The sequence below is a fragment of the Nesoenas mayeri genome (genome assembly GCF_963082525.1).
Source record: "Nesoenas mayeri genome assembly, chromosome: 9".
NCBI classification, from domain to species: Eukaryota; Metazoa; Chordata; class Aves; order Columbiformes; family Columbidae; genus Nesoenas; species Nesoenas mayeri.
The window spans coordinates 8,145,193-8,392,091 of NC_137557.1; the positions used below are offsets into that span (position 1 = coordinate 8,145,193).

A 246,899-nucleotide genomic window follows, 5' to 3' on the forward strand; every position below is an offset into this window, starting at 1 on the left:
GCCATCGGCGTCTGGCTGCACAGATCTGGATGAACTGTGTCACAGGCATGTCCCCACCAGCCTGCCTCCAAATGCCCCTGTTTTTTCCCCAGAGCTGCCACCTGCCTTGGTGGCCCCTGCAGACCTTCCCAAGCAGCTGCCCAGTGTGAAACACAGGAGCTGTCAACCTCCCTGCCTGGTGATGAGTGATGGAGAGGGCCTGCGAGATGCTGAGGATCTGAACCACATGGCATCGATGCAGCCGCACGTCCCCATTAGCAGGAGCCAGGTGGGGGTACCAGCCCAGCTCACCCCCCCAGGCTCCCCTCACCCCTCTGCAGCTGGAGGGGCTGCTCCAGGACCCTGGCAGTCAGAAAATATCTGCTTTCAAAGCTGTTTTTCTTTCTTCCTAATTGGGACAGCAGATGATTAAAAAAAAAAAGAGTTGTTATTGTGGAAAATATCTGCTCTCCACAGAAAATGCGTTAACTGTACACATTGTGGGCCATACCAGAAAACATCTGATGTGCTTCCAAAACTGCCAGGACATTTCTTTTCCTATTAGAGCGGAAATTTTTTTCAGGGAACAAGTTTTACCTAGTTTGCACTGACGTTTGGCGCAGCCGAACAAACAGCCCTGTCCTCACGCCACCCCTCCGTCTATGGGAAGTGGCACTGTAGGGGCACCCTGGCATGACTAAGCACCCAAACCTGCACCACAACCCTGGGCTTCAACCCAAACTTTGATCCAAGCCCTATGGGCCACCAAGCACCAACTCAGGCTGGCCCAAGCAGGGAATCACAGCTTCTTGGGCAGGATGGCGTCTGTTCGACAAACACAGATTAAAATACATTATTTTAATCCTATCAACAGCTCCCCTATGTCCTGTGAGAGCCCTGTTTTGTCCCACTGTGTGAGCCACCCAATGCTTTGGCATTGTTGTTTGCCCCAGGTCAGAAGGAAGGTCTGAAATTTGCTGTGGAATAGCAATGTGTGACTATAAGATCTGGAGAAGTGACCTGATTTTATCACCATATCTTTGCCTGTGTTGCTGGTGTTTCACAATGTGAAGTACCAACAGTGCCCAAGACAAACACCTAATACATTTAACATTAGCCAGTATGGCTATACAGCACCAACACTAGTTGAAAGTTTAGAAAGGTAAGTCAAAATCAAACACCGTTACTCAGTTTAGCATTTTGCACTGCTATTCTAAAGAAATTTAAAAATCCAAAACAAAACAACTCACTGCAAAATCTCACTTATGTCTTTACATTTGTCTGTGTTTAGCACAGATGTTTGGATGGTGATCACAGCAACTCTACCCATCAGTTTTCCCGCTGTGTCCGTAGCACAAGGTAGGAAGAACCAGGGGTGGCTGTTATGGTCCCTCCATAACAGCTCCGGCTGGGTCTGAGTCCAACAGCCTGGGATGTAAACTCTGCCCAGCTCCCGAGGACCTGCACCCTTTCCAGCTGGGGACTATTCCTAACACTGTCCCCCCCAGCAAAGCCTCTGGGGACAGCAAATTGCCTGTGCCTTCCCACCTGAAACACACCTTGTTCACTAACCACCCTTCATCGAGTGTTTCTGGGTTCAAAACCTAGAAAATCCCAGGGGCTCGTTGGGCAAGGGCCGGTTTCTCCAGCAATGAGCCCAGTGACGATGCTGCGGTGCTGGGCTTAATTTCTTCCTTTTTTTGCTCAAGCAGTCTTCTGCTGTGCCTCAAGCCCGCACCAGAGCCGAAGATCAAAATAAAGGACTTTTGTCTTTTTATTAAGCATTTTAGCGAACGTGACTATTACATTCATATTATATTTCCCTGTTTTGTACAAGCACGTTTAAGTCAGCACTAAGAGGATTACGTTTATGGCACACCAATCTCTGCTCAAATGGGCTGACTAAAGAAACCCTTGTTAAACAGTATTTTCTCTAATGCCTGTTGCTTTTCTTCCTTGCTCAGACATCCATCCGGGCTCCCTAAATCCACCCTCCTCATAAGCTTTCAGATCAAGACTCTTCCCCCTTCGCCCCCCTCCGTACCCTTTAATACAGCTGAAGATGAACATTAGCGTTTGGTTCAACTGCACTGGAAAGGGAAAGGGCAGATTCATCAAAATCTTTATACCTCCATAGAAAAATGTAGCCTTTTGCCTTTCCTCGAGTGAATGCCTTTTCTAGAGGGTATTCATTAGGAGTTGGGTCTGTTTTTGCAGACAGCTCCACAGATGTTGACGTTTTTTCTCTTCGCTGAGTTAAGACGCCTTCTATAGGCTTTCAGTCTTCATTTGTTACTTCTTTATTATCCAAGAGGGGTTTTTCTTTCTTTTTTTTTTTTTTTTTTTCCTTTTTTTTTCCTCTTTCTTCCCAAGGGTTGACTCGGTTCTCTGAAGAGAGCAGTGGTAGTCACAGGCTCGTTATTATCTCGGACCCTTTTTCATCGCCCCGGCAGGCCGGCCAGGGCCGCGGGGCCATTGTGGCGGAGCAGCAGGTAGCTGTGGCACGGCGGGGTCAGCGCCCCGGCCGGCGCGGAGCCTTTGTGCGCCCGCCTGGTGCTGCCGGCTCCGCTCGTCCGGCGGTGGGAAAGGGCAGGAGCGCGCCGCCACTCCATACCTGGGCTTTTGTCTCCAGCCGCTGCCCAGAGCTTATGGAAATAATTAGTCGGGAAGCAATTGTCAGAGCTGGGTGGGGAAGGAGAATGAAGGGGTGGAGGTGCGCCGGCGGGGATGCGGGTGGTGCCGGAGCTGCCTGGTCCATCAGACACGCTGCATCTTGGCCGGAGCTCTGCGTGCTGCCAGGGTCCACCCTCGGCATGCTGCTTGGGAAGCCACGAGTTCGCTGTGGTCCACATGGCTAAATATCGTTGCCTTTATACATCAAGTTAGCCAGTTTCACACGGTGAACTTTGCAAAAAGAGCAATTTGGCTCGATGTGGAGGATTAAAGCATGATGTAGGGCAGCACCCCTCACTGATGTCCCCATCTCCGAGACCAAACGTACCATCCTTCATCCAGGACCCATCACCCTTGCCTGCAGACGTACACCAGCTAAATACCCCACCCCTGTGCCAGCAAGTGTCCAAATACCTCTACCCCAGCTCACAAAGAAAATTTACTGTGTATTTAAAGATTTTTCCTGAAAAAAAGATTGCTGGGACAGACACAGGGACTGGCAAAGGCATCGTAATTCAAGTGGTGCCTCAGGACGTGCCATAACTCAAACCAGAGGTAAGAGCTCCATCCAGCCTATTCACAGCTGGGCTCATTGTGTCCCCACACCACTGCAGGCCACATCTTGAGGACAAGGAAAGCCCTCCCACTCCTGGAGCACTCCCGGCCCATTTCCATGGTGCGGGGAGTCACCAGCCCCGCAGCCAGCACCAGGATCCCTAACTGCGCTCGCAGCGTGAGCCGGCAGCGGGGCTGTACGAAGGTGACAGGCATCTTCATCCCACCACCCAGGAGAGCTCCAATGTCCCGCTGCAAATTTTCCCCCACTGAAAGAAGTGAGTGGGCTGAAATGATAATTTGATTATGTGAAGAGACGGGGCAGCTCCCAGGGAGCCATGCTCTCAGCCTTCCCAGCCAGATGATTTAATACCTTAGCAGGGCATGATGGCTCCAGCCATGGGACAGCAGGTGGGCATTAAGGGTGACATGATCCCAATTAGTGCTTGTCATCTAAATAACACCGTCTGTGGCTGGGAAGGGAGGTGCTCGGTCAGCAAAGCACAGCACCCTCCTGCCTGCGCAGCCCCGCAGGGCTGAGCTGGAGGGGAGCAGCTCCTCGCTGCCAGCTGCAACCCCATATCCCAGCCTGCGTCCAGGTGGGAATATTGATGAGGACACCAAAACCCATCACATTCAGCCCCCACCAGTACACTAAAAGCTCCTGCCATTTTCCCTTTTTGTCACAGCTTTAGCAGGAGAGCCCCCATTAGCTTTACACATCATCCTTTGGGAAAGAGCACTGATAGATGTGTGAGATCAGGCAGATGGATTTTCTTTTCACCACTTATGCTGGAGAAGCCTTCCACTGCTAAAGGCAAGAGGAGAACAAGCCAGCTCTTTCAGCCCGCCAGTGATCCACTCAGAGGGGCACACTGGATGTCCAAACCACGCTGGTGTCTGGGGTAGTGCCTGTCCCCAGCGGGCACAGCACGATCTGACCCAGAACAGCACCGACTCAACAGCACTTTCCTCGGGGCTGGACTCCCCATGTCCCCCTGTGCAGGGACTGGTCCCCTCTCAGCGCAGCATTTCACCCCAACAACCCCCCAGCAGAACCATGAGCTTTTCTATTAGAGCAGAGCAATGGCACCTCTGGCTGCCCCTGCCCTTTCTCGCTCTGGTGCGTTGGGTGGGCTGTTTTTCCCCTGAGCATGCCGCACACAGTGATGCTGATGGCTGGCGCTCACCCACCCGCCGGCACCAGGGACGTGCAGGAGCCCAGGGCGCAGGAGCCACAGCAGCCTTTGCATAAACATTGCGAGCACTGATGTTTATAACCCAGAAAATGTGGGCTCTGCAGGGCTCTCTCTGGCGGGGCAGGAGGCGTGCCGCCCTGCCCAGAGCCACTTTTATGCCATTGTGCCTTTTCAGCATTGCATTAAGGCAGCCAAAGAAGGGGGATTTTTAATGGTTCCAGACAAACAATGGGGGAACATTCGGCCCAACTTCATTACAGAATCATCTGAAACGCTTGAGGAACGTTTCCCACTAATTATCATAAATAGCCGAAAAAAATCTTTCCCTCCCAAAGCAGGTTCCAGCTGCCCCTCTGTGTTTTCTCACCTCTACTTCCAATAGCCTGACCTTGCCACCGCACAAAGGGGAGACCCCATCTTCGCTCCTCCAGCACCGCAGGGCTCTAAAGAAATACAAACAGGCAGCAGATTAACAGCACTTGTTTGCACCTTAAACAAACAGGCGGCTTCCGCCTGGCCGAGCTCTCCCGATGCCCAAAGGAGGATGCACCAGCTGGTTTTCCATGCCTTTGCTCTCGTGACTTGCCCAAATACCAGATAAAAGCATGGGTGGCACAAGGTGTGAAATGGGTGGGCAGAGGATGGTAAACCTGGGTGTGCCAGCCCTGCACCCTCTTGTGCCCTGTCCCCCATGTCTGGGTGTCCTCTTGCTGCCCCTGCTGCCCTGGGGAAGGTCAGGCCCCTGCCCCAGCAGAATGTGGCCACAGCCCTTTGGCAGGAGGGTTGGGAGATGCCAAGGCCAAAGCAGGTGAATGGATGTCCCAGTTCAGCTCCTGCACTGTATGTCTCACAGAGATTCTCGGCAAGGTGCAGCCTGACGTGGCTGGATGGGTGCCGTGAGTGGGTGTGCGGAGGGATACTGGTGGTAAAGGATGGGGAGGGAGAGACAGACTGTCAAGCAGACACACAGAGGTGTGGTGCTGGGATTTAAAACCATCGCCAGTGTTGCGGGGGCACAGTAGCAACACCAAGCTATGACTATGAGGCCATAGTGCAATAGAGGGTGGATGGGTGCCTGACAGCAAACTGCTGGGGGAGAGGAGCCTGAAAGATGCACAGGAGAGGGACACATGCCTGGGGCTGATCACAGCTGCCTCTGCCAGGGACCTGCCCCAGCTCAGGTTCTCACCTTGCTAGTCCCATGTCACCCATCCCACCTCTCCAGGTGGCACTGCCAGCACCTTCCAGCTCCTATGGGATGTGGCACCCAACCAGCCCCTTCTTGCCCTGCCTGCAGCATGCCAAGCAGCCAGCCCCCAGCCCCACACCCCACTGGGGCCAGCAGTCACCAGAGGCGTGGGGGCTCAAACCACAGCAGCAGATGGTGAGACGCCAGCCCCAGCAAAGCCACGGCACGTGTTTGGGGCTGGCACATGAGGCGGCACCGGGGAGGAAGCCGTGGCTGTGTGGCCTTGGGCTGGGGTAGGTTCCCAGCAGTGAGCCAGCAGCAGAACTTGCCCACCGGAGGTTTGGTCCCCGCCTGGGTTATTGTGCAAATCCCCCATGCAGGTGTTCGTTCCTCCCCTTCCCACCAGCCACAAGAAAGGGCTGTTGCTCACGAGCCTGCTTCCTGCCCATGGGGCACCCCCAGGGTGAGAAGGGGACCGGAGGCAGGTGGCAGGGATGGGCCAGCGCTCCCGCAGCATGGGGGGCTCCAGGCGGGGCTGATGGGCAGAGGGGTCACAGGTCAGCACTGCAGCATGAGTGAAGGGCCTGTGGGAACCACATCTTGCCTGCGAAAGGCAGGAAGAGCCAGCGGGGGCTGTGGGACCCCTGGGCCACACTGGAGACCCCCCAATCCCAGCAGTGCTTGAGGACATGCACAGTATCCCATCTCCTTCTAACTGGTTGTCACCTGAAGTTAACTACAAGCACCTCAGGCAGCCATGGCACCTGGGAAGTTTACAGAGTCACAAGCAGCCTGGAGATGTCACACAGGGATGCTCACCTTTTTTTTCCAATGCAAAGAACCAGGGCCATTCCATTCAAAGAGCAGAGAGTAGCGGGAGAGCAAAGGAAGGTGCTGCCTCTTTAGGTGCATGGGTAATCCTGGGCACTCCTCACTGCAGGGTGCAGATGCTAAAATCTTACCTGAGTTCAGAGAAACCAGAGAAATTCATGGATTAAAAAATCATGAAGCGTTACTCAGTGCAGTGGCTGTTCTGCTAAGGGATGCCGGGGCTGCTGGTAGCAGAATGGAGAGGGTGTGTGGGGGCTGCGCGCTCCCTGGACACCAACCCCAGCCATGAACCTCCCACTGGGAGGATGGCTTCTCCTCAGCATCGCCGCACGGTACAGCTCTGAAGCAGCAAACCTGGACACCGGTCTTCGTGGTGCAGATACCCCATGCCCTGCCCCATCCCCACGTGCTCTCTGGCTGCTCTTGCTCAGCAATCAGGAAACCCAACCCTGTTCCCCTGCAACCACAGCACCACCAGGTCACCCTGCATCTCACCCTCCACTCAGCCCTTTCCCTGCTGGGAGACACCAGAGCAAGCAGGGGCAACCGGGAATGGCCAATTCCTCCCAGCCCAGCCAGAGCCCTCCAGGGATCAGCCCCACAGCGATGGAGGGAGCTCAGTCCTGCCTGTGAGTCAGTTGCACCAGTCTGGCCCCGGGAACATGGGCGGCTGTATTTTCATTGCAAATTAGAAATCAATCATAGCAGGAAATTCCCATGCTGAGAACACCCTGGCTATTACTATTTTACAGCACTCTGAGGTGTTCTGGGCACTTAGAATGACATGGCCCTTTCAGGGTATTATGGGGCAAATTAGTTTTAGAGGCGGCTGTAGGAATGTTGGCCATTTGGTTTCCGGAGCAGGACGGGTGCAGGTGGAGGCTGCAGGGCTTTGTGCTGCTTTCGGGTACAGCACCACTCCTCAAAGAGGGAATCAGCACACTCCGGAGTGAACACCTCTAGCCTGACCCCAGCTTTATTAATAACAAGTAATTAATATGAAAGCGGACGTGCCTTGTGTCTCCGAAGACCTTTTAAAATGTGATTATGTTGTGCTAATCTCACCCTGAAGTACTTCCCTGTTTAGTCTGCGCTGGGCCGTTAAATAACTGAAAAGCCAGCGGAGACCCCCCCCTTGCCACCCCGGGAAGTGCTCAGGCTCTATTCCCCAGCAGCCAGGCCCCGCTTTCAAACCCTCTAAATCAAGTATTAAGTTGAGCCCATCTGGACTGCCAGGAAAAACACTCCCTTCCCTCATCTGCATCTCATTACCCACCATGCCAGCCCCAGCCCCGGAGCCGCTTGCTCCATCCTGCCCAGATGTGCTGCGCGGTGCTCACCTCCCCTATTTCACAGCCGTCAGCAGGACTTCAAGGAGCAGCTGAAGGGCCTGTAACACTGCACAGGCTCTTAGCAAAGACATATATCCAGGTCCCAAACGCAGAGCTGCAGGCACACACCCTAATGCAAAGCCCCTTTCCCCCTCCCTTGGTCTTGCACTAGGCAGGGGAGCTGGGGCACTCAGGGCTCCCCAACCAGGAGGTTTGTGAGCCACTTCCCTGCGGCTCTTTGCCCAGCACATGTCCAGACTATTGATTTGCAGGGGAACTCCCAAATCCAGGCAACCCTTATGCCCCAAACCCAGGAGAGGGCACCCAAAGGCAGGGCAGGATGGAGCAGGCGCTGGCAGCAAAGGTGAGGAGTTGAGGACAGACACTTGCCACCCTGTAGTAACTGAGGTGATTAAATGTGGCAGCAGCTTGCCTGCCACAGTGGAAAGTCAACACTGAGCCTAGAACAAAATAAAGTACCCAGAGACCCAAACCAAGAAACAACTCCTGTGTTTGTTGTCTCAAAAATCTCCTGGACTAGAGCTTTCCAGTGAAAATTTCTGCACTTCCCGTGATGGCAGAAAACCTGCAAAAACAGGCACTTTTGTTTAAGTTTGGGACTCCCTGGCCCTGGCAGCAGCCCAGGACTGCAGAGGTGAAGGCACACATTGACTCTTCAGCTGCAAAGAGAGTTATTACCACTTTCCTCCTGAGCTTCCGAAGAGCCAGTGCCCAGCCTGCAGTCAGGGCTCAGCATCAGGTGAAGTTATGGTATGAGAGGCCATCCATGCTCAGACATCACTATTGCAGAGAGGCCATGGCAGGCAGCGTCGCAAGGAGGTTTTGGGGACATGAGATTTAAGGGGGGAAGGAAAGCATGTCTGTTGTCTCCCTGTCCCACTGCTAGCAGAGTGTGCAGCCCTGGCACTGACTGGGGACCCCAACGCTCCAGCAAACAAAAGGACGTCACGACGAGAGAAGCTCTGTGATAAAAATACTCCTCTCACCAGCCCTTCAGTGCACGGCAGAGATGCAGAGGAGGCTTTAATATCAGTGAGGAGGAAAGGGAGAAGGAGAGGGGAAGAGGTCAGAGTGTTATGATGGACACACAGACACTGACACATGCCGTCTCATGACGCAGGGAAGAAGCCGGGACGAGGGGCAGGATGCCTTGGGATGTCCTTCCCAAAGACTGCTTGCACCTGCAGGTACCTGTCCGGGGTGGGGAGAAGATGCAGGCAGGAGCCCCAACCAGACCCTGCAAGCAAGGAATGCGGGCCATTCCCGAGGTCCAGTGAGGTCCCCAGCTGGCTAGGTGCAATGCCTCCAGGGCTACTGGTCGCCCTCTCTGCTCCCGGTGTCCCCGGGCAGGCGGTGGCAGCCACTGCCTGTGTCGAGATGCCATCTAGTGTCGCTTGGCAGAAGCGCCCGTCAGACAGTGACATGGTGCATAGGCTCCCTAGGCTCACGATTTCTCCAGGGGCCAGCTGGGAGGCACCCCAAAACAGCCTGGGTGCTGGGGCACCCACCCTGGGGGACAGTCTGCACTCCATGACATACGCACCCCGTGGCCATCACGGCTCCAGAGCCCAGAGGAGGATGATGGGCATTGCCGGGTCGTGCAGGGGCAGCAAAGTCAAAGCAGCGCCTGGGCTTGCTGGAGGGGCCCCGGGGCAGCCAGGGCTTGGAGGCTCAGCAGCCTGACCGGTGGCACGGGGTGGGCCGGGTGGCGAGTGGCCTGGTGAAGGAGAAGGGCGAGCAGCCCCCACAGCAGCGTGCAGCCTGCCTGCAGCACCAGCGCGGCCAGGCCCAGCACCACGGGGACCCGGCAGTGCCGCGGGCTGGGCTGCAGCGCAAAGCCCCAGGCGTGATGGCCACGGGGTGGGGGGACTGGCCAGGGACTCATATGGTCTGGTGTCAGGGGGACAGGGGTTGTCGGGAGCAGGATGGTGCCTGCAGGGGTGGGAATGTGTTGGGGGGCAGTGGGAGCAGGCTGGGTGCCAACTGTGGACAAGCCCCATGTAGTGGCATGGTCCCACTCCCCACCTGGCACAGGAGCATGGTGGGATGGCGAGTGTGAGGCCAGTGAGACCATCCCTGGTGCAGCAGCCCTGTAGGGTGGCCAGAGTGCCATGGGGCTGCCTGAGACAAGGGAGATGCTGGGTGTCCCCTGTGGGACAGCATCTGGCCTCTCCGTGGGCACCAGAAGAGCAGGAGATACTTGTCCGGTGGTGGTTGCCAGCGTGCTGGTTGGCACCAGTGTGGTGACAGATGCTGGACTTGACAGTGCAGGCTCTGGGCTGGTGGCCCCAGGAGGCTGTATGTTTATCATGGCTGGAGTTGCACTTGGGCTGGAGGCCTCCTGTGGAACAGTGGGTGATGGTGTAGTGATGGAGGCCTTTGGCAGCAGAGGTGATGATGGGGTGGTGATGGAGGACTCAGGCAGCACAGTTGGTGATGGTGTGGTGATGGAGGCCTTCGGCAGCACGGATAATGATGGGGCGGTGACAGAGGTCTTGGGCAGCACAGCTGATGATGGGGTGATGATGGAGGCTTCAGGTGGAAAGATTTGTGATGGGGTGGTGATGGAGAACTTAGGCAGCACAGTGCTAATGGAGGTTTTGGGCAGAACAGTTGGTGATATGGTGGTGATGGAGGTCTCAAGCAGTATAGTTGACAATGGTGTGTTGATGGAAACCTTGAGCAGCACAGTTGATGATGGAGTGGTGATGGAAGTCTGGGGCAGCACAGCTGGTGATGGGATGGCGATGGAGGCCTTTGACGGCACGGTTGGTGATGGAGCAGTGACAAAGGCCTCCACTGGCACAGTTAGCAGCATGGCAGAGGTAGCCACAGGTGACAGCATGGTTGGCAGTGCCGTGATAGGAAAGGCTGCCAATGACAGCGTGGTCGGTGCTGCAGTGGGCAAGGCTCCAGCTGGCAGCAAGGCTGACACCTCGTGTGATGACGTGGAGGTGAATGCCAGAGATGGGGTAAAAGAAGAAAGAGGAAGAGTATCTGGGCAAATTAAGTGGTCGTTCCTCAGCAATATCACTCCTTGTCCTGCCAGGTGGGGTGGACTCTTGCATGACACTTGGGTGGACAATTTAACTTTTTCACTGTTGCCCAGAATCCAGCTGTGCAGGTAGCAGAGGTTGCAGTCACATCTCCATGGGTTCCCACTCAGATACACTGAGCTGAGTTTCTTCAGGGGGTCCAGGAGCCCTTGGGGGACACGCTCCAGCTGGTTCTTCCGAAGGCTGAGGGTTTTCAGATTTGGGAGAGAAGCAAAGACATCATCATCCAGAGCAAACAGCTGATTCGTGTCTAGCTGGAGGACAGAGAGCTTGCTGAGCCCAGTGAAGGCTCCTCTTGGCAGGGCTGCTAGCTGGTTGTGGGACAAGATGAGTTTGCCAAGGGATGTGAGGTTGACAAAGATGCCATCTGGAAGAGTGGCCAAACTGTTCCTGCTCAGGTCCAGCTCTCGCAGATGTGGCATGGCATCAAAAAGGCAGCATGGGAGCTCTGTAATGTGGTTTGAATCCAGAGTAAGCAGCTTCAATTTGTTTAAACCAAAAAAAGCCTGGAGTGGGAGAGTCCCGATGAGGTTGTTGTCCAAGAGGAGTTTCTCCAGGTGAGGCAGGCTCCTCAGAAGCATGGGTGGCAGTGCCCTGAGCCTGTTCCTCTGGAGGCTGAGCTCCAGCAGTCCTGACTGAACATCTAGCAGTGTCTCTGGGAGGTCTTGCAGCTCATTCTCATACAGCCGGAGGACTTGCAGATGGGGTAGTTTGCTAAAGGCATCCCCAGGAAGAGCTGTGATCCTGTTTCTAGAAAGGTCTAAAAATGTTAGATTGACGAGAGAATCAAAAACACCTTCTGGAAGAGAAGGAATTGCATTGATGTGCAGGGAGAGCTCTCCCAAATTCTCCAGCCCATCAAACAGACCTTTGGGGATGTGTCTGAGGTGGCTGTCTCTCAGCTCCAGCCTCTGCAAGCTTGGGAGGTTTTGGAAAGTGCCCACAGCTAGTTCTTCTAATGACGCACCAGAGATCTCCAAATCCCTCAGCTTCTCCAAATTATCAAAGGCTCCAGGTTCAACTGTCTTGATCTTGTTGCCAATAAACAAAATCTTGACCAGGTTGGGCATGTACCTGAAGACACCTTTCCTTATAGCAGTGATGCTAGTTTGTACAAAGATCATCTCAGAAACGAAGGGCTTTGCAATCTTTGGGATCTCTTTGATGTCATTTTTTGTCCCTCTGTAGACTTCCTGGTGGTCTTTGGGCATTTCATATGGATCCTCACCCAGGCATTTATGGGGATGGAAGGAGAGGAAGAAAAGGAAAAGGAAATGGAAATGTTGGTACATTGTCCTAAAAACAGAAAAAAAAAAAAGGTTTCAAAAATCAGTTATGAAGAACAAAAATATCTCTGTCCACAGCTCATGAACTGTGGTACCACACTTCATTTAGCTCTCAGGACTATTCTATTCACGTATCATAATTCATTTTATGAGATAGAGAGAGACGGTACAAGCCAACATACTCTGCATTTACAAGAGTTCACTGCCATTGGTATCAAGAGATGGAGAGGAAGGGAGAGCGAGTCAGCTCATGGCTTAGCACTGGGAGATGCCCCAGGATGAGCAAGGGCTGGATGGTCTGTTCTCTGGCCCCGCTTCTCCCATGTTTGGGCTGCAGGTTTGGCATCTGACTGGGTGAAGAAGGCAAAGTGCTGCTGCCCATTAGCGCTGCCCCAGTGGGTCCAGTTCCTCAGCAGGACAACAGCCCGTTTATGCAACAACAGAAGCAAACAGCTCTGTGCTTGCTAATCACGGCTCAGCAAGGGTCTAAGGAGCCAGCCAAGACCAGATGACTTTGTTTATTCAGAATTTCCACGTTGTGCTGCATGGACTTGCTATTTCCTTGGCGTTTCTCTCAGTTCAAGAGGGCTATTTAAAACATGGCTTCTAAGTATCTCCTTTTTGAGATTCTTGCTGATTTTGGCCTTAGTTATGCAGCTTTGTCAGACAGAAATGGTTGACTCTGAGCAGCAGCCAAGCTTTAGGGCGAGGCTCATTAAAAGACTATGAGATGCCGACAGATTAACTGTTTAATAGGTAATGTTTAGAGCTGTGACCTGCACTTAGGAGGTGAAGTCATTGACACACACCCACCAGCAGCCCACCACTTCCATCATGTCATTCGGAAACACCCAACTAACATATTAGCTGGTGTTTAACGGCTGTGAGCACCATAACCGGACAGTGGTTTCCAGCTTGTGATTCACAGCCCTGGGTGGGAGCAGGGGAAAGGGCTGTAGGTTGCTTTTTGGGTGTTCATGAAAGCTGACCATGCAAAAAACTTAGCTGGGAGGGTAAATTTGCTATGGAAAGTTATTTTCTTAAAATGTTCAGAGGTCAGCAAATGCAGGAGGCTGAAAGCCACTGGGTTTGAAGATAAACCAGTGGGAGGTGAGGTATGTGGCAGCTGCCCCACACAGATCCCCAGGATAGAAGCCATTGCTGGTCCCTGCCCATCCCCTCCCCATGGACAATTGGGTGCAGGAGCTGGGCTGTGGGTGCAAAAGCACCCATTTCACTTCACCTGCAGGTGCAATACAAAGGGTTAAATGCACAGGTGAGAGCAGCTGGATTGAGTGAATGGGGATGAAAATAAACAGTTCCAAACTGCAAAGCTCTTTTAAAACCGTCTCTCAGTCCATCTTACTGCCACGAACCTCAGCACGGTCCCCTGCTTGTCCCACACCCAGGAGTGCTGGGACACAGAGGGACAGCCCCAGCTCAGGCTGCTGCAGTCTCTCGTGCCCTTTGCTGCAAGGAAACCATGAATAACCCCCACAGCTGCCCCTCCCGACTCATTTCAAAGAGCAAAAAAAAAGCATTTTGCATCACTCACGTGGCCAAGCACTTGTGAACGAGTCCAGCTGCCAGAGCAAGCCACGCTGCACAGGGAGGGAGGCCTCCAGACTGGAGTCCCATCACCTGGCCAGCTGTTTATCCATGGCCCGTGTGCGGGGCTTGGTTACGCATGCTGTCGGTGCACAGGTCTGCACGGGGAGATAAGGGACAGCTGGGGATCGGGCAGCAGAGCGGTGTCCCCAGCAAGGGAGACTGTTGCAGAAACCCCTCTGAAGGACACAGGCACGTACTCCCCAGGCGTTATCTGCTGACACCACTTGACTACTCGCATCCAGGGAAATCTGAAGATCTCCAGGCCAGCCTGTTCTGTAGCTGATGGTCTCTGCAGTCCCATATCTCCACCAGTGTGACCCACCAACTTCACATGCATCACCCCCACCAACACAACAGCAAGGTTTTCCAATTTGAAGTTTTTCCTGCTAAAAATATCCAGCTGTTTCCTTCCTCAGGAACTGGCTCATGTCACTGAAGGTGCTGCTCTGAAGCTATTTGTTTAATAACAGTGGTGTCTGTGGCTGGACAGACAGGCTGACACCCAGGCTGTGGGCTCGGTGTGTAGCCCCGCACCTCACTGGCCACAGGGCTGGGGCTGAAAGTCCCGCAATCTGCAATCTGTGTCACAATCTGCATGACAATAGAGTTTGGGTTTGTTTCCCTCCAGCCTAACACGAGCCAAAGACACTCCCATGGTGACACCCAGGGCTCCTGGCCGGCGCGGAGCATCTTTTGGGAAGAAACACTGATGCAAAGACTTAAAATGACAAGGCATCCACTGCTTCTCACTGAATAATTGCCCTAGTTGCATTTCAGCATTTCTTCTTCAGTTTTCACCTGCTTTTACTATGGTTCAGCTTGTGCTCCTGGGCTTTCCCGGCAAAATCAGAAACAATCCAAACTACCGCACCTTATTCAACAGCATTACCCCTTTCCAGACGCTGCCCTGTGTGCATCCCCGCTCAGTACCAGGCCATCTGGGGTCAGAGCTGGGGTGTACGAGGGGACAGGGCTTGCAGCAGCAGTGACACCAGCCTCCCTGGGTCGCGGACAACGCACACCCCGCGGTGTGGCAGCCGTGCCAGGGCTGGGGAGCTGCTGCCGGGCTTGGAGGTGACCGCGTCAGCGTCCTCTACACCATGGCCACAGATGGGTGGCGGTCCCTGGTGCGGGACAGGTGGCAGGGTGGCCGCGGGGGTGACACAACACGAAGCGAACACAACACCATGTCTTTTATCATTTCTGTTTGACCAGCCAGTGGCAGCTGTCAGAAGATGAGAATAGATGTATTTGGAAGTTCAGCCCTTGGACAACTATTTAGTGATAAACCGTCTGAAAATGTGATCTTTGCCATCATCTCGGGAAACCGCTTTGTGAAGATCAGCAATTTCTGTGTCACAATCTGCATGACAATAGAGTTTGGGTTTGACAATAGAGTTTGGGTTTGTTTCCCTCAGCCTCTCAGAGCTGCTCAGGTGACCGCTGCGCCTCCCTCCTCCTGCAGCTCCGAGCAGGAGAGTTTCCCGTTTCTCCGGCTGTTCCGGTGCGGGATCCCGCCCGCGCTCGGGAACCCGCAGTGCCCGGGGACCCCCGGCCCGGCTCCCGGCACTCCGGACACAGGGAGCGGCCGCACCCCCGCGCAGCCACAGCCGCGGGGCACGCTGGGACCTGGCCCCGCCCCGCTCGGCGGGCCCCGGCGGCCGATTGGTGGTGCGAGCAGCACGTGCCTGTCTGCCGCCATCTCATTGGTCGACGGCCCAGTCTGTTTCCTGAGGGGGCGGGGAGAGCGCGGCGGCGTTGCCGCGGGAACGGCCGCGCCGGGCATGGCGGCGGGACGGGACCCGCGGTGAGGGGACGGCCGGGGCCGGGAGGGAGCGGGTGTGGGGGCACGTCTGTGGGGTGGCTGGTTGGAGCACGAAGGGTGTCAGGGTGGGGGGTGTGCGCGGAGGGCGCCTGGTTGGAGGTGGGTGCGAGGAAAGGGTGGCGGTGGCGGGGCCTGTGTGGCGGGGAAGGGGCTCCATGCGCTGCCGGGGTCGGTGTCTCTGAGCCCCTCGCTCTCTCCCAGCAGAGCCGGGAACCTCCAGGGCGGTCGCAGGTGCTGCCAGCAGCCGGCGATGCCGGGGCTCAGGCTGCTCCGTGGGCACAGGGAGGAGCTTTTGTGCTCCCGGATCGATCTCCCGGCTGCTGGTGCCTCAGCTGCCGCTCCCGAGTGACGCTCCCGCTGCTCCGCTGCTGCGCGGACACAGCCGCGGGAAAGGCCGGTGCAGCTGCCCCTGGTTGTGCTCAAAATGCTGCGAGAGACAAAGCCCGTGATGGTGAAAAGAGACCTTTACACAGACCCCGCGTTTCCAGCCAGCGACACCTCTCTGTTCTTTGACTGTTGCACCCCCCTTGCCCAGTTCAGAGGCCAGATATCTTGGCTGAGGCCGAAGGTGAGTTTTGAGGTACGAAAGACTGTGATTTTGGCAGGACGGGACTGTAAGGTGGCAAATGGCAGTTAGCGCTGAGCGACTGCCTCTGAGTGGTTTTGTTGTTTAGAAACGCAGAAGTGATAAAATCAATGTATGTTGGTGTTAACAGTATCTGTGTGGCAGTTTTTAAGTAGATTTGATTTAAATCCCGATGTAGAACTTTTCCATTTCAAGACATTGCTTGAAATTCAGATATTTTGTTATAAATATGTTTCGTTATGCAAACCAAGTCAAAAAAACCAGTATTATGTCATTCAGAAATGTTTAGATATATTCCGTAACTTTCTTGAAAACAACCCTATTTGAAAACAAATAGCCCTATTTTAGAGTTTTTCAGAGGATACTGCTTTTTTTCAGTTTATTTCTTTGATTAAAAAATAATTTCAAGTTTATAACTTGTCATATGACTTGTATTGCTTTTCCAATTACAGCTGGGTTTCAGAGCAAACTAAAAGGTTTAGAGTACATCTTTTTCAGTACATTCATTTAAAGTGAAGTATTTATGATACTGCCTTTGCATGGAGGGGAGAAAAAGGCTATAAAATGTAATGGAGAAAAAAATATTATGTCTTTAGAGGTAAATCTGGAGCTGCCTGTAAAGCAGTGGTAGAGCTGTTGGTTTTCAGACAGAATTGTCAAACAAATGGCTTGAGGTAGCCCAGTGTGGAACTTTCTGCGTTTGTACCTTACAGCTTGATTACTACTGAGGGCTGATCTATTACTTTCCATCTCTTGCAGTGGTTACAGATGAGAGAAGAACCATTTTAAAAACTGACTTTCAGATCTGTTTAAATGTTTAGGATCTTGCATTTGAAATCGCCTCTTTTGCTACCAAGTGATTTATTTTTGTTTGCCCTAGAAAAGGTTTGTCTCCTGTGCTAATTTGGAGGTTTTTTGTAACTCGGGACGTGCAGTGCCATGTGAGTGGCATCAGTTCTGTCTGTTCCAGCTGATCATATGTCTGGCAAGGAGCTGGTGAATTATGTTTCTTGCACCTATTGGTGCCTCTGCTAAGGTCACATCTGGTGGTGACATTTATGTACTAAAATCCACGTGGGAACTGGATTTACCTCACATAAAGTACCTGCAAAAATAGCCATAAGGCAGTAATTGGTTACTGCTTGCTTAGGCTGGGTCTGAAATGTCCAGGAGCTAAAAGTTCCCTGATTTTGGGAGAGGTCTCTGGAGCTCTCCCATTCCCTGACACCCAGTTCTCCTTCAACGATCGTGCAGGATTTGGCTGTAGCTCTCCTTGGAGTTGGTTGTGGTTGCCAGCAGAGGGCAGAAAGAGACTTTAAGTGTGAAGAGATTTATTCAGCCGTAGATGTGTGGAGCAGAAATAGTGAAGCAGCAATGGCACGTTAAAGCTTCTCTGTAAGTCTGAAAGGTGCTTTTCTTGTTTGTTTCTATAGAGTCTTATTGTTCTATCTTGTCCGATCATTTTAGTATAGTCTTGATTTCTCCTGCTCTACTGCATCAGGTAGGGCAGTCTCTTGATTTGCTGAAGTTGAAGGACGTGCCGCTCTGTTTGCGCAGTATGGAATGATGACACAACAAGAGAAACACTGAGTGATAAATCTGTACTGTGCCTGCTTTAACAAATGTTGGCATCTTCATTTATTTTCTACTTTTCTTGAAAGGCTGTTCCTTTCCCTTCAAATAGGAAATCATTTGATTATTATAATGATGCTTCTAAGCAGAAAAAGGAAAGATTCGTGAAAGCACCTGGATCCAAGAGTTGTGATAAAACAGGAACAGATAGGGAGGGAGAAAAGAAAAAAGTTGTCAGGATTTTTAAATGGACTATAAGAGGCCTCACTATGTAATAATTAATGCATGTGTGAAAGTTTGTACTGCAATATATGTCTTCAAGGGCCTGTGAAAGGAATAGGAGTTAAAACTGCATATACCTTGGTACCTTCTGCAAAAGGATGTAAGAAAAGACCTTCTGTGAACATAGAGGAGTAACTGCAACCTGAAGGCATTTTTTTAATTTGGACTTTGCTGTATTGGAACAGTTGTGCCATTTAAAGAATGTGATATCTGACTGAGCGAATAATACGCAGGAAACTTTTGCTTGATACAGATTACTTCTCTAAAATCCTAAATCCTCTGAGTGTGAAAATACGGAACATATTATTATGCATGTGCCAAAGATGTGATGATATGAGCTTTTGCAAGTACACCTATTTTAATTTTAAAAAGCTCAACTGTATGAGGTCAGACCTCCTAAATAAAAGCACGCTACGTTCATTTGCTACACTGAGCTACCTATATTTGAATGCAATTGAGACAGTGATACGTGTTTTTTAAATATCTGCAATTACTGACTGGTCAAAGCCCCTCTGCACTGCAGTGAGTTGCAGACTGGCGTGGCACAGCACAGAGTTTATATGGATGTGGCTGCAGTATTGCACCCAAAACATAATCCAGACTGATTTCCTTCGCTCCTTCGGGGAGCTGGAACGTGAACGCCCGAAGCAGGTTGGTAAAGAAGATGAACAGTTCGACCCGCGCCATCTGCTCCCCCAGACACACGCGGTGGCCTGCAGAAGGAAGGGGAAACGTTGTATAAAGCCAAGTTCTGAAAAACAACTTCAAACAAAATTCTACTGAGTTCCATCAATTCTGTTACTGTAAGGTAATTATTTCTCATTTCCTCCTGCAAGGACAGAAGGTGCCTTTGGAGGTAGGGGAAGCATTTCTTTAACTGAGAATCCATATGTGTCTAATTATGTCAGCTGTTGGGATTGGTTGTTTGTGGGGTTTTTTCCCCCACTTTCCCTGGAGCGCATATGAGATTCTTTTCATTTTTATTCTTGTTCTGTGTGTCAGGTTCTGGAGATGTAAATGCTCAGATCATATAAACAGAAAACAACCAGAGCAAGTTAAAAAATGTTCAATGCCTGGGTTGAAACAGTAGCCTAAATTAGTTGTTGATTCATGTAAAATAGTGGACGCTTGGTGAAGAAAGAAGACGCTAAGTACCTGTTTTGCAAATATGATTTGGGAATTTCCAGACAATTTGGGCAAATGGTTTTAAAATCTGCATTTACTGGTTTTGATCTGACTGCTTTGTAAGTTAATTAGTATACTATTTTCTTTTTATCTACAACAAATTTATACTATCTGTCATAAAAAAACCCCACACTCATCTGTTTTCCAGTGTTTTTATTAACTTTACGTTTTAATTCTCAGTAAATAGTGCCAGCTTCCTGTTTTGTGCTGCTTTCCTTCATAATCTGATTATCAGCAAAACTAGTAGCCTAGAGAATCTCCGAGTTATGTTTTCTATTGCTTTTCACTTGTTTTTTTCCTCCTGTGTCTTTGTATCACTGCATTTTGCATTGTAAATCAGATAAGTTGTACAGTGTACTATGCTTTTGAAAAGTTAGTATTTTGTTTTAATATATATGTATTAATATATATTAATAATCTATAATTTTATAATATTATATATTATGTATTATTCTATATATATAATAAAAATTAATAGATCTAATAATATTGTGCTGAAAAGACTGGAGTTTACTTATTTTTCTGGAGATACAAGAGAACCTGTTGCTGGACTATTACTATAGGATTTGGGAGACTGAGGTTTGGTTTCCTGCTTTTATCACAGATTGTGTATTTTGACAAAACTTTTGTCTCTGGGTTCCCCGTTTGTAAGGTGAGAATAAACAGGTTTTCTGATTTGGGGGTGTTATCAGGATTTAATACATTAGGGACTAATGAGCTCAGATGCCCTTATAGCAGGAACTATACATGTAGCAAGGAGAGAGCAACACGTCTCTTAGCCGTACTCATCCTCTGTTTGCATGTCTAAAATATATAAAATGCAAGACGATATTTGTGGCTCTTAGAGTAGAATACCTAACTTTAAATCTTTGTGACAAATACATTTTTATAAAAACACGTTTTTAAAAACTTTAGAATTTAGAAAAGGTGTTTCTAGTCTCGCCGCCCGACACAGTGAACAGGAATATTCAAACATCGGGGCATCACCTGCAGAGAAAGGTAAGAACGCCTCTTTGTTCACAAAGTTGCCGTCCAGATCAAGGAAATGATTTGGGTTGAACTTCCCGGGGGTGGCCCAGTGCTCAGAGTCACACACCACGGAGTGCAGGTTGGGCAGAACAAGCGTGCCCTGCAAGAAACGGAGATTATATTTTCCGTGCATGATTGATTCTTTTTTTTCGACATTCCTTCTCCATAATAGATAATACACCATCCTATGCCTGTGTTTGGATTCAACTCGGTCTTCTCCTGTGCACACCCAGGCATGACAAGACCTTGTATCTTCTCTTTGTCACAGCACATTGCACGTTTGCCTTTGGCTTAGTTCTCTTCTGTCAGGACTACCGAAGGGTCTTCATCTCTAAGCTGGAGTGGAGTTTGGATTGTTTTGCATACTTGCCAGGCTAATCATAACACAGTCCTTCTTGTTATTTTTGGTTGTTGGGGTTTTGGGGGGTTATTTTGTGTGTGTGTGTGTGTGTTTTTTGAGGTTTTTTTTTGGTACTCTTCACTGAATCTTTTTTTCCATCAAATCAATTTTATGCTTAGTATATTCGGGGCATTTCTACCCTGTTTTCCTGATAATAAGACTTACCCTAAAAATAAGCCCTAGCATGATTTTTCAGGATTTCTGAGGATGCTCAAAATACAAGCCCTACTCCAAAAATAAGCCCAAGTTATATTTCATTTAAAAAGTAAATTTAAATTGTGTCCAGGCAGCTATACATGTAAAAAAGTAATAAGTTTTGGAGCAAAACTTAATATAAGACCCTGTCTTATTTTTTGGGGGGGAACAAGGTCAATGTGACTGTCAGATCTGTCACTGTACTGAGCCACCATGACCTTAAGCCTGTGGGGTTTATGTGTTTTTGTCAGGGATCACCAGAGGTTGCTCCAGGCTGCTCCCCATGTGTGCAAGTTTGCTGGCTTGACAACCCTTAAACCTCATTTCTTCTTCACTCCTCTGAACACGTTCTGCTTTGATTCCCAGACATGAGCTGTGTTTGGCTCATGGGAAGAAAGACTTTGGTTTTCCCTATGTGTTTTTTTGCTATTATTTGTGTTCTCCCAAGCTTCCTTCTGCACCAGCTAACACTCGGTGCTTTGCTTCATGTCCGTGACAGGATATCACAAGACCTCTGTGCAAAGTCAGGGACTCTAGACACTAATTCCCTAGAAATACTAAATATTAATAACTCAGAGCTTAAAGAATCATGGAGGTATTCTCTGTACCTTTTTAATGTGAAAACCCAGCAAAGTTGCATTCCTCACGCACTGTCGAGGGACCCCAACAGAAGTGACGTTGCTGTAGCGCAAAGCCTCATGAATCACAGCGTTTGTATACGGCAGCTTTTTACGGTCTGCATAGCTGATGGGATGGGAGGGTTCCAGAACAGCTTCTATCTCTCTGTGGACCTTTTCTGCAGAGAAATGAAAATATTCTAGTGTTTTTACTCCCACCTTTTTTTCCCCAACAAATTTCTGTATGAGTATGGTCCAAGACCGGGCAAAAAAAGAAATTACATTGCTATGAAATGCATTGGCATGTGGTGTGACTGCTGTGTTGGTTTCAGTTCATCAAGAAGGTGCATATCCCCAAAGCACCAGACGGTCTCTCACTTCAGACACATCCTACTCAGTGATGGGGATAGTGCAGTCCTATGTTTCAAAAAAAGGATTAAAATATGAAATTACAGGTGTAATTTCTGTTACGTTTATGAGTACACATCAGACCAGGCACATTTTTAAAGCTTTTGCACTTTGAAGGTTGATAAGAGACTAGATTGCATATGGGATGTCTTTAGCTCGTTAATCTTTGCCATCCCCTTCTAGTGAGAGAAACCAGTGCTGGTGCTGCTTCTTGGTGAACTGGTGGGGAAAGCATGTTCGTTTTATCAATTAAACTTTCATTTTCTAGATCTCAGTTGTTGATGTACCACCATTCATATTTACCATTAAGGGTTATTTTGATATATTGCAAGTGACTGAGCTAATCCTTACACTTTAATGATGTTCATTGTGCTGTGATGTTGAATGAAGTTCTCTCTGATAATGCTTTTGCTCACCTTGTATTTCTGGGTATTGTACCATATAGAGCAGTGCCCAGAGGAGCGTGGTGCTTGTTGTTTCTGTCCCTCCCAGCAAAAGATCAACCACAGTCTGGACCATATTGTCTTTATTAAATGTAGAAGTCGGATCATCTTTGGTCTGTAGGGTATATTCACAAGAAGACTCTGAAGTGGATAATGCCAGACATTTCATGGGTCATGTAGAAATTGTCATTATTTGGTGAAAACAGTGAGCTGCTCACCAAAACAAAAATCTTTGGCGCTAAACAAAGTATGCATCTAAAATGTCCATAGTGGTTACTTGAACAGCAAGTTTTTGTAGTAGGCATTGAGGCCAGGGAAGGGAAAGTGTGACAAGCAGATACTTACTTCTGTTATTTGAGCTAGGTAGAAGTCAATGAGATCCTGTGGATCATCTGCCTTCCGTCTCTCATGAGTCTGGACCTCCTTCCTAACTAAATTGTGCATGAAGTCGTTGTGTGCAAACACCTCCTGATGAGGTCCTGGGAGCCGGCGCATGAGCCACGGGAAAGCATCGTACATCTGTCATTTTAAACCAAAGAGTAGAAACATGAGCTCCTTTAAATTGAGAACCCAAGTCTGATTTCCTACTAAGTCAGCGAAGTCACTGCAATTATGAGCTCCCAATTAGAATGAGGGGCAATAGACACAAGTCAGAGAGAGATTAAATACTGAGAACAGGTTTCCCAGGGGGTCTGTGTGAAACCTCCATCCTCGGAGCTTCAAGACTTGATCAGTCAAGTCCCTAAACAACCTGATCTACTTAGGCCTGCTTTGAGCATGGAGCTGGATTAGCCGACATGCAGAGATCCCTTCCAGTGTAAATTGTTCTACATTTCTAAGAGGGATTAGGAAACCTTTACATTGCCCTCTAAGTGAACTGGCATTGAGGAAAACTTGTTTGCTGTTTCTTAATGAGCTATTAGTAAGATGCAGCAGTCTAAATTGGTCTGATCAAATTGTCAGTGTTCAATAACCACAGTTTCGCTCCTCAATGGACAGGCTGAAGACTGACCAGGTGTAGAAGCTGATGTGGCCTCTCAGTCTCTGAAGGCTTTCCTCCGTGTGTATTTGTTGAGGGGAACAAGAATTATCTTCATTTCTTTGTGTTGAGTATGCTTTGTGGATGGACCTCAGTCTCTAGATCTGCTGGCAGAGCCCTTGTCTTATTTATGGCTTGTGATTAGGAATCTGTGGGCCAGTGCAGACTTCTCCATCCCCATCAACTGCCCGAAGTGTCAACATTGTCTCATAGTGGTTATCAGGTCACAGGAGAGCAGGAGACTGATTGTATTTTACTTTTTGGATGCATACCTAATAATGCAACAGGGTCTTCTGAAAATGGGTGAATTGGAGGAACTGAGGGCTGAATCTGGCTCACAAACACATTTTCTCAGCCTTGATTTTTACTCCGATGTGGGGTTTTTTAAGGCATCTCTGTATGCATTGGAGAACCTGTTGGTGTTACAGAACACCAGTGTGCCAGAATCTGCACACCATAAGCAATAGCAAGGTTTTCAAGAACATAAAAATATCCTTCTTGACGTGATGACATGGTCACCTGTATCTTATGGGAAGTTCAGAATAACTCACACCTTGGTGGTGATCTGAGTTACATGAGAAGCAAGATCTCTTCTCAAGAGAGTAGGACTTTGAAGGTTTTGTTCTCATTAACTACTCTTCTGCATTCTCAAAACTAAATGAAAAATTTTAAAAGTTGATTTAATTTTAAGATTTAAGAATCTTACATACACATTACTCTGCAAATGGTGACTCATTTGAAATACATTATGTACTTTGGAAATCTGAAAAACTGTGATAATCTAGAATTTAAATTTTAGGACACACAATTTACTAACATAAGTAAGGAATATAAGGCAGTAATAACATAAACAAGGTATGTATTAACTTATTACTGCCCAATGGCTCACAGAATAATGGTGTGGCAATGTCTGGGAATAATCGTCATTGACTTTTAATTGGTTCGTTTTGACTTGTCAAGTGCAAATGCATTTTAATGAATAAGAACAAGAAAATCAGATTCTTACCCTGCCCCAGATAGTCGCTTGAAAGTAGATCACAACATGAACAGCTTTGATAAGCCTGACGAAAGATTCATCCTCGCTGGAGAAGCGATGACCAAAAACAACAGCACAAATTATGTTTGCGATAGCGTGGACAATGCAGGCGTGGGGGTCGAAAGGTTCACCTGTGGGTACAGGAGGTGCTGTGAGTGTTTCTGAATAGGCTGCAGTGAGAAAGATGGGGAAAAGGAAGACTTCTTTTATTTGTTTTTTAATGGTAAAAATAATAAAGACCAGACTACTTCTAGATAGATTTCACACAAGGAAACTGTAGTTTAATACATATTAACTATGGATTTTAAGTGCAGGGTATCTTTATTTTCCATCTGCTTTTTGGTCTTGTAAAATACAATGATTATCAGTTGTGAGAAGATGAACATTAGGCCTCTTTTCTGTCTTTGATGTGTGGTTTGGATTGCATGAACACACAAGCAATTAATTAGAACATACGCCTTCAAATCCTAAGGCAGATATTGCAGCTTGGCAATTAAAAACAAAACAAAACAAACAATCCTTTAAAAAAAGTAATTTCAATGTGACTAAGAAATTACAGCTTCTAAATGTTTATCTCCTTTTTGTTTTCAAGTACAACTTAACAATTCAAATATGTGTATATATATGTGTGTGTGTGTGTGTGTATATATATATATATTTCCCCCACAGGCTGAAAAGGCAAAATTCACGTAATGGAATGGAAAGCAGCTGCCATTAAAAAGGGTTCCATCCAGAAAACATTAAGTAGACATTTCCATGGCAATGGCAACCATTGAATTACACTGCTATGGAAAATGGTGGATTGCGCATCTCTGACTTCAGTCCAATGTTTGCAGTCACTCTTGGAAAGAGTAAAGACTGTTACTGAGTTAAAAGTTGAGGCAGGATTGCGCAGAAGGTGAGGATTGGGGCTGTACAGGGACTTGGGGTTGGTAGTTTGTTCATCTCTCACAGTTTAAAGATCCGAATGGGCTGCTCCCAGAAGAGGGACGGGTGCCTTTGCTGTGTCTGGTGCAAGGAGAACCAGACGGAGACCTTGGGCAGCTCCTCCGTGTTTTCACATCAGTACGGAACGCCATGCTGGTGAGTGATTGGGCTGTTTGGAATATCTATATTTAATTGCTTTATTTTGGCATCTTGCTAAAATTCTGTTGGTCTCTATTTCATCCAAAACATAAGAAGTTCTGCTGGGCAATGGAATGATACATTCCTTGTGCCGGGGCTCTTTCTCTGCCAAATCCTAAAGACCTGCTGTCCCAGAATGACTCGCAGCAGGTCACAAATTGTGTATTTTATGGAGAACAACATGGGGTTTTTCTATACTCCTTGAATATCATAATTATTACCAGCTGTCCCCAAGACTATGTTGATAATAAAAACAATTTTTACAATCTTTATTTTAAAAAAAAAACAATTTTATATTGCCAGCTGTGCAGACAAAACATCTTTTGTGAAGAATGCAATTAAGAAGCCAGTAGAAGTCCTACTAATATGGAAAATATCTATGTTACTTGTAAAAATGTATTGTGAAACTTTGACTCCCATAATTTAGCCCATTTCAGGAAAAGCTCTAGGTGTTATTCTTGCAGTGAATTTACCTTTAGTGTTTGCAAAGGCGTCCACAAGGTGACCGGCCTCTGTTTGCATTCGATGCTCCAAATTGTTCTGACCGAGCGCCAGGCTTCTTAAAACCCTCATAGCAAAGCGTCTCTGCTGCCTCCAGGTGTGCCCGCTTGTCAGAAAAACACCTGCAGGACACAGAAACGTTCATTTCCTTGCTGGGAAGGGAAATCCTTGCCCTGCAGGGGGCAAAATTCAATTTACATTGGGTTACATTGCACTAGCAAAGAAGATCCTGTGATTTCAGATACTGACTCCTGGTCCCTGCTGGAGGTTTTTATGACTCCAGCTCTATCGCTGCTTGTAAATGTGACCCTGGAAACTGAGTGGTGGGTTTGGTAAGGATGGAGCAGCTTTAGCTGTACATCTCCTCTACACGAGCAGTCATCAGGTTTAGTGATAGAACTGAAGAGCAGCTCTTCTGGGCAAATATTCCTTTGAATCTACTGGGAAGAAAAAAGTCAGTAGTATGCTTTATAAGAATCTAATTTCTTATTTTTTTGTCTGAACATATGAGCTCTACATGGAACCTTTTTACAACGTAAGCCCAGTGGTGCACTTGTATACCAGTAATTCATGTGTGTGTGTATATATATATATATATATATATATGAAAGTGTCTTTCTTCTTTACATCTTGTTAATATTTCAGTATTATGTAAAATCCTGTACCTTTCTCGCCCATCATATCCTTGTAGAATGGGGTAAGGGGTCTTCCAGAAACTTCCTCCGCGTGGGTGACGATGCCATCTCTTACTGCCCGATATCCGTTCAGTACAACCAGGGGCGTCTGTCCCATCCACAACGTGTAGATGTTTCCGTAGATGCTGGTTAACTGAAGAGTTAATAACAGCAAATTAAGAAATGTAAACCAGGGAATGCATACACTTAAATACTAATTTTAAGAGTTTTCTGTAGGTGTAACTAAACTCATTTGCTGATATCCAGTTGAATTTCAGAAAACTGTAGCCTTCTGCTGTAACGTGCATTGGGGACAGAGGAATAGACACTGTATGGAATAGACACTGTATGGAATAGACACTGTATGGAATAGACACTGTATGGAATAGACACTAAGGACACGTCTCAGAAAACCACCTCTGAAAATGTCACAGAAACTGAGGCCGCTATCAGCTCAGAATCAAAGAGCGAATGAACGCAGGCAAAATTCCTGAGCTATTCTGTTTGCTTTATTAATGAACCAAAGTTGTTGTATTTTCTTGCCTCTGACTTCTGAAGAAGGCAAAGAAATGTGTTTGCATTCTCTCCTATAGCTTCCATGTGATTTTTCTTATTTTTCTCTATTGCCCTTCCTCCGATCATGCTTGTATTTTTCCTTAAAATAGCTTGAAAAAAGCTCCTTTTTGAATTAGTTTTTATAGGTTTATGAGGGCATCATGCTGTCAGAATAATAGCAGCCAGATTCTCCTGCTTTGTTTTAGTAATGATCTGTTTACTGCAGACGAAATCTTTTTGCTGTACAAAGAAGAGACAGTTTAGAGCAGATATTTGGTCTTCTAATGGAGATGAGACCACTGGTGCCCTGCAGATGTTCCAGTGACACTGGTGTCAGGTAAAGAAACTTCTCCTGGGGGGGTTCGCAGGGCTGGATATCAGCACAGAAATAGAGAATGAAACTGTGAGTGGAATATCACGCAGTATTTGTGGTAGAGTTATGCACCGTGTTAGTTGTGTCCAAAAGAGAAAGAAAACAGCAAGGAGTAAAGCGATTATGGTGTTTATTACTATGTTAAAATTTTCATAATGCAGAGTCCCTGGATTCTTTGAAATTGGCTGATAATCAAGCCGAGGTTGAAAAAAAATATTAAAAATTCTAAATTTAGACTGTTCCTATGCAATGTACAATTTAAACTAGATTCAGAGCCATTTTCAGCTACAGAGATAAAGTAATACCTTAGTGAGAGTTTCTCGGCGAAGTTGGAAGCGCAGCAGCCACAGGTTCCCGATGACGGGCAGAGGAGCTGGTCCGGGGGGCAGGCGGCAGCGCAGCCGCTGCAGCCTGAGGAGCTGCCAGGCCAGCAGAGCCACCGCCAGAGCCAGGAGACACCCAGCAGTCCCCATCGTCTCACCCACACTGCAGCTGCCCAGTGTTGGTTTGGAGTGGGGCAGGTGAGTTTGCTTCCACAGCAGACAAACTCTTCCAGAAGAACGTATGTCTGACTCACCCATCAGAGTGACCATCTCCAGTTTCCCAAGCTGGAGTCCTCAGCAAACTGCAATACGTTATCCAGGGGGGTTGGCCAAGCCACACCTCCTCTCCTTTCTCATCTCTAATTGTGATCTGGCTCTTTTTCCATTTAGAATTTTGTTTCCTTCTTAGTATCGATACTGAGTCTAAATGCCAATTATTGATCAGTTATCCAAGGATAAGTGTCTCACATAATGGTGACACCTCATGCAGTTTCCTGTGGTTAAATGTGAAAATACTGAGGGTGCATCACTTCTTACCTTTCTGAAATACTGAATTATTGTGTTGTTTCTTTTTATATAAAAAGAAACATCCTGTCTGTTGGGTATGGTCTTGGAGATGAAAAATAATTTAATTCTTGAAGTATAAAGCTAAATTAATGTCTTTAAAGGTGTAATTTAAGTTTTAGAATATAACTTTTAAAAAAATTTTATTAAATCCTTTTTAAAACTGCAGGGTCAGGCTTGGTGAGTGGGCCACTGATTATTAATTTATGCTCTGTAACCCTGTTGTCTTCTAGCTTAGTGTTTTAAGGAACCCATAGGTTGCTGTGCCCGGCAGCAACCAGAAACCGAAAGCATTGTTATAGAAGAAAAACAGATCCACAAAGACACTTCCCTGTGTCGGTTGCTTGGTGTCCCCTGTCCCCAGTAAGCAGCAGTTTGCTCTGAGGTTCCCAAGCGGTTGCTCCTCGAAGCAGCCGCCGCGGTTTGCAGAGCCGCGGTGTTGCGGTGTCTGCCCAGCTGCACAAGGCTCTGCCAAAACCTCTTTTCTGTGTGGTTTTGGCCCAGGGCTGTACTGAGTGTGGCTGTCTCACTCCAGCCACAGGGGAGCCCGGTGGTGGATCTAATCCTACATCTTCCCTGGATGGCTCTGGCTTTGTAATCTGCTTGGATTAAATTATTCAGGCTTAAATGCGTGTTCTTGTAACCACGATGAGTTAATTTGACATAAAGCCTTCTTGAAGATATAGGGTTACTCCATCACCAGCAAGGTCCTCTCTCTATGGTCTTGCTGCTTTTGCAGTGACCACTTGTCTGCTCTCCCAAACCTTTCTGCAGGGTGAATCTGGGTCCTGTTGAGTAAGGCTGAGTCCAACAAGAGGCTCAGTCTGAGCCTGGCCTGGTGGACACTGTGAGCAGTGTGTACTGTTGCAAGAGCTCACCAGCGCAGGTAACAGAGGGTAAGTTTGGGTATCTGAAAGCTGGTTTTGGGATGAAGGCTTCAGGCTCCAGGAGTGGGAATCAAGCACAACAGCTGCAGAGGACAGGGAAAGAACAGCATCTCCAGAAAGCTCCAAGACACTGTCAGGTTTGTTACTGCAGAACAAATGCAGACTTGACATCATTGACAGTTTTCACCTTTTTAATAGAAGACATGTTAAAATTTTTTAACATTACTCCATTTTTTATTGAGGAAAATACAACATCTAAAAAATCCTCCTTGAATAAGAAATACTTTTGAACAGAAACATCGTCTTTTTTACACTGAGGACAGATCTTCCATAAAACATGTTCTTGCAGATTTACAAAAGCAGTTTCACCTGATAGTTCATAAACAAAAGATTTCAAGTCTTATATTATTTTTTCCTTTCTTTTCACCCCACCGTTTGCATGGTTCAAAGGGCCCATGGTAAAGTGCTCAGCAGCATGACTGGCAGTGTAGGACACAAGCTTGAACTTTGTCTATTCCAGTGTATTTGGATGGTTCTTGAACCATCCTGAAAAAAAAATACTCCAGTTTCTTTCTTTCCTCTAGGGTTACCCCTTTGGTCTCCTGAAGTTATTCTGTAAGATTGATTTTTTAAATGCTTCATATGTCATAATGCACATTTCTGGTTTTCTTCCCAAACCGTAGCTTGGCTTAACACATGCACGTGTTCTTCACCTGCACTTCTGAAGAACTGAGGTACATTATGAAGATTTGCTGTACAATGCCAGTTCTAAAATAAGGAAGAACAAATAGGAAGAACAGGAAGAACAAATATTCAGAGTATAGGTGATTAAGGAGGTATTTTTACAAAGAAGTCAGTGTAGACCTGACAGCTGGTACCAGTGAAGAACAGCCAGGCTAAGAGTGTCTTCATGCTGTTCCATTTAAAACTGACAACAGCATTCCAATGGCTCTTGAAATGACAGGGTGAGAATTCCAGGTCACCTTTTCATGACGGTTGTAAACGACATCTACAAGAAAATGAAAAATGCACAAAAAAAGGCTATTTTGTGAGTTAACTTTTTTGTTGAGAAAGAGAAGATATCCGTAAGGAACTAAGAGTAAAACGGATCAAGGAAAGATTTAAAAATTAAGGCCAAAATAAAAGCTTTTCCTGTGAAACATCTTAAAAAGCTAAAATTCACAAATCCCATCACTTCAGTGATCAGAAATCACATAGACAAACCTTTGGAAAGAAAACACTGCCATCCTGCTCTGCTGTGATGCACCCCTTAGAAATCAAGTCTTCACAATATTGTAATATCATTAGAATTTCTAAATAGCAATATGTAGGATCCCAAATTAATATCAAGGCCAATCAGATGGATAAAGGCTACAATATAAAATTAAAGCTAGTAGATCTATGGTGACACCAAGAGTGAAAACGTCAAAATATATCCAGATATGTAAAGAGTGTTTACACTCTTGAAAGCAAACATGAAAATGCAATCAGCTACTCATCACCAATAGTGCAGCTTCTCACAGACATTACAGCAGAGGTAGGTACCGGGGAATGACCTGAGGGAGTAAATAGTCATGCAAAAGCTTCCGTGTATCCGAGTGGTGTTAAAAAATAAATTTTATTAGCTAAGAAATGCTACTTTTCTGGCTGAGAAACAAAAACCAAAGATTGTGAGTTTGCAGCAAGTAAATGAGACCATTGCAAGTCCAGTCCAGTGGTACGTGACTCTCAATAGTAATTAATACATAAGCCTCAGTGATGCTTCTGCAACACTTTGGAAACCAATTCCAAAATGTATCACTTACTTCTTGCAATACTTGTCCAAGCGTCTCCCGGCTGTGAATGTGCTTCCTGTTGAAAAGCCAAACCACACTTATTTCTGCACAAATCATTGGGGGGTTTTGTAAACATCAATCACTTATCCCACCTCAAAAAGAGACGACTGTGACACTAGGCTTTGTTCCACATCCTTTCCCTTAAGGAATCTTGACGCAATTTTACATAATCTTACCACAGTCTTATGGAATCTACAAACTCTGATTCAGACCTGTTATTATTCAGGTCAGGAGCAATGACCTGGAATAAGGTCAGCTACTCAATTACATTCCTGTCAAAAACAACCCTGTTTATTAACAAGCTTAGCAGAATTCCAGCATAAATCCTAATATTCAGACATAGCTCAGAGTTAGTTGCTTTAGTGCCATCTTCTCTAGCACTAAATAGCTGCTATTCAGCAATTGATACAAGATGATTAACAAATACTTCTTTTTTTAGCCATTCTTCCAACATATTCAAAGTGGTAAGCACTGCTTGCAAACACAACAGCAACGACTCAAACCCAATATTTTCTATCAGAAGTGAGAACATATTACGACAGTTATTGTCTCCAAACATCCTGTAATACACGCACTAGAAATACTAGAAATGCAAACAGAAGGCGGCATATTTGTACCTGTCTATTTTGGTTGCTATGACCACTGTAAAACTGCCTTCTGTGTTGGGCAGGTACGTGGAAGGCACGATGACATAGCGGCCCGCGGGGAGCTGGCACAGCCGCGTCACCTCCTGCGCGTGGCAGTGAGGGACACAGCTCACCAGCGGCTCCTGCTGCAGACAAGAAGGATGTGGCTTCCAGCTGCTGTCCGGCACCTGCAAATGCAATGAAAACATGCCCATCTTCTCTGACATTTCAGACTTCACGGTGTTACATTCCTGGTATACCGCAGTGTGGTATGTTCCGTATCTATTCCCTTCCAAATACCTACTCTTCTATACAGAGCTATAGAAGAGAGAGATGGAAATGCGTCCAGAAAAACCCAGATGGCAGTGTTAAGTAGAGATAAATACTTCCTAGCATGTTTGTAGACAATTTATACAACTCACCACCCACATAGCTCAAAAGCTTTTTCTATTTTCTAACCTCACTCTCCCTCGCTGCAGCCTAATGCACTTGTTTTTGACAGCAGATGGAGTCCTTCCTCTGTCTGGTGGTCTTTCCTGCACTAAAAATTTGCATTAGGCTTCTCCTCAGTCTTCTATAGGCATGGAAAATGCCAGTCTTTCTTCACATATTGCATTTTTGAAGCTACATGATCACTCCTGATGCTCAACTCCAGACTTTCCACTTAAACAACACCCTTTTTGAAGCATGTTTTTCAAAAATAAAGCCAGCTTTCCCCAGAAAACAGCCACCTAATTGGAGGCTTCCCATCCTACATTTATGCAGCTGATCACTGGCACATAGATGTAGAACCTGTATTTGTCCACACCAAATCATATCTTGTCTTGTTTCAGATCATCTGTGCCTTTTGAATACTAATCTTGTCTGCAGATCAAACATCACTTGCCAATGGACAAATTATTAAAGATGAAGAAAATAGATTTTCATGATGAGTTACCAAAAGTGTCTGGCCCTCAATCACCAAGACACTGAGAATTCTTCGCAAGTCCATCATTTCTAAAACTAATTTAGAACGTCAGAAGGATTCAGTGGAACCCATGATCTGGTTACTCTGCTGTGTAACTCTGTAGTTACCCCGTATCTTCCGCAGGCATTACGGCACAGGATCAGCAGCAAGTCCCTGGGCAGGTGGAAGGAGCACTGAACTGCCTGGCTGACCTTCCCCCTTGGCACATGAGCAACCGAACCGAGCAGGTGTCTTACCTGGAAAATATGGAAACCTATAGGACGGCACTTGCTATCCTGGCAGTGCTGACGCAGGGTAACTTTCACACTGGTTTTTCCTGGTCCTGCAGGAATGGAGAGGGGAAAGCTGGGATTGATGTGGAATGAGGGGAAGTTCCTGCTGCCTCCAGCACTTTGTCCCTTTTTCCAGCATCCGTGCAGCTGCACTGTCTCCCATTCGCCTGCCGGGAGCTCTTCACAGGGGGCGGCAGCTCTGGGTGGTGGCTTTAGCTCGCTAGCAAACATAAGAGAGGAAAGGAGGTAACATGTATGACACCTCTATGATTTCACAAAATCTAACAAACCACCTCACAAAAATGAACTACTAGCACCACGTAAACTTATATGAATACAATTCCTCCAAGTTTTCAGCACAAAGAGAACTGTACAGCTCTAAGTTCCTCCATAATTCACAGAACTTCACAAGAACAAGACACCATATACAAAGCACGTGCCAAAAACAGATAAGATTTTTGTACATTCCAGAAGTAATGCAGCTCGCATATTTTTTCCTCAATACCCCTTGTGCTATTTGTCCTATTTGAAAGCAATACAACTGACAGTGTCTTTGGAGTACACATGAGCATCTCAGTAAGTCCAAAGCATACACTGCATTCTGTTGTATATCTACTATGTCTTTAATCAGAAGAAACCATCATTTTACCTGCTGACTTGATCACTGTAATGTGCAACATGTTCTACAGATTAAATATGTCCAGAAACCAAATATATTGCTGGTAAGAAGAATAAAACTTTCATCCACACAGCAAAATTAGCCTCATGGTTTTGCAGACCTTTATTCAGCCTAAGACTTGATGCCACCTTGCTTCCAAATTCCGCAGAGTAAATGATTCATGAGTGTTCTGGCTTTGTAGTGTGATTTGCCAGCTTCTCTCCAAGGAGATACAAGTTGACAGTGTGCTAACAGAATATAAAAAAGGACTCAAACAGCTTTCAAACATGTTGCCAACAGTACGTTTTGCCCCTGCATGTAGCTTACCTGGCACAAGCTGTTAGACAGCCTCTGATTTGTTCAGGTTTATTGGAAGAAGGTATAACTTTGCTGACTCCACACAACTACTCATAACCATGCCTTCTGAATATTTACTTAGAGGCTATGGTCACCAACACAGAATTGTTCATAAATAATTGACTTTAAAGTGTTGAGATACCTATGTAGTCTGCAACAGTTAAGAAAATTAAAAGTTAACAGAAGCTATTGGATGGACATTGCTGATATCTTCTGTTGAATAAGCAAGCATTCTGTTTTAAAACAGAAAGAAAATATTGGTTTAAGTGTGTTACCAAAGTCTATTTTGTGTCACAAGTTATGAGGCAAGGTCAGCTAGAACACAATATGCAGTGATCCTTCCAAGAATTCTGTCATAATGCTGGTGAGCTTCTTGAGGCCTCCACAGTTAAGAAGTTCAGCTGTACTGTCAGTGTTGAATGTTTTAAATCAAAAACCAATTCTTCATTCAGCTAAAGAAGACAGAATAAACGCCAGCGCTATTTCCCGTACCTGCCCTGAAAAGATGAGCTGTGGGCCTTATGTCACCTGAGCCCACTGCTGACACTCCATTTGCATTCAAATCTGTATTGCTCACTAATCACAATGTTTTATGTCAGGAAATCTCTTAGTATGTGTTTTCCAGCATACATAACATACTGCTCTCCTTTTCTGTTGCTGATTACAGTAACAGCTGCTTTTAACTTCTGTGGTACATCTTCATTTTTTCCATATATTAAGAAAGAACTTCCACATGTTGAGAAACATGCTCTGCAGAAACCTATTCAGTTCTTTTACAAAACACACACATTCTCAAAACATTAAGCTGCAGTTTACAGTCAAGATGCTACTTACGTGACTACTTCTGGCTGATATTTTAACAAGAAGTAGTAGCAGCTTCATGAAAAAAAGAAACAAACACCAAACACGGAGGTAGAATGGTACTTACCTGAATTCAAAGACAAATCAATGCTGTTACTTGGTACTCCGCACAACCCTTCAAAACCTTTTGAACATTTATACTTAATGCTATACTTCGTATATGTTTATGTCAATGACAGAAATTTTGTTTTAAACCTACCTGAGAGAGATCCTTCCCGTTGAAAACACACGAAGCAAGAAATTCCCCACTGCATCTTTCAGAAAAGTGCTGGGAACAACAAGATAAAAGCCAGGCGACAGGTCAGAGCACACATGCACCTCCCTGTCATAGGAATGGCAGACGGTACCTACAACCGGAGGAGCAGAGAGGGTCTTGGGAAGGTTAAATCGTTTCTTCTCCACCTAGAATAGATGCATAACGATGTGTGGTGCTTTAGGAAACGTGGAGTTTTTAATAAAACTAAAAATAATAAAATATTGTTAAAAACATTTCTAAACATGCATACATTTACAAAAGGAAAGAAGTAAGGAGAGTGTCAGCAGAAAAGCTGAACATGAAAAAGGAGTATGAAGAGTTAATATTCAGGGGCGGTAAATTTAGAAATAGTCATCAAATAATCAGCCTGGGAAGCCACACACTAGTTTGGAACAGTCCCAACAGTTCCGCTACTTGGCACTCAATGATAAGAAGAAAGTACGAGTCAACTAACAGCTTGCGCAGACAGTAACCGCACCGTGAGATAAACAGGATCATTCCGATGTAAATCAGAGATGTAAAGTATGTGCACAGTTGAATCACATCACTGCCGCAGGGAAGGAATGATTTTACCCAGATGTTTCAGTAATGCTTTAAAACTTCTATTTGCAAAAAGACTAATGTCATTCCCCTATTACCTTCCAGACATGCAATCCCACAGCCTGGTAATTCTTCCCCTGGATGTCTTCAGTCAAACACAGCTTTTCCTCTGCTAAATGAGCCAGATTTCTCCTTCTTCCAGCCCAGTCAGCTCTGTATTCCCGGTGTTTCTGCAGCAGAGCAATGCACACCTCGCTCTTTTCACAGACCCTCAGCCAGAACTTTGGGTTGGTGGGGAAGCTGCTGTTGTTACGGCAGCCACCTGCAGACTGGCCTCTCACCCAGGAGCCAAAGAGATTCTGCGAGTGATACAGCACTTTCTCTAATAAAATAAGAAAAACACGGTGCAGATTTCAGACACTACTTAATTTTATACGACAGACATATGGCAGAGATTCCCCTGCCCAAGAAAACACGCTGTCATAGCCCTGACACTTTCTCCAAGCAGATAGTCATGACCAAGGTTTGGAGAGGTATGAGAATTAATGTCACAACAGGTAATGGCAGATTGATGACATGATTTTTACAACAATAAACTGTTTCTAGAAATGTGAAGTTTATCTCCCATTGAAAAAAACAACCACAAAACACCACAAGGCTGTCCAGAACAACAGCTTTCTAGACAGAAAACACTATCAAGTAACTAATCTCTCTAGCAAGTAACTAGATTTCATAGAAATATCAGACTCCTCTCTAGAGATGTTCAGTTTCCTCTCATCCCTCTGTTCTTCCCAGTAGAAACAGAAAAGGCCTGTGGGTCTAAAGGAGAGGGAAAGACTAAGAAAAACTATGGTCTAGTCGCAGCCATTCGCAACTCAAACCAGTCTTGCCCATTTGACATAACATGATTTGCACAAGCAAGATGTTTTCTCATAGCGCACCTGAATAGAGGCTCTGCAGCTGTCCTTCCTCATTGACTGGAAAGCCCATGGTGATCTCATCAAATTCCCTGAAAAACTCCTCTTCATCAACCCAGAATTCCCCCTCTTGGACCTGGGAGAGCAGTTCCGAGGCAACTGCTGGATCCAGCCGGCTCCAGCCTTGACCGCTGCACATAAGACAAAGGTTAACATCTAGTTCTTGGCCCAATCAAGTTCCATAACAATATTCTATCAAATATCCTATGGAGCAGGACAATAAGAAGAAGGAGTTTCTTTCATTTTATTGTCAAATACTTGCATTGAATATCTCCTATATTCACATTACTAGTCAATGAGAGAGATAAAGTATGAATTGTGACATATCAAAGAAAACTTAGAACCAGCCCAACACCCGACAGGACACAGCAGCACCTTTAGATGAAATCGTTACTTTGCTTACAATACAGTCAGTACGGTCCAAAGTGTGACGGCAGAATAAAGATTTTAACAGCTGTTAAAAATACTGACAGAAAAGTAAAACAAGCTGCAGAGTGACTGTTCTGAAAGAATCTTAACGCTCTGTAGTGATCATCAAACCCCACCGTTTGTATGAAGTAGCCAGTTACTTCCATGAGTCTGCCAGCAAAGTCATGATCAACCAAGAACTTAAACACCTCATTATTTAGGGCCCATTAAAAGCTGGTACTTTCACCATTTTTGCAAAGAACAGTTCTGCACTTGAATAAAGTCGGGCTCTAAGGTCACTCAGTGGAATGTCATCCTCATGCAACCACACGGCAACTTAGTGTTTGGAAAAGAAACTACAAAAGACCAACTATACAACCAATTCTGCCAAAAGCAAAAACTACCAACCCATCTTTTTAACTCAGGGAAAAAAACCACATTTCTCTAAAATGTTTATTAACATGATCATATTGTTACCATATTTCAATGCTGAAAGCTTGCTCCTTGGGTCAAGAATGGTGTGTTCTTTCGTCTAGTCTAAATATGGCAACACTTGACAAAAGTAGTGTCTAGTAGTGTCTGAGTAGCATCTGCGCTTTTCATTCTTGTTACTTTGCTATATGAACTGCTCGATATATTTCTGCAATTCCTTTAAAATCGGTTTCTTTACATCTAAGTTAATATCTACTCTTCTTCATATCTAATTTAATGTCTACTCTTCTTTATATCTACTCGATTCCAGCTTCTTCTACTCATATTAATCTCCACAAACTACAGAACACAAGCAAAAAGTATAAGACTCCTTCCTTCTGCTATATTTTGTTTTATACATACTCCTTTGCTTGCCTTCTGCAACTGAGACAAGATCTAATAAAAAGAGTTGAATGAAGCCAAGTGACTACTTAAAGTCACAAACATCTTATGAACAAAGATACGCAGATCAACTGCAGAACAAAACAAAAAAGGCCCACTGCAAAAATCAGACACAAAATAAACCAACATCTTGTGTTTTTCTCTACAAGAAGATATGAAAGAAAAAAATATTTGGTATTAATAAAAAATGTAGATTACCAGAAGAAATAAAAATGACTCGCCTGGAACCAACAGCCTGTGAGAACTACTGAACTCTGCACAGAACTGCACCCCAACCAGAGTCTCTCTCCTCCACTACAGCCTATTAGCAACATTTGCCTTTGCAATAAGAGTGTTTGCCTTCGTGCTTAAGAACTTTCGCAATTGATTTTCCAAAGGAAAATAAACCTGCTCACCCCTCACACCAGGGACCACTCCAGCACCGCCTCCCCCAAGGGTTTCGGATTCGTAGTAGGAAGATTTCCCTGCCTGACGCTTCAGACAGATTCAACACGTCTATCACAATAAAGGCATGAAATTCTCCTCGTTCACTTGCACCTGAATAGACAGAAAAGCATTTGAAAGTGAACAAAAGAACCTGTTCCATGTCTTACACGGAATGACACTGAACTATACTATGAAAGAAGACGACTTGGAGCTAAGAGGAAATGCTTTTAAAATCAGTGTTACAAACAGCATTAACAAACCCAAACAGTTCATTTTAGTTGTGACTATAAAAAATAAAATAAATGACAATCTTAAAGCATATTAACTGACTACTTGATCTCAAACATCTATAAATTCTCCATGCCAGAATTCATTGGGGTTTTCAAGGGTTTTTTTCAGGCGTTTTACCAAGGGATGTGGGGTTATGTTTCTTTTAGAGAACTGACCAAATTGGCATTAATATAAAGCGCACTTCTCAAAATCACCCTCCATCCTCAACTCAACAACATCCTTAAATCTTTATTTATCCAAGGTTATGTAAAATTGCACCATGACGCTGGTGTGGTCCTAGAATCAGCACTGTGCATTTGCCAGCTGCCTTGTGCTCTGAACCCTGTTAAATCCAGACAATTACTTCTAAAATGTCTAGAAATTTGCTATCACCTTGTCTGGAATCGAGGACTGAGCAGCTTATTACACATTGTTCCTTCAGATTCATTAATCTCCTAAACACGGCTTTCTCCAAAACCATGCCAGTCTTCTCTTTCTCCATGTTTCTTCCAGGGCTTTTCAGGGTCCATCTTTCAGCAATTCCTCCAGTCAGATCAACCAGAGCATCTGCCACCTGTCCTGCCCACAGCTGTTCGTAGGACCCGTGCACTCTGTTATAGAGACCAAAAAAAGTGTCTACAAACAGCAGACAGAACTAAAGAAACCCCACCCTACCCCATATCCCTAAGCAGGCAAAAGAAAGCACATACTGTTTTATTTACAGAACACAACAGCTAAAGAATGTCATTCTCATTCCCATTCCATTGTTTGATGGGAAGGTTATCACACTTCACGTCATCCTCTATAGAAACCACTCCAGTCTAGTACCAGTCATTTATACCTTAGTATTTGTGGACTACATCGTCTTTCATGATATACTAACTTCATTCTGTATGAATAAATAACACTGTTCCCTCTCCATCAGTTATTTTTTGTCCACTCTGCACAAACAGAGCAGCACGTTCTTCAACAACTTCAGCAAATCAAGAGACTGCCCTACCTGATGCAGTAGAGCAGAAGAAATCAAGACTATACTAGAACGATGGGACAAGATAGAACAATAATACTCTACAGAAACAAACAAGAAAAGGACCTTTCAAACCTACAGAGAAGCTTTAACGTGCCATTGCTGCTTCACTATTTCTGCTCCACACATCTACAGCTGAATAAATCTCTTCATATTTAAAGTCTCTTTCTGCCCTCTGCTGGCAACCACAAACTGTGGTCTAAGTTCTTTGGGACCATTGATGTCCATCTTACACTCGGTCTCTGGATTGTTTTGTCTATATAGGCAGCATTTGGGAGGATGTAGCATAAAACATAAAATAGCTGCATTTTCAAACACATGAACAATACGGTTGTTTCATCTCAAAATATGAACTATCCAATTAAGCAAAAGCAGCAGTGGAACTCATGCAACCAGAGCCTCACCTAGCAGAAACTTTATGTCCTTGCTTTCCATTAAAATGTTCACACGCTTTCTACTTTTATTTGTGCCCTCTGCCTCCCTAAAATGCTGCATTAGTAAAATATTTCCCTTTAATAAAGCAGATGACCAATAGATAATGACTTAATGAACATCATTTAAATCCTGACAATTCACTTCAGCTCTTAAGTTTTCATCATTGTTCTCTTCCCAATATTATCTTACCTCACACACAACTAGAAACACACCTTTCGGATGTACAGTTTAAAGAGCAACGACCAGTAAGGGAAAGCTGGCAGGGATTGTACTTTGTACTGAATAATACACAGATCTATGCCCAAAAGAGTCACATGTGAGAAGTCAGCAGAAGGCAGACAAGTACGGTACCTCCCTTTACTGCCCCTCAGTAACAGTGTTCACATACTTTGCATAAGCTTTTTCCAACAGTGGAAGCCAAAACAAATCCTCCGTCTGGCATTGGGAAAAGCAGAGTTTCCCACCGAGGCAAGGCAAGCGATCGTCGATGGTCACGTCCACCCAGCGCCCAAACTGCCAAACCCGACAAGTGAAACAGCCTTGGTACGAATCATCTGCCCAGCTGGGCTGACCTGGGGGGATCACCTAGATGGCGAAAGCAAATGTCAACACAAATAATGATTTAAAAAAAAACACACCACAAAACACACACAAAAAACCACAACACAGTGAAAAAAGAGCTCAATATTAACTCTAATAGCAACAGAAAAAAAAAAATCACAACAAAAACTGGAGGAAAACTAAGCAAAACAAAACTGATGTTCAGTTTTGAGGCCTGGGATTCAAGAGCAATACACAAACGTAAAGAAGGTGAACAAAACGTCTGCAAGAGGAAGCAAGAAACTGCCCTGTACCTTATTCAGTAGGTATTTGCTCTTCTGCAAAGCTACACAGGCACACAGGAACCAACAATCTCCCAAAATTCCTTGTTTCACTTGCACATCCTGCAGATTGTTGGAAAACAATCGAGGAGTAGAACAAATGTCCTAAAATCAAAAGAAGGGGAGTTAAAGCCAAATCGTGCACGATCGTTGAAGGAGGTCTGTGTGCCAGGGAATGGGAGAGCTCCAGAGACCTCTCCCAAAATCAGGGAATTTTTACCCCTTGAGCATTTCCTTTTCAGACCCAGCCTAAGCAAGCAGTAACCAATTACTGCCTTATGGCTATTTCTGCAGGTACTTTATGTCAGGTAAATCCAGTTCCCACGTGGATTTTAGTACATAAATGTCGCCACCAGATGCAACCTTAGCAGAGGCACCAATAAGTGCAAGAAACATAATTCACCAGCTCCTTGCCAGACATATGATCAGCTGGGACAGACAGAACTGATGCCACTCACATGGCACTGCACGTCCCGAGTTACAAAAACCCTCCAAAATTAGCACAGGAGAAGAGCCTTTTCTAGGGCAAATAAAAATAAATTACTTGGTAGCAAAAGAGGTGATTTTAAATGCAAGGTCCTAAACATTTAAACAGACCTGAAAGTCAGTTTTAAAATGATTCCTCTCTCACCTATAAACACTGCAAGAGATGGAAAGTAATTGATCAGCCCTCAGTAGTAATCAAGGTGTAAGGTACAAACGCAAAAAGTTGCACACAGGGTTCGGTCAAGTCATTTGTTTGACAATTCTGTCTGAAAATCAACAGCTCCATCCCTGCTCTTCAGGCAGCCTCAGATGTGGGGCAGAAAAACATCATTATTTGCATAACGAAACATATTTATAACAAAATATCTGAATTTCAAGCAATGCCTTGAAATGGAAAAGTTCTACATCGGGATTTAAATCAAAACTACTTAAAAACTTTCACACAGATACTGTTAACACCAACATACATTGATTTTATCACTTCTGCGTTTCTAAACAACAAAACCACTCAGAAGCAGTCGTTCAGCGCTAACTGCCATTTGCCACCTTAAAGTTCCGTCCTGCCAAAATCACGGTCTTTCGTACCTCAAAACTCACCTTCGGCCTCAGCCAAGATATCTGGCCTCTGAACTGGGCAAGGGGGGTGCAATAGTCAAAGAACAGAGAGGTGTCGCTGGCTGGAAACGCGGGGTCTGTGTAAAGGTCTCTTTTCACCATCACGGGCTTTGTCTCTCGCAGCATTTTGAGCACAACCCGGGGCAGCTGCACCGGCCTTTCCCGCGGCTGTGTCCGCGCAGCAGCGGAGCAGCGGGAGCGTCACTCGGGAGCGGCAGCTGAGGCACCAGCAGCCGGGAGATCGATCCGGGAGCACAAAAGCTCCTCCCTGTGCCCACGGAGCAGCCTGAGCCCCGGCATCGCCGGCTGCTGGCAGCACCTGCGACCGCCCTGGAGGTTCCCGGCTCTGCTGGGAGAGAGCGAGGGGCTCAGAGACACCGACCCCGGCAGCGCACGGAGCCCCTTCCCCGCCACACAGGCCCCGCCACCGCCACCCTTTCCTCGCACCCACCTCCAACCAGGCGCCCTCTGCGCACACCCCCCACCCTGACACCCTTCGTGCCCCAACCAGCCACCCCACAGACGTGCCCCCACACCCGCTCCCTCCCGGCCCCGGCCGCCCCCTCACCGCGGGTCCCGTCCCGCCGCCATGCCCGGCGCGGCCGTTCCCGCGGCAACGCCGCCGCGCTCTCCCCGCCCACTCAGGAAACAGACTGGGACGTCGACCAATGAGATGGCGGCAGACAGGCACGTGCTGCTCGCACCACCAATCGGCCGCCGGGGCCCGCAGAGCGGGGCGGGGCCAGGTCCCAGCGTGCCCCGCGGCTGTGGCTGCGCGGAGGTGCGGCCGCTCCCTGTGTCCGGAGTGCCGGGAGCCGGGCCGGGGGTCCCCGGGCACTGCGGGTTCCCGAGCGCGGGCGGGATCCCGCACCGGAACAGCCGGAGAAACGGGAAACTCTCCTGCTCGGAGCTGCAGGAGGAGGGAGGCGCAGCGGTCACCTGAGCAGCTCTGAGAGGCTGAGGGGAACAAACCCAAACTCTATTGTCATGCAGATTGTGACACAGAAATTGCTGATCTTCACAAAGCGGTTTCCCGAGATGATGGCAAAGATCACATTTTCAGACGGTTTATCACTAAATAGTTGTCCAAGGGCTGAACTGACAAACACGTCGATTCTCATCCTTTGACAGCTGGTGACACAGATCAGAAAAAAGACATTAAAAATTACTGATTTGCTATAAAAAAAGAACAATGGCAGATGCAGCCCCAGGCCCCTGGGAGCCACCCCTCACTAAACCGCTGTGTTCCCAGCTCCTCGGGCCGGCCAAGGCCGCTTTCTTGTTTGCATTTTGGCCTTTTCCATTAGCGTTTCCAGAGAAGCTCCCGTGGGGCCAGGCGAGCAGGGTGCTGAGTCCACATGGAGGATGCGATGTTCACCAAAAAAGCTGTTTTCACACTCACCTGTAACGGTGGGTTTGAGTCTAATGGCTGCACGACCTGGCCCTTGGGTAGAGAGGTCTGAGCAGGAGAGATCCACAGAAAACAATGATCCCTTTGTATCAGAAATAAACGCAGAAATCCTCCCAAAGCTCCACCTTAGCGGAATGGAAATATTTGCGGTAACTGCCGTACCCGTCTGAGCACCAACTGATCAGAAAAACCTCCCCTGCCCCGGCTTATCCTCGTTGTACAGGCAGGAGGCTTCTCCATTGCACACAGCAAAGGTAATCAACAAACAAGACTTTTCGCGTTTTGAGCCTTTCGGGAGCAAAGGAAACGTTGCCATTGAATAAGGACCCCTCTTGTCTACACTCATGCAAGAGCTGCAGCTGCGGGGGCTGTTGGGGAGGGAAAGGGAAGAAAAGAGCTCTGTCCCAGAACAGTGAGGCTCTCATCCCTGTGATTTCACCCTTGCTGCTTGCTTTAGGAAACAGCCATCACAGATCACAGCTGCATAAATTCCATTAAAGGACGGATTACAGACAGGAGTACGAATGTTGAGCTCTAAGAGTGTAAATATAGGAGATCCAATCTGGAACAGTGAGCTACTTAAACATGTAGCGGTATTTATTTACGGTGCCATTAGAAGAAAGAGAAGGATGGACATTATCTGGGCCTCCAAGACATCAGACATGCTTCCCTTGCCCCCACTGCAAAGTCGGCAACAGGCAAACTTATCTATTATGCAGCTGGCAATGTTTTTTTCTATTAACTTCAAGCTCTGGAACAAAAGCAACAGAGAATTCTCTCCATTGCCTCTTGGAAATCCTGCTGGATCAAACTATTCCTAAAGACAGAACCACAGGTCTATTTAGACAGCAAGTCTTGAAGAGAAGATTCTAAGACAAAATGACACTTGCCTTTTAGTCAATCTCAGTGCACTTACAGAGGTGCTTTGTATTTTGTTCAAAAAGAGGAAAGCAGACACCAAGGTGCTGGGGCCGGTTGCTGTAGAAATTTAAACAGTTAAAAATACTTTAGCATCCAGTTAAACAGCCAGCTCATTTCCATGTGAATGAAGACTATCTTTTGACAGAGTAGTATTTGATAATTTCATGATCCTTTTCCAGTTTTGGCATCTCATCAGCCTCATGTTTGCTTTTGTCTCCAGCTCCAGATGGCTCAAGGACAGGGAGACGAGTAAAAGTGATCCAAGTAATAGTGGTTGGGTGTAACGTGTGTGTTTGTTTCTGCGAACTCTGACACACAGAAGTTGTGCAAGTTACACAGGAAGTTCTTGCAATTCATTGGATCCTGATACCAGGTTTAGGAAGGCACAGGCTTAGCCCCTGCAACCCCACTAGGCTGGCAGTGGTCAGAGCTGCATCAGAGGAACAGCACAGAACGTCATTTTGCTGAAGGGAGATTTTGGAAGGAATACCTGGGGTTTATGCTCAGAAAAGCGTGGTAGGAAAGAAGTCTGATGGTTTTCATCAGCCAGCCAGAAGCAGCCTGGTATCACAGCGCTCTCTTCAGCTACTGGGAAGACAGAGTCAATCTTCTTCCAGAAAAAGAATGGCTCGGCCTGAGGAACACTCCTGCTGCTGGATAAAGATCTCCCTGCTGGAGGAAGACACAGCCAGAGGAAGAGCACAGCTCCCAACCTCCATGCTGGCTACCACAGCACAACAGCTGGTACAAGAAGCCAAGATTAAAACTGTGCACAAAGATGATGCTTCCCTAGCTCATACACAGAATGTCAACCAATTATTATTACATGGCTTACTCCCAGTGACACTTTCCACCAAATCACGGGAGCATGAAGATCAACCCATGTCCTCCCCTTTCCCATCATCTCCCACCCTTCCTCAAAACCCTGCATCTCAGTAAGTTCCTTTTGGAAAAGGATCAAAGGCTGTGCAATACCCATTAATGTCATTTCTTGTATCTCTTCCTTGTGAGGCACAGAGTGCACTATGTTCAACATAATCCTAATTCTCTTGACAAGAAATCAGAGGTGTAAGACTTGAGTTTTCCAGTGCGGAAGGTGCACACACAGATGAGGGGAGGTGTTCACAGAGGCTCAATCATTTAATGCAACCAGCCAGTGCAGAATCAAATGAAAGTCACCTCCAGAGTATGAAAAACTTTTCTCTACACCCCTGTATCTGGAAAAGAAAGGGCTGCCATGCCCATGGAAGGCATGACCTAACTGGTGCCCAAATTACTTCAGTAATTAGTGAAAAAAACAAGATAAATCCACAATATTAATTTAAAAAGTCTTTTTAAGTTGGTGCAGAATACACAGCAGCATTTGAGGTACTTTTTGAGAAATAATGTGCAGTTCTGGCAATCTCCACTTTAAAAAGATGCTGAAACATCATGCTCCACCGTGAACTAAAGCAACACATGAACTGTGGAAAACATACCTTGCAAGGACCAAACAACTCAAGCTGTTTTTTCCAAGAATCAAGGGCTACTTACATGGTAAGGAGGTTAATCACAGTAAGCAGTTTATGTTTCACAAACAAACCAGAAGCTTCCAGAGCTGGAAGCTGAAATTAGACAAATCCAAACTGGAAGTTAGGTATGCAGTTTCAGAAGTGTATCTAATCAAAAGCTACAACAAATTACCTGGGGCTTCAACAAAGTTAGTGCCATTTAAACTGAGTCCTCACAAAAGAAAAGTAATTCTGTGTCTTAGAGGATAGTGGCTCGATAAATCTCACACTGTGATTCCTACTGTGATTTAGTTTATAAGCAAAGTCTGATGTTGTGGTCATAATGACTTTAAGCTTCTATCAATCTATAGTAAAAAGTGTGGAAACAAGTGTCCTAAGTGTTGAGTGTACTGCGTTGTTTTATCATTGGACAAACGCAAACAGGGAGAGCAGACTGAAGAAGTGTACTTGACCTAAGTGAATTGTGCAATCAGTACAGATGTACAGAAGGTCCTGTATTATCCAAAAAAGGCAACGGCCAAGGTCACTGCAGTGCGAGAACACGAGGCAATTGTGCTTAAATGAGAATGTTTGGGGTGTTCGCTAGAATTGTTCTCGGTTGATGAAGTGCGTGGTTAGGATGCTGCAATGTAAATTACTAATACAAGTTTAACAGAGTAACATGTGTAGCAAAAAAATATATATATACTGAATGTACTAACCAATTTTTTAGCATTTCATGGCCACATTAAGTTAGTAATATTCTATTTTATTAAAGGATTTGGCTCTTCAAAACTTTTCCACAAATTATATTTCTGGATCCCATGTCACCCTGCTCACGGCTGCGATGAAATAACGCAATAACTTTCATTTGCAAAATAAGGAAGACAACCCTGTTTCTTGGCATCTGCTTAAATAAAACTGATTTGGTGTACTAATCTTACTTTAACACATCAGAAATGAATGTACCGAAGATAAGGCAAATAGATAGTTTCTATTTAATCTCAGTCTAATTTTCCTGTCAATGTGAAGTCTACTACAAATTGAGGCAGAAAGTAGCCCGCAGCATTAATTTCATTTGCATCAACAAAGAAAGGCTTATCTCCACAAACTTGCTGCCAATTTTTTGCCTCTTCCGCACTTGTTGCTCAAAGGAGGAGCAAAAGTACCTGAAGAAGGATGCTTGGAATACTCTGAATAAATCTTGCTTTGTTTCTGTGTTTCAGAGAACAAGTCTTATGAAAATAGTCATCTATGGGATCTCACAGGGATGAGAGGAGAAATGCGCACTTAAATCTTGTGTTCTTTAATCAGAATAAGTCTGTTAGGTTCAGCCACCGTTTCCCTGCATGGATATGCAAACACACAGCTGATCCCATGAATTTCAGTCAGTTTTACTAACAACAGATAATATTTACTTTTGATTATTTGCTTTTGCCACTTATCCAACTTCTCACTGCGCAGCTTTTAAATTACTTCCTAACTCCCTCTATGCTGCACTCCAGAAAAGGACAAAACAAAGACAACATACCAAGTTAGCTCCTCCACACATCTATAACAGCAAGGACACTGAAAAACGGCCCAAAAGGCTAAACTTGTCACAAAGCTTAGTTTAATTTGACAGTCATCAATAAGGCATCCATGTAAATTAGAAATTCCCACCAGGGTCACATACATTCTCCTACAAAATAAAACGTGTTAAAACAGAGGCCTGTGATTCCAGAAGATGCTCGTGGTTGCCGGTTGTGGCCAGGCTGCCGCTGGCAGCGGGTCCAGGGGACACAGCACCAACAGCGGCAACTCGGGAAGCGCAAAGTCAGCTTGCACAAACCTCCTTCCGTAGAACAACCGATAAAAAGGAAAGAGATTTGTGCAGAAAACATCATTCTCCATCTTTCCTGGGAAAACAAAATAGAACGAGAAAAGTAACCCCATTCAAAGAGCAAAGAGCAGAGCCTGGAGTTCTGAAGACCAACAATGCTGATGGCCCGTTTCAAAAACGAATGAAGCACTACGGAGGCCTGAGATTATTATTGCTTTATCCCAGTTCAGCCCAGGCTAAGGCGATGGTGATGTCCAAATGAATTTAAAGCCAGAAAACGCAGATCCAGTAACAGCACCTAAGTCCCCATCCACACATGGGTGTAAACAGATTCTTTTGGTGAAAAAATATTCTCCCAAATTCCCCCTTTTTCTGTTCTACGTAGATCCCATGGCAGGGCTAAAATCTGCTCCAAATTATGCAATAGGTTCTCTCTCACAATTCCTTTAGCTGAGCCTCTTCCAAATGTTTCACCTTTTATTCAAACTAGTCCTGTATCCTGGTGATAAATCAGCTCCGAGATGCTTCCTGGGACAGAGTCTGAACCGTCCATCGCCCGTGCTCTGCGACACCCAGCGAGGTTCGCCCTCGGGTTCCTGAGACCGAACGGCGCAGACAGAAGAGGACATGTCCCCATCCTGTGTGCCCGGCCAGCGACCAAGAGAAACAGCATGCTGTGTGAATGGAACGGCATCTTACCACCACCACCACCGGTCAAAAGACAGACGTGGGTAAAGCGGGGCTTAAAAGTTTCACAGCAAGAAAGAGGGCGATCCCCTCAGAGTATCATACGATAGGGCAACTGTTATTCAGGCAGATGTTATTCAAGGCAGCAAAATTTTAGCATGGATATCTCCGTGACTGACTTACAGGCCCACTATTTGCTCGGGATCTTTTAAAAAAAATTAAATTAAAGGTCCTGTTAATTCTTCCAAAAGGACAGAAGACACATGGTGCATCTGACAAACACACGTGCTACACATCCTAACACACTAGCAAAGGCTGCAGCTAGACTTGTCAAAACAGTTAAAAAGATTTAGGCATCCAGCTAGTACCAGAATTGATGGCATTTAGGCACCTAAATTTAAGTTTTTTGAAAATTCAAGCCCACACGTTTTTTATTGCTTGTCCCATTGAGTGCAAAGGGAAAACTGAGGATAGGGTTAACTACAGGATTTCAAATCCATCATAAGGTTTCCCTGCTCATTTATATATATATATATATATATATATAAAAAGCATAATTATTATTTAGCCACCTGAGGGCAGAGGGGAATAGGAGCTATTTAAAATTAGTTTCTTAATTCTTTAAGCATTAGTCCCCTTCCTCCCGAATCACAATACCTCTGTGACAGTAAGGAGCATAACATGAAAACATGTTTGCTGCCACTGACAATTCCTGAGTCTCTCCTTTGAAGAACTTCAGCCCAAATATCAGGTTAATGGCAGCTTGACACACAGATGCTCCCCAGCAACATATACAGCAAGTAGGACATGCCTCAGTGGCCTCAGACAAGGAAAAAAAGGAAAATAAAACAAGCCACCAACCAACAAACTTGGAGAAACCATCCAGAGGAGCCTCAGGAAAGGGAACTATCCGCTTTCCATGGAGAAGCAATTGCCCAGGCATCCCTGTCCAACACAAACTAAATCAAAATATCCACCCCACAGCTGAAGGAGATCTCTGAAACCTGGCAGTGTCACACGCTGGATACTTGAAGGCACATTTGCTTTGTGTTTTGGGGGAGAAATCCAGTTACAACAGCACACCGCAGCTGCAGGGCTGAGGGGAGGAGGCGGTGCTCGGTATCTTCCCTCTGCTCCTGTCCCCATTTTCAAGCTTCACGGCTGGCATGAGCTGGTGATCTAGGCAGACACATTAACATCCCTGAGTGAAATGGCACCGTTTGTGGCCTCTGAGACTTTGTCCTCAAGCAGCATTGCCGGTGTGTCTGTAGCGACTGCTGTAGTGTCTATGGCAGGAAGGGGGGTCAAGCCCTGGGATAAGATCTGTTGGATGGTTTTCCGCAAATTGGGGTGCAGCTGGTTTTGGGTCTGGTAAAAAATTTCTAAGGCAAAAGACCTGAGGGTGCCAGTGCAAAGGTCCTCATAAAGTGGAATTGTGTACATCCGAGACATCTGCAAAGAAAGGAAAACTGGATAATATCACTCCAATGAAAGTCAAGAGGTTCAGCTACAATCCAACAGCCCTGAATGACTTCAGACTGGAGACAAGCAACACATTTCTTCAAAAGTCTGGAGAGTCTCTTCTAAAACAGTTTAATGCAAAGATTTTTATGAATGATAATTAAAAAGCATTTGCTCTCTAAGGCTGAGCTATTTCCACATATAACAGAACTCTTTAAAAGGCCAAGGAGAAGAGGCCACAGTGAACACATGAATTAACCTTTTGCTCCTGCACAATGAAAGCTACTGAAAGGAATTCGGTGAGCCCTAGTCTTGCTCGGGGTGTAAATATTCAAGCAACCACAGGATTTAGTAGTGTGAAAGTTTCTGGTCTAGAAAAGCCAGGGCTGCTACAAAGCAACACAAAAAGTGTACTGGGCAGAGCTGGGACAAGGGTATCGAGTTTGACTAGGAAAGCAGAGATGATCTGTAGGCATTTCAAATGACATCTGCCCATTCCTCCCCACCCACTAGCAGGTGAGCCATGCTCGGCCCCTTCGCAACACACCTGGTCTACACTTGGCCAGGAAGCAGAAGTTCCAAGGTCTTTCACGTCGCATGTCTCATGCACATGTCTCATGCACTGAGAGGTGCAGTGATTTTAATCCAGCAGTTAGTACCTGGTTTTCCAAGAAGCGACGGACTTTGTAAAGGTCTGGATAATAGTCATTTCGGACTACAATCTGCAACCAGCGGATACGGATTTCTGCATTCATGGAGTCCAGCTGAGAGGAGTAACATTCCGAAAGCTTTTTTATCACCTCTAAAGAGAGCACATACACCGAGAAAGAACTATGACCTACTTTGTCAAGTTTGAGGGTCGTCAGAGAATAATGAATCATAAAATCCCACAATCATAGGATGGTTTGGGTTGGAAAGGGCTTTTGAAGATCATCTAGTCCAACCCACCTGTCACGGGCAGGGGCATCTTTCACTAGGTCAGGTTGCTCAGAACCCTGTCCAACCTGACTTTATGTGAACGACAAGGTCAATGAGGGTTCGGCTCTCTAGAATTCATTTAATTACTCCAGCGGTACTTTCCTACCATCATGATAGAGTACTCACCATGTGGCAGCGGTGACCCATCAAGCAATCTGTCCAAGAAAAGCACGGTTTGGAAGGTTCTCCATTTAGTGAGGTCAGCACTGCTGGCAGCAGCAGCAGAGTCCAGAGGCTCTGTGGTCCAGAGTTTGAAGAGCGTCTCCACTGGTTTGGTCAGACTGGATCCCTGAGATAAGTCTGGCTCAGCTAGCGGAGGTCCTGTAGCATTGAGCCAACGTTCAAACTCCAGTCCTGCAATGAGGAGCACCAAAAGTGTCGAGATGGGGTCTCTGCAGGTGGCTTGGCTGGCTCCAGTTTCAGGACTGCTTCTAGCACAGTTAAGAGAGGTTCTAACCATAGCAAATCAGACCAACCTATAGTTACAGGAAGGTAACAGTCTCAGCAGTCACATCAGGCCAGCCTACGCTACATCTGGAAGAGAGCCAGCAACATCTCTGCCAAATTTAACCACGCGTTTTCTAGAGCTCAACATTATAGTAAGTACAAGAAACACGCACGCTTGTAAGGCAGCCAGGCTAACAAGTATCTGTGATCGAACTGTGTTCTAATATAAACAATTTTTTTCGTGCATGTATTTCTGCTTCTCAGAATTTTGAGGAAGACTGAACAATATGGGGAAAATCTGCTTTGTAAAGAAAAAAAAAAAAGCAATCTGAGAGGGCTGACTAAACTCCTCCTGCCCACAATCAAAACCAAGCAATTTTACCTTTTTTATCCTATATATATATATATATATACACACTATGTACTAGATAATATATATATATATAGAGAGAGAGATATATATATACACACTATAACAAAAGTTTCTCCACAAGTGACAGAGAGAACAGAGCCTGGTTTCCAACAGAGCCCCTCTGACCCTTTATCACCCCAGCACTTTCCTAACCCTTGGCAATACCTCCTATTCTATACCATCGACCCTAAAGCTCCTCTCTCTTGCATCCCTTGAACTGCAGCCAGGCACAGGTTCCCCCGTGCTGTGGTTACCTCATAAGCCAACCAGCGGGCCAAATAAAACACGCAACAGCTGAGCTCACGCTGCAGCTTTTCCCACAGTAGGACCACTCGTCCACATCTCTCCACAGGCAGGTTCCACAGAGCCTGTGGGGAGCTGCTGTCCCACGAGCTGCGCTCCACTCCCAGTCTGCTTCAAACTGACCGAGGGCTTCACCAATTATTTGCAAGGATGGACACGTGGCAGAATAACATTAGTCTAATTTCTTTAAGCAAGTGAGCTAATAAGCACCCAGTAAATTACAGACCTTTCATAAATCCACCAAAAGCTATAAATAGGGGACATAAGAGAGGGTGAAACATTATGGAAGAGATTTTATATGCATGGATAGGATCTTGGCAAAAGTTAACAGTTCTCAAAGCGTGTTTCCTGTAATTAAAATACATGAAATTTCAAAGAACGTTCACCTTTTCCTTGCATTTCAGCACAATGTAAATCTCTCATGCACTGATCATTCTGTCTGCAGTGTGAAATATAAGCTAATGAGAAAGGTAACCAACAGCCACCCAGCTGATTGATGCCAACATTGTCAGCAATTTAAGACATTCTCATTCCCTCACACGGAGGCTGTAACAGTAAATCACCACAACCATTTCTATCACAAACATCTGGCTGTTGCCGAAGGGGTTTGTTTGCCTCAGCATGTTCTTATGCGTCCTCCAAGCCAAGCACAACATTTATCATGCAGATTTTCTACAGTGTCTATTTACAGTTAATCAAGTAAACTTCCTACCTGCTTTGTTCTCAACACATTGCTCTTTCAGCTCTGGAAAAAAATTCAGGAAGGAATCCAGAAGATCTTGAGCCACAACACTGGTAAATTTGTACTTCTCAATGTAGGCCTGAAAGAGTAAAAGGGATAAATTATATTTAAGAGAAAGACAGCTTCCTTTTGATGAACAGCTACTGCATGCAATAAAAGAATAGAAATGGAAGAGTGAGAACAAGTGTTTGGAAGGTTTTTTAAAAAAAATAATAAATAAAAATCAAGAAAAATATTCTCCCTCCTCCCCCAGATGAGGAACACACCATAATAAAAAGAATGGGTAGCTGCAAATACATTGACAGCTGGGTAGTTTCTTTTCAGGTACAGATCACAGACAGGTTAACACACCAAGGGCAGGAAGGTTTCCTCGTACTTGACACTGGTGAAAAGTCAGAACACAGCTGGTCCTGACAGATCCACCGACAGATTACCGGCTAAAGTCACACTTACATAATGATAGATCAGGGAAAGATGGAATGGAGGATGGATGGGAAGAAGAGATGAAAACAACATGCATGCAGCAAAAAGAAAGAGTAATGAGCCGTGTCACGTTTCAGAAACAAGTCAAGAGATGACAATTTTCTATAAGTTTTGCAAATATGCTCCAAGACACCAAACCTCCCACAACGCAGGAAGCCACACTTTGTCACCCTGGCTAAAAAAACCACAAGGTGTTACTGTTTAGTAGCGAATGAGGTCACATTATTCCAGTCATAGATAATCTATGCTGGAACAGCTTTCCAATTATTTGGAGCACAGACGAGAGGTAACAAAAACCACTACTACTCTGTATTTGGCACATCATAAGCTCAGAATCTGAGGTGAAAGAAGAGCATGAGCACATTTACTTCAGAGAAATCTCAAGAAAAACTTGTCACACATAGAAAGAACCATACAGATGGGCTCACACCATTCTTTCAGCTCACACACTTTATTCAACTTTAGCCCTATCAATTAGCCACAGTGGAAAAAAAAGCAACTCTAAATCTGAAGAAAAATACGTGTTTATTCACACTCACTCTTAGGAAGGAGTCAAAGTGTCTTGGGTCACCGCAGAGCTGAGACAGGTAGTAAACAAAGCAGTAGCCTTTCTCATAGGTGAAGAGGTTCATTAAATTACTAGGGTTTACACCTGAAAGGAGAAGACAACAGCGTTACAAGACACTCTATTGAGAACATTCATTCCCAACCATTCCAAGTATACAAACCCCTTAGAGATCACTGAGTCGAGATGCAGTGACTTAAAACAAAAACAAAACCCAAGCCTGTTGTCAGTACATTTAATTTACAAAAGTAAATTAAATGGAAACAGTCCAAACATACAGGTGGAAAAAAATTAAATAATTGTAAGCTAAGTATTAATTCCCAGTTGAACAAATCACTTCAAATTAGAGGTCACTGAAAACACACCTGAATTTGCAGACAAATCCTTTTTTTTATCTGTAGTGCCAAACTTGAGGAATCACCATACCACAATTTTTTAAAGATATCAAGATAAGGTAATAATCAAATCATAGAATAGTTTGGGTTGGAAGGGACCTTTAAAAGACAGTCCTTAGTCCTCTTCCAAGACTTCCAACACATGCTTTTCCATTCCATTTGGTTCCAATATCATATTCTAGGTTGTTTTAAATATCGTTGAGATTGAAGACTGCTTCACAGCTCCAATGGCAATGACAGAACTCGAGAACTCAATGAAGATACACAGAGCTGAATGCAGATGTGCACCTGGCTCAGGGGACACCCAAACCGCCCCCGCACAGCTCGCTCAGCAGGAGGGCAGGTACCTACGTTTATCTGTATGCCTATGCACACATAGTTCTTACATCAACACATAAAAGAGGAACATTTAACAGCATGGGATTTTATTTGATGTTTCCAAATATTTTAATTACAAACTACTTTATTTTACATATTCAGAAGCTCAAAACCACACAGCTTGCAAGGCGTTTTTTCACACTCTGTTTCTGCCCAGTAAGTCTGTTCTGTTCTTAAACAGAACAATATTTATAAAGATGAATTAGCCAACTTTGAAGAAAACTTCAAGGCAAGTTTCTTTTTTTACTTTAAGACTTATTTACAAGCCAGTATTTATTTTTTCTTTCTTTTATAAAGGCTATTTTAAAAAACAGTCTTTTTTGGCCTATATTCCAGCATCGATATAAATAAATTCTATGTACAGCAGCTTCAGCCAAAAGCAATACCTGGCTCCAGTTTAACCTGAAGCTTGCTGACCGGGTTGTCTTCTCCAAGGAGCTTCATCTGTCTGTGGAGAGCATCAAGGCGAAATGCAGTCTCCAAACACGTGAAGGCAGCTCCTACCCCAGAAAAAGGTATGTTAGTTGTGGGAAAATGACTTGCAAAACCTGAGCTGTGCAGAACTGGCACAGGTACAAAATAAAAGCTACTGAAGGTGTAAAAAACACAGCAACAGCAAGAGACAATCACAGTGATGTAACGGCGGAGAAACTCAAGTGCAAACACCTTTGCAATTTGTAATGAAAGTCAGAACCTAAACCACTGCATTCACTCATTCTGATTACGTGGCAGGCTGATCTGAAAAACAAAGCAGCACGAAAAGTATGCTAAAGTTTACATCCCTGACATCATCTGATCAGTTCTTGCAAGATAAGCAAAGCAGCACTGGAATATGTACTGTACAAGTAACTTTCAAGGAGCAGTCAAGTGCTACAAAAAAGTAATGCCACTGACAGAAAGAACAGACACGCGATTCCACACTCACTGCCAAGGATATTATTAAGAGAATGTCACCTCTTGGGTGAAAATAGAAAAGCATTAGATTTAGTTGATATAATACAGATCCTGTGGATCTTTTTGAAGCTTTATCTAGCTCCCTACCCACATTGTATCATCAAGTTTTCACCTTCCACTCATTAGGACTTTTTACAGCTGGAACTGAGTAGACTACTCTTTCTCTTCTAAGTGCAGTGTAGAGGGTTCCGTGCTCTCAAGCCAAACTACCTGTATTACACTGGCAGGTCAAGAGGTCTTTCCTACACCTTGCAGAGGTACAAAGCTGCGGAAAATGGATTTTCAGATTCAGAAGACAGTTAACATCCAGCACTATTAACACTTCAGCTTTCTTGGCTAAGTCTTCAACAACAGGGCTTGTTACAATCTCAGAGTCTTGACGTTCATACATGGGAATGTGATATAAGCAAAATGAGAATTAAGAACCAGGATGTATTTGGAACAGAAGAACCTGTCCCGGCAGAGAAAGGGGCAGATGTGCTTCACAGGGGAAAGCAAGAACCAGGACAGCCAGCGTTAACAGCAATTACTTCAAGCTACAGGGAGGAGGATTAAGCAAGATCCAAGAGGTGTGGTAGCCAGTGGACTCCAATTTCTGTAAACAATGTCATCACAAAGACGCCTTTTTATTAATAGCAGAAAATACTCCAGAAATTACATCAGAAATGGCAAGTTTTAGATCAGAATTTTGTCCTAGAAACAAAACAGAATGCAAAAAGAGCTTACTAAAGAACGGTCCAGGGAAAGGCATTTATTAGTTTCCTAAACAATTGATTTTTGAAACAACCAGTTCTAAATTTCAAGAGAATAGACCAAAATCAGCAAAGATCTTGTCCTATGTCAGAGGGACAGACCTAGATGTGGTAGAGAACAGGTCAGTATCTTCGGACCTATTTATATCATTGCCATGCAGAACATAACTCTTAAGAACAATTCTAACCACTAAGAATTAATCAACATAAAAGAGCTTTCAAAGATCTATAGATTGTAACATCTCCATATATGCTCAGAGAGCTTCTTCCCCTAAACTTCATTATCATCAGCTCATCTCCAAAACCCATATACATGAATAAAACCAAAGGCATCCTCCTAAACAGTCTTGCTGCCAACATCTCCAGGAATTTTTCCAAGACTGTTTACAGCGGACGTGTGAGAATACACATGGTACAGGCTCTCAAGAGGACAAACTAGAGAAGTGTATGTTCCCATTGTTCACTTCAATAAAAATCCAATTAAACTGAAAAGTGATAAAAATTATTTACTACTTACATATTCTAAAGATAGTACTACACAACTGACCTGTGAATTCACTCATATAAGCAAAGGCAGGGCTGTACAATTCTGTACAGTTCTCCAGGAAAACTCAAGCAAATAGAGAAGCTGCGCAATGCGTGCGCTTGTTTCCTAAGTGCTATTGCCATCATCCTTTCCAACAGTAGGTAGCTACTAAGTGATGAGGATTAGAAATACACTTGTTCAGAGGATAGTTATTTCACAATATAATCACGGTAAGATTTCTTACACCTTTCTCCGAGTCATTCTCTGCTCACCTTGCTTTGATAGATGAACTGGGAGCCAAGAGCAGCTCCAAAGTTCCTACAAACATCCTTACGAGGCTGCGCTAACACACCTCGTTCAACGCCCCTATTGCCGCATCAGGAATTGATTCCACCCAAAGCCAACACCAGACTCCAAGCATCCAAGACGTTCACTGCACAGCGTGAGGCGTATTCCACAAATAGAAAAGAAAACCCGCTCCCCACAGACTTTGAGCTCGCAAGGCAAATACTCTATGCAGCCAACTCTCAACTATTGGTTAGATATATGAAGAAAAACACTTCTGCAGCTGTACCGTAGGTCTCGGTGGTGATCCGGCGCTGAGCGTACGTGGCCAGCCCCTCGCTCAGCCACATCTCCTCCCAGGTAGCGTTGGTGACGGCGTTTCCAAACCAGCTGTGGGCGACCTCGTGAATGACATCGATGATCAGAAACTCATCGCTCTCCAGAATGGAAGAGATGATGAAGGTCAGGCACGGGTTTTCCATGGCAACAATAGGGAAGGATGGAGGAAGAAAAACAATGTCATATCTAAAATTAGGGAGAAGAGAGAAGATATGTAAATTACAGCTATTTAAAAAAAAAAAACAACCAAAAATTTTTGTTTCCTTAGGGAAGGGTCTTATGAGAGTTTTTTCTGAGTTCAAAAATGCACTTTCTAGACCAGGGGTGCCTGAATCTTCTGATCAGGGGATCACAGAGTTTATTCTGTTGGCGAAGGACCTGCTCATGTTTGGATGTAAGACTAGACAGTCTTTTCATCTGCAGCAGATCCAGCACTTCCCAGAAGCATCTGAGAGCCAGAACCACTTACACTACCACTACCACTTACTCCACTTACACTACCACATATACAGTGTTGAATCCCAAGAAGTTCCCAGGAAAAAGGGAGGCTGGGAAGCTACTGAGTGAATTAATTGATCCTGGGTACCTGCAGTGTCAGCAAAATTACTCTATTCTGTCTGCTTCAGAACTTAACTTTCTAAATTTCTCCACCAATGATCAACACTGGCACACCAGGCCATGTTCTCAGATTATTTCAAGCAACATTTTCCAAGTTAACAACACCATCACATTCTTCCTGGTTACCTTTAGCAAAGAAATTTCTAAACATTTTCTCCTATCCAAAGAATGAAAGCATTCTCTCAAAAACGTCTTTTAATACATAATCAAGCTTAACTTCCAAAACTATTAATGTTGGGTTTAGGGACGAGGACTCTCAAAGAGTCTGTACTGAGTTAGGTTTTCAGCATCCTCAGGATACCACAATAAATGCATCACATGTCAAGTACCATATGTGAAAATAAATAAGACAATAGAACTGCCATATATTTTAAATGGTGTGCAGCCCAATGTTGGACTTGCCTCACAAAACACTCTAGTATGAAAACCTTTCACTCCTCAGGGAAGACGCACTGTTTAGAAACCCCTAGTCCTGCCCACCATACCAGGCAAACCACCCCCGTGCTCCTCTCTGCCGCTTGCAGAGACAAAACTCCACAGTTTGTTTCCAATCACTGCGGTGCTGCCACTGGAGAGGCTCATTGTCCTGCTACTGCTAGTGCAGGGAGAAACCACCATGATTTCTCAAGATGCTTTTATTTTGTTCCCATTCCTTGGAGACTCATTAAACTCACCTTCCCCATATATATGGGCCATACAGGCTCTCGGCAGCAGTCAGCCAGCGCTCAACCATGCCAGAAAGCTTGCTGATGGCTGTTGGCAGCAGGCAAGGCTCTGCCCACACTCTGCTCCTGTCAGGAAACAGAAAACATCAGGTGATGCTTCAGCAAACTGAATTATCTCTTAGAAAAAATAGCCTGAGTTCTCGCCACACTTCCATGTATGGTAATAGTGCTAAGAGGTCTCACACCAGACTCAGGCCTTCCTTACGCTACTACTCAATGGATGCATGAGAAGGGAGAATCAAAGATGTCTTAAACCACCCTAAGGCAATGAGGCAAGTAGCTGTAATGAGTGCAGGAGACAAGAAGCAACATTTATGAAAGAGGAAAACATCTCTGCCAGTGCAGTGCCACGCAGCTCTTTACACTCCAATGAACCGCAAACTCCGAACGCTCACAGCTCACGGTCCCAACTGCTCCTTTATCCACAACTCAAAGTATTCACCACTTGTAAACCTGAAGCACTGCACAGACACACGAAACACAGATCAACTCACTGCATATCTCACCTGGGACCTATGTCTGCATGGATAAGGTCTCCTGCCACCAGGGCCACAAGGTAGGCAGGAACGGGATATTCCATGTAAAACTGATATACACCTTCCTCTTCCAAGTAGGTACTTTGGGTGGCACTCATCAACACCTGTATGCCTGCTGGGGCCTGGAAAACCAACATCACAGATAAATGGCAACACCACAGAACTCTCTGGGTTTTTTAATCTATGCTTAAGAGGATGCACATTAAAAATAATTATTTAGATAACATAAAATGTAAGATTTCTGCAGGGTTTTTAGACCACAGTCCACCCAGCCCATGAAAATATGCCAATAAAATACGTTACTCCTCCTATATTGCATGGGTTCTTATGCCAGCTCCCCCAAAAGTGCCCACATATTAAATTATTTCATCTACACAAAATGCAACATCATTTGATGCTGCTTTCATAAAACTTTGGGGTTTTTTTTCCTATCAAGAACTGATAAAATACAGTTGAGTATTATCACCAATAACTGCTACTGGAAGTGACTAGCAAAATTCTCTCTTTCGTATTACCCATTTCATGGTTACTCTTCCAGTGTTGAGTACAGGGAAGGCAAGACCCAAGCATGACAAGCGACAGAGTGGCCTTTGTGGCAGTACCCTGATTCTGGCCCAAACACCAGAATGGGATCTAAAAATATCCAGTAGTTTTGTATCATACTAAATGTCACAATTAATATTTTATATCATCCGTACATACACAATGTAACTACACTTCCACAAGTTAACAGCAGCCAAAGTGCTCCATGAACCATATTGTTTACCTTGACAGTAGCTGAATAAGTGCATTTCACCGCTGGCGTGTCAAAGCAGGGGAAGAAAGACCGGTTACACACCGAGTGGCCCTGCGTGAAGACAAATGGCTTGGCATTGCCGTACGTCAGCTCTGGATCCAGCCACCAGATCTGTCGAGACACGACGCGAAGAAGAGGTGAGCGAAAGGGATAAAAATCACAAGGGTGAACTGCCAAAAAAACAAAAGTCGAAACCAAGAGGATTGCGAAGGAGGGGCTGTTTGGCTCCCCATACGAACACCTGCCACAGGGCATGTTTCCATTTCGAACAATGCATCTTTCTACTCCTGTTCATTTGCCATGACTGCTCAGAGTAATTTCTCACTGCCTGAACAGCGAGCGGTGCCACACGACACAGCATCTTCCAGCCACTCGCTATTTCTGTTGTGTTGATTTGCTCGTTAATAACGAGCCCCTAAAAAAACATCCACAGAACCACCTTCTCAGAGGGAGCACTCTGAATATCTTCACGGTTTTAAGTGAACATCAACAGGAGTAGTAGGGGGCAGGTAGCACAGGCTGGAAAACAAAATAAAAGCAAACCAACCCTGAGGCTGAACAGTGTACACAACATTATCTGTGACCCTGACATCGCCCTGCTGGCTGGAGCATCAAACACTTTGACACCAGGCAAAAAAGTCAGTGTATGTAAGAAACATCTGGTCAATAACACCGAAGGTCACTTCTACAGAGTGCATAAGGAAATTCTGGGTGGTCCCCCCCCCAAAAAAAAAGCCCACAATGAAAACCACTGCTGAACATGTCAGTTTTCAGTATCAAACAGCAAATAAATCATGTGGCAGACCCCCAGCAAATAACTAGAACAGATTAAGAATAATTCAAAAAAGCGTGGTTATTTGTCTCTCGGTTTTTCTGCTTCAAATGTAAAGTTTATGCTTTCCCATGCTCTCCGCCTCCAACTTTTAAGCGTAGGAACAATTTTAAATAAGGATTTTCTTGTAATCCTAGAACTCGGGAGCTGAACTTTTATGGAAAATATAAAATATTGTGAAACTTGCAATAAAGTTGGAACCACTGAAGTCTTGGCAACAGTCAAGTAGAAGGAATAAAACTTCTGAGTCTGCTGAATTCTTAGATCAAAGCAACCAATAAATCTGAATTCAGGGAACAGCAGTTAGTGCAGATACCAGTTCTGCTCCTCAAGCAATGAAACACTTAGAGAAGAGAAGCCTGGGCACTATGTCTGCTCTTGTTTTAACAACATATTACAATTCTGTCTCCTAGTTAACCTCTCTGTGTTCTGCAAGTCAAAGTTTTCTCTCTGTCCGTCTGTCCTATAAGGTTACTCTTCATTATCTTCTTCCCTTGCTTTTAGACCAGGGCTGTCAAACTCATTTTCACCAGGGGCCACATTAGCCTGGCGTTTGCATTCAAAGGGCTGAATGTAAATCTAGGACTGTATAAAGGTAACTACTCCTCCATTTATGCTTTAGACCCTTCTCCACAGACCCCAGTTCGCTCCTCTCCCAAACCATCCCCTTCAGCAGCCCCTGGGGATCAGTGAACTGACAAGGAAAGGAAATGGACTGTCAGCAGCTTCATACAGAGGTTCACACTTCCACTGGCAAATGTTTGGGGTGTGTTGTTGTTGGGTTCTTTGGTTGGTTGGTTGGGGTTTTTTTGTTTGTTTTGGTTTGGTTGGTTGGTTTGTGGTTTTTTTAGGTGGGAAGCATTACAATACTAAAAATCTTTATCTAAAAGTGAAGTTAATCTCAGAGCAACATTCTTATATTGGCATTTGTTTTAAGCTTACCCTGTTGGGCCAGAAACATGCTTACGGCGTGACCTGTCCCTCCCTCACACCACGAGGGGTAAGGCTGTGTAACTATCCAAATCCACGTGCTGCATTTCAGCAAACCGCTGCCAAATCCCCGGCTCACTGCTGAGGTGCAGTTCATAGCTGCAGATTTCCACTCCACGCACACCTGCATTTCATGGCAATGAAAACCTTCTCTGCAATACGACATTGTGGAAATGGAGACAGCTACTCCAGAAGGCATCTGGGGACCCAGGTCTCATTAAAACCCACAGTTTGAAACTAAAAGATTCACATCGGAACACACGTTCACAAAAAAAAAGAAAAAGGTAAGTTCTGCATCTTAATCCAGGGTAGTAATTTTCTAACGATCCAGGAAGGCCACTCAGAAATTAAGTTTGTAAAGATCTGCCCCAATACCAGCTTTTAAAAACACTCCTCTGATGAGTGGCTTTGAGCTCGTATCACAAAAGTCAGATTTGCAACCCGCATCGTTGTCCCTGCTGCAGAGACTCACCTTCAAAACATTCTGTTTCCTTTGCCTTTGAGAGACAGAAAAGGCTAATAAAGAAAATGCAGAGACAAGACACCACCAGACCTAAGTTGCAACACCAGAGTAGGAAGGAAAAAGGCTTGACAGACAATGTCTTCAGAGCAGAGATAAAGGGAAGCTCTCCCTGACCAGCGCAGGAAGAAAACATAAGCAGGAAGCAAAAGGAAACTGAGAAGTTGATTCTTGTTTACAAGAAGCTCCACAAATTAAGGATCATTTATTTTCAACCACTCCCCCTTTATCTGGCATTTGGTTGAAGTTAAACGAAGCACCAACCCCACAGGCCAAGAGGGAAAAAACATTTGCAGAGAATGAAGTATTTTTTTCCCCTGTTTCCTAATGTCTGCAGCTACACGGCAAGCTGGTCTCTCTTTCCAGATGCACTTGGAACAATGATGAAAGTTATCCTGAAACAATATAAATAGATCTGTAATATAAATAGACCAGGCTGTGCTGCTGGGCAGAGCGGGGAAAATGAGTATAAGCAGAAAGGAGCGTGAGCACAGGGCACTGCTGGGGCGGGGGCTGGACCAGCACCCACAGACAGAGCACTTTTGGGGGCCACATCATCTGCTCTGCATGCGAACCCCTCCTGAGCTCCCCTTCAGAAACATCATCATAACGCTCAGCATTTTTATCTAGTTTTTCATGCATACAGGAGAGCTGCTTCACACATTACAGCTGTTCTATGACGCATTTTAATAACAACTGCTGCTTAGCTCGGGCAGCCCAGGTCTCCCCCTGCCCACACACTGCGAAGCAGTTCACAATTTATAAGACACCTGCCAATAATGTAATTTTTATTGATTTAGATTATAACCTTTTGTCCAAATCCAGCAAACAACAAAGGAAATTATAGCTAAGCCTCTTTCAATTTTAAATCTCTCCGTGTTTCTACCTGCATTATTGATGGAGCTCCCAAAAAGAGCTGCAACGCCACAGCTTCTGCTCTAGACAAATAGGCTGCTCCATCTGAGGACAAATTAAACCGCACACCTGAGAGGCGCAGGATGTGACAGGAGCAAAGGACTGAGGAACCAGGACAAATCCACGGGGAAGATCCCAGCACTGCAACAAGGGGCTGTTCTCCTTGCTGAATCCTGAAGATGAGGAAATGCTGTTGGTTTTTTATGCCAGAACACAGAGCAGGGTTTGCATTTAAGGTTGACACAGGAAGAAAACAGCACTGATGTTAACACGTGTGCTGCCAAATCAGAGCTGTGACGCAGCGGGTAAGAGACAGATGCAGATTTTTCTCCCTGGGGAAGTCTTATGAAAGAGTATTTGCAGGACCAAGAAGGGCGGGCTGAGCGAAAAAAGGGGAGGAAGAGCAGGACTCCTGTCACTGCCACACCTGATCAGCGTGTGCCTTCAGCCCACACCACGGGACACACAACATTTATGGCAGTCTTGCTTCTGAAGTGAACTGATGTACCGAGCATATGGCTTCCTAACAGCACAGGGAGCTGGAATGCTCTGTGAAAGGCAGATTTAATCTCTCAGCTGTCTCTCAGTGTCCATCAAACAACGAAAGATCTTGGCTCCTTCCTCCACATGAGAAATAATGGGACAGTCAAATAACACACCCAGATGGCTCAAACCAAGTATATCGAGGCAACAGGTTTCCAATTTTAAATAGACTACTGTCTCCACTGCTGATTTTACTGCCAACGCATTCATGCTGCACTGCAACATGAATTTACTGTTTCATAGGTCCCACAAGTACGGCAAAGGTCTCATACATAAATAAATAAACCCTGACCTAAAAAGATTATATTCAGAGAAAGGCAAAAAAAAAACGCAGAATTTTTTCAAAAGAGGGGTCTAACACTGTAAAGTTGCTTCACTTGTGCAGAGAAAAGGAACTGCGAGGAAATGTACTAGACATGAGCATAAACCATTCCACACTTATACACACAGGGGTCACTCATCCTTATTAAAAAGCAACACCAGGCTGTAAAACAGCAATGCCAGATAGCGCTACAATAGCATGAAATGACTCCAGATCCAAAAAAAAATAGTTCAGCATGCTGAACCGTGAAGGGCTGGAACAGGTGCTACTCGAGGACAAGTATTTTGCCAGCCAAAATCTACAATAGTGAGAAAGGAAACGTGGTACAATTTATGTCGGTGAGCACGCCTGCTTCTGCTTTCCAGTATCGCCTGAAAAGGGCAGCGCATGCCCCCGACACCGCAGCCATCAATCACCTCTGACACCAGCCCTTGTAGCTTCATTTCAGCTGAAGCAGTACAGGTCATTAAGGGTGCAATAAAGACTTCAAAAAACAGGATGAAGAACATCAAGTTCACATCTGATCCAGGGGAAGCGAGAGGGAATGCAAAATATGTCCCACTCTCGGCATCCTCAAATACGTAACGTTCACGCTGGATTGTGTGCAGGACCAAGTAGACAACTTGTTAATGCAAGGTGAGAATAAATGAACATTGCATCAATCAGTGCACCTTCCTGCACCTTCCAGTTGGTTTCAGGTAATTTCTAAAGCGGATCTTCCATCTGAGATCACTCCTCCATAGACATGGCAGCACAGGCCGCCCCTTTGGCAACAGGGCAGGCAAAACCCAGGAGAAAGCACAGACCAGCCCAAAATCAAACACCTTGTTCAAGAGGAGGAAAGGATGTTATCCTGTACTTTGGAAGGTACAGCTCAGCCAGGCTGGTTATAGGGAATGCAGCAATATCAAATTAGCTTTAAAGCCTTCCCACCACAAACAAGGCATAGTGTGGATGAAATAAACAGCTTTCTTCATAAAATCTGGAAAAAAAGTAAATCCTGAGAGTACCACTTGCCCTGAAATACATCGGCCACGTACCTCTTCAGTGCAGGAAAACTACAGCAGAGTATTGTACAAGGAAATATTAAAAGCAGGAGCTCCAGAGGTGAAAATGAACAATAGTAGATCTGAATTTTGAAAGTACCAGAATTCCAACTCATTTTTGCACTTTTAGGGAAGGAGCAGTATGTTAAAAGGAAACTTCTGACAATAAAAATCTTAATGTGTGTTAAGTGTAGCCAGATCATTCTGAGGATGAGGTTACTTTTGTGAGCTTCAGTTGTAGTATTCAACTGAGAAAAAAAAAAGGTCCAACAAACTCATTCTATTTAGCAACACTTTCCTCTCACAAGGAAAGCCCTAGCATATACTTGCTATCGGGTTATTTGGCAGGAAACCAATTGGTTCAATTCCTGTTCTTGTGAAATACATCGTAGCAGTCAAACAGATCCACACACTCACTGGCTTTGAGCAATGCAACCTGCAGGCTGAGAGTCAATTCCATTAGGCAGGACAGAAATATCAAAGTTGCAAGACTCTCAAAAAACTGTTCCTTTTGCAAATAGATTCATGAACCACACAATGAAAACCATGTTAGTTTAACTCTTAGGCTGAGCAGACTATACAGTAACAGAAATCCCTGCTAACTTTCCATTTTCACTATCACAACTTCTTGAAAACAGAAGATCTGCCAGACAGCACCTAAAAGGCCAGGAACAAAGTGCTTTTAAATAACAGGGATTTAAAAGAAGTGACAGAATTCACAAAGCATGTCACTACTGAAGAAGGCGAACTCATGCAGACAGGGAAACCTCCCATGGCCACAGCGAAATGGGTGTTTGGGGCCATTTCTCATCCTTTTTTTTTTCCAGCAGCTAACTTGTAGGAATACGTGGAATCTCCCTCTGCTCTTCTCAAAGCTCCTGACCACGGCTGGTTGGAACACCAGCCTAGGTGCGCAAGGCCTGCTTTTGTAAACACCGGGCAAAACCCACAGGGAAACCCAGGATTTGCAGATTACGTAACTTGTCCTGAGTAATTCAGTGAAAGCAAAGAGTTTTCGAATGTCCGTGCTCCTCGACAGCAACTGCAGCGCCCTTGAAGGGCAAAAGCCTTCAACGTTCCTATCGTGACCGGGGATGGGCGGCCTTGGGGCTGCGGCAATGGGGTGAGAACGGAGGGCAGCCGGGTCGGTACCAGGGTCACTGGGGACCGCGGGCAAGGACCGGCACCGGCACCGCCGAGCGCTCCCGCGGGCAGCGCACAGATGGCTGCAGGCGAGCGGGCAGGCAGCTGTCAGGCGAGGATGGACAAGACGGGAACACAACAGGAGGGGCTGACACGGAAATACCTCCCGCTGCCTTCACTGCGGGGCCCGGGCGCCTCCCCGACGGCCAGGAACGCCGAGCACAACGATGTGCGAAAGGCGAAAGTCTCTTGTTTCACCTCCCCACCTCTGCCCCCCCACCTCCCGGGTCCCCGATACTCACGGCGGGGCCGTCGGCCGTGGTGTAGCGGACGATGATCTGGAAGGGCTGGTGCGGCTGGACGGCGGCGGGCAGGGACACGGTGAGGGACGAGCCGTAGTCGGTGAACGGGTCCACCCTGAAGCCGAGCGGGCAGGCGGCGCAGGGCGGCTGGGCGAAGAGCGGCAGCGGCGGCGGCGGCTCGGCGGCGGGCGGGGGGCTGGCGGGCGGCTCCCCCGGGGGCGCGGCGGCGGAGGGCAGCGGTCCGGCGGCGATGCAGGGCGCCGAGAGGAAGGTGGCGGTGCAGGGCGGGCTGGCGGCGCACGGAGGCGCGCAGGGCGGCGGCGGCGACGGCGGCGGCGGGCAGGGCGGCGGGGGCAGCGGGGCCGGGGCGGCGGCCTCGGCGGGCGAGAAGGCGAAGGAGCAGGGCGCTTCCCCCGCCGCCGCACGGCGGTAGGAGGCCGAGAGGACGTGCAGGGCCGGGTGCACGTCCAGCACCAGGGCGCGGGGCTGCGGCCGCAGGGCGCAGAGCTCCAGCACCAGGCAGCCCGCCAGCGCCCGCGCCTCGGGCCGCAGCTCCAGCCCCAGGTGCAGGTGGCGGAGGCTGAAGAGCTGCGAGCTGGAGGCGGACGCCACGTCCGGCGGCGGCTCGGGAGGCGGCGGCGGGGCCGGCGGCGCCTCCGGCCCGGCCGCGGAGCCCTTGCGGCAGCAGCACAGGCCGGGCGGCCGCGGAGCCGGAGCCGGAGCCGCCATGGAGCGGCGGAGGAGGAGGCGGCGGAGGCGGCGGCCGCTATGTGAAATCCATGGGAGGGCGGAGAGGAGGGGAGGCCGCGGCGGCCGGAGCGGCCGGGGCGGGGAGGGGGAGCGAGGGCCGCGCAGGCCCCGCGCGGCACCGGCCGAGGGAGCGCGGGGCGCGAGCCCGGAACGGCCAGCAGCAGGCACGGCCGCCAGGGGGCGCCGCGCGGAGCGGCGGGGGGGGGGAGGGCGGGGGCAGCCCCGCCCCGGCCGCTGCGCGCGCACCGGGGGGCGCCCGCCGCTGCCATCTGCGGGGCGCGCGCGGCAGGTGCGGTCCTTGCCCGCGCCCGCCCGCCCCCCCCCGGAGCGCGCCGCGCGTGCAGGCGCGCACCCCGCGCGAGCCCCGCCGCGCTCGGCGCGCACCGAGCGGCAGCCCGGCCGTGCCCCTGCGCACCGCGCACCCCGCACCGCCCCGGCGACACGGGCAGCGCATCCCCGCACGGCACCGGCTCCGCACACCCGCGCTCCTCCCGGAGCCCCGTTTACAAGGCAGGTTAAAGCGGGCGCCCTCCTCCCACACCGCCTGGTCCGCGCTGCCCCTGCCCTTGGGCGCAGCTACAGTGCCCACGGGGCTCCTTCCCGCCCCCCGCAGCCAGCTCTGCGTCCTCCGCACAGCCTGAACGCTTCACTGTCACCTCCCTTCCCTAGCTCCAAGACAAACCGCAGCTCCCCGCAGGGCTGACGCATGCAGCCCTTATCCCACCCGTACCTATTTTAGCTTCTTCCATCCCGCTCCCGGTCACACTCCTCTCATCCAGCCCACAGTCCAACCCGAAATAACCTCCTTCTACCAGCACCCCGTACACTCACTTTCTTTAATCTCTTCCCTCCCACCCTGCCTGCCTCCCTCCAAACTGCCCCCAGCTCTGAAACTGGGGCAGCACTCTTCTCCAGCCCCCCTTCTTGAGGCAATCAATCACACACCATCCACTGCCACCTTCCTAAATCAGAAAGGACAGAAACCACAGAATTATCATCTTTATCGAACCGCTCGTTGCAGTGCGGCAGTGGTAGGAGACAGTAATCTGGGAGGAAGCGTGCTGGAAGTTACCGTGATTTGAAGAGCAGCGCACGGGAACTCCCTCTGCCCCATGTAGTGACACTTTTGTAAGTTACTTTCACTGTTAAACTTTGCCTCAGCCACCTGATGAGTTTCCAAGGCACGACTTTTGGATGACACAGGAGCATTTACTACATGGTTGTGGGTTTAAGGAACCCGCAGCGGTACAACAGTCTGCACCATTTCCCAGTTGAGTTTCCATTGTATCATCATATTGGAGGCAGAAGCTGTGGCCCCAGCACAATGTGGCTGCTGTCTCATCTGAACCAAGGGTAAAACAAATCACAGCACTACCCTAGACCAACCTGAAGCTGGGACTATAAAGAAAACCTTTGTGCGATTGCTTATATACAGTAAAACACAGGCTGCCATTGCAGTAAAAAATAACAAGGCAGCATTCAGAAAAGGTCTTTGGTTGCTGAGGGCATTACAGCCACCCTGTATCTTCTCAGTGTGTTCTTTTGAACCACCTTCAAGAAAAAGTTCTGCTTCTGCCCAATTCCCTTCTAGCTAAGAGAAACCTTCTGTCCTGCCACCTTTTCTTTCCACATCCTCCTTTTATAAACCAAATTTTCTGCATTTACCCTTTTGCTTCCAATACCTTCTCTCCCACTATTTGCCTTTTGTGCTTTCTCAGACTCTGTTCCCAGTGATGTACTAAGACTGCTTCATCTCCCTCCAGCTTTCATCCAGGGATAACCCACAGACCACAGCCCCAGCCCCTCCAGATCTGATCCTAGATGATCTTCACCACAGCCTTTGCTATATACTAAGAAGAATGTGTTATGTCCATGCTATTTTGGGTAAGATCTCTTTAAGGAAAGCCTCTGTCCCAATCCCAGTCTTATTCTACTCCTCACAAGATGAAGTCTTCTCTGGGACATCGCACACTAAATTCAAAAGCAGGACCCAATTCCTGAAAACCTCTTGCAGAATGCTTCAAAGATAAAGATATTTCAGTCTTATTTGCAATTATTGATGGTTTTTTCCTTCCACTGGAGTGACAGGGCCCTGGGCCAGGCTTCAGCTTGCTCCTGTGGTTCAGGACAAAAGCCAATAAAAAAAAATTACTGTTGCTCAAGTGAGAAGCAACACTTCTGTACCGTCAGTGAGACAACTGCTAAATGAAGCAGATAAGTAACTACAGAAGAAATAACATTTCCCTGTAATAGTCTGTCTCCTTAATTCCAAAGTAACAATGCTGGAGCTAAACTTTAACAAAACAGTTGAGCTAATCCCTGCTGTCCACAGGTGACTGCTCACCTGCTCCACCTGCAGACCCTTGTTTGACACCTTGTTGGGCTATTCCAGCTTGCTGAAGCAGCAGGAAAGTATTCGCCTTTTTAAGAGAGTAACTGGGAAGCAGCAGTTTGGTGCAACGAATCCTGGGTGCAGTTTCCTCTCATACCTACGCTAGTGTTACAGTTGGCGCCTACTGAAAAGAGCAGCCTCACTTCACCTCCCTTCCAGCTGTGCCTTCCTGTCTCCTCCTTTGTAAAGCATTCCTGCTTTTGGAAGGTGAACTTTCTGCAAGTTCTCTTTCTGAACTGGGTCACTGCTGGACCAAGCAGGAGCCACTGCTGGCATCAGGAAAGTGGAAGCAACTCCCAGCCTGGAAGAAGAAGGAGGAGGACAAGGTCAGGACGGCTCCCCTTTTGCCCAGACTACCATTACATTAGCCTTAGCTGCAAAATGAAGCCAGGCTCTGGCCCCAGTGACATTTGAGAAATAGGTACATTAGTCCTTTTTCTTCCAGGGAAATACTGAAGTTTGTGGGGTAAACTCAGTTCTGCAGGGCCCAAGACAATCCCGTCCTCAACAGAGGAGCACATGAGAACTGACTGAGCTCTCTTAACCACAGTTTTAGGCAGATGCCTTTCACGTTCTTTCCCTCTCCCCTTAATATATTTAGCCTTCATCTTCACATTCTACCCAGCTCTACTTTTAGGGAAGAAGCAGGGCATTACCCCTTTGGCCTATCACCCTGTTTCCTAATGCCTCTCCACAGTTCCTTTTTGTCCTCAAGTTTCTGATCATAAAAGAACCCCCCACCTAGCTGGGTGTTTTTTGGAGACAGGCCTATTACCTCTCCCTTTTGTAACCACAATGTACAGTCACACTCTGTTCCTTGAATCGAGTAACACTGAGTAAAATGGTGGCCAGGCCCTGACATAGAGTAACCTTGGGTCCAGGGCTATGAGCAGGGTAAGATCTGTGTTAGTTAATTCTTGCTTGGGATAAGCCTCACTAAAGAACAACTATAACAAATGATGCTTTTTGTGCTAAATTCAAGCTACAGTCTAAGCTCTGTAAATGTCATCATTTGCCTGAGGTATTGGTAGGTAGAAATGCCTGTTGCTGTGACTTCACAGCCATGTCAAAATATGTAACACCTGCAGGTATAGCCAGTGGAAAAAATCTGAGCCTGAGAAGGATCTTCTGTATTCTCTCTGACCCCACCCCTTGCTACTTTGCTTCAATACTTGCACTATAAATTACTACTCAAACATACATATATTGCAAGCTGCCCCCATGCTGGAGAGCACAAAAATTATCCACTATCCTTTTAAAGAAACACTTCGGCTCTGAAAGAAGAAAGATCAGGCCATGGTGCTTAGACAAGGGAAAAAATTGCCGCCTGCAACAACTGTCCCCAGGGCTCAAAAAGGTGAGAAATAATTTATGTACCCAAAACAAACCACTTAAGCCAATAAAATTTACAAAACCCAAAATAGTTTTATTTACTTTTCAGATTTCTGCCTCAATGAGACATTTTGCAAACATGCTAAGGCTACAAAATGTCCAAGTTGACAAAGACATGCAACGCTGACCATTCAATACGTCACAGCTATTATAGGAGCGACCGTGCCCACCCGGGCCACAGGTCCCGTAACACACAGATGGTTGGTGTACAGTGATCATGGCAACGTACTACGCAGGACCTAGTAACCTGAGGTAGGTCTCTTTACAGTAAGAAAACGATGTCCTACACCAGTGTTACGTCCTGATCAACAGGAACCTGTTTAAAGTTCCAGAAGACGTGGGGTGGGGGACTGTTCCCTTAACAAGTGTGCAATAAAGAAACACGAAATATAAATGTTGTTTAACCTTAGTATAAGTGAGCAGAATAAAATTAGTGTTCCCCATGCCAGTGAAAGCCAACCTAAACCTCTGAGGAGTGTTAGCAGCTTCAAGATAAAGGAGTCAGTCAGCTGATGCAGCTCTGAAAGGCTTTCCTGCTAGCATACAGGCTGTGGTTTGAACCCTATGATTAATTTGTTACAGATCATTTCACGAACAGTTAGATTTTGGTTGTGTTAGATCAGCAAAGCAGTAAGAGCTTGGGCGTGCTTGCATTAAAACAAACCCTGCTGACACAGTAAGAAATACCGTATCAGGACACTGAGAAAATACGAGGCCTTAATGTGACCCAGAAGTGGTTCTCCGCTTGAGGAGATCACTAAAAACCTTGCTTTGGGAAAGCATCATAGGAAGCAGCAGTCGCTGCCGTGGTGAACATTAGCGATGCTCCAAATAGCTTTGATAAATTACAATGCAATAGAGTTACACCACAGAGCTCTTCTCCCCTGCGCTAGACAACAAAGATGTGACAATAAAGGACACTATTGCAAAGCTTCACTTCCACTCAGACACGCAGAAAATCCAGCACTAGGAAAAGACCAACTGTAAAAGACAAAACTGTGTCCAATACAGTTCGATAACAAAGCCAGATCTCTGGTACTGTAAACTGTACAAAAATGATAGAAAAGAATACGCACTGTTATTAATACAGTGCTTATTTTAATATAAAATAAACAGCTTACATTTCCACTGTAAATATAGGCTATATACAGAATTATGTATAGATATAGCTACATGTATAAAGCTTCATTATAGGCCTCTGATACATTTATAACTATGGCTCCCTGAGCCATTTGTAGAGTGCATTTAATAACAAAAAATTAGTAATATGATTATGGAATAAATACAATAATAAAACCGAATAATTTTTCTGACACAGTTTTAAAAACTCTGACTGGACACATTGTGCTAAAAATTAAAAGATGAGAAGGCAATAATCTGCTTTAAGGAGGAGGAGGAGGAAGAGCTGGCCTGCCACAGGCAGGGAGTACAGCTCTCTAAAATGTAAGTGACTTTGCCCTGAATTTTAGCCCTTGACAGCAACCTTGTTCTCCGCAGCAGCAAACATAGCATAGAAGCGCGAGTTCTCGTTGGCCAGAAGGGCAGACGGCGTGTCGAATTCCACTACCTAAAAGCAAACAAGGCAGGTAAAACATGTCAGTAGAATCCAGAAGAAAATGGATTCCCACCCCTTGGACTTGTGACACAGCAGTAAAGAAGCCAGAACATGGCAGCGATCTTTAGATGAGACAACAGGCAGCGAAAGAATGTGCATTTATGCATAAATACTGTAATGTGGGATGCTTCAAAGTAGCTCAAACACCCATCAGGAAGCAACCTCTGGTGGCTCTGGTAAAGAGGCAGATGTTATGGGGGTTTACCTTCTCTACATTTAAGAGCCTTGCCAGATGTTCTCAGATTTACTGTTTATGGCTCCCATACGGAAGCCTGAAAAGTCATTCAAGTATCTCCCAGATGCCTGTTTGACAACACAGGGCTTCATGAAAGTAATGGGAAACTGCCACTGACCCCCAGCAGAGACACTTCCCTTATTGCCCATCTCAGAATTAACCCACAAAGGGAGTTTTTAAAACACTATTAAAAGAGAAACTGTTACTCTATGGTGTAAAGGGAGTGTAAAGGGAATTTTGCTCTTTGATCCTGTCACAGTTGGGCAATAACTAATTCTATTGGAGCATTATTACCAAGGATGTGAATGATCACAGAGGGTTCTCCACCCTGCAATCCTAGCTGTTCCTTCACTTCAGTCTGCACACATGGCACCACCAGACTGCAACAGGAACTGCAGCCACAAAAGTCTTTCTGCTCACCTGTCCTTGTGTCAGCACCATGATCCGATCAGAGCCTAGAACCGTATGCAGGCGATGAGCAATTGTTAACATAGTGCAGTCTGCAAACGCCTCTCTGATAGTCTCTTGAATCAGTAAGTCTGTCTCTGTGTCCATAGCAGCTGTTGCTTCATCCAGTATCAAAATCTGAAAACAGCACATAATCCTGGCTGTCACCCATAGTAACACTTTCCCTCCCTGGACATAAAAAATATGTAAAGTGGGCAGAATTACCACGACCAAGAGTTGTCACAACTGGCAATCATTACGGAGCTGTGGTCACAAATGTGGTTTGTTACAAGCAGCCTTTCAGTTTTCCTTATGTAATGCCTTCAACAAAGCTACCCCATGGATCACACCTGCATTTCATGGTCACATCTTAGAGCCACAAGCTGACTGGGTTCTGACCGGGGCCTCATGTTTCCACTACTTTGTAAGTTTTACATTCAGCAGCTGAGTCTCAAACACAAATTTTACTGGTAAACTACTCTGACACATCCTTAGTTGTGACAGTTCTTTCTGGAATGAGTCAATACTGACTAGGCTTATTAAGCTTTCTTATGCTGGAAAGAATTACCCTTCCTTTCAGACTCAGACGTAAACCGATCTGGAGTGGTGTCTTGTCAACACTAAACTCGACTTGGTTTGTGCAGGTACAGCAGTAACTTCTGCTGAGCAGTCTTGGCTTTAAAACAGATACAGGGAGAACCTTCAAATGTGGTGTACAATGTTTAAGAAAAAAGGATTTTAAATTAGAATCCTGGTCAATCTCAATCCAAATGTCCTTTCTCACTGTAATTATTATTCATCTTCCATTCCTGCAAAACCCTTAACTTCACTGGCACAGCATGGTCCTAAATTCCATTTGGAAACTACATTTTAGTGGAAGACAGTGTAGAACAAAAGTACTTGGCTGACATTTACAAAAAGGTGGAAGAAGGAAAGAATCTGATGTCACCGGTAACAGGACACTCTGAATAAAAGATTAAACCAGTCTGACACACTATTATTAACACTAACATGCAATACCTTTCTGCAGCTGGTTACAGATGCCTTTCTACTGCCCTAACCCTACACCATCTGTGGGTTTCAGTAACTGCTGGTGTGATTCCTGACAGACAGAATGAATCTGGCACAAAACCAGCTTGCTCAATGCTATCAGTTTACTATCTTCAGCTATTTCTCTCATCACTATGCTCACCTTGCAACGACGCAGCAGAGCTCTAGCTATGCACAGTAACTGTCTCTCTCCAACTGAGAAGTTTTCCCCATTTTCCATCACTTCTGAGTCAAGTTTCATAGGCAGCTGGGCAACCTGTGTGGGAAAGGAGAGGCAACAATCTTAGTATTGCAGACTTTTTGTATCTTCAGGGCACAAGACAGTTGCTCCTCCTGCAAATCTCATTTTGCCTGTGTTCCAAAACATCCATCACACTTTGCTGACCATCTCTCCATTAGGGAAACTAGTAACAAGCAACTAATGCTAAAACAACAATATGACATCAGATCTGCCCAGTCCAGTTGAAGTGCCTGTGACTCAGTGACAGCTACTGAGAACATTACTAGTTGCTAAGCTAGAAGAGCTACATCCTCTCAGTAGACAACTTTAGAATGACTTCAATACAAAATATAAGATCTCTAGAAAAAAGTGTGCCACATCCAAAATCGTATCGCCATGAATACAGATCTCCTGACAGCCTTTCTCCCCAAGACTTTCACCCAGAGCGAATCTAGTCCCTGCAGGAACTACTTCAGTGTATGAGCTACAGCCACAAAAGAACTGGAAACATCATGGCAGTAAGAGCAGATTTTAAGCGCAGTATAAATGTTCCTGTATGGCATTCACACTCACAAATGTAAATGTAGAATGCACACCTAAGGCACATATAGAAAAATATCACGTGGAATATTGTAAAGCCCTAGGAGTCCCTGTGATAAAGCAACACTGTGCTATGCTGTATAGTAAAAAAGTAAACACCCAAAGTACAGCATGTTCTACAAAAATTCAGTCTCATTAGTAGAAATCAAGCTTAGGCAATAAGAGAAAAAACTTGCAAAGGAAAAGCTTTATTTAAACATCTCTGAAGCAGCTGTTAACAGAACATGTAGGTTTGAAAGCTGAAACACAGACATATCTCATAGGGCACATAATACTTACACACTCCTTCATGTGAGTCCTTTCCAAAGCATCCCAGATTTGTTCTTCACTGTACTGATTGAAAGGATCCAGGTTTGATCTGGAGGGGGAAGCAGAAAACACAACTAGCATTTTTATTCAGCAATGAATAGCAAAGCAGCAATGTGCTAATTCATCCGGATTGATGATTCCCACCTAGCCTTGCACTGACAATTTCCTTGCCAAGGAAATCAGATACTCCCAGCACACTGGGGTTAGAGTAGCCAAAGAACAAAAGAGTAGAGATGAAAGACAAAGATACAAAAACTTCAAGGAAATATAAACAGAAAGCAAGACTTTCATAGAGGATGATCACATCCAGTTATGCATCAGGCCAGGTAAAATAATTCAGTTGTGCTTTTTTTGTTTCAAAACCAGAGAACATAAGCTAGGATGGCCTGAGAACTAATCTCTCACCAGGCACCTATTTGACTTCAAGTATAAGCTGGTAGCCCTCTTTTTCCTTCTTGCCTTCATATGGTCTCACTAACCTCACGGTGCCACTGAACAGCACAGGTTCCTGAGGAATTATTGAGAGTTTGCTGCGAAGATCTGCCAAACCAATGTCATTTATTTTCAAGCCATCAATTTTAATGCAGCCTCCAGACAGTTCAACCAGACGAAAGAGTGCCATTCCAAGGGAAGACTTCCCTAAAAATGAGAAAGGAAAAACAATACTAGTGTTTCTACAGTCACAGCAGCTTTGAGATGAGAAAGCATTTTCAAAGCTGCCCATGTGTAAGAAAGGCGTTTTAAAATACCATAAAGTCCTGGCAAACAATGCTGGGGTTCAGCATTTAAGCTTCTAAGCAATTATAGAGGAAGGTCCTAGAATTTTCTTACAGATGCCACCCCTGCAGTGGCTTCCTACCCCTGCTACCAAAGCCTTGCCACATAAACCAAATAAACCCAATAAAACATTATTAATTGCTTACTTAGAAGCTACATTTTTGGAGCTGGTTTAATTCACCTCACAAAGAGGGGTTTTTATTTTTCGAATTACAGACTTCTAAGATAGCTCAGAGCCAAATCTGGCTGCAGCATCGGTACAGAAAACTTTCAAGAGAGTCAAATTAGCCGCCATGAGCATGTTGTAGGTGCCATTCTGTAACTGGCTTGGGGTGTTAAACTTTACAAGTGTACCGGCTCAGGCATAGTAGAATATCCCTCTACTTTATATGAAAAGTTGTTTTCATTATTGTTTACAAGGATCCTTACTTATGTATGCATGTAAATAGAATCTACCACTGACAGATTGCTGGACCACTCCTGTGCAATTAACAATTTTTTCAAGCAGAAGAGAGAGAACCAATACGACCACCCCACACTATTCCATTCCCATTCTGTCAGAGTAGTAATTTAACTTTGCTTACTGATTTCCCTTACCTGAGCCTGTCCTTCCCACAATGCCAATCTTTTCCTTCGGTTTGATAGTAAAGGACACTTTTTTAAGTACTAGAGGGAGGTTCTCTCGGTACCGCATCTCTGCATTTTCAAAAACAACTTCACCTTCCTGTGGCCAGTCCAGAGGAGGAGCTTTATTCTTAATTCGAGCAGGAGCTTCCAAGGAAAGTGTCTTTAAAACAAAACCAGAAGTTCAGTATCCAGTAAACACAACACCAGGAAGAAAAATCATCACTTGCAGCTTTCAGCAGGAGTTCTTCCCTGCGTACTCAGACCATATCAGTTTATGGCAGTTTTATGAACTGTGTGGCTGGATGTGGGCCCAGTGGTTCAGCAGTTGGCTGTGTTACACTGACCACACTGCTATTCGCCTCCTGTTGCCTCAGTAATGACATCAGTCCTCTACAGAAAGTTTCTCATCAACAGAAATCAAAACATATTTTAGGCCTATTATTTATGAACACAATAATATTGAGTTTTGTGGCACTCCAAAAGACTTGATGCTTCTGGATGCAAAATCTGCTGTATTTCTAAGCTTCCTTGGCTATGCCACAGCAAGGTCACTTCTGCTGATTCTGACACAGAAGGGAATGCCTACATGACACACTGTATACTTGCTGCCCCCTCCTCCTCCTCTTCCTCATTCTCCCCTGCTCTATCAGATCACAGAATCAGTCAGGCCCCTTCCAGCTTGCTCACTTTTGCTATTTCACTCTGCCCCCAAATAGGTCCCTCATTAAGCAGTTCACAGATTGAACAGAAAAACAGAACCTCTGAAAACCAAACATGCGCCTTTATGGCACGTTTACAGTGAAGCCAAAATCACTGTCCCATATTTGGCACAAGCAGCTTCAGCGAACGGCAGAAATCCTGTCACAGGATACATCTCATGTAACTTAAAACACATACAAAGTAAGAACCTCCAACTGAACCAGGCCCCATCAACTCCTTTATAGTCACTACAAAGAAGCCAGCATTTCTGGAGCGTGATTGATCTCATTCCAATATAAACACTTCAAATGGGTAATAAATCGCCCTCTGGAGACTGCTATTTCCTACACGGACTATAGAGAGATCCCACAGGGATTATGTCAGTTCTGGATATCTGCAATATCTAGTTAGAGGCAAATTAATTGTGTCCCAAGGGTTTGAGAAAGACAGCAATTTCCTACAGTGCTCCAGCTCTTTGAGCTTAGTGCTGCTAACAGTGACCTTGGAGCCTGCACTAAAGGAAGCCAACCCTAGGACTTGGTAAGACAAGAACCTGTATGGTGTTTCGCTGCTCACCCACCCCTTCGCATTGGATCCAAACTAGTTCTACAGTTTCATAATAAAACTGCTGTCTAAAGATCCAAATTAAAAAAAAATAAAATCACAGAAAGTGTTGCTTAATAATGATATAAAAGGATAGGCAGTAGCTACCAAAAAAACCCACAAAACACAGCCTACAGCCTACAAGTTTTGCCACTGAAGGTCGGACAGTGATAGAGCCACATCAGCACAGTGAGAGACACCAGGCAGTTTTTGTCACACAGTTCTCAGCTTGTGTGGTCACCAAGTCTTCCATATACAGAAATTTTCTAATTAGATGCCACAAGGATTAGGGGAGCAGGTAGTTTTTCTTTTCTTTTTCCTTTTCAGTATTAAATCCACAGGCTAAAAAAAGTTCTACAAATATCAGCTACTACATAGTCCAGATTTACCAAATAGATACACATCTCCCTCTGAAGTTCAGAGGGAATGTGTATTAAGTAAAAAAGCCTTCCACCTCAAAGACCGGAGCCAGTAGAAGGCTTTCAGCTGGCTACGCTTTTCCCATTGACCTACACCCAGTTCTGCATACACAGATCCTCATTGTGAAGAAAGGGTTACAAATAATCAGAACAGCTTGCTAAAATGTAGCCTGGCACATTTCTCATGTTTCCAATAAGAGCAATCCCTTGACTTTTAAAGCATATTTCTACATTATATAAGATAGCTGTGGAGAAAGAAGTAGACTTAAGATTAAGCAGAATTACATCTAGATAAAGTAACAGAGAGTTATCTGTGTTAAAATAAAGGAGTTCCATTAGGTTGGGAATGAAGGGTGCCAGAACACCATCCTTTTACTGTAAAATATTGTATTGAATTCCCAGTTGCCCCTTTCACACTGTCCACTCTTTACTGTGAATGTCACCGAACTTTCAATACCGTCAGGTAACTTCAGTAATGTCTGTAAGCTGAGTTACCTCCCAGCTCTTGTGCCATTCATTCTGCCAGTGCTTATATACACACTTCATAAAACAAATTCACTCTGCTGTATCACAGTGCATGCATTAATGTGTTTACAAGATCAGAAACATACATTCTGTACTAAGGCGGACTTTCTCTTCTCATATGCTAGCAACATTACAAGCAACAAGGAATGTTACACCAGGCAGCTGAATGTATTATTGTCCTACCTTGATATAGTGATCGATCCTCTCCACTGAGGTGAAGCGAGCTTCCGTCTCTGAAGCAAGCCTGACTGTAAACTGGAACAACCCTGTTAACTGGAGTGATGGGAGAAAACAAAGACACATTCAGAGAGCTACAATTTATTATTGAATTAAGAGATGAACCCAATGGATAGTTCGGCCAGCAAGACCATGGCAGCGATCGTCGCACTGTACTCAGCGCTGGTGAGGCTGCACCCTGAATCCTGGGTTCAGTTTTGGGCCCCTCACTACAAAGACATTGAGGTACTGGAGAGAGTTCAGAGGGGGCAACAAGGCTGGTGAAGGGTCTGGAGCACAAGTCTGATGAGGAGCAGCTGAGGGAGCTGGGGCTGTTTAGCCTGGAAAAGAGGAGGATGACGGGAGACCTTATCAGTGTCTACAGCTACCTGAAAGGAGGTTGGAGCATGGAGGGGGTTGGTCTCTTCTCCCAAGTAACAAGTGACAGGACAAGAGGAAATGGCCTCAAGTTGTGCCAGGGGAGGTTTAGATCTGATATTAGGAAAAAATTCTTCCCAGAAAGGGTTGTGAAGAAGCAGTGGAACAGGCTGCCCAGGGAAGTGGTAGAGTCACCATCCCTGGAGATCTTTAAAAGATGTGTAGATGTGGCACTTAGTGACATGGTTTAGTGGTTGATCTTGCAGCATTAGGTTAACAGTTGGACTCAATCTGAAAGGTCTTTTCCAGCCTAAATAATTCTATGATATTTGATACAAGTACTCCTGCCATTGGGCACCACACAGATAAGGTGCCCAAGGCAACCATAATTTATTCATTATCTAAAAGTAGCTTTTCTTAAAATCACTTGGAAAGTCAGCAGTTTAGAAAGGTTTCCCACAAGCAACAGCTTTAAATATTAGCCAAGTTTTGTAATTTCACCTTAGTACCACCGGGGGGCAGAAAAGGCCAAACAACAGCTCTAATAACAAGCATTCCAAGCCCCCCAGTCCATCTGACCCGCACAGCTGCTCACTGTGAAAACATCCTCCAGGCCACACATTCAAACATCAGTTTGGCAGATGTCTGATGTAACATCAAACTTCTGGAAATGTTCAGGAAAATTGCAATATGCAGCATATGAAAAGCCTCAAACCAATTCTTCTTTACCATTTAAAAAGCAGCAGCTCCCCAAAACAGTAGCCTTAAAGCACCTAGCTCCTCATAATTCTTAATTTGCCTGCTCACACAAGGTCCTGACTCTGAATTGGTTTCCCCTCCATTACCAAAAGGGGTAACAGCATTTTATTCCGTTCTGGTGCATGGAGGAAAGTTTTCAATGGTGTGTTACTTTTACTTACTGGCAATAACCACATTAAATAAGAAATATTACAGTATGTGGACATACTCACCTGCACAGCATAGGAGATAGCCAGCCCAGCATAGGCAGGAGGAATCTGGCCATGCATTAAGACAATCATAAGGCCAGTGGTTGTGATAAGAGCAATGCTGATAATGTCCAGCCGTACAGCTAGCCAGCGCATTGCACAGCTGAACAGGTAAAACGGTGCCTGATTGTCATCTAGGAGCTCCTGATACCTGAAACAAATACAAGAAAGGTTAGTAGACCTCCACGGACCTGATGTTCTACAAATAGCAGAGCTACTTAAAACCTTGTTCCAGTATCAGAACTCAGGGTCATAAACCTCATATGTCACTGACAAAGTTTCAAACTAGGCCATGAAACCAGGGTTTGCAAATGTTCTTGATTAATATCAGATATCTACTTAGCTTGAACTCTCACAAGTCAAATTGCCATGTTTCTGTGTAGTACAATGAATTATAGTGGGGGTGAATCACAATTCAGGGGCACTACATAAACTTTCACCACAACTTCACCTATGCAAGATCTTCCAGAGGATGCTCAATGGCTACAAATTTCTCCATGGGTAACAGCAGCAACATTTCAGAATATGGACAAAATAGGCAACATTTTATACATAAGTGTCAAAGTAAAGTTAGACTGAGTTTTGACAGGACTGGTGACACTAATTTAAACACATCCATAATCATTTAGTTTACAATCCTGACACTGTGGACCTGAGAAAATATATTCAAAGGGAGAAACTGGAGAGATTCACAAAGCCGGTAACTAGATTTTCCAATTGTGCAACTCAGTTTTATGCCAATCACTGTCACACACTGTGCATTGCCTCAGTGCTCTAACAGCAGCAATGCTAAGGGACTGCAACTTGCACCTCCACAGCTTTTCATCTAAGCTGATGTGGTGGTTTTCCCTGTGCTCCCGGTGCTGTTGGTCTCACGACCTTGCACCTGCAAAACCCTGATATTGTTATGGCAGGTTCTCATGGGAAGCAACTACCCCCCACATGAGAAGTGTTTCACTTTCCCTCACTAATATCCATTTTGCAGATTTTAGTTTATACTAGAGAAAACCAAGCATAGTGCCCAGGGTGGCTAACAATCACTTAAATACTTGATAAATGCTACCCAATTACACACATGCACATAGACCAGCAGCTCATCAATATGCACACTGAGGTTTCGTTAGCATGTTCTAACCAATGCTAATGCCATCACAAAGAGAAACAACCAACAAAGTATGAGCAGCACCTGATGAAAAAGCATATACTACTAGGGGAAAAAAAAGGGCCAAAATATGGCCTCGCCATTATCATTGCCCCTGCTGCACTGCAGAGATCTCCAGAGAGCATTCACTTGGGAACCCATCGCTGTTCTTCCACTGGCTACTGGGGAGTTTTCCCTTCCCCTTCTTCTTGTTCTCCTCTTTTTTTTCCCCCCAAAAAGTAACATTCACTCTTAGAGCCAATGTATGCCATGAGCTACAGACCACATTAATAAATCTTCTTGATTGTAAGCCTGTTGCACCCTGCTTTGTGCTCCACCACTCCGTGATAGATATCCAGACTGACCTGTGCAGAAATTCCTGTCCTTTGTGGTAGGCATGGATTGTGGAGAGACCCTGTATGCTGGATGTAATATGAGACAGGAATGGAGACTGTGTGATGTTGTCCAGACGCTTGAGCTCTCGAATAAAGACTCTAGAAGGAAAGAAGCACTTTTAAGTGACATGTACAAACACTATATGCTAACCACTACATTGATGCATATATACCTGAAAACAGGTCAAAGTATCTCTCCTTTTATAAAAGCAGCTGATGCACTTACCGAGACACAACATGCAGAACTGTGAACAGGACAATGAGGGGGCCAACTGCCACCAGGAACCAGGGGAAAACCCCAGAAATCACTCCCACACAGAAGAACACAAGGATGACATTCTGGATGAACATTTCTGCTTGAAATGGCAAACGAACATCAACTGGAAAAAATGGAGGGGAAAAGAGGAAGATCTTGAGTACAGAAAGCTACAACAACCTATATAAAACAATTCAGTCCAGCTGTACATCACCATTGACAAGGACAGTGATTTCTCATAGTTTATTCAAATTAAAAATGCACATTTTCGTTAGGGGTGCTTTTATCTTCTGCAGTGCTAGTAGTTTTTCCAGTTATTTCCATATGCAGAAATAGCACTGATGGAATTCTAATCTAATCACCCTTTGCTGCACATCAGCTTCACCCTGATGCTCAAGGTTCCCCCTGCATTAACTGCTACGAGTCCACATGCAGTCTGTACATACAAAAGCAGCTGCACTTCTTTATAAGTGAATGGACAGATGTGAAATATCAGCTGCCTTCCAGAATCATAACCCAGGCACATCTCAATTCCTGCTTTGTCTATTACAAGTACGCATTTGGCGATGATATAGGATAGGATCACCCCAACAGCAAGAGACTGGAGAGTCTGAACTGCAAGGTCTGAATGCGGGATCTACAGCACATACAGTGAGAGATACCTTCATCCATGTCTTTGGAAAACCTGTTGAGAATCCGCCCAGTGGGTGTAGTGTCAAAGAACTTCATGGGGCTACGCAGAATCCGTCGGAAGAGGTCGTCATGGAGCCTTGAGGATGCTCGGAGAGTTCCCTGACAACACAGAAAACATGGCAGCGTTATGAAAGGACGTTTGCCTTTCTGCCACTGCTCCTCCCCTGGGCACCAAAACATCCTGCTCATTTTCCCCCTCCAACCATAAGTCGTTTTTTCTTGTGTTCTGCCCTTCCGACCAGTGGAAGGAAGCTATTAATTTAGGAAGAAGCTTAACAGAAAGCATGATGCAGCCCCAGAAAATTACTTATCGAAACCTCACAATCCACAATCTGACTTCTGCTGGTTCAAAAGTCTCTCTTGGGAGGTGACCAAAAGAACCACAGTGACAGCATGAGTCTATAAGAGAAAACAGCAGCGTTGGCACATACCTTTACAAAAACAACACCACGAACAGCTTTCAGGATCAACATAACTGCCATTGACAGTGCATAGATGCCAGCATAATAATGCATGTGAGGGTTGTCTTTCATACTGCTGCTTATGACAGTATGATTTCCCAAAGTCACAGTGGTGTTCTGCAGAAAAACCAAGGTTTCAGTAAAAAGGATTAAGCATGTACACATTACACATGGTAGAATTTAACCATCCTCTGTCCCCTCCCACCATATTTGATATTTCTTCTTTAAATGAAGTACTTCAATGATCTTTGGATACTTTGGAAAGTTTTCCCTAGCAGATACTTGACATTCAGGTTTGTAACCCTCGGCCTTTCCTCTACAATATCTTTAAAAATACTACCACAATACCTACTTTGATTCCTAATCTCTCATGACATGTTTATTATTTCTTTTCTTCTGAACAATGCCAGATACTTGCATACCACCACTCCTATTATTCACCTTGGACAGGTTGTACATTGTCTTCTTACCAAACATAGTGGTTATTTTCTGTCTGTATGGAGTGAATTCTTTACTGACCTCATTGCTTAGTTTAATATAGTTGGCCATCTGCACTTCATTATTTCTTCTCTGAGGTCAGTAGTTTGCTCCCCCCACCCAAAAAATAATCTTGCAGTTATATTTGAATCTTTAAATGCAACAAAACTTGCAATCAAAGCCCCTAGAGTGGTAAAAGTCCCAACTATTCCAGCTCAACACAGTCTTCAAAACAACTTCTAAAAGTAATTTGACTTAAGTCATGTACTTTAACAAGATTATCCTGTTAGATGTAAGGTCACGTTCAGAAAAAAACAGCACTAAAATGAGTAATTCCTCCTTCAGCTTCTTGGCCTCTTTCAGATTTTCACTACCTTTTCTTAGACTAACCAAGACAAGGAACAGGAGGGCAGTATAAAACCACATGAGCTATTATATCTTATTAGTGGAGCTCTCTTATTCCTGGGGATGAACTCTCTAGTGAGATCACCTCCCAACTTAAATTCGGAATCACCATTTGGTCTCTTAGGACTGCTTGGGATTAGTTCAGGAGAGAAATTCCCCTGCCCAATAGACACAGGAGAGTAGAAAAGCTGTTGATCTTACTCCACTGCCTTGCTTGATCCAGAAACTCAGCCACCAGTTGCTAAAGGCCGTACTGCCCACGTTCAGCACAAAGAGCGCCATGATGACGAGGAATGCGAAGGGGCCTCCAGCTGCCTGAATGTAGATGCCATAAACAGACCAGGGCACAGAGCCTTTCCCTTTCTCTTCCAACTGCACCAACTGGCCTGTGAAACAAAAGAACAGGAAGGAGTGAGGAAAATAAAGCTGTTCCATGAAACTTCTGTAAATTGTCAATGTCCACAAAACCGCGGTCATTTTCAAACTGTACAGAGCACTTTCAGAAACACAGACATCGCTTAATAGGTAGAACTCAATGGTTCAAAACATTTTTCAGAAAGTCACATTTCCCCTGTAGAATCATTCACATCGTAGTATGTCTGAAACAGTGTAATCAGCACAGACTTAAACACTAGGCTGGCATCAGCCTCATTATTGCTTTTTAAACCCTGCTAAAGTTCAAAGTTAACATTAAACAGAGAGAACCACAAAACAGAGGCCAGATATTTCAGTTCTTCCTATATAAATGCTATCTCCTGCCTAGGACTCTACAAGTATCAAGGTATCTACATTGCCCTCTCAGCACAGGACAGAGAGGTGATGAGACATGGTTCTACAAGCTCCTTCAAGCTGATGGCATCTGAACGGCGGCAGCCTCAGGGAACTTAAACTCTGTGCAGGCACCAATATTTAATGAATTAATGGATGTCCTTTGCCCACTGCATGTGTCTTACCAACCATGCTGAGAGACCAGAACTTGAAACAGCTTTTAAAACCTGAGAGGTACATTCACAATACACTTCGAAAGAAAATGTTTTGAGCTTATTGGTATATAAAATAATTACAGCCAGAAATATGATTAAATAGTTACCCTCTTCCTTCTTTACAACTTTCTCCTTCTTCACAGACCCTGTTTTGGTACTTTTATCCTGGGGTCTTTTCAGTGAACTGTTTGTGTTCTTCTTTATATTAATCTGCAGGAAAACAATAATACTAAACATACCAGAGTAATTTGCTTTGACATATTCATATCTGAACACAAACTTTTTATAAGCTGCCTCCTAAGGACAAAGGCTTTCAATGCTTAGTATTCACACTGAAAAATATTAACTTTGCTGTTATTATAGATGATGCCAGCTCTGGTGGATTAAGTTCTCCTTTATTAATCTGAACTGCTACCAGAGTGTACTGGTAGTGTGCAAGGTTAATTTCTGGAATCAGTGACACTATGAGCATACATGGCAGAGGAATTTCACCCCTGCTACTGAGATAAAGATTCAACCCCTCTATCCCTTGTAAAAATAACTCTCAATTTTATTAAGAGGCTCTTTTTCCCCAAAGACCTTAGTACTTCACTCAGGAAAGCTCTGATTAAATGTATCTAATGATGAAGTCAGGTTAACTTGGTCTCCCAGAAATCAAATGTCCAAAAACTAAGCTGCACACAGAATTACTGTTCTAAACCCAGCCATCTTCCCCTAAACGAAGTTACTACCTCTTCAGTAACAACCTACATTAACTGAAACCCCCTACACACCTTCTTCAGGCTCATCTTCCCATACTTTATATGAGAAGAAACATCTCACACATGTCAAACCACAGAGGATCTAACTTTACCATTCATTTATTCTTGTCCCACAGGGAATGCAAATGAATGCTCCTTCCATGACAAGTGTTTACAGAGAGACAGTGAAGGTTGGCCACGCACGTGGACTGGAGAATCTCGCGTTAACAGTCATTACATTAATCTTAAAATGGCAGAACTATAATCCTCATGCCTCAGAAAGGATATGCAGAGAAATGCATTATAGTCTGTTGCTCCTTTCACTAACATCTCGCAGGAGAAAATTTCACCACAAAGCTGCCTTTTCAGAAACTTATTTTTTCAAATGCCTGCAACTTGTAAATAAGGAACTTCTCATGTCTAAAACAATAAATGCTGATGTGCTTTCAAATCTCATCTCTCTAAGAGAAAATGCACACAAAACTTAGAAAAGTAAAACATCATGAAATAAAAAGGAGTAAAGTCGCTTACTCCAAAGAATAAGTTCAGGAAACAAAGAGGAGAAAGGTGGGAAAAATTCATTTGCTGAAAGTTCAAATGCATGTCCTAGTTGTTATTATTTTCAAGATTCAGAGTTTTCCCACTGACTAAAATACTAGAGCACAAATCCAAATTTGCATTTACAGCTATTGTTTCATAACAGAAGCAGTGCCAAGAAACAATTAGTTCCTCAAAACCCCCCAAACATTTTCAGTTATAATTCTAAAATACTGTCATATCTAACTTTTAACAAGTTGTGCCACTTTTGCTGTGCCTCACTCACACCCTACGGGTAAAAGAAGTAACAAATCAGCAAGAATTTTTTCAAAGGTTGGTCCTGTGCTAATTTGGAGGTAAATTAAGAAGTGAGGTGTACAATACACAACGAGATTCCTGCTCTGAGCATCAGAGGAGATTGTTCATTACTTTCACATTCAACTCATGAGCTTATTGGCAAAGTTCTCTCCCCTACATATTCCCTGAATGTGAACTGTGACTGCAAATAAAAAGTGTTAATGAAGCACAGCCAAGAAATCTATTGATCAGATCACCATACAAACACGTGAAACCATTTTCCAGCCTTCCAACCTCATCATTTGGTTCATCTCATCAGAAACATCAACATTCATAGAACCTTAAAATAAAACAAAACAAGCACCTCAATATGTGGTGTCTCTCCCAGCTGTAGGTTGTTGAAAATAGTTGCATAGTCCCCATTTAAATTCATCAGTTCCTCATGACTTCCTCGCTCAGTGATGCAGCCTTCTTTCATGAAGATCACTTCATCACAGTCAACAAGATACTGGAGAAAATGGCAGTAAGAACAAGTCTCCATCATTATGTCCGATAATCTCACACACTCCCACACAATCCTTTTCAGTAATTTATAGATATTTTCACAAAATACACCTCTTCCTAGATAAAAGACATCTGATTTTTAAAGGTCCTGCATTGACTAGAGCACCATGATTACTGTTACTTTACACAAATCAAAAGTTTTTATGTTCTATCAAAGAACAATCCCTTATGGAAGACAATTCAGGATACTTAAGCACTGCCAATACTGATATACTAACTAGTAATATTTCTATATACAGATGGAAAAAAAAAATCTCAGAATACATCCATTCTGATTTACTGACACCAACTCTAAGCATTTTCTGATGTGATGAACTAGCTTTACAGCAAGTTAGCAAAAGTGGTTTTGAGCAAGACATTTATTTCTCTGGTAAATTTTCTTTAGCCAAGTGTTAACAGATCTGATCAGACACCAAGCAGCACTGGTATCAAATAAAGAGCTAGATTGTATTCGATGCGTATTTGCAAACTAGTTTGTAAATGTAAACCACGCATCTTATAGACAGACAGGGATGTGCTGTAACAGGTCAGGGTATAAAAACTTCCAGTATGAAGGCAACTGACTAAACAGCATTTCAAGAAAGTCTAAGAAAATATGAGAGATGAAGTACCTGAAGCTGATGAGTGATGAAAAGGACAGTCTTTGACTTCAGGTGCTTCCTTATTGCACTGTTAAAAATGTGATTTCCAACATGAGCATCTAAGGCACTAAGGGGATCATCGAGGATGTAAATGCTCCTGTCACTGTACAGGGCTCGAGCCAGGCTGATTCTCTGGCGCTGTCCTCCGCTCAGGTTGGCCCCTCGTTCACCAATCTGCACAGACACACACCCATTCTTTTATTCTACAGCACCATGCACCACAGATATTCAGAGCTCAAGAGCTGACCAGAATGAAGCAGATAATATTTTATTTACATGTATATACACACCCCATAATATTGTATATCATTTTAATACATGTATAAATTCTATAGTTTAGGTGTCCACTTCCTTGTGACATATTTTACAAACTCAAGCTTAATATGCTTGAAGAGTGGCACTACTTTTTTTGCTTATTTTACTTTTTTTTGTAGTAGCATAGACATGCTCTTTTCTTAGCCGTTTTAAATCAAGTTCAAATAGGTTCTATTAAAGCAGATAAATTTAAAACACAATGAAAAACCCCCAAACTGCCAACATCTGAGTGAAAACCATTGCACAGCTCTCAATAGCCCAGGGCCTGCACTAATAAACAAGCAGGTGCATTGCACAGCCTGGCTCTCACACATACCACACTAATGTTTTCCTCACTCCAGGCTAGCCCACCAAACCAAAGCTATACTTTTCTTCACCTACTAGTTAGTTTACTATAAGTAAAATGTATACCTCTGTCAGGTCCCCGTTTGGAAGGATGGCTAGGTCAGGCCTTAGACAGCAATCATTCAACACCGTATTGTATCTGAAGAACAATTAGATAAGCAGTAAGAACAGTTTTTTCCCCACCAAGTACCTAACTACCACAGCATGATCTCGCTTTCTACATTAATAGCGGACAGACATTCCAGCAGCCTAAAACAGACGATCTGCCTTGGATTCCCAGGAGGACACCAAGGATAATCATCACCTACTTCTGAAGTCCCATGAGGGTAAGGAGGCAATTTCTTTCCCGGGACAGCTGGCAGAGGGAAAGGCCACAGAAGGTGCCAGTGCATTGCAAACAGCAGTTGTTGTGTTTTAAGGTGGCGGGGCCAGGTCAGCAAGAGCAAATGCCTCTTGGGTGCTGCTCAAAGCAGAGCTCAGCCAGGGCCGCAGCAGGAGGAACAGCCCTCACTGTGCAGAGCGAGGACGGCGGCACTGACAGTGTCAGCACAGCAACCACGTGCAGGCTCTTAAACGAGACTTAAAGGAGTCTTAAAGACAGGCTCTAAAGAGATACATAGGCTTTAACTGCAGCATACTCTGCATTACATTTTCCCACATTTGAGCCAAGAATTACTAAGCTTTCGTGAAAAGCGGCAGACAGTTCTGACAAACCTCTCTTCATCATATTCCTTGCCAAAAAGGATGTTGTCCCGAAGGGTAGCATTGAGAATCCAGGCCTGCTGAGCCACATATGCAAATGTTCCACTTACTGCAATGCTACCTTCCAACAGGGTCATCTGAAATTAAAGATAAACTGTGAAATTATGCTATTCCATAGCACAGACTTTTTTCTAGAGAGTACAAACAAGTGAAATAGAAGATAGGAAAGAGAAGAGCAGAAGTAGTCAAAACAGTATTTCTCACCTGTCCTAAAATTGCTGAGATAAGTGAAGTTTTTCCACTCCCCACACTGCCACAAATTCCAACAAGTTTTCCCTAAACAGAAAAAGAAATTATGGTACTCATTTATCATAGTCTCTATCCCTTTCAGAATTGAGACTACCTTGAGTACCTCAGAGGGGATAGCTGGACATTAATGACAGCTGAAAAAAAGACGTAACAGATAGAAAAAAGCAAGGCAGTCAATATTTTAACTGTCAAATGATAAAGAGGGAACGCTATGCCACAGTGGACTAAAACTGAACCAGCTGCACAGGTGAAAAATGAATGTACTTTAAGATCAGTTGCCCTTTGATTGGGCCTTTTACACTCAGCAAAATGCACCAGAGTCTGCCTGAACAGAATTCACCAAGATGCTTTTCAGGGTGATAATGAAATATACAAAGGAAAGAAAAAACAGAGTTTAGGATGTACATGTCCAGTAAAACTGCTTGCCTATGAGATGTAGCTTTCTAAGGAACACGTACCAAGAAACAGCTAGTATCCAGTCACTTTGAAGCATTTCTCTGCAGTGAAACAGGTAGGTTGATACCCGCATTAAACAATGAATTCAAAACTCTTTTTGTTCCTTTTGTAAAAAGAGCTAAAGTAGACTAAAAAGGTATAGCCACTTGTGAAACACACTCTTGTCCTTCTCTTACTTACAAACTTCTGATAGTAAATTGGTCTTTACATTTTCAAGTAACTGTGCTCCTTTTGCAAGGTTATTTCTTAAACTATATGCAACTTTTTCAAAAGATTCAGGTATAGGATTTATAGCTTAAAATAGCTTAAACTATCCTTCTACTCATGTGACTATAAGAGACAATTTAAGCATAAATATCTTGATAAATACATGTATCCCCATTACTACAGCATCCAAGTGCCTAACTGCAAAACTGTTGTATTTGTAGATGTCACGTATAAAGTCCAATGCTTTTTCTTTGAGATTTTACATGCTTTTACCCATCTTGGAACGAGGACTCCAACTGCTTCTAAATTCTTGAAAATCTGTGTCCTTCTACTGTATAAAAATTGTCAGGGAAGAAAATTGCACATTCTTCAATGAAAAGCACTGTTATACTCCATTAGACCACCTAATCACCTAAAACGTCTACCCAGAATATAGCTAAAACACAGCAAAATTATCCAACAGCTGCAGGAAAGCACCATCCACCAATACTCCACTGATATCCCTGTTGCCCTGCTGATTTTTGAAGTTCAATGACTCATATACTGTATTGAGAGCCACAAACAGCAAAACCATCCATTAGATGTGAAAGCTCTACAACCTGCAGCTGTTTCATAGGCTGTTTGCAAAGATCTAGTTTGCTAAAATGGCACAGCTGTTTACACCAAGATCAGACACTGCATCTGGGGTACAGCAGTTGCCATGGATATTACAGGAGTGCACAAAAGCAATATTGCTCCATTTCATACAAAAATACACAGCTCGCTTATTCCAAGGGACAGCTAAAAATGAGGCCTTTTGAAAGCTCAGATTTCCTCCTTTCTTCTCTTACCTTTTCTATCTCCAAGTCAATGTTGTAGAGAGTCCTCTGAAGCCGAAGGTTAACCAGGTGGATGATTTTGTTCTCCTCTTCAGGGCTAGGATGGTCATCACTGTCCACTAGAAGATGGCCCTTCTGCTCTGCCAGCACAGCTTGCTGTCCCTCATTCTGTAGCTTCATTTTCTCTTTCTTGCCTTTGCTGACTTTCTTGTCTTTTTTCACTTTGGGGGTCAACTTTGGTGAGCTCTGGACGCTGGCGTGGGAGAAGTCCCAAGCCAAGGTAGCATTTTTCACCTCTATCGCGGTGTGAGGATTGGCTGGTTTTTTCTTTATCATATGAACCTCTTCCATTAGAAATAAACTCTGATAGGAGTTGTGAGAGAGGTGTAAAGATGAGACACCTGATCAAGACTGGGAGACAAGCCTACGGCACATTCACGCAGCAAAACACATCAGGCTATACAGTAGGAGGAAGCTGAAGAGCAAAAGGTAGCTCATTAGTGTAAACTAACTCCAGGCCTGCTAAATGGCCAGGGCATTCCTGGATGTGGTGGAAGCACTTAGATACACCAAGACTTTTACAGAATTACAATACTCTGCATGCAATATGAGAGAGGCTTATTCATTTAACAGTTTGCAAATGCAGCTCTCTGATTTCCAGGTATAGCACACAGGAGTAGAACACCTGGGCTGGAAAAGAGAGGTCACCATGAAGGAAAGTGACCGACTTGTCCTGCACACCATTAGGAAAGGAGATGGAATGACTTTTAACTTCAGCCTTTACCCCTCAACTTTTCTGTTGGGAAAAATAATCTCACACGAATTTAGCTGACCTGTATGGGGCTGGGAGAAGGAAGCCATTAAGTCCACTGTATCATGTTTTCCACCACATCCATCAGTACTTACAAACAACAGATTAGGAAGAGATTTTTCACAGTTTAATTACAAGACAAAATGTTATCCACTTACATTATTTATGTTTTGAACTAAGAAGCCTTATGCAATTAAAGACTTCCCAGTTCTCAGCCTTATTTACTCTTGCAATTGCTGTGCCTGAATCATACATTCATAAGAAAGCTCACACTCCTTTACAGAGCCAAAGTCAGTTACATTTTTACTGTGCTGTTAGAGTATCCCCACCTGTGTTACACTCCCTGTGCAGGTTACACTGTTTAAAGTGGAACTGGGAGATACTACAATCTCCCTTTCTCCTTCTCTTTCCTCCCAAAACTCCCTTCAGTGCATTTGGATTTAAGAAAGCCTGACTTAGGGTGACCCAGCAGAAGAAACAAAAATGCTAAAAAGCAATGGGATCTCAAAACCATTCTGCAGATTCCGTTCTTCCCACACCCAGGTTTGTTTCGTGAATGTATTACAGAGATTCTGTACATTGGTCTATGTTTGTGCAATCCTGTCTGGAAACTTCTGCAACGTGCAGTGAACTATTGTCTTCAGGAGAGGAGACAAAATAAAGGCCTGTCCTCCGAGTTCATATTAAAGCATTCACTTCACATGGACTGAAGGATGAGATAGGATTGTTTGTTATGAGGGTTTTAATTTCCTGACATAGGTTCTGTTTCATCAGATCACAACTGTATTTTATTCATGTAGTAGAGTTTCAGCCACTTAATCTGGTCTGGAAATACAAAACCTGTTTTTCATTACTACAAATAAAACTCAACCAGTTTCTGCAAAGCTGCCTACCTAATACATGACATTTCTAAAAAGAGTTTCATTAGCAAAACATGAAGTTTCATTGCAGACACGTTGTACTGTCTTTTCATGCAGATGGTCTTTAAAGGGAGTTTAAGAATTATTACACTGTGAGCCAACCAGTCCTGTCTTCTCTCTCTTTCAGTGGCCAACACAAAATCCTACAATCATTAAACAAGAATATTTTCCTTCCCATAGCGGTATTATCTTTAACTTCTACTATTCCTTCATTAGATTTGTATCTCTTTTGCAGAATTCCACACGTAAAACTGAAAGGTCAAATGACTGCTTACCTTAAATCTGTCAACAGAAACAGATGCCTCAGATAGAGACTTCACTGAGAAAGGTGTCACTTTTAGAGCAAAAGTCATTGAATTAAAGACAGTGACCACTGTGAATGCCTAAGAATGAAACACAAAAGAGGATCACACTTGGATGCAACACACTAACAGCTCCAACCTTCTAAAAGCTGAATTGTCACAGTAGCAGTTTAAAGCCATAGAAAAGGCCCACGGTCCAAGAATAACCATTTAAATATTCAACATATTCTCAAACAGCAGATCTACCCAACTCCTTCTCCAGTGCTTTGTAAAAGACCAAGACAGACATCTTCAGCATCTGTAGGTCTACTGAAAGCAGCAACTAGTATATTCTGCTTTCGCCTACGACTTGTGAAGACACATGTCCAAATCCTGTTTTAAGACAGATTTGTGCTGTTTGCATCCAAGCACATCGTAAACTAAAAACATCCAGCAATCCAAATTTCCTACCTGAACAGCAAACAGGAGTGCTGGTTTACATTCAGCTCAAAACCTGTTCTGGGGAAGGTCAGGGCTGAAACAGCACTGAGAGCTTTTTATGCAAAATAAAAGACGACAGGTGCTGCTGTCACAGCCATCAGGTGTCCCTCCTGTGAGCAAGGACTCAGCCTGGCCACACAGGCACGGCCACAAAGCACAGAATACGCTGAAGAGAAACGGCTTAGCAGAAAAAAAACTACTGTGGCAATATTTCAAAGAATACTTTCAACATTGCAGTAAGTTACCTGAGCTGCTGTAAGATCGTAGCCAAGGATCATATGGACAGAAAAGGTCACCACACTGGCAATGACCACGACTATGGGAGCCACCCCCACAGTGATGCTCTGGAAGTAGCCTGCGCGCTCTAAGATTTTACGTTCTTCCTCACGAATTTCTAGAAATATAAATAAGGGCACCATGTTTGAAGTATGATTCAGTGGGTACATAGACAGACACTACCATACCACTACAAACACTGAGTAAAAAAGGACTATTTATGGCTTTAGCATTTATCCCATTATATACCTTCTTATAAAAATTGCAGTTACAGAAGAACAAGCTATAATAGTCTGTAAATCTCCACAAGAAGAGGTCTTTTTACTTAATTTAAAACAGAGCAGCCAGTACATTTAATAAATGTTTAGAACTTGAATAAAATTTTAAAAATTACGATTAGTGCCAAGCCACAAACATCATTATGCTAGAATGCGAAATTTTAGAAGCAGGTCTGTTTGTCCAACCCATAATGCGTAACAAACGGGAAGCCCAAAGGACGAAATTGTTATTACACGGCACGCACATCAACATCTGTGGTACTCAGCTAGAAGGATGCACCAGGGTACTAAGCAACGGGGCATCTGCACAAAAGGAAACATTTGTAGATCGTGTGAACTCACTTTGAACATTCTGAGAAAATGGTTTGACCCAAGCATACATTTTAATGAACTTAATGTAATTAAGAACTTCGTTCATCTTCTGCACACGCTCATCTGTTGTGGATACGCATTTTCTTCTGAAATAAGCTGTGAGGCGCGATACGAACATCTGAAACAAAAGGCAACACCGTGCAACATTAGTGGCAACTCAGAATAAGAACTTTCCACTCCTCACTAGCAGAGGAAGTCAATTTTGAATCTGGAAAAGGGACCCAGGGATGGGGCAAGGTGGCTGTTCTAACATAAAAGGAAAACTAGAAACACTGTTCACTTCCTCCCACCCCGTCTGCACTGAGCACTAGCTCATGATAGCAAGTTTCAACAAAAGTAAAATCTGTGAAAATAAGTTTGGGCTTTTACCAACACTGAATAGTACCGGATCTGTCAAGCACAAAGACTTCAAACACATTAACCTAAAGACACACCAAGTTGACCCTCATGGCAAATGAACACAAGAACCCACATTAGCTGAACTTCTAACCTGGTGCCATAAGGCGAAAGAGCAATCTGGCCTTTGCACAGCCAGATTAATTCCTACCATATGCCAGTGCTATGAAGGTGGCAAAGAGCTTTAAAACTTTTACTAAACCAATCTAAAAATACATAATTGTTCATGTGTTTCTAAGTATCTGCTGCTCTTACATTCATCCCATTCCTGGTCTGAAATTCAAAACCAACACACTACTTCAGGATGATTTCAGCTCTTTTCCCTCCTTTATACTCCCATGATCTCCTTTGATGTCCCCGTCAATAGAGAAGGATTGCTGAGAAGAACTGGAAAAAATGATCAAACTCCACTCTTCATCCCCTATTATTTTATTAAAGTATAATTCACATTATTTTAATCCTTACTGTTGGCCAGATAAATTGCACCAAAGTGGACCTCACAGTATCCAGCCTCCATTTTTTTTTTAATGTATATTATGAACACAGTGACAAATCTTCAGCAGCCTTACAGGACATTTTAGAGGCAAGAAGATTTTTGGCTTGAATTAGTCTATTTCACATCTACACAGAAGTAGAGACAGGAGTAACTAATCAAGAACACCCTCTCTCAGATGTGGTAATTCTCAACATCTTTTGTTGAAGTCAAGACCAACATGCTCATGCAACACCTGCACATAAACTAGAGATCTTGTGTCTTTCCAACCTCAACCACAAGCACTTGAACATTTTGCAGTTTAATTTAGCTATGCACATTTATCTCAGTCAAATCTATCAGCCTTCCCATTTCCACTTGCTAATTTCATTGTTTTGAGATTCCCATTCTAAATTTCTGCTTCATACACTGTCTTTAGAAACACCTTTGATAACATGCAATGCCATAAATGGGCTAAATTTGGCACATTTCAGCACCTATTCAGAACTATATATGTCTGACCTAATAAAATGAAGTAAGTCTTAACTCTTTCCAACTCACCATTGCTGGGTAGAAAAGGATGAAGACAGCAGAGCCTAAGAAGCCTGTTGGACCCAGAATAATCACATTATAAACCATTCCTAAAATGGCCACAATAGGGCCCCCAGCCAACAAACTGCCAACTGCTGCAGCTTCAAACATCCTTTGACCATCATTGGAACACACATTTATGAGCTGAAAAATACACATAACAGATTATTTAGATTTAAGGCACAGCTCATTCTCGAAAGAATAGATTGCAGTTCCCTTTTCACACTGCTATTTCTAAAATGATGCTGCAGCTTACCTCGCCAAGAGACTTCTCCTTGATGTTCTTGAGTTTAAGAATTTTCTTAAAGGCCATTGTCAAGATAGCTCCACGCAGTCTAACCCCCGTGCGGTAATTCAAAGCCCAGGTCAGCGCAAGGGACCAAGATCGCACTACTTCCGTCATAAAGATGCCAAAAACTAAAAACAAGCTGTACTGCAGGTTGGACTCACTCTGTTGGGTATACTCCAAAAGATGTTTCACAACGAACGCCTACAGGAAGAAATGCAAGCTTGCATGAACACCCCACCATTCCAGAAGACCACGCAACAACTTTATGTTAAGTTAGAAATAAGTAGGCTACTTTGCTTTTAAAAGAGCCGTTTGAAATAGAAAGCATCTTCTTTCTAGAAGTAAAAGGTGTCAATACAAGGAGTACTGTAACACAAAGCCCTGCTGAGAGCCAAGCACTGAGTCAAATTTAGCAGGTAAAGAGAGTTTAATTTGGAGCCATATTCCTCGCAGCACGCTTCTAATCCTCCGTGTCTTCTAACTTAACATAAATCTGTCAGTTAGCTGAAAGCAATGCATTATCATATAGAAGAGTTTTAAAATATAGTCACTACTTATACATCTGCGCACATTAAGAAACATTCCTTTATGTGACATTAAGACCTTTTTTATTTTATCTTTGGTTTGCTTCAAACGTGCTTATTTGATAAAAAGGAACAGTGTACCTACAGTTGTAGAGGGGAAGAGTGAGAAGGACATTTGCAAAACATTCCTGGAAATAAACATCAGCAGTTTAATAGTAAAGAAAAAAACAAGCAGAAAGCACAAGGTACGCAATATCACAAATCATTGGGGATGAGGGAGAAAAAAAAAAAAAGACAAGAAATTAACCATTTGATCCCTCCCCATACCCTCTCCCCCAAAAAAACATCAACACTTTACCTCGGGAATCACATTTCAAACACCACCTGCAGAAATAAGACAGCCCCCAGAATCACCAGCTCCCACCTCCAGCTCTTTGTGGTCCAACGGCACAATGTAACATCATACAACTCACAATCACCAGCAATATTAAATATTATTGACTGCGAAACAACAGACTTTTATTTGAAATAAAGTGCCATTTTAAACGGTAACACATAAAAAAACACTGTACAACAGGTAGATCATTGTTTAAACATACAATCTGCAAATACAGGATAATTATAAAGGGCTAATATCGAACAGTCAGTCTTGGCCTCTAACATAAACTAGATTTGAAACTGCACACAAAATCATAGATACAAAAACAGAACGGTATTTGTTCATGAAGTCCAAAAGAAATCAAACTTGCAGGTGCCAGCAGATGAGGCTTCTGAGGCTGCACAGATTCTGAAATCTGGTTTAAAAAGCATCCTACAGTGAGGCTGCACAGACAACAAAAGATTTCATAGCGAGCTTTTCAACAAATGATGCTTTAAGATATTGGTGCTTTCAATATGCTAGTACAGAGCAGAGAATTACCTTTGCCCACAGGAAAAAGCAACAACAAAAAAAAAAATCTGAGAGCAAAGAAAATATTTGAGAAGCCTTTCACATCAGTCCTTTGAAGTCCTCTTGGCCAAACCAGGTTTTGCAAATAAGAGTTCTGTATAGGTTGAAGAGAGGAAAAACCAAAACCCCACTACTTCAGCAAAGGCATTAATAGCGATAGCACAGCACCAAATAACAGAAAAAAATGGAGATCAAATTCATCTGTTTTGAGGAAAATAATTCTGCACATCAGAACCAAGGAAACATGCTGTAAATAATTTTGCTCTTTTTCACAGGTGCGAATTAAAGCCAGAAGTCCATCAGGTTCTAGAATGGCCACTGAGAAAATTTACATGCGGATCCCTGAACAAATGTGAGGAGCTCATACTCACAGACCTATTGCATTCCAACTTTCTCCTTACTTCGATTGAGTTTTACATCAACAGTTTGGATCATAACTGCATACAGTTGGTTTGCAGTTACTAAGAAGATTACTGACTTCTTTTTCCAGTATTCAATCCAACATATGCAACCGAGTCACTGAGCAACCGGGGTGAAAATTCCCCTTTTTCCTCACAAGCTGTAACTCAGCATGGTCGCAGACTGCAAGCATTTCCTCGCACACCACGGCATTGCTGAAAGTCTCCAACAGAGGATGTATAAAGATAGCAGATGTTTCCTGGGGTCTCATTCCTCCCAAAACTTTTTAGTGCAATTTTCAGCACTATTTTATAGATTCAGCATCTCCCGTGATGAAATAGAGACCAGCTTATATAATAACCCCATTTTTTTTTTTCTCCAGGAGAAAGAAAAGAGGAAACAGCAGATTAAAGAATTTTGAAAAGGGAGGGGAAAAAAAGTCACACACAAGTAACATTTACATCCGAACACATACTATTTGAATTCAAACTAGCTTAACAAAAGGAATCCAGCATAAAGTTATTTACAAAACAAGAAAGTTACGGTGCAAAAACAAACTCAAGCTAATGGGGAAAAAGGAACTCCTGTGACTATTACCATAGTAGTTGGTACTAGCTGCTTGGCTGTCTTATGCATTCCCATGGAATAAACATTACCTTACCTTTGCTCTTGGCGTTGGCTCTGCCCAGCAGGACTGTCTCATTCTGACGCAGAAAACAGCCACATCCTGAAAATTCTAAAGAACAGCTTCTGTCACTGGTCCCACTGCAGCGCTGGCGTCCCTGCTGCAGCCAGCGTGCGACAGCACGGGACAGGCTGCAACTGGAGCCAACTGGGAAACTGGGAAACTTACCTCCAAGAGCTTACCACTCCCCCCTCCAATAACTGACCAAACTGTCAAGCTGTACTCCACTAACATAGCAAATTTCCCCATCTCCCAAACAGGAGGAGTAGCTCTGAACAGTTACAAACAGGTACATTGTTCAGACCTGGAGTTAAACTGATTGTGTTTAGTAATCAAAAACTTCTTTGTTCCTCAACCTGAATGTGAAAGTTTTGGTAGCTGATCAAATGGCAGCAAATATTCACTGCTGATAAATAGTATCTCATCTATACTCGTACATTCTGATGGTTATTACAAGGCAGTCCGACACATGCAGCAGTCTCACCAGGTTACGAGTTTGGATACTGTGCCAGACACAGAATTTACCAAAGGAAGACCCTTGTAGTGTTTAACTCCTTTTTTATAATTTTCACCAATACCTGAGGTCAAGTGCTTTTCCTGCTTTCCCTTTTCACCCTCAGGTGACTGAAAGGGAGTAACAATGCAAGAAAGCACTGATACTTCTGAGGAGACAGCATATGCATATCTATGGGGCACGCCAGTTTTAAAAACAGGGAGGAGGGATGGTAGAGACGTATTTTACATGCCAAATGATGGAACCAACAGGGAATCATCCCTTATTCAGAGAAATGAATAAGGTTGCCTATAAATGTGCAAATGTTGGTAGATAATTTTAAATCGCCCAAATCAAGCATCAATTGTAGGGGTAGCCCCCGGCCTCATCAAGTTGGTTTGTTTTTCTTCTTCCCCTCCCACTCACTCTCATTCAGCAGTTCAGCTGAGACCAACCGAGGAAACTACACCACAGAAATTAGGGGCAACCTTGGTGCAAGTTCTTTGCTAAAGATAAAAGCAGTTACTAAAGCCCTGTAGTGAAACAATGACAGAAGCTCTTCTTGGGGAAAGCTAGTGCTGTTAAAACCTTACTCATTATTCATTGTTAATTACCAAAGGATGTTTGTATGTTTTATAATACAAGCTACTATAAATTCTTACCAAGAAAACAGTACCACAGAAACATTTATCATTATTCATATTACACAAAACAAGGCAAACTTAAACAGGCTTAAAAAGCAGAACATCATTTTGATAACACATTTAAAAGCAGGAAAACATTTTAAAAAGACATTTCACCTAACAGTGCACCCATGTGTACTTACCCAAGAAATGAACCTTCAGCTTACCAGCACACTGAAACGTGTACTACTAGCAGTAATACTGCTCCTACTCCTCAAGGGAAATGTGTAGAGAATAAATTTAGTCAAAATTTCAACTGTAAATCTGCACAGCATGTGCAACAAACAGGTGACAAAAATGGTGTGAATGTCAAGTCCCATATGTTGTTATCTTCATTACAACCCATAGCAACAAACAGCAGCAGTTCCTAGAGCCAATAACATGCTCTAACACTTCTACATGAAACCTGTCTGACCACTCCCTGTAGGATCAATAAAGACTATACCCACAGACTTCTTGAGACCTGCTCACATTAGTTTAATAAAATCGTTTCGTTCCACTTCTTGAAGACTGTGCTATTAATGCCAATAATCTAAGATTAGTGTTTTATCAGACTGAATTTTATTCCAAGGTAAATTTACAGAATTTCAAAGAGAAAAAGAAAACCATTGTAAGACCTGCACATCAGAATGTTATGCAGAAAGACCACATAATAGTTAAGGAAGAACTTTAAACTATACTCAGAACCAGAGAGAAAAACCAAGCGTGCATTTCCTCCAAGATACCCAAACTCCCCCACCCTCCTCCAAGACCTTGGCCTCGGTATTCAGCAACTGATCCATCAGCTGTAGGAAACCTATCTTCGATTATTGCATCACTCTGGAATTTTGCCCCAAAATATCTAGCTAGTCAAAACATTTAAGTGATTCTGTAATGAAACCTTAAGATTTTTATAGTTGGCCATGAGATGGAGCCCCCTGGGGTCGTTAAAAAAAGGATGGATATTACTTACTGGTCCACTAAAACCCGCGAGCTGCGTGATCATCAGACACACTATGGAAATGATGAGCCTGGTGCGGCAGAAAATCCACACAACCCTCCGGAGAGAAGCATCATCAGGCCCAACTTCTTTCAGTTCTTCCTGCCATAGTCTCTCCAGCCTGACCAAAAGACAAGCCTCAGGTTATAAATTTTTCACCACGAGAGAATGTACAATCTCATAGGCACTTCTTTGTGAAAATCCCAAGCACTTCCTAGCTTAGAGCAACAAAAATTACTAGATATCAAGAGAAATAAATACATGGTACATTCTATGAGGTAAAGAGAAATATCTGCATCTTGAAATACCTATGTTGCGCTAATTCTAGAAAGGAGGGATGAAAAACATAATGCCTTTTGCTTTGTCTGCAGTCTCTGTCAATCTCAACACACTGACTTGTCCGTCTTGCCTTGCTGATCTGACAGAAGAGTTGCAGAGTCAAAACCTGAGAAAAATTCTCATTAGCCATAAAACATAAGCTTGATTTCAAGATATGACCAATATTCAAATCCCCTTGCTACTGTCAGTATTACTCTTCATTATTTTTGCGCAAGATTCTTTTCAGTGTAGCCTTGAGAAATAACTTTGATTTAACACAAAGAGTTTAAACACAAATGCATATAAAATCAGAAAAACAATTGCAAAACACTCCTGGAGATAGAATCCTCTAAGTTCACCGAAATCAGTGAGCATACAGAAACAGTGTAGCAGGACGAATTAGTATATGAAGGATAAAACTATAAAACTAAATTCTGCAATTCTGAGACAGGCAGAATAAAATATTGGTGCTGTTATTCTAGGGCAATACTATATAATTGCCTGTCAATTAATGCACAAAAAAAAAATACAAACAAGAAAATAATAAGGAACAAGATAGGTCTACCTTCTGCAATTGACATCTGAAGACTCATGCCTTGATAAAGACCACACATCATCCATAAACAACTCCCCTTTCTTGTACGCTCTGTGGGCCAAAGGAGTGAGCCAGGAGAAGGTCATGCAGGAGAAGAGCCCAGCATTATCAATAGGGTGCTGGTGCCTAAAAGAAAAACAAAAAAGTCACAAACAAATGAAAAAGGGAACAGAATTGTAAATCCCTGAGAAAAACAAAGCCTTCTCTCATTCAAAGTACTCAGTACCACATGGCCCATGACAGTCATACTTGCTAAACAAATTCAAATGTTCTCAGTATCAGTCAGCAGACCTACAGCTGCAGCCCTGCTGTTCTGCTTTTGTCTGGGATAGAGTTAATTTGCTTCCTAGTAGCTGGTATAGTGTTGTGATTTGGATTTAGTATCAGAATAATGTTGACAACATACTGATGTTTTAGTTTTCATTAAGCAGTCCAGGACGTTTCAGCTTCCCACACTGTGCCGGGTACACAAGAAGCTGGGAGAGACAGAGAAAGGGCAGCTGACCTGAATTGGCCAAAGGGACATTCCATACCATATAACATCATGTTCAGTACATCTTTTGGGGGAAGCTGGCCAGGGGAACTGCTGCTCTGGGACACGTTGAACATTGATCCCTGCAGCTACATTGTGCATCACTCATTTTCTCTCTTCTGTTCAGCCTAGAGAAGCTGAGTGAAGATTTCACCAATATTTACAAATATCTCAAGGGCGGGTGTCAAGAAGATGGACCAGACTCCTTTCAGTGGTGCCCAACAACAGGCTGAGGGGCAACAGGCACAGACTGAAGCACAGGAGGTTCCATCTGAATATGAGGAGAAACTTCTTTCCTTTGAGGTGCCAGAGTCCTGGAACAGGCTGCCCAGAGAGGCTGTGGAGTCTCCTTCTCTGGAGACATTCAAAACCCATCTGGATGCATTCCTGTGTGATCTGCTCTGGGTGAACCTGCTTCAGCAGGTGGGTCGGACTAGATGATCTCCAGAGGTCCCTCCCAACCCCAACCATTCTTTCATTCTGTGATTTTACCGTTATTATTACTATTGTTGTTGCTTTCTTTTCCTTTGTTGTCCTATTAAACTGTCTTTATCTCAACCCAGGAGTTTTACTCTTTTTTTTTTTCCATTCTCCCTCCCATCCCACAGGGGAGGAAGGCAGCGAGTGGCTGCCCTTTGCCAGCTGGGGTTAAATCATAACATTTGCTTTGCAATTGGTTTGAAAAGCAAATACTTTATACGTTCTTTTATAGCCTACATACTTACTTGGAAGTAGTCCGTATGGGTTTCAGCGCATTCAGGCCATGGTGGTATTTGCCCTTGTGATGCTCCTCGTTCAGCATCCTCAGCTGGGAATGCACAGAGGTGTCCAGCGGCAGCCCCTCCGCCCGAGCAGCTGCTTCCAAGGCATCCTGGCATTCAATCTGCTTTCCCAAGAAAGATAGAGCCAGACTTCAAAACTAGGTTTAAAATCTACAAGTCCTGACTCCAGCAACTTTGCACCTCTTTCTTTTGAAAATTATTGACCAACAGCAACCACCATAATTTAAATGTCTTAGAGGACAGGCTTCAGCACACATCCTAGATCTGCATCAGATTGTTGCATTTGTAAAATATAAATTGATACCAGTATTGGGCTTGTGCATTCAAAGAATAAATGGACAGATGGGAATAATCTTGCATCCTGCCACAAGAAATACAATAGAAGGAAATTACAAAATTAAGTACCTATGACATCAGTTCAGGAAAACGAGTGGCTTACGCAGTGAAATGAAGACATACATTCGTGATGAATTTATAACCTCTTAGTATAATTTAGATATTCTTATACACAAAAAAGTAAAATTATTTTCAGAATACTACTAAACTCCCTTCTTCATAAGTACCTTGGATTAGATCACAAACCAAATATCCATTAAGCAGAATTGTACTTTTACCATGTTTCCTGCTTTTTCTCTTCATCACTAAACTAAAGGTAACAAAGATAACTGTTTTTCTCCGCTCCCAGCCACACTGCTCAATTGCTCAACAATTTTATTACCAACCATTTAGAGGGCAAGCCTTATCTTCAGCGAGTTTTCCCACAGCCCCAGTGAAAGGCAAGCCTAAATGCTAACTAAGAGGAGAATGGAAACAGCAATGATATGGAGTAGTCAAAATGATGTAGAGTTCAAACAAAACTTTTGATCAGAAGTTGGATGCGGCAAAGCTACCCGAGGGGACGAGCCTGCCACCTATACCCACACAAGTCTCGCTATTGGTTTTCCTAACTTAATAGACCATTTATTGCAGTGCCATGTTACTTGTTTTTTTTAATGGAGCTACTTTGCAGAAAAAACCAACTCAGTTCCAAGGTAAAAAATCTTCCTGGCTGTCTCAGAGATACCACATTTACCTTTATTAGCTGTCAAATACAGAGGATGTCAGAGGTAAGCAAGGCAGAAGTTCTGTAGGAAGCAAAAGGGGCATCAGGAACATTATGCAGAAAGGCAGGCAAACTCAAATACGTGAAACAGAAGAAAAATGCTAAGCAGCCAGCATGGGCATTTATCTCTGAAGATGGGGAGCAGGTGAAGATAAAGGAGGCAGCTGTGTTGTATATGAAAGAAAGGAGGATAAAAAAACAACAAAACACCACCACACACAGTGAGATCCCAGCCTTTCACAGAGGCAATCTCACATTTAACACAGGACGTAGCAATTTATTTGTTTGATAACTGTAACATCAGAGGATAATAGTAAAATTAGACAGGCCTGGAGTCCAAGCAAAACAATTTCCATCCCTTACTCATCTTGCAGACAAACAGTTTGATGTGTATGCAGTCAACATACAAACTAAACCCCACCCACCAAACAACTACTCTCTCCTCTTCCACAAGGCAGAACATCTTCCAGCACTCATAAAACTGCAGGAAAGAAGCTGCATCTCTCCTGGTCCTACTGTTGCTTGACAGGAAACCTGAGCAGACATATGAAGGATTTTGTTCTTAATCCCTGGAGCTGATACAGACTGGAAAGCTACTGTGGTTGATTTATTATTACAGAAAGTTAAAATTGTTTTATTTAAGCAGTAAAGAACTCTGAGTCAGCAATGCTGCAGAACAGACCCTCCCACCCCTTGCACATGGAAGGCAGAGCTCAGCAGGACTCCTCACTGCTTTCGGGTTCCCAGTAAGAAGAGGCAAATGGGAAACTAACAGCACAGTAGATCTCAGGAGCAGGGGTATATGGGGAGAAGTAGAATTACATGATCATCAGTCCTGCTTAGTGCTTAAAGCATTCTCCAAAATAAAACAAGACTCTAGGAAAATATACTCTGAAGTTTTACTTACATGTTTTCTCCCCAAAATTACAGTCTCTCCAAGCATAACCCCATTTAAAAGTAATAAAGGTTTTATATACTGCTTTCGCAGGTAGCATAAGCAATCCCTAAGACACTGTTGTGCAGACTTCTGGAAGTCACCAAACACAGGAGCATCTAAAAATGGGGTATTAGGTTTACGGGTCCAAACATTGTCAAATCTGTCATTGCTTGGTGAAGCAGCAAGCACTCTATGAACTTTATATTCCACAAAGGAAATCTTCCTTTTCTCCTTTCACTGGATTTGATGCAGCATATGATCTACAAAAGTATTACTAGGGGGATCTGCAGCATTTGACTCCTAGACTATTCTGGGCAGGGCATTATAATGAATTTTAGCTATAATTAGAACTGTTTTGGTGTGGCATCCATCCATACCAGCTGTCTCCCTGAAGTAGGAGCAGCAAAGAGCAGGCACAGGGCTAGACTGCAGACAACAGGTATGAGGAAGGACACCCTGATCCTTTAAACACCTGAATGCATTGACTGCAAAGTACTATCAGCAGACCTGAATTCACGCAGCACCAAGAGGAGACCACCAGACAGCTTTAGATACCTAGAAATTATGACTACAGCTTCCAGGATTGCTGCAATGAACCAAGTCAAGAAATTAGGGCCTCCGTTTGCTTCTACCTCCTGATAAGTGGAATAAGTGAAAGCTCATGTCTCTGCTGCCTTCCCAGAGAAGAACAGCTCTTTACAGCACCAGCTATATATCCAAACACAGGACTAGGTGCAACTGTGCTGTATTTCCCTTAAGTGAAAAGAGAACCGCCTGTTCAGAGGTGTGCTCTGACTTCCACAAGAGTTCAGAGATTCAACAGCTCGAAGTCCAATCATTCTAACACACTGTTACATATGACTTCAGCAATTGCTCTTCCAGGCTGGGATTAGCAGAAATCAGCAGCATTTGAGTCAGGGTTTCAAAGCTAGCCTGAGTTTCTGCACTAGTCTGAGGATGCATAAGTCTCCCAGTAGCACTTGGCACAGATATCAGGGATCTGTAGCTAAACAAGGTCAGGCTATGCATTTTTGTGATGAGCCTGAATATTTTATAGTAATGTATATATAGAGAGCAATTTTACTTGATGCACCTGGAGTCCTTGCTGAGGACAGATATATTTGTTTCTTCAGGAACATTGCTTAGTTGACCTTGCCCTTGAATTCTGGTAAGCATTAGCATTGAGGTGAGATGTTCTAAACTCTTCCCTATCAAATCCACTTATTCCTGCAACCCAAGAAATGCAGAGTTTGACATGTAGTGTTCATTTTACAACAGTAGCTGCTTTGTATGCATCTGAACACAGATGTGCACCTGCTTAGCCTTCTGGTATACATGAATCCTTGTCTTCTGTTTTGCATTAAATCTAGTATTCATGATCTCGTAATCAAAGGATACAGGATTCATTCAGAGCTGAGGTTGTACGCTGATCCACAGGAGATCCCTGTGGAACTGGAAATAATGATCAGCCTTAACTATAAATTGCCCTATAGAATTAGCACACTACATGTGTTCTGATCACAAAGCTGGGAAACTAGCTCCTCACTAAGCAGATCAAACTAGCACAGCACAGGCTGAAGATTTGGCTCCTGACGTGCTCAGGTAGGCAGCGCTATCCTGAACCACATGCCGCCAGCCTGCTGTATGCTGGAGGTGTTCTTCCAGTAATATCCTTTACTCAGGCCATGCCTAAGCTATAACACAACAGAAGCTACATAGGTCAACTTAGTACAACACCAGGAGTATCCAAGGAGTCTTCAAAAGCAAAATTCTGTGGAGGGGAACCAGCAGTGAACAACAGCAGAAATCCTGACATCACAGCATTTACAAAGCCTGATACAACAGCCTTTGATTCAGCCCACCCTTCTGTACCAACACATGTTTCCAAAAGCGAGGGGCACCCCACTCAAGTGTAAAACAAACTAGTAAACTCAAAGTAAACACCTCAGGGCTCCAAACATGTAGACTTTGAAATACTTTAACCTTAGTCCTCAAAAGGATTGAAATAAAGATTTTATTTGTGGAACAGCCCATTCACAGTTTTCAGTTCAGACCACAACTGACTGTTCCTCAGAACTAGGATATGAACATTTAAAACCAACCATCTCTGCCTCAAGGTATCAAAATTCCCTGCATGCGAGTTTTGACTCATTTCAAGTTAAGTTCTCCAGTAGTTTAGACAGATCCACTAAATCCTTCCAGCAATTCTTGCAACTGTATACTGAGTTTGAGAGAGTCATAGGGCAAAATGCCTCCAGCACTAATTTGGAACACTACAATGAAAGAGAGACTGCAAACTTTCCTTCACTGATGGTTCATCTGTTCCTTACACACTTTTGGTCATGAGCACACTGATTTACAAATCTGCTTTGGACAAAGGAACATCAACCAACAGTAGCCGAAGACAATACTGGCAAGTGGTCTGATCTGAAGTTTTATCATGTGCCTAAGACTTAGACAAAGGAGGGTTAGTGCACTAAAGATGACAGCTGACTTTAAATGGAAGCCATAAATAGCCAGATCACCATATTCCTCTAGAGAACATCTCTGCCCAGTGAAGGATTTTGGCTTGTTCCTCCTATTACTAAGTGTAAGTCTCCTCAGATACAGTTAACTCTCCTCCAGCTTTCAGGTGAACTTTTGATACATGACCATCTGATGGACACACTCCTTTCTCAGTTGTTAATGTGTGTGTGTATATATGTATCTATATGTGGATGACAGGTAGGGATATAACTTCTTCAAAGTGGTTAGAGAATAATCTTAAAACATTCACCAACAAGCACGTCAAGGATCTTTTGTCAAGCCAGCAAGTATTTTAGTAGCAGAAGTTCAATAGTAGAACAATTTGACAGAACATGATTATAACCAAGATAATACATTCAGATTTTGGGGTATTAATGGTATCATGGTATTATGATATCATGGTATTAATGCATCTTCAGAAAGCAACACTTCTTTGCTTCCACACAGTCTAATTGTATATGAAGTTTTCTAAGATAAAAGAAATACTGATGAGACAGATTTAAGTTCCACTTTCATTTGACTTGAAAAATTAGAAATAGTTGACATTTAGAGAAACACGTCTTCAGTATGTAGGCATTTCACTTGCCTAGATTTGCCTTCTTAAGCTCATTATTCAAACTTATCCCAGAGTTTCAGCTCTCCTGATCACACTGAGATTCTTCAGACAAGCTTTTGAAAGAACCACCAGAACAACAGCTTGAGAGTAAACTTGAGAGCATTTTACATGCTCCTGATAGAGCTGCACTGTCTACTTAACCCTTAAAATGCTTGTAGATTGCATAACAGTAAACCAAAGTAGAAATGCTAAGGCAGGCAAAAGTTTCCATCTTCCTTTCCCTCCTGTGCACTGCTTAGAAACATTGAGTATCATCAAGTTTACAACAGGAAAATTCTCTACAGCTTTTAACAAGGTTACATTGATAGATATTCTAGGCCCTGTCACAGTAGTCAGGTCACTGAAACTGGGTTTGAGGGATGCTATGCTTCAGTTTCACACACTGTTCACCTTAGCCTCCTTCAGCACTAGGGCTTGTGCTCCTAACTTCTCTCTCTCTTTTTATCTAAGATGTTGGTTCCAGTTACCCTCTCCTTCCTGTCATCTCCGTCCTCTCAGCATGACACATTATGGTGGCTGCTTTTTCCCCCCTCAAAGTCCCCTGCAGTGGCTTCTCTTTGTCTAAGAGGCCCAGCCTACAGCCACTTGTTCTAGAATAATGAACTGCAGAGGAAAACCATTGTTCTGAAACAGAAATTTCCCTATTCCCACAATTTTAGAGATTTATTATCACAAGATGTTTCTATCCACCATAGACACCACACAGGTTGTATTGGAGTTGTAGACTGTCATGTTTTGTTCTTGTGATGGTATACACCAGTGTTCAGTTAAAACCTCACCAACCAGGAGAGTAAGGTCCTGCATAAACATTCAAGGCACCATCTGCAGAACTGGTTTAGTCCTCAATCCACCTGAATTTCCCACTGCTGCAGCTATTCATCTACAATGTTACACTTTTAGCCCTCAGAGCTGGTGTCAGAGATAGTATAACAGAGCTGACCCTGTTGGTAGGAATTGGTTCATTTTAGAATGTATCACCAGTGGCTTACACTGCAGCAGTTTGTTCACAGGCAGGGGAAGAACACATAGAAGCAGGATTCATAAAGGAGCAGGCCTCACCTAGCATAGCCTTTTGTATAAGGTTTCCAAATATCAGCAGGCAAACGCTGTTTTCTTTCCTACTTTGTAGAAGAGTCAAGTGACATTATAAACAATGAAGTTTAATAGCATAAGTTTGCAATTTCATAACAGTTCTGGGAAGTATCTCCTCACAGACTGCAGCAGAGTACATCAATGCACTACACTGCAAGAGCTGAAACTCTAATTCTAGGTTTTAATTATAATCAGATTTATTGTTATATACCCATCTCTGTGTCAATTTTACATGTTTTATGACAGCACAACCTAAACTGAGTCATCCCTCACCTTCTACGCAGCTATAATCTGAGAAAACAAGGTCTCCAAGACTTCACTTGTATATATGCTAAGTACAGCCACAAAGAGTATGATGGCAGCAGTTACAAGTTTCAGAACATGAATACATATCCAGATTTGCTCTACTCTTGCACATCTCTCCTAGCACAGCCAAACACCAACAAGATGCTCAGCTGGGGGGCAACTGAAATGAATCTAGCACTTTGGCAGTTGTCTTGACAAAGTAGTCAACTGCAGTTTTGCCTTATGCAGTGAGCATTGACACCAGATCAAACTACTGCAGCTTCTCACTGTAATCTGCTCCAGCCATACAGGAATGCCTTTCTGGGTGGAGACTGACTCACAACACCTACAGCCCCTTAAGAGCCTGCTCAGGCTGCGATTCCTTAAACTCCTGTGTTTACTTGATTATGAAAATGACATCTTCTGGAAAAATGCAGAGATATCCAACAGCTTCAGCTACAACTAAAATCCTATAGTCAAGCTGTATAGAAGAGCTGCTCTGAGCATGCAGTGCCAAGGCACTAGTACCCAGGCTACACTGACATTCTTATTTTTGAACATGTTGTTCAGCACTGCTGGTTCAGATACTTGAGATGCTCCAGAGAGGTTGACAGGCAGAGTTATCTGACTGTTGGACAGTCAGACAGTGATAAATCACTTCAAAGCTATCAGTGCTTGAAGGATTTGTATCAACTCCAAGTTCTGATCACATTCTCTGTCATCTTTGGCAAAAGCTGTCAGAGACATACCTGAAAAATAAGAGATCAAGGTAAGGACAGAAGTATTAGTAGGGCTCCTCATAGATAAAGTTCACAACACGTTTTTCCCTGCATGTTTGAAGCAATTTCTCCAGTACCACACTGCCCCATTTCTTCAAATGCAGCAATGTGCACTTGCAGCTTGCCACAGATGGTGTAGATTCAGCTTCAGCAGCAAGAGCCTAATCCTGAATACTACATTCCAGTTAGAACCAAGTACAGCTTGGAGTATAAATTGTAAAGTAGTGCCCTAGCATTGTTAACTTACAGACTCAAATTTCAAGAATTGAATTCTCACAAGCTTTGTGTATCATGAGAACAAGCTGCTTCCACCTTTTCTGTTGTTACAAACATAATGGGGTAGGGGAGCAAAATGCTCACTCACCTGCTGTTCCATCAAATGAACATGAAATCTGCATTTGAGAAGAGCCTATTCCAAAAACACTTCTAGAACAAGTTCTTTCTCTTCCTCATCTGTCATTTTACAGTATATTTCATGGACACAATGGGATCTGTCCTCCTCAGGACACACTGCTTTCATGAGAAAAACTAAATACAATTACTTCAGATACAACTTGAAGCACACAGCCATTTCAAGAACAAAAATTTCTAAAGCTGTAAATATAAATCAATATTTCAAAACATCACTTAATTTTATTTACTAGTAACATAACAGCTTCTTACAGATGAAGACTACCAACTACAGTGCTAGGCAGCAAGTGCATCTACAAGTCATCTTCATTCAAAACAGCCATGAGCCCCCAATCCAATTAGTATGGTATTATGCATCAGGAATAGGTAGTTAACTCTCTATTTTGTAAGCTATATTAAGGTCTCCAACAAAAACTTTAAAATCAATTGTTATAAGAACACAGTGCAGAAGCTTATTCGTAAATATGTGCATTCACAAGTTGAATAAAAATTGTTCCTTGAATTTCAGTCCCAGAGTACCTATTTAAGAGGTCCAAATTTCTATAGCAACATTCCCATTAAGCACCAGGAAATTCTGGATTAGACCTACTTATATTGCAGCACGATTTCAATTATGATTCCAGGAAGCCTATTTGAAAAGCTCCTGTCTTTCAAACAAGTGACCTTTCAGGCTGTGACCAAACAGTGTTTAATCTTCTAAGGAAAGAATTGCAAGTTCTTTTTCATTATTGTGATGAACACCCATTACAGCATCCTTTCAGCAGGAAACCTGAACACCAGTATGGAAGTTTCAGGACAGAAAGAGCAAAGTCAAATACAACCTCTAAGCAAGGCAAGGAAGAGAGACATACAAAAAGGCTCTGGGATCTTGGCTCAGTAGTAAGATCAGTCTTTCACCTGTAAAGATCTTGGTCAGGCAATCAGCTAGTCTAGTCCACTTCAGGTTAAGAAGGATGTATAAAAAGCAGCAATATAGGCAACAGGAAAACCAATGAGTCATGTTATTGATCAGTCAAATGTACCTGTAGCCCTGCCAGAAGCAGCCACTGCCACTGGCCATTAACCAGAGGCAGCACATTCCTGTACCCTCCTCAGAAGGAACTACCCAGTTCTGCCTCACACTTATGCTTTATGAGGTACCTATGCAACATATTAGCAAGATGTCTACCTCATGCAGTGTAATTCTGCTGCAAAACAGTCTCAAACCTGTATTCCACAAAGATCTGAAGTTAGTGGTGAAGTAACAAGCTTAATCTGCTTGCAGCTTGTTACTTGCAACACAGATGATGCTTACAGCTTTGTCATATGCTGGTCAAGATAGTTCAAATCCTAAACTAGGTCTTCTGCAAGAAATTTGAGTCCCAAAAACTCTATTACTGGCACACTGCACTCTGTCCAAATGACAGAGTTCCACTACAGCTTAGCTGAAGGGCTGTGGTCCTACCCTTCTTCACCACATCAGCCCTCCATTGTGTTCTGTCACCAGCTGTGCCAACATTTTCTCTATACACCAACTTGGGCATCTGACCCAGTCCCAGCTTTCATAAAGGGCAAAGTAGCAAAGGACACAGTACCTCTTCTGCCCGTGAAATACCATTTTTTAACTGCTGAGCTACAGCTTCTACCTCTTTTGTCAGAGGCAGAGAAGAAATGCTTGACCAAACAGTTACAGTTCAGCCTTACAAAATAAGTCTTGGGATACCCCCATTACCAACAGGATAACATCCCAACAAGTGATAAAGCCAAGAATGCTGCTGAAACCAGAGCTTGTTGCAACTAGAAAGGAAGAAAACTGGTATACAAACATGAACATGTAACTTAGATAAAGTGTTATAAATACAGCGCTTTTCACTTAACCTCAATATTTTGCAAGTAAGTAGGATTTAATCTCACCAATATGCAGCAACAAATTCTGAGCTGTTTGTGTTTATGGATTGTATATATACAAGCTATAAGGCTAGCAAAAAGGGTACTAGTGTTTGAGCTAGAAATAACTGAACTCTGGCATACTGAACAAGATAACTATCAAAGTAAAATGGGTAACATGTCAGAACTAGCTGATTCCATTGGCAAGATGAGTTGAGTTGATTCTTCCACTCAAAGAAACCAAAACAGATAAAGTTCTACGTAAGAACTAGGGTGAGCCACTTCCTTGTATCAGTAAAAGCAAGTTTTACAAAATCCTTGATTTGCAATCAGTTATCTACACCTACTACTCTGTAGTCACACCGCATAGGCAAATAAGTAATAGGGGTAGAAGGGTAAGGTAGGGTGAGAAGGGTAAACAAGACTACAGCAATAGTTAAGCTGATCTGAAGTTGCCTCAAAGTTATAGACTTCGATGCCACGCTGTACAAATGTGCAGGATTTAACTTCCTTCCAGCTTTCAAAAACAACCAATATGCTGGTTTTATTTAATCCATTTAAAAGGTTTAGAAATAAGGATTTTGTCCTGAAACATTAAAAACAGGCATGAACATGATTAGATGATGCAGAACAACGGGCAGAGACAACATGCTATGATTACTGCTAACTCCACTGCCAGTGGTCAGGAAACAAAGCTGTCCGCCAATGGCATCCCTGTTGTCACCACTAATGTGACAGAGCAGATTTGCTACTGGATGATGTGCAGTGGATGGCAAGAAGCTGCACTGTGACTCCAGAGAGCTCTTAGTTCTACATCAGAGCCTGCTCTAATGCAATCAGACACTCCACCTTCCTCCGAACACCGTCAGCAACGCTCTGCTGAGTCATAGAGCCTGTAGGGACACGGAGCTGCAGGTACCAACTGCACTCAGCCTGCTGCAGAGCACTCCTGTCTCAAAAAACAGCAGTGCAGCATTGTTACCTCACATAAACAGCTGGCAAAACCCTTTAAGCCCCAGTGAAGCAAGGTAAGGCTTATCTGAAGTACACAGCATCCCAGTGTGTAGTATAATGCAGCAAAACTCAAGCCTTTTAAAAATCTTCACAAGTCTTCCATACAATTACAGTGACAACCCCCATTTCCAACCCTCTCACGCCAGGTCTGTCACAGGCAATCGACATGGAATGCCCAGCAAAAACTTGCAAGGCCCTTGTCATTGTAAGAAATCAGACATAAGCAGTATTAACTTTGTCTCACTTCAGAAAGTTCTCCATTAGTATTTTAGGAAATGCTATGAACAAGATATGCAAGAAAATATTTCAGTACTAGCATTCAGAGCAGCTAATATTTTAACCTTCATCAACTGGCACAGGCTACTACTTTCAGACCACACCTTTCACCAGTGTGGGTATTTCCATTTATCTGAGCGCTTCACCCCCCCACATAGCACTTGGTATATCCACTCTTTTCACTGGGAACAAGCTCTAAAAATTAGAAGCTCAGAACAACGACATCCAAGGTCTAAGCCAGAGATTATTTCAAGACCCAGCTCTCAAATTAAACTAGAATTAATTACAAAAGAACCTCGCCATGTCAAATACATAAACAAGAGAAGAAACAGTATTCAATACAGATTACTTCTGAGGGAAAATGTAAAAGTCTTGCTACCAGAACAAGCTAGACATCTGCTTTAGAAAGTTAATCCTTGATAAAGACACAGCATGATTAAGAGTTTTTTCAGCTGCCAACACTGAACAGTTCAGAATTTGTGCCTAGTTCTTCACTGTTTTTACTTTGTTGTAATGATTCTCAAATACAAAAGCTTAAAACATTTCCTGAATTCACATCAAGATCTGAACATTTGAAAAAAGTACATTTTGTTTAAATGTTACTACAAAGGCATTTAAAAGTTTAAAAAGTCTTAAGTGTTCATACATGTTACTAAGCTAGCTACAGTACCCCTTGGAATGACCTTTTTCACACAACAGGGAATATTCGTTATTGACCTTCAATGCAGTGAATCTATATAGAGCTGGCACAGCAAGAAGGCGGCTGCTGCACGTAATTTAATAAGCATAGACTGCAAAACAAACAATGAAAAGTATAAACACTGACCTTATATTTAGCATGCTGAAATTTTGACCCTTCCTGCTCTTCATGCTGCACTGAGTTGGCTCTCTCCCTCACACTTCTATACCCAGGACTGGGTATAATGTACTCTTTTCCTATGTCGATGTCTTTCATCTTCTGTAAACGCCAGGGTTTACACGTGTATTTTCACCTCAAGTATCTGAAAAATAATTAAATTCCACTTAATTATATGCGATGCCCAACACACCAGTTACTTTTAGTCATCTATTTTTGAAGTTCTTAAGCAAAAAGAATCAAAAAGCAAGCATATAAGGGGTTTATTACAAACTGCATTAACATGACTTTGGAAGCACACACAAGACTAACTTCTCCTGAACTAGTTTAAACATACCCTGAGGTAACCAAATAGTACAATGATTCTCAATGCACTAGAGTGCTGTTACACTTCCTCCTTTAGAACTCTGAAATACCATTATGCAACCTCACAGATTAAAGTAATACCTACAGTACTTAGTTGAAACCTTGAGCAACTCTACTTGGAAGATCAAATACTTTAACTGTTTTGTTAGTTGCACATATGCAATAACTTACCAGTACAAAGTTTTGCAAAACCGATCCCTCTAGAGATACCACATAATAAAATTAATCATTCCACACCAATAAAGAAATAGATATTCCTTCTCTATAGCCTTATTTGCTTACTCCATAAGCTTGGGCTATCATTAAGTATGAACATACACAGGACAGAATCACATCTTCAGTGCTGCAGGGTTTCCCTTAACCTACAAAACTGCCCTAGAAGGTCAGAAGGAGAATCAGAGTCCCAAGGAGAAAAATCACCTCCCACTGTAAGACTTTGTTTTATAACTCTGCTTTATTACATTCTGTCCCTTGCCTTAAACTAGCACGACGGAAGAAGCCTCATTAAGCTGCATCAGTCAGAATCTGCATCCGCAGGTTCGGCTCGGTGCACCGGGCTGCACAAACCGCTCCTTCCCCGCCCGCTGGCACCGGCCGCCTCCAACGCCGCCCCCCGCCCGGCACAGCTCGGCGCTGCTCCCGCCCCCCCGGGGCCCCGTGTCAGCTCCGGGCGAGGATGCCGCAGGGCGGCGGGTCCGGGGCCTGCAGCACCCCTGACTCTGCACCCCTCCGGCCACAGGGGAGCGGGCCAGCGCCCGGCAGCTCGGGGGTGGTGTTCCCGGTTCCCTCCCCCGCCGCACCGGCGTAAACAAGAGAGGCCCTGCCTGCTCAGCGGCAGATCCTCCGCCTGCTCCAGCGGGGGGATTGGACTAGATGATCTTTTGAGGTCCCTTCCCTTTTGAGGTCCCCTGACACTCCGTGATTCTGTGTGACAGCGATGCCCCGAGCTCTCGGCGGGAGGGAGGCGCGGCGCTCTTCACTGATGGAGCGGGAGGGGGGAACGGGGCTGCTCCACCGGCCTCCTCACAGGAAAGAGGGAGGCAAAGTCGCCTCCTCAGCCGCGCGGTGGCCCCCTCACCCACGCACCAGGTGGCCTCCCGCCCCCACCTCAGCACCGGCCCCCGGTAACGGGCGGACCAGCCGGCCCCGCTCACCTCCGCCCGGCGACTGGCCCCGCTGCAGCTTCCCCACTCAGCGGCTGGGACGCCAAACAACATCCCTTATAGCGGTTCCGGCGTGCCCAGTGCGCCTGCGCAGAGAGGAGGGCGGGGACTGCCGTGGCCGCTCCCGCGCGGCGCCCCACGGGAAATGTAGTCCAGGCCGCCGTGGCGGCCGCACACTTCTAGCGGCTGAGAACTACGTTTCCCAGGAGGCCCCGCGCGGGGGCCACAGCCGTCTGCCCACCCCTCCCAGCCGTGCCCCGCCCGGTTCCTTCCCGCCGCTCCTGCCGCAGCGTGGGGGGTCTGGAACGTTCGCCACCGGCCGGCGCGAGCCGCAGGTTACGGCAGCAGCGCGGTGCAACGCAGCGTCATGCAGCGCAGTGCAATGCAAGCGCAACGTGGTGCGGTGCGGCACCGTGCACCCCGCGCAGCGAATGTGGGATGGGCCGGAGCACCCGGTCTGCTCGGGCAGCCGCACGCAGAGCCGAGGGACCCGCAGCCGAGCTGCGGGAGGGCGCGGGTGCTCTCGGTTCCCCGCCCCGTCCCGCCGCAGGCACTGCCGCAGGGCGCTGCCTGGTTTGCGGAGGCAAAGGGGGGGCGGGGACGGCCGGAGCAGCAGCGGCGGTGTCTCCAGCGGTTGCACCCGCCTGCTCCGCCGGTTGGTGGATTGCACCAGCCCTCGCTTGCTGCCGGCTATTTACAGCCTTTCGGCCGGGGAAAGTGGGACCGTGTTCTTATCTAGGGCTTAACTCGGAGCACAGCTGGGGGAGCGCCGGCTTCTGTGTGCACCCGTCAGGCACAGCCCTGCAGCTCTGCAGCGAGCCGGGCTTGGAGCAGCACCCGCGGGAGCCAAGGGAAGCGGCTGCTGCGGGGATTCAGACCAGCTACACGGGCTGTGAGCTGAAGGGGATGGAGCGCGGCCCTGCATCCCTGCGTGGCGGTGGCTGAGGGGCAGCAATGCCCCCACTCCCCCAGCACAGTGTGACAGGGTATCCAGCCCCTGCCTCAGGGGCGTCGTTGGAGGAGGAGATGGACACAGCTGTATTTCCTCTCGGGTCTGTAAATATCTGAAGCGCAGCTCCTCCCCTGCTGTGTTTAAATACCTTGTCCTCATCTAACATCTTTCCAGCAGCCAAATTTGACCAGTGTCTCATTTAAGTGGTTTATATAACAAGTGCCTGTTTGCACCGCAGTCCTTGATCTCCCGTTAGGAATGTTTGTGAGAATGAATTTGATAGAAAAGCTGAAATAAGTGAAAATGGGAGATGGAATCTGGAAGTAAAACTCACCCCAGAATATTCCTTCCAAGCCCACAAGCCAACAACACAGGTAACAGGTGTCACCGTGCAAGCAACGATTCAAGGACACCCTAAAGGTACAAGAGGATCCCCTCAGAGCTCTGTGACACATACGATTACACATCCTGCAGAGCTTCAACTCAATTTCTGGCAAAAATGAGAACCAGCTCTGTTGCAAGTGCTCTAACACTTTGGGACAGGACTGACAGACAAACACACAGAAGCAAGGCCCTTTCCATAGTGTGGCAGCTGAAAGCACACATGGCCACTGCATTTTCCTGCAATCTGTTCCCCAGGACTCACAATCATGCAATTCCAGATTGATTTGGCTGAGATTTTATTGGGAAGGAAGCTGCAAGGTACACTTCATGCTTTATAAGTGCCAACTCCCAGCAAAAGGTGGATTTTAAGGCAGGAGGCAATTTAGAGTAAGTCTTTGAACAGCCACTAAAGAGACCTTTGTCTGCATCATAAATGCTGGTGTGTTGGGGTAGATAGATGTGCAGTTACTGAGCAGTGTAGTTAAACAGCATAAACAGAAAGGACAAGGTGTGAATGATGGCAAGAATTAAACTGTTAAAGCTTCAAGGTGAATTACTTGTATTTTAGGGTGTTGACCTGCAATTGTTCTGAGCATGAGCGTGTCTTTGGCCCCTGGGCTGTGGCAGCAGCCAGAGCTGCTTTTCAGAGGTGGCTGGCAGTTTTTGAGCTGATGAGATGTTGAAGCCCAAAAGCTCTGTATTGTGTGCCTAGAGGGAAAGAAGAACATGAACCTCAGTTATGCCAAAGTGGTTGCAAAATGTGTTAGGAAAGATGAGCAGAGGGTGTTGTTTAAGCCAAGGAGCCAAGGCTCTGCCTACACTTGTTCTGTCCTTGGTTTCTCCAGTGCTGGAGCAGATTTGAGAGTAAAAGGGAGGGTGTGAGTGCCAGTACAAAACTGTGCTGGTAAATAATGATGCGCAGACTCTGCTCACGCCAGCTCTGGGTGATGGGCCAATGGCAACATCAGCTGTGTTTTCAAACCTGTGGTCCTGCGAGTGCACATACTCCCTTAGTCTGATGGTGGGAAGAAAATGCTTGTGTAGGCTTAACCCACTTATAAGTGTGTCACGAGTTTCCTCCAGCATTTATTCTGAAGGATATAAATGTGCTGGTGCTACCAGCCAGAGGAGCTACATCTTTAGCTCCAGTGGCAGCAGCTAATGCTTTTATTGCTGTGAGTCCCGGATTCATCCCTGCGGGATGGCAGCTGTTACATAAACAAGGCCTATACAGTATTAAAACTTGCCCTGATTCAAGATCTGGGATTTATCGTAACCAGCCCTGGCTGCAGCAAGAAAAGCACAGCCAGACCAAAGAGCACACGGCAGCTTCAAAGCCAACACCTGCAGACCATGGGGGAAAGAAACAACACCTGACAATTAGCTTTCTTAGAGGTGTCCAGAATCTGCTCCCCTCCACCCCAAAACAAACATCAGCAACCAATTGACAGTTATACTTGAAACAAAGCAACTTGAGCCGTTGGAGCTGATAATGGAGCATGTCTGGGTGGACCAGGAAAACCAAGGCTCAGTTTGTGGGAGTAATGGTCTTTATTTATCCAACTCTCCTGCCGCATCTTTCCCCATAGGAGACATATGGAATGCCAGGAGAGGCTTTGGGCTGGCAGGAGCTGAGGGCTATCATGGCAGCCTTGCCACCAGCCCAGTGCCTCTTTCCAGACCTCTGGGCTGTGCGAGGATGGCCAGGGAACACAACATGCTTTGGTCAGGCCAGATGGTGCTTGAGGAGGCGTCTTCCTCTGACACCAATCTGGACACCCCTGTGGGGAGCTGTCCTTCTCTCTCTCCCGAATCTCCTTTCCTATGTACCTCATGCACAGAGGACATCATCTTACCCTTCCCCGCTGGGATGCCAGGTCCCAGCTGCTGAGGCGTGTGTTCTTTGGCATGGATTTCCTGGATTCAGCCCTTCCCGATGAACCCGCTGACAGTTGTTACGCTTGCTGGTGCTTTTTTACTCTCTCGCTGATCAGAGATCTCAGCCATGAAGTGCAGAACTCGGAAATTAATTGGATGGCTGAAGGAAAAGTCCCATGACCTCAAATTTAGCCTGCAGCGCTGCAAACCATAACAAGTCCAGAAATAGGGAGGTCAGGAGAGACTGCATTCATCAGTTTGTTCCTGATTCTCTATCCCTGTGCAGTGCCTGATCTTTTATTGTCCATCATTTTCAGGCCTCTCTCCCACACACAGCCTATTAGTTTTGGACTTTGGATTCTCAGAGCAGACTGAAAGATACTGCTACTGCAAGTCACTCTTCTGGAAAGCAATAATTTAGCCTCACCTGGGCCATATTTCTCTTTCCTAGGAGGTGCCAACCTATGTGGGCAGCTTAGCAGATTGAAACAAGCCTCAGAGATCTGGGGCTGCTGAAATACCTGTGTACTGCCTACACTTGGAGAGTGGAGAGACATCGCTACTCATTTTCTTTCATATCTTATATCCACTTTCATAACTTAAGAGGAAGAGGAAAGTATTTGTGGCAAAAGCAATAACAAGAAGATCACTGAGAACAGTAATTTTTAGTCCACCATCCTTAGGCTCCAGAGTTAACATCCCATTGAAGAGATGGCAGGGGCAGGAGCCAATGTGGTACGTGTAGCAGCACTGTCAGACAGCTGCGACTTGCTCAACCATTCCCATCTCACCAGCATAAAAACTATTTTGGGACACCAGTGGGCTGGGTTTGTCACATGAAAACCACAGTCCAGTTTCCTGCAAACAAATATGTTAATAATCAGCAATAATGTTATTGCGTAACAAGTCGTTACTTGTTACAGCAAAAAATGGGTATGGGTGCCTTTAATTTAAGAAAAGTTATGGTATCTAATGGATTTGGACCTGGTTTGCATTGAAGAACAAGAAGAGTCACAAATGTTCCCTGCACACATCTAGTGCTGCTAGCGCCTGAGTCTTCCCAATAACCCTGCTGCTGCGTGCGGGGTCTGGGGAGGCTCGTGACCGCTCGCCTCCAAACTGCCTGCAGCAACACCTGGATAGAAGGCCTGTCCATGCCACGCCAGGCATCTCTCTGCCTGCTGGACACTGATGTTTGTCTACAAGACTATGCACACACACCATACATGTTTCATGCCCATCTTGCTCCATCCCCACCCAGAGCATGGAGCTAATTATCTCCCCATATGGAGCTGGTACCAAAATCCTCTCCCCCATTCCAGCCATAGCCACACAGAAATGGGTCAGCAGGGTCGGAGCATGGAAGATCCAGTGCCATGAGTCACCATGTCCTGGAACTCAGCACTTTCCATGTGGCGGCTCTGATTTTAATGGCATGTGGGGCACAGGGCCTTGCGGGATGCTCAAGACCCAAGTAACACCACAGGGACTCTTCGCTTTGTAGCACGGACCCTCTCCAAGCTCACACCTTGTCATCACTGCAGTCTCGTGGTGCTTGCAGCTCTGCAAATGACTCATTCAGACATTCAAGTCTGTGTGCTTTATGTTGCTTCAGTGCTGAACAATCTGCGTTGCCGATCAGAAATTGCAGAGAGTGGAGGCCAGCTCACACAGCGGGGAGCAGTGATTTTCCCACCCCTCCCCTGGGAAAATACAGAAGAGAGATGTGATGCGTTTGGACCAAGAGAAAAGATGAATCTTTCCTTTTCTTCCTGACCTGTTTTAGCTGGGAGGAGTTCATTAATATCTTAATACACCTGCGCATTTGGCTTTCCTGGAAATGAACTGTACTTGCTTGATGTTTGCGCAAAATGGTTAACGGTGTGGGCGTTCACAGTGATTCTGTTTCAGAAGATAAGGCCCCTGGGCTGATCCAGGCAGAGATGCTGCTCCAGAACAGTACCACCCATCGCCTTCAGTTCATGTGCGAGGATGAACCTTCCTAGCCAAGCTAACGGTGTTTTACTCTTGCTATTGAAAGCTTCTACAAATAGCCATGCTTTTGCACCAAATACCTTTCGGCGTTATATTTTTTGCAGATTTTGATCATCCTGCCCTATTTCTGCAGCACTTATGCTTGTCAGAGTGTAGAAGTAAAAGGTGCAATACTGCACTGCATCACACAGTTTAAATTTGGTTCGTAATTCATCATTCAGGTCAGGAGGACAGAGCATGGGAAAAGTACACTATCTCATTTCATATGCTACTTTCTTTGGGCTCTGGGAGAGTGGAATACAAATAAAACCCTTCCAACACAATTAGCAGCAACTAATTCAAAACTGGTTTTTTTTCTTACAGGAAGAAGCCAGAAGCTCATAAAGCTGTTGCAACTTTTAAAGTGTAATCCAGCTCACGAAATCAGTTCAAGGCAGTCCATCTCCAGACCGATCGTTCAACCTTTTTTCTATAAACCTAATTATTCAGAGGACAAGATTGATTCAAGGGCAAAGCGCTGCCCAGAAACCAGAAGCTGGTGCAGAGTTAGGCACAGTAGCAAGTTACGTGCTTCCTACGGCTTGCACCACAGCCATGGTTAATGAGTAATGGACAGAAATCTGCAGCACGGGTCAAACTGGAGCCTGCCGGCTCTCACAGGCACAGCAGGCACAGCAGGCTTGAGCCTTGGCTGTGTTGTGTGGCTGTTTATTTGATGAAGTTAATGGAAAGCTCAAAAATGGTAAAATAAAAAAAGCAGGAGATGTGTTTGGATGAATGTTAACAGACTGGGACGCGCCCAGCTATACCAGTCTGGCCTTGGCTGTTACATCCCCCCAGCTGACTATTGGCCACAGTCTGCAGATGTGCAGCGGTGGTCCCGGTTACTCTGCCCTACTAAGCGTGTGGGGAGAAACTCCTCTACCCCCTTTCTGAGAGCAGTTCAGGCTTGTCCCCAAGCCAGAGCACAAGGAGAGTACAACGGCCACGTCAGAGCGGTGTGCCAGAGGTGGCACTGTGCTGGACACAGTGGTGGGGGAACTGGTTTAAACCATACAAAACCCAGAGGTGGTGGCTGGGGCACAGCACAGCACAACCTCCCAACAGGCTCCAAGGGACACGGTCACAGCCCACGCCAGGGCAGGACACGCTCGGCCCACTGCTTTTCTGCTGCTGCAAAAACAGCTGAAGGCTCACCAAGGTGAAGGTGGCACTGCTCCCAGCTGTGTGGAAACAGCAGAGCTGGACACGGTGACAAGGTCCCACGGCTGACCTGGGTTACAATGTGTCTGTCTTACCCAGATGCTCATGTGGCTGTGCAGGGCCTGCTTGATGGGCACCATCAGGATGTACTGTGGGAAAACGGTGCATGCATGCAGCCCTGAGAACCACAGGTGAGCGCGCAAAGTGCTCCCTCCTGCTGCTCTCCCTGCCAGCACCCACGCCGCTGCAGCTCCTCCGAGCAGCTCTGGGTGCACATCAGGCAGGGACCAGCATCACCTCCTGGACCATCCTGCAGATGATGAACTTGCCAGTAGTCCTGTCTTCCCTCTCATTGCCCCAAACCCTCCCCATTTCCTACATCCGCTGTGAAGTTGTCAGCATCCATCCCACCAGGTGTCAGTGATGCTGGGTAGCAGTGATGGCCATCACTTTCCTCTGCTGCACTCCCCTCCCCCAGGACACCATTTGTGGGTGCCATTAGCTCTCTCACCACCTGCTCTCATCCTCCTTGGAGATGCTTGTTGACAGCTCAGCTGGTTATTAGGTACTTCACATCTGCGCCAGCTGCACTGCTGGGAAGACGGGATGTTTCCCTGGTGCCTGGCAGCAGGTCCATAAGGAAAGCAACGCTGCAGGGACTGCCAATGCTGCTGGAGTCAAGGTCTCTATTGCCCCACGTGTCCTCAAGCCCTTGGGCTTTTCCACAGTGCATCCTCTGCCCTCCAGCCTGGCACATGCTACCAGGGAACTGCCAGCCTGCATTTGTCCCCGCAAGGTGTGTGGGAAGGATTCACCAGCCTGAGAGAGGACACAGCAAGCAGCCTGTGGGGAGAGGAGCTTTCTGTCCCATTGGAAACACCACAACCAGAATGAACGAAAAGGGCTTCAAAAAAAGGAGAAGAATAATTAAAAATGCTGAGAGCCCCTGGTGGTGCCTGGAATCCCATGTGGTGGAGAAAAGACCAGCTGGGATGCCAATTTTAGAGTTGCCAGTGTGATCAGCCAGTTTTAGAAGCAAACGAGGACAGCAAGGTCAGAGAGTGCTGGGCCTCTGGGACTGTGGCTGTGCAGCTGAAAACTGGGAAAGAAGGGAAGCTGCAAGTCAAACACGGCTCTGTCCTTGCTGCTGCAGCTGGTGCTGGGGCTCTGCCAGGCCCCCGAGTGGCCAGGTCCCAGGGGACAGCCCTGCTGCACGCCGGGGTGATGGAGGCAAGCAACGGGTTTTTGGAGACTCCTGCTTGAGGTCGCAGGGGAAGGCAAGCAGCTCTGTGTCCAGACCATGAGGGGATGGGAACTCAAGGCAGCAGTGAGTAATTTTTCAGGGCTTGGGGAGACTTGGTCTGCTCTCTTGCTGGGGGAGAAAGCAGCAGAGACAGCTGTCTCCTGGTTTCTCCCCCAAGGAAGAGAAGGACTGGTTCCCTGGGGGCTCCTGAGACAACCACCCCCGTGTTCATCTTGTTTTGCTGAGCTAATTGTTTTTACTACTTGGGGAAGTTCTGCCTGAGCACCAGCAGCCATGCTGCAATGCCACCGCAACACCCAGGTGCCCGTATCCTCAGGAGCCCCACATTTTCCCCCTGCATCGCTGACCCCAGGCCCCCCTGGGCTCTCTGGGGGACTGGCACAGTTAATGGCCAACAAACACAGGTGTCCTGGGGGACTGTTGGCCCCCAAGTGATGGACTAGAGCCAGAGTACAAGGAGGATGGGTCTCAGCCTGGGTGGCCACAGCACTTGCTCATATCTCCTCTCATTGCATCAACCAGTGGAACCATGGGGATCACTGTTGTGGGACACTGAAAAGTTTGGGACAAAGGACAGCCTGGGTTAGCCAAGTCAGAGCTTGCAGTGAAGGTGTACCCCAAAGGGAAATACTGATCAGTCTGAATCTTTGAGGCTGTTTGTTAAGGCTACAGAAATCCCTGAACAGGAATGTGTATGGCTGGAGCAGGTTTGCTTTGCCCAACAGAGCCGTGTCACGTGCCTGTCCCACGCTCTGCAGATGGGGGGGAGTCTCCCAGCTGTTTCTGAGCCACTAATAGGAAAAGCCCTGTGGTAATCTTGGCTTAGTCAGGTCAACTGGAAACAAAGCGCTGCAGCTGCTGCTGCTGCTGCTCTCCATCGCAACGTGGGAGGACAGGAACCTCCCCAGCCCCGGCTGCAGCAATGAGGATGATGCTCGAGGAGCAGGAGGCAGCTCTAGGGTCTGCAGCCTGGTTAACAGGCATCACAGCCCCACAATGCTTAGAATAACAAACCCAGCCTAATACTGATAACCAAAGAATGGCCCGATCTCCAGACCACCCGTGCCCCCTCCCCAGGACCGAGAGTGCAGCACGTGGGGTCTGGGGGGTGTAAAGACTCAAAGCACCAGGACCACCTCCTCCAGCATGAGGTTACGTGATAGGAGCAGTGTGGTGGTGCTCAGTTCCTGGGGTGGTCACCAGCTTGTTCTGTGACCATATCACATCTTCAACTCGTGGCTCAGTTCCTCCTCCTGAAAAACGCGTGACTGCTGGAAACTGTGTGATAGAGGCAAAGGAGAGTCACTGGAGGAAAGCAGAGCAAGGTCTCAAACCACTTCTGTGCAAAAGCTCCTCCCCATCAGTGAGCAGCATCTGGCTTCCCCTTAGAGACAGAGAATTGAACCAGTTTGAACTAATGGAAAATACCCTGTTCGGACCCAGCTCCTTGTCAGAGTGAGGTGCACGTAGCATCAATCACCAGCTGCTCCTGCTTTGAAAATACAGCAGCTCTTCATGTGGGTGGGAAAAATGAGCTCCAACATTGCACAGCTTTTGTGAGACCTATTGCTGCCTCCTCTGTCTTTAAAAACTCTCTGCAGAGCACTTAATGTGGCTACAGTCTGATGTGAATTAAGCCCAACTTTCGATGTTGCTTTATCACTTTTCTATTTCCTCAGTGTGTTTGCAGTGGTTTGCACAGTGGAATGCACAGAGGCGGTTTAAAACACATTTTACTGCCAGCGTTTATCAGGTCACTCTCTGATGTCCTGTGATTGCAGGCAGAGAGACAATTGAGATCAAGTTTCTAGCTGAACACCTGGGTCACCTATAGGTAAGAGTAGTTCTGGGTGATGTCTCTGTGATGTTTCCTCCACCATCCAGCCCTGGGGGGGAGCATTGAGCTCTGCTGCGTGTTTACAGCTGCACGCTCTGGACTCTCTTTTTGCATCAGCACCGAGTTAGTACAGCCATGGTGTCTCTGGGCTCACTTTTGCCCTGTTTTGCACTTCACATCATTGCAGACACCCCTTCAAATTCCAAGCCAGATCTTTACATGTGCCTCTGCCCAAGAGGTTAGTTGTGCATCTGCACTGCGCAGGGATCAGAGCTGCTGGGTTATCTCTAAGGGCCAAGGATCAAAGCTAAGTGTTACAATCCTGCTAAGAGTGTTTACTCCCTCCCATATATAGCATTGGCACTGCCTGGAGTCCTTCTCTGGAGGCCCTGTGATGTGGACAGACAGCCCCAGAGGCGCTCCAGCCCAGCTCCGGCAGCCTGGCTGGGTCAGGAGCTGCCCGAGTGCCGAGGAGGGGGTGCATTCCTGCCCCATGGAGCTGATAATTTCATTTAATTGCAGGTGACTGCATCAAGCAAGAAACAAGTTTGCTAACTACAAGGTGGCAGGCAACAACCCTTGTGATTGGTGGTGTCACCGGTGCTTCAAACTGTGGTTGATGGCAAAAGGATAAAAAGAAATAGAAATAATATATCTGTTTAGGGCACCCAAGCATTCCAAGTGGAGATGGGGAAGGTGCCTCCAGAGCCAAGGTATCTTGGCTGCCTTTGGTGAATACCCCAGCTGATGGGACAGAACAGTGTTGGGAGCACCGTGATGAACACTTCAGCGTGTCCCAGGTGTGGACCCTCATCCCCTGGCTTAGCACATTGCATTATAGCATTATTAATTGTTTTGGCTTCAAAGAAACAGAAAAGGAGCCTCTGATCCAAAACACTTTGATTTTTTTCCTGTGGTTTCCAGTGTGTTACCTTTTCTTTGTTATCTACTGCAGCTGGAACCAGCACATCTACACTACCAGGAAAAAAGTCATTAATCAGCTACTTCCTTCTACTTTTCTGCAACCGTGTGCATATTACAGCCTGAAATATATCCCTGGCAAATTAAAAGAATTGTTGGAATGAGTCCATAGGAAACATAAGTTCAGTAACCAGATCTGTAGTGTACAACATCTGTCAAGATAACATGATCTCTCACCAGCTTTGATGTGATGGAAGGGGACTGCCAGAGTTCCCCTGAGAAAGTTCCCCTTCTCTCCCTTTATTAATTAGATCTTAAGGCAGCCCCAACACAAAGCTTTTCTAAAACAAAACTCTGGGGGCACAAGTAAGTGAATGGATCCTTGAAAAGGCACAGCTACTGAATATCTCTCGGTTCCCAGCCATCCCTGGAAATGTGAAGCCCCTTGGGCTGAGACCTCTGACAAATATGCTTTTCCTGTGGAGCTCCAGGCTCGCAGGAAAGGAAGGGTTAAAGGAAATGTGCCCTCAGCACTGAGCAGGGCCCTTGCAGGAAAGGCAGCGATCAGAGCATAGATAGCTGGGCCTTGATCAAAGCTCCCCATGCTTCTGTTCTGGCAGATCAGGGGGTGGGAAGCAGAGCTGCCTCCTTCCTGAGATGGTGCATCTGGTGCCAGCAGCAGGACAAAGGCAGAGGGATGGATGGATGGATGGATGGATGGATGGATGGATGGATGGATGGAGAACTCCTCGTGTAGCATCTCCTCCAGGCAGGGCAGGGGCTGCTCCGGCAGGGGATGCTGTGAGAGCCCTTTTCCTCCCTTGGACAAGGTGAGAGATGAGGAGTTACCCTGCCCCGGAGAGGGGAGCAGCCAAGGCTTGGAGCAAGGGAGCAGGAACAGAGCAACAATTCCCACCAGTGTCTGCTCTGTGTTGGTGGCATAAGGGCCCTGGGTGGGAGGGGGCGGAAGGATGGGCTGAAGTCTGCTAGGGAGCTCTTGAAATGAGTCCCTGGGTCAAAGAGTGGCCAGCCATCCTTCTCCTGGGTATTTTCCCCAGCTGTTTAGAGGAAATTCCCTCCTGGCTCCCAGCAGCCTTGGCTGGATATTGTGGGTTCACTTCTCATTATGCAGGTGACACGAGGTCCTGTCCCTGTGACCCTCTGCAGCACAGCATTTCCCTGCCCATCTCCACAGTCTCAAGGCGGTGGTTCTTCAGCCCCATATCTTGCTTGGCTCTTCGTATTTCCAAAAGAGATGTCTTTATTTTTCCAGCTCAGTCCATGGATTCCTTCCTACCAGACACTGTTTATTACTGAAATGCAAGTCTCTCTGGTTTACCCTTATATACCTGCTTGGGAAAGGCTGTTTCCAGCTTCTGCTACAGGAATCCACACGGATCAGAACTAAAAAAGGGTTAGCTGAGAAAATAGAAGGCAGCTCTGCTACCTCCCACCTTGTGCACCCCTGAATGGAGAAAAAGGACCTGCTTGTGGGCTGCCACATCATTTTTTATGGCCCAGTGCAGAATCAAACAGAAGCACAAAGCTAGGGTAGACTCTGGACTAACCTAGGCTCTGAAGACCAAGAAGCCCAGGGAAGGAAGTGTTACCAGTTTAGCACTGGTGCAAAAAGTTGTATGTGAATGAAGAACATAGAGAGGGCACGGAAAGTATTAGTCTGCAGACTCACAAGCCTTTCTCATGGAGAAAGTGATCTCCTGGGTGTTTATCCTTGGGCATTCCCCATGTGACAGGGAGTGCTGTTCCCCGTGACTGCTCCAGCACTGTCCCCCATGGGAAATGCGTTTTGCTTTTCAGACCAGAGCGGCTCCTGGGGTCACACAGGCTGGCTGCCCCAGGGACTGCTGTCCCCAGGCTTGGAGCCAAGCCCGGGTGGCCACTGACTCATCTCCCAGCCCTGGGCAGGGTGTCCTCGCTGAGCTGCGTGAGGAGCCTGCGCTGGCTGTGCCTAAAGCCTCATCGGTCTCTGAGAGTGACCAGAGAAGTAAATCAGCAAAGGATGGAGCTGGAGCCCAAGCAGAACAGCACAGCCATGGCCCTGCACCCGCAGTGTGGTTACCTGAGCGAGACCGTGTCTGTGAGCTGGATGTGAGAACCATTGCTCTGGGGATGGGGCTTCTCCTCGGGACAGCGGCTGGTGAGGGATGGAGGAAGCAGGGTCCTGGAAGATGAAGCAGGGTATCCCCTCACACAGCCCTCATCCAAGGGCTACATAAGGAGTTTGGAAGTAACTGTTGCCTGCTGAGGCCATGAGGAGAAAGCAAAACCGTTTCAAGGGGGAGAAACTGGAACACGGCTCATAAAGGGCTGGAAACTCAGCTAAAATATCCAGGGCAATATCACTTACAAGCCAGTCCGTGTCTGCGAGGTGAGCGCCTCAGACCAGGAAAAGCCCCAGGGAAGAGGTAAATTAGGGAGAAATCAACTCTGGGACTCAGCAGGGCTTTCCCCACCTCCCCTCCCGTTTCAGGTCCCTGAGCTTCAGGCAGGGCTGGTCAGTGGCAGACGGACAGACACATGGGTGTCCCTTCTCCAGGCACGGGGGCACTTCTGCTGTCCCCTGCCCCTGCAGGGACACTTGTGCCACCCGTGGGGAGCTCGCTCAGCCTGGCACACCTGTGTGGTACCCAGCAGCATGGGATGAGCGTCTCCCAGCAGCACCTCAGTGCCGTGCTCTGCTCCCCTCAAGTGCTCTGCTCCTTGCAACAGGATCCCCAGCCCCGTCTCTGTGTTCTGGCAGCTGGGAAGGTGCTGGTGCTGCAGCCGCCTGTCTCCTTCCACATCCCATCCAGCACGGGGGCAACATGAAACATGACGCAGCTGAGCTCCGGGTAGATGTGGCATCCCAGAGCTCATCAGCAGCAATGCACCCTGCCTGCTAACGAGAACGGTGCTGTGCCCAGCACCACTCTGGTGGAAAAGTCTGCCAGGGGGCTCTGCAGAGGGCAGGTGGAGACCCAGGGGGATGCAGAGTGGCCTCGTGCCTTTGGCTCCCCTTCTCAAGGCCTCTGACCAAGGGGCAGTAGGCTGCAGAGAGCAGGAAGCCCAGCATTTCGTTTGGCAGAAACCCTCTGCTGGGAAGCACTGGAAAGACCCAAACAAGCCAAGAGCAGAGGAACAGCCTGTGAGTCAGTGTCCCTGCTGTCAGCTTGGCCAGATCCCACGGTGTGGGAGGGAGAGCATGAGGCAGAAGGGTCGGGATGCAGAGTCTGTCTGAACTTCGATGTTTGCTGCCATGCTTGTGGTCTGCAGTTTTCTTTTTAGCTGCAGGACTTGGTTTGGTGCTCAGGTAAATCTTGTGTCGGGCACAGAGCCGTTCAGGGCCGAACAACGTGAGCATGTCCTGGCTGTTGCCTACACCTTCTCTGTGGGAAACTGCAGCGGGTCTGTGGAATCCTTGACAGAAAATATGAGAGTAGAGATCAGCCTTGAGATATTAAGATTTACCCATGAGAAGGATGGGGGTAAAGGAGTATCCGGAGAGAGGAGAGATGTACCCATGAGAGAGAAGGGGATAGAAGAATAACATGGATGATAGAAAAATTAACCAATGAGATGTTAGTGCTGTAACTTGTAACCAATAGTGAAAAGACACATGAACTGGTAGAATTGTATAAAAATGCACTTGTAGCAATAAATGGCACCTATTACTTTCATCTTGAAAGAATTTGGTCCATGTTGTTTGTCTGTCTCAACTGTGACACTTCTCCCAGGGGCAGGAGCTCCTCCAAGGGTGCTCGGGGCAGGCAGACCCTTCTCTACATCTGGCAAGTGAGCATCAGCCAACCTGGGTAAGCTCAGACCTGCCCCTGTCACCTCTGACACTGTATGGATTCAGGCACTAATTGCATCCCTGACCTGGAGTTGAGATGGCACATGTTCCATAGCTCTGCTGAAGCATCCAAGGATGCTCCAAGGGCATCAGATCTACTGAAAAGAGAGAAAGGTTGAAAGTGTAGGAGCAGAGACTGGGAGGATGCCTCAGAAAGCAGAGCATCCCCATCACACTCATCATCCCAGAGCTGGTAGATGCTGCCCCATGATTCTCTGTCCAGGGATGTCCCCAGTGAAACAAAAGGCAAATATGCGTGCAAAGCCTGAGGAATATTTATATCGGGCTGATTTTGAGTTCAGTTCATTAGCAATTACCTTGATTTGTCTTCCCCTGCTCCTGCCAATTTACCAGGGCAACGTCTTGGAAACTCACCTCATTTGGAGAGAACAGGATGTAATTAACCAGATAATCTGCTGACTCTCCTGTCAAGCTCTGTGTGCCCGGTCTTAACATGGGCAGTGGCTGTGCAGGCTGGATCAGACCTGATTTCTGGTGCTGTTTATGCACTTAGTGCTGCATAGGCAGGAAGGAAGATGCTGTCCTGCCCTCAGGCAATGACAAATCCACCTCTTGGATCATTCCTCAAGCTGTAACCCCTGCGCTGAAACCATCTGGGAGCATTTGTTCCCGGGTTAGCTTCTTTGCTGAGGCAACAGGATTCCCAAGGGTATGCGGATACCTATTTTTGAAAAGGACAGGGATGATTTATTTCCCTAGGGCAGCTCATTTCTATTTTCTCACTGTGTCCATCCTTGCTGCTGTTTTCCAAACTACTATCTAAGGTCAAGCAACTCAGCCACAAGGTGTGGCACAGCAAGGGCTCAGTCACAAGTTACTGGGCGCAGATGGCACCACGTAAGCGATGCCTGAACATTTTGACAGGTAAGGGAAATTTCAGGGAATACCCAATGCTGCAGAGTCCTTCAGGAGACAGGGGAGACTTGTTTTCTACTATGTCAGCCCTGAACCTGCAATTCAACCGGTGGGAAGGAGTGCTGCATGTTGCATATTACACTCTTCCACTCTTCACAACCCACCAAAGCACTGCTGTGGGAGTGGCACAGGCCACCCGTGATGCTGGGACAGTACTGCAGGTCTGTCATTGCATTGTGCCACCCTTAGCTTCCCCCATCACAGGATGGAAAGGCCGCACTGTTTGCCTTGGGTTGATGAGCGCGTGTCACGTTCCGCCCTGGGGAAGGGCCCTGCCTCGCAGCGGGGGCACAAATGCTGTCTGTTTATTTCTTGGATCACAGCTGAGCTGTGTGCCGGCTCCGTGAGCCTCTGGCTGGTCGGTCAGCGGCAGGTGTGGAGCTGCTGGCAGATAGGAGCAGCGAGGACCAGCGCAGGTGTCACAGTGGGGCAGTTTATGGGGTGCGAGGGACAACAAGAATCCAAGAGGAGATAGAGCAGGGGCTGTGAATGCTTGTCCCGCATGGATAGGGGCAGAAGCATGACAAGGGGGCAGGGAGCACCACGTCCTGTAGTGCTGATAAAGTCCCTGCTGCCGCCAGGACTGGAGCTCTCTGCAGCCCTCCAGCCGCCAGCCTGCTGGGAGCTCCCCGGGGAAGCCTCCCGGCCTGTTTTCCTAGTTTTGAATGCAGGAGTTGTCACACAGTTCTCTCTGGCTAAAAAAAGAGCAGGCAGCAGCGCTGTGTGAGCTGTGCCAGGCAGGAGGGACTGCAGGGCTGTGCCTGGCGGCAGAGAGAGGCGGCAGAGCAGGGATTCAGCTGAGGACACACTGTCTGTACATGGATGATCCCCTCTCAGCCAATATTGAAGCACTTTGGGAGATACAACTAGACCTGTATAAGGACAGGGCCTGGGCTGGGAGTGGCTGGAGGGGGATCAGGATTCATGAATGACCTCAGGTTGTGCCAGGGGAGGTTCAGACTGGATATTAGGAAAAGATTCGTCACATAAAGGGCTGTCAGGCGTTGGAACAAGGTGCCCAGGGAAGCGGTGGAGTCACCATCCCTGGAGGTGTTTAAAAGGCATTTAGATGAGGTTCTTTGGGACATGCATTGGTGTTAGAGTTAGGTGATGGTTGGACTAGATGGTCTTGAGGGTCTCTTCCAACCTGAGTGATTCTACGATTCCATGAAACTGTCTGAGCAGGGGGCACAGCCAGACACCATTGCCCGCAGCACCCAAACAGGGGCTGCCTCGCCAAGCTGGCAGGAGGGCAAATACCACCCATGGAAACCATGTCTTCTTTCCTCCCATCCTCTCTGGAAGTGTCCGGGTGGGCTCAGAGGTGCCTCAGGGCTGTAGGTTTTGGGGGTCACTCTTGAGTGGAAGGTGCGAATGCTGAAGGGGCAGGAACAGCTGCCAGACGCCTGGAAATGCAGCACAAGCACATCAGAGAGGAAGCTGGAGAGAGTGCAGAGGAGGCGACGAAGCTGATGAGGGGTCTGGAGCACAAGTGTGATGGGAGCGGCTGAGGGAACTGAGGTTGTTCAGCCTGGAGAAAAGGAGGTTGAAGGGAGAACTTATCAGTGTCTACAGCTGCGTGAAAGGACGTTGGAGCATGGAGGGGGTTGGTCTCTTCTCCCAAGTAACAAGTGACAGGACAAGGGGAAATGGCCTCAAGTTGTGCCAGGGGAGGTTTAGATTGGAAATCGGGGAAAAAAATCTTAATGGAAAGTGTTGTGAGGCACTGGAACGGGCTGCCCAGGGCAGCGGTGGAGTCACCGTCCCTGGAGGGGTTTAAAAGGCTTTTAGACGAGGTTCTTAGGGAGGCGGTTTAGTGCTAGGGTTAAATTACGGTTGGAGTCGATGATCCTGAGGGTCTCTTCCAACCGAAATGATTCCACGATTCTAAGAATATCACGAAAACACAACTGTTTCCAGAGCGGAGGCTGCCGAGCAGCACCAAAGCACCAAAGCACCAAAGCACCACGCACCCCGAGGGCGGCTGGGCAGCACCGCGGGAAGCTCAGGCTGTTCCCGCTCCTCGGCGGTCCCGGCAGTGCCCGCAGCAGCTCCGGGGGGCGCTGGTGCAAACGCCCCCCAAGCCCCAGGGGCACACGGGCCAGCGGCTCCCACGGCTTTGCCGGGGGAAGATCCACCGGGTAAAGGCGGGTCCCCTGCGGGCAGGTGCGAGGCACTGGGCAAAGCGCTGGGGAGGCCACCAGGAGCGCCCGAACCCTCCCCGTCCGCCCACGCCCACGCTGCGTTCCGCGGGACTGGCCCACGCATGGCACCCCGCCAGCCCCGCCCGGTTCTTCGGGCCCGGACCCGCCGAGCCGCGGGACCGCGGCGAGCCCGCGAACGCGCCGCCCCGCGCTGTTCTGTCCTCGCCGAGCTGCCGTCGCTGCTTCCGGCGCGGAGCCGGAAGCGGAAGCGGGGAGCGGAGGCAGCGTGAGGAGATGGCGGCGCGGGGCGCGGCGCGGCGGGCGGCGGGCGCGGGGCCGGCCCGGGGCTCTGACCCGCAGGAGGAGCCGCCGCCGCCGCTCCAGGCCGTGCTGGTCGCCGACAGCTTCAACCGCCGCTTCTTCCCTATCTCCAAAGACCGGCCGCGGGTGAGCAATCCCCCCTGCCTGCCCCCGCCTGTCTCGGGCCGGTTCCTCCGGGGCCGCCCGGCTCTGGTGCAGAGCGCGGCGCTCAGCGCGGCGGGGCCCTGGATCGCGGCGCCTCCCGCCGGGAGAGCTCCGGGCCGGGCCGGGGGGAGGCGAAGCCGCCTCAGCCGCGCCCGGCGGGTCCCGGGGGCTGCGGGTCCCCGTGTCCGCCTGGGGCTTGGGCGCCCCCGCCGCTTCTCCTGCGTCCCCCGGTGTGGGAGCCCCTGAGCGATTCTCCTCGGCTGTACGAGTTTGTATCCCCCGCTGGGGGGACAGCGAGGATCTCATTGCTGCGCTGCTGCTCTTTGCCTTTCCATGTGGCACAACAAACTGTTCGCTTTCATCTGGTGAGGGAGCGGGTGTGAGCAGGATTGTTTCTGGCAGGCACAGAATCACAGAATGTCAGGTATTGGAAGGGACCTGGAAAGCTGATACAGTCCAATCCCCCTGCTGGAGCAGGAACACCCAGATGAGGTTACGCAGGAAGATGTCCAGGCAGGTTTGAATGTCTCCAGAGTAGGAGACTCCACAACCCCCCTGGGCAGCCTGTTCCAGTGTCTGTCACTCTCACTGAGAAGAAGTTTCTTCTCATATTTAAGTGGAACCTCTTGTGTTCCAGCTTGATCCCATTACCCCTTGTCCTCCCATTGGTTGTCACCGAGAAGAGCCTGGCTCCATCCTCCTGACACTCACCCTTTACATATTTATAAACATTAATGAGGTCACCCCTCAGTCCCATCTTCTCCAAGCTAAAGAGCCCCAGCTCCCTCAGCCTTTCCTCATAAGGGAGATGCTCCACAAAAGAGAAATCTTTGTCCTTGCCAGCAGTAGTGGGTAAAAGAATATGGCCAGAAAAATGGATGAGGAAAGCACTTTAATTATCCATATGAGAAGTCTGTATGTTAGAGGAAGGAGCACTTCTGGAAAATTAAGGTCTGAACAATTATCTTGCCTCATTTGCTGATTGAGTGTTTGTGGTGGTCATAATTATACACGCGAGCTCATGCTTGATACAAAACGTCACCAAAAAATGAGTTGGAAATAGTATGAGATCACTCAGTTGTGAATCAGTAACTGTGTTTAAAAGTGGGAGTTGAAATTCAAGTCAAGACAATACTCACTTTGGCTTATGTTAGGTTTTTTTCCCCTTGTTTAATTCTGGACGCTCATATTCCTGTGGCTTCATCGTTCATGTCCAACAGGTTTTTCTTGTAGCAGTTAAAGCCTGAGTCAGGGAATCAGCACTCTGGGATTTGGTGGTTTTTTAGTCTCTCTCACTTATTGGAGTCATTGTGAAGAGTTTTATGTGTGATAACTTCACTTTTATGCTTTCTTCTCTGAAGTGAGAATCTGACCCCACAGAAGATCAGAAACTAGCTCTTACTTCTTAGAACTTCGAAAATTGTTGTTAAAAGAGATAGAGCAGCTATTTTTCTGGTGCCACTGATGATATGTGCTCAAGTTGGAGGGACCGTTGCTGATATTGAGGCGCAGAGTGTTTGTTCAACTATCTGTGTGTCTTTTTATATTTTTAGGCTCTTTTACCTATGGCAAATGTGGCCATGATTGACTACACTTTGGAGTTCCTCACAGCAACTGGGGTTGAAGAAACCTTTGTTTTCTGCTGTTGGAAGTCAGCTGAGATAAAAGAGCACTTACAGTAAGAATCTTTTCTTCTTTTTAGCTTTATAATGCAAAAGATTCTTCTGTCCTCCAGCAAGCCTCAAAGGTCTCACTGATCCTTCTGGTGAAAACTGTGTGGAAGAGATTCCCTTTCAACAGCTGTCTCGCGGCACATCTCAGCAAAGACCATTCCTCCTGTGGAGTGTGGTTGCAGTGTATTAAAAGGACAGAGTGTTTTGGGACTGCATTTATATCAGCATTTAACTTCTCTTGTCTCAAAGCCGGGATTTCCTGTGGGTAGCCGTGTAAATTAGGGTACCGCCGCTTGCGTTATGCCCTGTCTTGGTGTGCCCAGCAGCAAATGACAACAGCTCATGTGCCTCTGCATGCTGCAGGTTCGCAAGCTAAAGAGAAGCACGCAGCCTTTTCCCTGCCTCAAGTGCTGCTTCCTGAGAAGAAAAGTTTGGGTTGCAAGTAACTCTTTCTTCTCCTTTGTCAAAACTTTGCTCATGGTGGAATCGGGTTTCCTAAGTTTCCATAAGCTACGGTGTCAAAGTCCAGCCCTGCGCACATGAGCGTACCTGAGCTATAGGTAGTGTGCTCATTGTTGAATTCTCCTTTTACTCGCTTATGGATGTGGTGTGCGCTGGGGCACTGTGTCCTAGTACATTCTCTATAGGAATATGCTCTTTATGCTGTCCTTACAGAAAATCCAAGTGGTGCCGCCACAGCTCTCCCAACACGGTGCGCTTTGTGACTTCTGAGCTGTACCGCTCCCTCGGTGATGTGCTACGAGATGTTGATGCCAAGTCCCTTGTTCGTTCCGACTTCATTCTCGTCACCGGAGATGTGGTGTCCAATTTTAATATATCCAAAGCCCTGGAAGAGCACAAGTAGGTGTTGAAAGGAGCAGATGTTTACCTGGTGTGTTGAGGCTCTGGGCTTTAATTCTCTGAAGAGTGGTTTTAAAGTTCTGCCTTTCTTTTTCAGGTTGCGTCGTAAGTTGGAAAAGAATGTTTCTGTGATGACGATGATATTCAAGGAGTCCTCACCCGGTCACCACGCCAGGTGCAAAGAGGACGACATTGTTATTGCTATGGACAGTGCCACAAACCGCGTCCTTCACTACCAGAGAACCCAGGGGCTGAAACGCTTCCGCTTTCCCATGGTGCGTCTGGAACCTGACTGGTGGAAAAGGGCTGCGGTAGTGAAGTAGCCTCCCCAGGAGACCCTTCCTGAGGGTGCGCTGGGGCACTGTGCTTGCTGCTTCTTTTGGAGGAGCAGATGCTAGGAAGTAACGCTTGGTAAACTGCCTTGTTTCCCCTTTTAACCTTTATTTGAGGATTGGCGAAACCGTGCTTGGACAGATGTTTGGGATTCATTTTAGAGCTGGAAGACGGGGCAGACATATTTCCCACGGTTCAATTTTTGTATTTATTTGGTTCCTTTTCTCCATGTGAAATGAGGGAGGTGGGTGATTTGTGCTGTCACAGGGTTTCCCAAATTGGAACGTGTGTACCACTGTCATATACAAACCAGTTTGAAGTGGCGCTGAGCTGGCACAGGGTATGGAATAACAGTAGGTGCAAGCGGTGGTACCTCCTATTACCTCTGCCTGTACTGTTCACCTGAAAAGGTTATGGGCTCTACTGGTAATGTAATAAATGCTCTGTAAATGTCTGTGGAGGCACTTTTCTCCAGTGAGATAAATGGACCTTTTCCTTTTTTCATCTCAGTATTAACACTGTGATTATATGGCATTTTCATTCCCAAATTAGTAATCAGTAAATTATTTTTTACCTTCAAATGATAGCACAAATCACCATATGAAACCAAAAAAGAAAAAACAAACCAAACAACAAAAACCCCAGAGCTGTAAACATCCACAGAGGGTATGGAAGCTGTGACTATTGCATTTTCATTTATTAATGTTCTTTGAACATTTGTGGCTCACAGCAACTAAGGTCAGGAGCCTTTTGCAGGAGAAGTGGTTGTTGGAAGCACAAGCTGTTTCTTGGAGAGCTGCGCTGTGTGACGATGAGGGCAGTCAGTGCTGACTGACGTGTTGCTCTGTGCGTGACCAGGCTCTGCCTGCTAAGCTTGTATTTCAGTGTAGATTGTAGATTTCTCTGATCTTCAGCACTTCAGCAAGTTTAATGATTTAGTCAATGCCGCCCCTGGCTTATAGAAGGCTTTTGGGGTTTGGTATGGTGTGAGGCCCTCAGATCATCTGAATTTTTTCCTCTTTCAGAGTCTGTTCCAGAATTCCATTGAGAATGTCGAGGTGCGCCATGACTTGCTGGACTGTCATATCAGCATCTGCTCTCCGCAGGTGAGCTCTGCCCTTCTGAGGGTCCAAAATTCAACCTGCATCGCTCTGTGGGTGCTGCTGGTGTGCATGTGGCCTGCGTGGAGCAGGTCTGGAAATCAGAACTCCCAGTTGTGCTCAGTGGTGGAGCTGAGAGCCCAAGTGATCATGTGGCACTGCTCTGCGGACTGTGAGAGCGCTCAGTGTGCATCTGGCATCCACGGCTCAAGCCCAGGCAGAACTAGGTAGTCGATATATCCATAGACTGGCTGATTTGGCACAGGATGAAACTATAATGGAACGCAAGTGGTGTCACTTTGAGTACAGTAACATCGATGGAGCAGAGGTGACATCTGCTATGGGGAAGTGTCAGTACTTGCAAGCTGGTACTTTTGTTAGGGTAACGTTCAGGATGATTCCATCCTATGCTCACTAACATCTCTTCCACATCTGGAGGAGCTGGTCTACAGCCTTCCTTTGGGAGTGAAACTACAAAGTGAAGCTGGGCAGATTGCTTGGAAATGCTAAAGCAATGTTTTGCCCCTTCTGAAAACCAGAATCTGTTCATAGTCTCCATTAGGAGGAGGAGTTGGGAAGGTGAACACTCCTAGCAGAAGGAATCAAAGCTTTATTCAATGCAAGAGCATCACTTTCCTACACTGTATAACTCAGCTCTCTGAGAACCACTGAAGAGCCATTAATTATCTGGTTTCCCTGGCAACGTTTTCTGCTAACAATTATTTCCTTGTATTTTATTCCTGGCAGGTGGCTGAGCTCTTCACAGACAATTTCGACTACCAGACACGGGATGACTTTGTGCGTGGCCTGTTGGTGAATGAGGAGGTAAGGAGGGGATTGTTACAAGGGAGATCCTCTTACCTTGCATTAGAGAATCTTCTGACGTACTCCTGCCTGTCTCCTAGGTCCTGGGGAACCAGATCCATATGCACGTAACAACAGAAGAGTACGGTGCCCATATATGCAACCTGCAAATGTACGAAGCTGTGTGCTCTGACATCATCCGGCGCTGGGTTTATCCTTTGACTCCAGAGATGAACTTCACCGATGACAAGAATCAGAGTTACACCCATTCTAAACACAACGTTTACCGAGGGGTGGATGTCTGCCTGGGCCACGGCAGCGTGCTGGAGGAGAACGTCCTCATTGGGCAGGGAACGGTCATCGGCAGCAACTGCTCCATAAAAAACAGCGTTATTGGGCAGAACTGCAGGATAGGTGAGTGCAGGAGTGGGGGATGTGTAGGCCTTTCTGGGCAAGAGCACAAGGTGTTGGGGTTTAGTTTTCGAAGTGTGTTTGGCTCTGAGAGAGGGTGATAGGTGGGTTCTAATTGACCTCTAACAGGAAGAAAGGAGGAAAGCTTGGCTTTCCAGCAGAGGAAATAGGATTAAAGTTTTCATGATACCATAATGATGCTGAAGGGTGGAAGGTGCTTCATACAAATAACTTATTTCAGCAGCAGAGATTGCATGACCTTTACTGATCTAGTATTGCCACCCACCAACATCCTGCAAAGGAGGGACGCCTCTCCCTGTTTTTATGAGCTGCCTCGTACTTCTTCTCATCTTGGCTGGATTTATTTTTGTGATTTGCCTGTATTTTTGCAAAACCAAGATATCAATTGTTACTGTCAACTTCTCTGTAGAGAACAAATGTGTCTTAGCTTTGGGCAAGAAGTGGCTGTAGGCCTCTAAGGCATATTTCTACATTTCATCTAACATCCATTGCGCATCAAGGGCACTGGGATTCAGTAAGGTGTTTTCTAGTGAACAGAGCAGTATGGGAGAGCAAGAAACTGCCTTGCTGAATGTATTTGTGCTTGGTGCTGTATAACAGGTGATGAAGTCCGTTTGGATGGAGCTTTTCTCTGGGACAGAGTACACATAGCAGATAACGTGGAGATCTGCCATTCTGTTATCTGCGATGAAGCTGAAGTGAAGGAGAAAGTTAAGCTAAAGCCCCGCTGTGTCCTCTCCTCTCAGGTGAGCTGTATTTATGTCTGTTCTGCTTGCCACCTTTCTCAGCAGGTTACTAGACTTACGCCTGACCATAACAGAATACAGGGCTGCTCCAGGCCTTTTTGCAAAGGTGGTGGACATGCTTCTGCTCCCACCTTTGTCTTCTAGCAGTGCTGATGTCTTCAGTTATACTTGTTCATGTACAGCTCGTCCAGAGCAGCTCTTGTCCCTGCTGGTGGAGGTGCAAGGCAGCAGTCAGGGTATTTCTTCATTAAGATGTGTTGCACATGTTTGCAGGTAGTAGTGGGTCCTGGCATCACTCTTTCTGAGGGCACAGTGATCTCTCTACACCCACCAGATGAGGAAGAAGAGGATGATGACCAGTTCAGTGATGATTCTGGCATGAACAAGGAGGAGAGCAAGGTGAAACTGAAAGGTATGAGAGTTTATGGCTGTGTGTGCTCAGGCTGTGTAGAGGGCTTTGCCTTCCATGACCTTTTGGGGTTTTTCCCTCCTCTGTTCTAGACTCTGCAGCACCAGGCTGGAGCGTAGTGCTGCATTCAGCTTGGAACATGTGTGTTTTCAGTAGGGCAAGCAGGGATATTCAGCTCCAGTTGGACAGTGAGATATATCTCAGTACCTCGCTATTAAAATCTTTGGAGACTCAGGTATTTTCCATTTTCCTTAGAGGAGGAGCTATCAGCAATAAGCTGAAGTTAGAAGAGATGTTCAATTCAAGTCAGGTTGCAAGATCTATGTCCTTGTACCTGGACTGTGTCCAAGGACTTTGTCCTTGTGAAATACTGTTTCTACCAGTCTGATCTAAACATGGTCAGCTGAATGTTCCTGTTGTAGGGAGGAGTAAGTTGGTCACTTGTCAAGTCAGTTGGGAAGGTAAAAGCTGAAATCCATTCACATCTGCAGGAATCCCAGCTCCCTTTTGATGAAGGATATTTAGGGGCAGTGCTAAGGAGGTTATACCAGCTTGTGTCAGGTTTGCCTGTAAGCAGATCCAGCACCTCCACCTCCTAATCGCTGTTTCTTTTTCAGGATACAATAAAAAGGATGTAGGCTCAGAGGGCAGAGGCTATCTCTGGAAAGCAGATGACAAGAATGAAGATGATGAAGAAGAGCAGAGACAAAGCCTATGGGGTGAGGAAAACTTCAGTGTAGTCACCTGGGGATGGACAGACAGACCTGTATTGGTTAAACTTGCTGAGTGTCTAGAGTAAGACCTGGGCTTTGTGAAGCAGGCTGGCTCCAAATAACGTGTGTGTGGAGGGAAGGTGAGAGATGAAAGCAGATGGTGGACCAGACCCTCTTCCTGTGCTCTGTAAAAGACATTTATTGTCATAATCTTTGGCTTGCGCTAACACAGCTGTGAGTGGCGCACTGTGGGATACCAGGCCATCCCTTAGAGAGATTATGCTTTGGCCATTCTGGGTACTGCTGGCTTTCTTCCTGATGGTGACAGTCTCTGTTGACATTGCTCCATTGTGAGTCAGCAGTCTGCACAAAATGCATTTGCTTCTGTCCCTGTCATTTGTTGTGTGCCTGCAGACTCTTAAGAAGTCCCATTAGTCTAGTGCCAGCTGTAGTGTTCCCTCTGCAGCAAATCCAACCATCTCGACCTGTAAACAGAAGCTTCCTTGCAAGGACAGATAGTTGCTGACTTGGCTGGGAAGTCCCTGGACACCTGGTTGCTCATGCATATAACAACTGCAGCTCTTGAGTGTTGAATGCTGTGTCTTCTCTTCTTCATCAGGCCCAGCTGTGCATTCAGAGGAAGAGAGTGAGTCAGACAGCGACCTGAGCATGGGCTCTGAGGAGCCAGACAGTCGGGCAGCATCCCCTCAGCTGGATGACATCAAAGGTGAGAAATGGGACTATTAAGGAGGATGGTGAGTCTGCAGATAGTGCAGTGAGAGTGAGATTTTTTTGTTTTGCTTCTTCAGTGAGATTCGTGCTGCTTTTCCTAGGTGTATTGGAAAATTTGTGGATGTCTGTAATGTGTTTGCTTCCTGACCTCACTTCATGTATTTTCTACAGAGTTCTTTAATATTCCCTGTGTAGCTGTTGTGTTAATCCAAGGCAGCCAAGGCTGAGAAGCTCAACAAAGATCCTTCATCTTTCTCACTCCTGATTACTGGGCCTTTATGAAAGTGACCTCCCTGAGCTGTCTGTTTGAATGGCAGTATTATTGCCTAAACTCAGAGACTACATGAAAGCCCAGTGGAATTTCCCTCTCGGAATAGCTTACTGCTGTAATTATATGGAAGAATTAAATATCCTTGTAGGAGCTGCCTCTTTAGGCAGATATGTTTTGGTTTTCCAGCTTACCTGGATGTGAAAGGGGTTCAAGTGAAATTGGAAAAAAAAAAAGCATTTTTCATGTTAAAATATGTCCCCAAAGAAAATTAAACCAATACATTTTAGGTTTGAATTCACATCTCTAGTTCTGGGAAGATGAGGTTTGCCTTAATAAGAAAGGCTAGATTGTGAAAGTATAACAGAAACTCTTCACTAAAGGGTCACAGAGGTAAATAGGTTTGAACTGGTTTGTGCAGATATATCAATTAAGTCTAGTAGGTCATCTGATTTATTTGAATTATACTCCACTATTTGTAAGTACAGTTGATGTGGGTTTGTGCCAGCTTGTGAAGAACAAGTAGACATCTGTGTCAGGATGCTTCTGCTGTTAAGGGTGTAGTTTCTTCAGTAATGAACAGAGTTGAAGAATCTGTGTTTTTCTCTCTCCTGTCTAACTGCCTGTCCTTTCTTTCATTAGTTTTCCAGAATGAGGTTCTGGGTACATTACAGAGGGGCGAAGAAGAAAACATTTCTTGTGACAACCTCGTCCTGGAAATCAACTCTCTCAAGTGAGTGTTCTTACAGGGATGCTGTCCCTCACGCTGAACAGCGGATCTAGAAAGAAGAGGAGAAACCATGTGAATACCGGTGTTTGACGTTTAAACATTAGTTTTGTCAGTATAGAGCCTGAGAAATGCACATTAGAGATCATGACTGAATGATGACAGGAGTTGAGGGAGGGCGCCAGCTGCATCTATAGCATTCTCAGTGGTCAAGCTTCTCCTGCACCAGTTCTGTGATAAGAGATTGAATTGCTATTAAGTAACTGTGGGCTACAGAGAGCAAACCAGTTCTTGGCGCAGACTGCATGGGAGTTCATGCAAGGGCTGCTGCTCTGTGCATTGCAATGTGTGACCAGCTGCCTGCAGCTGGGGCTGTGCTGTGGATTGTCCGCTTTGTTTTTACAGCAACAAGCCTAAAACACATAATCAGAGTGCCTTTTACCTCATATATTTCTCAAATACAAACCTGTTTTCCATCTTTTGTGCAACAGTATTCCTACAGCCCTCTGGTAAATGTGAGGATGCTGTCCCTGCAGCAGCTCGATCCACCGTGATAGCAGATTTTCAGGACTTGTGACCTTATGCAGGGCCTGGTGCAGTGCAAGGTGATTTTATTGCCCGAATATTTGAGAAAACAAACAAACAAAAAACCCCACAACAAACAGAAGTCTGGAAAATGAAAACCAAATTTTCTGTTGTATCTCTGTGAAGAACCACAGTCTGCAGAGATGAGATAACGTGAAATGTTGGGGGGTTTGGCCTTTTTGCTTGCAGGTATGCGTATAACATTGGCCTGAAGGAGATGATGCAGGTGCTCAGTAAAGTGATCCTGGAGTTCCCGCTGCAGCAGCTGGATGCGAACCTGGACTCCCAGAACTATTTCTCAGCGTTACTTCCCGTGAGTGCTGCTCCATTTGACTCTTTGCGCTTTCTCCTGTTGCGTGTGGGAGTCTGTCTGGATGCCCCAGGTACTTTCAGGCTGAGAAGTCTTTTCGCTTCAGCCTGAAGCGACTCGAGCTCCTTGAGTTCATAAGCATCTTTGTCCTCTATAGAAGTAAAAGTGAACTGAAACTATTGTACCTGCTTGACAGAAGTTCACTGAGACTGTAGGAGCTCTACTTCAGCACCTGCAGTTTCTGTTCACTGTGTGTGATGATCCAAGCGCATCACTAGTGAAGCAGAAAAGAGAGGGTCTCTGCATTCCAGGAAGGCAGTTCTAGTCCATCCAAAGCCCTGTCCCTGGGGCAGCAGGGAGCGCTCCTCTCCCCATGGGATCCTTTCCAAGACCTTACTTGTCTACAGGCTGTAAATGCTGTTAATTGTTTTCCAGCCAAATGCAAAGGCACGATATTGTTGTCTTTGAGTGAAGATACAGAGTTTTGTTGTGTCTCCAGAGAGACTGGTGTTGTATAATTGGGTGAGAGCGATTTAAATTTCCTGACAAGACAAAACAGGATAAGATCTGCTTTAAAAGCAGGCAGGCTTATCTTAATGGTTTTATTGATCCAAGTTGAAGCCTTTGTAGTGTTTTTTCTCTTTCCTGTGGCCCATTTGTGTATTTGAGTTTGCAAACTCTACAGGTTATGAAGGTGCTTTTTCAGAAGGAGTGGGTCTGACACCCGTTTGGGAAGGACTAATTTATTTTTTTTAGGAGATGGAGCTAAAGAGGAAAACTAGACATTCTCATCATCCTTTCTCTGGGGAAGTATGTGCTTTCAGTTGATGGAGGAGAGTGGAAAACTAATTGTTCTTTATGTAGGTGTAAGCATGGCAGATGGTTCATCTCCTGGACGTGTGGAGATGCCTTCTATGGGAAACATCCATGTGAACTGATCTGTTCATCAGATGGCTTAGTGAGATTTCATTGTTCACTCTGTTTAAATTCATTTTTAAGACTGTTTTCTTGCATAGGATGTCCTGGAAAAAGAGAATTGAAGGAAGAGGACTGAAGAAAATGTTAGGGCAGGTGTTAGACTCTAAGTGGGAAGCACCACATCTAGACAAGAGGTTGTGTGGAGTTGATAGCTGTCTAGGGCGTTGTTGGATAATTTCCTTTTTTTCTGTTTTTTTTCCCTTTTTCTTTCTTTCCAGCTAGTATATGGCATCTCTTCTTGTCTCCCAGACTGGGCTCTTAATGCAGAACTTCACTGCACCACCCAGTCAGAAGAGGTTTTGGTCTGCAATAAAGGTTACCATATAAACGCATAAAGTCTTGCATAATAGCCCAAAACCCCTTAGAAGCTAAAGACAATGGAGGAACATGAAGGGTTTACCTCTGGGTAGCTTTGTCCATATATATTTCAGCAGAGGAAAGCTGGTGCTCATGTTTAGCAGCAGAGATAGCAGATCAACTCGCCTTTAGTGAGAAGCAATAATAATCTAAATGTAATTTTCAGGGTGACCATGCCCCATATTGCGGACAAGTGGAATTTCTCTAGGCAGGGAATTGTGTAGCATATGCGTTTATGAAGCACAAATTATCCCTAGTTTTATCAGAGAGCCAAGTGTCAAACCGATTGACCAACACAGCAGCCAGTTTATCCAGATGCTCCTTTGTAAAGAGCAACCTGGAAGTTTCTTAGAGGATCCTTCTCTGAGACGGTTTTGTGCCTCGGTGTCTTTACTGTGTGCAGAATTGCGCTGGTGCTCTGTGCTGGAACCAGCAGGAAGGCAGCCTCCTGTTAACGTGCCATTGCATGTGTGATGTCAGGCACCGTTACAATAACCCAGGATGTTGGAGTTGAGATGGAGATGATGAACCAGCCTTTGAAGGCTCATTGAACAGACATTGATGGTCTTCCTATGCAGCAGCTTGTGTTTTATTTACCGGCAGTGCTCTGAAGAGACCGGTTCTTCAGCCAGAACATGCATGTTTGTACAGGATCTGAAACTGTGGCTTTTCAGCAACTTGTGGTTCCCTAGTCAGTGAAAGTACACTCTGTTAATTTACTATTCCTTAGATCCTGAGCACCCTATGCACTAGCTTGGTGTAGGTTAGTACATAATGAAATGATGTCGCTGAAGGGTGTAGCTGTGCAGCTGAAACTGCCTCAGTCAATAGCAGTATTAAGCTGAGATCTGCTGGTGATGGTTTACACACGGCAAAGTGCTGCTCTCTATGAGGTGGAGATATTGTTTTCTGAGACTGGTGAGTGTCAGAAGCCCACTGAACTTGGCTGAGCTGTTTTATGTTTCTCACTCGTTTTCTAGCTCAAGCCTGACTAAGGGATGCTGAAGGAAGATGGGTTGTCTGTGTAAGAGCGATGGTAGAGCAATCGAGAGAACTCAGGAGGGGAAATTGTGGAAATGCCATAGTTATGTATGGGCTGACTTGAAACCACAATATATGCTCTGAGGTGCTGGCCCCTGAGCACGAAGCTCTGAAGTGTTGCAGCAGTTTTAGGAAACAAGCATCCAATAAAGGATATGCCCGTGGGTATTTTTCAGATGAAACATTGAGGCTTGAGAAATGGAGCTATGTAGTTTGATGTATGTCAGGCATCTCGTTTGGCTCTTGTACAAGCTGTAAAGCAGAGATGGTGCGGAAAACCAGACCTTTCCTAGAACCATAGGCACGATTTGAGCAATATTGGTTGAAGCTGCCGATAAACTGAAGGCTGCGCTTCTGTTGTCACTGGAGCAGCATCAAACAAGGTTATGTAGGTGAGGATGTCCGAAGGGACCCTGTGGGAGGCAATATAGCTCAGTTTGGGAGCCGTAGTCTATGATAACATCATGCAAGTGGACGCAATATGCGATCGCTTATTCAGGGACCAAATGGATCTCTGCTTTCACTGAAGCAGTTTATGGTGATCAGCGCAGATGCCGTTATGGTGTAACAGGTGGGAGTTATAGCTTTGTCACTTGTGTTTTGCATGTACTTCACGGTGGTGTCCTGTGCTGGGGTTAGGGGTAAAATTAGGCCTGGTGTTGAGACTGTCCTTCTGGCCAAAGAAAAGTGGATCACAAAGCTCTCTGAAGTTGAAGCTGCTCAGCATCAATGGCCAGATCTGATGAAAAATGAATTGATGTGTCAGAAGGATCTGATTGCTTTCTCCAGACTGTAGATTGTTCTGAGGAATTAACCAGGTAGAGTCAAAACCTGTAAAGTTACAATATTGTCCACAGGTCTCTTTGTCAGGTGTCTCTTCACGATTTTCAGCCTTTTCTTTTTTTCAATCTAAAATAATTGCAAACCTCTAATTCCCCAGTTCAGATTTTCATGAAAGTCCCCAGACAGCCTCTCTGGCCAGAGGGGCTCATAGGCCTGTGTGTGCTGGGGCTCTGTGGAGCCGAGCTCTGTTTCACCCTTAGCACCAGGTACTGCACAGTGCATGTTCTCAACCTGAGATTGCATATTTTTTCTTCTCTCCCAGCAACAGGCGTATTGGATTGAGTCCTGGGGCTGTGTTTAGAGCTCTGCTTTCTTTATCAATTACTCGCTTTCAGAAACTCAATAATTTCTGATTAGAATTGTGCCTGCTTATGATTTAAAGGCATTAACAGAAAGGTATTACAAAGTATTTCTTAGCCTGGAAGGAACTTGCGGATAGCTTTACTACATTTGAGCTGAAGAATTCCAAAGGATAATAAAAATGCAGAAGATGGTTGTAAAGGATGGAAGAGTGTTCAGAATTAAACCTTTTGATAAAGGCTAAAATACTTTCTGGAAATATGCCATGCAACCCTCGTGGTGATACCACGATGATGAGGATCATTCTGTGCTGTTACTGTTGTTCCTTGAGCCAGTCCGTGTACTACTATACAGATCAGGTTGTTTGTACTAATCCCCTTCTTTGTTTCTGCGTGAGGGATGCAAATTCCAGCCGCGTTGCATAGCAAATGGCTCTGAAGAGGTGATGAAGCGCAGTGCTGTGGAGTGGCTGAGCACTATTCCCAGCACAGGGTACCTTTGGCAGCCCAGCCAGCCTGGGTTCTAGCTGCGCTGTGTCCTGGAGCGGTCCCTCTGGCAGGGCTACTGCCTCTTATGTGTTGTCCTGGGCAGAATAATGCTGATTAACCCTGAATGCAGGTGACTCAGCTTCTTCATCACCGCATGAGCCCCTGAGAGTTACCCGATTCCCTTCAAAACAGACCAAATGTGTTCTGCAAGGACACACTGTTGAAAGCACAGTAAAATAGTGTATCTGTACGGGCATGCCAGGGGTGGAGTTGCAGGAGTGCCTGCTGTTCAATTAATCTAATAAAAAAGATGGGGAACTCAATTTAATTTCCTACAATATTTTTGTAGAATGGACTGGTCACTATGTGGCCAATGAAGAATTTTTCCATCTTATCCTAGTTCTGATACTTTTAAAAATTGTTCTGGACAGGGCTGTAAGTATCTTTTTTACCTCCTGTCCCAGATTCAAGTCAGTCTGTGCTGCTCTGCAGAGCTTTCCCCGCTGCTTGCCTTCCAGATGCATACAACAAGTGAAAGAGCTGGGGGGAACTTGGGCAGAAATACTGTTTGAAGAGGCAGCAACCAAACTAAAGGCTTCATAAAAAAATAAGCCTTGGAGGAGAGACCTGAGATCAGCTGATAGTGTAACACCTTCTTGCCCTTCATCCTTCCCGCCTGCTCCCTGCAGCAGGCTCCAGAATCCAAACAAGCTTGTGGGCACACAGCAAATGTGTGACTTGCACTTCGGGGCTGCTCCACTGCGTTCCTGATCTCGGGGTGGCTGTTTTGCACTGTCCACTTCTACTCAGCTGGTAATTATCCTGGCACTATCTTTTTCGCTTTTTTCTTATTCACTCTTCTACTTTGAAGGAAAATTCCACTGAAATGTCAGCTGCTCTGTTGGGAAGGTTTGAGTAGCGCGTACATACCTCTCTCTATTGGTTTGAAGTGATTTTCTTTGAGTACCAGACTCGAAACACATTTATTGTGATAATCTAGTATTCAATCTAGAAAGTCAAAACCAAGAAAACTAACACATGTTCTCAAAGCTGCTTAGTAAAACCAGGTCCTGTGTGCACATGTGAGACTTAATACCACCTGTTTCATGAAGTGAATGGGACAAATGTATGAAGTGGTCAACTGAACGGTCTCTTAAAATGTTTCCCTGGTTCACTGTCTTAGTGCAACGCAGCTGGGAAACAGGGCTGAGTGCACACATCCATCTCATAACTCAGGAACTCTTCTGTGTTTTTTCCCCTGCAGCTGCTGAAGAACTGGACCCCGTTGTTTAAGAACTACATAAAACGAGCGTCAGATCACTTGAATGCCTTATTTGCCATTGAGGAATTCTTCCTGGAACACGACAGTCTCTGCACGTCGATAGCTAAAGTGAGTGTCCATTCCCAGCTCTGAGGACCTGTTTTGGCTGGATTCATAGTGAAATGCATCGTGTTTGCATCATCAGCTTGTCTGATTTAGAGTAGAAAACTGAGGTCTCAGTGGAGAAGGTGTATAGAAAATCCATCTATAAAAATTGCTTTAAAAACAGGTCTGCCTGTGCCTCTGAGGGAGCACAGCTGAGGGTGAGTATTAATTTCCAGCACGCAGCTCACAGGGAGCTATTATTTTGCAGCTTCTAACCTAGATGCCCTGTTGTGTGACGCTGGAAGAGGCAAGGCCAAAGGCTTGCTTTAGGAAGAGCTTTATTTTGTTTGTCTCTCCATGGTCCCTGGGATCTAACTGCCAAGTGGTTTATCCTACTTTATAGTGCAAAACAAGCAAAGCGGGAATAAGGGTGAGATTTCTTATTCAGGCTGAGCTAGTTATGAAACAGGGAATAAAGGGAAGATGGTGTGTGGCTGATTACCTATCTCCCTGCTTCTGAGAGTTTTCAAAATATTCTTCCTTGTCTTCCTTCATAATTACTTTGTCCCTGAATTCCTTCTGCCCTATTACACTGAGAGCATTTGACTTGGATCGCAAGTCTCTCCTTTAGCAGTGTCTTGGGACACTCTCCTAGAGCCTGCTTAACTCTTGGTTCCTCAAGAAAGAGTAATCCTAACTTCTGCTACCAGTGCTCCTGGCTAATGGCAAAGTACTTAGTATGGACTGGAGCCAAAAGCCTTCAGTTTGGTGAGCCAAAATGTCCTTGAATTACAGCAATTGTTTGGCATGTGTCCATTGTTCTAGGGGCCTGGGTTTCCCTGGAGGCTGGGAATTGAAGTGACACTTTATATTTGGAGCTGGCAGCCAGCTTTGTCAGCGCTCTGCCGCAAGGACACCGACCGCAAAGTGCCTGCGCCGCCTGAGCACAAAGGCGCCCTGAGAAAGCGCGATCGCGTCTCACCCTCGCTGTGCGGGGCAGGGTTTGAGCTGACGAATGACCAATTGCTTTGACACCTGCCATAAGGCGCTGTGAAAAGAAAACTGGCAGGAGGAGGGAGCCCGGGGCAGGGCTGGGGACATTCATGCTCTTCTCTGCGCAGTTTTGTGTATGTGGGCTTGTTGCTTGTTAGATCTGCTTTGGGATGCTTTTAAAAGAGAACTTAAGTAACATCTCGAACTGACGTCCTCTGTGGCCCTTTGTCACCCACAGCTCTCAGTCACACTCTGCATCCACAGAGCTGAGGCTCATGGGGCTCGAACTTTGACTCATGGTGTGTCAGAGTATCTAACTGTCGGGAACCTATGGCTTGGTAGGAGAAGCACGGTTATTTCTAACAATAAAAGCAAAATGAAGCAGACTGAGCGCCTTCTATTTAAAATGGAGCTGGGAGACACAGATTATGTGCAAAGTTTGTGCTTGGACATGAACTAAGCCCAGAAGAGTTTATAGAGAGCCCTGTTGCTCTTTTCTAATTGATGCAGGTGTTGATGACATTTTACCAGCTGGAAATTCTGGAAGAAGATGTAATTCTCAATTGGTTCTCTTTGCGGGACACATCTGACAAGGGAAAGCAGCTTCGTAAAAACCAGCGGGTAAGTCCCAAAGGTGTTTAAAGAGAGTGTGGGGTGAGAGAGAGAGAGACAACAGCTCCTAAAGAAACTTTGAGTGGAGTTCAGTGCCGCTGCTGCCTTCCATGGAGCAGCTGCCGTTACGTGGTGGGCCAGTAACGCACCAGTGCATTGAACACTTAAGCAATGCAAAATTGTTCTCCAGAACAGACATTTCTCTGTGTTCTGCCATAATCATCCCGTTTGGATGAGGACTGGAGGTAGCAGGAGATGGAGATTGTTTTCAGTGGGCTCTCTGTAGCACGAGGCCAGCACTTTCTGGAGTAGCAGCACGGCTTCTCTAAGCCAACATCCATTTGAAATGGGCTTTAGGCCAATGCCCTGTGTGCTGGCCCCATGCAGTTCCTTTGAAGATTTCATTCCTGGCTCACCAGTCCCTTCGCATGTATTCCTAAGCGTTTTCTGCGCTGAGTGGTTTCATTTGGCTTGTGTTGCAAGGAGCATATAAACTTCCCCCCTCCGTCAGGCGGAACTTTGTGCTGCAGTTTGGCTCAGCCCTGTTCCAGTCCTGCTCCCTGGACCTGGGAGAGGAACAGGGGAAAAAAGCCATCTCTGAAGAACTCCAGCTTTGTTTAAAGCCTTTGCAAAGTCAGCTCTTAGTGTAGGTCAGCAGTGCTTGCAGCTGCTTATTTGAGCTCAGTTAAAAGGTAAAATGAGCTGCCTTCTTTATAGGAATTTCTCAGGGAGTAGGTTTTTCCCAGCGGAATTTCCTAACATGTCTTAGCTAAGGTGCAGCTGTCATTTCTTCTCCCTCAAGCTGTGGAAAACTCTCAAACTTCTCTATTTTTGCTGAGTGTTGTGGGAATTGTCTGACTAGAGGAATCTCCCTCAGGATTCTAATGAGTCTGGGTTTGTCCATGGCATCCCTGTTGTTTTTCATGTAAACTTTTGTCTCTCTTTCCTTCAACCTGCCTCTGTTTCCCTGCCTCCTAGAAACACTTTTTCTCATTCATGATAGAGGTGCTCACTGGCACGGGGTGGTTGTTGATCATTCCCTGCGCCTGTTTGGTGTCAGTTGTTACCGAATTATGTTTCATTCTCTCTGCAGCTCCAGAAGTTTATCCAGTGGCTGGAGGAGGCGGAGGAGGAGTCGTCTGATGGCGACCAAGACTGACACAGTGGCTGGGCATGGGAAGAGGCACTCGCGCGGCCTTTCTGGGCCGAGTGGGCAGGGCAAGATCAACGCCAGTGCATGGTGTGTAGACGTGGGGCTTGACATCGAAGTGACTGACAATCCCATCATTAATTAAGTTATGTGTTCCCAACTTTACCACTTCCCTCCCTCCCTCACTTGCCCAGTGGCACTGTGTGTTGGATGGTTGCAGCCCAGTGTAAAAACCATAAGGGAAAGGCAGGAGGTGGTGATACCTAGAATCCCTCTGGAGCCTGGATATGATATAAGCTATTTTTGGGGAGGTCCTTGTTACTAATACAAAGGGAGCATATAGATGCAAATGCATGCAACACTGTTATAAATCTAACTATTGGGGTTGTGGAAGAATGATCATACAGCTATGTTACTTGGAGTCATTGTTGCTTCTGGAGCTAAGAGAGCTCCTGCTGAAGAGACACTGGCAAGGTTGGTGAGTAGGAATGTGTGGGTGAGGAGCTGGAGTGCAGGACTGAGATTGAGGAGTTCCTGTGTCTGGAGAAGATGCAGTTGTCTGAGGATGCCCAAGGCATTTTGCAGCCTAGAAGGCGCTTCTGTGATCTTTCCAAAAGGGAAAACCTCTTGCCATCTGCCGTGCTAGGATCTAACACAAGGCTGCACAGTGGAGCTGGTAAAACCATGTGTTTGCCCTTCTGTAGAACAGGGGATCACACATGTGCAGCTCTTCCTGCGGGGCTTGGCTCACAGTGGATGTGCCCTGGCCAGTGAAATGCTGTGTGGGTCACTACATCTTAGATGTGATCTATCTTTGTGTCCCCAGTTTAGCAGACATCTTTTAGAAAAATGTCTGTTTATTTATTTTTTGTTGTTATAAAAAGGGAGCAGAGGTGCTTGGCTCCTCCTGCTGCACCAGCTACACTTTTTTCCTCTGGGAGCACTGACCACACCAGCTGCTTTAAGGAGGCTGCAAGTTCCTAAGTTCTCCAGTGTGAAAAGGAGCAGATGGTATTATTTCCTTCAACAGCACATGCTTTGTGTTTCTACATTATTTCAGTTATACAAGCTTGATTACTTCATGTCTTTTTATTTATTTGAAAACTTCCCTCAGACAGCAGGGAAAGTGCTGCAAACCCACTGTGAAGTGGAGCAGCCACAGCGCAGCTCAGCGTGCAGCAGGGAACGAGTGTGCCCCTGGCACTTTGCTGCCAGCATGGACAGTGTGTGGCAGCAGTAGGACCTTTAAGAACAGCTTTCCTGGAAGTGTCACGGTCCTGTGTTCTCCCCTGCTCTCAAAATATCAGAGCAAAAAAACGCACAGCGAGAATCCGCTTGTGTTCATAGGTGGGTTATTTGTTGGATGTGCTGACCTTGCCTCTGCCCCTTCAGGAGGAGCATGGAATAAATCCTTTGCGGGGGGGAAATGCACTGGAGCTGCCCACTCAGGATATTTATTTGGCTGTTCCGTGGTGCCACAATTGTCAGTGAGGGGACTGTGTTGGATGCTGGAGACCAGGGATACTGCCTCTTAAAAACTGACCTTCAGGCAGGGCGATCTTGTGCACTCACACTACCAGTTGCCAGGATTGTGCATAAAAGTGCTTGTTTTCTGACATTGCAAACTCAGTCTTGTAAATGTTGGGGAAATAGTTGGTATCTGGATTTTCCGTATCTGCCAATATTTAATTCAGGGAACAAATAAAAACTATCCTGGTGTTACTGGCTTGTTTGCTTTGTTTTACTTTGAGTTGTATGTTTCTAGTTGTGATACATACCTGAGCAGGGCTTAACAGGAAAGCTAAATAATTCATCAGTATTTTTTCTTCGAGAGATTTTCAGCACATAGTAGGCAGGTAGGAAATCTGCACATCATTGAGTTGGTGTAAACGTTCAGTGGTAACTCACGACCTCACTGTTTACAAGTAGAGTTTATTAGAACTTCTGAACTTAGAGTCCTGAAATAGGTGAGGTTTGGTTTTGTACAGGATTATGTTGCAAAGACGAACCTTAAATTCTATGAAACCTGGTATCCTGTGCTGTGATGAGAATTAGTGGGAATGTTGTACTGAATCATGCCCTCCCGATGCTGGGGAGTGGGAGCTGGTGGAGACACGGACGACAGCTACAGAGCTCTTAATAAAAGCATTTACAAACCAGACGCGAGACTTGCTGATTTTACAGTCAAGTTAAGTATTTTTTTTCATTTTACAATGTAAAGATGGCTTAAAAAATAGGTTTAATATGTTGTTCCATAAAAGGCTTGTTTTTGTCAGAGGCTCTTGATTCTTTTTGCCAAGTAACAATTCCACTTTTGTTTTTTCCCCAATTCGTTCCTCCTTTGCTTGATAGCAGCCAACTTCTTCATGGTGTCAGCTGCTTCCTTACCCAGGGGTTAGGATCCAAGGGGGTAATTTTGCTCTCTGGCCAAATATTCTTGTTGTTCAGGCCTCGGGGGTGTGTGCGGTGGGGGTTGTTTTACAGGCGCCAAGAACAGAGTAGCAAAAAGGAGACAAAGTAGGACACTTGATATTCTCCAAGGTGGAGTTCTGGCGTGGTGCAGAATCCTTATGGGCAGGTAAATGCCTTTTTTTTTTTTAAAGGAGCATTAACTGCATTGCTTCAGTTTAGGGTAGGTGTGATGCTTTCTATTGCTTTCAATCAAGATTTGTTTGGTTGGAAGACTAGAAGTGCATTTGAGAGCAATTTTGCATAGTCCTTGCTATCCATCTTTTTCAGCAATGTAAGCAGTAAGTACTTTTATTTTTTCTAAGGCCATAGTAGTCAACTTCTCTGACTTCCCATTGACACGGATGAATGTCACCTGGTGTGCCTGTATCAATCCCATAACTTCAGTTAACCATAGTGCACCTTTTAGAAAAAGATAATGGGTTTGTGTTGCTTAAAGGTGTAAGTTACGGAACTCAAGTACACCTACCTCTGTTTTGGGCTGTTCCGAGAAGCACTAAAACCGCCTGTTACTCTGCCAGGGGAAGCAATGCTATCAATGCCGCAGTGTTTAAAGGTAGATGTAAGCCAGTAGGCTGTTCAGAAATTCTTCCTTGTGGACCTGGAGTGCTCAGCACAATCCCCTACTGCTCATTTCATTGGCTCTGTGTTCTTAACCTCTGTTCATTAGAGTGAGTCATACTGCACAAGACCTCTGCGAGCAGTTAAATCAATATCTCAGTTAAGTCCATTCAACCACTTGGCCTGTTTTAAAAGAAAAGGCAGCTGTGGCAATGAGATTCTGGCTACTACCACTCGTGGGTGTGTGGCACCCGCTCTGGGCTGCATTTTCTCCCTTGGGAATGCTTCAGGAAATCACAAAGGTGTTGAATGCATATGGTGCAGGCTCTGGGGTGCAGCCACATCTGTGCTGGGTGGTGGGCAAGAGAGTGGCCTGGCCATGGGTGGGGGAAGACAGTAATTCTTTACCATAATTCTTTCATGTGGACCCAGCTTTTGGGGCGGGGAGGTGTTGCAAAAAGACTTTAAGATTAGCTCTGTTGGGTTGACACAGTAAGAAGCAGCTTAAACTAAACATTTCAATTCCTGACCTGGATTCTTCTTTTCCAGGTACACCAGCTTGCTTTTATCTCACAGCTCCAAGCATGAGGAAGTGAATCTTCCAAGAGCTGATGTGGAAACATGGGAGAGCCTCACACCTCTTTCCACTTGTTCTTACCCGAGGTCTTCCATTGAAATTTTTTAAAATTTAAGGTCAGATTCTTCATCCAGTCTAGCAGTGCTGCCCAGATAATTGCCAGTAACGCCTACAGGACTCTTTCATATGTGAGGAGGCTATTTAGCTCACACCTGCCTGCCAGCCTGAGGAGCTGGCTCTGTTCCCTACGAGATGGCTCTGGCTCTTCTCCCTGGTGAGCCTGGTGCTGAGGGCTCGTGATCCTTTCATGTCCCGTGCGGGCCCATGGTGTAGTTCTTCCTCTGCGTTTGTTCCTTCTGATCCAGGACGGTTCTTGCTCTCCCGGGGGTGTGTGTTCCCCAAGCTTCATCCACTCCAGCCATAAGTCCAGGAAACTGATGGAGACGGTTCCTCAGTGACTTGTGTGCTGGTGAGGGACCGAGAGGGGAATCCAGCCAGCCTGGGAGTGCTGTGGCAGGGAGGCAGGTTCCAGGGGCTGTGGTCACAGTGCTGATGACTGTAGGTAAGACAGCGATAGTGTCTGCGGAGAGAGAGGATGGGGAGAAAACCACAGAGCCAAGGAGCTGTTGGAGCTGGTACATGTGCAGTTGAAGAGGCCGTGGTGTGGGGAAAGGACGATGCTCAGGAAGAGCAGAGCAGGGAGTCTGCCTGGTGAGGAAAAGAGGCTGGGGAACTTGAGGGGACGCTGCGGTGTCCAGTGCCTGAGGATCAGGGGAGGTTGTTGGATGGTGACAAGGCTTGGATGGAAGTCACCGCTGGAGAGGACCTGGCGTGGGAGGTGCTGTGTTCCACTTGTGCAGCTGAGTCCCTGTGTGTGAGGGCCACCAGAGACGGAGAATGGGGCATTCAGAGTGGTCTGGATGTGAGGACACTGGGTAGAGGGGGATATGCCCTGTCCTGTCAGCCTTACTCGAGGGGCACTGAGTTGCGCGAGTAGCAGGAGGAAGGCTGGGAGGTGTGCAAGAAAGGACCAGGGCTGCCAAGGTGGAAGGGGAGCCCTGGGGCGCGCACATGGGAAGCGATGAGGTTGTGCGATGTCGGAGCATGTGTGGTACAGGAATGACCACGTGTATGAAGCAGCATCAGCGGGTGTTGGGGGGGACGAAAGCTGCACGGGGGTGGGGTACCCGTGGGGGCACATGGGCACATGCCAGCTCAGCCAGGGACTGCGGGCGCACGGGCAGCACTGGGCTGAACATGGGGAACGTGGGTGCAAAGCACAAATCCAAACCCAGGCATGGGCAGCGGGGGCAAGGGGGGCTGTGCCTCCCCACGGGAGCTGCGGGGGTGATGGGGGCTGTGCCTCCCCACGGGAGCTGCGGGGGTGATGGGGGCTGTGCCTCCCCCCGGGAGCTGCGGGGGTGAGGGGGGCTGTGCCTCCCCCCGGGAGCTGCGGGAGCAGCGGGGGCTGTGCCTCCCCCCGGGAGCAGCGGGGGTGATGGGGGCTGTGCCTCCCCCCGGGAGCTGCGGGAGCAGCGGGGGCTGTGCCTCCCCCCGGGAGCTGCGGGGGTGAGGGGGGCTGTGCCTCCCCCCGGGAGCTGCGGGAGCAGCGGGGGCTGTGCCTCCCCCCGGGAGCTGCGGGGGTGAGGGGGGCTGTGCCTCCCCCCGGGAGCTGCGGGAGCAGCGGGGGCTGTGCGGCCCTGGGGACGCGCGGGTGGGCGCGGGGGGTCCATCCCGGGCAGGGCCGGGGGCCGGGGCCGTGCCCGTCGCGGGGTGCCCGTGGAGCTCCGGCCCAGCCCGCGGTACCGGCTCCGGGTGCAGCCCCGCCCCGGGCTGCCAGCTGGGGGCTCGGTGCGCGGCGAGGCCCCCGCGGGGCACCGGTTCCGGTTCCGGCGGAGCCGGGGCGGGCGGGCCGGCGGGGGAGGAGCCGCCGGAGCCCGAGCTTGCGCTGTGCGGCCGGGCGGCGCTGGGACCCGGAGAACAAGGGGCGCGGGGGGACCGGGTGCGCGGAGGCCGCAGCCGGGCCGGGGCGCGGGCGGGGGCCGGGCGGGGGCCGAGGCCGAGCCGGAGGCGGCGGCCGGGGGTCGCGGGCCGCGCCGCGCCGGGGACGGGCGAGGAGAGGCGGCGGAGGCCTGGCGGCCGGGCAGGGGCGCCATGGCGGCGGCCGAGACCAAGATCATTTACCACCTGGACGAGCAGGAGACGCCGTACCTGGTGAAGCTGCCGATCCCGGCCGAGCGCGTCACCCTCGGCGACTTCAAGGGCCTCCTCAACCGCCCCAACTATAAGTTCTACTTTAAGTCCATGGACGATGACTTCGGGTGAGCGCGGGCCCGGCGGGGCGGGGGGAGTCCCCGTGTCCCCACGTGGGTTGCGGTCCCGGGGGCTCCCGGGGGGCGGGGGTCCCGACTGGGGACACGCTGCCGGGGCCGGGGCTGGGTCCCCCTCCCCCGCGCCGGGGGCCGGGAGCTCGGGGGCGGTGTTGCCCCTCGGGGCTGGCGGCCCCTCTCTGGGGACGGGAACCGCATCCATCCTCCACCCCCATTGCCTGGGAGGGGGCGGGGATGGTGTCCCCTTGTTCTCTGACTGCGGGACGACGCCCCTGGTGTGCACCCACCGTGTTACCTCTCGGGGGAGCTGATGGTGATACCCCCATGTGTCTGCTCTGGGAGGGGTGGTCCCTGTGTGCTGCCTCTGGGGACAACCCACATCCTCCCTTCCCCCATCCTCCCGTTTGCCCTCCAGCTCTGGGGGGAGCCGTGGGGGAGCTGGTGGGGTCCCCTGTGCACCTTCTCTAGGGTGGCACCTCGGAGGAGACCATTGTCCTATCTGAGGATCACCCCCTCATGCCCATCGTCCCCATGCCCGCGATGTCTGGGCAGCACCTTGCTTGAGAGGGTATCTCCAGTGCAGCCCACCTTGGGGATGTACAGGGGTGGTGTCACCCCACGTATCCTACCCAGGATGGTCATTGCCCACCTGAAGAGCCTGGGCATCTCCCACTGTACCTGCCAGGGGAGGGTGTCCCGGGTTCCCTCCGCCAAGAGGGTTTGGAGTTGGTGCTCCCTCCATCACCCCTACCCAGGGAGTGGATCTGGCAAAGGTTTTGTTCTCCTACCACCCATTTAGGGGAAGAGGGCCATCCATTTTGGCATCTTTGTTCTCCACATCTTATCTTTGGGAAGAACAGCTAAAGGGAACTAGCTTTCTCCTCCCCTGTCTCTGTGGAGAAGGAGCGAGCGCTCTCCATGTGCTGCCCATCTCTGAGCAAGGGCTTTGTCCAAGAAAGACCTGCTGTACCATGCACGCGTCCAGTTCTCGGTGTGCGATGTCCCGTGCTCGATCTCTGGGATGGGTCTGTATGGAGGAGGGATGCAGTCCTGCCTCACATCCCATCTCCTGTGGGGTGGCTTTCTTCCAACGCTCGTATTTTTGTCACTTCTTTTGTGCTGCCTTTTGGTTCCTTCCATCACATGTGGCTGTTTGTTTGGAGGTAAGGAGGTATATTCTGTTCCTTGTTTAGATGGTTGTACTCAATAATCTTCTGGGGAGCCCCTGCTGTCTCCTACCTTCATAAGGTTGGTGGCTGTTCTGGGAAGCATGTACCACGTGAAGCCAGCTCTCTGTAAGACTCTTAGTTCCCTCTCTGTTTTGTCCAGGCTCTTTCTACGTCTGACTCTCCTCTAGCCTTTTTGAGGACCTCCGTTTCCATCCTGTGAACGTAGCTTCTCTTGGCTTCCACAACATGTGACCCGTTACCGTTCTTCGCACTTCGGTATTTGAAAGAGTTGCATGATCCTCCTTCTGGATTTTTCCCCGCCCCCCTCTGAAGATTTAGTGTTTACAGTAGGTCTTGTGTATGGAGCCTGGGACTCCAAAAATTTCAGTTTTATAGTCTTCCTAGTGCCCTCTTATTGCGCCAAATATGTCCCTAGGCTGTGATCTTGGCTCATACCCTACGTTGAACAGGGCTGAGCCTGTTCAGGGCTTGGATGGAGCTTGGTGTGCCTGCCTCGGCAGAGGGTGCTCTCCTGTCTGCAGCCAAATTATACTAGTGCCCAGGTTCCCGTTAGCTTGGGAGATGCCAGCGTTCAGATGAGGCTTGAAATTTGGAGTCACTCCTTTGACCACAGTCTGGGACGCTTTGCCTCCCTAAATTCCTCCTGACCCAGTGGAGAGCTTGAGTGCTCAGAAGCGTCCCTGTTCTCTCCAGGCAAATAGAAGTCTCCAGCCCTTGTTTTCCATAAATTTCCTCAGCAACATCAGTTGTCTGTGGGTTGTTTCCTGTCCCTCAGCTGTTGGGTGCTACAAAACAGCTGCCTCTCCCCGTCTCAGAGGGGACCATGTTCATTGGTGGGAGAAGTGAATTCTCTGCACATGCTGTTTGTAAACAAATGCCTTGGGATCCTTTGAAATGTTGTTCTTGAAGTGAATTCAAACTTGTCTTGAATGAAACATTGCCATGTGGGTGGGAGAGTGTCTGCGTAACTATAAACAAAGTTTAGTAATAAATAGCAGCGTCTCGTATTGGGAGGAGGGGTCTGGTGGCAGCAAAGTTCTGTGCTGTGCCTTTTCACCCTCCTCTGTTTCTTTAAGGCTCCACAAGAGGAGGCAGATGGTAGATTAATGAAGCTCAATGATAAAGCAGCATAGGGAGTTGTTGCGGATTCTTGCAGGGAGAGGAGAAAATCACTCAAGAAGACGCAGCGAGTTTAGTTGCATCAGAAATGCACGGGATGAGATTTTTGTTGGGACCAATTCAGCTAATTCTTCTGGGAAGAGTGAACCTCTCTGGAAGGGAAGGTGCAGCTGAGGGAGGCTGGAGGCTGCGTGCTGGCAGCCTGTTCCTTGGCAAAGTCCTGCGCGATGAGTTGTGTAGCTGGAGCAGCATGAGTCAAGGCCTTGTGTGGAACAGAGGAGAGAAGGCTTCTCATGGTGCCACCATGGATGCCCCGTCAGGAAAGCTGTCTTTGCTCCTCTCCAGAGAGCTGAAGAACGTGCTGGTGGTCGGCTGGAGCATGGGGGGAACAGCCAGGGCAGTCCAGCTGCAGCCTTGTCTCTGAGGAGCCCTGGAGCCTCAGGCACCACTAGGAAGAATAATAGAATCATTTAGGTTGGAAAAGACCTTCAAGGTCAAGTCCAACCAAAATACTTCATGATCCCTCGTAATCAGTGTCCAGGAGAGAGCAAGCCATTGGTCTGCAGGGAGAGACAGGGATGGAAGGGCAGGAAGCACCTCAGCTGCATGGTCAATTAGTGGAAGGCAGGAGGAGGTTGACGGCTGTATTCAGAAGCTGTGTGCGAAGGAAGGGCGTTGTGCTCTCACACGTGTACCGTCTCAGCCCCTTCCCTCCAGATGCCCTCTGCCCAGCATGGGGGTGTCCTGACTGTGCTGGGCTGGTTTCTGTCAGTTGGGCAGCAGTCGTACCGGGGTAAAGCCCCTTTGTGAAAGAAATGAGCTGCTAGCAGTGAATGGCCTCATGGCAGCTGGTCAACAAGGAGGAGACCTGCAGATCTGATGGCTCATGCTTTTTGTCAGCGATTGGACCTTTTGCAGGATCCCTGTGGTGTAAGACTAAGTTCTTCTCCCATCTTGTTGGGAATGGAGGCATCTCACCTTCCAGGGTCACCTGGAGCAAGACATGGTCCAATATTTCCTCTCAACTCTGTTGCCCAGACTCTGTTTTTCCCTCTTCCTCCTCTTTCCAGGCTGCGGATCTCCAGCCTGGCATTCCCTTCAGCTCACCCCATCCCCAAGGCAGTATTACAGCCGCGCTCTTGGTGTGTGGGATTTTTCGTTCTTTTGTTTATCCTGTTAATATTTGTTTGCTCTGAGAATCAGGGCAGTGATGGAGCAGCTTCAGTGTTTACATCTCCTTGGAAATGCGAACTGAGGCTCCCCTTGGTGGCTGCGGAGTTGTTGGGCTATGCCAGGAGCTAATCCTAGTCAGAGTGCTTGGCCTCAAATTAAGAAGACCCCAGAATGATGTCACCTCGAGGAAGGAAGAGAAATGAAAACATTTCACGCACCCAGTGCTGGGGAGAGGAGCTGTGAGCCACAAGAAGGCTGCGAGGTTTTGTTGCCTGCTCTACCTGTGCAGTGGGCTACAGCCACAAAATCCAACGTGAGCCCAGTGGTGTGGTGCAGTGACACAGGGTGCAGATATTTGTGCCCTTGTTTGCTTTGTGTCTTGCTAATCCCAGAACTGGAGACATGGAGGAGCTAAGCAGACTAACAGTGGAACTGTGGCTGTGTGTAGATGTGGTACACTCCTCTAGGACCTGGGATACGTTGCGTGGATGTGCCTCACTGTGAAGCGTGGAACTCCCCTTAGCCTGCTAACCTTGCCCTCGTTAGAAAAGGGAGAGGATTTTTCCTACAGCTCGAGTCTTTTTATTCAACATTTCACAGGTAAGATCTGCGTGCTGGTCAGCAGGAAAGAGCCTTTGATCAGTGCAGCGCTATGACCGCTGGTGAAATCCATGTTCTCCATCAAGCCATCTGTAGATTTTTCATGGGGTTTTGAACAAGCTTTTAATTTTCTGTCTTTTTTTGTTCATAATCTGCAAAACGAAAATACTAACAGTGCTCCTGTGCCTTGTGTTGTCCACTTGACGCTGTGAGCTTCTTGGCCAAACATTGGTGTGAATCTTAGCATGGCAGAGCTCCTAGTTCCATAGAAGTGCTGCAAGAACTGTACTGGAAATTCTCCTGGGGACCTGTGCAGGTGGGAAGGGAACAACTGTGCTGATGGTTTGTGGTAGTTTGTAGTTTGCTGGGACGTGGGCTTCAGTGATGTGTAAAGTGTTGCCTCCTGTCCAAGTCCATCATGAGAAATGTGCCTGTCTCTGGGCGGCATGGATCTTCTTGCCAGCCACGTTGGGTGCATGTTTGCTCCAGCTGAGCTACAGGTTTGACCTTCTTCTCTGGCCAGGTGGCTTGTACAACTGTGAGGATATTCTTATATCAATTGAAATGTTGTTTATTTTAACTCATTTTTTGCTTGTAGTGGATGCTGCTCATTTTATATCAGTCAAAAGGTGTTCCTGCAGCGGCATGCTAAAGTTTAAATTAAACCTTTCAAAGCAGTTTCAGTTAAATGAGTGCAATAAGTCTTTAGCACCTGGCCTGAAGATCCATCTTGTCTTTCCATCAGTTCTGGAGTGCCTGAAGTTTGAATTCCTTCTGTGTGTGTGGAGAAAACACATTTTGCTTGTCTCCGCTTTACTCTGTCACCTTTCCTCTTGTCTGGAGAGCAGAAAGGGCCGCTTATCTCAAAAGGGGACCATCCACCCCTCCCCATCTCGCCTCCTTGTTCTGCATTGCCGGGAGGACACCAGCGGTTCAAGGTACAGCGGTGGGATGGTGCTGCTCCTCCCACCACTGCCAGTTTCTCCCTCTTGCAGATTCCAATTTTAACTTCAGAGCTGTGCTGAGTGATTCCTAGGTCTCAGCTGTCAAGTGAAAATTGGTATCCAACTAATCACTGGCCCGATATCTAATCCAGACCTGCTTAATTATCACCTGCTCTCCAAAGCCTGGTACGAGGCAGTGATTAGGGCAACATTCTGGAGGCAGAACAAAGCGGGCGCTGCTGGAATTCCCAGTGCAGGGGTCAGATGCTGTTGGTATTTGGCGACCTCATCTCCTGCACATGTGCATGGGGAAATGCGTTGACGCTCACTGAAAGGCTGAGTGATTTATTTTTATTGCAGGGTCTTTTTGAAATTGATGCCAGCAGTGACTGTCCTTCTGGCTGGAAGTGTTTGGAGCCAGGGAAGGGATCCTAAATTTAATAAGCAGTGTCAGTCCCTCAGCAGTGGTGAGCCGCTGGCATGGCGCCCCTGCCTTTCCTGCCAGCTCTTTGTAGCGTGAGTTGGGGTGTTGTTTTATTTTGATTTTTGGAACTTTTTTTTTAATATAATTTTGAATTGGAAACTGTCTGCAGAAGTCCTTTGCGTATCTCCTGCCCCTGGTGGAGAGTGCTTCCATGTCAGCGTGGAATTCATGCTGGGAGAGGCTGGCAAGAGGTCTATGAGCAAAAGGGCCTCCAAACCTGCCTGCGACTCCCTTGCATGCTCAGGTGCTTTGTTTTGCTTCTGCCCAAGTGACAGCATTGTCCGTCACTCTTCTTCATCTTGCGGCCGGACCGTATCCTTCCTGTGCGGAGGGCAGCGCTTTGCCACGTGCGAGGCTGCAGCACCCCGGCTCCTGTGCTCCCCGCTCCGCAGGACGCACGGTTCCCTGCTTGCTCACACGAGATGTGCTGCCGTGGTTGGGTAGGGTCCACCAGAGGTTATTTTTGGGATATGTTGTGTGTCGTTTGCCGCAGCCTGTGCCGCTGAGGATTTGGCAGAGAGCTGCTAACTGCCGTCTGCGCTTGTGGTGGGAAGCTCCTGTGATGCTGCCCGTGCCGGGGGGTGGCCCATCGACGCTGGAGCTACTGCTGGAGGCTGTTTCCAAGGTCGTGGGAGTGGCGGGGGGGCCGCAGCAGTGCCAAGGCTGGGGTGCAGATGGAGACGGTGAGCTGGCGGCGTTCGCTCCTTCGCCGGGTTGCATTGTCTGTGCCTGGCAGCGTGTGTCCTGCTGTGCAGACCCAGCTATTACTGACTCCGTAGGTGTCCGGCTTTGTCTGTTGTGGTTGAAGCTGTGCTCTGAAGGCCACATGGGATGGCAGTCACAGCCTGGTTTCTGTGCCCAGGGGTGGCATTTGGAGAGCCAAGTTAGCCAAGTCAGGCTGCAGACCAATTTCCCTAAGGCCTTGTCTGTACTACGCAAACAATGAAGCTTTACAACAGCTATTGAACTTGTTTGCAGCTAGAGCTGGTCAGAATTTTTTCTTTTGACTGAATGTATTTTCTCCCGAAATATGGTGTTATGTTGAAGCCAGCATTTTTCTTGGAGAGGTATTGTTTTCAATTATGTTTTTGATGGGAATGTTTCTTAATTTTAAGCCTCTCTTGTCATCTCTGGAAAAAAAAAAGAAAAAGTCAAGAAACCTTTGCCCATCCATGAGAAAGTGGTTGTTTTGAAGCAGTTCTGTGTTTTGAAATCAATTCCTGCACAGACCAAAAACCTACCTTGACATCTCAGGAATTGCCATGAAGTAAATCTGTGCACCCTGGTTGTGGGGCAGCTGCATCACAACGTGGTTCAGTCCCTGAGGTCAAGGCCAAACACCGTTAAAAATGGCTCATAAACCGCCATAATCTGGGTTGTGACCTGAGCATAGTTCATCGTTATGGGATGATGGTGTTGGACCCACTGCTCAGCCTTCTGACTTTTGAGTGTTTCACCTAGAACTTGGCTGTTCCCAGGTCCTGGGCCCACAAAGCGGGTGCTGGATCTCCTGGGTGGCAGTGTCAGAAGTGACGATCTTTCCTACGCAGCTGGGGCGGCAGCGGTTGGTGTTGGACTCTGAGGAGGAAGGTGCTGGCTTGTATGGATGGAGGCAGATGGCCCATGAGCCCAAGGCCCTTGTGCTCTGAGCCTTCAAGTAAGTCCCTCTTCTCTTAGCGTGATCCTGGCCTCTGTCACCTGTGATTTCCCCACCTGGTCTCCCAGCAGGCAGAGACGTCTGGGTCTGCAGCCTTACAGCCTGAACTCTAGAAGGTGGGGTAGTTACCCAGTACCGTGCATTTGGGGATGCTCAGGGAAGAAGGGCACTGTGAGTATAAGCAAAGAAAATCTGGTTTCTCCCACAACTTTTCTGCTGCACAGATGTGTTTGGCCTCAGTCCTCTCTTGAGATGAGCATCAGGCCCTCCATTTAGACTAGAAGGCTGTACATGTAGAGGTGTAGGGAGCATAGCTAAAATTCCTCAAGTCCTTTTTGAGCTCGTGGTGCTTCAAGTGGTGGGAAGGCTCTTGCATGCCTGCACAGCAGTTGCTGAACTGTTCTGAGCTCAGGGTATCTGCTGTAATGAAGTGCTACTCCTCCACCCTTGACTGCATCCAAATAGATATAACAATGTTGTGGTTTAGGATATCTGATCTGTGTAAAAGCCCATGGAGGAGAGCTGGGCTTGCAGAACACAGCAGAGACTGCGCCTGCAGGAAATTGCCTTCATGTTGTCACACCAGCTTTGCATCATGCTGCACATCTGATGAGGCAGCAGCCAGGGCTGTGTGTTTTTAGTGTTTCCTATTGATTTCCTCCTCTCTCCATCCCTTGTTTGTTATTCGGAGCCTGCCCTTCTGACCTGTGCTGGATGGATGGTGGTTTTCCAGAAGGGGGATGTGACACCACGTGTCCGTGTTGCTGTTTGTCCCGGGGATGCTGGCTTGTTAGGCAGCAGCTGGCAAGTTAAGCAAAGCTTAATCCTGCCAGTGGCTGCCATTGGAAATTTTTTGACCAAATCCTTTTGTGAAGGTTTTTTGGAAGGCGTTGAAATAAGGTACAAATCTGGGAATTAGTCTAATCTCTGTGACTTTGCTTTGTGTGTGTGCTTATCTCTGTAATGCCGTGGTGGCCTTAGGAGAACATGTGAGCTCTTGGGCTGTGAATATCACTGTCTCCAAGTATTGCATTAGGCAGCTTGAAGTGCCAAAGTATTAGTATCTCCCTGAGCTCCTTCTCTGAAGCTCTGTTGTGTTTCTCTTTCCATCTGCTTGTTGTTATTACTGTAGCACTAATGTTGAGCCCGTCCAGGAGTGGGCTGGGATTCCTTGGAGGCTTTGGCAGGCAGAGATGCCCGGTGCTGACCTTCCTGTGCTGTGTAATTCTGCATTGTGGTGGAGGGTTGGGGCTGTTGTGGTTGTTGTATCAGTTATTTAGTAAAGAAGACGTGCCAGAGGTGTCGTTTTTCCAGTCACAGCCAGCTACCAAAGCCAGCAGAAGCAACATTTGGGTACCCTGCTCCACTAGGTCCTCTGTGTTAGTGATCCCCTCACTGGAGTATCTTTCAGTGTGTCTTGGCTAAAATTTGCTGCCCTGTGAGAACTGGAGGAAAAGAAGATGCAGTGAGTGGTGGCTGAATCCCTGCCGTGGGAGTCCGTCCTTCTGGCCCTGGCTGAAGCGGGGAGAGGCTGCTTCGCTTGACTTGGAGCAGAGATCTGTTTCTGGGAGAGCTGGCACCAGCTCCTGTGTGGGAAGGTCTTTCCTCTACTGGTTTTTGACCTGCCCCTAGGGTTCAGAGAGGAATTTATTTGCTACGTGGCCTCTCTGATAGCTGGCAGCTGTCTCTGTGATACCCGAAGAATTCAAGATCTGCATAACAGAGGCTGTGAGCTTTTCCTTGTTTCCTGATGGCTGGCAGCTCCTGCTGTGTACAGGCTGGTTCTGAGGACACTGAGGGTCTACCAGAAGGGTCTGTGTTTCAGGAGCTCTGGCTCTGCGTGGGTTATCATAGCGGGAAAGCTGGAGCTAGCACATTAGCCTGCCCACTCACTGGGCTTTGACATTTTCCCTCAGCATTGCTCTGACCTGCTTTAGACTCATGATCCTTTTGTGTCTCACCGCCTGTGAGCAAACAGGTTGTCCCCTGCGCGCTGTGCTGTGCCGCACTGCCGCTGTTGACAGCCGTGGCAGTGTCACAAGCGCGGTGACAAACGCGGCTCAGCAGGGCAGGGATGCTGTGCTCAGGGCTGGGTTGGCCCCCGGGAGCAGCAGCTTCCCAAATTGAAACTTTTTTCAGAAGCTGTGATAGCTATGCAAACTCCGTATGTTTGCATATGGCTAATGACCCGTCCCACTTCATTCAGCTCTGCCTGGCTAAACCAGTATTTTAGTGCCATTCACAGAGACTTGCCTGTGGGCCCAGCTGAGGCTCTGCTATACTGGAAGCCCATTTAGGGGCTTAATGCAGGAAGTTTTGCCATTGCACTGTGTTAATTTGAATTTTTTCTTACTTGCTTTTGTAGCTCTGAGGAAGGTGGATTTTCATGGCTGTAGCTGCACAGCCGAGTCCTTCATTGCAGACCTCTCAGTTGTCTTAGACCTGTAGCTGGTAAATGCACCTTTAGGCCCTGAAGGGACTCCTATGAGGTGGATTTTTCTTCCACAGTGAAAATGTTTTATTTCAGGTGCTGCCAAAAAGTGAGTTAGTTTGGGAAAAGTCTTAAGATTATTCCCTGCCCAGGCATCTTGGAAGAGGCAGAGGAGTTCCAGGCTGGCAACATCTGCTTCAGCTTAGGGTACGCTCTGTCTTGGGCAGCTCCGACTTAATGCAGAGGTATGTGACATCCGTACAGGGTGTGTACATTGAGTCCGGTGTGTCTGAGCTGGGTGAGAGTTGCACAGCACGTGTCTGTGCTTCTGGATCCCCCATGCAGAAACACGAGAGCCTACTGCAGCAGTCTTCTGCCAATATTGCCTACGTGGGACACTTTAACAATCTTTTAGTGCCTTCATACAGCGCTACTTTTGGTGAGGTTGGTATCTGTGCTCTGGTGGGAAGTTGCATGGCACACATGGTCTCCTGCGTAGCAAGGTGTGTGGACTTGAGATGGGGACTGTGTCTGGTCATGTTATCTGTAGGGACCAGGTGAGGTCCTGGTTGGTCAGCACATGGTGCTCGCACTAAGTGTTCATGATGAATTTATGTGTGACTAAAGGAGATTTCATGGGGTTTTGATACCAGCATCACAGATAATTGGGAAGCTCAAAATTAGAGTCTAGTTGTACCTTGACTTACCACCAGATCCACAGACTTGGGAAATGGCCCTATTGCAGTAAGAATGTGTGATGAGTCTTTCTGGGCTGGCGTTGGGAATAGTTAATGTGTAGAGTGACCAGTTCAACACAGTTACCGAGCTCATGGGATGCATACGGACTGCAGACAGGTTGTGCTGCCTTCCACTGCACTTTTCCGTCCCTAAAGAACCTGGGAATCGGTAATCGTGGCTTTAAGACCCTCCACGAGAGGAACATTTCACATCGTGTGTGACGGTGACTTCTGGAGGTCACTGACTGTTCTCCGGCCTTTGGTGCAGCTGTCAGAGATGGCAGGTGGGAAGGTTTTGAATGGTACGTGACAGGGTCAGGCCTGGGAGTTCACAGTGTCAAAGAAAAGCGGCGGCTCTGAGTTGGACTTGGTCCTGTGGAGGTGGGGTATGTTCCCACAGTGATCCAAAGCACCGTCATCTTCTAAATTGTGGGGAAACTTACCCTCTTGTTGAAAAGGCAGCTGATCCCTGGTATAGAGCAGGATCTGGACTAAGTTCTGTACATCACTTCATACAGACTGCAGACTAATGCTGGTCATCGCTTATAGCCAGGCTGCTGAAGCAGAAGAGCCTGGCTGCTTGCAGGATGCACGTGCCTTCCAGATTGAGACCGTGGCCTGCGCCCCGTTTCAGTAGATCTCTGTCACTCTTTTGGAGGTGTCCTGGGCAGGTGATGGTCTCCTGACTGCCTGGAGATTGCTTTACCCAGTAGAACATCAATCAGGTGTTGGAAGGAGTCCTGTGGACCAGAGCTTTCATGAAGGGAGGAAAAAGGAGTATTTTCATTGCTGGGAGTAAACCAGCAGCAGGGTGGAGACAGCTCACATTTTTCCTGCTTCTTGGCTAATCAGATTCCTTTCAATTTATAGCAATCGATTGGCTCCTGCTTTATGGCTCTCATCCGCTTTCTGGACCTCTAATTGAGTGAGTTGTGTGCCAGCACACGCTCAGCTTGGTTAGGACTGCAGCATCTTTCTTGTCTCTTTCCTCCAGCGGTTGAAGAGTATTTGCTTGTTTGCTGGATGCTGGCTGGAGGGCGAGCTCGGCTGGCCTGGTAGAGGATGCTTGGTAGGAGATTGCTCGTGTTGTTTGAGGGCTCAGCCCTGCATCTTTAAGAGAATTTGGTAAAGATGACTGTTGTTAGCTGAAATAAATGAAGTATATAAAAGGCTACTAAAATGTGCTCTATTTGCTGTCTCTCTGTACAGGGAATTTCTTGTACTGTCCCCTCACTGACACCATCAGAAGCAAGAGACCAGGTGAAACAGGTAGCCTTCCTGTGCCTTTGATGGTTTCTGTCTACTAGCTGACCTATGTAGGAGCTGATTGTTTAAATCACTGCTTTTCTCCACATTATTCCTGGCTTGCTGACAATTTCCTGAGAGTGAATATTACAGGTTGAACCAAAAATTGTCCAGGGCCCAAAGGTGAGAAAGGAAAAAGAACGCATGTCCCTGTCCTAGAGATGGTCAGAAGTGGTTTTTATGAGCATTCAAACCTCTCCTGTTTCTGCTGCCTCCTGCATTTTGGGACCAGAGGGATGTAGTATCACTGTGTGCCTTTTTTTCAGAGTGCTGCAATAGCCTGGGATCGGGGACAAAGTTCTTTCTTTGCTGCCATGCAGCTGTTGTGACTCTGAAAGGCTTTTTGCGTGAGTCCTTCTCATTGTCTTTGGCAAATGTTTTGTGGTGGAACTTAGTTTTGAGCTTTATTAACTCCCTGTTGGTTTTATAGGGGTTCTCTGGATGTCTTATAGACCCAGTTAGCAGAGATGTTGCTGATGGTAGCGCAGCTGGATGGAAGAGTAGGTGCACTCATCTAGAACCTGTCATCCCTCAAGGCCCATTCCCGCTGGGTAGGACATTGGGCTGGTTTCCTTGGGAGACTCTTGCAAAGTTGTTTGTGCCAGGAGAGAGTAACGTGAGCTGGTCAGTGTCTTGAGGGCAAGACACGTGTGGAGGCTGTTTTGTCATCTCCTGGTGATATGTCATTAAATACAAATTAATTGTTAACAGGCTGTAGGAAGCAAACCTCACTCCTCCTCCCCACAGACATCTGCCTTGGTCGGTGCCTTCCCAGAGCTGCTCTGGGGGCGGCTGGCCAGCAGAAAGGTGCCCCCAGAGCAGAGGACAGGGCTGCTGTGCTGGCAGCCCAGGACAAGGGGGTGCTGGCGAGCGGAGTGCTCAGTGACACCTCCCTGCTTGCCCAGGTGTGGAAGTCCAAGCTTTCAGACTTTGTTTCCCACCCTCCCCCTCTTCCCGTTTCCCCCCTCTCTTCTCCTCTCTGGCTCTCCCGCTGAGTTGATGCTTTTCCAGGAATGAGCTGTACTGCTGGCCCAGCACATTCCACAGCAGCAGCGCTTTTTTGGCAGGAGCCTCGCCTGCTGTTAAGAAAAAGCAGGACTGACTTGGCGTCCCTCAGCTGAGGGCCAGAAAAGGAAGGCCTGGTCCTACCTTCCTCAGTGTGCACGCAGACACTTCACAGACATCATGGTCCTCTCTCTTGCCTGTTGTCTGTGTGCCAACATCACAATGTCCCCCAGCAGCCCTTGGAGCCCTTTACAGCTCCTCACTGTTGTCTTAACCAACGTGAAGTCCCTGGGCGTTGCGAGGGAGCCCGCTGCTTTTCTAGCCAGCCTGGAGAGGAGTGGGTGACTTCTGCGAAGAACCGCATGGAGTTCCCCATGGGGGTCAGAAACCTCTTCCATGAGGTCCTTGACAAGGTGGTGTTTTTCCCTTTGTTTTTGCTGCCTGCAGTAGCTGGGGGAGCCCTTTTTTGACCTCCTGGCACAGTCCCTTTCTCTTGGCTGGCTGCAGCTGCTGTTTTGCAGGTCTGCATTGTGGGCTCTTCCCAGCATCAGTACCCAGACGGAGCCAAGTGTCACAGCAGACCAAGCCTGCTGCAGTTTACTTGCCGTCTCTCCACAGATATATGAACTGTAGCAACTGCGTCAGGATTTTACCCTGTCTCATACATGTGTTGGCTTTTGGCTGAGGCCTCTTTGGGCCTGTTTCCTATCCCACCTTGAACACAAAGCCAGCTTTTGATCACTGCTATGTCTGTGGATGTCTCAGTTCCCTGAAGGTCATTTCTGCAGATGTTTAGCCTCAAATCTTTCTTTGTCACAGTGAGTCCTTACACTGGTACCCTTGTGTTGGGCCATACAAGCTCTTAGAGTTGTTGAGGAGCTGAAACTGAGCTACCAGGGCAAAGAGCCTGGCTGGGCTTCTGCTGGGAGTTCCCGTTTGTCCTGATTTCCAATTCAAAGAGACTGGAAGTGTCACTGAACCTTTGGGGGCCCGGAGAATGCTTCCTTTGATGTTTCTAAATGTCCTTCTAGGGGTTGGAAGCATCGCTTGGGCAGGGCGAGATTAATCATTGTGGAGGTGCTTCCTCCAAGGGGCCTGTCGGGCTGGTTTGCGGAGCGGCGCTGCAGCCAGATGGTCACTCTGCAGATCCAGGCGGGAGGGACAGTCAGGGCTCTTGGGCTTGCTTTCAAATCCAAGTCTCTAGCTTTGCTTTGATAAATGCGGCTCCTGGACAGGCCTGTGAGGTCGGGTGGCTCGTTCCCAAATGCTGTTCCTTTTCCAGTCTTTGGGCTAGATAGATGGGAGATCTATCCTGTCATCTCCCACTCGATGATGCCTGTGGGACTGAGCACAGCACAGGGGAGCAGTGGAGAATACCCTTGTCTGGGGCCTTGGGAGGGAAATTAAAACGGAGAGTGACAGTCTCTGCACTCCAAGAACCCTACTCAATCCAGTGCACTCTGCAGTTTGTACCGTGTACTCCTCCTCCTCACACAGGAGGTAAAAATACAGTGAGGAAGACCTGAAGAAACCTCTGGCTTACAGAGACGTTCAACTCAAATCCTCTAATCCTGTTTGGTGTGTGCTCTTTGCCTATGAAACCCAAAGTCTCACCGATACACGTGTTTGCTGGTGAGTGTACTCTTTGATTGGGCCTGTAGCCCTTTGGGGGATTGTATCCCCATGGGAAGCACATGTGTTGTGTCTGGGCTTAGTCTAACAGGTGAGTAGTTCCTATCCAAAATCCCAGCTGTGTCAGAGAATTGCCCTGTCCAATTTTCTCCTCTGGTGAAATGGCTGCAGAGCTCATCCCTGCGGCTCCAGTATCTGATCTTGCAGAAGAGAGGAGGATTTTGCTCTAAAACTGGGAGAGTGCTCACATTTGGATAGTAACACATGAAGGTGCTTCATTTTGCCATGCAGCATTATTAATCTATACAATCATTTGGAGACAAGACATCGCTGCCCTAAGAGGTGTGTACTACAGGTCTTGAAAATGAGATCACATTTCTGGTGTGTAAATCCCTGAAGCTTGTGCTGTTGGGTAGAAATGTCTCATGATAGTTTTTGTTTGGTTTGTTTGTTTTCATTTGGGTTTGGTTTTGTTTTTTCCTGTTTTTCATGGTTCTGCAGGCTGTAGGAGATGGGGGCTGTTAAGGGCAGAGGAGTGATCAACCTGATCTGTGCACTTTTGGGGGGTTGTAGTAGAAGATTAAGTTTAACATTTAATTTCTGGGCTTTGCAATGTTGGAAGAAATGTTGCTGTTCTGTGAAGATCCTTCCTCTCAATAGTTCAGCTAAATGAAGGAAAAGTTGGGTTTTTTTAATCTGCTGTATTAGCTTTACATCTTTTAATGTGAAATTGTCGCTGCTTGGTTCTCTTCTCAGTCTCCACACCTCCCCTAGTAATAGACTCCTTCTCATCCTGGCTGTCAGGCTGTCTCACCTGCTCAAAGGGTCCCCTTCTGTCACCTCCCTTCTTGGTAGTGACCCCCCCCAACTCTGGATGCAGTTTTTCTGATCACCACAGCTTCCCATGATTGCTGCTGGAGTATCCTCCCCATTGTGAGCCCTTAGATGGACAGGCTGGGGGATGGACCGGCAGAGACAAGCAGCGATCGCTGCTGAGCTCCAGCCTGCAGCTACATCTGAGCTTCAAATCCTTTGTCCTGGATTTCTTCTTTCCCTGGGCTCCTGTTACTCCATCCAAGTTCTTCTCTAGGACCTCACTGTGGTTAGTGGGTCCCGCTCAGGAGAGACCAGAGCTGGCTGAAGCCAGAAACTCCATTGTATCCGCAGCCTGGCCCGCGCTGGAGGCCACCGAGGGGAAGCGGGAGGCGGCGAGCGCAGCAGCTGCGCCGGTGACGCTGCGCAGCCCGGGGTCTCTGACACGCCGCAGCCGTCTCCAAGACTTGGGTTTTATGGCCTCCTCTCTCTCCTGTGTGCACACTCTGTTTTTTTCCCCACCTTCCCTTCATTCCTAGGACATGACTGCGTGATATAAAATACCCTCTAATTTCCTGAGCAGGGCTGGGGCTCCCTGGAGAAGGCAGTGTCTGTCTGCCTGTCCCTCGCCCACCTCTGCATCCTTCTTCCAGGCTGCTCCCGCTGGCAGGGAGCGGGAGAGAAGCCGTGAGCGTGGCATCTTCCAAAGCCGCGGGGAAAGGGTCTGTCGGAGAAGCCGGCGGGAGGGGAGGGATGGAGCAGCGGCTGGAGACGAATTTCCTCCGCTTCCCTCCCTGCTGCTGGGGCTGCCCCTTCCCCTCCCCCAGCTGCATGGGAGCAGATGTGCTGCTTGTGTCAGCCCTGGCAGCCCCCTCTGCACACCCCAGCCGGGCTGCTGGCAGCCAGAGCCTCGGCGTCTCCTCCCCCCAGCTTGGCCTCGTGTCGCTGGGGATGGCGGCTGAATCATCCGCCCACTCGGCCTGCATCCCCTCTAACCCTCCCTCCCTCCTTCTTCCCTCCTTCCTCCCTCCCGCAGGTCTTTTTGTTGGAAAATTCAAGGCAGATGAGTGCTGTGGAGCGCTGGGCCTGCGGGCCAGGCGGTGAGCCCGCAGCTTGGCCGCAGCATGGCGGTCGGCCCTGGGGACGGCGAGCGCCTGGTCTGCCGGGTGATTCTCCGCACAGAGCAGCAGCGCCGAGGGCGCTGGACCCCCATGCTCACCGGGGCAAGGCTCAGGCTGCCTCTCCCTAGAAGGGGTTTTTCCTGGCCACTGTTCTCAGCTCTGTTGTGCCCAGCCCCAGCAGAGCTTGAAACAGAAAAGTCTGAAGCCAGGCTGCCCTGATGGATGGTAAACTAAAAGCAGTCCCTCTGAAATCAGCCTGGGGAGATATTTTCTCTGGGCTGTGGTGGCTCCTGCCAAAAGGAAAGGCTTTTAGAGAACCGAGAGAGTGTGTGCTCCTTCTGGGTCTGCTCTTTTGAGACTCCTGGGCTCAGACCCTATTAGCTGGGTGCTTTTCCCAGCACATCCACGGGACAGTTTTCCCTCCCAGCACATCCACAGGACAGTTGTTTAATCTCATGGCCGCCTCCCCATTCCAACGGCAGAGGAGAAACGTGGCACCGCTCACAGCTCCCCCAGAGGCTGCTTGGTTGGTGACTTCTGATGTGAACCTGCAGTCTTGTTTGTATGAGAAGTGTGAGTTGAAGAGAGTGGTGAGAGGTGGGGGGAGAAAGGCTGCAGCCCAGGGCTGGGGCTGGAGAGGAATGCAGGGCACGAATAGCTGGGACGGTGCGAGGGGTGACAGATGTGAGCAAGGCTGCGGGGATATTCCTGCTCAGCAGTGTGCCTGACTCCAGCGCTATCAGTTTTTGCTCTGTAGAGTCTAAATATATAATCCATTGTGCATTGACATCTGGGTGATAAATAGTGATAAATAATGTAGTGACTGAGGATGGAGGGAGAAAACTGCTCCAGGGTGGAGCTGACCCCTGGGATGTCTGAGGCAGCAGTGGGATAACAGGAGCAACGAGGGACCAACTCTCAGGACAGAAGGAGCTTGTTCTCCATCGGACATTGTGGTTGAGGGTGGGGGGAGTCCTGAGGGTGTTTTTTCTCTGTTCCCACTGAAAGTGGAATAGTTCATTTGTGCTTAGCAGTTGGTCACCTTGACCCTGCAAATATATCACCCACAGGCAGGGCTCTGTGTCCCTGAGCAGCACTGAAAATTGGCTCTGCCTGACGTTCTCTCTAGGAATTGGATGAGGTCCAGGCTGTTGGCGACAGTATGAATGGATGCTGGTGCAGCCAGGCCAGGGTGCGTGTGTGTGTGTGTGAGGGTAAGGAGACGACAACTTGCCTGCATTGGAAAGGGTTGATGTGGGCACTGAAGGGGCCAGATCCTGGGGACACTGCCTGTGTCTGACAGACTTCCTGGGCTGCAGGGCCTTTGGGCAGAGGTTGGCGTGGGCCATGCTGAAGAAGCATTAAGCCAGCAGGGTTCTAATCCACTCTTCACTGCTCCTTTCCTGCCTTTTCCTGCTTCACCATCTGTGCAAGAGGAATTAACGCACATCCTGGGAGTGGATTAGACTGCTCAAACCGTGACCACCTTGTCTGTGCCTTCTGGGGGTGGGTAGCGTTTGTCCAGTCCCTTTGCTGGCTCTCCAGTTTGGGCAGGGATCTCGAGTGCCAGCTGCCAGCAAGATGTGGCAACGCGCTGCCGTTCACCCCGTGGGACAGCCCTGCGTGACACCGGCACAACCAGCACGGCCGGCAGGGTGGAGCGAGCCTGCTCCCCGGGTTTTGCTCTTCCAGCTCCATTCATTTGCCTTTTGCTGATGCCGTGTGAGTGTCAGGAGCCTCGCCGTCCTGTTTTCAGCAGGGAGCCCGGTGTGCCTGTTCCCCCGGTGTCCTGCCTGTCCATGGCAGTGCTGGGGCTGTGTGACAGTCCGGGGCCATGGGTCACAGCTCCCCGTCTCTCCCCTGCATCCTCTTCGGTTCTGCGTGAGTTGGGGACTGGCCTGGGGACCCTTCAGAGCTGTTGATGGGATCTCAGCTCTGTTTACTCTGTTCTAGTTACTGATAAGCTACTTCTTTTAATACCTACTTTCCCTTGGTTTCATATTCATTCTTTTCTTTTCCTGTTGGATTCTTTTCCCCCTAAACATTATTCACTGTTTAGTTACTATATTATTTTTTTAAGCACAGTATATGTCAAGCTACCTTAAATATAGTTCGGAAGGGGAAGTCAGTACCACAAGCTACTTATAAGACGTCTTTGTATTAAATAAGAGTGCTTAAAATGTTGTCATTGAGTAGAAAAGAAAATGAGCTTGTTAAAGCCTATGTTGCTGTTAAATTTGATTTATCAAAGATGGTATTATTTGAACCTGGTGAACTGACAAGTTGTTTTGATTGCAGACTCACTGTGGAAAATGCATTTAGGTGCCTGGTGATATTTAAAACAGAAAGAAGACATTTTATCTTCAAAGAAAACTGATGTTTTTACTGTTGGGGGAAAAAAATTATCAGTGCTCCCTCCACTGTTTGTGTAATGAGGGAACATGACATTGTGGCACAACTATAAAGCTTGAAGTGATGTTGAAATATTATGTACGTAATTAAAAAGCAACAGTAACATTTGGGAGGCAGCATGTTTAATGTATTTCACTTTCATCTATTAGAAATCTCTGGCATAGGTTGTGATTCTTTCAGATCGTTATGAAGAGGTTTAAATTATTTATTTCTTTAGAAATGAGCAAACTGGTGGAAATATGCATCTGATATTTTTTTTTCTTTAATTAAAATGTGAATGGGGTGATAATGCAGCTGGATGCACACAGGAGAGCCTGTTCTGCCCTTGTCTTCTCCCCTCCAGCTGGCCGGCCGTGGGCGTAGGAAGCCGTAGCCTGGCAGCAGGAGGGGGCTGCTGCTCCTCTCCCTGCCACATCCCCAAACCTGGGCCTGGGCTGCCTGGTGCTGGGTACAAACACCCATCTGGGAATGCCTCCTTTTCCTCTGAAGCCCTGGACCCAGCTCTGACTGCCTCCTCTCCCCTCCGCAGGGTGGTGAAAGAAGAAATTTCCGACGACAATGCCAAGCTTCCCTGCTTCAATGGCCGAGTGGTGTCCTGGGTAAGCAAGCACCTTCTTCGCTATCTCGCTGCTTGTTTCTGCTCTCTCTGAGAACCACTGGGTGCGTAGTGCCAAGTCAGGCACTGGAGCTGCTCCCTCTGTCGAAGCGCTGATCGCTAACGAAGCTGGTGAGCTGGGTTACCCCGCTCCAGTCCCTCAGCTGGAGAGGGGGCTGCGTGGTGCTGGGTCTCCCACACTGGGGAAGATGCGAGACGTCTCTGTGGAGAGCTCGCCGTCACTGATGCCGGGCAGAGGTGACGGTCACAGCCTGTCCGCAGTGTAACCCGTGTGCCCCTACGGCAGGGTCGGCTTTCCAAGGAAAGTCCTGCTCCGGTGACTGGCGCAAAGGGCTTAAGTGACTTTAGTGCTGGTGAAGCGGACTGGATTTGACTGCCCTGAAGACTAAAGGTACTGCCTGGGCAGCTGCAGGACAAGCTTCTCCCTCTGTGCCATGCCATGCACATGCTCTGTCCCCTGCCCGCATGCCTCCCTCTTTTATTTTGTGGGGGGAAGAGGGTATTCAGTCTCCATAGCCCATCATCCCTTTTTCCCTTTGCCGAGCTGCAGTTTGGGCTGATGAGGGTGTGTGGATCTACACCAGGAGCAGAATCAAGACCCAAGTGCCTTTTCCCAGAAGCCACCAGAGAGCCCCTAAGCAGTGAAAATCCTCAGAAAATCAGGCTGGCTCAGACCTAATGCTGCTTCTGTCCCTGCACCAAAGAGCTGGGCCTCGGCTGGGGTGCCGTGGAGTGACTGTGTTTCAGGAGGCAGGGCAGGGATGACAGAACAGGCAGGTCCCCTGCTGCCCCACAGGCTCCCTCTAGGGCAGTGGCCAGGGGAGCAGGCTGAGGGAGTGCACTGGGCTCTCACGCAAAGGGCCGTGGTTGCCCTCACTCCAGTGATTAGCTGACCCTTTGAAAAACAGCCCCTTCGGTCCCCTGCCACTGCCGCATCTGCCCTGAGTCATCTCCCCACCCTTCCCTTCCCAGCTCCCTGTTGTTTTCACCAGCTCTGTGGGGAGTCCCAGAGGCTCTGAGCCCTTTCTGTTGCTCTCTTTTTACCTGGCGTGCTTTTCCTTGTGATCCACACATCCATGGCTTTCCTTGCAAGGGCTCTCTGGTTGCTCGGTGTGCATGGCGTGGATCTGGTGCAGCTCTGTCTCATCTGACCAGGGCACCGTCCTGCTGCTCTGCTGTGCTGGTTCCTCGCACAGAACATGTGCCTGGAGTTAACACCGCTACAGCTCTTGTGCACGAAGGGTGACGGCAGCCTTGGAGACTTTTATGCGCAGCTGGCAATTGCTTTTTCTATCTCTGCTGGGAGTCTCGTTGTCCATGGGTGTTTTGGGGGGAACACTTGCTTTGCTGCTTCTGCCAGACAGGCTGGGATGAGGCTATTTTAGGAACTTCATACTAATTTTAGCTAGAGGGAAATATGGAGGCTTGGATCCAAGTGAATACTTCCTGACAGTACAAGAGGCAGGAAAAGTGCAGGATGGTTATCAAAACCTTCCCTGGAGGAAATCCCAGCCCCGGGAGTGTTGGAGGAAGGCAGCATCAGTCCCTCTGCCTGGGAACATCCCCCTCCTCCTCACTGCTGTTTGACAGCTGCCTGTGGCTTGTTCTGTCTGTCCAGATCTAGTTGCCTGGTCTCGCCTTGAGATCTTCAAGCACAGAGCATTATATGATGTTTGCTAGGCAATGTTGGCTGCTTCTCTTCTCCCCCATGTTCCTGGGCAGTGACTGCCAGAGCCAGGATGTGGCCCTCAGGGAGTGGGATGTGTCCTGGGAAGACAAGTCACCAGGAAGGTGCCAGGAGCAGAGCCTGGGGCTGGAGGGAGGGAAGCTGAACGAGTGTGAGACAAGAGCTGGTTAGACAGTTAGGAGAGCAGGAGCGGTTGGGCTTGTCCTGGGGCTTGTGGGACAGGCTCTGCAGCTTTTGGCACCCCAAGGTCCTCTCTGCCCTGTCTGCTGCCTTGGCTGTGGCTTTCTTGGGGCTCCTCTGTCTTCCTTGCCATGGCTGCATCCCTTTCTCTGTTCCCAGTGCCTCCCTGGCAGCAGACCTCTCTCCCCCTGCCCTGATCTAATGCTGATCTATGGGGTCCATTACCCCCCTTTATTGCAGTTTCCCCAGTTCTCCCAGGTGGGCAGGCACAGGTTTGTGTTTCATCAGTGATGCTGGGAAGTGCTCAGGACCTGGATTAGCGTCTGCTCCTCCCTCCATGTAGCACATGCGGTCCCCTCAGCAACAGAGTTGTCTCTGTGTTTATGCTGGGCATTACAGTTTGGGCAGCAGCTCTCGGCTCCTTTCCAGCCCGTGTTTCATGATCCTTCTGCCCAGACCCCCAGTGAGACTCACCCCTGTTAGATCAGAGCTCTCCTGTGATGGCTGGTGGCTTGGCAGTTGGGTGAAGTACACAGGCTGAGGCCCGAGCCCCATCCTGCTCTCCTCACCTCTCTGGGCTGGCTCCAGCCTGACCCACAGCCTGTTTTGGCTGGCAGGGATCAAGGTGCTGAGCCCTGCAGTCCCTCTCTGACACTGGGAGAGCCAACCCCCTTGCTTGCCCGTGCTGTGCAGGGGACAGACCTGGTGCAGAAGTGAAAAGCATGTTTGAAAGTCCTTAGAGATGGACATTGGTCTTCCCTTGCTCAAGAGCTCTGGGCTTTCCTTGGGGACTTGCTCCCTGGCCAGGGGAGGGCTCCTTTCTGGGCCCTGTTGCCTTTGCTTTGGGAGTCCCTGGATGTCTCTTGCAAGGAAGAGGCTTTCTGTTGCTTTCCTGACTGGCCCTTTTGGAATTAACCTGGCTCAGTGTAGCTTGAAAGTGAGGAGAGCACAAACCTGGATAGGGAGTGATGTTGGGGAAACCACTTTCCATTGAGCTCATTTGAACAATCCTCTGTTTCATCCCACTGGTGAGCCCATTCTCCCTGTGAGAGGCTCCACCTCATTCCCTGAGCCCCAAAATTGGTGGTTTATCTTAGAGCCAGGGACACAGATATAAGTGTGCCTGGGCTGCCCCAAAGCATGGCTAGTATGAATAGTTCTTGTGGTTTGACCCTTTGTTGGATTTATGCACTGGGGAAACTGCTGAGCTTCCCAGAGGTTGGCTGGGGGCTGTGTCCAGGCCACTTAGCTGGACACAAGCTGAGCATTTGCAAAGTACTTGGGGAAACCAGGAAAAGAAAAGAACAGTTGGGGGTCTGTTTCAAAGCCAGCCTGAACCCTGGGCTCTGTTATCTCCAGCTCCCATATCATGGGCTGGGAAGGTGGAAGTCCTGATGGGTCCCACAGCTCGAAGGCAGAGGTGTAGAGGCTGGTAAAATCGAGAAGAGGAATGGCTGTTTGCTGCCTCCTGTGATGTAAGAAGAACTAGGGGAATCCATTCCTTGCCACAGGACGTGTGTGTAAAAATTGCTCAGCATGGGTGTGCAGATGATGTCAGAGTCTCCAGGCAGGGCTGTCAGCCGCCTGGACTTCACCACTGGGTCAGGAATTCCTGAGCCACAAATAGCCGGTGTCTGGGAGGGCATTGAGGTGAATATTGCTACATGCTTGGCCTGTTCCATACCCGCTTCTGGGCATTTTCTGTTGTCCACAGTCAGAGATGATATCCTGGGCCAGGCAGGCTCTTGGCCAGCTCGTTTGGCCACTCTTGTAAACGTTTTGCCAGTTCCTCAGCCGTTTCCCTCTCTGTCTCTATCCAGCTGGTGTCTGCAGAGGGTTCCCATTCAGATGCTGGCTCAGTCTGTGCCGATAACCAAACAGAGCTGCCACCCTCCATGGAGCGCACGGGAGGAATCGGAGACTCCAGGCCCCCCTCTTTCCAGTAAGTTACCTGGACAATTGTTCTGGTTTCTGAGGGACCCACAATGATTTTGCTGTAAATCCAGACCAGGAGTTGACACACTCCTACCTAAATTGGCAGGGATTACAGCCAGATAGAGGGGAGGAGGATGGGGCTGGGAGCAGATTTGAAGTGGAGCTGCATTATTTAACAAGCAGGGGCATGCAGAAAATAGTACAGGATAGCTGGCAAAGAGCTGGCACAGCCTCCCCGAGTCCCTTGCCCTGCACTCATACATGTGCTGTGCCTGTTCCCCACCCCCTCTGCTCCTGTCCCTCAAGGAGACAGCTGCTGGCTGGAGGCTCCTGCTGGCCAGCACAGAGGTAGAGAGTGCCTGCTTAAGTTGTTCCCTGTTGGACATACTTGTTCCTTTTATCTCATCGCAGCCCTAACACTGGAGGGAGTCGAGAAAACTTGGACAATGAGACAGAGACAGACTCGGTGGTTTCGTCGCAAAGGGAACGACCTCGTCGGAAAGACGGGCCTGAGCATGGTGAGTGTTGGTGACATGGCAAGAGCTTTGCAGGGCATGGCTGCGGCACGGTGGGGGCACCAGCTCCAGACATGGAGCAGCTCTCTGCTCTGCAGAACCTGCCGAGCTTAGAAGGGTTCTTCAGTGATCTGGGGCCATAGCCTCACATGGGAGGCAGGAGCTAACACCTGCATTGCATCAGAGCTTGGTGTTGAAACCTCTGGAGGGAAAGGAGATGCCTCCTCCAGAAGCCTCAAGAGTGGGAGACAGCAGTACCTCAGTCCTTCTCAGTTGAAAAGCAGAGCATGCTGTAGCCTTGTTGCTCCATGCTGCTTCATGCTTCGCCAAGGAACCAGCTGCTAGTCTTCCACGACTTTAGCAGCATTGTTCCTAGTGGCCCATTGGCCTCTTCCCCATCCTGTAGTGACAGAAGAGGTGTCCTACAGAAGACAGATCTGATCCCAGGGTGGACTCAGAGCTGGCTGGCACTAAATGGGATTTTTTCATGGCCAATTTCACTCTGGGAAGGTCATTGTGAGCCCTGCAGGAAGGATGGGGGTGGTTTCCCTGTGGCCTGTTTCAAGCACACTGAATCTTGTTTTTTCATAGCACCCAGGGTGAATGGGACAGTGAAAGGAGAGCGGCGCCGAGACCTGGGCGGGTATGAGAGCTCCTCCACGCTCATGAGCAGTGAGCTGGAGACCACCAGCTTCTTCGATTCAGACGAAGATGACTCCACCAGCAGGTAGGAGAGCTTAGGTCCTGAAGGAACACTAGCTTCCCTCAGCCTGCAGGGCACAGTAATTCTGGGCTCCAGGCTCCTTGTTCAGACTCGCTGCTGTCTCAAGCCTCATCCAGCAGCCCCTCTGCTATTTTCTGTCCCCCACGCACATGTTCTGCCTATGCAATCCTATATTCCCTGTGCCGTTTCTGTACGTCTCTTGCTACTGGAGCCACCACCCTGGCAGCAGAAGAGCTGACTCTCGCTTTTGCCTCTAGGTTTAGCAGTTCGACAGAGCAAAGCAGTGCTTCCCGTCTGATGAGGAGGCACAAGCGACGCCGGCGGAAACAGAAGGCTCCACGCATTGAGCGGGTATGCGGGGGCTGGGTGTCCTGGGGAGGGCAACCCAGAGCAGAGTGGGCTGCACTTAGTGCTCCAGGGCTGATCAGGAATTCGGCTGTGTATGCTGTGGGCATGGTGGGGAACGGGTAGTATCCAAGTGGTGATACTGCGTAGAGCGGTGTCAGCCCTTCCCAAGCCAATGTAGCCTCAAGAGCTGGGACCACAGACCTTCTCCCAGCTGTGAAGAGGAGATCGTAAGGACTGTGGCTGATTGCTGGCTCTGCAAAGCTCTCAGCATAAGGCTGGAGTTGCGGGTGGTGACTGTGGTGTACAGGGAGTGGCAGGGAGCACAGATGGAGGAAGCTGGGGCTGGGAATGTTTCCGAGACACAGGAGGACCTCTCATGTTTCACTTACGTTGCAGTCATCGTCCTTCAGCAGCATCACAGACTCCACCATGTCCCTGAACATCATCACGGTCACACTGAACATGGGTGAGTGGGAGGTGTGCGTGGAACCTGCAGTCCTTCCAGAGAGAGACTGGGTGGTGGAGGGGGCAAAGAAAACACAGAACGGGAGGGAGTTTCTCTGCATCCCAGGACATCACTCTGGGATTGGGGTGCAAATGACCATCACTAACACGTGGTTTGTCTGAGGTTAGGGCTGCTTATGTCTGCTGCTTTGTGATGTCTTACTTCTTTCTTTCTACACCCCTGCAGAGAAATACAACTTCCTGGGTATTTCCATTGTGGGACAGAGCAATGAGCGTGGGGATGGAGGCATTTATATTGGCTCTATCATGAAGGGTGGCGCTGTGGCAGCCGATGGCAGGATTGAGCCAGGAGACATGCTCTTGCAGGTACTTCACGCCCACATAACTCCATCTTTGGGCCTGGGAGAGCAGTAAGAAAAGACCCAGAAGCCTCCCTGCACACTTTGCCAGCCTTAACCCAGGAAGCTGCGCTTAGAAGAGGGAGCTGAGTCACTGCTGAGCTGAGTGGGGAGCTCAGCCTCTGGTCACAGCTCTGGAACTCACTTCTTTATGTTGTCTGCAGGTAAACGACATCAACTTTGAGAACATGAGCAACGATGATGCTGTGCGGGTGCTGAGAGAGATTGTGCACAAGCCGGGGTAAGTGCTCAGGTTGTTCCTTATCTCCGTGAGCAGCTGTACAGTGTGTGCTTGGGGTGTGTGAGTCGTGTCTTCCAGCCACCTCTGCCAGTGGCTCTGCAGAAGCTCAGAACTTAAATTTTTGGTGTCGCTTTGATTCCTGGGTTTTCATGCCCAACGCAAGAATTGCAGCCAACAGAATGGTGGTGAATTGGGGTCTGTGTCCCCTTTTAGTGGGGATGCCATGTCATCATCAGCTCTCAGCAGGGTCACATCATTTTGTCCATGCCACTGAGGAAATCCATAGCTGAAGGGGGGGACAGGGGCAACTTACTGGCAGCTTTTTCCCATCTTGCAGGAGAGAGCCAGCACACAGGGGTTTGTACCACTGAGCTCTTGTTCTAACTCTCGCCTTATTGTTGCAGGCCCATCACCCTGACGGTGGCCAAGTGCTGGGACCCCAGCCCGCGGGGCTGCTTCTCTTTACCCAGGAGTAAGTGGATAGCTGACCCACCCTTAACGCTGGTGCCCAGCTCATGTGAGAGCCCTGCCTTAGGCACTTACTTGGTTGTTGTCTTGTTCCTCCCCATGTGTGTGACTCCATGTGGCACTGAATTGGGGTTTGATGGGGTTTCAGCTCTCCTTTGAGGAGGCTGCTGTGTCCTATTCCCAGACCAAAATGCCCACAAGCCCAGCCCTCCTTCCCACATCACGCTGGGGACGCGTTTCACTGGGGCGGGGGGGTCACTTGCTCGGGGCGCCAGAGGAAAGAGAAACCCCCTCCTTGAGCCATAGGGGGATCTCTCCCTCTGCACCTCTCCTGCTGACCCTCCCTCTCTTCTTTCTCTCCCAGTTGCTCCCCAGCGGATCTGGGCTGGGCCAGACTCTCCATGCTCCGATCCGGGTGAGTCCCGGCAGATGCTGGGGATGGAATGGGCTGCGCTTGAGTCACTGTCCCTTCCCAGAGGTTGATTTGATTAGAGGAGAATTTCTTACAGCTCCTAACTGACTCTTTCTTCACTACAGGTGAGCCCATCCGGCCCATCGACCCGGCAGCCTGGGTGTCTCACACAGCAGCGATGACTGGCACCTACCCAGCGTACGGTATGAGTCCATCCATGAGCACAATCACTTCCACCAGCTCCTCCATCACCAGCTCCATCCCAGAGACCGAACGTAAGTCCTTGTCCCTCCGTGCTCCACCCGCTGCACGGCTTCCTCGCCTTCACTGTGCTGTAAAGGGAGCAATACATCTGCGTGGGGACAGCTGGGGTGGGCAAGCTCTGCCCTGCCTGGGGACTAAGTGGGAGGCAGCTCTTACCAGGCAGGTGCTCAGATCAGTGGGAGTTCTGGCTGGCTGAATTAATGCCACCTTTTTCAACTCTTCTACGTAAGGAGAGTAGAAGAGTCTGGCTGCAGTCCAGGGTCTGTGCGAGTGCAGAGCAAACAGGGCAGTTGGGAGTTATCAGCTGAGAGTGTGGGGCCGGAGGGAGTCACCTTGTCCCTGGAGCAATCGCCCTCCCAGACAGCAGATGGGGGTGGCTGGGAGCAAAGAGCCTGGCAGTGGAGCAGGCACCTGCTGAGCACAGGGCTCTTTTGCTCACTTTCTGAAGGATTTGGGTGATTCTAGTATCAGAACCATGAAGCAAGGGTCTAGAAAGCTCCTCTGGGGCAAAAAGAGAGGAGTTCGTTGTAAGTTTGTGAGAAGTGGAGAATTTCCTTGCTGAGCTCTGTGGGTTCACTTGTGAGCTTTTGGATCTCTAGCCTGGGTTTTGCACAAGAGGAAATGGCTGATGTGGGAGGTAGAACATCAGAAGGGGGGGTTACACAGCATGCACCCCAAGGCTATCTGCGATGTATTGTTCCCTGGCCCATTCCTCCTGTATGTGATGCCTCCATGTAGCTCTGTTGTCTTTTCTGTCCCCTTTCATCTCTGCCTCCCTTCCTTCGTCCACACCACAGGCCTCGATGACTTTCACCTGTCCATCCACAGCGACATGGCCACCATTGTCAAAGCCATGGCCTCACCAGAGTCAGGCCTGGAGGTGCGTGACCGCATGTGGCTGAAGATCACCATCCCCAATGCCTTCATTGGTAAGAGACTGTGTGGCCTGAGGGAGAGGCACAGAGTGGGGAGTGGGAGGCCTGTTTTCCAAGGAAATGCTCAAGGGAGCATCTCTGTCACCATAAATTAACTGTTGACCAGGCCAGAGTTCCAAATGGAACCTTTGGCTGTGCATCCCTTTTCACCTTTTGGCCCACTTTGACTTGGCCCCAGTGTGGCCCACTGCTTCAAGGACCACTGCCTTCCTCTCTTGCTGTATTTAACTCTGATGTTTGGTGGCAGGTTCGGATGTGGTGGATTGGCTCTATCACCACGTGGAGGGCTTCACAGATCGTCGTGAATCCCGCAAATATGCCAGCAATCTGCTGAAGGCTGGCTATATCCGACACACCGTGAACAAGATCACCTTCTCGGAGCAGTGCTATTACATCTTCGGGGACCTCTGTGGAAGTACGGCACTTGACATGGGTGGGGGGAGAGGATGGATGGGTAGAGGTCCTGCAGAGCCCTGCTGACATTGTGGGCACAGAACTACAGCTGTTGCCATCAGACTGTTGTACAGACCCTGTTAGAGAGTGTTGAAGAATATCCCAGCTCCCTTGTCATGCTGCTGCAGTGGTGAAGTTGGAAGCAGCGTTGACAGTGTCACCTGCTATGTGATCTTTTTTCCTGGGCAGCCAAAGCAGAGTCTTTACTGACTTTGTCTCCAGGCTGTGAACTTCCATTGCTCACACAACTGGGCTCCGCTCACATAAGAGGGATGGTGCAAGTAACTGACAGGGTGAGCTTGTAGCTCTGGTGTGCACTTTTCCCACCACACTGGTCTCTGTGTTAGTGTGACAGCTCTGTCTTGCACAGCCTGGAAGCAGAAATGGTTGTAGTGACAAGCAGGGGCAGTGCCAGTTTCTTGCATCTCCTTGTGTACCCCCCATCCTTGTCCATCAGCAAATGTGGACATGGAGTTTCTTCGTCGCATGTGGTTGTCTTTCTGCTTGGATTAACCCCTCTTCTCTTCTTTCTTGCAGACATGGCTAATCTGTCTCTTCACGATCACGACGGCTCCAGCGGTGCCTCTGATCAGGACACTTTGGCTCCGCTTCCCCACCCAGGAGCTGCACCCTGGCCTATGGCTTTCCCATATCAGTATCCACCGCCTCATCCATACAACCCCCACCCCGGCTTCCCTGACCCAGGCTACAGCTACGGCGGGGGCAGCGCCGGCAGTCAGCACAGCGAAGGTGAGTGAAAAGGACTCCAGCCTCCCAGAGAAAAGGAGGCTGAGGGGTGATCCTATTGCTCTCTACAACTACCTGACAGGAGGTTGTAGTATGGAGGGTGTTGGTCTCTTCTCCCAAGGAGCAAGTGATAGGATGAGAGGACACGGCTTCAAGTTGTGTCAGTGGAGGTTTAGATTGGATATTAGGAAAAATTTCTTCATGTGAATGGTTGTCAGGCATTGGAACAGGCTCCCTAGGAAAGTGGTGGAGCCACCATCCCTGGTGGTGTTTAGAAGATGTATAGGTGAAGTTCTTAGGGACATGGTTTAGTGCCAGTGTTAGGTTATGGTTGGACTGGATGGTCTTGAGGGTCTCTTCCAACCAAAATGATTCTCTGAAAATGTGCCTGCAGGTGGGCACATGCCCTGTTCAGTACAGGGCAGAAGCAGGAAAGAGCTGCTTGGGCAAGGCCCTGTGTGTAGGGAGCCAGGACAAAAGCCTTTAGCCAGGTGTGTCCCAGAAGGGTTGTGGGCCTTGGAGTTGAAAGAAGACTGAGAGCATGGGCTGCAGGTGGATGGTTGTGCTGTAGTCCTCCCTCACCTAGAGGAGGATCCTGGTTCACCTGAGCTGTCACCTGAACTTGCCCCATGCGCTTCACAGGGAGCCGGAGCAGCGGTTCCAATCGCAGCGGCAGCGAGAGGAGGAAGGAGAGAGAGAAGACCGGGGAGTCCAAATCAGGCGGGAGCGGGAGCGAGTCGGACCACACCACGCGGAGCAGCATGCGGCGCGAGCGCGCGGCCAGCGAGCGCTCGGTGCCGGCCAGCCAGCACAGCCAGCGGAGCCAGCACTCGCTGGCTCACAGCATCCGCAGCCACCACAGCCAGCAGTCCTACGGGCCGCCCGGCCTCCCCCCTCTCTTCAGCCCCCCCATGTTGCTGATGCCTCCACCACCTTCAGCCATGGGCCCTCCCGGGGCGCCGCCGGGCCGTGACCTGGCCTCTGTGCCCCCCGAACTGACAGCCAGTAGACAGTCCTTCCGAATGGCCATGGGCAACCCCAGTGAGTTCTTTGTGGATGTAATGTGAAGCACCCATCCCCTGTCTGTCTGCTGCCCCTCCTTCCCTCCTCCATCCCTATTGTTTGTCTCCTAGGACCAGCCCTGGCTTCACCCCTTGTTTTTTGGGTTTTGTTTTTGATTTTTTTTTGTTGGGTTTTTTTTTTTTGGTCTTGATAACGAAAAAAAAAGGGAAAAAAAAATAATAAATGGAACTAAACCTTGATTCTAATCCCTCCTCGAGCAGGGTGGACGGGCCTGGCAGGCCTGCTGGGTGCTGCCAGCCCATCCTGCCACCAGACTTGTGTATTGCCGATGGTAATTCCCCCCTGCCGTCCTCTCTAACCCCATTAATCTGCATCCGTCCCGGCGCCCTGTGCTGCTTGCCCGTGTGTCACTGCTGCTTCAGTCCTTCTGCCCTAAACATCTCTTCTTTCTTTTCACCCTTTTGTGTTTCTTCTATCAAGCAGCAAAGAATTACGGGGTGTTTGACTTTCTCTGAGCCTGCCGTCTGTGGGGGGGAGAGCTGGAGCGTGGCGTGGCCCGACAGGAGGACACGGAGCTCCAAGGGCGCTGGGCACGCCTGGCGCTGAAGATGGCTGCTTTCCTCCCCCTCACGGAAGACGCCCTGCCCTTCCCGCAGCCCTGAGAGGGGAGCAGGGGCCAGCCTTATATATGCATTTTAAACCCCGTTGTAGTTGCCTTTTGGCTAACGCGTGAATGTTCCAGGGCTTCAGTGCCTCCAGGGAGCGGCGAGATGCTCCCACTTCCCTCTTTCCTCCCACGTCTTGAGTCCTCCTTCGCCCTGCCCAGGCTGGGCAGTTTGGGGCTGTGCCTCTGTGTTCAGCCCAGAGCAGCGTTATGTTCCTGCACAGTCTTGTGTGACTCAAGGCCCTGCACCTGCTCTTGGGTACTCACGGTGGGATACAAGGGCAGAGTTCTGCTCCCTCTGTCCTGCTTTTTGCCCTCCTGCCTGCCAGACGCTGCTGCCTGTCCCCTTTGTAGGGGCTGTCCCACGCCGGGGCTGGCCATGCCAGCTGTGGCTTCCCCCTCCAGCTGTCGCGCTGCTGCTCAGCGGTGTGACATCTTCAAGGGCCTGGATGGAGTTAGAGGGTGAGGGAAGGGCACAGCTAGTTCGCTTTCATGCTTTGGAGAAAGATGGAGGTCCCTTGTATTTGCCTGATGAAGGGTCCCAGTCTGCCTCCCCCGACCCGGCACCAGGTGTGCTGCTGGCCCAGCTGCCGGGAGGGACGGGGCTCTGGGACAGCCCTGCTGTCGCTGGATAGTGACCTGAGCTGTCTGGGGAGCGAGGCTGCAGCCCGAACCATGGCCTTGGTGGCTGCAGGTGTGTCAGAACAGTTGAGTCCATGTGCTCTGGTGCTCTCTGTCCTTTTTCCTTCCTCTTCTGGGTGCTCAGAGAGGTGCCTTGAGCTGGGGCCGCCCCTTCCCCATGTCCAGGGTCAAGCACGGTACAATATGAACACAATCAGCCCTGTTCCCCGCGGCGCTGGTGCCCCGACGCCTGCTCCTCCTGCCGCGCCGTGGCTTTCTCTGCGACCGTTACCTCTTTTTGTCTTTCTCGTGTTTGCAGTTTTTATACTTTGGAGATTAAATGTATTTTGCTCCTCTGGGGTCTGCGTTGCCCCTGCAACCCCTCTGCCAGCATCGTGTGCTGTCAGTTCATCTCCCTGTGACTCCCTGAAGCCTTTCCTGTCCCTCTGCCTGCTGGAGTCACCTTGCCTGCTCTCTGCCGCCCTCCTGTCCCCATCTCGGCACCGCAGGCTCCTGCCTGTCCCCCCGCTCCTGATGCCACCCAGCAGCTTCCCCAGCCACTGCTCATGCCCTGCCCTGCCCGCTGGGTTTTATAAAAACAAAACCATTCTCCTTGTTTTTATTTATAAACATAGTTTTATTGGACTCCTGCCTTCTGGTATTTTTTTGTTGGTGTTTTTTTTTTGTTTGTTTGTTTTTCCCCAGTCTCCTGTTCTGTCCTCCCGCCTTTCACCGTGCAGGAGATCCCAGCAGGACCGGGGCACCCTGTGCCTGAGCCCGTTTTCCAGCTGACCTTCCCCCGGGGGCTCGCCGGTGCGGGGCCGGTCCGCGGCCGCTCGCTTCACCCCGGGCCCCAGAGGGGTCGGGTCGGTGCCGGCCTGCCGGCGGGCGCTGCCCGGCGCTGGGCGCAGCCGCTCGCAGCGGTGCCGGGAGGGGGAGCGGGCGCGCCCCGGGCCTGCCGGTGCCCTGCGCGGTGCTGGGGCGGGGGGAGCCAGCAGCCCCGTGGACGAGGGGGTGGCATCGGGTCTCTACGGGGGTGGCGCAGCCTCCCTGCCCGGGCGCAGCCCTGTGCCCTACCGGCGGTCCCCGCCCCGGCGCTGTCCCACGCGTGGGCGTGGCGGCCACGCCGCCTCCCCGGACTACAACTCCCAGCGCGCCCCGCGCCGCGGGACTACAACTCCCGGCAGGCTCCGCGCGGGACTGCCCTTCCCGCCCCCGCCGGCCGCCGAGCTCCGCCTCCCCGCGGCGGCGCATGCGCCAGGGCGGCGGGGCGCGGGCGGGGCATGCGCGCGGCGGCTCTGCAGTGATAGGGGGGGCGCGGAGGAAGGGGGGGCGGCGGCCGCCATCTTGGGCGCTGGGCAGCGAGCGGCGGCGGGCAGCGGCAGGTGAGGTGACCGGGGCCGTCCTCCCGCTCCCCAGTGCGGCGCACGGCCGCTTTCGCTTCTCCGGGAGGCTTCCTGCGGCGAGGCTCGCTGTGCGGCCGCGCCCGGGCGGTGGCCGAGCTGCCGCTGGTGGCGGCTCCCTGAGTGTCCGCGGGGTGGGGGTCCGCGGGCCTACCCCGCGGGGCGCGGCCTGACAGGCTCGGGGGGCTCTGCTGCAGGGGGGGGTCCCCGCTGGCTGCCCCTGCGGAGGGGCGCGGGGCTGCCCGCCGAGCCGTGCGGGAGTGGATTGGGGCTGCCGGCGGTTCCATCAGCCCCGGTCAGGGAGTGTCGGGCGGCCCCAGCCCCGCCGCAGCTCGGTAACCCGCCTAAACGTTGCTTGGGGCTGAGGGAGTGTAGTAATGGTTTCTGTTACCGGGCTATCCGCTGGTACCCGGGTGGCACAGCCCGCCGGGAAGGGCCCGCTCCGCTGCGCCGGCTCAGCCTGAGCAAAGGTCTCCCGCTCGGATCGGGCAGGACCTTCCCCTAAAATTATTTGCCTCGGCTACTGTCACGAACGGGAATTAGCGAGGTCACGGCTGGCAGCCTCCAGCTTCCCCCCGGCAAACCTGCCGAGGCAGAACTGATGCTGAGCTGTGCTGGTTCTGAGGCTTAAAATGGGCTGTCGTCCAATGGCTCTTCCAGATGCGCTTCCGTTCTTCCCTGGGTTCTGTTTTTGGATTCAGTAAAGCTCAGGAAATGCAGCCCGTGCTTATCATCCACTGCAGTTGACTTCTCTCCTCACTAGGAAATGACTCACTTTTGATCCCAGTCTTCTCCATGTAAGCTATGTGATTCCACGTTCTGTTTTCTACTTGCTTTAGTATATGACAAAGCTGCTGTCAAGCTTTAGCCTTAGGCTGCCGAAATCCAGGCCTGGAACTTTCCCAGATAGGTGAGTCTGGATGGCTTCTGCGGCTCAGAAGTCCAGGTATTGCAGGTTTCTAACCGTATGGGCTCATGTGGTGTCTTGGGCAATACTTGCTTAAATGCTGTCACAGCTGCAGCTGCTGTTTTTTGCTGTAGTAAAAGCTGTGCTTGTCCCTGTGAGTTTTGCTGCAGGGACAATCTAATGTGAGGAGATGCTGCCAAACTGCCCGCTTCCTTATTTTCCCTGTCAGAAGGGAGACATCATTTTTCTTCTGTAGGAAGTGCCATGTTACTGATATCTAGTGACAAAGGTACCTGGTGTTCTTTGTGCTGCAAACTGGCCGTGTTTTCTCCCAGGGAGAGCATTTGAGATATCCTTGAAGGTTGTTATGGCTGTCGTCTTCCTTTTCCTGAGAGAGCACAATTCTGGCCTTTGAAAGGTTGAGTCTGGAGGCTGTGAGGGGTTACATCTTGAGTTCTTTGAGGCACAGATAACTGGAAATGCACTCTGGTTTGATAGTAGCTCTTTTTTTTTTCATGGAATGGGAACTATCACTAAACAAAACAGGCTTTGTAAAGAAACTTCCTGTGAACCGCATTAAACTTGCCTTGTCTCATCCCTGCATCAAGAAATCATAAAGCTAAAACTGTCTTTTGTGGCACAATGTCTTGTACTGGTTTTCTAAGCTGATACTACTAAAGACCATTAGAGTATTTAAAGGCTGTTCTTGGGGTTAATTGGAGGATGGACAGAAGTGCAGCCTGGGATGCTCAAATATAACTGGCATGTATGGCAGAGTCAGCCTCTCTCTTTTGGTGAACGACCTACAGAGTTAAAAGTTACCAGCAAGCTGTATATTATTTTGATCTCAGTGGGAGGTGGGCAGCTCAGCTAAAAGCTTGTAGGCTGAGGCACAGAATGTGAAATGGCAGTGATCTGCTCCATAGTGACAGCAGAGAGAAACACTGGCCAGTCAGGGCACCCAGAACATCGCTGGCCTGCAGAATACAAGCTCTTACTCAGGCTGCAGTCCTTGTCTCTAACCTCTGCTGTTAGAAGATCAATAGAATGCAAGTTGCTGTTCAGGTTTCTAGCTCAAGAGTGAAAAGCAAGTGGAAGTTGCTTCGGACTGACTTCAAAACTGCCTTGGAAGAGCTGGTAGAAATTGAAGAAGGCATTGAGGCTGCTCAGATAAGGTTGGACACGGAATGAGGTGGAGAGGCCGTGTTAAGTAAGGAAGCTTCTTGTGCTTCCCTGTGTCAGGATTGATCTCTTGCTGTTCTTTAGACTGGCTGTGTGCAGTCTTACACGCAGAAGTAGCCCGTAGGAGGAGAGCCTGCTAAGAGCTGGATGTGCTCTTCTTCCTGCCCACTGGTTATGGGGATTTATGGGATTGGGTTTAAAATAGGAACAGTTTCTCTGAAACTGATGGGTTTATCTCAGTAGCTCTTTAGCTCACAGTATTGCCTCTTAATTAAATTACGCAGCCTGTCTTCCCCAGGATGAAGTGGTCGCCGCTACTCTTGTTTAAAATCAAGTGCAGCCATGGCCTCCTGGACAGTGGCTAATGCAGCCCTCTAAGCAAAGCTTAGATGCTCAGATTAGCTGGTGGAGTCATGACATTGTTGTAAGCCTTAAGCCTTTTGGTTTGACAATGGCTAGCGCTGGCCTGAAAGGGCTGGTTTTCTGAATAAGTCCTGTTTGCCAGAGCAGCCTGACTAATCCCCCTCCTGCTTCAACTGTTGTTACTTGTCCAAGATCATATTGATTTCTGGAATGCAGAAATCATTACAGTTGGTGATTTACCCTCTGAGTGGGAGCTTTAGGACCTCTCCTGGTTTCCTCCTGGATGAGAACTCTGGCAGCCAATGTACCTTGAACTGCTTAGTTAGATAAGCTCATTAATGCACAGAAGTCTTACTTACTGTTAAGTCAGAACCCAAACTTTCTTTTAATAGACTACTAAATGGGTTGGTTGCCTTGCACCAGCTTATAAACTGACTTGCGGTTGCTGTTTCCTAGATGTGCTGTGTAGATTAATGAACATTCCTATCTTCCTTCAAACGAAAAGGTGGCTGTGCTGTGGGAAGCTTTTAGGTGCTTAAAATGGGAGTGACAAAGCCCAGAGCAGCTGGGTTTTGGGCTCACCACTGATCATCTTGTGTTTATTTGTATCTTGTACTTGATGGCACAAGGAAGTCAATAATGCCAGCAGCTTGTCTCACTGTGACACTGTGGCCAAAATGGCATTAGAGATGAGCAAGAGTCCCCTCAGCTCTGCTGATCAAGCCTTGGAGGCTGAGCTGAAGGTAGATTGCAGACCATGTCACATGCTTGTTTTCACCACCTGTGATGCTAAAGCTCTTTTATGGAGAGGTATCTCTGTAGCGAGAATAGCACCCGCAGAGCAGGCTTGGTAAACTACAGCTGATCCTGAAGGTGCGTTTTTAAAATTAATGAACAAAGGTGCTCAGCATTATCAGGAAAACGACATTTCCTCTTTCCTGAGGCAAAAATACCAATATATGCTCAAAGTTTATGGTGGCTCTGGTACTGTTAGGCTGTAGGCATGTTGCTAATGATGTGTTTCTTTCAGACAGTACCTCATTCTTTTAGGGCTAGAACAAGCATCTCTTGCCTGAATGTGAAGCCGTGGTTACTGCAGCCACATTGCCTCCTGCCACTGCAAAAAAACTAGCAATTCACTGTTTTTCCTGAGTGGTAAATTTGAGCAGATCAGTTTGTTTTTTTCTTTTTTTGTTCTCATTTGTGCAAATTCAGTTACAAAAGGCAGACAACTGTGTTCTGAAGTTTGTGGTGTCGGTTGAAGCTAGCATTGCTCCTGCAGGGAAGGATTAATGGTCTACATCACATAACCTAGGACAAATGTATTGTAGAAAATTACTTTTTTAAATATCTGTGTATATCTGGGATTGAGGCTGGCATTCAGCTTTGTCTTTCGTACCCTAATGGACAGATGACTGCTGTACTAAACTGGTGTTCTGTTACTGATGTGATGCTGAGAGGCCATGAGAGGCTAATGCACTGGACTACGGCTGGAGAATTGGTATTGTTTGCTGTGGTGTTTCTGGAAGAGTTGTTACAGATACAAACAAATGGCTACAGAAAAAACAAACTATACTTGTTAGTCCCCTCCTTATATCTGGTGTGTTTAGTCTAAGAAAGCTCCACGCTGCATGTTGTCCTTTTTTCTACAGCTGTTCTAGGCTGGAATCCATGAAGAGGCAATGGAAGTGGAAGGCTGGGCTCTTACATGCAGCAGGAGGGAACTGCTGAAACCCTACTCACTAAGTGCAGATTTACTGCATCATCTCACTGGGTAGCTCCCAGTTCAGCCACCTGTTGCATCCCAGAATATGTGAAGCTATTGACAGCCCAGCAGCAGGATCCTGCTGCCCAAGCCTGTGCTACTGGCTGCACCCACACGTTCCTGGCATGTGGCACAATGTAGGTCTGAAAGAACAGTCTGATGGCCTTTGAAGAACCACCTGTCCTTAGGTCAGACCTACTAAAATGCATATTTTCCATCTATAACAGAATTGATAGACAAAGGCAGGTTTTCAGGTACTGTGCTTTATTGTGTGTTACCTCTTTCTGGACTCCCTTGGTTACGGTCTGCAGCTGAACTGCTGCGGACTGGCTTCTGGGGCTTGGTCTGACGTGTTATGATGGTTTGAGAGAGGGACGCTCCCTAAAGCACGTCCTCTGCACAGCACGAGCAGTGACGTGATTTGAGAGGAGCGTGCTTGATTTTTTTACAAGGTGCATGTTACCATGTCAGTCACTGTGAGTCCAGCTAATCCTGCTGCTTTTCAGTTACGTAACTACTCAAAATGCGTTCAAATCTGAATCCCAGCATTTTGTTTCTATGTATGTAGCATTGTGGGGGTTTTTTTGTTGTTTTTTTTTTTTTTTCTAGTTGGCTGTCTTAATGTTATAACTTTGCCACAGTCACTATAAAGCTTTATCTTGGTGCTCTCATTTTTCACTTGAGTGAAAATGCATTTCCATGTAGCCTTAACTCCTACTGGGTTTATAAGTGTATATGAGAATGTGATCTGTGTATGGTGCTCTTCACGGTCCTTTTGTGTTCTATTTATGGGTTGAAATAGAAGTATATGGGAATGTGAGTCCTTTGCTGCAGAGTAGGAAGCGTACTGGCTGTAGGCGTTGCTAGGAGCAGCACTTGGGTGTTAAATCTCTCCTGCCCCAGTAGCTGGCTGCTTGAAGGATTCAGAGTGTGTTGGGAGAGGACTGTTGTTCTTAATTTAAGGTGATTAGTCACCAGGCAGTGGGAATTCAACATACATGTCCATCTTCTCTGTACTTTAACTAGAATAAATCCATCCATACTATAACTAGAAAAGGGGGCTGTAGCCAGCAGTGTGGAGCAGGTCACCATATGTTCAAGGTAGTGAAACAGAAGGAGCAGAGCTGAAAAGCTCTGAAAATGCACTTGATGGACCATTAATCCAAGGGCTTCAGCTAGAGTCATCTTAGTTTGAAGGCACTTAGTGATAAACAGTTGAAGAAGCACTGGGTTTGGCTCTTAGGCTGCGTCTTGCAATGAGTTAGTAGCCCGAGGAGACTCAAAACCAGTGTAGGGCAAGCTCCCTAGAAAAGGCCAGCTGTGGAGAGGAGCAGGATGAGTCACTGAGGCCTGATTGAGCAATGCTGGTACTGGGAAGATTTCTGAGTCATGTTGCTTGTGCACAGCGAGCAGATGAACCCATCTCCTGTGGTGGGTTTCTTATTGAGTCCTTCTGATTGCAGCAGTCGTGAGTCACTGAATGTCAGCCTCAGATTAATTTGAGCTCTGTTCCCTGCAGTTCTTAACTGTTGCAAGCACTAGGATCTTTCATTTCCAAAGCCGATCTGAAAAGAAAACTATTCATTATTTAAAAATGTGTGGAAGATCATACCAACTCTAAACTGTACCACTAAAAACATCGTTCTACTTGCAGTGTGGTCTTGAAATAGTTGAAACTGATATCTGTGAAGCTTGTGCTGAAGCACAAATGAGGATCAAAACAAAGCTGGCTTATTTTCCCTGCAGCCACTTCAAGGAGAGCCATTGTCATCTTAAAGAGCCATTCTTCTTGCTAAGCCTTAAGCAACTTTCTCTTGCATGCTGCCCTTTGTATAGCTTTCCTCTCATCTGTTCATATATCTTTGGGCCAGTCATTCTACCTCTCCAGTTTCCAGCTGTGTGGACATACTCCCATTAGCTGATGGAAGTTCCTCTGTAGCGGGGAGGGTGTAATGCAAGGCTTGAGCTGAAGACTGGAACATTGTCAGTGTTCCCGAACTTCCATGGTGGGCACGCTTGCTGAAGCTGGCTGGGACACCAGCACTGCACCCAGCCGAACGTGCTGCGAGCTGTGTTGGTGCCCTTGTGCCATCTATGCTCGTGGTGCTTGGAGCTCTTCAAGATGCTGTACTGCAGATGTCGAGCAGAGCAAGGAAGATCTGCTTATGATCGTATTAAAAACCTTGTGTGCTTGAGACCTCTTTGGTTCCCAATGTCATTAGGTAGGAGTGCAGCAAGAGGTTGATACTGTGTGTGTCCTTCAACTGCTGCAGAGGCCTGATGATCTCAAATATTGAGAACCACTAGGAAAAGATCCAAGGAGAATATGCACAATTATATTATCATCTGTATCATGGTTTGCTTATATCTTGAGTAACTTGTGCAGTTTTGCACTCACTTCCAGAAGGAAAATGTTGAGAGGAAGACAGTGAAAGACGAAAGCATAAAGCGCTTTCCTTGTGAAGAGCAACTGGGTAAGGTTGGAACACCACATCTGGGAAAGGGGTAGTGAGGGTCATAAGAGGAGGTAGAGAATGGGGGCTTGTTCTTCAGTGCTGCTTTCCATACGTGAACTTGAGGCCATTAAACAAAACTAGGGGAAGAAAGAAAAAGCAGGCTTAAAAAAAGCAGGGCTTTTTTATATTGTGGTTATAAAACTGTAGAGTTTCTTTTTTTTTTCCATATGGTGCTGCTGATGCAGAGATTTGAGAGGAAACTGGGCAAGCGCTTTAGAGATCCATTGAGAGTTCTTAAATAAACAAGCCATTGCAGGGGGTTCTCCTGGGGAGTGTTTTCTTGACCTGTTGTTGCTGTTATCTGACTGTCCCTTCATTGCCAATGTCATAGACAAGTCAATGGACTAACAGATCTGCAGCATGACCCAGTCTGTCTCTTGGCTGCACAAATGAAGCCACTTCGGTTAGGAGCTGACTGGGTGTGGAAAGTGAAACATGGACTCAGCCCCCAGTATGTATAAAGAATAAGTTTGGCATTTCTTTGCATTGACAAAGAATTCTTTTTAAAGACTAAAAGTGCTTGGATCATGCTGTATCTACTCTCCATCTAACATGTTTTTACCAACATGTAAGCAAGCAGTTGACTGCTACCTAGTACTGTGATGCAATTAAAGTACTGATGTTTTTGCCTGTAACTTAAAGCGAAGCCATTACAGAATATGTTCTAATGTAGCTTAGCCTCATTATCTCAATGAACAGTTCAAGTTTGTAGATCTTCCTAAGAGAATGCTTTTAATTTCCAACTTGAAGCTTGATCGGTGGTCTTCTACATGTGTTATAGAAATGTAGTATATATTCAGTTCAAGGGTTTTTCAGAAAGCAGTTAACTTGTGCTAGCAAGGTGCTTTGTCTGGTATGTGCTGGGTGTCTGATCCTGCTGCTCATCAAAGCAGGTGTTTCCTTTATGCTAAAAATAGTGGAACAAATAACTTAAGCAGCATTAAAACCCAAGAGGGAGATTTTTTTAAGACTAGGATGTGCTTTCTAGGAATCTTCTGGAAAGGGTTTGTGGGATTCATATGATCCAGCTTTGACCAGTTGCATAAGCTTCCAGGAAATTCTTCTATGCGATGTTAAGTCTTAAAGAGGATACAGTAACTCTTCTTCACCTTTGGCAGCAATGGTCCATGTCTGAATGTGGAAGCCAGCAAGCACTGGAGTGGTCTGAAAAGTCATCCTTGTCTTTTGTCTGGAATGAAAAACTACTGATTAGGAAAGAATTTCCTAGAGCAGGCAACAAGTTGCTTTCGTTGTCATAATGGTTTTATCTTTTTTTTTATCATTTGTCCTGTGTGAATGACATTTCAAACATTTACTGAATTACAGCCTCAGCATCTGCCGGACTTGTTGGGCAACTCTATTCAAACAGATGTTCTCCATGCTTTGGGTTTTGTCCCTGCACATTACCTTTAGCAGCCTTGCGTGCCTGTCAGGGCAGTGTCCTGATTTTGGTCTGTTGACCATCAGATTGTCTCTGTCTTCTGGTGAGGTGATGCTGGCCTTGCTGCCAGCCACGCTGTGCAGCCTCGGTCCCCTACCTGTGACAGCAGCCACAAAAGGCTTTTCCCACACTGTTGCTACATGGTAGACTCTCTGTTGCCTCTGTCTTTATAGGTTTGGTTACAGAGATTTACCCTGGAAGCAGATGAAATAGTTGTGTCCAGAAGTTACAGAGTGTCACTGATGACAGTGGAAGTAAAACATATTTGAAAACTGTTTCTGTGCTAGATGGAGCCTCAGACATCAAAGTGTTGATGACAGTGCCAAGCGAAGCCAATGACAAGTGGCAGGAGGCAGCATCTTAATAGCCAGAGACACTCAGCCAGCAGAAGGTGGGAGTAAAAGCCAGGAAGCTCAATACTGAGCTTTGGGAAAACTGCTTGTCTGTTTCTCACTATTTTGACGTAACTGACTTTCTGATTCTTTTTCCTTTTAATGAGCAGAAGCAGCCATCTGGTAGCTGAAGACCCATAGCAGAGAAGTATGTGTAATGGTACTCTCTGAGGACTCATTAGGTGTAGCTAAAAATGTTGGTGCAAAACCTTATGGAATTTAAAATTTCTTTTTTGTCTTCCGAAATTAAAAGTAGTGGCTGCACTATAAGCCTTGTTTTAGTACAGGGCTCATGTCTGCAGTAGCTCGTTCAAATAGGCAGCTACTTTAGTTTCTTGAACATGACTTTTAGAGGGTACGTTACTCTTAATACTCCAGGCTTCTACCCTGGGAGTCCTTTTGTCCTTCTGACACGTCTTGCTTTTTGTATTTCTTTTTTTCCCTGACCTTTGAGACGATCTGAGGCCAGGTCACTCTAACTTCATTTTTGCAGTGTGCCTGGGTAAGCGGTATCGTGTCCCTGTCAGCGTGTCTCTGGGCCCGCCTCTCCCTATCCTTTCCACCCACCCCAGAAAAGAGGGTGTAGACTAACCCACCCTAACAGCAGTGTTGAGATGGTTGGTTATCTAGTGCTCTGCAGGGCTGAAGCTAAGAAATACCTACGTGGTTGTCCCCAGGCCTAGTCACAAGGCTCGCCCTGTCACATTTGTAGTGCTCTTCTCTGGACTAAGCCAACCAAACAGTTGCTAGGGTGAGTATTATGACTTTGACCTAAGTGAATAGGAATGCATACAACTACAGGAATGGGATCTGGTCAAGCAGTTGTGTATTTAAAAAAAGTCTTCTGTGTCAGTAATGTCTACCAGCTTTGTAGCTCTCCTCAAAGCAACTTTCCTTTGAAGAAAGAGATGAGCTGTTGAAGAGGGTAACTTCTGAGGTGCTAGTTCCCATTTAATGTCGGTCACTGTTGAGATCTCCAGTTCCAATGGCACCTCGTGGCCTAGATGCTCTCAGTTTGGACTCTGAAGTATTAGTACTGCTGCTCAGCATCAGCAAAGGCTGCAGCATTGATATATGAAAGCTCTCTAAAACTGGTAATAAACCAAAGTGTACTTGCTAAGGACCCCCTGCCATATAGTGACAGGCTTGGTGACATCTCAAACACTTGTATGGACTGCATGCAAAATAACTAACAATGAATTACATCTGATTTTTATCTTGGTCACTGGGGAGATAGACACTTTATAGTAGAAATAAAGGGTCTGTGATTTGATTGTAGTTCCAGGCCTGTTTTTTCCTCACATTCAAGGGCTATGGCAGGTACTTGAGGCTCGATCCATCCATGCTGATGAATGGGATGAGAAGTAAGTCTGCACCCATTTCAGTGATAATTTAAAGCCCCAGTCCTAGCTACAAATTGCAGTCACATTCAGAGCCCAACATGTTACAGGATGCGCGGTAGCTGGATGTCCTCACCTAGACCTGGGCTCTTCAGTTGCTTCAGACAAACTCAGGAGGTCACTCAGCTGGGCCTCTGTCACAATTCTGGTGGTGGCTCCTTAGGTCTGGAACAAGGCAGTTTGTTCTCGGTGGGCGTCTGCATCGAGTCCTTGTTATCATGTGTCCCTGAGGGGCAGTTCTGCAGCAAATGTGAAGGAACGCTGATCTGGAGAGACTGGCATGTGGTTAGGGCTTGGGTCTGTTGTGGTACACACAGTCTGTACTGTGCATTGGGAGCACACTTTTCCATGTAAAATCCCAGCAGATCAAAAGGTATAATCTGTAACTGCAGCTTCCCTCGGCTTCAAAGTAAAACACTGTTTCTAATAGTTCTTTTTAAGTAAGGAGCTCTATACTCTCTAGGATGTAAGCATGAGCCAGGCAGTCACTTCCAGCATCTGAGCTGCTCCTGACTCTCTAGCTGTGCTACTGGGCCTCAGCCATGTGCTAACCTGGCCAGATAAATTAGGTGAAGTAGCCCATCAGACTTCCAGGAATATATCTGAGCGTGCCCTCCGCTTGTCCCTCCCTGCAATCTGCTGGAGCTCATTAGTCCTGTGGCATCAAGATGTGTGCTCTCAGGTCCTCACTGCCACAGGTATTGTAAGAATTATCTTCTGTTTTCGGATGTGTGTGGCAAAAGGTGCCCTGGCCAGTAGTCAGTAGGTGCCAAAGTCTGTGCCTGCTATACTGCTTGTTGCCATGCAGCCTACTAATGTGTATGTCCTCTCCTGCTTCAGGTCTTAAGCAACATGGGAAGAGGAGACTAAAGTTCCACCATGATCGGAGGCTTATTCATCTATAATCACAAAGGAGAGGTTTTAATCTCTCGAGTCTACCGGGATGACATTGGGTAAGTGCTTCTGTTGCATCCCTTGTTTTTGCATTTCTGTCTCATTTTGTTGCAGATAACAACCCAGAGCCGCTTTGTTCTGCATTAGCTGTGCATGCATGTAAGACCGCAACTCTACTTGCTGCTCTTGGCTTAGTTCAGGAAAAACAAAGTTAAGCCCTGGTCACCTACAGATGATAGTAAAGGATGGCCTGCAGGTAAACCTGGGACTTTCTTTTGGATGGTAGAGATCTGGCTGTTATTCCAAATGCTTCAGCAACATGGACTGCCACTGCGGGAGTCTATAATTGTTAGAACTTTACAGGAGTGGTAATGTGGTAACTGTCTGCCATGCACTATAACCAGGGCCCTGAATTGGTCTCCAATGCAGATGTCTAGCATCAAGTACAGGCATGCAGAAAACCATCTATAGTCTTTGGCATTTGGAAAGCTGTGTCTGCAAGCAGTCTTGTTAAAGCTGGCATTCTGTGCCCCAGCTTTGTATGGCAGCCTTGTTTGTAAAAAGCTTACGTTCATTGGGTAATTAAAGTTGTGGGAAGTGCTGAAAGCCTTCAGTAGATTGTGGATGTCTCGTTGCACTTACAGAAATGTTACGTTGCTCCCTTTCATTGGATCTGTACAATCATTAGGCTGCTAGTTCCCAGGAGGAACCTTATTGAACTTTGGTGTCATAGGCAGTGGATAATGCTGTAAAGAACCTGATATCAAGTGCTGCTTGGACTGAAAAGCTTAAGTGGCATTCTTGCACAACATTACTCTTCCTTGTGGGTTTTCATTAGTGTTAGGCAGAAGCTAGTGATCGAACTTAACAGAGTCAAAACATAGCTAATGGAAGCAGGACTGTGGTAGGTGTTAATTCCAAGTCCAACGAGAGAGATCCTTCTGACCAGTTTGGGAAAAAATAGTTGGTATCAGGTCTCCACAATGAATAGTAGTAGGATCTGCTGTGAAATAACTGATTGCTGTGAATTAAAAAGAACAACAACTGTGAAGCCAATCTGTTTCAGACTGCGCTGGTCTGATGAGTGTATCTCTTCTGGTTATGGACTGTCTAGTGGAGGTTAAAAATTGAGGCAGAAGTAGTCACTAGCCAAGGCTTGCGCTGTTTCATTGATGGAGTAGCAGTCAACACAGCGTCTGTCCTAAGGCTTCCCCTAATGTGCTTTAAATAGCTCCTGATTTGCTCCAGGTCAAACCAAGTCAGAGTAAAGTAGCTGTTCTGAGACTGGCTAAATTACTCCAGGTCTTCCACACGGAGCTGAGGCAAGGAAGCCGTGTATTTCTGAAGCAGGACACTGCTGCCTACAAAGTTTTACTGCTCGTCGGTTGTACTAACTCTTTAATATTTGTTAGCTGGAGCTCTTCAGAGCCAAATCTGACTTTGTAAAAATCCCTTCATTAATAGGTATGACAGTGACTGGAAGAAGCCAGGCTGGATTATTGACAGACTTTGAGAAGACCTTGTGTGCAAAGCTAGGGATTCTGTTACTGTGGTTTCTGGCAATGAGATTTTTTTTTTTCCTGTGGCTTGCAAACTAAAACCAGTTAAATAGGATTGTGCTTGAAGTCATGTTTACTCAACAAGGCCTTTTAATTTACATCTCCACAGCCAGAATGCCCTTTAAACTGGAGAGTGAAGCAGTTATTTTTAATGTAGTGATCGTCTATTGCTTTTTATCGTGGCTCATTCCTCTTGCAAAGTGAGTGACTTGTTCAGTATGTGATAAAGTACTTTGTGCCAGCTGGCCATGCAAAACTAGAAAATGGGATTTCCTGCCTGATCCTATCTTAACTTCTTCATTTGGCAAAAGATGCCAAAAAAATTCAGTTGTTTTCTCTAGGAGTTCAGGAGTCGATGTTCCTTTGAGTGAAATCCTTCATTCAGTTCCTGTGAAAGTGTCAGTCTTGTGACTTTGGTGGAGCTGTGCTGGCTGTTAACCAAGCTCACTCCCCAAGGTGTTGGAGTCTTTCTGAAACAGGCCTTGACACCTGGTTTACAACTTTTTAGATGTGTAATCTTATTAAAAATGTTGTCTTAAAGTGGCCATGTCTCATCTTGTGGTGTAGTCAAGTAACTGAGAATTTCAGCTCCATAGCAAGCAAGTGGAGTTGGGTAGCTGCCATTTCCTAGTTCGAACTAGCGTCAGTACCAGGTCTACTTAAGTTTTTTTTAGTATCCTAATCTTCAGAGGGAGGAAGGGAAAGGAATAGCTGTGATACTGTGTCTCATACTCCACTCTGTAGGAGTTCTGTCTTTAACTAAATAACCAGGTGACTAGACTTCTGGAGTACTCTACAGTTTTTAATTCCTAAACGACAGATCTGAAGTGCTGAGGGCTGAGCCCATCTGGTTTTTTGGGAGGTAGAATGAATGGGAAATGAGAACAGCTGCTGCCTGTCTTCTTGTGGGCTCTGAGTGATTGACCATTAAGACTTCTTGGTCTTACCATTTGCCTTTGACATTCTGAAGCCTCAGCTTGTGCTGGGAGAGATTAAAGGCTATCTGTGGTTATGAGAATCCTTCACCTTCCACAGTTTAAGGGTCTATATAAGCACATGTTAGCTCAAATGTTAATGAGCAAAGTGATGGTCAATGAAGAAACCCTTCCCCTGACTTGGTTAAAAGCAGAAGTACCACAAAACTTAGACTTTCTTTGCTTGCAGCCTAGAATGGCTTTAGTGCATGTAGCGCATCTGTCCATACAGCAGCTAGCTGCATGCATAAGCAGCCTCTTAATAATTAAAAAAAAAGGCAAAGCACTATGCATTTAATTTAGGATACCATGCAGGGCTATACTGCGATCTTCAAGTGCCTTTTTCTTCAACGACGTGGTCATTGGGAGAACCTACTTGTATTTAAGAATGCAGCTATTTAATAAAAATCAGCTTTTTGAAACTGAGCAGCTTACATGACAAACTGTATGCACTTTAAACATAACGGGCATTTGGTTTCTGAGCTTCTAATACATCGGTTTGGCTTCATGGCTCTTGATCCTTAAGGAAAAAGTGCAAGCTGGATAGAGCAGTGTCTGGATTGGCGGGATGTGCTTTATCTCTCCAGATGTGCTCCAGCTCTATCAGACTTGCTGTATTTCCTGTTGGCTGGACTAAGCCAGAAAGCATTAACCCAAACAGCTTCAAATAAGAAATACTGTCATAGAAATGCCCTCTCAGGCTTGCAGCCCTTTTCTGAGGCAGATTGGGAAGAAGATACCTGATATTCTGCAGTCCCCAAGGGACACCTCAGCCTGAGGCTTTGGGGTTCTTTCCCCTCCAAGACCTGCCACATGCATTAGCAGAACAGACTGGGTATCACTGATGTGATACAGATGCAGATCATCTGGACTAAACACCCAGTTAGCCCTAAATTTTAACCAAACACAAGTCTGTCAACACTGTGGCCTGACCATGGCATGTCAGCGTTGTGCCTCGCGACAGCTTCATTGCTGCCACCGCTTGTTACTGTCCATCCAATACACCTTGGCCTTTTGTGCCCAGGAGCAGGGGGTGGGGGTGCTGTTTGGTCTCTCCTTATCTCTTTGGATTCATTGTGCCTTGTGTGTGTGTTTCTAACCCTTTCTCTTGTTGCTGTCACTCCTTTCTCCGCTGGCGCCATTTCTGTCCATCCCATCTCATTGGCTGCTGTAGCAATAGGTAAGAGTCGCGTGGTAGGCCACGACTGGCACAGGGGGCAGCTGGTGCACTAGAAAAGCTTCACTGACCTGAGGCTTCTCCTGTAGTGTCCACCAGTCTGGTTCTGGTACTAGTTCTAGTGGGTTAGAACTTGAGGCTGGGAGGGCTAACACTCCAGAACAAGCTGAACTTTCCTTGCAAGGCTTTCTGGAGGGGAGGAGTGGGGCTTTTAGATATTATTTTTTAGTAGAAATTAAATTTAATTTCTACATTTTTTCCATAACAAAGTAATATTAACTCAAACCTGGAAACCTTCTGGAGCAATAAAACCTGAGAAGTATTTGAAGGCCAGAATTTTGCTTATGGGGAAATGTGTTAACTGATGAAGCTTCTACATATGTACCCAGACCTTCAAGGAGCAAACACCTGCTGTGGTGGCATATGTTCCTTTGAATATCTTTTGTTTTCAGACATGGAACTGTCTGCTGGATTGTTGGCAACCCTCAATGCTTATGAGCATTTTTTTATGCCTGTATTCTTGCTTGCAAGGACATTATTACTGTCTGCGCTCAAATGTGGTTCTGTGTTATCAGTACCATGGCCTTGATGCTGTAGTCAGAAGACCCGCTGTTCTACGGTCTCTAAGAGTATGAATTAATAAAGCACAAGTAGATGCATCTTAGATTGGTGTGTTGATTATTGATTTAAGTCTGTCTTGTCATATAAAACACTCAGGCTTTCTTCCTGTCTTCTTGAGATTGGTGAACTTTAACTTAGTTTGGGGAGTTTATCCTGACTGATAGCTATGAGATAAGGAAACTCTAGTGCAGAAGAGCTGGCATCCAGAATGCCACCGTGTCATCCCTGCAGGGATTTTGTCCCTGTCACTACTGTACAAACAGTTTGGATTAAAGATGGCAGCAACTCAGAGAAGCTTGCACAGCACCCTTTTGGGATTGTGCAGAAACTCTTCACCGTGAACAGTACTGGACCGTCCAGTGCATGTCATGCTGTGCTATGAGCACATTGCACTGTGGAGACCCTAAGTCCATCTGCATGAGACCTGTTCTAAAGCCTAGCAGGCTTGAGAGGACGTGTGACTGGAAAGCCCTAGATGTTCCTAGTCCTGCTTGCTGCTTTGAGCCTGTCCATTGTGGTGCCTGGGGTACAGAGGTGAGGTGGATCTGGGAACCAGTGCTCCCTTGCAGGCTGTATCTGGGCACTGACTCTGTGAGGTTGAGCCAGGTAGGTTTTGCTGGTTTTTCCTTGGTATGTCTGGGAAGAACTGCAATCGACAAATATCTTGGGAGACTACAGCTTGATTTGAGGCAAGGGTATGAAGGCCTGGGCATGCAGACTAGACAGTAACTAGGTGTTTGGTCAAAAGTGGGTTCTTCTTTAAGCTATAACCTGCTACAGTGTTTGTTCCTGGCTATGGCAATCAATTGGGAGCACTAGCAAAACTAATTAAAAGGAAGGTTCCTTTGCCATCTGACTCCAGATGGGGGTTAGCTTCTCCTTCTGACTACAGTTGCGCTGTAGTCCATAGCTCCTTAGAGATCAGTAGCACACTCCCTTCTTTAGTTTGTGCAGAATTTAATGTCTAACTCTGCTCAGAGCCTTCACTTCTCCCTCTTAGAGACATCCCCAGGCACCCTTCCTAAGTGAGCTTGGTGTTTGTAATTCAGTGTCTGATTAATCACATAAGCAGAACTGTGCAGCCAGCGTGTTTTCATGCACACTGCACTAACTTATCTTTGGTGATCTCGTAGGCGGAATGCTGTTGACGCTTTCCGCGTCAATGTCATCCACGCACGGCAGCAGGTGCGCTCGCCTGTCACCAACATTGCCCGCACAAGTTTCTTCCATGTCAAGCGTTCCAACATCTGGCTGGCTGCTGTCACCAAGCAGAATGTCAACGCTGCCATGGTATTCGAGTTTCTTTACAAGATGTGCGACGTGATGACTGCCTACTTCGGGAAGATCAGTGAGGAGAACATAAAGAACAACTTTGTGCTGATCTACGAGCTACTGGATGGTGAGATGTTTCCCTTGTCTGTTACATGATATTGTGCTTGGCCATTCTAAAACCCTTAGTTAGTTTGATATAGTAATAATCCTTGAAGTATTTTTAACGTGTGTGACTGAGTTCAAAATTATTCTGCTTTCTAATACCACCTGTATTGTAAGTGCAGATAACATCTCAAGCCCGTAGCCCTGTGTGGATTGTGGCTTGCTTTGCTGAAGTGCTGGGAGCTGTGCACTCATGCAAATGAGGCAGCTGGTACTGGACCCCAGCTTCTGAGCTGATCTTGTGCGGATGTAGGGTTGTCATCACACAAAGGTCATTAAAGAGGGCTGTCATTAGCATCCCTAAGGGCAGCCATCCCAGCTGGTGGCTGTAGCTCTGTATTGTAACAGTCACCTCAGGCTGGCTGGGGTTGGTTGCCACTCTTGGGTTGCTTCTTGGGGGCAGTTCCGAGGCAGAAGGAAACTAATAAAACCCAACCTGCTCTGCTCCACCCTCGCGTCCCCCAGTGATACAGCTCCAAATTTCACCACAGAATAAGAGAGTGTCCCTTCAGCTGCTCATGCTATCAGCTTGCTTGTGGAGATTGGCCTTGAGCTGTCCCTGTTTTGCACAACATAGGCATTTTTTATTATGAGTTATGCTTCAGTTTGTATTTCAGACAAGGTACCACACGTGGGATTCTTAGTCAAGGGTCACAGTGACTGATGAGTTCTCTGTTCCCTCTGGACACAACAAGAGGCTGCTGTTGGGCTGCTTTGGTCAGTCCCTGCTGTCTCCCAGTAGGCACAGTGAGATCAAAACCTACCAGTGCGGTGTTCCTCAGTATTCATGTTAGTGGCCTTCCCTTCCCTCTCTAGATCTCTTGTGGTCGTTCCCTTCCTTTTTGAAGGGAGTGGGTGTTAAGTGCACTAGCTGTCTGTGGTTAACCTCTCTTTCTCTCCCACACCGATCATCCTGCAGTGCCACTACTCTGCTGGTTTTCTTGTTTGGTTGGTTTGGGTTGAGTTGTTTTAGGTTTTGATTTTTATTACATCTTTGTACAAAAATCGAAACCTAAAGAAAATGCTGCAAAGATAGATTGTTCTGCTCTTGGATAAACCCTCTGTATTGTCCCTTGAATTGTGTGTGTGTGTTTGTTTGTTTATTTGTTTTGGAAAGACTCCTCAGTGTGCCCTGAGCACTTGGCTAGTCTAGTTGATCTTTAGTCCTGAAGTGCAACTGTATTTTAAAAAAGCACTAAATTTGTCAGTTGGGCAGCTTTCCATCACCCCTTCTCTCCAAAATATTGCACAGAGAAGTCAATTTAGCAAGGCTGGTTTATTATCCTCTTGGTAAGGAATGCTCCAGCAGCATATCCAGAAACTTAATGTGTAAGCACCTTCTGTGCACCAATTGGCTCCTTCCTTATAGGAAAGGTTGGTGTGGTTGGTATGTTTATACCTTGCAGCTCTGAACTAAACTTCTTTTACACTTCTGTAGAAATCCTGGACTTTGGCTATCCTCAGAACTCTGAAACAGGGGCCCTGAAGACGTTCATCACTCAGCAAGGCATCAAGAGTCAGGTAACCAGAGGAATTTTGGTGTACAGCACTGCTCTGCTGGTTAGTTTTCTGTAAGCCTGTTCAAGAAAGTAGAGTTTTAATTACCAACTAAGCATTTGACCTGTGCTGAGTGGAGGTGCCTGGGTAGACTGAGAACACCCTGGCAGGGATGTAGCTCAGTGGCATCTCGTTCTAGGTGTCTCTGTGCTTGTGTGACCTCGTGTTCCCTGGTGCATGGTAAGATGTGGGAGGAAGGGCCCTGAGCTAGGATAATGCCGGTCCCTTGCACATAAATGGTTGCTGACTTCAGGCTCTGCTCTGTGTCAGCTTCTGACAGAGGATAAACAAATATACCTGCTGAACCAGAAGCAGTTCTTCTGTTTAAATCTCACTGAGCAGGTCAGCTCTCCACCAGCCTTTAGTGCTTTGAGCTGTCAGGGTTTGGTGCCTGCTGTCTTAACACAGTGTTCTTCAGCCTTGTGAATCTTGCTGTCAGTCAGGAAGCTGATGTTATTCTGTTGCTGATGTGCAAAGATGTTACATGCAGCATCAGTGCAGTCTGAGCTTCATCATGTTGGAGATGAGAATATCTGCTGTGCATTTGTCCCAATATTAACCCCTGCAGCAGAGTTTATGTGGAGGTAGGAGGTAAAGGACACATGGGGAAAGAAACACTTAAATTGGACTGTTCTTGGGAATGTTTTTAAACTAGCTCTGATTTTGCTACAGTCCTCAAAACTAGACTTCCCATCTTGGACAACTCTGCTCAACATCTGAAACCAAAGGACTGTTACAGTCGATGTTTCTTGTGTCCCCAAGGGCTATTGCTCACCTTGTCCATCTGACACAGCTGTGCAACTCATACTGAGGACTTAGCCTAAAACTCTGACCTTTCCCTGAGTAGCAGGTGAGTCAGGAGAAAAGCTAGGAGTCAGTTTGTAGCAAAGCTCTGTGCAGCAGAGATCTGGGTGAGACTTCAGCCCCAAAGTACAAACAGAAGCAAAGTGCTAAACAAGAGCCTGCAGGGTGGCTCTCCTTGTTAAGGATAAGCAGAGGTCAAAGTCTCTGGAGGCTCTGGTTCAACTCCATTCATCAGCGCTGACTTCCCAAGAACCCCTTTTTAAACTTTTAATCTACTAGTAGCAAGACTGTGTCTCTCTAGAAGAAGGTGAGAGAGAAGCTGCCCCTGAGCAATATATTTCCTGCTAGAAGAGCAAACAGTGTTTTGCAAGAGAACGTGCACGTATCAGTAGCCAGATGTGAGTGCATCTGGTCTCAGTCCCCCAGGCTCAATGTAAATCCCTTTGGCCTTCTGCAATCTGATGTTTTGGGCAGTCAGCACTCCCTATAGCTGAGTCAGCTCCTGTTCCTAGGAAAACTCAGAACTAACCACCACCCTCACTTCCTTCCCTTGCTCTTTTTTTTTATTCTTTTTTTCTGTTTTAAAAACTTCTGTGCTGTTTATGTGCAAACCACTGTCACAGCATCTTGCTGCGCTCAACAGCAGGTTTAGTTCGTGCCCTACAAAGAGTTTCAGACTACAGCTTTTCATAAGTAAGCAGTTATTCTGCTCTATGTTGGAAGTTAGTGCAGTCCAGTTCAAAAACAGAAATAATCCTTTCCAAGCACAGTATGGCAGGGCAACACTTGGAACAGCACTTGCCATGTTTCCTTGTCTGCCCTCTGGCATGTCTAGCCTCCAACAGCTCCTTCACTTAGATCCAGTTTCTGGCACGTACCTAGGGCCAAAATCTGGGGCTGGGTGGTCTGTCATCTCTCTTCCCTTATCCCTGCTTAGTTTGTGATAGTGCTTTCCTTGGGCTTGTGTTCTGCTGAATTTAAGGAGCAAAATCTGCAGTTACAGGGGGCTTTCCAAACTCAACTCAGTTGGCTTTGCTCTCAATGAAAGAATTGAGGTGTACTGAGCTGCTGCCCTCTGAATGCCCACCCTGTTAGGCTTCAGTGGTCTTTCCAGGGCTGGTGGTTGCTAAATAAAAGATGTGCTTTAGTTTTTTTTTTTTTCAAAAGTGGATCTGATACTGCTGTGCTGCTTGCCAGGGGAAGTACTCCTGTGCTCTGGGCATGGGGTGGTGTGATGTACAGATTTTAAAAGGGGCTGATGTGCAACATGATTTCACTCCTAGTTCTTGCCCACAAAGTAGCCCTGTACTCAAATCTCAGGGCTGCACGCCCTGTATCAGAACTAATGCACGCCCTGTATCAGAACTAATGCACGCCCTGTATCAGAACTAATGCACACCCTGTATCAGAACTAATGCACGATTTGTCTCAGGAACCTTGCTCCAGCAGAGGTTAAACCTGCTCTTAACCTCGAGGTGGGGCTGTGCTCTGTGTGCTCAGTTCTCAGCTCTCCCAATCCTGGCTGCATCTGTCCACACTTCCTTCCTCCCAAAGTGCTTTCCGAGAGTGTGAGTTGGGCAACTCTTAGTTACAGTGTTTCTCCAAACCTTAGACATAACTTGGTGCTAATGCATTAGTGTTACTCTTTGAAGGTGGGGAGAGGGTGACCAGCTGCCAGAGCCCAGGAGACCTGCCGGTAGCTGCGTGCCTTTAGCCTAGGCAGCATGCTGGCAACCGGGTACAACAAGCTGGGTATTCTAGTCCTGTTTTAGCTGACTTGTCCAGCCCAGGGAAGCTCCCAGTCCTGAGAAATTTCAGACCCAGGTGCCTTCCATCCCAGCCTTAGGGAGTGCTTGCGCTGCTGGGTGATCTCAGCTTCAGCTCTCCTGGAGCATCTGCTTTCAGATCCATCTGATCACTTTCTGCAGTGACCAGTAGAAGTTCATGACAGTGACACTGTTGCAGGAGGTGGGAACATCAGCACATGGTCAATGTTCCTTTGGAAGCCAGAGAACTGGGTGTTATATCTCTGTGTGCCTCTCGTTCCTTTTAAGCCTGCACCAAGCACTGAACAAGGCAGATAAGGAGGCTTTTTTGTGGCACAGACAAGGGAGGTACTTTATGCTGCACTGAGCACGTACCCAGGCAGCTCCCAGGGGGTATAAAACTCTCTGCCTCTCATATGTTACCATAATGGCTCTGGTTGCTCGGAGTGACTGTGTCTGTGGCAAGAGCACGTGTGAAAACAAGGCACTGCTGGTTCGAAGCTGAGATATTACTGCCACCCTGTGGGCCCAGGGCAAGGCTGCTGGGGCGGGACCCACTTTCTGCAGTCGTTTTAGTGGAAGAGGCAGAATTAACAAGGATAAAACTTTATACAGGACCCAGCCTTAAGGTGCCTGCAGTCCTGGCTGCCTTGTACTTCTCGTCTGGGTATCTGTGCTGTGGTAAATATCTTGGGCTTGCTTTAGGAACGGTGACATGAGGAGTCCCTTCTGTATAGGAACATTACTGGGAGCGCTCTTTGTCCTGTCTGTCACTGCCTCTGCTCTGCCTTGTATTTGGGTGGTGCATAATGGCCCAAGTCTGAAAAGCCATTTTGTTGCTAGGGGTGCTGAGTTTCCTGAGGGAAACTGAAGGTCAAAGCCCTCATCTTGTTTGTGCTAATTAGCTGCCTAATTAATGATGAGCTGACCTGCTTTGTTTCCTGTCCTGAGGTAGCCTTAAACCTAACCTGCCTCTTTCTCCCTTCCTCCCTTTTCTTGCTATTGACCTGCTTGCCTGTTAACCCTGTGTGCGCCGCACTTGCTGCTATACATCTACTTCTTTCTGCGTGTGACTGGACCCCGCCTGTAGCATCAGGTAGGAAACCTCCCAGTGCCTCTCAACACAGTCCTTAGCGCTCTCAGGAGGCTTAGAGCCCATACACTGTTAGATGAGTATTAGGTTAGTGTTGCTGTGTAACTCTAATGACTGAAGTCATTAAGAAACAGTCCTTGAGGACCAGCTGTCTTGTGACACTAGGGTTTCACCCTAATAAGGGTGTGAACTGGACTGTCAGCTGCTTCTCTGCTTAACATGGATTGATGCGACAGTCTGAGACGTGATTCAAATGTCATCGGTGGAGCCCGTGCCTCCCTGCACCTACATGTAGCCTAGTGGACTCGTTAACAAAATGGAAGAACCTTTCCTGCTGGCGTTATGACCAGTTTTTAGTTAGGCATAGGATTTGCTGTGTTGGGGAGCGAATGACCAAATCATGGCAGGGTGGGGTGTGACAGCACCTGTATCAAAGTGTCAAAAGCAGTTGTGTGTAATAAATGGCAAGTGCTGGCTCTTAGATTTAGACCAAGCTTTCCTAGTCTTTGAGTTGATATAAGTTTATCTAGAGGTCTAAGATGTCATTTCTTTACTTCAGACTAAGGAGGAGCAGTCCCAGATCACCAGCCAGGTGACTGGACAGATTGGATGGAGACGTGAAGGGATCAAATATCGTCGCAATGAACTGTTTCTTGATGTGCTGGAGAGCGTGAATCTCTTGATGTCCCCCCAGGGTAAGCAGAAGCTGTGCAGCTGACATCCTCCTCCCCCTCAAGGTTTGTGAGTGGGACTTGTGTAAGTGTTCTAACTGTGCTCTTCTCTATACCAGGTCAAGTTTTGAGTGCCCATGTCTCTGGTAGAGTGGTGATGAAGAGTTACCTGAGTGGAATGCCAGAGTGCAAGTTTGGCATGAATGACAAGATTGTCATTGAAAAACAGGGCAAAGGGACTGCGGATGAAACGGGGAAAAGGTAAGAGGCATTGGGGTAAAAGCCACTTGCCACCAGGGACTCTTATAAAAGGGCAGCACTTAGCAGCTTTTCTGATCTGACAGATGAAGCTAATCTCTTCTTGCCTTCAGATGTTACTGCTAACTTTTCTCTGGGTAGGTCAGCTGTTATGTAAGCTGCCAGCCTGAGGGGTTCTACAAAGGGCTTCTCTACAGCTCTTCAAGTGTTAAGATTCGAATATATTGTGAAGTGTGGAGTTCTTGCAGCTGGAAACACTCAAGATGGATTTTCCCAGAACTTGTGTCTCTAGCAGTTCTAGTTGGTACAGAGAATCTTTTATTCATAGGAGGCATTAGTAGTGCTCCCAAGGAACAAGAAAGGAACCCTTCTAACCACAGCCTGCTCTACCTGAACTGTTCCCAGAACTAGAACAGCTGACAAATGCTGGGTGAGCCTCTTCTGCTGGCACACAGGTGATCTGTGGGTGTGTGGGTGGGAGGCTCATCCCTTCTGGGAGCCCAGCCACCTCCCTTCCCAGCTGCACCTCGGTCAGTACCCACATTGATGCTGAAGACAGGTCTTATGTCTCTTCCTGCTTGGGGTGAGGAGTTAAAAGGCAAGGGACTGCCACTTTTCTGTCACTAACCATTTGCAACTCAACTGTGTTTCTCTTGGTTGTCTTTTGGTTTTTTTGCTGACCCTCAGTGAATTGGGAAGGTAGATAATCTGCTTCAGCTGTGTGTGCACTCTGCTGTCCTCCCTGTCTCTTGCTTCATGTGACTTGTGCATGTAACTTGGACCTCAGACACTTTCCATGATGGTTCCTGTAAGTGGAGCTGAGCTGCTATTTGCCTTTTCTGTCAGAACCAAGCCAAGAGCTATCGCTTCACTGTCACCTTTAAGCCATTTTTCCTGTACCTGAATCTAGCTGGTAAAATGGATGAGCCTCAGGTGGCTGCCCAGTAGTTGGTAAACCCCAGTGAAAACATCATCTGTGTAGGCCTATGAAGAGTCAGTAATGCTGTCCCAAAGCTTCTGTGCCATCAGTGCCTTTGCCTGTAAATGTGCTATTTTTTGAGTTACAGAAGCAAGATGGACAGGGACTCTTGCTAGGTGGTTCTCCAGTGGTCAAGAGCTTGGAGTTGTCACTCTTCAGAAGCATTTAGTTGAGGTGACCAAGAGGGACAGCTGTTGCCGGTTGTTTCTTGGCATCTAGTATATGGCAATGCCAAACCCATTTGTGCAGGTGATGGGGCTTCCTAGGACAGCCAGATATGCCTGTAGTGCTTGTACTGTCTTAGCACATGTGCATGGTTGTCCTGGTGCTCCCAGGAGCTGAGGCAGCCTAGATATCACACTGCTGCACCTTCTCTGTGCTGCTGCCTCTTCTGTTGCTATCATCTCCTCATCTTCTAGTCCCTGTCAGTAGCTGAGAAGAATTCTTGGCTGACTTTGGGACCTGTATCAAGGAAGGTGTTCTCAGAGACCAGAACCCAGCACAAGCTGTGCACTGACAGGTTAGGCTGCTGCGCTTAGATGGACAGATGGCAGCTGTGTACATTTTTTTTTCTTAAGAAGCGAGAGATATAAACTTTTACAACATAATATTGTGATCTTTGGCAAATCTGTTTGGAATCGCACCACCTGCTAGCAGTGTGGAAACCAACAGCTGTGAAGAGATTCCTGAACAGGAAGACCCTGAACCTGGCATCTCCTGGCTGTGTGGCAGTGGGATAGCTTTGTGGGCAGGAAAGTGTTTTCTCTCCTCTGAACTGTGCTGCAAGAAGACTTGGGCTGGCAGAGTTGCCCTTGTGGTACTGAGGTGCTGCTGGCAGGCAAACCCAAGCATCGTGTTGTTGGCTGTGACAGAAGGGTGCTCCTCTGATCTTTCTCCTATTTGGGGAGAGGAGAGAGAGAATTCTTTCAAATAAGCTTCCTGAAATAAGGTTTTTGTGATGGCGAAACAAGGGAAGTCTGAGCTAAGAGGCTGCTGACCCCTAAATCTCTCCCTGCCTCCCCCTTTCCTGGATACGTGCGATGGCAACATGCTCTGTAGAGTAGTTTCTGCCTGGGCAGACTTTGACTGCACCAAGATAGCAGAGCTGCAGCTTTGCGCTTGTTAACTCTCCTGGTTATTTTTTTAGTGGCAAACAGTCAATCGCCATCGACGACTGCACTTTCCACCAGTGTGTGAGGCTCAGCAAGTTTGATTCTGAGAGGAGCATCAGCTTCATTCCACCAGATGGAGAGTTTGAGCTCATGAGGTATGGTGTGGGGGTGTGAACAGACTGGTGTTGGAATCTGCTTGCTGCCCTGGTGGTGTTGCTGCTCTTGGGCAGACTTGAGCACCCAACAGATATGCGCTCGCCTTCTTTCTTTTCAGAGTGGAATCAGTAGAGTGCCCCACAAATCCTTCTGATATGAATGTGGTAGAAGCCAAGCTGCATGGTTTTCTTTGCCACAACCATACTGCTGGATGTGGGTTTCCATAGCCTTTACCTTGCTGTATCTGGTGTTTGTTTTAAGTGCTTAAAACTGGTGTCCTTGAACAGGGCCATTGGCAGGAACTAGATATAAAACGTGGGAGTCAAGAAACCATCACTGCCCTAGAGCAACACACAACTTACTGCTGCTGCCTTCTGGGTTGCCTCCCTTTCTGGCTGATGTTTCTAAGCTGTTCCCTGTATGCAGGGGCTGCCTGTTTAGGAATGTGGTACAATTTGAGGCTGTAAGGGAGGTTAACTCCTTCTCAGAGTTCACTGTTGCTTCCATCCCTGCAGATACCGAACCACTAAGGACATCATCCTTCCCTTCCGTGTGATCCCGCTGGTGCGGGAGGTGGGTCGGACCAAGCTAGAAGTGAAGGTGGTGATCAAATCAAATTTCAAGCCTTCCTTGCTGGCCCAGAAGATAGAGGTAAGGGAATAAAATCTTACCATTTCCCGTGCCTGGGAACCGTGCCTCTACTTTGTACCCTGCTGCAGAGTCCTCACAGATGAGTTCTCAAGCTTGTACAGAACTGCAAGAGAACTGCATGCCCCACAGATACGTGGTGTTGCTGTGCTGTGGAAGGAAACCGCTTCAGAGTAGGGAGGTAGAAGCTGTTTTCACTTGCACAGCCCCCTTGGCAGAGGTGTGGCAACTGTTCACTTCATGTCTTGGCCACTGTGAAAAGTTCCTGTTCTTCTGTCTGCATGATCTGATGGTATGTCAGACAGGCAGCAGGCTGCAAGCTGTGCAAGATGGGCTGAGCGTGGCTTTGCAGCCTAGTCCCCTTCTGGGAAAGGCTTGTTGCTGCAAAGCCATGCTGCCCAGAGCCTGGCTCAGCCAGACCTCCCTGGCCAGCCTGGCTGGGTTTCCTGCTCAACATCTGCTATCTGAACTGGGGAGCTCTGCCCTGTTCCTCACTGGTTGCTGTGTATTCTGAAAAATGTGTTTGAGCCTTTGCTGCGAAGTAAGAAACCAGAGAGCTAGCGTAGGATGCCTTGTTGTAGCTGGTGTTCTCTGGGCCCTGTGATGGGTAAGTCCAAGGGGCCCCGGATGGCGGCTGTGCTCTCCGGGGAGGAGCTGGTCCTCCCTGGGACTGCACAGAGTGCCCGGGCTGCAGCCTCCTTGCCCCTGATCACCAGACTCTGCTGTCCAGGTCCGGATCCCAACGCCCCTCAATACCAGTGGAGTGCAAGTCATCTGTATGAAAGGGAAGGCGAAGTACAAGGCCAGTGAGAACGCCATTGTCTGGAAGTAAGTGAGCGTGTCAGTTTTGGGGTGCTGCAAGGGCAGGGCTTGGGGAGGGAGAGTCTGCTCAGTGCTCCTGTCTGCCCTGGGCGCATGTAGTGGAGGGGAGAGTAAACTTGGGCTCCTTCTCATGTCTGGGCTTTCTCTGACAGGATAAAACGTATGGCTGGAATGAAGGAATCCCAGATCAGTGCGGAGATTGAGCTGCTGCCCACTAATGACAAGAAGAAGTGGGCTCGGCCCCCGATCTCCATGAATTTTGAGGTGAGTCCCTGTCTGCCTTCCAGGGTACAGCCAACTTCTTAGAGAAGCTTTTTCAGTCCCTTCTGCCCTTGGGGAACTGCACAGGTTTGAGTGCTCCTTGTCCCAAGCTTCCGTGTGACTACTGAACATGAGGCCTGCCAGGTGGCAGAACTAATGGAAGAAAATTGTCCTTAAGGCCACTACTCTTGTCACCATGCATGCAGGGAGTTGGGAAGGGAACAGTGGCCCCTGATGTACCTTTCTAGATGTGTAGACAAGGGGTCCTCTGACTCTTGTGTGTGGAGAGCACCTTAGCCCCCGTTCCAATGCTCTCCATTGCCCTTCTCTTTCTCAATAGGTCCCATTTGCCCCCTCTGGGCTGAAGGTGCGCTACCTGAAAGTCTTTGAGCCAAAGCTGAACTACAGTGACCACGATGTGATCAAATGGGTGAGGTACATCGGCAGGAGCGGGATCTACGAGACCAGATGCTAGCCCCAGCAGGCTGGCGGGCTCCCTCTTCTCCAAGCCATCCTCCGCCTCTCCTCAGTCTTCAAGTACATTCAGAGAAAACATCTGCCTGGCCCCTCTACGCGGATCAAGAGGCCCTGTGGCTCACCTCGGGAGCAGACTTGCCTGCCTGCGCTCAGTTACCACCCCTGCTGCAGCTGCAGTTCACAACCACCTGGATGTGCGCAGGGGCACAGTCAGCGTCCTGCTCCCCGTCCCAGGGTGGGGAAGGGCCAGTCTAACTCCCATCCTCTTGTGATCTTTCTAGGGAATGTCAACCATTAAACTCCTCTTCTGTTGGTGTCTCACTACTTGCATCATATCCTAGTATTTTTGAAGTTCTTGTGCATATGTACTCGTAGAATAGACCTAAACATAGACTGGACAAATCTGAGTTGAAGTTACCCTGGCTTCTGTACTAGCTATTGCTGTTGTGGTAGATGTTGCTGGCCAGTCTGAGATGCCTGGGGTGGTGAGTTTGGGTCTCCACCAGAAGAGATGGTGGGGCTCACCGCATTTCACCACCACCACCTTATATTTCTTGCAAAGTCGTCAGTATAGAGTCCTGCCGTGGGAAGGTTTGTGACCAAAAAAGATGAGGGTTTAGACTCTTGCTGGTGTGTGTGTGGGTGGCACAGCATTGCAGGTCCTCGGAGCGCTTACCCCCACCCACTGCTGGCTCGAGCCAGTCTGTCCTTTCCAAACAAATTGGAAGTGTGGCCCCTCTGTCCCAGGGCGTGCGGGTCAGCTGAGCTCTGTCAGGATGCGAACAGGGTTTGTCCTCGGGGAATCTCAAATGCGGTTGGCAGCAGGAGCCCCCTGCCCCAGCCTGCCCTCTCCACACTTCTACCAAACGCTTCTGGGCCATAGGAATGCTGCTGCTACCCACAGTCCTGCTTCTGGTAGTGTGGTCTCCATTTTGTACACTTTGTGATTTGTCCAGCTCTGAATCTAATAAAGTATGTAGAACGGAGAAGGCTGCTTGTGCTGCTCTTTGGGATGTGTGGGGTGAGAGCCGGGGCCTGTGCTACACCGTCCTGGGGCTTTCCTTGCTTCTCCAGCCCTGGGCTGCCTGGGGTTGGTAGGTCAGGGCTCTGAGCAACCTGATCTGGTTGGAGATGTCCCTGCTCATTGCAGGGGGTTGGACTGGATGACCTTGGGAGGTCCCTTCCAACCCAAACTGTTCTAAGGGAAAAGAACAAGTGATGCTTTTGCTCCTGGATTCCAGCTGCTGCTTCCATTGCTGCAGCTCCCTGGGGAAGGGTGGGTGCTCAGAGCTTTCCCCCCAGGGCTGGCTTACCAAAGCCTGCGGCTGCGCTCAACTGACCTCCAGCCCTGGGATCCTGGCTTCTCTGCCTACGGGAACTTTTCTGTCTTTTCGTTGTGAACAGCTGAAAAAAAAGAAGTTTTCCACTTGGCTTTCGGGGTCTGGGGACAGGAGGGTCCCAGGAAGGTACAAGCAGCTGGCGCAGCAGCTGTGACCGGCCTGGGCTGGGGTGCTGAGCCCGGGCCGCTTGTTCCGTGTGCACTCAAACAGGGCAAACCGCAGCCCGGTGCCTGCGGCGGGAGAGCTGGCACTCGGGTCGCTTTTGTGACAGAGAAACGAAACAAATGAAAGCAACCGAACGCCAAACCTCGGTCTCCGCGGGCGGGCACAGCGGGGGCTGCGGGCTCCGCCTATTCGGGGGCTGGGGCCGCGGGGCTCGGGGGCTCCGGTACCGGCTGCACGTGGCAGCGCCCCCTCTCCCGCCCCCCTCCCGCCCCGCCCCGGACTGCGCTCCCCAGCGGCCCCCGCGCGCATGGCGGCCGCCCGCCTCCTTCCCGGCAGCCCCCGCGGCCGCGCCGTCCCTTCCGCCTCCGCCGCCGAGCCGGGTCCGTGCGGCGGCGGCACCGGGGCCGCGCCCGGTCCCGCTCAGCCCGCGCCATGGCGTCCTGCGCCGACATCCTCCGCAGCGAGTTCCCCGACCTGGACGGCGAGGTGTTCGCCTACTTGACGGGTGAGCGGCGCCCGCCTGCCCGCGGCTCGGCCTCCCGCCCCGCCGCGTGTCGCGACGCCCTCCCCGCTGTCGCGACAGGAGCCGCGACGGGCGGCCGCGGGGGGGCGGGGGGGAGCAGGGAGCGGGTACCACCTGCCGGCCGTGTCGCGACAGGCGGCCCGCCCGTCGCGACAGCGGGGTGTGCAGCGGCGTGTGCCCGCAGGGATCCTGCACGGCAGCGGCGCCGACTTCGAGTCGGTGGACGAGCTGGTGGAGGCGGTGGGGGAGCTGCTGCGGGAGGTGTCGCAGGACACCAAGGACGATGGCGCCATCCGGGACATCTGCCAGCGCCTCTTCAGCACCCTGCAGCTGTGAGACCCCGCGCCCCCTCCTCACCTGCCCCCTGCTCACCTGCCCCCTGCTCACCTGCCCCCTCCTCACCTTCCCCCTGCTCACCTGCCCCCTGCTCACCTGCCCCCTGCTCACCTTCCCCCTGCTCACCTTCCCCCTGCTCACCTTCCCCCTCCTCACCTGCCCCCTCCTCACCTGCCCCCTCCTCACCTGCCCCCTCCTCACCTGCCCCCTGCTCACCTTCCCCCTGCTCACCTTCCTCCTGCTCACCTGCCCCCTGCTCACCTGCCCCCTCCTCACCTGCCCCCTCCTCACCTGCCCCCTCCTCACCTGCCCCCTGCTCACCTTCCCCCTGCTCACCTTCCTCCTCACCTGCCCCCTGCTCACCTTCCTCCTCACCTGCCCCCTCCTCACCTGCCCCCTCCTCACCTGCCCCCTGCTCACCTTCCTTCTCACCCTCCTCCTCCTCTCCCCAGGGACGAGGCCGGGGCCCAGCGCTGCAGCCAGGTGCTGCTGGATGCCCCCATCCAGCTCTCCCAGATCACCGATGGATACGGTGAGTGGTGCCCAGGGGACCCCCCGCCACTCATGTCACCACCACGTGTCACCACCAGCGTGGTGCTGGCCGCGGGGTCAGGGCGCTGAGCGCTCACCTGACCTTGGGGAGCGGTTCAGCCCATCCCTGTGCGCCTCCCTCCCCGGCGCACCCTGCTTTCGCTGCACCCAGCAGCGCCCAGCGAGCTGGTGGGGAGGGAGAGGACCTGCCTTTGGTCCCCGGGTCCTGTTGGACAGGGGACAGTTGTGGCAGCGGTTTGTGGAGCCTCCCTGGAGCACGTGCTCACCAAGCCAACCCTCTTGTTGCAGCAGACGCCAGCGCGGACCTGCTGCCGGGGCTGCTGCTGAAGAGAGGCCAGACCTCGGTAAGTGCGGGCCGTGCCCTCCGTAAGCCGGCAGAGCTGCTGGCACCAACTGACAGGTGGGGCTGCAGGTGCCCTGTCCTGCTCCGGTCACCTCGTCCCCAGGGAGCACCCGGGACGGGCGGCTGTCCCGGTCAGGGACAGAGCTGCAGGGGTACTGCTCCTCCCTGTTGGGTTCGCTGCGATTTGGGGAGCTGTGAACCTTGGTCTGGTAAAGAGGCTCAACAGGAGTTAACAGCTTGTTAATTTGACAAGATCTATTTTGCTGTATTTCTTAATGAGCTTCAGAGTGTGGCTGATGCAGTGGTAGTGCTCAGAGCGCAGCTTCTCTGGCTTTAACCAGGACCTTTGGCTTCCACGGCAGGGCCTTTGACTGAGAAAACAGGCTGTACCGGGGTGACGTCTTGCCATATCCAGTGAGAGAGAAAATCCTGACAGACGGTCGGATGCTGGAACGTTACCAGTGGGGAGTTCGCAGGGAGCAGCCGTTTTCCAGAGAGCTGCTGCAGGGAGGCTGTAAGCCCAGCTTTAGAAAGGGCTGTGGGTTGTCGTGCTTTGATGAATAAGAGCAGGAGCAGGGAGGTTTGGAAGCAGTTATGCTCTGTGACCCGGAGGAAACTGGAACGTCTCTGCTGATGAAATGCAAGGCTGCTCAGGAGCGACCCGGCTTGCCCTCTGTCTTGGATGTGCCAAAGTTTTGGTGGGGGTGAGGTGTGGTTGTGCATCTGCAAAGCAAGGACAGTGGTATCTGTACAGGGTGGGTGGTGTCGCTGCCAGGCTGGTCTCCTGTAGAGCTCTCCCTTACTGGGATAATGTGTTGAAGACAAGAACCCCTTGCTTGAAGGCTGAGACCTAATGTGATCCCTGGCTGTCTGAATGGGAGTCTTAGTGAGAACTGGCAGCTGTTGCTGGTTTTGGCACTGGAGTTGTTGCTGCTGGGTTCACTCTCTGGCTCCCGTGTCCGCAACTCAAAAACGGACCTTCAGAAAAATTGGAGAAGATTCAGAGGAGGCCTCGGGAGGTCTCCCAGGTTCTGGGGGACATGTCTTAATGGGAGATTCAGGGAGCTCGGCGTAGTTTACAGGGTGACTCAATCTGTCTGTAGGTATGGGGTCACAGCTCCAGTAACAAGACACTCCTCGGTCTAGCACGCAGGTCTTTAACATGCTCCGGTGGCTGCAGAGTTGCCTGGAAATATCTAAGAGTGTTCTTGGTCAGCCACAAATATTTAACTTGATGCAGGAATAAGCTGGAGTAGGCTGAGAGCCTGGCCAAGACTAGAGGCCAGGTTAAAATACTTGGCTCCTTCTTGTCTTCAGGTTTAATTAAATACTTTTTGTCTCTCATGACTGATCCACTGTGTAAGCTGAGTTTGTTCCAAACTGGCTAAAGTTCAAGGTGTCGGGGAGGGGAGCGCTGGGGCAGGGCGAGGGTGGCGTGAAGGGGGCACTGGGGCAGCACGTTGCTGCCGGTGAAGTGACTTGGCTGCCCCAGGTCCCAGGAACTGCCGACACCGGCCGTACGTTCGGGTCGGCCAAACCCTTTGCCTTGCTGAGGCAGGACTGTTGTGTATGAGCAGCTGATTTAGGACTTGGTTCCTGGAGTGACTTTCTGGCCTGATCAGCTCCCTCAAAATGTGTTTGGGTCTGTCCCAGGTCCCCTGTCCTACCTTCCTCCTGCCCTCCCTCCCCTCTTTCCAGGCGTGAGGGGTTGCGCGATCTCTTTTCTCCTGGAGCTGGGCTTTTGAGGCTTTTGCTGAAGATCCTCTCTCATCTTTACACTCTGGTTTGTTCCCCAGATGGTGAATGCCAAGAAACTGGAGAAGGCGGAAGCCAGGCTGAAAGCCAAGCAGGACAAGAGGATGGAGCGGGATTCCCTGAAGACGTCTGGCCCTCTGTGAGTGTGGAGGGCACCTCGAACATCCCCAGCCCATTCTGCTGAACGTGGCTGGGATCTGGCTGTCCCAGAGCTTTCCCGCTGAGCCCTCTTCTCTGCCATCTGTCTGCCCGCAGCGTCCTCGAGGAGGCGTCTGCCAGCCAAGCTGCCAGCAAGAAGGAGACTCGCATGGAGTCATCAGGCAAGAACAAGTCGTATGATGTGCGCATTGAGAACTTCGACGTGTCCTTCGGTGAGCGGTGAGTGCAGGTGGGGAGGTGGGACAGATCCTGGCTGGGGTTTTGGACCATGGAAGATTTAAGACTGGATTGGAGGGTGGTTGAGAAATTATAAAGGGTGTGGGAAAGGTCAGAAAGCAAGGTGGGCACCTGACCCTGTTGGCTTTAGGCAGGTGAAGTCTGTGATGGTTGCTTGGCTCCAGCACAGCCTGAAATACGCTGGGGACAGGCGGCTGCCTGTTATCTCCCGCTCCGTGGGGCAGCCTGACTCGGTACCTGCCTGTTCTCTGGCTGCAGCGTCCTGCTGGCAGGAGCAGACCTGAACCTGGCATTCGGACGGCGCTACGGGCTGGTGGGCAGGAACGGGCTGGGCAAGACCACGCTGCTGAAGATGATCGCCAGCCGGAGCCTGCGCATCCCCTCGCACATCAGCATCCTCCATGTGGAGCAGGAGGTGGCGGGGGACGAGACGCCGGCGCTGCAGAGTGTGCTGGAGTGCGACACCACGCGTGAGAGCCTGCTGCGGGAGGAGAGGGACCTGACGGCCAAGATTAATGCTGGCAGGTGAGAAGTTGCCACTGGGTTTCCAGCCCTTCTATGGCCTCTTGACCACAAGGACTCATTCTGAGGTCTCCCGCTTCAAATGAAGGACTTTGGCAGGGCTGGGCTGCATCTTGCCCACCTTAGTCCTGCTTGGGGAGATTGGTCTCTCCCAGCACTCAAACCCTGACCCTGGTCAGTCCCACACACTCCTCTTTATCCTGCCCCAGGGGAGAAGGGACAGAAGGTGCCAGGCTAACAGAGATCTACGCAAAGCTGGAGGAGATTGAGGCAGACAAGGCTCCAGCAAGGTGAGACAGTCCCATGGGCACCACTGTCTGGCAGCATGGCCACAGCTGGGCAGTGGTTTGGGGCATGGGACATGTAAGGGTGATGCTGTGGCCCTGGGATCCAGCATGTGGGGACAGGGGGCCCTCCCTACTGCTTTTCTTTTCTCTTCTTCTGTTTCACTTCTTGCTTTTCCTCGAAGCTGGAGGGATTATTTTTGTCCTGAATGGCTTGTATGGTTACTGCTGCTCCTCTCAGACCTCCTCGGGTTCCTGGTGGTCTGAGGAACTTTTCTGGGATGTTGGTGGTACTGACTCTCTTCTTGCCCAAAGAGCTGAAAGCTTCTTGCAGATCTGCTGGGACTTCATGTGGGTGCTGTGCCCTATTGGGCTACATTTCCCAGCCAAGCTCTTGAGCGTGCAGGGAAATTTTTCTGTGCCAGAGTAGCCCTAAACCTTGCACCATGTGTGCAGGACCTCAGGCTGTGCTCCGCGGCTGGGCTCTCTAGCTGGGCTCTAGCTCTCTCCCCTTTTCCCCAGGGCATCCGTCATTCTCGCTGGCCTGGGCTTTAATGCAAAGATGCAGCAACAGACAACCAAGTAAGTCACTGGGTTCTGGGCAGTGAGACAGAAATGGGTCTGGGGAGAGGCTGTGGAGCGAGCGCCCAGGCACGGCTGTGGCCGGGAGGGTGAGGGTCTGGTCCTGCCCTTCCAATGTGCTCTCCTGCCCTGGTGCCAAGCCACCTACCTGCTGGGCCATGGATCGTGTGCTGTGCCCGAGGTGCCTGCAGGGACAAGCTATCTCTGGGTGACAGCAGAGCCGAAAAGGCTGCAGGGGAGGCAAGCCCAGAGTTGTTCTCTAACCCCTCTCTGCAACCTCTTCTCTCCTCAGAGAGTTTTCCGGAGGCTGGAGAATGAGACTGGCCTTAGCCAGAGCCCTGTTTGCCAGGTTGGTGTCCAGGCCTTGGCGCTGCGGGGCTAACCCTCCTTGCTGTCCCTGCTGCGAGGCGCAGGGGTGCTGCCTGGCGGTCCCCTTGACTCAGGCTCTCAGGGCAAGGAGCACTGGAGGCATCGCAGCTCCATGTGTGTGGTGAACATGCTCTGCACTGATCCTGTACTCTTTTTGCTTCTGATACCCATGTCTCTTTTTTTCCTAGGCCAGATCTCCTTCTGCTGGACGGTAAGTCGATACTGTGAGTTTCCTCCGGCTCCACTGCTGGGCCCGCCTGTGCCCTTGCTGGGGTTGGGAACGCGCCGTGGCCTTTAGCTGCCTGCTCAAAATAGCCCAGCGTGCCGGGGCTGGGCTGGCTGGGCTGCCGCTGCTCCCTGGCACGGCCGCAGAGCTGGCGGTGCTGCGGGAAGTCTGCTTGGGCACGGCAGAGCTCTGCCCTGTGCCCCAGCTGGGGATCCACATGTCACCGTGCCCCAAGCACGTCCCTTTCCCTCACCTGTCCCTGTGATTGGCCCTGGCTGCCAGGCCGTGCTGCGGGGGTCACTGCGCCACAGGGGTGACCTTGGGGCTGGGCTGGCTCCCTGGGGAGGTGCCCACCTCGGGTGGGGGTCTGGGTGAGATGCTGCTGCTGGGCATCAGGGTCTGTACTGGTATGGAGTGGGGGGAGTGTCTCTGGCTGAGCCTCAGCCCTTGTGTCCACACCCTGTCACAGCCAGAACACATGAGTCCCCTGAGCTGGGGGGGAAGGTCCCCCTGCAGGGTCTCTTCCTCCACTGATCATTAGCTGTTACTGTGTAAAAATGCATAATCCAGCCATGCTCATCCCTCCTGATCTCAGTGCCTCTTTCCCTTCCCTCAGAGCCAACCAACATGCTGGATGTGAGGGCCATTCTGTGGCTGGAAACGTACCTGCAGGTAGGGGGTGGTGGGAGATGGGATGGAGATCTCCTCCAGGCTGGTATTTGACCTCGCTGGGTGGTGGGACCAAGCCCTGCGCTCCGGCTGGATGATGCTCAGGCCTCCCTCTCACTGTCCCCTCCAGACCTGGCAGTCGACCATCCTCGTGGTGTCCCACGACAGGAACTTCCTGAACGCGGTGGCCACGGACATCATCCACCTGCACTCGCAGCGGCTGGACACGTACCGCGGGGACTTCGAGAACTTCATGAAGATCAAGGAGGAGCGGCTGAAGAACCAGCAGCGAGAGTACGAAGCCCAGCAGCAGTACCGGGAGCACATCCAGGTACTGGGAGAAGCCGATAGTGCTGGGACACTTCTCCCAGCCTTGTCCCTTTCTCCATGCTTCCAGACCCATGGATGCGGCTGTATTGTTGCAGAGGTTTGGCAGCAGAGTGGGGTGGCTGGGGCCGAAGGGGACCTGGGGCTCTCTGATGTTTTTTTCTCTTGCAGGTTTTCATCGACCGCTTTCGCTACAACGCCAACCGGGCATCCCAAGTGCAGAGCAAGCTCAAGCTGTTGGAGAAGCTGTGAGTGCTTCTCGCTGGAGGTGGGGAAGGGGCAGTGCTTGTGGGAAGAAACAGAGGTTCCCAAGGTGCCTGGTGGGGCTGGTTTGGGCTTTAGGTGATGGTCTCTGATCCAGAGGCTTTGGCTAGGATGAGGTGTCACAGGGCTGAAGGCTCTCTCTGGGCTTCTGGTGTGGGAACAGACCCCCAGTGCAAGGCATCTTGGTTATGTGTCTGCTCTTCTTGCAGGCCAGAGCTGAAACCTGTGGACAAGGAGTCTGAGGTGATCATGAAGTAAGTGTCCCCTGAGCCCTTGCTTGGAGGGCATCTGGCTCCATTTCTAATGTGAGTTCCTCCCACTTGGGACAACCAACCCTTCCTGCGGGCCAGCCTTGCTCTGACAGGGAGCCCAGACAGGCCACTGTGTTCAGCCTGAATTCCCGCTTGGGGCCAAGGCTGCAGATCCATGTCCCCTTCTTGTGACCATCCTTCCCAGAGCTCCTGCATGGTAGAGAGCCCCACTTGCCACCTGGGTGGTTGCAGAGGTTGTCCCAGGGGGCTGGGAGCAGAGTCTCTGAAGTTCCTGGTCATCTCACCTCTTCCTGCTTTCCCAGGTTCCCCGATGGCTTTGAGAAGTTCTCCCCCCCAATCCTACAGCTAGATGAAGTAGACTTCTGTTACGACCCAAGTCACTACATCTTTCGTTCCCTCTCCGTCTCTGCCGACCTGGAATCTCGCATCTGTGTGGTATGTGGCATTGCAGAATAGCGGTGGCTACGAGGGAGCTTGGAGGTCCCTGCCCAAAGCAGGGCCAGCTTTGATGTTAGGTCAGGCATTGAAATCTGGTTATCTCCAGGAAGGAGTATTTCTCCCATTCCTCTGGGTCCCTTTGCAGTACTTGATCATCCTCATTTTGAGGAACATCAGAACATATTTCCTAATACCAGTTAGAATTTGTGATTTGGGCCTGTTGCCCTTCGTGCTCTCACTGGGTGCCTGAGAAGAGATTGAGTCCATCTCTGTAACGCCCTGTTAGATGACAACAGCAGCGTGTAGTGGGGGCTCCTGCTGCATGGGATGGGGCAGCAAAGAGATGCTCTGTGCTTGCAAATGACGCTGGGACCAGGTAATCCTGCAGCTTGAGGGTTGGGAGGGAACATCTAGCACTGCTGCCTGTGCTGCTCCTCAGTGATACAAACGCAGCTTCCAGGTGGCTGGAGTCACTGGTTAGACTCTCATCCTGCCCTTTCTGCTGCACAATCATCCGAGAGCGCTGAAATTCCCTCACCACTGCCCCCCCTCTCTGAAGTACCTTCATGGGTTTCACATTCTCCAATGCTGCTGCTCCTTCTTTAGGTTGGGGAAAACGGAGCTGGCAAGTCGACCATGCTAAAGATCTTAATGGGAGAGCTGGCACCAGTCAGAGGGATCAGACATGCTCACAGGTACCTGGTAGGGAGGGCTGGGGGGTTGGAGGAATGGTGCAGCTGGAGGACTTCTGGGCTGCCTGAGAGACGGGGATGGGTCCTGCACATCCACACAAGTTCCCTCTTCCCTGTAGCTGCAGCTGTGCGTGCTGTGTTCTCAGGGCCTGGTACCAGCTCTCATTCTCTCCTCATTCTGCAGAAACCTGAAGATTGGTTATTTCAGCCAGCACCACGTGGATCAACTGGACCTGAACATCAGCGCTGTAGAGTTGCTGGCAAGAAAGTTCCCAGGTGAGTTTTGGAGCTCCCAGGGGATCTGGACCATTGAGATCTCCTTTGCCACACACGGAGCAGCATTGATTTCTTTTGTGGCCCTGGGCAGAAGGTTCTGTCACATTGGTGCCTAAGGGATACCACCTGCTCTGGGTTAACTCCACACATCCAGCATGAGTTCAGGAAGCCAGCCACGAGAAGCAGGGATAGCCAGGTATCTGCAGACCTCCAGCTGGTGCTCCACCGTGGCCTGGTTTTGGGGGCAGATGACTTGCTTTCCTGCTGGCCACAGAATGAGCACCGGCACCCCTTTCCCAGCTGCCAAAACCTCCGGCTCCCTTCTGCACTTAACGTTTCATGACATGGTGACAGGGAATTGGGGGCAGGGTCACTTGGAGTCAGTCACCGGCCCTGCAGCCCCTGTCCCGATTGTGTCGGTCAGGTTTTCCCGGCAAACCCCCAGCTTGGTAGGGAATCACCTGGCAGCAGCTGCTGGATCCCTCCCCTGCTGTGCTGGCCTGGCCGCAGTGCCCACTGAGCCTGCGGCACCGAGAGCCCTGTGTCACACCGGGTGTGCCGCAGCTGTGTTGTGACACGCTCCTGCAGGGAAGACGGAGGAGGAGTACCGGCACCAGCTGGGGAGCTACGGCGTCTCGGGGGAGCTGGCCGTGCGTCCTGTGGCCAGCTTGTCTGGAGGACAGAAGAGCCGCGTGGCCTTTGCCCAGATGACTATGTCCTGGTAATTTTCTTTGAGATACTGTTAATTTTTGCATGGCTTCATCCCTGGAGCCTGCTTCACTGGGAGGAAGGTGGGTGTCCAGGGACCTTCTGCTGCCCTGAGAAAACCTCATCCTTGGGACTTCGGTGGGGAGGGAGGTTGTCACTGTGGAGGGACTGTGTGGAAGGAGGCAGGTGACTTTCTCCGCTGATTTGGGCTCATAGAGGGCTAAGTGGTGTCCCTGGAGCTGGGCAACACCAGCCTTGGATCCCAGCAAACGCCAGTGGTTGTGGCTCTAAGTGACTAAAGCAGCAGCCTGGTGGAGGTCACTGCAGTGTGACAGGGTGCGGATTCAGCCCAGAGCTGCTCCAGTGCATACTCAGAGCTGTCTTATTTTCCAGTCCAAACTTCTACATCCTGGATGAGCCGACAAATCACCTGGACATGGAGACCATAGAGGCGCTGGCAAAGGCACTGAATAAGTTCCGGGTAAGGTTCCCTTGGCAAAATGTTCCATTTTCATAGAATCATAGAATCATTTTGGTTGGAAGAGACCCTTAAGATCATCACGTCCAACCATAACATAAATCTAGCACTAAACCGTAACACTTCCTGCAGCTCAAGTTACATGGTACCTCAGGACAGATGTTGGCAAGTCAGTTGGTTTCTGCCTTAGCCATTCATCCTGATGGTTTGTTTCTCTTGCTGGCTTTGGCTAATGGTGGCTGAGAGAGGCAGCAGCAGACTGGAGAGCACCTTGTCCCCCACATTGATCAGTCACCTACCCCCTGTAACTTCTCACGTGCTGCATGCAGCACTCAGCCCTGCTGTGGGACCTTTCGCTTCTTCCTGAGGCACAATTTATGGCCGATCTCCAAAGACTCAGCCTCCAGATACCGCTGTGATCAACCTGCTTCTCACTGTTTTATAGTTGCTCAGGCAGTTTTCCTGTGAAAGAAAAGTTTAGCTGAGGTTTCTTGGGGCTTTGCCCAGCCACCTTTTGACTGTCATTGACTCCACCCGGAATCTCCATCCTTGCAGTTGTCGCAGACCTGGAGAGCCAGTAACAAGCCCTGCACTCGCCTTCCGAGAGGAGAGGCGAAATACATTACTGCTGCACATGCTTCCTCCATACATCATCTGTTTGTCCCCTGAAGGAAAGAAAGGCTGGGATTAGGTCCCTGCTGATGAAATATTGTTCAGTTTTCCCAGGAGCACATGGAAACATAAAGTTCTGTGCACAGGCGGTGGTGCAGGATCCCAGTGTCCCCATGCCACCAGTGCTGGGCCCTGGGTTACGCTCCACTAAGTTCCCTTTTTTCCCCTCCTTGTGTGTTGGCAGGGGGGTGTAATTCTGGTGTCCCACAATGAGCGCTTCATCCGCCTGGTGTGCCAGGAGCTGTGGGTGTGCGAGAACGCCACCGTGACCCGCATCGAGGGTGGCTTCGACCAGTACAGAGACATCCTGAAGGAGCAGTTCCGCAAGGAGGGTTTCCTATAAGGGAGGCAGGAGCTGGACTGCGCTGGGGGCTGGAGCACAAAGCTCACCCGCCTCGGCATCCATCCCAACTGTGCCTGGCAGAGCGCTGAGGACGCTGCTGCCCGCATGGACCGTCAGCCGTGCCATCAAACTGCCACCTGACCTGCTCTCCCCTCCCGGGGCGGGCGGAAGGACAGCGAGGAGCAGGAGCCCGGTGCTGTGCGCGGCCGGGGTTTTGCCATCAGCCGGGGCTGTGCCTGGCACCGGGCACGCTGGAAAGGCTGTGCCTGGAGCTGCTGCTCTGCCAAGAGGAGGGAAGGAGGTGTCGCACGCCGACCTCCCCTGGTGTAACTCCATGCTCTGGAGGGCAGGAGAGGAGCTGTTCTCCGTGTTTCTTCGCTTTACCCTCTGCCTTTTTCTTTCTTTTATTTTTTTCTCTGCGTTTAACTGGCCAAACACTAGTCCAGGCTGCACCCCATGCCACTCTCCCCTCTGCCGACCTGGGGGGAAACGAGGCCTTTGCTGCTAAAAGTGACCCCTGCCTCCTCCCCCAGCCCCTGGGAGCCAGGGCTGGCTTGGCCTTGCCTCCCCAGGGGCTTGTGTTTGTAGTGCCGGGGGAGCCGGAGCCCGCTCCCTGCTCCTGTCCCTGCACTGCCACCTCCTCTCGCTGCCTTCCCTTCCCTGGGGTGGGCTGCCCTGGGGGCTCTGCTCAGCCCCCCTCCCTGCTGCCTCCACAGAGGCTGCGGTGTAAATAAACCCAGGATGCAGTGGGTGCAGTGCTCTTCTTTTCTTAAGGGCTGTGGGGCTCGAATTAGGGGCGGGGGGAGTCCTTCTGCTGCCCAGAGCACAAGGCGGCTCGGGGAAAGGTGTTTCCTTGATGGGTTTTGCCAAGTTAATGGCTCCTGCGTGGTGCGGGGGAAGCTGGTGGGTTGTGCGGGACTGCGCCCGTGTCCCACCGGTGGCCGCGGCCACCTCGGGGGACAGGGAACCGGGTGAGGCGGGGGCTCGGTGCCAGCTCAGGCGGGCGCTGGATCCGGTTGTGGTTTGGGGGCTGCAGGAAACCGGGGCTGAGGGTGGATGGGAGGAGGGGGCAGAGCTGGGGGGCCCCCTGGCAGCCCGGGCAAGGGGAGTTGGGACCCGGGAGGGGTGCCGGTGTGTCCAGCCCCGGTGCACGGCGGCGTCCCGGTGCCGGCAGCAGCCGGCGGGCCGGCCACGTCCGCGGTGGCCGCTCCCCCGGCGCCGGTGGGGATGGACCACCCCCCCGCACCCCCCGCCTCCCACCGGGGCGGCCGGCGCGAGGCCCCGCCCTCGCCTTCCCCGCCACCAGGTGGTCCCGCCCCTGCGGCCGGGGCGGCGCTCGAACCTCGCTCCGACCGGCGGCGGCACCCAGCGCACCGGGCAGGGCAGGGCGGGCCGGCGGCATGAGCGCCGGTGGGGAGGGGGCAGGTGAGGGGCGCGGGGTCGCCGCCCCGGGAGGACCGTTCCCCCGGGGGGGGCTGCGCTCGGCGGGGAGCAGCCCCGTACCCAGCCCCGGGTCCCCAGTGCCCGAGGAGGTGAGTGGGGCGGCGGGGACGGGAGAGGTGGGGGGGCCTCGGGGGGCGCCGCGCGTGTGCTGGGGGGTGCGGGGCTGCCACGGGATGCGGGGGTGCCCGACGGGGGAGGGGTGGGGGGTCGTTTGTGAGTGCCTGTGTGCGGGGGGGGAACTGGTTCGTCTGTGTGTGCGCGGGGGGGGCCTCGTGTGTGTGTGTGTGTGCGCGCGCGCGGCGGGGGGGGGTCGTGCGTGTGTCTGTGTGTGCGCGCTCGTGTGTGTGTGCGGGGGGGGGGGGGGTCGCGTGTTTTTACGCCGGGGAAGTTGTGTTTGTGCATTGGGGGGGGTCGAGTGTCGAGAAGGACTTTGCGTGGGGGGCCGCTCTGTGCGTGGGGGTGCTTGTGCCTGCGGGAGGCTTGGGGGGGAGCGGGGGGGCGCTGTGTGTGTGCGGGGGCTGTGGGGGTGTTTGTGTGTGTGTGCCCGCAGGGGGTTGTGCGTGTGCGAGGAGCCCTCGGGGGGCGGCTGTGGGCGCGGGCGGGGGATGGTGCCCGCGGAGGGGGGCAGTGCGGCGCCGGGGCGCGGGGTCCGTGGGGGTGCGGCGGCGCGGCCGGGAACCTGCGTGGCCGGCTTGCTCCGCGGCGTGTGCGTGCCGGGGCGGGCCCAGGGCTGGGGGCTGCGGGGGTGCCGGGGTGCGTGTGGACGGGGAGGGGGGGCTGTTACGTGCCGGTTCCGGGCGGGGGGGGTCCCGTGCCGGTGCGGTGTTGCTCGTGCAGGGGGTGTCCGCGTGCGGGGGTGGGGTCGCCCCCCCGGCGGCCGGTCGGGGCAGGACCGGGAGCGCGGCGCCATCTTGGGAGCCATCAGGTGCCCGGCGCGGGGACGGGCGGCGGCCGGGGGGGCCGCCCCCTGCCCTCCCCTCCCCTCCCCGCCAGGCCGCCGCCGCCTCGCCGCGGGGGGAGCCGTGCGGCCCGGCTCCGGGGTCCCCCCTCGGTCCCGGGGGGGAGGTGTCTGCTCCCGCATCCCGGGCGCGGGGCTGGCTGTGCGGGACCGGGTCCCGAGCGGCGCCGGGCTCTTCCGGCTGACCCGGGAGCAGCCGGGGAACCCCAAATCGGCGGTGCCCTCCTAGCCGGCGCCTTCTCCCTCGGGCCTTGAGTCAGCCGGCTGTGGGCGGGGGGGCGCGGACATCCCCATCCCGGGGCTCCCGAGCCTCTGACTCACGCTCTGCTAGGCGGCTGCTCCGCTTTCTGGGTGTCCCATCCTGTCGTCATTGTGTCCCCCCCACCCCCCTCCATGGTCAGGGTTTTAAAGGGAAAGGCTGCATCTGTTGAGCCAGATGATGCGGATGGGTTAGGGGAAGGATGGATGTTCGAGTGACCTAAATATTATGTGCGTGTATAATTGCTTGGTGGTCCAGGGCTGCCTGCCAGGGCCAGTTGTGATGCTCAGCTCAGGTCGGGGTGTCCAGGGAGTTTAATCAACACGTGGCATTTGTTACAGCCGTTGCAGAAACGACAGAGAACCGTCGAGGATTTCAACCAGTTCTGCACCTTTGTTTTGGCCTATGCAGGCTACATTCCCTACCCTGAAGAAGTAAGACTGATTCCTCTGGGCTTCATAATTCTCCTCCTGGAGGGTCGTGCTCCATCCCCAGCCCCTTCCTCCTTACCCTGAATGTCTGTGCTGGGATCTTCCATGCTAGTCCTGCATTGTCCTCTATTGTCCTCTCTTGCAGAATGAGCCCTGGACCCACGGAGGCAACATGAGTCCCCAGAACAGCACAGGGAGCACTCAGGACAGCGATAGCTGGGCCTCGTCCCACTCCTCCGACTGCCATGTGCTGGTGGATGACGGGAGGAGCAGGAGTGCCATGGCCAGGGGGGCTGTGGACAACAGCCTGCTCATGAGCTGCCCTGCCTTCCCCACCGGCTTCTACGATGTCCGGCCCCAGCAAACCAAACGGAAGAAACCACCAGCAAAGAAACTCATTTTGGATCAGGAGGTGGAGAAGAAGGTGCCGCTGAGCATTGGGAAGGGCTTTGGGGCAGAGCAGGACGGGGTGAAGGAGCTGGCCGTGCTGGAGGGACAGGTGCCTCCTGTGAAAGAGCAGCACTTGGAGCCTTCCCTCGACCCAGCTGGGGACTCCCAGCCCAACTCCCTCCTGGAGGAGCTGATGAAGGAGGAGAAGGACTGCATGCACGGAGCACAGGGGACCGAGAAGCCAGCAGGAGATGATCCTCAGCTAAAGGAGCACGACCTCTGCTCTGGAGGGAGGAAAAGCCCCAGTTCTTCTAGTACCTTGGACCAAAGCGAAGGGGAAGATGCAAGCAGAGGGAGCTCCCAGCTTAGCGGTGAGTGCCCAAGGGAGTGCAGAGGGCCCTGTTGTGCTGCAGCCAGTGCCAGATATTGTCTCTACGTCCGCTGGAGCCACCCATGCTGGTTGCAGGGAGAGCCTGTCGGTGGCCCAAGCCGCTCCCAGCAAGGGGACTACCCTCTGGACCTGGGAGGGCTGAAGAGCAGGGGCAGGGAGCTGGCCTGCTCTTTGGCAGCTCTGTTCTACAGACCAAGCGGAACAGACCTGAAATTAGTCTGAAGTGAGGTGTAGGGCTGTCTTGCTCATCTGGTTTTTATTTTTCTCTTCTTTTTTTATTTTTTTTTTTTCTTTTCCTTTTGCAACTTCAGCAGTCGAATTTGCGGCAGCTCCCAACACCAAAGCAGAAGGTGAGTGGGGGACTGTTCCATTTGACACCACTGGAACTGGCTAGTTTGGCTACAGCCAGACCTGCCACTGCTAAGGTGGTTTCTGACCGGTGTCTCTCTCCCTGACCAGACGATGATGCCTGGGATCTGATCACCTGCTTCTGCCTGAAGCCCTTTGCGGGGAGGCCCATGATCGAATGTAACGAATGCGCTACCTGGATCCACCTCTCTTGTGCCAAGATCCGCAAATCCAACGTGCCTGAGGTTTTCATCTGCCAGCGATGCCGCGATGCCAAGCAGGAGATTCGCCGCTCGAACCGAGCTCGGACGGTGCCCCGCAAGCGCTTCTGTGACTGAAGCTCCCCCAGAGCAGGGTGGCCGGGGGTCCACTTTTTAAACTGAAAACTGTCGCCCGGTTTGGCTAGACAATCAATGCACAGTAATGGCAGGGGAGAGGCTGGGCTGTCCCCCTTGCACTTCTGACTCCTGGAAGCTGCCATGCGTGTCCTCCCTGGGGATCGCGTTGACCACGGAGCTCAGTTGCCCCAGAGGTGTGGGGGGAGAGGAGGGTGGTCCAGCTGCGCACTAGGTCACTTGGAAACATCTCTATCCTCGCACGAAGCTGGCTCAGTGCCTTTCCCCCCGGGCAGCCGAGGAGAACCTAGTCCAAGTAGTTTTTCTGTGGTGTGGTGGAAGCTTACACTTATCCCAAGGTGTGACTCCCCTTCCTCCTTTTTCCTCACCGTTTTCCTTTCCTTGCCTCGGATCTTCAGGTGGGCTGCGATGGCAAAGCCCCGGTGACCCAGGTTCTCATCCAGCAAGTAGGTGCAGCCCAGGGTGAGCTCCTTCCACATGGTGTGCTGTTCGCCAGGGCAGGAGGGGAAGGGACAGGGGTTCTGCTGACACCTGAAGCAGACTGGGGCTCCTCATCTTAGGGGTGTTGGTGGAGCCGTCCATCTCTGGGTCATTGGCCTTGTAGGCTACACAGGGGAGGTCCTTCCCCTGGCCCATGGTGCTTCTGGTTTCATTTGCTGTGCCTGTAGCCCCACGATACTCCTGTTGGGTCAGGAGCAGCAAGGCATCATCCAGCAGGTGATTACAAAGGCTGTTCTTGCAGAGCAGCCCTCCTTGGTTCACGTTCTCCAGTTGCACTGAGGTCTTCTATGTGAAGGGGGGTGGGATTCCTGGTAGGAGACTGAAGTTCTCCTCAGGACTGGTCATGGCAGGGCTAGGAGCCCTTTGGCAGGAGAGTGCTCTGGTTAGCTTTCCATGTTTTTCAGTTTGAAACAACTGAAGCTTGTGGCCGTCTCCTGCCCATAGGCCTGTCTGGTAGAGCATCCACTTAAACACCAGGCAGAAGCCGGGATGGAGCTGGGAGGGCCTTGTTTCCCAGCACTCCCTCCATCACAGAAGTCTGTTGGCTTTGGGTTTTGTTTTTGTTTTTTGTGGACATGAAGAGTGGAATCTGATGATTTGTCAAGAGTGGGCCCTGAGCCCCTTCCGCTATGCAACTGCTGCTCCAGAGACACGGAACGTGCCCTCTCCAGGTCCCCCGTTAAGTTTGGCAGTGGAAGGCATTTCCCTCTCCGTGTCCCCTGTGCGTGGTGTGTGTGTGTGTGTGTGATCTCCTCGGGCCCCACGTGCACTAACTGTTGGATCCCAGCTCCTCCTCACAGCCCCTCCAAAGACCCTGGCCCGTGTGCCTTCTGCACTTTCCCTGGGGGACACAGACCCCGCTCCTGTCCTGGTGACACTTGGCTCAGCCCCTGGGGCACCACTGCCTGCAGCAGGGAGTGGGACAGGCCCCACTTGCCAGTCCCCATGACTACGGTTCTTAACTGGGTTCTTTCCTACTTGCACATCTGGTTACTGCGGGACCACGGCTGGGGGCAGGTGTGGGGCAGCCCCCTGTCACTCAGCAGTCCCCAGGCTCGTCCCTGTGCCTCTCTCCTCTTGTGGAAAGCCTGGGCCCCGAAAGTGCTTTATGTTTTTATAGTTACTTTGTATTGATATGTAAATTAGCAATTTTTGGTCCTTGCCCTGTGGAGTGTGGCTGGAGTCTTATGTATATAATAAAGTACTTTTGCCATAATGGTGGTGGCCTTGGGTCTCGTGTTCCTCTGGAACCCAGTGCTCCCCTGTTCCCTCCTGCTGTGGCTGGGAGGGGACCTGGTGGGGGATCCTCCTCCCCATCATTAGTGATAGGACATAGTGATAGGACAAGAGGAAATGGCCTCAAGTTGTGCCAGGGGAGATTTAGACTGGATATCGGGGAAAAAATTCTTCACATAAAGGGCTGTCAGGTGTTGGAACAGTCTGCCCAGAAAAGGGGTAGAGTCACCATCCCTGGAGGTGTTTCAAAGGCATTTAGATGAGGTTCGTAGGGACATGGCTTAGTGCTAGACTTAGGTTAGGTTATGGTTGGACTCAGTGATCCTGAGGGTCTCTTCCAACTGAAATGATTCTATTCTATGATAAACACCACACTGTACAAAACAACAAAGAACAAGCGAGGCCAGTGTGCATCTTGTATTTAATAGAGCAATAACAGTTGGAATCAATGAACTGGAGGGTTTTTCCAACCCGAATGATTCTATGACCACCTCCCCACCCTGCTGCAGCACATGAGGATGTTCCACAGGGAGGTTCTCTGGAGCTGCACAGGCTAAGGGACAACCTCTTGGATGGGGACCATCTGCCCAGGGCTGCAGCCAACTCGTCGTGAGCATCACTGGTTACTCCAAAGAAGGAGCAGGTCTGACAGCTTGGGAAGGAAGGGCGGCCACGTGTCCTCACCGTGGCTCTTAAGGCACAGCACTATTTAGCCCAAAGCCTGTGTCTTGTTCTTGGGCTCTAAGAAACCTTCCCTTGCTCTCTCTCTGCTCTGGAGTGAAGTTATGATTTAGTCTTGACAGCAGTTTAGGTGCCAAAGGATCCAGTTTTCTCCACAAAGTCAGTCTGTGGTTCTAGCACAGAGGTATCACTGGCTTCTGCAGATCCAGAGGTATGCCAGCTTCCATCAGATGGAAGGTGAAGGGAGGGGAACAGGACATCAGGGGCCAAGCGCTGCCCTGGTTGGGGCAGGAAGAAGTCACTGTGGGGACACCTACCAAAGCAGGGTCCTGCTGATACAACATTTCAGTCCTGAGGCACTTGCATTGGGGCAGAGGCAGCGAATGGTCCAAGAACAGCAGCAAAACTGGGCTTAAATTCTATGCTAGGAGCCAAAGCTGGGTTTCTGTGGCCAAGCGAGCATAAGGGGAAGGAAGCAGGTGGGGGCTGCCTACTCCTCCTTGGCCCAGACAGAGCCACCTGCTTTCTCCTCCAGGTGGGGAATCACTGCCTCGGTGTAAAATTTCTCCAACTTGGACACTGTTTGCCCCCAGAACTCGGCATCGAACTCCACCGGGACCACGGCCGTCTCCTTGGTGGTGTGCACCACAAAGTCGGCCCGCTGGAAGCCGGCAGCCGCCAGCTGGCACTGGACCTGGGTGAAGTAGGCGTGATCCCTCTTCAGGGCATAGGAATCCCCGTTCACCTCCAGGCAGAAGTCCTTGTCCTTGCAGGCCTCGCGCACTGTCCTGTTCCTGTGCTTATAGGGACACTTCACCTCCAGCAGCCCCAGGGTCTTCCCCGTGGCCACCTCCTTGATGATGCCATCGGGGCTGGCAGCGATCCAGTTCTTCTCCCGGTGAATGAAGAGGCCGCAGTCCTCCACCCGCACCGGGCTGCCCACCTCCCGCGACTTCAGCTGCTCGTAGGCCTGCACGGCCACCTTCTCGTTGCGCAGCCCCCAGGACATGGCTGGCGTCTGCACCCCGGGGCTGGAGCTCACCACTGCTTTCAGGTAGGACTGGGGCACCTTGGATGTCTTGCCATTGGCAAACCTGCTGTTGGCGATCTTGGGGGCCACGGAGGCGGTGATGCGGTTCTCCCGCCACTCGTACCACTTGGGGTTGCTCCGCTGGCCACGTGTCTCCTTCTCCACCCATGGAATGTCCTGGCTCTCCAGGGGGGGCAGGAACCATCCACAGGCACTGCTTGTGTCAGCCTCAGGCTGCTGCTTCTGTGGACGAGGGTCAGGTCTGGCTGCACCTGCAGCTCCTTTGGTATAAGGTGGCTGCTTCGGGGTCACAGGGCAACTCCTGGTGGATTCTCTGTGCTGGTCCCTGGCATCTCCTCGGGCTCCACGAGATGCTGCAGGTCTTGGCTGAGAGGAGTCTGGCTTTGTCCCCATGCCCTGGCTGGGGCCGGCAGCCGGAGAACTCCTGGATTGGCTGCCGGCGGCCGGAGAACTCCTGGACCGGCTTCCTGCAGCCGTGGCCCTGGCCCTGGTGGCAGAGGTGGAAGGCGGTGGCGCAGCGGGGGTGGTTTTGGAGGCAGCTGTGGCAGGTTGAGGGGATGATGTGCCTGCGGTCTCCTTCCTGGGTCTCCCCATCGTTATATGTCAGAAGGTCTGGTGCTGTGGGTATGGAATAAAGTTGAATGCACATCCCCAAAACATAGTTTTGCCTTTCTTTGGTACTTCTCTCTGCCTGCTCCAGGATGCTGGCACCCCCTGCCCACGCAGCTCTGTCCCCCTGCCTTCTCTGAGGTGACACATCATACTGGGATGCTGGCTGGTTCAGCGGTGCTGGGGTGCTTGTGCATCCCCCCATTCCCATGAAACCCAGCCCTGCGTGGGGCCAGGGCTGCCCCCCCCACCGCCTGTGCTCCTGCTCAGCAACCCAGGGAACAGGGCAGGGGGACAGCGGGGTCCCCTCGGGGCCACCTCCGCAGGGGACAAGGGAGCACACCCGCAGAGCGGTGCCCGCACGGGGCCCGGGCGGGCTCCCCGAGGGCCCATCACCGGCCGGCGTGGGAGGGCGCGCCCAGCACCGCCCCGGGGCGCCCCACGCGTGCTCTGCGGCCGGGACACGGGGCCCGGAGCTCCCCAGGCCCCTGCCCGGTGCCGCCCGGCCTCACCGCTCCGCCGCCGCCGCTCCAGAAGCGCGTCCCGCCCGCACCACGTGCCCGCGGGGGCGGCGGCGGCCCCGGGACGCGGCGGGAGCGGCGCTGGGGGCCGGGCCGGGCTGCGAGGGTCCGACCGAGCTCCCCGCTAGAGGGAAGCAGCCGCTCGGCCATCCTCGCCCGCCGGGGATCTGCCCGGACTTGCCTGGTCCCCGTCCCGCTGCCCCCTTCACTTCTGGTTCCCTCCCGCATCACCCCGCGCTAAGATGATTTTGCTCTGGGCTGGGGTCGAGCTCCCGCAGCTCCCACCGCGCCCTGCCCTCCCTCCCCCGGGCCTTTCGGGCTGGTTTCTCTTCCAGGTCCCCCCGTCCCCTTCTCCCAGCCCCGTCTCTCCAGCCTGACTCCTCATCCGGCGCTGTGTGCCCCATCCCTGCCTGCGGGCAGGGGCCCGAGCCTGGCAGGAACGCAGGCACAGCCCGCCCGGCACCCAGCACCCCGCCTTCGCCCCCGGGCTCCCGTGCGAAGGGACTAGCTGAGCTGACCTGACCAGACCCCCCGGTGCTGCTGAGCCCCGGCTGCTGCTGCTGCTGTCCCCGGGCTGATCCGAAGCACCAGGGTCCAGCCCCAACATCCGCGCAGCTGGGCCTGCCTCAGGGGCGTGGGAGTTTCGGGTTCCTGAAACCCGTGGAGTTTCGTTTTCAGCAGCGACCTGGTGCTGCCACGGGGTGGCTGCTGGTGTTTTCGGCTGCGGGAAGGAAACCCAGCAGCCTCCGGTGCGTGTGCTGGGATCTGCCTGTGCCAGCATCATCCCGGGAGGGTTTCGGTTAAGTCTGGGCAAGGAGGAGCGCTGGCAGCTTTCCCAGCTCTTTTCCCCAGGGGTCTCTGATGTCTCCATGAGCCATCTCTATCTCTGCTGACGTTTCATTTCCTGCTGCCTTCTCCTTCCAGCCCGTCTGTAACTCCCTGCAGCTGAGCAGACCAATGTTGCACAGGTTAAACCAAGGTGCGCCTGATTTTGACCAGAAACAATATCAGCTTTCCCTTCTTTCTCCATGGCTGCCTTTCCGCAGGGTCTCGTTTAATTTGTGCTGATTAACGAGCAGCAGAGAGCTGGACAGGATGCCCCTGCCCCTCTCCCTGCAGGCAGAGCCCCTGGCTTTGCAGCCTCAGCTGGCTCTGAGGAGCTGCAGTTGCATTGAGTGTGGTCACTCCCAGCCTGACACCGGCTGGTGTCTCCCTGGGTTTTGTGTTATTTCCTCCCACAGCACTCAGTTTGCAGGGTTTATCAGTGACTTAGGGCCTGAGAGCATCTGCAAGAGCTTTGCAGTCTGCGCTCTCTCCAGCTGACCCTATCTCTGGGTGATAATTCAGCTCAATAAACCCAGGACAAGGTACAGATGATTTGAGGATAAATATCCTGATTGTGACTGGTCCCTTGGGTGATATGGCAGCCTCTGGTGAGGGCTGCATGGGGTTTTTGGAGCACAAGGGCATTTAATTGTGTTGGGCTGAGCTGGGACTGTGTTTGCAGGGTTTAACACGCGCATTAGCTCAGCACTCCGCTGAAAAGCAATGCTGAGCTCTCTAGGGGTTTATTTATGGCTGTGACGAGCTGCTTTAGGGAAGCTGTGACGGTGCAGAGCGGGGACACGCAAGCCTGTTGTTTGATACTGGTGTGAGCACTGTACAGAGCAGGATGGAGCCCATCTGTGTCTCCCTGGGGCTGCCACACATCGCTGACGGGCTGGGGAGGCTCAGTTGCATCCCTGGCGCTCTGCATGCTCTGGTTGTTCGCCTGCCGTTAGCACCGGGGCTGCAGACAGCGTCTGACGCCGGGGGCTGGCCAAGCCCCATCTCCCTGACTGGTGGCACCGACCCAGCGCTTGCATTTGGAAGCTTTTATTCGCTCCAGCTTGGCCTAGAAACAATATCTCAGAGAAAAATCAAAGCTTGCGAGTTGTTGTGGTTTTTTTGTTTTGTTTTGTTTTTTTCTGGGGCTGGAGCAGCCGAGGCACTCGCTGTGACGACGGGAGCGGGAGCCCCGTGCACGGTACAGGCTGGGTGGATGTGCTGCGGTACGTGCTGTGCCTCCAGTAGCTCGCAGAGTTGGTGTCTGTCATGTGCGGGGGGTCATATATAGGTTAGCATCCTTCTCCTGTGGTCATTAATGAAGGGAAGGAGCGCAGCTGCACACTTTAGCTCTCCTCTCTCCCCATGCGGCACAAGGAGGGGAAGCGGCGTGCAGTGGGGCATCCAGCACGGGGAGAAGAAATGGCTCAGCATGCTCATGCAAGCGCCCTGGGGACATGCAGAGTGCCTCTCTGCCAGATAATTGTGCTGGCTGAAGTGCAGGGTGAGGGGTCTGAAGGAGGGAGTGTGTCCCATGCTACTGCATGCAGCAACGGGCGTCTTCCACCAAGATCTTCCCCTTTGGTCCTGCCATCACCTCTGAAATCCATACTGAGGAGCCAAAGCCATAGCAGCGTGTGTGTGGGCTGGGAGGTGAGATCAAGAGGAGAGATGCTGCTCTGCCAGGCCTCCTTGCTCCAGTGCCGCTCCGAAGTCACCTGCAGAGGCCCAGGGACCGCTCACTCCCCAGCGCTGCCTGCTCTGTGTGTCCCGGTTTGTGCCTGTGTGGCTGGGCTTCAGGTTCGGTGTGGCTGTGATGGTGGGTTTTGTGGTGTGTAGGAGGGTGGGGCTTCCCCTCTGAGTACTCTATAAAAAGAGCTGCAGCAGCACAGTCCTATCTATAGCACAGCGAGGGAGCTGCCTGGGAGAGGCAGGGCAGGGATTAGCCCCAAATCTGAGGCTGCAGTGGTGGCTGAGGGATTCCCAGCCCCAGGCTGTGAGATCTCCCTGCCAGCACATCAGTCCCTGCTATACTGGGATTTCCTGACAGTCTCCACCCTCCCCAAGGGGGCTTATTGTCATGCTTGTCACTGAAAGGCTGGGGTCTCCCCAAATCCCCCCTCTTTCCTGCCCTTTGGGGCTGGGATTTCACTGCAGCACATGGGGGCTGATGAGAACTGCCCTGGTGGGGCCCCAGGGCATCTGGGTTTGTGGTGGATGCTCAGCATCTGCCTGCACTTGGTTTTCTTGCAGTAGTCTCAGAGGAGCTGAGACCTTTCCCAGTTAAGCTGGTTGTGACACTTGTGGCCCACAGTATTTGTACCAGAGCTCAGCTGGCTGATGGGGACTTGTGTTTTGCCTTGTGCTTTCTTTGCAGGGGGGTGCAAGGGGTGGCTGCGTGTCCCAGGCAGCCAAACCCCATCCTTGTGGGTGCCACAGCATTATGCTGGGGTGTCACCAGCACCCAGGTTTGGCTGGACATCACCACTCTGTGGGTGCAGAGCAGCCCACAGTGGTGGGCTCTGCTCTTGGCCGGTGCCTGTCACCCTCTGTGGGTGCTGGCTGTCCCCTGAGACCCCCAGTGTCATCGGTGAGAGCATCCCCCAGCTCTCCCCGGGGCAGCAGTACCAGGGAGTGTGTCTCTTTAATGAGGCTGGGCTTGGAGCAGCTCAGCTGCTGGCACAGGGAGTGAGGGATGGAGCGAGGGCGGTGAAGGAGCCAGTGCCAGAGAGGGAGCCTGCAGCAGGGAGAGGCAGGGAAGGACCGCTCACCCCCCTGTGTACCACAGCCCCCAGCCAGAGGGGCAGGAAAACCCACCCTCGGGGCAGGGGGCTCTGCGCAGGGCAAGGACCAGTGGGTGCTGAGCCGAGCCTGCAGCCCCCGTGTCATCCTCCTTCTCCTCCAGGTAAGGGCCAGGGTTGCGGGGGGGGCTGGGGCCACAGTGGCCTGGGACCCTGTGGGTATCCTGCAAATTCTGGGTGCCCCAGAGTTGCACATGTGCTGCCGGGACAGCCCTGGATGGCAGGAGGGATGAGAGATGGGAGATGAGGCAGCAGGGCCACAAAAGTGCTGAAATCACCATCCGGCGTGGATCTGACAGGGCTGGCTCAGATAACTGCTGGAAACGTGCCCCAGGGTGTCAGCAACCGGTCCATTGCCCATACCACAAACGTCCCATGTCCAGGGGAGCAGAAGGACCCTTTTGCAGGGCTGCCCTTCTGGGGTGTGCCCACGTCAAGGGAAATCTGTGGGGCTGGGACATCTTTTTGGGGGTTACCTGTGTTAAGGTGCATGAAGGGCAAGTAACTCCTGTTCCATGGCACAGGGCTGGGGTTTTCCAGGGGTTTTAGCAGCTCTGGGGAGGAGAGAGCAGCAGCACGGATCCTGGATGCAGTGCGTGTGTTGGGATGCATGTGCATGTGTGCACGTGTGTGTGCGTGTGTGTGTGTGTGTGTGCAGCAGGCTCTGCTCTCTGTTTTGTCTCTCTAGCAGATGAAGCAGCAGTGCCAGCCAGGGCACAGCACCGCAGGCAGGATGCTTGGGCTGGGGACAGCCTTTTGCCCTGTCCCCTTTGCCTGAAGCTGCCAGGGAAATCCCTTTCCCTCCTCTCCTCCTTTTCGGGCTCTCTGCAAAGTAGCATGCCCCTGGCAGCAGCGCCGTCACCTCCTGCCTCTATGGCCTCCTCCCTGCTCCAGGAGTTGGGATGGATCCTGCTCCACTGCCCCTGTGCCCCATCCCAACCAAGTGATGTGGGGATGTCCTATGAGGGAGGTGGGGGGGGTAAGGTGGGCGAGCAGGAGGGGCATCCATGCCTCCTGGCTCCAGGTGCTACTGTAGAGGCTTGGGCTCCTCTCCTTCCATCTTTGTACCAGCCTGTGCATCTGTCACCAGTGGAAATTTCCACTGGGTTTGCTGGTGTCAGGGTTGGCCTCATCCTTCCCCAGCACCACGGTGCACCCCGGTGAGGGTGGCTCTAGCTGCAGCAGGTGAAACTCTGACAACTTTGCAGGCAGCTAAGGAGGGTGGGCTGGGCTCAGGCACCCGGCTTGCTGCAGCAGCCTTGCTAGAAAACTCAACCTGCCCACGGATGAGAAGAGAAACATTAAGTTATTCTGACCTAGAGAAGAGTTAGCTCCTCCTTGCCTTCACTGAGAGCTCTTTGCTGCTGGCACGGTGAGCCGCCCCCAGCCCCGTTCCTGCTGCAGCCCTCTCTGTATCAGGGATGCTGCTGGTTAAACCAGCTCCTGTGGGAAGGGAGGAAGAGGAAGGGGCTGCAAAGGCCCTGGTGACCATGCTGGGGATGGGGAGGAGGGTGGATCTGCTGGTGATGCCATGCTGGCACCTGGGGGCAATTTGCTGTCCCAGGGTAAGAAGATGAAGAGGCTGGGGAGAGGACGTTTGATCTGGTTTTATTCATTACCATGGGGCTTAGAGCCACCAGCACGAAGCGTGGCAGGGACAGATGGACCCTGTTTACTCTGCGAGGGTAAATGTAAAAAGAAGTGATAAAAAGCAGCCGGGACGGCTTCTCCGGTAAGTCCCTGGTAAACAAGCTGGCAGTGTCCCAGCCAACAGGCAGCACAGCAAATAGCAGGAGCGTTGCTGAGCATTAAGCTGGGTGCCTTGGGAACAAATGGAAGTGCTTTGGGATGAAATCCATCTTTAATGGCTCAATGTGGCTGGTCTGGGGGTGTCCCTGTCTCCAGATGGGTTGGGTGCTGTGGTCAGGGCAGGACCTGGCTGAGGGTGTTCCCAGTGGTGGGATGGCCAGCGTGGAGAAAAGCCGGGCTGTGTGTTGCCCCTGTGCCACCCTGTGTGTTGGGAGAGCAACGTGGGGGGCTCACCAGCATCTTGCATGTGGAGTGGAGGGTGGTCAGAACCTGGCAGCATAACCCTGCATTGCCAATTGAGCACGTAAACAGCTCCCCTCCGGCATAATGGACTTATTTTCCTGGGATGCAGCCACGTTGCTAATGCACTTGTGCGCTTCTTGGGGGCTCCTTGTCTTGCACCAGCTGCAGGCTCAGTCCTGGCGCTGCCTCCGAGGCTGTAGCCTCCTCCGCTTTCAGGGGTGCTCTGGGAGAGACACCCTGTGACTGCACGCTGAGGGCACCCCGAGCCTCATGTTACTGCGGCTCGTACGAACCGTTCCTGGGACAAAGGCCACTGGAGCCAGGGGACCAGATGGCTGGCTTGTACCTGGCCTTGTCCTTGCCCGGGTGTGTTGCACGCCGGAGCACCAGGACACAGCGTGACGTGGGGACCTCGCTGCCGTTGGCTAGTGGGTGCCTGGGTTTGGTGTGGAATTCAGCGAGGAGCTACAGACCTATGTCTGGAGTGGGACCCATGCATACTGTTCATGGAAAGGCAAGACTGAGGCTGACCCAAATATTTTAGGAGAATATTTGATGGCACGGGACGGGGTGACGATAGAGAGATGCTTTGGCTCCAGGAAATCACTTAGGATGCTGCTCCCCGGTGGCTTTCCCAAGGGAAACAGAGGTGTGGAGTGGGCTGGTGCCCTGGCTGGAAACCATCCCCGGCCATCTCTTTTTCTGCAGAAGGCTGGGATGCCGCACACATCCATCTCTGGGCAGAGAATCACTTGCCCCGAGGCAAAGAGCATCCTCCCCGAGTGGGTTCCCCCCC

At 48.5% G+C, this 246,899-nt stretch overlaps 10 protein-coding genes across 26 annotated transcripts; 5 read left to right on the forward strand and 5 right to left on the reverse strand.

Annotated features, from left to right (window-relative positions):
- Positions 1-9,393: 9,393 nt before the first annotated feature.
- Positions 9,394-12,437, reverse strand: LOC308043548 (uncharacterized protein; the record flags this gene model as incomplete). The annotated part of the gene is made up of 1 exon (XM_080349703.1): positions 9,394-12,437. Exon 1 carries the CDS (start codon positions 12,124-12,126, stop codon positions 9,394-9,396), a length of 2,733 nt encoding a protein of 910 aa, XP_080205829.1. The 5' UTR covers positions 12,127-12,437.
- A 3,351-nt stretch (positions 12,438-15,788) lies between these two features.
- On the reverse strand, positions 15,789-28,049 carry LOC308043549 (cytochrome P450 2J2-like; the record flags this gene model as incomplete). Its single annotated transcript, XM_080349704.1, has 9 exons — positions 15,789-18,709; positions 20,169-20,310; positions 21,414-21,601; positions 22,247-22,388; positions 22,619-22,792; positions 24,319-24,479; positions 25,947-26,096; positions 26,640-26,802; positions 27,882-28,049. The coding sequence occupies 9 exons, from the start codon at positions 28,047-28,049 to the stop codon at positions 18,498-18,500; spliced, it is 1,500 nt and encodes a 499-aa protein (XP_080205830.1). The 3' UTR covers positions 15,789-18,497.
- Positions 28,050-29,582: 1,533 nt separating this feature from the next.
- CAPN10 (calpain 10) lies at positions 29,583-42,759 on the reverse strand. Of its 5 annotated transcripts, XM_080349998.1 has the most exons (14): positions 42,689-42,759; positions 42,091-42,466; positions 40,993-41,124; positions 40,527-40,723; positions 39,070-39,287; positions 38,376-38,517; positions 36,664-36,830; positions 36,064-36,104; positions 35,821-35,952; positions 35,126-35,328; positions 33,015-33,270; positions 31,803-31,999; positions 31,156-31,201; positions 29,583-30,359 (listed from the first exon to the last, which is right to left on the reverse strand). In XM_080349998.1, the coding sequence occupies exons 2-14, from the start codon at positions 42,244-42,246 to the stop codon at positions 30,330-30,332; spliced, it is 1,917 nt and encodes a 638-aa protein (XP_080206124.1). In that variant the 5' UTR covers positions 42,247-42,466; positions 42,689-42,759; the 3' UTR covers positions 29,583-30,329. The 5 variants fall into 5 exon arrangements, with proteins under 5 accessions (XP_080206124.1, XP_080206123.1, XP_080206122.1 ...); XM_080349997.1 differs by having other exon boundaries at positions 35,821-36,104; positions 42,103-42,466; XM_080349996.1 differs by having other exon boundaries at positions 35,821-36,104.
- A 3,095-nt stretch (positions 42,760-45,854) lies between these two features.
- Positions 45,855-67,573, reverse strand: RNPEPL1 (arginyl aminopeptidase like 1). 4 transcript variants are annotated; one of them, XM_080349364.1, is made up of 12 exons: positions 66,760-67,573; positions 60,117-60,257; positions 59,321-59,472; positions 58,764-58,877; positions 57,422-57,657; positions 55,002-55,115; positions 53,817-53,929; positions 52,765-52,873; positions 51,017-51,244; positions 50,572-50,714; positions 47,112-49,903; positions 45,855-46,056 (listed from the first exon to the last, which is right to left on the reverse strand). In XM_080349364.1, exons 1-11 carry the CDS (start codon positions 67,486-67,488, stop codon positions 49,631-49,633), a joined length of 2,352 nt encoding a protein of 783 aa, XP_080205490.1. In that variant the 5' UTR covers positions 67,489-67,573; the 3' UTR covers positions 45,855-46,056; positions 47,112-49,630. The 4 variants fall into 4 exon arrangements, with proteins under 4 accessions (XP_080205490.1, XP_080205489.1, XP_080205491.1 ...); XM_080349363.1 differs by having other exon boundaries at positions 58,764-58,880; XM_080349365.1 differs by lacking the exon at positions 45,855-46,056 and having other exon boundaries at positions 49,709-49,920; positions 58,764-58,880.
- Positions 67,574-69,695: 2,122 nt separating this feature from the next.
- ABCC5 (ATP binding cassette subfamily C member 5) lies at positions 69,696-117,274 on the reverse strand. 4 transcript variants are annotated; one of them, XM_080349359.1, is made up of 31 exons: positions 117,169-117,274; positions 115,619-115,793; positions 103,832-103,989; positions 102,545-102,700; positions 101,635-101,782; positions 96,917-97,150; positions 96,631-96,804; positions 95,172-95,319; positions 94,521-94,669; positions 93,769-93,876; positions 91,775-92,125; positions 90,237-90,308; positions 89,985-90,109; positions 89,337-89,409; positions 88,581-88,784; positions 87,770-87,913; positions 85,939-86,041; positions 85,050-85,234; positions 83,937-84,083; positions 83,475-83,604; positions 82,783-82,936; positions 82,527-82,655; positions 80,985-81,171; positions 79,603-79,692; positions 77,144-77,333; positions 76,249-76,408; positions 75,740-75,818; positions 74,783-74,896; positions 73,564-73,728; positions 72,777-72,860; positions 69,696-70,202 (listed from the first exon to the last, which is right to left on the reverse strand). In XM_080349359.1, the coding sequence occupies exons 2-31, from the start codon at positions 115,745-115,747 to the stop codon at positions 70,143-70,145; spliced, it is 4,350 nt and encodes a 1,449-aa protein (XP_080205485.1). In that variant the 5' UTR covers positions 115,748-115,793; positions 117,169-117,274; the 3' UTR covers positions 69,696-70,142. The 4 variants fall into 4 exon arrangements, with proteins under 4 accessions (XP_080205485.1, XP_080205487.1, XP_080205486.1 ...); XM_080349360.1 differs by lacking the exon at positions 69,696-70,202 and having other exon boundaries at positions 71,444-72,860; XM_080349361.1 differs by lacking the exons at positions 103,832-103,989; positions 115,619-115,793; positions 117,169-117,274 and having other exon boundaries at positions 102,545-102,801.
- Positions 117,275-134,824: 17,550 nt separating this feature from the next.
- Positions 134,825-154,740, forward strand: EIF2B5 (eukaryotic translation initiation factor 2B subunit epsilon). The gene is made up of 16 exons (XM_080349406.1): positions 134,825-134,991; positions 136,563-136,687; positions 137,358-137,543; positions 137,641-137,818; positions 138,902-138,982; positions 139,724-139,801; positions 139,882-140,194; positions 140,813-140,958; positions 141,232-141,370; positions 141,985-142,086; positions 142,700-142,807; positions 143,723-143,813; positions 144,582-144,705; positions 149,974-150,099; positions 151,579-151,689; positions 152,774-154,740. The coding sequence occupies exons 1-16, from the start codon at positions 134,839-134,841 to the stop codon at positions 152,837-152,839; spliced, it is 2,127 nt and encodes a 708-aa protein (XP_080205532.1). The 5' UTR covers positions 134,825-134,838; the 3' UTR covers positions 152,840-154,740.
- A 3,782-nt stretch (positions 154,741-158,522) lies between these two features.
- DVL3 (dishevelled segment polarity protein 3) lies at positions 158,523-189,040 on the forward strand. 2 transcript variants are annotated; one of them, XM_080349633.1, is made up of 16 exons: positions 158,523-158,758; positions 177,920-177,989; positions 181,694-181,815; positions 182,220-182,326; positions 182,915-183,050; positions 183,305-183,398; positions 183,792-183,861; positions 184,087-184,226; positions 184,423-184,499; positions 184,904-184,971; positions 185,332-185,382; positions 185,505-185,654; positions 186,441-186,572; positions 186,826-186,993; positions 187,569-187,781; positions 188,421-189,040. In XM_080349633.1, the coding sequence occupies exons 1-16, from the start codon at positions 158,592-158,594 to the stop codon at positions 188,843-188,845; spliced, it is 2,190 nt and encodes a 729-aa protein (XP_080205759.1). In that variant the 5' UTR covers positions 158,523-158,591; the 3' UTR covers positions 188,846-189,040. The 2 variants fall into 2 exon arrangements, with proteins under 2 accessions (XP_080205759.1, XP_080205760.1); XM_080349634.1 differs by lacking the exon at positions 185,332-185,382.
- Positions 189,041-191,379: 2,339 nt separating this feature from the next.
- Positions 191,380-219,707, forward strand: AP2M1 (adaptor related protein complex 2 subunit mu 1). 2 transcript variants are annotated; one of them, XM_080349913.1, is made up of 11 exons: positions 191,380-191,471; positions 202,296-202,408; positions 207,814-208,079; positions 209,553-209,635; positions 213,894-214,029; positions 214,125-214,266; positions 216,390-216,509; positions 217,026-217,161; positions 217,889-217,986; positions 218,133-218,244; positions 218,582-219,707. In XM_080349913.1, the coding sequence occupies exons 2-11, from the start codon at positions 202,335-202,337 to the stop codon at positions 218,714-218,716; spliced, it is 1,302 nt and encodes a 433-aa protein (XP_080206039.1). In that variant the 5' UTR covers positions 191,380-191,471; positions 202,296-202,334; the 3' UTR covers positions 218,717-219,707. The 2 variants fall into 2 exon arrangements, with proteins under 2 accessions (XP_080206039.1, XP_080206040.1); XM_080349914.1 differs by lacking the exon at positions 191,380-191,471 and adding an exon at positions 202,133-202,153.
- An 890-nt stretch (positions 219,708-220,597) lies between these two features.
- On the forward strand, positions 220,598-231,984 carry ABCF3 (ATP binding cassette subfamily F member 3). 5 transcript variants are annotated; one of them, XM_080350027.1, is made up of 21 exons: positions 220,598-220,728; positions 220,931-221,078; positions 221,535-221,614; positions 221,923-221,978; positions 223,774-223,871; positions 223,988-224,110; positions 224,387-224,653; positions 224,830-224,940; positions 225,457-225,516; positions 225,809-225,865; positions 226,074-226,096; positions 226,728-226,783; positions 226,911-227,111; positions 227,279-227,355; positions 227,581-227,625; positions 227,946-228,078; positions 228,688-228,776; positions 228,958-229,049; positions 229,638-229,770; positions 230,151-230,238; positions 231,092-231,984. In XM_080350027.1, exons 1-21 carry the CDS (start codon positions 220,656-220,658, stop codon positions 231,248-231,250), a joined length of 2,169 nt encoding a protein of 722 aa, XP_080206153.1. In that variant the 5' UTR covers positions 220,598-220,655; the 3' UTR covers positions 231,251-231,984. The 5 variants fall into 5 exon arrangements, with proteins under 5 accessions (XP_080206153.1, XP_080206155.1, XP_080206154.1 ...); XM_080350029.1 differs by having other exon boundaries at positions 224,860-224,940; XM_080350028.1 differs by having other exon boundaries at positions 221,926-221,978.
- A 666-nt stretch (positions 231,985-232,650) lies between these two features.
- On the forward strand, positions 232,651-235,808 carry LOC308043778 (PHD finger protein 13-like; the record flags this gene model as incomplete). Its single annotated transcript, XM_080350075.1, has 5 exons — positions 232,651-232,782; positions 234,252-234,344; positions 234,487-235,102; positions 235,434-235,472; positions 235,582-235,808. 5 exons carry the CDS (start codon positions 232,651-232,653, stop codon positions 235,806-235,808), a joined length of 1,107 nt encoding a protein of 368 aa, XP_080206201.1.
- Positions 235,809-246,899: the final 11,091 nt, after the last annotated feature.

What these genes read in the sequence shown, in the direction of transcription:
- CAPN10 (XM_080349996.1), bottom strand. Translation starts at nt 42,246, where the DNA reads ATGCTGCGAGAGACAAAGCCCGTGATGGTGAAAAGAGACCTTTACACA. An exon ending in TTGGAAAAAGCTTATGCAAA is followed by an intron (nt 39,288 to 40,526) that starts GTATGTGAACAC and finishes TCTCTATAACAG; the next exon opens with AGTGCACGGGTCCTACGAAC. An exon ending in GCTGCAGAGCCTCTATTCAG is followed by an intron (nt 36,105 to 36,663) that starts GTGCGCTATGAG and finishes TTATTTTATTAG; the next exon opens with AGAAAGTGCTGTATCACTCG.
- RNPEPL1 (XM_080349363.1), bottom strand. Translation starts at nt 67,488, where the DNA reads ATGGCGGCTCCGGCTCCGGCTCCGCGGCCGCCCGGCCTGTGCTGCTGC. An exon ending in GATCACCACCGAGACCTACG is followed by an intron (nt 55,116 to 57,421) that starts GTACAGCTGCAG and finishes TTTCTGGGGTAG; the next exon opens with GAGCTGCCTTCACGTGTTTG. An exon ending in TGGGTCACCGCTGCCACATG is followed by an intron (nt 50,715 to 51,016) that starts GTGAGTACTCTA and finishes TGCTCTCTTTAG; the next exon opens with AGGTGATAAAAAAGCTTTCG.
- ABCC5 (XM_080349359.1), bottom strand. Translation starts at nt 115,747, where the DNA reads ATGAAAGACATCGACATAGGAAAAGAGTACATTATACCCAGTCCTGGG. An exon ending in TCATCACTCATCAGCTTCAG is followed by an intron (nt 87,914 to 88,580) that starts GTACTTCATCTC and finishes CATTTTCTCCAG; the next exon opens with TATCTTGTTGACTGTGATGA. An exon ending in AGTTGTAAAGAAGGAAGAGG is followed by an intron (nt 85,235 to 85,938) that starts GTAACTATTTAA and finishes TTTGTTTCACAG; the next exon opens with GCCAGTTGGTGCAGTTGGAA.
- EIF2B5 (XM_080349406.1), top strand. Translation starts at nt 134,839, where the DNA reads ATGGCGGCGCGGGGCGCGGCGCGGCGGGCGGCGGGCGCGGGGCCGGCC. An exon ending in AACGCTTCCGCTTTCCCATG is followed by an intron (nt 137,819 to 138,901) that starts GTGCGTCTGGAA and finishes TTCCTCTTTCAG; the next exon opens with AGTCTGTTCCAGAATTCCAT. An exon ending in GCAGAGACAAAGCCTATGGG is followed by an intron (nt 142,087 to 142,699) that starts GTGAGGAAAACT and finishes CTTCTTCATCAG; the next exon opens with GCCCAGCTGTGCATTCAGAG.
- DVL3 (XM_080349633.1), top strand. Translation starts at nt 158,592, where the DNA reads ATGGCGGCGGCCGAGACCAAGATCATTTACCACCTGGACGAGCAGGAG. An exon ending in AGGCTCCACGCATTGAGCGG is followed by an intron (nt 183,399 to 183,791) that starts GTATGCGGGGGC and finishes CTTACGTTGCAG; the next exon opens with TCATCGTCCTTCAGCAGCAT. An exon ending in GAGATTGTGCACAAGCCGGG is followed by an intron (nt 184,500 to 184,903) that starts GTAAGTGCTCAG and finishes TTATTGTTGCAG; the next exon opens with GCCCATCACCCTGACGGTGG.
- AP2M1 (XM_080349913.1), top strand. Translation starts at nt 202,335, where the DNA reads ATGATCGGAGGCTTATTCATCTATAATCACAAAGGAGAGGTTTTAATC. An exon ending in GGAGAGTTTGAGCTCATGAG is followed by an intron (nt 216,510 to 217,025) that starts GTATGGTGTGGG and finishes CCATCCCTGCAG; the next exon opens with ATACCGAACCACTAAGGACA. An exon ending in CGATCTCCATGAATTTTGAG is followed by an intron (nt 218,245 to 218,581) that starts GTGAGTCCCTGT and finishes CTTTCTCAATAG; the next exon opens with GTCCCATTTGCCCCCTCTGG.
- ABCF3 (XM_080350027.1), top strand. Translation starts at nt 220,656, where the DNA reads ATGGCGTCCTGCGCCGACATCCTCCGCAGCGAGTTCCCCGACCTGGAC. An exon ending in AGTACCGGGAGCACATCCAG is followed by an intron (nt 227,112 to 227,278) that starts GTACTGGGAGAA and finishes TTTCTCTTGCAG; the next exon opens with GTTTTCATCGACCGCTTTCG. An exon ending in GCCCAGATGACTATGTCCTG is followed by an intron (nt 229,771 to 230,150) that starts GTAATTTTCTTT and finishes CTTATTTTCCAG; the next exon opens with TCCAAACTTCTACATCCTGG.